This window comes from Cheilinus undulatus, linkage group 19, assembly GCF_018320785.1.
Source record: "Cheilinus undulatus linkage group 19, ASM1832078v1, whole genome shotgun sequence".
In the NCBI taxonomy this organism is placed as follows: Eukaryota; Metazoa; Chordata; class Actinopteri; order Labriformes; family Labridae; genus Cheilinus; species Cheilinus undulatus.
The window spans coordinates 38,876,969-39,108,799 of NC_054883.1; the positions used below are offsets into that span (position 1 = coordinate 38,876,969).

A 231,831-nucleotide genomic window follows, 5' to 3' on the forward strand; every position below is an offset into this window, starting at 1 on the left:
CATTTCTTTTGATCTAGTTATTTTTACTCTTTATTTTTTTACTTTCTATAACTTAAAGATATTTCATATCATCAAGGTTAAGTTAACATTTTATACTGCAGGAAATTTGCAGACCTTGTATTTTAGGGTCAGTCATAATAAGAATATGATATGACCTTGTGGGTCAGGTGTAACTGTGCCACGGGCCAGATTTGGCCCCTTGGCCTTGAGTTTGACACCCCTGGCCTATATGAAAGAGGTAAAGTGGCTTTTTTGACACTGGCAAAACAGAAAGCGCCAGGTCAGGACCAGATTGAGTCCGGAATAAAAGTTAAACAAGCTAGCACCACCAACTAGCTGAGGATGGCTCAAAAGGCATACTTAAGTAGGAATGACGTACTGAAAACCAAGTTTTTAGGTTGTGATGGCAAGTACCTTGTAAAATCTCCTTCTCTTATCTAACAGATAAAGGAAGGAGATTCAACACTTAATCATCTCCTTAAAAAATGTACCAGTACTGACTATGAAGAGAGTTCAGATTAAGAGATATTAAACCTTTCATTCACTGCAGTAAACACAGAGAAGGCAAGGAGTATATATGCACATTTTGTATTCCATCAACTTTAAATTGATGTTTTTACACTATAATCCTACATCACATCCCAATCATCCACCTAGGGTAGGTCAAGTCGAATTGCCTTATCACTGTGGTTTTCCTCTCTTGTCCTTGCTGCCACCTTGCTGTGACGTTTCTCATCGAGGTTAAGGAAAAGTGAATAGGAAAGAACTTTTCAGATAGATCCCAGCACTAGCATTGCAGTGTTCTTGTTATATTGTGTTCACAAGCAAGGCGTGAACATGAGACCCAAAATCGTAAATATCAAACGTGTTTGATATTTACGATTATATATAATATATATAAATATATAACGCGATTTGGAGCAGTAAAACAATCATGTTGACACCACACACATGCAGACTACTCAGACAGTCTTTTGCGATGAGGCCCCTCTCGGGATACGCCCCCATGATCATCAGGGGAGGCCCTAACTGGGCTTAAAATCCTGTAGTGTGTGGCCGGCCTAAGTCAGAGTGGACATTTGAGCAAAGTTTGATGAAAACCCCTCAAAAGCTTCTTGAGATGTTGCATTCACAAGCAAGGTAGTGGACTCTTTTAACTTTCAAAGATACACTTGAATCCGATTCTTCGAAGTTTGACTCATTTTACTCAATACTGATGCAATGGGGGGTTTTTTGGCTAAAAAAAGTTTGTAATTTCACTCTGTCAGTTTTTGGGATTATCATCAGTTGCAAAACTACCAAAGTATATGAGTTCAGCTGACATACGGGGGAAATGAAAAGAGGAAGAATGACTGTCCTCTTTTCACTAAAGAAGGCGGAGGTTGAGTTTGAAATTCAGTCACATCTTTTCCCCCTGAAAAATAGTACTTTTAAAGTTGGTTTTAAAGGACAACATTTTTAAATAAAGAGTAGGGACTTACCCCATAACTGCAGAGCGCTCTGATCGCCTTCTTATAGCAAGGACAGTATCAGATTAAACTGAGAAGACAAATTAAAGAAACAAGATTTATAATTGGACAGGCTCTAACACACTGTCGATACCTTCCTGAAACAGTGGGCTGCAAGTCCAGTGCCAAACTGGCTATCTTTCTGTTGGACAGCCTCAAAGTGGTCACATAACTGCCCGGAAAGTAGGAATTATAATCAGTCTTACAGCCGATGAAAGCAAAAAACAGACAGCAGAGTATAAACCAATGCAGATATTATTCAAAACAGACTGTGACATAATATAAGGTTCTGTTGTTATCACTGTAACTGTTGTCACTTCTCAAGATTTTTTCATTGTACAGTTTACATTACTACCCCTGAATAATATGTTGTAATATTTTTAAATAAGTTGCAAAAAATGAAGTTACTCACTATTTAACGAGGTACTTAAATACTCTTACTCAAGTACTTATTTTTATGAGTACTTTTACTTCTACTTGATTATTAGATAAAAAGTCAAAATAATTAATTATTATTGTCAAGTAACAGTACTTTTACTTGAGTACTGTAACTGTGTACTCTATTCACCACTACATACATGTAGAATGTAATGCACATGTAACCCAAAGACATTACTGTAAGTTTTTCATTAGTGTATGTTTTTATTTGAAAAAAAAAAAAAATACATTGTTCATTTCTGATAAAAATCAAATGTTTTGTCAGTTTCTAAAAAAACAGACAGCCAATATTTAAAAAAAAAATTGAAGTACAGGATGGAATTGGTGTTTTTTACAGTGGAAAAAAATTATTAAAATATTGGTATTGGCCAAATTGAGTTTAAAAATAACGAATATCAGCAAAAATCCAATATCATGCATCCCTAGTGCAATACAGTTTCAAATTGCTTACCGAAGTAAGGCCAGTGCAATTTTACAGGGCAGGTGCAATACAAAATTCGTCCTGTAACTCTCTTATTCTGGGTCAATGTGAACCACTGTCTGTCTGTGTATTTCCTGTTTGTTTTTTCTTCGTGATGAATGTATTGAGTGTGAGCAGCACTGCACTCATGTCCATGACAAATTTCCTCCCGGAGACAATAGAGTTTATCTTGTCATGCCATCCTGGAGGAGCCAGCTGGGAGGAGACTTCGAGGCAGAACCAGAACTCACTGGATGGATTATAGCTTCCATCTGGCCTGGGAGTGCCTCAGAACCCCTAAGGATGAGTCAGAAAAATGTATTGAGGAGAGGAATGTGTGGGTTGACTTGCTTCCTGCTGCTACTGGGACAAGACCTAGGATAAGCGGAGGAATATGGATGGATTCACAGACCTTTAACAGTCAATAAAAGACAGCTTTAGCAAGTGCAGAAAGAAATTACAAGCTACCACAATTAAAAGTATGAAAGAGACACTGGAGATTACCAATAAAGGAAGTTTAAAATTAGGAAAAAAAGCAGCTTCAACCCCCTGACCCTGACTGGTGCACCGTTATGCACGAACATCCCCACCTCCATAACACTTGCAATTCTCCAGGCAGTACCGATGAAGAAAATGTGCAATGTCTAAATGAGAGCTTGTCTTTACTTTGAAGAAGAGATCCGTCGATCAGAAAGCACCAAAAAAGGAAGTCACGAATAAAATATCCAGTTCTTTCGAAATACAATACAATGTAAGCACTCGCGGTCGCAAATCATCACTTTCAACATTACGTCTCATCCTGCAGCGAGAGCAAAGGGTCACCGAGAGGTCAGTGCTTACCACACAGGTGTGAAACCCAAGGCCCAGGGGCCAAATCCGGCCCGTGGAACAGTTAAATCCGGCCCACATGATGACCTCGTATTTCTGTTACAACTGGCCCATCAGTCTGAGGTCTGCAGATTTCTCAAGTATAAAAATGTAAACTTATCCGCGATGATTTAAGATATCCTTGTTAAGTCACAAAACCTGAAAAAGTAAGGAGTACAGATAATTAGATAAGAAGTCAGGCATGTGGAAAAAGAAATTAATTTGTGTTTTAATGTCATATTTTCAATTGAGCATCTCACAATTAGGACTCAACTTTTTGATTTTAATTTCATACTTTGAGCATTTCAACTCATAATTTTGACTTCTCATATAATATTTTGAGCTTTAAGATTCAAAATTCTACATTTTAAGTCATATTTTGACCTTTTAAACCAATTATTTTGTAATTTACCTCATATTTTCAACTCCAAACTTTGACTTCTTAATCCCATAGTTTGACCTTTTAGACTCAAAATTTAAAATTTTGAATCTTAGTTTGACTTTTAATTTCATGATTACAAATTTTGTTTCATATTTTAACCTTTAAAAATCATAATTTTGACTTTCTAATATATTTGCCATTAAGAAAACATTATTTTTCAATCTCAATTTCATGTTTTGACCTTTTTGAACTCATAAATTTACTTATCTCAGATTGTGAGCCTTTAAAGTTATCTTTTTAACTTTTTAAATGTCAAAATCATTTATCATCAGCACTAAGTTTTTTTTTTCATATTGTATTAGTGTTGAAACAAGGTTGACAGTTTCTGGTTAAAAAGGTGACCCTGTTAGGCCCTCAGGTCAGTCTTGAATCCAGAATCCCACCCCTGCTGTGATCGAGTTTGACACCCCTGTTTGAGAATAAGAATCAGAAATACTTCAAAAATCCTCGTAGCGAAATTCAGTAAATTCTTCCAAATAATATTCTCTCAGACTTTTGATACAGTTTGACCACAAAGAAAAGGAAGTGCCAGTCTTTCCTCTTGATCACCAGTCATCACAAGACTTTCAGGGGAAATAAGAAAAATGAAAACTTCCTGTGGTACATAAACATGAAGTAAAAGAGAAGGTGGAAGATAGAGCACTATTAATACAAACTGATGTTAGTGTACAATCCGGGACAGCTGACTTAAAGGTTTTTATAATCTTCTAAGAAAAGGAGCATGCACTGTAACAGGTTATATTTTTATCATAAGCTGGGCGGCTTTGACACACTGTTAATGAGCCGGTTGTATCAACTGTCCCGCCTATTTTCAGTCACTTTCACTTCCTCTGTCACTTCATGACTGAAAGAGAGCAGGGGGAGATGAGGCAGAGGTATGTTGCACAGCATAACAAGCCCTCTATGTATAAAGAGAGGAACATCTTTCTGAAACTATTTAACAGGATTCTGTTGATAGGACGTCCATGATTACTCAGCTTATTTTCATCTGACACAGTAAGTATTACAAATCATGGTTCTTTGATGAATGTTATGCTAATTTTGGTCTTCTTGACCATGAGCTCATGTTAAAAATGGCTAGAGTGAGTGTTAGCTGTTTAGACCAATATATTAGACTTAGATATTATAAATTTCAACCATAACTAGTTTGTGGGTATTTGTTGAGTGTGTTTGATCCAACAAGCCACTGACCACTGTACATGAGGTCACCGTCTAAAGCAGGGGTGTCAAACTCAAGGCCCAGGGTCCAAATCCGGCCTGTGGAATGATTCTATCCGGCCCGCAAGATCATATCATATTTGTATTATAACCGGCCCACCAGTATGATGCGTGCAGATTTCCTTCTGTTTAAAATTGTAAAACTTCAACTTGATTATTTAAAATATCCTTGTCAAGCTATAAAAACCTTAAAAAGTAAAGAGTGAGAAAGATTTCTTAAAAAGTTAAGAATGTGGGGAAAGAAATTAATCCTCTTTTTATTTCATATTTTCAGTTTTGCATCGATTTTCAGTTTTGCATCTCAAGATTACGACTCAAACTTATGATTTTGAGAGTCTGACCACTGTGCAAAGCCTTTTCCAGCACATCCCAAAGACTGGTGGGGTTAAGGTCTGGACTCTGTGGTGGCCAATCCATGTGTGAAAGTGATGTCTCATGCTCCCTGAACCACTCTTTTACAATTTGAGCCCAGTGAATCCTGGCATTGTCATCTTGGAATATGCCCATTCCATTAGGGTAGAAAATATCCATTGTTTAAGAAATGAGAAGTTACTCATTGCATCAGCTGGGGTTAAGTAACTTGTTGCGAGCTGAAAGATAATCGCCCATGTAGTAATTATCCAACAGGAGGCTCGTACCTATTTGCTTAGTTAAATCCAGGTTGCGACTTTTTTTTGGCCAGGCGGTGTAGATCCCCAATTTTAAATTTTAAGTCATATTTTGAACTTTTCAATACCTTACTTTGGCTTTTCAATCCCATATTTTGACATTTAAACTCATGATTTCAATTTTTTTAAATGATTTGTCATTTTAAATTAATATTTTTTTTACTTTTTATATCATATTTTTACCCTAAGTCATTATTTTGAATTCTAGCTCATATTTTGCCATTACAACTATAATTTTGGTGTTTTAATCCCATATTTTGACCTATCAGACTCGAATTGATATTTTTAGCTCAGATTTGAGCCTTTAAGCTTATCATTTTTACTTTTGGAATATCCAAATGATTTATCATCAGTGCTGTTTTTTCATATTTTATTACTGGAGAGAATGAGGTTGACAGTTATGGTTAAATGTTGACCCTGTTAGGCTCTCAGTTTGGACCTAAATCCCAAATGGTTCCTGCTGTGATTGAGTTTGACACCCCTGGCCTAAAGGGTCCGGTTAACAGGGATCAAATGGGGAGTTCAGACAGAATAGCAATTAACTGTTTAACCGAGGAGGCGAGAGTATTGGGTCCAGCGTCCTAACTGTCTTCCTCCAAATGCCTGCCCTGCTTCCTACACCAATGAAAATCATTGAATAGTCTGAATGATAATTCACCAGCATACACATTTGTTAATAACAGCTACTCTCTCATGATCTGTGCATTTGTTGGTTACTGGGAGAATTTTTAGAGATCTGGAAAAATGATCCCAAGGACCTGTTTTAATTCAATTCAGCTAGAGCAACCTATTAGAACCTTATGTCAGTTACATGCACACCACCTGGGATCACATTACACTGACTTGTGAATAAAAAGTCTTAATTCTGTTATTTTCTTTTATTGATTTTCAGGACGATCCTCTACAGATTCATTACCAAGTGGACTGTTGAATGAAATTGCTATTTCTTGCTTACAATCAGTCCTGAAATCAAAGAAGATAAAATAATGAAGCTACCATCTTGTGAGCTTTATATTATCTTCTACTTGATGAATTTCATCAGTCTTGTTCTGCCGGTTGCAGGGTTCGCACTGAGAGATCAGTGTAAAATCAGTAACAATAGCTTCAGCTGCCACCCTCTCAAGAGTGGACTCAGAGCTGTTCCTAAAGATATTCCCCCAACAGTAAAGAGTATTGACTTGTCTGCAAACAAAATTTCGAAAATACAATCCACAGATTTTAAAAATCTATCTCTTGTGACAGAGTTAAGCCTAAAAAACAACAACATTTCACAAATAGAAACCGGTGCCTTTGCTCATCTTATTTCCCTGACTCAGTTAAGTCTGAGTAACAACAGACTTGTTAAACTTGGCGATGATCTTTTTGCTGGTTTGAGCAATCTCAAAGAGCTCAGAATAACAAGAAATCGAATTAAAGAAGTGGCGCCCACCTCTTTTAAATCCTTGACAAGCTTGACTCTTATGGACATCTCTCACAACAAACTCCACAGCAGTACAAAAGTTCAGTCTATACTGCAACAACTACCGAATCTACAAAAGCTTATCATCACAAACAATGACTTAACCCATTTTCAATCATGGGAACTGAGCAACAGCTCACTACAGCTTACTTCGCTTGATGTTTCCCAGAACCGCATAGCGGTCTTTAGGATAACTGCAGACATTTTCCCAAATCTTACCTGGTTGAACATCGGTTCTACCATTAACCACAAGATGATATGGGACATACGTAACAAGACTTTCCTGAGACAAGTGTCTACTCTTGATGTAAGTGGGCTTCAACTGGCTTCTGACGACTGGAAAACATTCCTAGAAACTTTCAACTCCTCTCTGACGACTCTGAGGATGAATCAAATGAAACATAACCTGACAGAGCTCATTGGCATTGCCTGCACCATCCCAACACTGAATGAACTCCAGCTCCGACAAAACAAACTCTACTTTATTCACTCAAATTTGTTCAAGCTATGTGCTAACATAACAGAGTTAGACCTTTCAAACAATAACATAAAAAACATTGAGGACAGGGCTTTCTCATCCCTGAAAGGTTTAACTTTCTTGAGTCTGGCTCATAACAAACTTCCATCGGTTCCAGCCGCCACAAGGAATCTACCAACTCTTACAGAGCTCAATCTCAGCAGAAACAACATCAGCAAACTTGGATGCCATGATTTTGCCAATCTGACAAAGCTCAAAGAGCTTAGCCTTTATCAGAACACCATCCCAACTTTAACTGAGTGTGCTTTTAAGGATATAATAAGACTGCAAGTTTTAAAGCTGCAAAATAGCGGCATCTCGAGATTAAATGGTGCTTTCAAGAAACACTTGCCATATCTCAGACAACTGCAATTGTTTGGAAATAAGCTCACCTTCATTAAACATGGGGAGCTAAAAGGCCTAAAGTCCCTCCAGAACTTGTCTCTGTCTAACAATCAAATCACAACTCTTGATGAGGGCTGTTTTATTGGACTGGGAAATCTTACTAATTTACTGCTTCAATCCAATAATATTTATGCAGATAAATTCAAACAGAGCTCCTTCACTGGTCTCATAAATTTAAAAAGGCTGGATCTGAGAGACAATCACATAGCCTATAAGGGCAGATCCACTTGGCCTGATCCGCCATTTTCTCACCTCACTCAGCTAGAAGAACTGGCTATTCCTGCACAACACCACAGAGGGAAGTCCCAGCTGCCGCCAAATTTCCTTAAAGGTTTGACAAATCTTTTATATTTCGACGCAAGGAATATGCAACTCGAACACCTCGACAAAGACACGTTCAAGGACACACCTCGGCTGCAAGTACTTGACATCAGTACCAATGACATAAAAAATCTCTCTCCAGAGATTTTATCCCCAATACAAAATCTTAAAAGCCTCTACATATCTAGACTAGGTCTTAAGTCTCTTAATTTCCTCATAGATGCTAAACTTGCTAAGCTAGAGTTCCTTCAGGTAAGACACAATACATTTCCAGTTATAAGAGAAGAGGAAATCAACGCCCTCCCAGCTCTGGTGTTCTTGGATCTCTTTGAACACAGTTTCAAATGTGACTGCGATAATGCCTGGTTTCTAGAGTGGGCAGTGAACAACAACCAAACTCAGGTTTATGATGCCTATAACTTTGAGTGTAACGATCCCCAAAGCCTCATAGGAACAAAACTGTTGGACCTTGACATCAAGTCGTGCTCAGTGAACACTGATTTCATCTGCTTCATATCCACCACCTGTTCAACCCTCCTGCTCATGGTGGTGTCCTTCACCTACCATTTCCTGAGATGGCAACTAGTATATGCCTACTACCTTTTCTTGGCATATCTCTTTGATTCCAAACGTAAAACCAAGCAAGCTCCCGACCAGTATGATGCCTTTGTCTCCTACAACGCCCACGATGAGCCATGGGTCATCAGAGAGCTGTTACCAAAACTGGAAGGTGAGCAGGGCTGGAGGTTGTGTCTGCACCATCGAGACTTTGAGCCAGGTAAGATAAACCTCTACACTTTGCATTTAACACGATTAAAAGTTTCTGCTTTTGAGCTTCAATTAACGCTGCATTCCACTGTAGTTCAGTGGAGTTTATTTTAGACATATGTCTTCATTTTGACTAGAATTGTCAGTCTGACAATGGTTGGTTAGTCTGTCCATACACAAATAACAGGTGGATTGGATTGTAAAGTCTATGACTTAAATGGTCCCTTAATTCGACTTTTCTTTTTTTAAATTTAAATAACATACTTGGGATTCTTACCATTACACCCATAGGACAAGGGATTAAGTAGAAAAAAAATGTGCATAAATATTTGAATATAATTCGAAATCTGTAAAAATGAATGGTATTTGAATGGCCTAATATACACCCTCTCCGTAAGTATTGGCGCGATGAGGCCAATTCCTTTATTTCTGCTGTACACTGAATCATATATATACTGAATATTTGGGTTTGATATCAAGAGATGAATATGAGACAAGAGATCAACATTTCAGCTTTTATTTCCAGGTGTATTTTGTTGGAATATATCAATATTTGCTGTATGAATGATCAAATTTCAAATGTTATATCTTTAGTGTCAATAGTGAGCTTTCAGTATTGTCTTTCAGCCAAAAGTTAATCCCACTCTAACTTAACTGTACGTCTTTAACACTCATCATATTAAGCATAGTGTTGTTATCTGTTAAAAACTTAGATGAGTTAACTAATCTCAGATATCAGTTCATGTTCATGTGATGGTAACATAGAATTTGTTATTCTTGTGTTCACAAACTAAGATGGCATTTTGGATACAAAGGGAAATTGACCACTTATGGCTGTCAATCAATAAATAATTTAATTGCAATTAATCTCAGAATTTCTGCTGTCACTCATCATCAATGCATTAACACTGAGAGTTCTAAGATAAACATATGTAATAGAAAATCACCACGGCAAGCGCCTGAATAAAAAATATCCTGAAATCACAGAGATCTTCACCTTCAACTCTTCCATCAGGTTTTGTAAGGATACAGTGTTAAGCATGTTGAACTTTTACTTTATTCTGCATCATTAAATGGACTTATGAGTTAATTAGTAGAAAAAGTGATGATTTTCTATGGAGGGCAACACACACAGAAACAAGACACCAAAAAAACAGATTTGTTCATTTTGTAATTTTAACTTTACGCCAGAAGATGTCACTGTTGCATTTTTATCTACTTACATGTCCTTCTTTGTACTCTATCCTCAGGTAAACCCATCATGGAGAACATAACAGATGCCATCTATGGGAGCAGGAAGACGATCTGTGTGATCAGCCAAAGATACCTGGAGAGTGAGTGGTGCTCCAGAGAAATCACACTGGCCAGGTAACTTGTCACCTGAAATGTAAAAGTAACTCTTCAAATTCTGTGTGAGGCAGTTGATTAGATATTTGCAGAAAAAACATTCTCAAAAGGACCAAAAAGCTTTGTGTGCTTCAAGGTTGTCAAAACTACAGTTGTACATATTATCATGATTAAACACTGGCAGAATGGTTTATATCTATATTTTTTGGTAACAGATACAGGAACACCTATTTCTTAGGGTTTTATAAATGAAACTATAATAAACGTTGATTTTCAAAAGCATTAAAGCATTGTAACACTTTTTCTCTTCCTGTGGGTCTCGAGGGGCTCGGCTTTTCTTTTTTTTTGGGGGGGGGGGGCTACTGCATTATTTCTTGTTTTCTTGAGGGAATTTCCTCGAGTAAAGGGGAGAATTTAGCATATGGCTCTATTTTAAAATAAATCTAATCACTGCAGAGGGGAGCAATGATTAACTTTCACAACCTAGCAATGGTAAGCACTGATGAGAAGCACTGAAACTGCCAGCACAGGAAAGCTGCCCGTTGACAAAGGTCCAAAGAAACATATACAGTGGTGCTGAAGAACATGTTCAAATAAAGGGTAATTGATAGAATGAATTTTCCTCCTCCTCATCCATCTGTCTTTTCTCTGGTTTAGTTTCCGTCTGTTCGACGAGCAGAAAGACGTTCTGATCCTGGTGTTTCTGGAGGAGATTCCCACCGCTCAGCTGTCTCCTTACTACCGCATGAGGAAGATGCTGAAGAAGCGCACCTATCTGAGCTGGCCACGATCCGAGAACACTGAGCTGTTCTGGGAGAAACTCCGCCAGGCTCTGAAAACCAGAGAAGACCACAATGAAGACCAGTTCCTCCTCACTGTGGTGGACCAGTCATAAAGGAGGAAATGCAACCTGTTCGGTCTTCTAGTCTTTGAAATGAACTCATCAACATACTTGTAAGACTTTAAAAAAGGGTTTAATCGCTCTGTTTCAACTTTGACTCCTGACATTTTGTTCATAATTTCAGGACATTCAGCCTCAGATGTTTTCTTTTAAATCCTTTCTCACATGTATTTCACAGCAGGAGACATTCACACAATAAGAAATGCCTAGCAGAAAGGCAAACTCCTCTACTTTCTGTTACATGGCATGTATCCAAAGCAAACACATCTTAAAATCAATCTTTGTAATGATGCATTTACCACAGCCTACAACTGTATAGGTTCTTTGAACCTGACTTTACACAGCAGTAGAGAATCACCCTTGGGGTGGGGGGGGTGTAAATGGTGATTTCTGCAAGAAACACGACCAAAAGGAGCTTTTGGACAGATAATTAACTGATTTTTTTTGTCACTTCTCAGTCATTTTCTGTGCACAGCGCTGTTTGTCTCCCTCTCTTCCACCGGCTTGGCCGGGGAGGAGGAGCTGACTTATCATGCCATCAAATATGAAAAATATATAGAAGATGTTATAACAATGTTATATAGTTAACCCAGTTATTATTATATGGTTATATAGTTTTGTATCTTCACAAACTACGCACTGCCCTCTCAAAAACCAGTTGATAATAGGCCTGAAGGCTCACAGTGTATGCCTGGCTATAGAATAAAGGCCAGTTGCAAGATGTGTTTTGTTTTTTGTTTTTTTTTGTTTTTTTAAATGCCCCCCCCCCCTCTGGTTTTCCAACAATTTGCACCCTGGATATAGTGATGATTTACAACCAGTGGTCCGTGCATTGTATTGTATTATAACTGAGGTCTGCAGATTTTCTCCAGTATAAAAATGTACACTTCAACTTGATTATTTAAAATACCCTTGTCAAGCCATAAAAACCCGAAAAAGTAAAGAGTAAGAAAGATTTCATAAAAAGTCAAGAATGTGGGGAAAGAAATTAATTTGTGTTATTTTTTCATATTTTCAATTCTGCATCTCAAGATTATGACTCAAACTTAGGATTTTGACTTTTCATTTCATAATTTTTCAACTTTTTCAACTCTTTTCAACTCATAATTTGGACTTTATATGTCACATTTTTATCTTTTAGATTTCCAATTTCAGATTTTAAATCATATTCTGACCTTTTCAACTCCTTACTTTGGCTTTCCAATCCCATATTTTGAATTTCAAAAACATAATTTAAATTTTTTTCCTCATATTTTGACATTTTAAATGATTAATTTTCACTTTTAATATCATATTTTGACCTTCTACACTCCCAAATTTGAATTTAATTCATATTTTTAACTTTTTAAGGGGGTTTCAAAACACTGCATAGTGACGGAGATCGGCAATGACAAACACCGCAGAGGTAGACACGTGGTAGAAGCCTAGAGTAGAAGCTGTAGGAGAAAACGCACAGCCAATCGTGGTGGAGGCCACCTGGTGATGTCAGAATATGCAGATTAGATGACTGAATTTACTCGCATCACAAAGTTGTTGTTTTTTTTTGTTTTTTTTGGGGGGGGGGTCACCAAACATGTGTTCAGAACTTCTTTGCTACAGTTTGTGAATGATGCCCAGTTCATAAAACACAAAACAACCGAGCAGAACATGTAAACATTCACAGTGCACGTCTCGTCTTCACTTGTCCACTGAGCATCGTATCTGTGCCTGAATGCTGGTTTAATGAATCTGACCAATAACTTTTAGAATAAGAAACAGAAATCCTTCAAAAATCCTCCTGGGGAAATTCAGTAAATTATTCCTAATAATATTCTCTCAGTCTTCTGATACAGTTTGGCTGCAAAGAAAAGGAACTGCCAGTCGTGCCTCTTGATAACCAGTCATCACGAGACTTTTCAGGGGAAATGAGAAAAATGAAGATTCCCTGTGGTACATAAACATGAAGTAAAAGAGAAAGTGGAAGATTTATAAATACAAATTGATGTTGTGTACAATCCAGGACAGCTGACTTAAAGGTTTTTATAATCTTCTAAGAAAAGGAGTATGCAATGTAACAGGTTATGTTTTTATTATAAGCTGAGCAGTTTTGACACACTGTTAACTGTAGTTAACTGACTGCCCCACCTATTTTCAGTCACTTTCACTTCCTCTGTCACTTCATGACGGAAAGAGGGCAGGGGGATGTCAGGTAGAGATATGTTGCACTGCATAACAAGCCCTCTATGTATAAAGAGAGGAACATCTTTCGGAAACTATTTAACAGGATTATGTTGATGGGACATCTATGAATACTCAGCTAGTCTTCATCTGACACCGTGAGTATTACAAATCATGGTTCTTAGATGAATTTTATGCTAATTTTGGTCTTCTTGACCATGGGCTCATGTTAAAAATGGCTAGAGTGAGTGTTATCTGTTTATAGACTGATATATTAAACCTAAATATCATCAATTTCAACCATAACTAATTTGTGGATATTTGTTGAGTTATTTTCTTTTATTGGATTTCAGGACGATCCTCGACAGATTCATTACCAAGTGGACTGTTGAATGAGAAATTGCTATTTCTTGCTTACAATCAGTCCTGAAATCAAAGAAGATAAAATAATGAAGCTACCATCTTGTGAGCTTTATATTATCTTCTACTTGATGAATTTCATCAGTCTTGTTCTGCCGGTTGCAGGGTTCGCACTGAGAGATCAGTGTAAAATCAGTAACAATAGCTTCAGCTGCCACCCTCTCAAGAGTGGACTCAGAGCTGTTCCTAAGGATATTCCCCCAACAGTGAAGAGTATTGACTTGTCTGCAAACAAAATTTCGAAAATACAATCCACAGATTTTAAAAATCTATCTCTTGTGACAGAGTTAAGCCTAAAAGACAACAACATTTCACAAATAGAAACCGGTGCCTTTGCTCATCTTATTTCCCTGACTCAGTTAAGTCTGAGTAACAACAGACTTGTTAAACTTGGCGATGATCTTTTTGCTGGTTTGAGCAATCTCAAAGAGCTCAGAATAACAAGCAATCAAATTGAGAAAGTGGCGCCCACCTCTTTTAAATCCTTGACAAGCTTGACTCTTATGGACATCTCTCACAACAAACTCCACAGCAGTACAAAAGTTCAGTCTATACTGCAACAACTACCGAATCTACAAAAGCTTATCATCACAAACAATGACTTAACCCATTTTCAATCATGGGAACTGAGCAACAGCTCACTACAGCTTACTTCACTTGATGTTTCCCAGAACCGCATAGCGGTCTTTAGGATCACCGCAGATATATTCCCAAATCTCACCTGGTTGAACATCGGTTCTACCATTAACCACAAGATGACATGGGACATACGTAACAAGACTTTCCTGAGACAAGTGTCTACTCTTGATGTAAGTGGGCTTCAACTGGCTTCTGACGACTGGAAAACATTCCTAGAAACTTTCAACTCCTCTCTGACGACTCTGAGGATGAATCAAATGAAACATAACCTGACAGAGCTCATTGGCATTGCCTGCACCATCCCAACACTGAATGAACTCCAGCTCCGACAAAACAAACTCTACTTTATTCACTCAAATTTGTTCAAGCTGTGCGCTAACATAACAGAGTTAGACCTTTCAAACAATAACATAAAAAACATTGACGACAGGGCTTTCTCATCCCTGAAAGGTTTAACTTTCTTGAGTCTGGCTCATAACAAACTTCCATCGGTTCCAGCCGCCACAAGGAATCTACCAACTCTTACAGAGCTCAATCTCAGCAGAAACAACATCAGAAAACTTGGATGCCATGATTTTGCCAATCTGACAAAGCTCAAAGAGCTTAGCCTTTATCAGAACACCATCCCAACTTTAACTGAGTGTGCTTTTAAGGATATAATAAGACTGCAAGTTTTAAAGCTGCAAAACAGCGGCATCTCGAGATTAAATGGTGCTTTCAAGAAACACTTGCCATATCTCAGACAACTGCAATTGTTTGGAAATAAGCTCACCTTCATTAAACATGGGGAGCTAAAAGGCCTAAAGTCCCTCCAGAACTTGTCTCTGTTTGACAATCAAATCACAACTCTTGATGAGGGCTGTTTTATTGGACTGGGAAATCTTACTAATTTACTGCTTCAATCCAATAATATTTATGCAGATAATTTCAAACAGAGCTCCTTCACTGGTCTCATAAATTTAAAAAGGCTGGATCTGAGAGACAATCACATAGCCTATAAGGGCAGATCCACTTGGCCTGATCCGCCATTTTCTCACCTCACTCAGCTAGAAGAACTGGCTATTCCTGCACAACACCACAGATTGAAGTCCCAGCTGCCACCAAATTTCCTTAAAGGTTTGACAAATCTTTTAAAATTCAACGCAAGGAATATGCAACTCGAACACCTCGACAAAGACACGTTCAAGGACACACCTCGGCTGCAAGTACTTGACATCAGTACCAATGACATAAAAAATCTCTCTCCAGAGATTTTTTCCCCAATACAAAATCTTAAAAGCCTCTACATATCTAGACTAGGTCTTAAGTCTCTTAATTTCCTCGTAGACGCTAAACTTGCTAAGCTAGAGTTCCTTCAGGTAAGACACAATACATTTCCAGTTATAAGAGAAGAGGAAATCAACGCCCTCCCAGCTCTGGTGTTCTTGGATCTCTTTGAACACAGTTTCAAATGTGACTGCGATAATGCCTGGTTTCTAGAGTGGGCAGTGAACAACAACCAAACTCAGGTTTATGATGCCTATAACTTTGAGTGTAACAATCCCCAAAGCCTCATAGGCACAAAACTGTTGGACCTTGACATCAAGTCGTGCTCAGTGAACACTGATTTCATCTGCTTCATATCCACCACCTGTTCAACCCTCCTGCTCATGGTGGTGTCCTTCACCTACCATTTCCTGAGATGGCAACTAGTATATGCCTACTACCTTTTCTTGGCATATCTCTTTGACTCCAAACGTAAAACCAAGCAAGCTCCCGACCAGTATGATGCCTTTGTCTCCTACAACGCCCACGATGAGCCATGGGTCATCAGAGAGCTGTTACCAAAACTGGAAGGCGAGCAGGGCTGGAGGTTGTGTCTGCACCATCGAGACTTTGAGCCAGGTAAGATAAACCTCTACACTTTGCATTTAACACGATTAAAAGTTTCTGCTTTTGAGCTTCAATTAACGCTGCATTCCACTGTAGTTCAGTGGAGTTTATTTTAGTCATATGTCTTCATTTTGACTAGAATTGTCAGTCTGTTGGTTGGTTAGTCTGTCCATACACAAATAACAGGTGGATTGGATTGAATTATAAAGTCTATATAAATATCCTAATGACTTAAATGGTCCCATAACTCAACTTTTCTTTTTCTAAATTTAAATTACATACTTGGGATTCTTACCATTACACCCATAGGACAAGGGATTAAGTAGGAACTAGATCAAAATTGCAATTTTGGCTGAAACTGCGTTGGGATGCTGGGAGCTAAATCGTGGAAGAACTGCTGAAAACAGCCAAAAGCACAAAATAGCTTAAAATAGCACAACAGTAGCTGAAAATGGCATTTAATAGCTAAAAAAGGATAAAAAATAGCTGAAATAGCCTAAGAAAGGCTGAAAGTAGACTAAAAAAAGCTGAAAATAGCTTAAGAATAGCTGAATGTAGCCTTAAAATAGCTGAAAAATAGCTTAAAATAGCCTGAAAGTAGCTGAAAATGGTGTTCAATGGCTGAAAAAGCATAGAAATAGCTTAAAATAGCATGAATATAGCTGAAAATAGTGGAAAAATTGCTGAAAATTAACCTGACATGCCAGCTGGATAGGTTTCACACATCCATCTGAAAAACCTTCAATACTAAGCGTTTGGGAAAGGGCAGAGGATCTGAAAAAACTCGGAGTGTGATTGGATGAACGTTCTGTTACATCTTTACGGGCCAATCAGAGCAACAAAACACGTGGCGTAGCCGCGACCGAGGTGCGTTTTTGAAAAGAAAACAACTCACTGCTGTTCCTTGTTCTTCTAAATGTCAAGCTCTGATAAAACTGGCGCTTTAGCAGCATCCACACTCATCTCTCCTACCATAATTGCACTGGCCTCTTCTCACTGCTTGCACATGTCACGTCTCCACCGTGCCCAAAAGTACTGCCCCATGACGCTGATTGGTCCTGTCCCTTTCTAACCGGGCCCAAACGGTTCAGACGGGAGCGGAGTAAAACCGCGATGCCCCCTGTCAGTAACCCGCTGTTGTGGTGGATAACGTTCTAAATGGTGCAGGGGGCTGTGTTTGCACTAAAAAAGTACATAAAAATTAACATGAACTACTTTTGCTTTTAGCTCATTTCTTCATTGCAATCTGTAATGTAATATTAGAGGGTTCTCTAGTGGACAAATGTGTAACTACACAGTAATTAGAGCAACTGAACTTTTAACATACATATTAATAAAAATATGCATAAATATTCTAATATAATTAGAAATCTGTAAAAACAACATATGAAATTCAAATAGGACTGTAGATAAATATTGACGGCCCTAATATACACCCTCTCCGTAAGTATTGGCGCGGTGAGGCCAATTCCTTTACTTTTGCTGTACACTAAATTATACTGAATATTTGGGTTTGACATGAGACAAGAGATCAACATTTCAGCTTTTATTTCAATATTTGCTGTATGAATGGTCAAATTTCAAATGTTATATCTTTAGTGTCAATAGTGAGCTTTCAGTATTGTCTTTCAGCCAAAAGTTAATCCCACTCTGAATATAATTCGAAATCTGTAAAAATGAATGGTATTTGAATGGCCTAATATACACCCTCTCCGTAAGTATTGGCGCGATGAGGCCAATTCCTTTATTTCTGCTGTACACCGAATCATATATATACTGAATATTTGGGTTTGATATCAAGAGATGAATATGAGACAAGAGATCAACATTTCAGCTTTTATTTCCAGGTGTATTTTGTTGGAATATATCAATATTTGCTAAGGATACAGTGTTAAGCATGTAGAACTTTTACTTTATTCTGCATCATTAAATGGACTTATGAGTTAATTAGTAGAAAAAGTGATGATTTTCTATGGAGGGCAACACACACAGAAACAAGACAGCAAAAAAACAGATTTGTTCATTTTGTAATTTTAACTTTACGCCAGAAGATGTCACTGTTGCATTTCTATCTACTTACATGTCCTTCTTTGTACTCTATCCTCAGGTAAACCCATCATGGAGAACATAACAGATGCCATCTATGGGAGCAGGAAGACGATCTGTGTGATCAGCCAAAGATACCTGGAGAGTGAGTGGTGCTCCAGAGAAATCACACTGGCCAGGTAACTTGTCACCTGAAATGTAAAAGTAACTCTTCAAATTCTGTGTGAGGCAGTTGATTAGATATTTGCAGAAAAAACATTCTCAAGAGGACCAAAAAGCTTTGTGTGCTTCAAGGTTGTCAAAACTACAGTTGTACATATTATCATGATTAAACACTGGCTGAATGGTTTATATCTATATTTTTTTGTAATAGATACATGAACACCTATTTTTTAAGGGTTTTATAAATAGAACATTAATAATCAATGTTCATTTTCTTGAGGGAATTTCCTCGAATAAAGGGAAAAATTTAGCATGTGGCTCTATTTAAAAAAAATCTGATCACTGCAGAGGGGAGCAATGATTAACTTTCACAACCTAGCAACAGTAAGCACTGATGAGAAGCACTGAAACTGCCAGCACAGGAAAGCTGCCCGTTGACAAAGGTCCAAAGAAATATATCCAGTGGTGCTGAAGAACATGTTCAAATAAAGGGTAATTGATAGAATGAATTTTCCTCCTCCTCATCCATCTGTCTTTTCTCTGGTTTAGTTTCCGTCTGTTCGACGAGCAGAAAGACGTTCTGATCCTGGTGTTTCTGGAGGAGATTCCCACCGCTCAGCTGTCTCCTTACTACCGCATGAGGAAGATGCTGAAGAAGCGCACCTATCTGAGCTGGCCACGATCCGAGAACACTGAGCTGTTCTGGGAGAAACTCCGCCAGGCTCTGAAAACCAGAGAAGACCACAATGAAGACCAGTTCCTCCTCACTGTGGGGGACCAGTCATAGAGGAGGAAATGCAACCTGTTCGGTCTTCTAGTCTTTGAAATGAACTCATCAACATACTTGTAAGACTTTAAAAAGGGTTTAATCGCTCTATTTCAACTTTGACTCCTGACATTTTGTTCATAATTTCGGGACATTCAGCCTCAGATGTTTTCTATTAAATCCTTTCTCACATGTATTTCAAAGCAGGAGACATTCGGAAGAAATAGTCAGTTTTGTTCAGATGAAGGTGACGTACCTAGGAGTGTGCAGAAAGAAGAGATTTCTGTAATCGTGACTTTTTGGGGACAGTGTTTTTAAAAGAATGTTAAAGGACATTTCAAGGAGTCACAAATGCCTAGCAGAAATGCAAACACCTCTACTTTCTGTTACATGGCACGTATCCAAAGCAAACACATCTTAAAATCGATCTTCTTCGTAATGATGCATTTACCACAGCCTACAACTGTATAAGTTCTTTGCAGATGACTTTACACAGCAGTAGAGAATAACCCTTGGGGGGGGGGCAAGAGGTAATTTCTGCAAGAAACACAACCAAATAGACCATGTTTTAAGCTGTTCATGACTATGCCAAGTGTTCAAAGTGTAAAATGAAGGCATCCTTAAACTTAAGCTGGGTGTTCACCGTGCGAATTCCATCCGACTCAGCACAGAATTTGAAGTCACATGACTCACTTGGAAGTTAAAGCGACTTTCAGTCAAATCGTCTTGTATTTGTTGTACAGCGTACAGGGATATAACGGCCGACCTTGCCCTGACTGCAGCCAGATCAGCAGCTCCCGACAGGTCGGATGGATTTCGTACAACTCCGGATATTCTCAACAGGGAGAGCAGAATCCTCAGCTTTGGGGTGTTTTTTTTCTTTTGTAAGTTGTCAGACAGCATCTTAAATCATCATGACTTTCTAATGCACCCCCAAGCAGTTACACTGTATGAGTTGACAATCCACCACAACTGTAATAGAGACGCTGGAAATCGCACAGTGTATGCCTGGCTTTAAGCTACTTTTCTGTTACAAAAGTAGTGAAATATTCAGAGAAAGTTTTAAAAATCTTACGGTACAAAAACAGCAGGCAGGAATTTCAAAAAAGCCTCCTTATTAAACCTGGATGTGTATGTATGGTCCATTTTCACAAAGCGGTCCGGTGAGGTTCAGTTTAGTTCTGCCATGGTTTCATTTAACCCTGAACTTGCTTGTGTTTCCCCAGCTGATGTCTAGCCGGACTCACAAGTTGCGACAGGAAATCTGTCTCTTTAAAGAGATCCAGATCATTTGCCTCAGATCAGCAGAGATGGTTGTTTGGCTCCCAAATGGCTTTTCATTTGGTACCAGTTTGCCTTTTTAATATAAATCAAACAGGATGGAGAAAAGAAAGCTCAAACATGACCTAGCTACCGTGGCTAACATTAAAGAGCACTTTTGCAGCATAGGCTTGTTGGTGAATGGCACATCTTCACACAGTTGCAACTCCACAAGGTTTATTTGGGTTGATAGTGCATCACGGTTTTCAATTAAAAGCAGGTTTGTGATAAAGTGAGGATTTCTTTACACATTAAAGGGGCTCAGCTAGCCACTTAGGTCAGTACAAGACTCAAGACTCAAGACTCTTGTCTCCCCTCATCTGGATCAAGGTTATAATAGTTTTAGATTTTTCATTAGTTTCTATTTTTGTTTTGTTTTCACTTACTGTGTTTGTTTCCAGTTTTTACTGCTGGTTTTTTAGTTTAGTTTAGTTTTTATTTTGCAAAAATGCTTCGTTTTAGTTTAGTTTTTATTAGTTTTAGTGTTAGTTTTTTACAGATAGATGTCGGGGTTGAGTGAGCGCCATACATTTTTTTAAAACATATTAAAACAGGCTACTCTTCATTTATTTTGTTTACTTGATGATGATGTTTGAATACAACTACAGACATAAAACTACCACTGTGTTAAATCTCAACCAATCAGATCAGGCAATTTTTCGCTCCCTACACTTAGGTGTTGGTGCCAGTCAGTATGGTTGTCAAAGACTAAAACTAAGGATATTTTGTCTAATTTTTATTTTATTTTAGTTTTGTAAGTTCACTACACAGCTTTAACTAGTTTTTGTTTTTTTTGGTAAAGTTTAGTTTTTACTTAGTTTGAGTTACCTAAAATGATTTTTGAATTTTAGTTTTAGTTAGTTTGTTTTAGTTAACTATAACAACCTTGATCTGGATAGATGAACCGAGACACCAGAAGGTCTGCAGGACTGAGTAACTTGATCATTGTTAATGTAAGAAATTTCAATTGCAGTGTATCAGATTAACATTACAGAAAAGAACATATACAAATTTATATTTCAAAGAGCTCATCTTGATCTGTTGCACTTTGAATTTCCAACTTTTTTTTTACAAAAAATGAAGCATTATTAAAGTATTATGAAATCTTAAACTGCTCTAATACTGTAAAAAAATTTTTTTGTAGTTTTCAGTAAAAAAGAGATAAAACTGCTCAAATATTGATATAAAGTGTGATTTTAAAATGCGAGAGCTGAAAATGTTTCTCTGAAGTTGAGACACTGTCTCACAGGTTTATAGCATATAAAGAGGAACCAACAATCAGTACATGTTTTATTAATACAATCTTTATTTTATTAAGACATTTTACAATATCAATCACAAGTCCTCACTTTGAAGTTGTGTAAAACAACTACTACTCCATTTCTCTGACAGAAAAATAGTTTTAAATAAAATGCTATAGTACCAACAATGTATAAATATACAAACTTAAGCAATATTAGTGTTTGGAGCTTGTTTTTCAAAAGCATAAAGTTAAGTATTTATTAACAATACTACACTTCCCTGTTTATAAAACAGAACATAAATAAGAAGGGAAAGTAAAAACAATCACATGATAGTCCCTGTTACAGTTTTTAGAAAGTTTCAAAAGCAGAATGTGTGTATTTATTTTAAGCAGTAATTGGTGGTTTGTGGGTTATGTCATCTATCGTTAAAAGATTAAGCTGATGTAGAGGCTTTCAGGGCTTCTTGTTTGATGATCTTCTTCCTTTCACTGAAAAGAAAAAGAAATCAGATCATTTAGATAAGATGACCAAAATGTCCTGAAAATATGCCAAAAAGAATTTAGGGCATACTCACTCAAAGCACTTCATCAGTTTCTGAGTGTGGGGTCTGTTTGGGTCGGCACATATAAACCTTCCTGGGACATGGAAACTGTAAACCAGGAAAGAAGAGAAAAATGATAAGATGAGAGCTCGCCATATCACTGCATAGACATCGTACCTGCCCTGTTCTCATTCCACAGTGTCAACCAGTGTTAACCCCCCACCACGGTGTCTCTAATACACATTTACAAAATGCAAAAACAAATTCCTCAAGCCCTTCATCATTGTTTCTGAGTAAAACTTTAACTATGAAGTGCACACTGGGAAGTTTTGTGCCCTTAAGAAACACAAGGCAGCCTGCTAAGGGTTGGCTGAGTCATAAGTAATGTGTGGAAGATTAAACAACATGATCAATCTTTGCTTTCACTGTGAACTGCTGATATAGAAAGCCCAACCCAGGATTGCATAAACTTCATGAAGTGTTTTTAAATAAAATAAAGGCCAAATTTATGAGTAAACCACAACATACACTCCACAACCACATCAATGAGTACACCTGTCCAACTGCTTATCCTACAGATTTCTAAATAGCCAATCACATGGAAGCAGCCAATGCATTTAGGCATGTAGGCATGGTCAAGATGATCTGTGAAGTGGAAATCGAGCATCAGAATGGGAGCATTCAAAGCCACTTTAATCACCTGTCTTCATGCTCAGTTTAAATTGAAGCAGACCAATTTCACCAGGTCGAAATGCCTTGGTTGCTGCTATGTGATTGGCTAATTAGATATCTCCACTAATGAGTCATTTAACAGCTATACCTGTTGTATCATTTTTGATACACAATTTTATGATACCTTTATCTAATCAATATGATCAATAAACTGCTAAAAGAAGACTTCTGAAAACAATCTGAAAATTGATAAAAATGCACTCAAGTGGATTATCAGTTACCGGAAACACCTAACATATCAAATGAGACACAAAAAATATATATGTATGTTAAATTTTATGGAAATTTGGATTTTTTGTAATTCCAGTAGAGAGTTAAATAAACATTTCAGTTCCAAAAAAGGAGAATTTTCCGGCTATAATTTGTGATTTCAGGCTTTACTGGGCTAATATGCCCCTCTTTTTTAAAACTTTATTTACATATTTTTTTCAAATTTCAACAACTGAAGAGTATTAACTGAAAAATACTGCATCATAGTTTGAAGAAAGCATGATTGAAAAAAATACAAAACAAGCAAACTTAAAATAAAATACATCCTTACAGAAGCTCTGGAAGGACATAAATGCAAACATTTATGTTTGTATAACATGTAAACTTTGGCTGTTTTCTAGAGATCTGATAAATTAACACATTATCATGTGGAAACCAGCTTTACATGTTGCCATGACAAAACAGAAAAAAACTACTTTAAAGGCTGTGCTATTTGATGTCACTGAATGTTGCATATTTTTGTATATTTAAAGGCTCAACTAGGGAACAGAGTTGAAAACTGGCAATAGCTATGGACTCTGAGCAGGAGAGCAGCTTCATGCTCTGTATTTATATTATATCCAACTGGATCATCCACATTCTATTAATTAGAGCTGGGCAATTAATCCAAAAATAACTGAAACTGACATTTAGAGCCTCAAAAACTTGCTGTGTCAATTATATCTTTTTTCCATGCAATTCTCTCTCTACTAGTGTATCACCTCCTTAAAAACAAACTACTGGCCATGCAGTCACATGATAGGTAGCCAGGTGTTGCAAGGCTGGTAGTCTGCTGTAAACCCAAGACCAGAAGAAGTTCTAGTCATGCTCATCCCCATCCACTCCACTAAAACTCAAACACAGAGCTGACTGTGCAATTTGAGCAGCAAAGTTTTTTTTTACTTTTTGTACAACAGCATACAAATAATCTATTTTGTTAGCAGGAAATACAAGTTGTTTATCTCTACTTTTCTTGGAAAATTTGACTTTTTACAAAAACGATTTTCATTTAAGCTGATGTGTGTTTTGATTTAAATTGTTTCAATAAATAACCACAAATTGTTAATATGTGCATGTTCCTTTCAGTTATTTGTTTTGAAATTAAACAAGTATTTTCAGAACAAACAGAGTAGGAGGTTGGGGGTGGATAATCATTCATCTATCATAATCGAGGTAAAAAGTTCAATTAATCGTGACTTTGATTTTTGCCATAATCGCTCAGCCCTACTATTAAAATAAATTCAAATTCAAAGTACATTATTCTGCTGAAATTAAAACAATATGATACCTGTTTTGGTACCACTGCAATGAAAACAGAAGTCCTAAGCACCAGATACTGGGTGATTTCGAGTTTTCAATTGTCAAAAATGGCAGAAAACTTGTGCAAACTGTCTAAATTGCCCAAAAAAATAAAAATAAAAATAAAAATTGATACCTACAATTTTTAAAGACTCATTCCTCCCTTAAGCACCTATCTCAGCCAATTACCCAGGCTTTACTTAAAAGTTAAGATACTTTTTGATACTACTAATCATTCAAATAACAGTTATTGTATTATTTTTAAACAGAAAGAATCAATAAAGTGTCAAAAATGTTGACAACTTAACTACAGCCTTCATGAAATCAGTTGTATGGTTGAGTTAAATACAGAAAAATCAGTAAAGTTATTATACAAATGTTCCAATTTGCTTATCTTACAAACAAAATGTGTAAAAACTGAAAAAATGTCCCAATGTATAAACCAGTTGGTTTATCAATTTGATACACATAGCAGTCCTGACTGGTAGATTTTTTCATCTACTGTTACTTCTGAGGAAAACTGTTAATTTGCAGTAGTTTTACTCACATCACAGCCTCCAGGTCGCAGGCATGGTTCACGGTCTGGTAGGTGTAGCCGAGGATTCTGTTGCAATTCACATGTTTCTTTGCATAGTACACACAACAGCTGGCTGTAAAGACAAACATAAGCACATTGTAAAGAAATTCACATCATAAACAACCTTTTTTATATGACACTGAAACAGATTTAAACAAAATTCTTTGCCCTTCTTCCCAATGATGTTGCTGAATTTTACCAAGACATGGCAGTTTTAATTCCATTCTCACCCAGTTATTTGAAAGCTTTACTTCAGGCCCTACATATTCTACTATAAGAGTTTCTCCCTTAATGCATCAACTCCAACAGTGGTGTGTAAATATATAGTAGCAGAAGCCTCACCTGACTGTGTCTGGTCGATAACGGTGGTGAGGATGATGAAGGCGCACAGGGCTGAAAGAAGAAACACTCTGCAGCTTGCCATTGTTCCTCGGTGTGCTTGCCTTGCCGGTCTAAGTCGGAGTGAGGCTCTAAGAGTTGCTGCTTCAGTGTAGCTGATGTGTCTTCAAGTGCCTGAGGGCGAGTGAGTGTGACAGATACAGCGCCGCGCTCGCTTTTAAGTAGGACACCTCTCGGGTTTTCCCCTGCTCAGCCGGATTGTGCATTGCCATGTGAGATTGTTGAAAAAAGTGGAAGAGTGCCAGGAAGTTTAGCAAGGTACAACCTCCAGGTGAGACTGGGAAGTGTGTGGGAGAATGAGGCGGGTCATGTTGCAGGTTAGGTATTTATTATCCAAGAATTCAACAGATGAAGTGACAAATTATCGCTGAATCTGTGCCTTCCCTTAGCATTGAGGAGCTTTATAACAAAAGTACTTACTTCCAGTGTTTTGGTTTTCTTTCACTGCTCATATTGCTGCATTTCTCTCCCACACTAGGCAGCTATATTTAGTTAAAAAAAAAAAAATCTAAAATCTGGTTTTGTGCTAGGGTTGTCTATGGGCATGGTGTTAGCATCTTCAAATAACAGATGTGCAGATCAAAGAAACAAAACAAGCAAAGGTGCCGGTTGAGGGGGTTTGGGCATCTGACTAGAATTTCTCGTGGACGCATCCTTTTGGAAGCGTTCCGGGCACTTCCAACTGGGAAAAGACACCAGGGTAGACACAGGACTTGCTGAAGGGATTATATATCTTATCTGGCATGGGAGAGCCTCCAAATCCTCCAGGGAGCTGGAAAATATCACTGGGGAGAGCAATGTCTGGGTTGACTTGCTTACCTGCTGCACAGGTGTCTATCTTAATCACAGCAGGGGCCAGATTCTGGATTCAGGTCTAAGTGAGGGCCTAACAGGGTCACCTTTTTAACCAGAAACTGTCAACCTCATTTCACCAGTAATAAAATATGAAATAAAGACTCAGCACTGATTATAAATGATTTTGACATTTAAAAAGTTAAAGAGATAATTTAAAAGGCTGACAATCTAAGAAAAGTACATTTTAGTTCAAAAAGGTCAAAACATGAAATTGAGATTGAAAAATATTGTTTTCTAAAGGTAAATATTAGGGGTGCACTGATTGCAATTTTCTGATCTTTAAAAAGCCTGACCTACCGATTCCGATTTTGGCCGATACCGATTTGTTTTTTATAACTGATGGCATACACCTTCAATGTTCCAATCTTATTTTAGTGAAAAACATTGAACAATACCCGTGAAACAATACAAACTTGTTGTTTTAACTGCACATGAGGTAGTTCTCTCAAACATAAATGAAAAGTTTAGAGCATTGCTGTCTAGCAATGTAAACTAGTAAATTCATTTTTCACATTTTAGTAGGTAGAGGTACATATGAAACCAATCTTATCCACCGATTTGATCTAAGTATCAGCCGATCACCGATCCCCCAAAATTAAGGAAATTGGCGCTGATTCCGATTTTTGCCGATTGATCGGTGCACCCCTAGCAAATATGTTAGAAAGAAAATCAAAATCATGAGTTAAAAAGGTCAAAATTTGTAATCATGAAATATGAAGTCAAAATTATGATTTAAAATTTTAAATTGAGTCTAAAAGGTCAAACTGTGGAATTATGAAATCAAAGTTTGGAGTCGAAAATATGAAATGAAATACAAAATCATGAGTTAAAATGGCCAAAATATGAATTAAAAAATTACAACTATGAAATTTACAAATATTATGAGAAGTCAAAATTATGGATTGAAATGCTCAAAGTACGAAATAAAAAGTCAAAATCAGAAGTTTGAGTCCTGCAAATTGAAAACATGAAATTAAAACACAATTTTTTTTCCCCACATTCCTGACTTCTTATCTAAATATTTGTAATCCTTACTTTTTCAGATTTTATGACTTAACAAGGATATCTTAATTCATCAATGATAAGTTTACATTTTTAAACTGGAGGAAATCTGCAGACCTCATACTGATGGGCCAGTTATAATAGAAATATGAGATCATCTTGTGGGCCGGGTTTGGCCCTCGGGCCTGGAGATTGACACCCATGGCCTGCTGGCACCACAATCTGGCTCCAGATAGACGGATGGATGGTACAAATACGTTTTTGCAGTTTAAAGTAGAATTAACAGATCTACCTCAGCTGAAGTTTTATTTTCTTTTTTCCATTTTCATTTTGTGAAAGACAGCTAAATTCGAAGCTGCCCTTCTGTTGCTGCATCTGTTTCAGGCTTTTGGCTGCTTACTTGTGACAGACCACGATTATTCTCTGCCGTTGGTTGTTAGTTTAGTCGCCAAGCTTCTCCACATAATGTGGAACTCCACCACCACCACCCAGTCCTATGAGGTTGTAGCCATCTTGGCATTTTTCAGGTCAAGTAGAGACGCTGCTCGGTAACCCCATCTTTGTCGCTAACTTCTCATTTTGAATTGCTGTGAGCAATCCAAGTATGCTTTGCAAGTACCTCACATTAATCAGGATAATCCTGATTAATGTGGTAGGGCACTTTCAACAGCTTTTCTCCCTCATTTTGTGAAATTCATTCATGACACCAAAACATCGGTTTACAGTTTAGTAAATACACTGTATGGACTGTTGTTTTTGTTGAGTCTTTAATTCAAAACAAGAAGTAAAACTTCACAATACATCAACTATTGGCACTGATGGCCTAGCGGTTAGGTTGCGCCCCATTGTGTTGGCCATATATGAGACTGTTCAAGCCCAACATGTCGCTCGATCTCTTATCCCTGTATCTGACACTGTCCCCTGTCCTGTGTCTTTCAATAAAGGCAAAAATAAATCCTCACATTTTTGTGGACTGTCACAATAAGAGTAAAAGCTCAGTCTTTTCTCATGTCTTTTTACATTACCAAGGGCATGGGAAAATTATCTGATAAAAAAAAACAAAACAAAAACCACAGCTTTAGGGCAGAGTTATGGGTAGATGAGGCGCTTAAACATAGCCTAGGGTACTGTTAGGGCGGGTAGGAGGGTTGCCACAACCCCCTGGTTGTTGCGTGTATGTTCTAAGCACCTGAAAACTGTTGGTGGTTGCTGGGTGTATTACCAGGGCTGCAAAGGCCCGGACAAAAGAAACGCTGCTGAGTGACACACATACCTGTCAAATGTGTCGACACCGACTCTGGCCGCCCTCCCTCCTCTCTTCAACCCGAGTCTGTGGAACATCAGGACCTGTGAAGAACCATTAGTGCTCTACATGCCTAAAACTTGTGCACATGACTGTATTATATAGTATTTTTTATTTTACTGATTCGACTGACATCAGGTTGGATCACCTCTCAGAACCAACTATTCAGAGATGAAGGAAATCAAGCCAGGGGTTTTCTTTAACATAAAATACATCTCGTGTTATAGAACTTGGGATGGCATTAGGTTATCAAGCAAGCATTCTGAAACCTGTTCCCATAAATGCTATGTTGGCTAAATGTAGCAGAAAGAATTAATAGTTTATCCTATAAAACACATTTTATAGGATTCTGCTACTCTTGCTTGGTAACATTTCTTGATATTTTAAAGAAAAATAGTCCCTGTTTGCCGACTTACCCAAAGAAACTACCTGCTGTATTGCTTTTTAAAATGAATTTAACAGTTAATCAGTAACTTATTTCTATGATACATCATGCATGGAATTTCTTTATTACATGAGTGTTTTTGTGTTGCTGGGTTGCTATGTATAACTTACACTAGAAGCAAAACAAACATGTAGAAAACAATCTGGAATAGAGATAAATGCAACGTGACTTGAGTGATGACTCAACTCCAATTTAGCACAGTTACAATGAAAAAGATTTGATCAAATCAATGTAGCACTGGCCGCCAGGACTGGACTTATCTCACATGAAGCTCATGAAAAGTGATAACACTGTTTTGAAAGTGAGTCAGTTTATCAGATGTATGCTGCATTGCCAGAGTAACCTATGGTCTTTTAAGCTTTTTGGTTCTGTTTAGGTCTGTTCTGTACTGTTTCTGAGAATAGATTATTGTACGGACAGATAAGGGTTACCATGAAGTCATACTGTGTCACTTGTTATCAAAAACATTGAGAATTCAAAAGAAAATACAGCTCTACCAAAACCAACACGTAATCTGGCAGAACACCAAGAAAGTACTGACTTAATTCCACCTTAAACGCAACAAAAAAAATTCACCTTTCTTTGGGAAGATTCCTTATCAATGAGCCATTGTGCAAAACAGAAACCCTTCCTTGCCATCTCTGTCCTACACAAATACTTCGTGCTACACCTTCACGCCACACAAACTCTACACCTGTGAAAATCTGTTTTTTGCCTATTTCAATATGGGAAAGAGCGTTTGAGCGTCTGGGCACTTGTTGTGGCCATGGTTGTTTGAGTAATTTTTTGAGTGACATTAATTTGAAACGTCCATATTTTACTGATTTAGCATAACGTGTACTCAAACTTAGAATACACATGGTAAAGAATAATACGAATTAAGAAAATTATAAACAGTACACCGAGGTATAACTTCTCTCTCCAGCCACAGCTCTGTCTTTACTGGCAAAGCATGCTGGATTTCAGTAACAAGATCCTTATTATGGCAGCTACATTAGCTCTCAGAGGACATATGACTCAAAAGCAACCTGTTAGCACTGGTACCATCTGATACCAGAGTGGAGATTAGCCTGCTAACAATGAAAGTGGTGACTCTAGCATGTTTTTAGTTTGTGGAGAAGTTGAGGGTGATTGTCAAATAAAGTTTTGACCATCTTCTTCATGATGCAGAGCTTACTGGTGATGTTTTTTTAAATATTTCTACAGTTATTACTCAGTTGCATTATCCTCTCTTTTTAGTTCATTCAGAACTGGGATTTGAAGCAATGATGAACAGCACACTACAGAATGCACAGCAAACCGTTGGCAGGTCTGTGTGTCACAGTAAATATGATACACAAGTATATGAATACTCCTTCATATGGTTGCATGCATGCTTTAATACTAAAACTAGTGTAAAATCACGTCCCAACTTTAAATTCAGTGCTGATTTTATTAGGGATGTATGATGACTAGGGACGCACCGAAAATTCGGCCACTGAAAATTTTCAGCTGAAAATGGCCCAAAAGTGCATTTTCAGTTTTCGGCCAAAAGACTTTTATCACCCAAACAACAAGGCCGAAACATGACGTTGTGATGACGCAGGCAAAAACCGCGGCCAGCACGCGCTTAGATGAGTGGTTCTCAAACAGGGGTACACGTACGTGAAGGCACTCCAGGGGGTACGCGAGATTTTAAAATACATGTCCCTATTTAAGAAAATAGCACCCTTCTTTGCACGTCAGGAGCGACACGTTTCTGCAAGTATATTACGTACATTCGTGCTGCGAACGTCTGCGGTGTGTTTTCACTGTCCTCTGATAAACAGTGATATTTATTGCAGCGGAAGATAAAAGGAGGTTTGTCCCTCTCTGTCAACCACATGCGTAATGCGGCACTTTTACGCACAGCCAGGCTGTCAGTGCCATTTTGTTTCACGGTTTCATTTACTGTGCCAGCCAAGTTTATAAGAGGAGGGACTGACTTTTCATTCATTCCATGTCAAATATGATCAATAAGAGTTATAATATTGCGCAGCTGAGGCTCGCGGTGAGAGGAGTTAACGCTCTCCACAGCGCACAGACTGGCTCACCTGTTTGTGTTCAAGACTGTCCAGAGGAGTCATTTAGCTGGTTGATCTGGAGCTTTAATAAGTCCTATGTCTGAGGTCAGAGGAGACTGTGTTGGTAAATATTTCACTAAAGTCCTGTTAGTTTATAAACAGCTCCAGCTGTGTGAGTTTCGCTCCAACGAGCGCACATAGTGATGGAGGTGCCGATTTTTAAGGCAGACAGAGGAACAAAAACGTCCTCCTCTCCAACACCACCTGATGTTTGATATCTCCTCATATCTGTCTGTATCAGTGCTTGTGTTTTTGCCTCTTTTTTTTAGCCTGGTAGAGAGGGAGACAGGCAGCAGGCAGCCCGACATGTCCACATGAGCGCAAATGCACTACTTAAATATGCAATGGTACTAATAATTGGCATAATAATTTCTTTCGGTGTTTCGGTTTTCGGCCTTGGTTTCCTCATTTTCGGTTTTCGGGTTCGGCCAAGAATTTTCATTTCGGTGCATCCCTAATGATGACGTCTGTCTTTTCAGGGCCATTCTTGTAAGCCTGGCATCTCAAGAACTCAATGAGTTTCTTCAGACTTTGCACTGATGTCCACTCAGCCTCAAGGGTGAACTGGTTACATTTCAAAGGTCAAAGGCCACAGTCAAAAGGCCTCATGTTAATCCCTTGCTATCTCAGGATTTTTTTAAAGGATTTTCTTTAAACTTTGCACAAATGTGTACTTGACTCGAACACAACCCTGCTCAACCAAAGAGCCAAATTGTTGAAAAACACTTTTGCCAGAGCCACAATCTCAATCGTGAAAGGTGCCAACAATGTTTAAAAAAATCATCAAAAAAGTGGCAAAAATGGGTGAAAAGGGGCAAAATAGGCATACAGTGGCAAAAAAGGCGAGAAAGTGGCAAAAATGGGTGAGAAGTAACAAAAAATATTAGATAAAGGTGGCAAAAATGATCAAAAAGAAGCAAAAACATGGTATAAAACTAGAAAAGCACTCAGAGAACGCAGACCTCCACCATTAGCCCTATCTCCCGATAGTAAAGAATCCTTTAAAAAATTCCTGGATCCAGACAGTGATCCGGATCACTCCCGAAATCTAATCAGTTCTTCCATATGCCATTTCCTGAAAATTTCATCAAAATCCGTCCATAACTTTTTGAGTTATGTTGCTAACAGGGCTGTTAATAGATTAAAATTTTAAATCGTGATTAATCTCACAAATTCCATAGTTTACTCACGATTAATTGCAAATTAATCGCACTTTTTTGTCTGTTCTAAATGTACCTCACAGTACTATTTCTCAAGATTTAAATACCCTTATCAACACAAGTGGACAAAAATGCTTTCTTTATGCAAATGTTTGTTCATGTCAACAACCCAAAACAACAACAGATAAAGTCCAGAAAATTCTCTAGTCTGAGCTCAAAGATACTGAATGCTGCAAAAATATGCTGAGAGCATAACATGGTAAACTCAAGCCACAACAAATGGAGATGTTGTATGATGTTGTTGATGAATGTAACATTACTGAATAATACCACAATGTAGAGTCAAACTTTAGACTTCTAGAAGTTAACTCCTCTGTTCTCAGCAGCTGAACACAGAACAACAGATCTCATCATCACACATGGACATAAAGAAGTCAAGTCTCTGCTGAGAGCTCAGCAGTAAGGCGCAGACACATCTAATGGTGTTTCACTGTTCTGATGTGAGTAAGGTGGACACATCTGCCCTGCTCAAGAGAAAAAGCAAGTAATTACTTAAAAAATGTCTGCTATTATTTATCATATTTTTACTTTCAAACTAAAAAATGTAGTCCAAATGTAAAATAAATGCTGACAGTAAGAAATTACTGTCATCAGTCCAGTAGATTTACTGGAATGATGTCAATAAACACACATGAAGCCTCTTTTCAAAACTCATGAACACACAAAGTAAAAGAAGTCTCAGTGGAGAACTTTTAAGGTGTACTAAGAGGACTTAACCATCTCTTCATTCTTCAGATCATAGAAGAGCTACAGATTTAATCTAAAACCATTTTTTTCTTCCTAAATAAAGGAGACCCACAGTCTAATAATGCTTTCAGCTTATATTATGATACTCTACAGAGCTCATTCACTAACCTCTGCTCTCCTGTCACACACCAGCCTCTGCTGCTCTGTCTCCTCCTCCTCATGATGCAGCTGTACATTCACCATGCATCAGACAATCTCCTATAGGGACTGCAGAGGCTTTGACAGTTTTGCAGCATCTTGATTGACTGTTATTTAAATTTGGTGTTTATTTACAGTTCCAGTCGATCGTTTTAGTAAGTTTTGTTTTTTTCCCGATACTTTTACTTTCAAGCAGGAGGTGCGTGGGGATGAGAGCGGACCTTTAGGAGACGTGATCGGACCAGTCAACAGTCAATAGCGCAGCTGTAGTGCCGGTTCATGGCAGATATAATAGCCTAAATAAATGAATAAATCATACTGGCCCAAAAGTGCGTCGGCACACCGGGAAATGCCCGGTATGCAGGATAGCGAGTCCATCCCTGCAGAGTTGTCTGAGTGTCTCCATTGTAAACAAATCCAGCATGGCGAGGGGGGGCGGCTCTCTGCATTAGCGGTGTGCATGGCTAGCGAGTGGTGCAGGCTATATAAGACTCTACGAACTTCCTGTAACTCTGTTCATGTCGACAGTAGGAGAAAATAACTTCAGTCTTATCTGACATGATCTGAAAGCTGAACCTGTCATTCAAAAGTCTCTGTCCTTTATCCATTTCTGCTCACTTGTACCGCATCACGACGGCGCAACTTCCTGGTCTGGCAAACTACGGAATGGGTCGAGGGTCATACAGAATGCGCATTCGTTAATCGTGCGACAAAAAAATGAGCGGCGTTAAAAGTCATTTGAGTTAACGCGATATTAATGCATTAACTTTGACAGCCCTAGTTGCTAACAATCAAACTAACAAACTAACAGACCCTGAACGAAAATAACCTCCTTGGCGGAGGTATTAAGAGAAAAGTGACTGAAACAGGTTAAAAGCAGCAAAAAAAAGGTAGGGAAAATAGGGAAAAAGTGGCAAAAATGGGGGTAAATGTGGGATTTCATGACAAAAGGCAGCTTAAATGAGTGAAAATTGGCAAAAAAAAATTGCAAAAAAGGGAGAACAATAGCAAGAAGCTGTATAAGAGAGGCAAAAACTGGAAAAAAGTGCAAAAACAGCTGAATTGTTTCAAAAAGTGGCAAAAAGATGTGGCCAAAATGGGCTTTAAACAGTAAAAATGGATTATAAGTGGCAAAATATGGGGAAAAAAATGTCAAATAAGGGCAATGCAAATATAGTGACAAACATTATTAGTTGATGGGGCACCAATAACGTGGCCTAGTGGTTAAAGGCGCACCCCATGTGCGCGGACGGCCCGGGTTCAAATCCCGCCTGGAGCCCTTTGCTGGATGTCTCTCCCCTTCTCTCATCCCTACTTCCGACTTTGTCCACTGTCCTCAACAATCATATAAAGGCACAGAAATGCCCAAAGATAAATCTTAAAAACATTATTGGTTGACTTTAAAAGCCAACGGTATAATTATGGGAAACAAACTGATTATTGTGACTTGCAATGGGTAATTTCTGAAGTCAAAATGTCCCTTTTTTATGGTTTTCGGGGTGAATAATATTTCAAATTAAGACATAAAAGAGCCACAAATTATAACAAAAGAGCCACATGTGGCTTTTGAGTATCCCTGCATTAAAGGAAGAGGGTGACGCAGAGAAGGTGATTTGAACGACCACGGATGATGAAAGAGATTGCATTCAGACTTTTATGACAACACCGGAAGAGATTAAAGTATCAGTCATGTTTTCTGTGGACTTTACTCGCCTTGTTTATTTTGCTTTTATAGCCGTCTGACTCGTTCACAATACCTAAAAGAAAAGAATGTTATTGCTCATTCTTTCACAAACTTTTAATAAGAACTGTGGAAGTATGGAAAGTGGTGCATCACCTTGGGGTTTTTATTTTTTATTTCCATTTACAAAATTCTAAAACACTCTAATACAGTGGTTCTCAACTGGTCAGGCCTCAGGACATACAATCACCTTTCAAATGAACAAAGACCCAAATTCCTGAAAATGTTCAACAATTTAAATGTATTCAAAATTGATTTTTAATCAAGTTTGTACCATATACAGGGCTTATTTTGTACCATGTTGAGGTCAGTGATCATATGGTACTCTTTCTGTTTGTTTCTAATTACAATTTGTCAGTAGAGTTAAATATATATATTTAGGGGATGTCCATTTAGGATTATTTAATGTGCATTTTGCACATCTTTTTCTGTTTTTTTCTGCTTATACCAAATTACTTTCATTTTATATTGTACCAGGATGTTGTTGATCATTGTTTTTGTGTGTCTGGATGTGATACCCCACTGTTTTAAATAAAAGTTAAATTAAAAAATAAAACCTTTGGATGCCTCTAGGCGGGCAGAAAAATGGTTCCTGTTTCCCCTATCAAGGAGCTGATCAGTTTGTTCATGTTGAATAAAAATGTATTGAAAACCTCTTTAAAAAAGTTTGTACCATATATGGAACAAAACATGACTTAGCGAGATATGAGTTTGTTAAGTTTGTTGTTGGCACACGTGCGGCGTCATTGCGTGCGCTTAATGATGACGTCACATTAATGGCCGTACAGGTTGGCGTAAATTTTATTATCGGCAGATACATTTAATTAACTTTTTAAGCCATTATCGGCCGATACCGACATACTGCTGACAATATCGTGCACCCCTAATTTTGATATGATGTGTGCAAGGACTGGCCATACATGCACAGGTACATTCAAAAAAAAGCCTTGCATTTATCCCAGACACACCACACCTGATTGTTTAGCTATTAAGCTTTGTACATGTCTGCTGTACATCCAGATACAGGCTCAATCATGACCAAATGTTCATCCATAAAACCTTGGGAGAAAACCAAGGCCTCAAGTTCACCTGAATTCCTCCAGCATGAAATAACTCAGAGGTTGAAATTAATGATTACACCTGAGCCTTGAGGAGCTAAAAATAGCACAGGTGATAAAAAAAAAAGTCACAGCTAATCAGCGTGAGACTGTTCAGGAAATTGAACTTGTAATTACTAGAAGTGCTTACAATGATGGTGTCAGTTTATACCACACTGTGATAGCCCTTGTGCATTTGTGTTAAAGGAATATTTTTCAACAGGAAACTGTTCTCAGCAACTAACACTGACTTGTGGTTCAAACAAGATCAGTGGTGGCCATCTGGCAGCCCAGGGGCCACATTTAGGACCCCTCCTTACTAAATGTGGCCTGTGAGTCCATTTCTAATACCAACAAACAATACGAAGAAAACACTGAATCATTATCCAAAATCTGCACTATACCAACCATCAAGCATGTCTGATCTAATTTAAGCTACAGGCTCAATTAATGAGAAAACTGAGACCTTGCGTTCACCTGAATTCCTCCAGCATGATGTAAATCAGAGGTTGACATTAGTGATTACACCTGAGCCTTGAGGAGCTAAAATAGCACAGGTGATAAAAAATAAAAACAACTAGTTCCTGTTCAGGAACCTAAACGTGTATTTATGGACCGTGTTACTGTCAGTTTTGAGGTCAGTTGTTACCTCACTGAGAGCCATGATAGCATTTGTGTAAAAGAGAATTTTTAAAGGAGGAAATAAGTTTGCAAAATCCATACACCACCACTAAATGTGCAGTACTCAGCAACAACTAACATTGACTTGTGGTTCATACTAAATCAGGGAGAATAATTAACAATCTATAACAATGTGGCCTTCGTGCAGTGAAAATAGAATTTATGTGGCTTTGTTGGTAACAAAAGTAGCCTATCCCTTTGCTAGATCAACCAACGGTGGTTTTTGATTTTTGAGATGCTTACTTTTAACCACAACTAGAGATATTTGTAAGTACTTTTACTGCTTTAGGGGCATTTAAACCCTTGAAAAAAAATGACAGATAGGGATGCACCAATTGCAATTTTCTGGCCGATCACCCATTAAAAAGCCTAACCTGCCGATTCCGATTTTGGCCGATACCAATTTTTTTATAACTGATGGCATACACCTTCAATGTACCAATCTTATTTTATTGAAAAACACTGAACAATACCCGTGAAACAATACAAACTTGTTGTTTTAACTGCACATGAGGTAGTTCTCTCAAATATAAATGAAAAGTTTAAAGCATTGCTATCCAAACTAATAAATTACATCAGTTCCTTTAGTCTTTAATTTTTCACATTTTAGTAGGTACAGGCATATAAAACCGATCTTATCCACCGATCTTATTTACAAGGATTGGCCGATCACCGATCTCCTAAAATTAAGGAAATTGGCGCCAATACTGATTTTGGCCAATTGATCGGTGCACCCCTAATTACAGAGTTTCATCTCAGTAACTTATACTGCAGAATAACTAAACATCCAATTCCAGAGAATTTATTAGTATTTTCCACATTTCTGTTAACAGCTCTTTATATTGTTTATCATACGGGCTAAATCGTATAAATGGGAAACATGGGAGAAAAAAATCACATCTACATGAAGGAATGAATTACTTTTAAAAAATGATCACTTGTTTGTTATATATCTATTCTTAGTCCAACACACTTCACTTTATTGCAAGCTGCTGGACCTGATTGCAAACTTTGTTCTTTTCATGTGCTTACATGCAGAATGACTACAAATGAACCTTGGGGTTAAAATTAATAATCACGCCTGTGTGTAAGGAGTTAAAAATAGCACAGAAGCTAAAAATAGAAACAATAGACTGTCTGGTGTCAACTGCCATTTCCTTGTTTGCAAGCTTAACACAGTTTAAGGTGTGTAAGAAAGGCCCTAAGTTAACTTTGTGGATCAAGGTGAAATGCACTTTTATGGCTCATTACTCTGCTGACTGAAGGTTCTCATTCAACATAGTTAGTAATCGTATCTTTTGCACTTTAATGTTTAAAGCCCCACTGACAAACAAGGAGAGGAAGGAGAGTCTGAGGAGTCTTTGGGCCTGTCCAATCCCACAGGTCACAGAGGACAAACAACAGAGAGAGAGAGAAAAAAACTAAACTTGCCTTCAAAAAATACAGCTACTAATGAATGTTTCATTAAGCATTCTAACATTCCCTGAAGATGGGCTGGAAAAATGTTATTTCAACAAGGTTGTTTGATATGACAGAAGAGACGGTAAAAATTGTGAGTTATCTACATTAAAAGGGCTGAACAACATTACAGTATAATGTTAGAAATGGTAAATACTGTTGTGTAACACCATAACAAACATCACGTTTACTGGTAACATTTAAGGAGAAATTTATTGTTCCATGGAGAGAGACAAATTCCCCTTTCTCTCTCTACCTCTCTACCTAGCTCTTGTTGAAGTGTTTGCTTTTTAACTTGGGAGTGATGAAAAAAAATGAATCAAATTTTCCAAGAAAACTCCATCCATATATGGGAATTGGTGGATGTTTGGTGTGTTTTCCACATGTTATACCAGTCACCATCTGAAATTTTTATATTGGATTCTGATTCCCAGTTTTCTTTGATATACTAGTTTTCTTTTTTTTTTTATCAAAAAATGAAATGAAGCTCAGTGAAAGTTCAAGCACGACGATTTTTCCCCTTTCATTCATTATACCTTTCACTGTCACCTGGTGATCAGCTGTTTAATGGGTGTCTACTCACTCCATCTATTGTCCAATCAGACTCAGCAAATAATTCCCGTGTGTCCAATCATCATGTTGCTGTCCTTTTTAAAACTTGTTCTCCTCCCTCTGCAGTCATTCGTTTCAGCTGAACCCTGTATCCCTCCGCCTCACCTCGCCACCTCACTCTTCAACGGCATCAGAGTACTCTTTGACTTTAAGTCAGTTCAGCTCCTCAGAAGATTCTAATCCCTCTCCTAATCACTCACCACCACCAGTCTCAAGACTTCAGGGGTATGCTATCTCTTTCTGACGGCCTGTACCCCTTTCTGACTGACACCAAAGACTTTTGATTCATCATAAAATACTATAAAAAATTTGTCTCTGTAAAATAAAAGAATGATCACGCTTCTATTGTCTCTCCTGATTGAAATATAGATGGCAGTAAGACAAAATATCCTTCAGCTGAAATTCTTCTTAGTAATATGGAGATATGCCTTAACTCTATGTGGCTTTATGGCTTTAGTAAAGAAAACAGTCTGTGCTTGGTGGGTAAAAGCTGTTCAGCAAATGGCATCAATAAAAAGTCTTGATTTGAATTGTTTCATCAGTATTCAGGTGAGTGAGGAGTAAAAAATGGAGCTGAACATTGCTACAAAACAATAAATTCCATTCTCTATGACTCCAATGGTTTCAAGTACGCAATAACATTTAACAGCTAACTAACAGCTTCCGCCAGTTTGTATTAGATAAGAAAAGCTCTGACGTAGAATCTTTCATGACTTTATTTTAATCACACAAAGGATCAAAGCTTCAAGAATGAACTCTGAACATAATCGTATGATTACTTTGCTGACAAAGGATTAAGGTGCAGAACAAACCAGTGGTAAAATGCTGCCATGTTTGCCTGTTGGCATTTAAAAATCACAACTGTGACTGCTTTAAGTTAAAACTGAATGATCTTTAGAGATCTTGTGATGGAAATTTAACTGACCATATCTATGCATAAACATAAAAAGGGTTACCACTTCTACTCAATGAAACAATCGCAGCTATATGGAAATCACCTGCTGTGTTGGGTAACTGAAGACATACTAGTACACAACCAAAAAAAACACAACTGCACCACCCCTGCCAGAGGCCTCTTCCCGGCAATGAATTCAATAGCTGTCCCCAACAATGCTCTGTTGTCACTTCATCCGTACACCCATTAAAATACTCTTTCATCAAGAGCTAGAGCTTGAAAACACTCAAGTGAACTTACATGCTTTTCTACTGGATAGTCTGTGAAGCAAATCTGTTTTGGACGTTTAAAATGATTTAAAAAAAGAAAAGCATCATATTTCAATGTTCTATTGTTTCTTATCTAAACTTGGCATATCTTTATTCTTCAGGTGCGAATATGTGTCATTGCAGAGTCAAGCTTACACACGATTGGCAATGAAATGCCTGTGAGAGAATGAAACTGGTGCCTACACATCAGGAAGACTTAATCTTCACACCATGACCACAAACAAAGATTGCAACAATCCCAGAAATTTGACTTTAAACAAAATACCAGAGAAAACTGACTTCATCCATATCTGTTTTAACTTGACACAAAATGTGCAAAAAATCATGCACAAGTAACCTTGCAAAGCAGATGGATATGCCCATTTCCTTGTTTTTCACTGGTGAATCCATCTTGCAAAGCTCCCGTCTGAACCGTTTGGGCCCGTTTAGAAGGTGACAGGACCAATAGGCGACGAGGGGCAGTACTTTCAGGCGCGGCAGAGTCGTGACGTAAACAAGTAGCAGCAAGAGGGGGAACAATTATTGCAGAAGAGGTTAGCGTGGACACTGCTAAAGCGCCAGTTTTAACAGAACTTGATGACATTTCTTTTCTAAAAGAAGAACAAAGAACAGCAGTGAGCTGTTCTCTTTTCAAAAGTGACAAAAGACGAGTACTTACATGTCTATAGTTGCCATGTTTCACGTTGTTCCCCGTAGCTGCGCACGCGCAGCTTGATAGCTGCTACGTCACGTGTTTTGTTGCTCTTGTTTGCCCATAGAGATGTGACAGACAGAACGTTCATCCAGTCACCCTCCAAGTTTTTTACAAAGCCTTTGCCTTTTCCCAAACGTTTCCTATTGAAGCTTTCCTAGATGGATGAGTGAAACAAATCCATCTGGAGTGTCAGGTTAATGCACAAGTGTACATTAAAAAATACAGCAGATTAGCAACATTTTTGTTACAGAATCAGGCAAACGCATTAGACAATTTTGTTTCTAAGGCTGGGCATCTTTTGGGCGTATACCCGAGCAATCCCCATCTTCTCCTTCCGATCTGGCCTTTACGGCAGACCAGCTAGACTGAAGCCTTTCCTCAGAGAAAAACACTTGAATGAGTTTGCAAAAACTCCTCATGAAAGCCAAAAAGACTTTTGCACTCAGTAGAGGCTTCTGTCTTCTGCATTAAAGACCAGATCAGTAGAAAGCTGCAGTGATGGTTGTCCTTCTAGAACTGTCCCATCTCCATACATAGGATCCCTGGAGCTCATTCAGAGTGGCCATTGGGTTCTTGGTCACCTCTCTTACTTAGGCCCTTCTTCTCTGAAGGACCCAGCCCAATTTGGCTGGGCAACCAGCTCTTGGACGAGTCCTGGTTGTGCCACACACAATCCTGTCTCTGAGCTCTATGGGCAGTACCTTTGATCTCATGACTTGGTCTTTGCTCTTATATGCATTGTCAGGTGTGAGGCCTTCTAAAGAGAGATGTGTGCCTTTCCAAATCATGTCCAAACAATTTATTTTGGTGGACTCCAATCAATGTGTAGAAACATCTCAGCAACAATCCAGAGAAATGGGAGGAACGTGCGCTAAGTTTAAAGTGTATTTGGAAAGGGTCTCAATACTTATGTTAATGTGGTATTTCAGTTTTTTATTTTTCATAAATTTGCAAAAAAAATCTTAAATTCTGTCTGTCACTTTTTCAAAAAAGCAACTAGCGACAAATCTAGCAAATTTTTCTGGTGTTTCTAAAGAGTTTTGGAGACTTTGACGTGAAAGCACGTATCGTCGTTGTCCTTCTCACTGGGCAGCGCTGCTGTCATGGGCCTCTCCCCATCCCTAAGCACTCACTGGCAGGCTCGTCCTCGCGCAGTTCGACTGCAGCAGAGTATAGGACTAATGCTCATTTCAGACTGGGATCGTGTTTTGATGCTCGCGTGTGCCACGCATGTCAGCTCCGGTTCCTGCCGGTGCGGCTTTCACACAGGGCGCGAGTTTTCTGCATATCAGCTGCATCTCCCTGCTCTCAAAGTCCTTCTTCATCAGTTTTCCCTCAGTAAACGCTGCTAAAAGCTGCCTGATTTAGTGTACAGAGGAAGTGTGTCGGGAACTTTTCAAAATAAAAGCACTCTGTACAAGTGAACAGAGTTTCTCTATAGAAATGCTAAATCAGGCTTTTACTTTGAAAAGCACAAACAAGAAAAGCATTCATACGGTGTTTATCTTTCCTGTGACATATTCTACCAGTGTGGAGACAGAAAGTTTCACTAATCGTAGATCGTTAGAGAACAATTTTATAAAACAGACACATTTAAGCTTGTGGCCTTCTTCAGGGTCATCAAGAAACACATTGTAAACATATTCTATGTGCATATTTGCCACAACGATGTAAATATGGCTCTCCATTTATCATTTTCCTGTCTAATATGGTCCACAGCCACGGTATAAGACTATTATACAGCATTTTAATGTCGTCTAAGTTGCATCTTTGTGAAATAAACAAAGATAAATGCAACTGGTTAGTCACATGTCCACATTTGTGTTCATGTACAGTATATATCCTGTGTATATCAATGTTCTTTCATATATCGGCCGATATATCAGATATCGGCTTTTTTTATAGCCCCCAATATCGGTATCGGCATCGGCCCCAAAAATCCCATATCCCTTGTTATGCTCCGACTCGTCTCCTCGACCGGGCGTGCATCTTTCAAACTCTATAAACTCCAAAACGTTGACTAGAAACACACCCAAAAAATGCTGCTGGGATTTAAGTTACTCATGTCCACCATCTCCTGGTGTTAAGTGGTAACAGCGCAGCCCTATCTCCTAAAAATACAGAATCCTTTAAAAAATTCCTGGATCCAGACGGTGATCCGGATCAGTCCCAAAATCGAATCAGTTCTTCCTTATGCCATTTCTGCCATTTCCTGAAAATTTCATGAAAATCCGTCCGTAACTTTTTGAGTTATGCTGCTGACAAACAAACTAACTAACTAACAAATGAACAAACGAACAAACAAACCCACCCGATCACATAACCTCCTTGGCGGAGGTAACTAAATGCATGAATCAAGCTAAATATTAACCACTGGTTCCTCTGAAGTGTGATTTATAGCCATGCCATCAATCAAAGTAAAGATAAAATAAGGAGAGCTGAAAGAGGTCAATAAGAGCTGTTCTGTGCCTTAAACTGTGGAAATCAGAGGTACCACCTGTTTGACAGCCCAATAAATCAGTCTCCTGCTTAGCTCCAAAGGCATGATCGAGCTAGTAACTTGCATCTAAAGGTCTGGGTCCTGGATTTTGGTATAGTGTGGAATTTTAAAGAAACATTGACACATCTTATTTGCAGCAAGGCTTTTAATAATAAAAAAAAAAACTTCTAGCATGCCTATTTTTTATCATGAAATGACAGAAGACCGTGACAAGTCTTGTAAGTGTTCCTGTCAAAAAATGAAAAGGCAGCATCTCAAGCTATGATTGCAAACAGCAGAAATTTCATCTACAGTAGGGGTGTCAAACTCAGTCACAGCAGGGGCCGGATTCTTGTTTCAGGTCTAACCTGAGGGCCTAACAGGGTCACCTTTTTAACCAGAAACTGTCAACCTTATTTCACCAGTATTAAAATATGAAAAAAATAGCACTGATGATAGAAGTTTTGACATTTAAAAAAGTTTAAAAGAAAAGTTTAAAGGCTCACAAGTAAGTTTATTAGTACAAGAAATTAAAAACATGTTTTTTTTAAGGCAAATATATTAGAAAGAAAGTCAAAATCATGAGTTTAAAAGGTCAAAATATGAAATAAAATTTGTAATCATGAAATAAAGTCAAAATGTGATTCAAAATTGTAAGTTGGGAGTCTAAAAGGCCAAAATATGGGATTATGGAGTCAAAGCTTGGAGTTGACAAAATAAGATAAAATACAAAATATCTGGTTAAAAAAAAATATGAAAAAAATATAAAATTCTGAATCTTAAAGCTCAAAATATTGTATAAGAAGTCAAAATTATGAATTGAACTGCTCAAAGTACAAAATAAAAAGTCAAAATCCTAAGTCTGAGTCCTAACTGTGAGATGCTAAATTGAAAATGTGAAATTAAAACACATATAAATTTCTTTTCCCATATTCCTGACTTCTTATCTAAATATTTTTACTCCTTACTTTTCAGATTTTGAGACTTAACAAGGATATCTTAAATCATCAAGGATAAGTTCACATTTTTATACTTCAGGAAATCTGCAGACCTCAGACTGATGGGCCAGTTATAACAGAAATATGAGATCACGCTGCGGGTCGGATTTAACTGTTCCACGGGCCGGATTTGGCCTTTGGGCCTCAAGATTGACACCCGTGATCTACAGCTAATGCTAATGCTAACACTCTATAATGAACAGCTTTTAAAGACACCTCATTCTAACTTGTTTACTCTTGGCTGTCATCTAAATCATTGTTGTAAATCTTTCTATTGTCTATAAAACCTGTAATCAGCTCAGATGTCGTCATCCAGGCTGAATGAGGCAATGCCAAAATGATTACAATCACCACCCACAATTACTCCAATCAACAAGATACACAACATCACAGTTTGACATGCAAGCCTAATTATCAAGAGGCGTGGGGACAATGAAAGCTTTAAGAACATTGTTATGAAGACATGCACTAAAAAAACAAAAGAACCCTGGGGTTTCCAGCTGTCTGTAGTCTACAGGTTTTTGCTTCCTTTTGGCACAGAGAAGGAAAAGAAAAAAACAGAAGCATGACAAGGCATCCAAGGGAATTTCTGACCATGACATACACTGTAGAAAAGCAGGGTGGTAGCAGGTCAAGTGATGATGCAAAACATATTTCTATTAACTTCAGGGAGGAACCAGTTAATGGTAGCAATGTGCAGCAGCAAAATAAGTATTCAAGTCTTTGCAAACCCTTAGAGTTAGACTTTATGGCACAAAGGAAATTCAGTAAAATTCTGAATGTTCTGCTGCCTTCTCATTTGTGTTATGTGCTTTTTTCTTGTCATTAGAGGTTTGATTCTCTGCCCAAGCCCAACAGTTTCTCTACTTTCCTTGTAATAACTTCAGATCAACTTCCTTCTTTACTGACCCACAAATGCAGACATTTCATGCCTCTGTGTTGTGCTCATTAAGAACTCCTCAGAATAGACTTATCTCAACGAAATAACCCAGAATTGTAATTTTTACTTGAACTATAACACTCAATTCACTAAAAAAAAAATCAAATCAGATTTAATAAATCATTCAAATCACGTGAGGGCCAGTAAATGAATTTAATAAGCTGGGCTGAGAGAGAACATGCATGGGCTTGGATGGGGCTGGCCTGGAATTTTGGGTGTAATCTACAATCTACTTGTGATAATTCATGATTAATCACTGTCACTAGCTGCACATTCTGCCCACCCAGCTTGCTGTGTAGTTTAAACTCTGTGTAAATGTGTAAACTGGGTTGTTGTTATGTTTTGGTTTTGCCAAAGACATTTGTTGAATTTGCATCTGAGTCAAGTATTATTATTCCCCCTCAGCATTTCTGTTAGCTAAGAAATGATAATGTAAGTTAAAAACTGGGTGATCTCTGATGACTTAGCTCTACTTCTTCATACCTTAGAAGGGACCAAATTTACGGTTTTCACTTGAACTTAAAATATGGCCAGTGTTCTTCCATACGTTGTTGCATTTCTCTATTCATGGTTGATTTATATTCAAACCCTGAAATGATGCCAACTTGTAGACATGTTCAGACTATGATCCAAAGCACAAAAATGAAAAAACGAAAAAGCCACCCAACAGGGAAGATAAGTGTGTGAGCTGAACGTTTGACTAAAGCAATACTTAGATTCACTTCCACTGTATTCTGAAGGTCAGTAGGCTATGCTGTGACATGTTTTTACCAGTATGTGACTTTCTTCTTTTACTCTAATATGATGAAATAAACCTGTTGGGTTGGTTAGTGTGATTTTGACGGAACAGCTGAACTGCTAGAGGGTTGATTTTAACTTACTATTTCCAACAACAACACCCTTGTTAGACCAAAACTTTCCAGGTGGAGCCTTTAAGCGTTGGAGTGGAAAATGTGACTACACTCAACATGTTTGTGGAAAATTTTAAGAAAAGAAGCTGTTTAACTTGATGGGAAAGAAGTTTAATGATGCAATCTAATGAGCTAAATTTAGAGTTAATTCAGATCAGGACTGATTGAAATACATCAAAAAGTATATTTGATGTGTTCAGAGAATTCATCCTAATAACTTTAATGAAACCCTGACTTCCTGTAAAAACACTAAGAAGATGATATTCAGATTTAGGGAGAGTAACTTTAAACAACTGTCATGATGCTAAAAAGTATGGCAGAGTTATCTAGAACACGGGTGTCAAACTCAAGGCCCGGGGCCAAATCCAGCTCGCAAGATGGTCTCATATTTCTGTTATCACAGAAATATAATCCTCGATGATTTAAGATATTCTTATTAAGTCACAAAATCTGAAAAAGTGATAAGTAAAAATATTTAGATAAGAAGTCAGGAATGTGGAAAAAAATTAATTTGAGTTTTTATTTCACATTTTCAATTTTGCATCTCACCATTAGGACTCAGACTTAGGATTTTGACTTTTTATTTCATACTTTGAGCATTTCAACTCAGAATTTTGACTTCTTATATAAAATTTGAGCTATAAAGTTTATAATTTTATCCGGGGGGGGCTAAGATTTCAGGGGGGCGCGGGACCCTGTCTGCTCTGACATTGTCAAAATTAATGTTCATTTAAAAAAAAAAAAAAAAACATGATTACAGACCTAATGTACAATAGAATATAGGGGCCAACCTAAAAGATTAAAATACAAGGGGAGTCTGTAGATTTCTAATCAAAAAGGTCAAAAAATTGTTTGGAAAAAAATCAAAAATTTTGAGATTATAAAGTCTTAGATTTACAACATTTCAGTGTTTCAACAGTCCAGGATTTAGAAGGAAAAATAAATTAAAATTTCAGAATATAAAACATCTTAAATTGACCATAAAAACTCACATTTTTTTAAGTTTACAAGTTTTTCAAATCCTAATTTTACAACAGTGTTAAGTCAAAAATATACAAGAAACCAAACTGAAAACAGTGGTCAGATTTTGACTTTTAGGCTTTATAATCTTAAAAATTCTTGTCCAGGGCTCAGGGACATTTACCTCTTTTAAAGTCATAAAAATGTATATTTTTGTTAATGAATTAATTTTTTTTTTTTTTAAAGATTTATTTTTGGGCTTTTTCGTGCCTTTATTAGAGAGAGAGACAGTGGATAGAGTCGGAAACAGGGAAGAGAGCGGGGAGAGACATGCAGGAAATAGTGCCACGGGCCGGACTCGAACCCGGGTCGCCTGCGTACATGGTGCGCGCCTTAACCACTCAACCACCGGTGCGCCCCGAATTAATTTTTTAAACCTGATTTTTTCTTCTTGAAATTCATCTCTCTTTTTTCCAAGAGCGGTCCTAATGAACTGTAATAATGATGGATAGTTTGGACATAGATCTTTAGTCAAGAATAAGCCTATATAGGTCTGTTATGTTGGGATTTTGCCAATGAAAACAGTTTCAAATGATGTGTACTTTATCTGAGTGGGTCCGGGGGGGACTTAGCTTTCTTCAATGCCAGTAGGGGGGGGGCCCTGAGGAAAAAAGGTTGGGAACCACTGATTTAGAATGCATGTCATTTCTGAGTCCAGGTTTTCTGCTTGTTCCATCTGACTTTATAACCAGAGCTGAACAAACCCACACGCTCACTGACCAGAGAGCCCCGCCTCCTCCTGTCCGTATCAGAGCAGGGGTCTAATGTGTGCTGGGATGCTTTGCTTTGACTGGGATGTGTATGAACCAATGCCCCACTTGTTTTAAGTCCTAGATAGTTATACGAGCGCTGGATTCCAGCGTGAGACCGCAGCAATTGTGCACAATTTATTATATTTTCTGAACAAGTCTGACACTTGTGATGCAGGAAAATACTGCAATCCCCTGTATATCACGCTGCAAACTGACAAACCGGTGGGAAACGGTTAAATTAGCGACAGTTGGGCTCATGTCCGCACCAGATCCCTCTTCATCTTCTCACACAGCAGGCAGAAATACGCACGGCTCTCACAGGTGTGAGGGGATCAGCTCGGCTCCTATACAAACTGTGACTGAGCGGCCCATCCACGGGTCACCTGACGATCATTTTATCATTTTCAAATTAATTCACCCGGGATCAATTAACTGGTGGACAATCCTTTTTTGTCTTTTTATTCCTCATGTGCATGCTTCTCATAGCGTCTGACGCTATTGGTGATAGTTATGTTGTTATTTATGCCCTTAAATAAACCTCATCCACGTGCAGATTACGACAGAAACTCTTCGACCTTTATAAATGTAGGAGTGTTGACAGAGGATCACACAGGCATAGAGACAACAGGAGGAGACAGAGACATGAAATGTGTGTGAACAGTAATAGTGAAGAGAGAGAAAGTTAGTTGATAAAGTCAGTGGAGGACAAACAAGTTTCATCATGAAGCACATTCACCAAAATACATAATCTTACCTATTATAAATTTATTACATGTTACAATAAACTGTTTCCTAAATAACTATTTGGTTAGCCTATTCATTTGTTAAATCTTTCAGATGTCAGACTCATTTGCATAAGGGGAGGCCTTACGTTTAATAGTGGTAAGATACAGTCCTAAAGTTACTCCTTATGTGGTAGGAAGGCAAAAAGTTCATTTCCAACCGTGTCAGCCCCCAGGCTGTAAACCTAAGGGAAACACTGCCCTGGTATGATGAAATAACAGCTGAACCGCTAGAGAGTAACTATAAATTTACTATTTCCAAATACAATATCATTGCCAGACCATAAGTTTCCAGGTGGAGCTTTTAGCCGTTGGAACCATAAAAGAGACGACTACACTCAACATGTTTGTGGAAAATTTTAAGAAAAGAAGCTGTTCAACTTGATGGGAAAGACGGTTTAATGATGCAACTCAATGAGCTAAATTTAGAGCTGATACAGATCCTGACTGACTAAAATAGATAAATAACCAGCCAATGGATTGGAATGAAATCTTGTAAGCACATTTGAGGTGCTTAGAGAATTCATCCTAAAAACTTCTTCTGACTTCCTGTAAAAACACTAAGAGTTAATATACAGATTTAGGGAAAATAATTTCAAATTTACTTTTAATAACAATGGTTATAACAATTTAGATGACAATAATGTACATTTCTTCAATTCTAAGTGTCTCTTTTGGATTAAGATACTTGACTACTCAAATAAAAAACTTGTCTGTGACATAGTTTTTTCCTCTTTGCCCTTATGTAACTGAAACCTTCCTGATTTTATGCTATAATATTTGTTTACAATTAGCATAGGTGGATAAAGTGCAAGGCTATTGTGCTCAAGTAGATGTGCGGTTCATTTTGCAAAATTTACTTCAGTAAAATTAAAATCCTGGTCTAAAAATAATACACAAGTAAACTGTATTTAACATGTGCACCAATTGCACTGTGCAGCACTGACAAGGATATTATGTATTAACCCAGTTCTGTAGAAATTGCAGTCATTTTTATTTGCAAGGTTCTTTGCAAGAACCACAATCTAAGTGGTGAAAAGTGGCAAAAATAGCTACAAGTAGCAATTACAATAAGTGAAAAATGGCAAAAATGGGTGAAAAGGAGCAAAAATTGGGAGGAAAAAGTGGAAAAAGGGTCAGAGAGTAGCAAAAATGGGTGAGAAGTAATGAGTTACATGTGAACAAAAATATGGTCCAAAATTGGCAAAAACGTGGCAAAAAAGGGGGAAAAGTGACTAAAATGGGCACAAAAGCGGTCAAGTGGAAAAAAAATAGGGAAAAAGTGGTATTAAGTGGCAAAAGGTAGCTTAAATGGGTGAAAAGTGGTGAAAAAGGGCAAAAAAGGATAAAAGTGGCAAAAAAAATGCAAAAACTGGCAAAAAAGAGGAAACAAGTGGTATTTAATAATAAAAGGAAGCTTAAATGGGCAAATAGTGGCAAAAAATTGCGAAATAGGGAAAAATGAGATAAAAGTGGCAAAAAGAAGTGGCTAAAATGGGCAAAAACTAGGGAAAAGGGGTATTTGATGACGAAAGGAAGCTTAAATTGGTGAAAATGGGAAAAAAAAATCTGTGAAAAAGGGCAAAAATGTTTTAAAAGTTTTAATTTTGCTTCAACATGACCAATGGCATATTTTACTCCAAGATATTTTTGAAGGCTCAATTTTCCCCCTGGTCAGCAGCAAGTTCAGTCAAGCCTTTTTTCAGAGAGCCATATTTCTAAACTGTTGATTTTAGATCCAAACCAAATACTTTCCAGGGATGCCCCACGTCCTACAGTGTGTACAGGTTTATTTATTGACCTTAATGTCAGGCTGTCAATGTAAAGACACCTAAAGTTAAATGATCTTATCCCACCCTCCCTTTGGTTCGTCGCAGGTGCTGAAGAATTTGGAAAGAAAAAAAACTATAACTACAGGATCAAACTAGATTAAATGAGTCTATATCGAGTTAATTGTGTAGTTTAACAAAGTATGTCATCAAATGCAATCCCATACAACAATGTTAAACAAATAACATAAGCATAAGCGACATTATACTTTAAATGTGCGGGGGAAACAACCGTTGAAAGCACTAGAGCTAACATTGGTGACGCAGTTTCATCGACCGTTACAATGGAGGCGAGCTAGCAAAGGTTCGCTTTAGCTCACGGCTCAAAAGGCAAAACAGAAATAGCTTGCTTTTAGCTTCAGATACTTACTTGCAGCATTTACCCAGGTCAGTGAGGCAATTTACTTCTTTGTAGTCCTCTTTGCCCTCGAATTGAGACACAGCAGTTGTCATCTTGCCGCTATGCTTCCCCATCACGTTAGCATCTTTGTAGCTGGAATTAGCTAACTTGCCACTGGCCCTTACAGACTTATTTAAGCGCCATCCCTTATAAAACGAACCAGTCTACACATTTCGTTCAAGAAGAACTTATCACACATCACTGAAATTACTCAACTCTTGTTTTTCATTCCATGACAAGAAACTTTCTGAGTAACGTCCGTTTTAACCTCTATGGTTTTAACATATCCGGTGTTCCGATTGAACTTGTGACCGTGTTATCAGCAGCACCCAGCTGAATGCCCTGAAGTTATCGTAGTAACGGACGGCAGCAGTTAAAACTGAAAAAATATCAATTTTCCCACAAATTTCATCAATCTATACATACCTGATATAGGTTGTTAATAATACGGAAAATTAAATAAAGACGCAGTTAGTAGGATTCGGTTTAAACGGACGTCAAGAACTCATTTGGCAGGAAGTCGCCACTTAACGCGGTCACAAATTAAACCGATACACTGGTTCCAAGCGTTCAAACAAACTCGCATGGAAATGAACTCGCCAATCAAAATAGTTCAATGCTAACTTCACTCACGCCACTTAAACCATAATATATGTACCTTTTTATTGAGCTAAATTTAAAAAAAAAACGGTTTGTACAACTGTCAGTTCAGTACATATTTAATTAAAAATTAAATCCTGGGGTAAAAGGCTGCTAAATGGGGCCTTATGGGCCTGCCCACAATGGTTGCATGACATACTTTTAATCTTTCCTACACTGAAAACAATTTTACAGAGTCTTGTAGTAAACTAACCCATAGAGGAACCCAGATACTGACATGTCTAAGTTATCATTAGTAGGCATAAGTAACCAATACTAGCATGTGATGTTACACTGTCATAAACTGAGTTTTAGAAGTATCACCATACTAGCCAAGGACATGGATATTGAAAAAAGGCATTGAGTTGCAAGAGTAAGCCTGCTGGGTGTGTTGGGTAATAAAATCTAAGAGATAAGAGGAAATGACAGACAGGTGGGAGGCCACACCAAGCAGGCAAACAGGTATTCAGGCGGAGAAAGGGAAAACAGATACTTAAAGGAGTGTGGGTGGAAAAGGCTTCAGCTCAGGAACCCATCTGTGAACTGTGTGTAAACTAAGCGCTCAGACTGAAGATTACCCGGTCTATTTAAAATTAAGAGAGTATTCATTGCCCTCTAGGATAAGCCCTGGCACATATAAATACACCTGTACATATGACAACCTCATTAGGCGAAAATAAAGCTTCATACTAATTTTTCTTTAACTTCTGTGCACAGCATGTGAGGGGTAAATGGACTTGAGCTTGTATGGCAATTTAATTTTGTAGTTGTCTAACTACTCGAGGTGACTTGTACTGATACACTGGTGCTGGAGGCTGCTATGTGACGAAGCAGGAGCTGGGGGTTGAAGCTAAGATTGGCCATGAAACCAAACTGGAAAACACAATTACTACTTCCCGATTTATTGCAGATGTAATAATGAAACTGACAAGCACATACATAAAACATTTAGAATAAAAAAAGGTACACTCACAGGAAAAACAAATGTAACTCTATTAAAAACACAACGCACAATAAATAATGCATACAAACATTAAGGCAGTGATGTGGGCCATTTAAGATGCATGTGTGTCAAGAAATTAGTATTATGTCTACATTATTTTACAATATTAAGGCATTTATATTCCAGTTTGAGTTAGAATTGAAGTACAGGAATCTTCAGTGACACATGGAGGATGATTGCTGCACTGTTTGGAATATTGATACATTGAATTATTAAAGTACTTTAAATATAGGCTGTGTCTGAAACCGCATACAGTCACACTATTCATATTAAATGTGATGTTGCATTGATAATGCAATATATATTCCAATTATTCATTTTGTGTGTATCCACAGATGTATTCTAGGCTGACCAGTCTACTATATAAAAATTAAAGAAATGTAAATGTACTGTAATACATTTCGAACGTTGTCAAATAACATTACAACGGAGCTGTATTCATATTAAATTTTTCTGAATAAACATGTTTTCCTCCTCTGTCTTGTTGCTAGCCTAGCCAAAAACATGTGGACCAGAAAATATAAATCATAAAGCCAGATGGTCTGGGATGGAGAGCTTTAAAGTATGCAGTATATATCTCAACGCATGGCTCTTGAGCCACATGTGGCTCTTTTATGTCTTAATTACCTTCGCCAAGGAGGTTATGTGATCGGGTGGGTTCGTCTGTTTGTTTGTTAGCAACATAACTCAAAAAGTTGTGGACGGATTTTCATGAAATTTTCAGAAATGTCTGAAAAAGGAAGAACTGTTTAGATTTTGGGAGTGATCCAGATCACCTGCTGGATCCAGGAATTTTTTAAAGGATTCTGTACTATTGGGACATAGGGCTAATGGCGTAGGTCTGTGCTCTCCGAGTGCTTTTCTAGTTTGAAATATTATTCTTTCAAACTTTGACTTCAGAAATTTATCATTGCAAGTTACATAAACCATTTTGTTTTCCATATTTATACAGTAGGTTTTTAACAGTCAAACTTAATTGTCAAGCTTTTTTTTTCCCTTTTTTAATTTTTTTTGCCACTCTTCATCCATTTCTGCTGCTTTTAGCCCATTTTTACCACTTCTTTTAGCCAATTGTTGGACCATTTTTGCCACCTTTATCCCATTTTTCCCTTTTACATTGGTTTCAGCCACTTTTATCTTGGTTCTTTGAAAATTTTCACCTATTTTCTGCCTTTTGCCATTAAATGCAACTTTTCCCCAATTTCCCAGCTATTTACAGCCTTTTTGCCGACTTTAGTCACTTTTCACTCATCTTTTTCTGCTTTTTGACCACCTGTAACTCAATTTTTTTGTGACTTCGCACCAATTTTTGCCACACCCAGTTTTCTCCATTGCATGCCTATTTTGCCCCTTTTAATACCTTTCTGCTGCTTTTAGCCCATTTTTACCACTTCTTTTAGCCACTTTTCTCCCATTTTTGCCCTTTTACATAAGTTTTAGCCACCTTTATCCTGCTTCTAAGCAATGTTTTGCCCATTTCAGCAGTCTTTTGCTATTAAATGCCACTTTTACCCCATTTTTCCCACCTTAATACATCTTTTTTGCCCATTTTAGATACTTTTCATCATTTAGATTGTGGCTCTTGCGATGGCCTTTTGTCAACAATTTGGCTCTTTGGTTGGGCAGGGTTGAGTAACACTGATATATCTTAATTATGTAGAAGTAGTAGTTAGTACTAGTATGTGTTAAAACTTTCAAACCTCAAACATCAGATAGAAAGGTGTCACATAAACAGTGCTTGAGAAGGTTGTTGAAAGTTGTTCAATAAGAAAACTCATACTTTTTGGGACAAAAACTCTATCAGTGGAGCCAGTTTGTAAATTAAACTCTTGCCATTAGTCAGGAGTATATGCTAGTTCTGTGCTTCTCCAAATCAATGTTGGCCCAGTACAGCCCTGGCCACCCAGTGACCATTATCCAGGCCTGCGCCAGGCCCATGACCAGGAATTCTCTCAGCTGACCCCTCAAAGATGCACAGCCTACAGGGTCCTGGGAACGCTGTATGCGGTGAGTTGGATCAGGACCATGAAAAAGTGCCAGCTGCTCAGAGAAGCTAGCAGCTGACCCTTCCCTTCCCCACTCTTCTTAGCATGTCAGCATTAGATGTATGGTTTTGCCATTGATACCAAAGGGAAGTTGTCCAAAAAGAGTCCAGCTGGTATTGCTAACATCTCTCCAATGACTCTGATTGGTCCTGTCATTCTCTGATCAGGAATGGGCATATTAGCTTGAAGCCTTTCAAAGTTATGAAATCCCTTAATGTAGGCTGCAATGCCCAAAATGCAAACGCACTATCAAATCATGGAGCTAGCCGGACAGCCACCAAGCAATGTAAAGTGGCACTAACTGTAACTTAGCTTAGCTTAAATGGTAACTTTGCAAAGCAGATGGATACGCCTGCTTCCGTGTTTCTCACTGGTGAATCCATTTTGCAAAGCTTCCCTCTCTGTCTGCGCCGGGTTAGAAAGTGACAGGACCAACCAGCGACGAGGGGCAGTACGTTCGGGAGTGGCGGAGTCGTGACATAAGCAAGCAGCAACAAGAGGCCGGTGCAATTATGGCGGAAGAGATTAGCATGGTTGCTGCCAAAGCACCAGTTTTATCAGAACTTGATAAAATTTTGTTAAAAGAAGAATAAAGAACAGCAGTGTGTTGTTTTCTTTTTAAAGATGTAAAAGGTTGCGTACTGACATGTCTACAGTCCCCATGGTTTGCGTTATCAGTTCTCTATGGAGTTTAGTCCTTAGCGGCGCAGCTTGGTAGCGGCTAGTGTTTGAGTGTGTAGTAGAAGAATGTAGAATGCAGTTTCAGACACAGCTATTTCTTCTTTCATTAATCTAAAATTTGGCTGAAAAACAAGGCATATTTTAAAAGAACACTGACTAATGAAACTAAGTTTGTCATTCTTTGGACAAGTTTTTCCATTCAATTGGTAAATACTGATGAATCCTTACATTAGAGATGATGGCACACATATTTAAATGCACTTACACATACATGAAAGTAGTGCCTGCACCGAAGCGCTTTGGTCGAGTGTGATTCTTTATGAAGCTGAGCAGTAAAACACATTTAGTCCTGCACGTATAAAGCAGAAACTTCAACATGAATAGGCACTGAGGAGAGAGACAGGAAAGGAGCGGCAGCATTACAGGGCTGGTAGTGTGCAGATGTGTTCCTGCAAACATGAATTTTCCAGGCTTGTAGTCCATGTATCCCATCATGCATCATCTTCTGATTGGTCATCAACCCTCAGTCTTTCCCGCTCTCTGTGCCGCTGGATGGCCCTCCAGATGCGGCAGAGGACTCCACCCCTAAGAAAGATATTCTTGTTATATTATGAAGCTTGTACCGTGTTGTCAGTTTTCAATGAGGGAAGGACTTTTATCACTTCTTTTCTGTTTCTATTTATGAAAAGGAAATGAAAACATTGCACAGACTCTGAAGCATTGTTACCGTAGACGAAGACAGCGGAGGTCATCTTTGGTAACATCATTAAGAATGTCCATCAGTGTGTACTCTTCCAATACAAACTACAATTAAAGAAACAGCCATGAGTTAGAAACAGCACATGATATAATGTGTAGAAGAGTAGCAAAGGGTTAAAACCAAGAAGTTATTCTACCTGATCTATAGTATCAGTGTCTGCCCCCTGCTCTTTCAGCCAATCGGTGAGCTGCTTGTCTGGCTCGTGGTCCGCTGGGATGTGGAAGATGGAGGGAGGAGAGATGTCTATTATAGAAGGAAAGAGAGAGAGGGTTGTTGAGGAGCAGAAGCACAAAGTAACTAAATATCAGTCCTTCAGTGTTTACCTGGAGGTTTGTGTCGGACTCTGACCAGCTCCAGGTCGTGTGTTCTCTGCTGCAGCGTGGCCTTCAGGACCTGCTGGTACTCCTTCTCCTTCTGCAGCAGCTCCTCCAGCAACCTGCAGGGTGCATCACACAAACAGTGATATCTCAGCTTGCATTAGATCTAAAAGGCCTTTGGCCATGCGTAGGAGAATAGAAAGTGATCATACAGATAAGAAAAGAATTTCCTTTTCTCTTCCTCAATTGGGTTCTCTCGTTGTTCTCTCTCTACAAAAATGCAGCCAAAATACCCAACATATTAAAAGGGTAATTCTGGTCATTCTGATCCCTAAGAAGCAAAAATAAATATGTAATGAAAAATTCATGTTTTCCATTTCAATGTTTCATATTTTAAAGGGCATCTGTTTAAAATAAGCATTAAAAAAGGTAATGACAGCAGGTCTGAATTTCTCCACTAAACAACTAGAACTACCATCAAAGATAACTACAGTAGATGCAAACTGTAGGATTTAAATGATGATTTTATTTAATCTTCAGGAAAAGCCATCCAAATCTACCTAGCCCTGTGTGGAAAAAGTCCTCCTAGTTCAATCATGGATTAACTGTGATTAAGGCCACACCCAGGCCTAATTACTACCAGACCTGCTGAACCAAGAAATCCCTCTAACAGAACCTGTCTGACTAAGTGAAGGAGGTTAAAGATCTCTGAAGGGTTACAAAGCCATTTCTCAGGCTTTGGGACTCCAGCAAACCACGGTGAGAGCCATTATCCACAAATTGAGAAAACTTGGAACAGTGAAGAATTGTCCCAGGAGTAGCCTCACTTGACTCCTAGTAGCCCTCAATGCAATGTGCATTAGTGGGCGGTGACCGGCGAGCATTTGACGTCGCTCACTGTCAAGCATTGGGCACCGCCCACTTTAAATCTGTGGTCCAATCAGAGGTTCGGTTATTATGACCGCTTTCAAGAAACAGGAAGTAAACAGTACACTACGAAAATGATTCAGAATGGGAATTACTCATCTAAAGAAAACATATGGGTTTTTTTAATTCATGTTTTTAGTTGCTATCACGTGTTTCATGTTTGAACATGCATTTCCTTTGTTTCTAATCATTGTATTCACTTTAGGATAACTAGCAGGCTAACCAGCTAGCACCGTGAGACAACTGCTACAAATGAACACAAACATTTACTGGAGTTGTTATCATTTATTTTCAAAAATCTACTACACCATAGTTTATAATATATAAAGTGTAACACACTCACAGATAGATTAATCTGATTTTTAATATTCAATTTGTGATGGGATTTTTGCATGCTTTATATTTTAACCTGATATTTGATTTAGTTAGTCTGTAGTCTTAGCTGTGCATCTGTTTTTATTGATTAAAGAATGACCTGGTGAACCCCTCTGTGCTAACCCCACTGTAAATCACTCTCTGAGCACAAAGGAGATGGTAGGAAGATATTTTTATCACCACAGGGCAGTGTACCTAGTTATAAATTCCTGAGACGGGTCACCATCTGTTTTATTGTACCTCAATTGATTTACTCTTCTGCTAAGGAAGTTCTGTGAAGTTGATCAAAGGTTCAGAGGCATGTTGGATGGTATAAGAAGGGGCTGAAGCATTTGTTCAACGGGCCAACCTCTGAACTGCTAACTGTTGTGTATTTCTGTGTTGCTCCCTCTGTACAGAGAATTAAACACTTGATACATGATCTTTTTGCAGTCTTGTTTTTTGACTCTCTATAGGCAGATTGAGAAATTTCAACAACAAATTAAAACGTTGTTTTATCACACAAAATTCAACTGCCAATCTATTCCACTTATATTGTTGTTAAGCCCTCAATTATCATGATTTTTGGTGCTATTTTCCTCATACCCCACAGGTTTTATAGGAAAGGTAAGGCAGAGTGGGCGATGCCCAACGTTGAGCATCGCCCCCTATTGCAGGCTGCATTGAGGTGCTTCTCCTTGACTCAGTTAAGGTCAGTCTTCATGATTGAAAAAATGTTAGAGTTCCAAGACCAAAACCACTGCTGACCAAAAAGAACACAAAGGCTCATCTGATTCCCAAGACGTTTGGGAAAATATTCTGTGGACCGACAACATAAAAGTTGAATTTTTGGAAGATGTGTGTCTTGTTACATCTGGTGTAAAACCAGCACAGCTTTCATTAAAAGAACATCATATCAACAGTCAAACATGGTAGTGGTAGTGTGATGGTCTGGGGATGCTTTGCTGCTTCAGGACCTGGACCACTTGACATAATTGTTGGAACCATGAAAGTTAGTAAAGCGCCTAAGAAGCTACAATATAGTACAAGGCCACAGCAACCTCAAATTTACATAAGGTTGGGTGATTTTTAACCTCTAAGGTCTTGTTAGTAAACCCCCTAAGTCCAACCACGACAGAAATTCTTTAATCAGTTTGAGAAAGACCGGGCGTAAACATATCAGGTGACAGTGACCTTTCACCTTGCTTCTCCAAAATGTGCTCAGTTTGTCCTTCACTCAGAGTGGACAGTTATGCAAAGTCTGAGGAAGATCCTTTAAAGGATTCATGAAATATTGAGTCCACAAGTAAGGTATGAACATGTGACCCAATGAAGATGACCTTTACCTCCAAAATTTAACCCATCTTTGTGCAGTGTTTGATGAAAGTTCCCTCAAAAGTGCTCTTGATGTATCAGGTTCACAAGACAGGCCATAGAGTATATATGGATACTGCCCTGGCTATTGCAAGCACTTAGAAATTTATGGTCAATAAAATCAACATAGAATAACATCTGTATTAAATGAGGTAGTTTGCTAAATTGTTTTCCCTATGCTTTGTAACACATCAGGTATTACCAGAACAAATAACCCAATAAATGTGGACCTCTTGGGTGGAAAAATAATGCAATATGTATGTTCTGTATTGAGCTGTTATAATATTGTCACAGTATTTACTGTCATATGCACAGCGATCTGATCTACTTAATTTTCATACTTGTATTTTTTTCAGTGAAACTCATCAAGGTTTTATCATGAAATCATAACTTTTCCCTGTAGTTTATACAGAAACAAAGACAAAAAGTGTTGTAAATCTAACGATGTAATGCTGTGATGAAATACTGACTGAAGGTATGATGTGACGCTGTGACGCAGTGAACTGACAGGTTTCACCAGGTGAATACTGCATAAGATCAGAGCTTAAGGAGCATTTAGAGCCATGCATGGTTGATTAAGTAGTTTCACCACTGACATTATACAGGCAGCACATAAAGCAAATGATAATCTCTTACCTCTAAAAGCTTCAGCTTAGAGTTGGGCAACTAATCAAAAAAATAATCAAAACAGACATTTGGAGCCTCTAACCGACATAAACCTGCCATGTCAATTATTTAACCCTTTACCTACTGAGTCTAAAAATGGCAATTTGGACATATTTTCTTTTTATGGCTGTAAAAAAGTCAGGAAATGCCCTAAGTCTGAGAGCTTTGGTCACTTTTCTCAGGAGTACTTGAACTTGACTTTTCAACATCTGGTTAATGATTTTTGCACATTATATGGAATTGTCAGCAGTTTAAAAGAAGAAACACAAAAACGGATTTGTTTTTCATGGCTTTTATGAGAAGAAATGTTGTTATTGCTCATGAAGTTTTGATTTGGCATTTGAAATGTGAACCTATACATGTTTAGAACAATCACCAGTCATTTTTTGAGTCTAGGACTCTGGGTGTGGAAAACACAGCGCAAAAGATAATTATATACATAGGCGACAATTAGTGCAAATAAAGGTGGAAAAATGCGTTCTCAACATTCTCAGTAACATATTGTTATTGCACATGACAGACACGCACAAATGCCACTGTCTAACGCTATTTTCTGAAAACAAAACACCATTCTCGCTCGCTCTCCTTTTACTCTCTTCCTTCACTCTCCTTTCTCACTCATCTTCTGCCAAAGCTGCCGTTTTCACGGTGCTGTTCGACATTACCATAATATATATAGCACACATCATATATTGCCGGAAAGCACAGATTCTCAGCTCTCTGTCCGTGTTGGAATTTTTTAGATTGAGCAAACTTTAAAGGAGTTACAGTGTTGAGAATCCGTGTAGCGGTCTCGCGATACTTCTGGTGTTGTGCTATGGTGTTTTACTATGAATGCCCACATCATATGGTTGCGAGTACTGTAATGAACCATATATGTACGCATGCCCACAGTTCTCAGCTTTCCAACGCAGTTGGAATTTTTCTGATCGGACAAATTTTGACAGAGTTACAGTAATAATACTCCGGACATATAAAACACAGTGCCGGCACAGGCTCAGTAGGTAAAGAGTTAAGTGTTTTCCCCTTTTCTTGAAAAAATGTGACTTTTTAGGAAAAACATTTTCATTTCAGCTGATGTGTGTTTTGATTTCAAATATTTCAAGAAATAACCATAAATTGTCAATCTGTGCTCCTTTCTATTGTTTGTTTTAAAATTATACAAATATTTACAGAACAAACAGAGTTGAAGGTTGGGGGTGGAATAGTTGTTCATTAATCATAATCACCCTATTTCAGCTTACACCCTTGAAAAATCTGAAGATGAAAGATTAAACTAAATATTTAAAACAACAAACAAACAAACAAAAAACCCCAAAGAAACAGGCACTAAGGTAAAGGTCTCAAAGGAAATGGAACTCCATTTTTGGTCAGAAAGTACAGCTTAGTCCATTTTTTCCAGTGAAATCTTTCAATTTTGTTTAATCATAAGATGTATTTTATGTCAGGGGATTAAGTCTATGTAGAGTACATTTGCCATGCTGTTTTTTAAACTCTGTTTTGTCTGTAAATTCCTCTTACCAATCTTTTCTTCCTTGGCTGCTTTGTTGTTTGTTTCTACTGTAAAATGTAATGAAATCAACTCAAATCCTCATCCTGATTTTAAGTGTTTAGTACATCAGACAGTGGTACGCTAAAAGTCCCGGTACTGATCACTATCTTTAAAAAGATAACCACAGACATGTCAAAGGTATAAACATGAAGACCACAGCTACTGTTGTGCGATGTACTCCAGGAGGAAGAACAACAATTAAACTTCAAGTTTAAAGAAAAATTAAAAGAACAAGGAATAAAGTCAAAGTGCCTTATTCACAGAGAGGCTAAATTCATTGTATTTAGTTTCACTCAGGAATGTGCACTTTCAAAATGTTATATCTACATATCTAATAAAGTAAATTAAGTAAATCATGTTAAACTTTATTCGTCAGCTTCAGTGCTTACTGTTCTGGAGTTTTCATTGATTATTTGTGGTTGTGTAATAGTCCTCGCTCACTTATAACCAGCATTCATTAACCGTTTAGCATTTTGTTATTGCTGCCAAAACCCCTAGGGACTTTTCAGTAAAGAGGAAGTTCTCATGTTTAGTAAGGCTGTCGGTATGTTTGTTATTTCAGCAATGACAGCCTCCTCTCCCTTTTTTTTCTTGTGCATGGCAAGGACCAGTAAGTCTGGAAAGTGAAAGGAACTTAAAACACAGTAACATTCATCAATGCTATCAGCTCAGACAGGCTGTCCTGAGGCCCAGAAGTGCTCTAAAACGGCTTAGTTATTCTATTTGCTTGTTAGGCTGGCTAAACTTGTACTGTTTACAAACCAATGTTTAAAAAAACAGACATAGAGACAGTTTCAACTGATTTTTACAATATAATCCTCCAAATACACACACCAGGAAATTCGGCTGGACTGTGAGGCCTCATAGTTGCCATTTGTGAAAAAATTCACCGTGGTATTTCCACAGACGTGAAATCCAACAGACGCTTAAGGGATCAGTTGTAAATTCAGATCAAATGTGACTTAGCTGGTAGTCCTGGTGTGCATTTGTCTTTTGCAACAAAAAAAAAAAAAAAAAAAAAAGGGGTGAAATCCTGGGGTTTGATGTTTGCTGTTGCCTGCTGACTGTGACGGCATTAGAGATAGTTGTATTAAAACCAGTAAACAGCTGCTCATAACCTTAATCATACAATCTGAAATATTTTTAGATTCTACATATTAGCCATCGGGTACAGAGACAGCCTGATTAGTAAATAGAGGGAAGAAATAACTGCCATATATAAGTAATGTAATGTAATGCAATCCTACCAACAAGTTTGGTAGCTCAATATTTCAACAGCTGTATTTAATTATCAAAAACTGATAGCATTGCAGACATGTTGAAATGAAGATTCATTACAAACATATTTATCTATTTACTACTAATTATGATTAAATGCAGCTCTTACTTGATAATGCTTGGTATGTAAAGAATGAATCTTAACTTTTTAAGATGATTACATGCACTTCCTGATGATGCCATCTACAAATCACTGAGAGAGGCCAAAATGATTATACTTTACTTGATCCACTAGTGAAGACTAACTTAATCCTCCTTGTGGGTGGTTAATCTGTGTTAAACTTCAGCTCTCATTATGTGAAGGCTAGCATACTGTGCAGTCTGCATTCATTTCCAAAGTATTTTTTTCACAGCCTTAAGCTGTTAGTCCCAAATATTTTGGCTAAATATTTCTGGGACTGATGTGCAGCCTATCAGAGTTTGATGCAAATATGCTGGTGTGTGACTGATGAAAAATGTGCATGATCATTAAAGGTTTTGTTTTGATTCTCAGACAGGGAAAACCAAACCTTTAATGATCATAATGCGCAAAGTTGACGCAGAAAACAGCAGCATTAATCAAGATTGGACTGGTGAGTATGTATTTAGCATGTATCATATTTGCTAATTATTGGCTGACGTTGATTTCTGAACAAAAAAAATAAAGATTTCTGATAGATTATTTTTTGGGGGTTGTTTTAATGGCTGCGGTGGTTTAAAGAAAAAAGATACCACAACATATTTTTTCCTCACCCTCTGACCTTAATAATCCACTGGGGGCCATTTTGGAAGGTGTGGCCCCAGTTGATGATCACTCTTCTACAGTCACAACAAGTCCCATTGCTGTTAATCTGAAATTCTTTGGTCCCAGTAATCAAAAAATTGGCATAGTTTTATCATAACAGAAATCTGTTAGCTCTATTCAGTAGAGTAAAACATGGCCTATCTGTCATCTTTGGCTTTTGGTTAGATCAGTGGTTTTCAAACTTTTTCGCCCAAGGCACACCTACGGTTAAGTCTAAATCTCAAGGCACACCATATTCATATAATGGCAAAATAGAATTTTTAAATAATATAACAGTCAAGGTGGTCCATAAGAGGGGATAAAGGGGAGAGGGTTCTGGGGCCCACACAACTGGGGGTGGCAAAAGTGGGCAAAAGGTGCCTGACAGGTGGCAAAAATTGTTTAAAATGATGATAAAACATGGCAAAATTGGGTAAAAAGTGGCAAGACAAAGTCAAAAATGGTTAACAATTGGCCAAAAAATGGGTTAGGAGTTGCAAAACATGTTGAAGAAATGGGTTAGAAGTGGCCAAAAGGGTTAAATGTTGTAAAAAAAAAAAAAAAAGGGGGGGGGGGGTTAAAATGGTTTGAAAGTGATCAAAAAATGGGCAAAATTAGGCAAAAAAGTGGCCAAACAAAGGCAAGTGACTGAAATTAGCAAGAAGGTGGCAATTTGGGTTTAAAGTGTCAAAAAGGTGACAAAATAGGCTACAAGTGGCAGAAAAGTGGCAAAAAAGGGTCCACATTGCTAAAACATGGTAAAAAGTGATGAAAAAATTGGTAAAAAATGTCCAAATATTACCAAAAGTAGGTAAAAACCATCAAAAAGGTAGAAAAAATGGGTTAAATGTGGCAAAAAGTTCCAAAAAAGTAGCAAACAATGGGTCAAAAGTATTTTTAAAAAGTTGCAAAATTGCAAAAAAGCAGCGAAAATGGCTTAAGTTGACAAAATTAGTGGCAAAATGGGTAGAAAAATTGGTTACCTTGGTTAAAAGTTGCATGAAAAGTCAGAATATTTTTCAAGTCATCAGCCATTAGAGCATAATTCAAATGTTTTTGAACAAACTTCATAATGACAAAAATTATTTTTTAAAAATAAAAACCTCAAAATGCACTGTTCCACATTATCAAGTACAACAGCTTTTTAAAACATTTTATAGGTTGTAAAGAACTGAAAATGGTCATTTGTAGAAATTGCACCATCAGGGGGTCATATTTACTGAAATCAAAGCTATTTCAATCAAAAACATCTTAACAGGACAAGTTCCATGTTAACATAGGAGCCCTTCTTTGATATCACCTTCACTATTCTTGCATCCATTGAACTTGTGAGTTTTTGGAGAGTTTCTGCTAGAATTTTTTTTGCAGGATGTCAGAATATCCTCCCAGAGCTGCTGTTTTGATGTGAACTGCCTCCCACCCTCATAGATCTTTAGCTTGAGGATGCTCCAAAGGTTCTCAGTAGGGTTGAGGTCAGGGGAGGATGGGGGCCACACCATGAGTTTCTCTCCTTTTATGCCCATAGCAGCCAATGACACAGAGGTATTCTTTGCAGCATGAGATGGAGCATTGTCATGCTTGAAGAAAATTTTGCTACAGAAGGCACGATTCTCTTTTTGTACAATGGAAGAAAGTGGTCAGTCAGAAACTCTATACACTTTGCCGAGGTCATTTTCACACCTTCAGGGACCCTAAAGGGGCTTATCAGCTCTCTCCTCATGATTCCGGCCCAAACATGACTCCGCCCCCTCCTTGTTGATGTCCCGGCCTCATTGGGACATGGTGGCCATCCACCAACCATCCACTACTCCTCCATCTGGACCATCCAGGGTTGCACGGCACTCATCAGTCAACAAGACTGTTTGAAAATGAGTCTTCATGTATTTCTGGGCCCACTGCAACCGTTTCTGCTTGTGAGCATTGGTTAGGGGGGGCTGAATAGTAGGTTTTTACACAACTGCAAGCCTCTGGAGGATCCTACACCTTGAGGTAGGTGGGACTCCAGAGGCACCAGCAGCTTCAAATACTTGTTTGCTGCTTTGTAATGGCATTTTAGCATCTGCTCTCTCAATCTGATGTATTTGTCCGTCAGAAACCTTCCTCATTATGCCTTTATCTGCACAAACCCTAAATGTTTTCAGTCAACAGCAAAAATAAAGGAATTGGCCTCACCGTTCCAATACTTTAAAGGGGAGTGTATGTGTGACATAAACATCAACTATTCTTTATGTTTCTAATTCTTTATAAGCTTTTGTCCTGCTGTTGCACTGTCCTCATTATCATTACATTGTTTTAGGCAGAAACTGTAACTGAACTGAGACTTTTACCTAGAGATATAACTCTACAATCTACTAACAGTTCTCCTTGTATCTGGTATCATTTAGATTTTTTTGCCTGGTTTTAATTTTTAAAAGCTACATTAAGGTTTTGCACTGGAGATTACTCACTCATACTTAACCACTAACTACTGTATAAACTTCAGTGTGTCATCACTCTGTGGGATTTAGTGGCAAACCTGTCACGTACAGCCCTAGAGGAATGCATCTGGGTGTATGCATGCGTGTGTCTGCTTATTTGGAGTCAGCGAAGGTGTGCAGCCTTATTGTCTCATGACATGCAAGCTTACCTGCAGGCGATTTTTCTTTTGTGTTTGTGTGTGAATGAATGTCTATGGAGGAAAGTACAAGTTGGAACTGTTTCATCACCACAAATCTCACATGACAAAAGAAAACGTATTACTCCCATGCTGTACATATTTTTTTGTTTAGTACTTTACTTATTACCTCATACAGTATATTTCCAACAGTTTTTAAAGCCAGAAAAATCTATATTATCGCTCTAAAGCTCTGGTCTCATCATGGCGGAGACACAAAATGGTTGGTTTGTGAACCAAGTTTGCTTTTTTACTAGAAATTGTGAATCTATATTATTATATATCTATATTATGTAGTATTTTTATAAAGTCACCATTTCCTGTTTGGCAGCTTTACTGTGTGCAGAAAGTCATCTAACCCAAGTTATGTATCAGGCTTTAATTGAAATATACGAGTATATCAGCTTCATCCAAAAAGTTCTTGGATTTTCCTTAAATGCTCCAAATGTTCCTATTTTTTTTAACTATGTTTAGTACTTTGTTCCATGTAGGAAGACTTCTTTAGAAAAATTAACTTGAAGTGCCTTAAGATCATTGACCCGTGTGTTTGCTGGCATGTACTTCTTTGTAATGTTATTCATTCATTACACAGGAAATAAACGTACACACGGGGAAAACCAGGTGTATATTTTGCCCTACCACCACTGCTGATCAGAGAATAAGAAGCTTAAAATTAACAGCCATTACTGTTGTCTTTACCTGTTGGTCTCCTGTTTGAGCCTCCCCAGCTGTGCACCCAGTTGGTGATGTGAGCGCTGATGCTCCTGGGAGTGGGCGGAGTTTAGTGTGCTGTTCGCAGAGTGGATGGGGTCAGCCGTCGCCCCAGAGTCATCAGTGTGAGGAGCCAAAACAGGACCGAACTCTGCCTCCTCTTCATCCACTTCATCTTCCTTCTCTGCTCCTTCACACTCCGACGCCGGGCCGAGGTGGGTCTGCAGCTCTGTGGTGATGGCATAAAGGTCAAACATCAGGCCGATGGCATATTAAAGTTGTATGTACTAGACTTTATGTGTGGAGTTTTGCTTTACATCTTTTTCACATCTTATGACTACTTGACCATTTTATTGGCAGATAAATGACACAAGGTTTTTGCATGTCTCTATTAGATAGAGGTAAAAACTCAGTTTAGGATGCAGCCATCTGAGGCCCCTACCTGGTATGAGGATGGTGATGGCAGCCTGCACAGCTCGACGGATGATGTTGTCCATGGCAAACATCCAGTGAGGTTTAATGTGATGATTCCTCAGGACTTTGTTGACCTGACGGAATCAGACACAAAGAATCATGGGCAAAAAATTAAATGAGATTTTCCTGTCTAAATACATTGAAATAAACACGAATTTGGCATCAGAATAAGTCATCTCCACTTAATACAATCTTATGCAACTAAAAATTTGGATACCAGGCAGTATGACCTACTCTCTTTCCCTTTGCCTTTTCTACAATAAGTATATAAAAACCCTTATCTTAAAACATTTTTGCACTCAACTTTTTTCTGTAGTCTACCTCTAGACCTGTGTAAATGTGCTGTCAGCATCAACAAATCAGGCTTAATCCCTTACATAATTGCACTTTTTCTTGCATGTATCTAATGGGTTTAAAATGTTTATGAATTTCAGCTTACTGAGTCTTGGAAGCCGAAGAGCACTAGCTGAATCTGGTTGATGGAGGTGGAATCGAAGTCCAGGTCCAGCTTAAGCTTGGAGATTGTGGCAGCCATGACACGCCTCTCCGGGGAATGGATGAAGTCTCGAAGGATGCAGATGATCTGCTTGATGTGATCTACGGACAGCTGTAGCTCTTCACTGCCCTGTAAAAACACACATATTTTTAAATTCAGAAACTCACAGATATTGCAGCTGAGTCAGCACCTGGGTGTAAATATGCCTTGTTTAAATGTATAGGTCTAGTAAAAAGGGAAAATTCATATCATATTCCACTAAATGAATCTGTTTAGACCCATTTAGAGAAAAATTCAAAGGCCTACTTTTAAAAAAAGTGCAGTTAAAACAAACACTGAAAGGCTCTTTAACAAAGTTAACATCCTCTGTTAGACTGAATTGTAAAATAAAAGTCTCTAGTGCCCTCTGGTGGCTGCATTCAAACATACTGTGGCAGCAGGTGATGCAGGCTCCTAGTCTTACTTTGTGTTCTAAGGTAGACATGTACTAGTAAATGTATTGTGATGAGAAAATTTACACAGATGATGTGACCCATTGGGGATCATGCATGGTACCTGGTTCTTCTTCAGATGCTGAACCACCTCTCAATTCAAACAACTTTAATTAATCCCTCTAAGTGCAATTGGTTTGAAGCAGCTTACACATAAATCAAAGCGACTTAATTAGGGATGCACAGTATCATCAGCATGATATCGGCATCAGCAGATAGTTGAGTTTATTTGTTTATAAAGGGACAGTGCAAAGTAAATGAAAACATGGTAACACCAGATTTGGTGAGTTGCTAATTTCCATCTGTTGTCCCACATAAAGCTGACACAAAAACATACATAAAAATCCTAAAAACAAGAGAAGACATCTGACAAGACCACAGCTGACAAGACAAAATACACAAAATATACTGTTGATCATTATATAGGATGAAAAATAAGACCAACTATGTACAAATTGTATAAAAGTAAAAAATGTACATACAATTTTCAGAGATGTAGTTCAAATGCTAAGGCCTAACACACTAGATAAATAAAACAATAAGCCCTATTCTATGAGAAAAATTAAGTGAAAAGCATTATCATAAATGATCAACATACAATAGCAGCAATATAAAAATACGTGAAGGCAGTAGGTATGGCATGACCAATATACATTGGCAACATGAAGTAATGCCTAAAATGCAACAATTAGAGTAAAAAAGCAAGCAAAATTCATCAGTTGCATTATGAGCTACCAAGATTTAGTAGCTACATGATATCAAATATTAGCTTTAAAAGTTAATTATAGGTCTGGGCAGATGTGAAAACCTCGGCTGATATTTACAGCTGATATACATTGGCTTAGTATAAATCATATGCTGACCTTAAATGCAGAACTGTACTATCAGGTATAGGTGGTTGCCTAGGGCAACTGTCATTCAGGGAGGCCCACTGTGAGCCTAAAACATTTTGAATGAAGCCCCAAAAGTCAAATAACAACCAGACTGTTAACTCCCCTGCCCCTCTCTCAGCTCTGCCTGGCTGAGCATCTCGTTGCACAGGAGACACTTGGTGTTGTTTTACAATAAAAAGGTGTGTGGTATACTGATATTGGTTAAAATAAGTTTGGTGATACTGCCATGTTGGAATCTGCTTACACTGAATATAAGAAGAATCAATGGACAAAACAGTGAAACACAAACAGGCTGACCCTTACATCAGTCATTTTAGCAAATACTGCTTCATCTTTAATCACATGTTGAGCTGGATTAAATTAAAAACAGGGACTTGATTTTTTTCTGGAAAAAATCTGATTTTCTGGCTTGAAAACCCAAAGAGGTGAATCATGTGAATCAGTTAAACAATGTTTTAAAAGACTGAGTGACTCATAAAATGAGAATATCATCCACAGACTAGTACTTTTTCCAAGCAGCCATGCTATTATTTACATTGATTTAACTAAGCTTGTTTAGAAATAGGCAGCAATGGGCCAGGATAGCTGCTTGTGCTTTTATGCAGACTGTATGACGATTTCAGTTTTGTTCAGCAGAGTCCACAACGTGAAGTTTCTGTGCAGCTATGTTGCTTTTCAGAACTACCTGTTTTTGCCATGTGCATAGCTGGATCTACTACCTATAGCAGTGATACTCAACATGTGGGTTTGAGCCACATGTGGCTCTTCTGTGATGATCTGTGGCTCTTTTATGTCTTACCCTCCCAGCAAACCTTAAAATGGGAAACTTTGACCTCAGAAATTATCCAATGCAAGTCACTTTAATCAGTTTGCTTCCCACACTTATGCAGCCGGTTTTAATTGTAAACCTTTATTTTTTCTCTGAACATTTCCATTGCCCTTATTTGTACTTTTTTGCCCCTTTTTTAACATTTTTTGCCACCTTTAATGCATTTCCACTGCTTTTTACCCACTTTTACCAATTTTTCTAGCCACTTTTTGCCCATTTTTGTCACTTTTTTCCTGTTTTGGCCCCTTTTCATCAGTTTAAGCCACTTTTATCCTGTTCTTTGCAATTAATCCCCTTTTTTGTCCATCTAAGCTGCCTTTTGCCATTAAATGCCACTTTTCCCCCATTTTCTGCCTTTTAACAGCTTTTCTGCCCATTTTAGTTACTTTTCACTCATTTTTTTGCTGCTTTTGGACCACCTGTAACTCATTTTTTTGCCACTTTTCACCCAGTTTTGTTCATTGTATGCCTATTTTGCTCCTAATTCACCGATTTTTCACCACTTTTTTGCCACTTTTTGACCATTTTTGCCTCCTTTCACTTAGTTCTATTGCCGCTTAAACCCATTTTTTCTGCTTTTGGCCATTTTTGCCTTTTTTTAAATCAGTTTAAGTGACCTTGTCCAGCTTTTTTTGCTATATTTTTCACATTTAAGCTTCTTTTTGGCCTTTAATGCCACTTTCTCCCCATTATCCCACCTTATGACAGCATTTTGTCCATATTGAGTTACTTTTTACTCATTTTTTACCACATTATTACTGCTTTTGGACCACCTGTAACTCAATTTTTTGTGGCTTTGCACCCATTTTTCCTCTTTTCACTCAGTTTTGTCCATTGCATGCCTATTTTTTCCCCCTTTTCACCCATTATTTGCTGCTTTTCAACCATTTTTGCCACCTTTTACTTATTTTCATTGTCACTTCCACTCATTTTTGCCACTTTTCATCATTTAGACTTTGGCTCTTGCAAAGGCTTTATTCTTCACTTTGGCTCTTTGGTTGAGCAGGGTTGAATAACACTGACCTATAGTATAGTAGTTAAGCTCTCAGCCTGTGGTAAATGTTGTGAGATAGACTCAAAGCCTGCAAGTCACTCTGCCCTCCTTTGCTGTTACCTGTTCTCCTTACTAGAGAGTTGTTTTGATGAAGGCAGCCCTCTACACAGCTTATTACTGAATGGTAAACTCCCTGTTTTCTTTAAATGCACAAAGTTAAAAAGTGGTGCCAATGCTTGTGGCCTTTTCTTCATTTTGTCCCCCCATCCCTTGATAGTAGCATGCTGCAGGTTTGAGGTGCAACAGATGACATTAAAACATTTTTATCTTAGAGTAAAGGAAGTGCTTGCAATGCATCATGGGCTCTAGGAGTAGGGTGGATAAACACACCTGAATGTGGTTCTCTCTAAGGTTGGAGATGACCTTTTCCTGGTCTTCATTGAGGACTTTGTACAGGATGGCCCGTCTCTCACTGTCCTTCTTCAGCAGGAACAGACCCCCGTCTCTGTCCTCAGGGGAAGGGGGGGCGCTGCGGTCCTCAGATACCGAGCCTTCATCTGGAACACTGCAGCACACACACAGAGTGAGTCATCACTGCAATTTAATATAAGACATGCACAACTGATTTACAGCTGTGTGACGCGGTGTCCGGTTTATTTACAGATACAAGCTTCTCCTGGCTACTCTGTGTGCTCAGGAAAGTGCAGAGACAGCATGAGTCAGCACACCAGGAGGTGCACTAACACAGACACACACTTGTCTGTGCACACGCAGATGTGTATGTGTGTACCCGTGCGTGTGTGCTCATTCTCCAGCTTAAGCTCATAAAATTATCAGAGCTCATTATATCCATGTTGTTAAAGGCAACGGAGCACACAGTCTGCACAATCAGGCCACCTGTCACCAAAATATACACACACAAGAACTCACACACACACATTCACAACATTGCACATGATCTGTACTTTCCCTGCAGGAGTTTTCATGCAGTAATATGAGGTCTGACATCGATCTTGCATTAAGAATAAGCACAATATCTACAAGAAGCCTTAGTGAACTGAATTTGACAGGTTAAAATCTGTGCTGGAGTCAATAAAATCACTCCTTTAACAATATAAGTGAAGCATTAGCAGCTCAGGCAAAGAAAACCCTAAATACTGAAGAAATCTTAGCCCAACCGCTGAAGTTTGGACTTCAAAGTTGTTCAAAATCAAAAGACTCCTGAATGCACTCACTTCAACTTTACATACACACCTCAGGTAGTTGGAGTTGGGGGGTTTGAGCAGATTTTCAGAGCCAGAGTCTTTCTTCTTTTGGAAGAAAACATCGTGTTTGGAATCGCAGTCAGGGCTCACAGAGCCATGTTCACTGCTGCTGCTTCCAGCGGCCTCGCACTGCAGTTGCACCGGCAGGGAAACATTGTGGATGTAGTCTGTGAAATCATCAAACAAGAGGAGAGAAGGAACACCGGTTCAGCTCAGCTGGTAGAACAGGCATCATAAACAGAGGCTATAATCGTTGGTGCACTAGTTGCAAGTTTGAAACACAAATCTGGCACTGTTTGGTTTCTGTCTTACCGTATTTACCTTCTCTTCTCTTTAGCTGTCCTGTTCATTGAAGGCAAAAGACCCCAAAGGTTTTTGTGGCTTACCAAAAGTTTCACAGACTGTGTCCAAAAAATCTGATTCTTGATAAAAGCTTCTTCCTTCTTAAATTCAATCAAAGCACATATGTCCAGGCACATATAGCCTCATGCTTAGGTTCCCCCCCATGTACGTGAGTGGCCCGGGTTCAAGTCCAGCCTGGGGCTACTTTTCCTGTATGTCCTTCCCCCATTTACCACCCACCACTACCACCATGATAGGTCTATCAGCTGTCAATAAAAAGGTGATGCTCTGGTAAAGTCCAGCAACATGTGAACATCTTCAATTGCAGCAATGTAGCAGCAAGCTCCATCGACGTGCCAGGCTAACTACACCATGCGCTAGCCGAGCTACAATGAGGAGTTTAGCGCTATGAGCAAACCAAGTAAAAGCTGAAAACAAATTATAAGCACCATCGCAGTCAAATTCATTATAGCTGAACCCAACTGACAAAAATACCAATGATGCAACAGAGGCATTATTCTAAGTGCTGCACAACCTAAATGTAGGAAGCTATTCACTGATGGTAGGGTGAAAAAAGCAAAAAAGCAATGGATTGAGCGGCTGAGATATTATCCAGGAACGATTTCAGCAAGACTGAAATAATATTTGATGTTGCTTATGTAAAGTCTGGTGCTTACACTGTGGCACAGCAGCAGCTTAACTCTGCTTTTTTAAAGTAGCTCGCTGAAAAAAGGCTGAAGACTCTTGGTTTATATGAATGAATGTTCATGTTTTCACCTGACGGTTTGAAGGCGATCTTGCTCTTCTTTCCTTTCGTTGTTTGCCTTACAAAAGTGTCTCTGAGGAGGTCTGAGGCGATGGCTCTTTTGTGAGGATCCGGCTCAAAGCAGCGCAGGATGAACGACTTGGCCTCCAAAGACAACGACTCCGGGATCTCTGGGTGGATCTTAAACATGCCCACCTGTAACAGAAATATGCTAAAGGAGCTTCTATTTCCAGCATAGCTCTCCCTGGTTTATACTTATTTATTTGAAATGATCAAACATCTTACATGTACTTGATACCAACCTTAAACATTGCTGCCTGTGGTTCTCCCAACTCGTGAAATGGCGGCTTCCCAGTGGCCATTTCTATAATGGTGCACCCTAGGGACCAGATGTCAGCTGGGGCTCCATATCCTCGAGGGCCTTTATCAATGATTTCTGGAGCCATGTACTGCAGAGTGCCTGCATGGAAAGAAGAGCAGATAGTAACCACAAACAAACAAACTCTAACAGATAAGGAGAGGTAATAAACTCATTTAACAACAGCAAATCTTTGTTTGACTCACTGAGTGAAACTCTATTAAAGTTTTCCGGAGCTTAAATACAAAGCCAAGTTTTACTTTACCGGACGTCCGGTTCCAACTTATGTTGCAATGATTCATACAGGCTTCATACTCCAACTGACTAAAACCCATTTCTTAGTATTGTTTAATTAAGAGTGTGTTTCCGTTATGCATTTTTTTGTTTTTACCATCTTGTTTTTTTAAATAGATGCACTGATTGTGAAAATCAGATATAATTATATTGACGTTTAATATAATATTCAAAACAAATGCTTATTCTTCTTCTGTTTTTGAAGCATGAGTTCAGTAATAAATTGAAAACGTGTATTTGGTATTTTCTGGTATTTCCTGTTTTTATTTTTGTCATTTTCCTTTATTGTAAGTTTTGTGTTCCTTATGTGTTTCTGTCCTGTTTTATTTTGTTATTTTACCCCTCTTTATGCATTTTGTGTTCCCAAACACAAAGTCCTGGTGTTAAGCTTCTTTTGTTTCTTGTTTAATTTAGTCATTTTTACCCTCTCTGTGGTTCTTGTGTTACCTTACATTATTTCTGATTTTCTGTTTCTTGTGTTTCCTGTATTACGTAGGCATTTTTACCATCTCTGTGGTTCATGTGTTACCTTCATAGACTGTGAAAAGAATTGGACAAAGCCTGTGTGAAGTCAGCCGCTTGATTACAAAAGGCGGAATAAAACAGCTCTTGAAGCCAATCCGCGGCGGCTTCCATATTGACATCACGGTCTCAACTAAACTTGGATCAACCTAACGGCCCGCCCACTAACTTGACTTCCCGTCAGCTAGCTAGCTAGCATTCTCATTGACAGAAACGTAGTTCTGCCTGTTGAGCTAGCTGTCAAATGAGACACGCCAATCAGTTCTCAGTGAGGTTTTTCCTAAATATAATCGAAACCATTGTGCTACAAAAAGGTTAGCCCCTTGTACAGTGAGAGCACATGAAGACATTAGCTATTGGGACACGTTTGGTTTTTTTGAACCATGCTGTAAACCAGTTTATTTTTAGTTTAAAAACTGCTTTTTAACATGTGTCATGTACGGGACTTCCCGTGTTCCTGCAGCCAGCCTCAAGTGGACACTCGTGGTATTGCAATTTTTTGCACTTTTGCATTGGCTTCATTTTTCAGGTCTGGAGGTTTTTGCTTGGTTACCTTACATTATTCCTGGCGGTTAGTTTCTTGTGTTTCCTGCTTTACTTTGTCTTTTTTCTCTCGACATGATTCTTGTGTTACCCTATATCTTTTACCGTATTTATCAGCTCTAAGACCTGTTGTAAATGGAAGGAGATGTAAAAGCTATGAAGGGATTGAGTCAGAGGAGAGAGAGAGACAGAAGCAGCAGAGGAGAAAACGACTCAGGACTAAGGACTCACACAGACATGGACACACTCTCACACACCTGCTAATGAAAGGTAAACACCTTTCTGCCTCTGCTTGATTAAATAATCCAATCACACATCTCAGTGGCTGCTGGAGAAGGCCAGATGGTCAATGAATGTGCATGTTTGTATGAACGCACACACTCCTACACTCTTGTGTGTGTCTGAGTGTTTCCATAGAGGCTGATGGCAGCTCTTGACATTTTGAGGGTCATTTGATATTTACACTGCAGCATTTCTATGACTCCATTAATGCAGTGAAGACTAAATTACTTTCTCATGATGTAGCAGTTTTTTTCTTTAATGAAGCCATCACAAATTATTTGGGTTCAGTTAGTTCATTCTTTTCAGGCCAGTTGTAAAATAGGCTACACGGGATATTTCTGTTGAAAAAATAAGAAAGATGACGTTAATTTAAAGTAGGGTTGTCTTACTTTTACAATTTTTAACAGTGAATAATCTCTAATATAAGTAGTTAATTGCTATCAATTGCAAAATAAATGTAGCTGACTACCTGTTTGGATTAAGACCTACTTTTATAGGCAGATTGAAGATTATAACACACGTTTAACCCCAGAAAAAAGGTACTTGTTGTGGAAAAACCAATAATTAGTGCAGTTTTGATCTAATTAATCACAATTAAATTTGACAGGCTGACCCTAAAACTGTTGATTTTGTCAGTTTTCTTAAGCAAAATAAGTTCTTGAAGCTCTTACAAGTGCTTTGAGATTTGGGACATGCCAGTTAAACATAAAAGGCACGAATATTTTGTGTACAATTCACTACAACAATTATTGAGATATGAGTATGTGTTGTTCTGCATTGTAAATAGTAAACAACATACCTGTGAATGTCTCTGTACAGGGGTTGACTCCGGCCAGCCGTTTGGAGGTACCAAAGTCAGAGATCTTCAGGACGCCACTGTAGGTATTCACCAAGACATTGTCACCCTGATTGAGAAACAGATGGTGTGGGTATGAATTAATAAGTACAAAGTTAACATTTGAAACCATTAACCTTCATACGCGGGCAAAATGCCACTGTCTGCAGCTGATTAATCTGAGTCAGCAAACTTCATTTCACCTTCTGGTGCACGGTTGGTGCACGGAATCCCTAAGGCCCTTCCTATCACAGTTTATGCAGGAGAGGTAAAGCGAGAGACAGGAGCGAGGAGAGAATTAGACATGCTGATCTCTGACAAGAGAAGCGTTTGAATGCAGCAGAAGCCTTCAAACAAAGCAGTGATGGAGGGGACACAGCATAGTTTTGGTGAAAACAGAATGACAGACAATATTTATGCTCAAAAAGCAGTAAGACGAAATTTCATTTTGACACGTTTTCTGCACCTACCTACAATCTTATTCATATATTCCTCTACTTGTGTGAAGCTAAGATTTTTGTAAACCTATTTCAAGCACCAAAACAATGAGTGGAGGTGTGCTTTCACAAGAGATTCAGAAATGTTCAAAAATCAGATCTCAAAATTCAGCATTTGGGCTAAAATAACTCTTTACACAGTCCTCTAGGACATTGGTTTCCAACCTGGGGTTTGGGACCCCCGAAGGGTGCCAAAGATCTTAGGGGGGGCGCGAGGCTTTGTCTGCTCAGGGACTGTCAAAATTAGATTTGCAAATATTGACTAAAACCATGATAAAGCAGTTATTAAGTAGTTTGTACAAAGGTCTTTTGATGACAGCATGCATAGGCCTTTTTCATAGTTTTATCAGTGAAAAGGATAAAATCATGTTGATTTTTGGTGGAAGTGTGTCACTTTTTCTTCTCTCTTGGGTCCTGGGGGGCTCCACAATTCTTAGGTACATATAGGGGGGCTCCAAGGAAAAATGGTGGAGAAATACTGCTCTAGGACACAAATTGGTCTTAGTCTACATAAAGCTGAGTTTGTCCTGAAAATTTTGATATAAAACACTTTGGTATTGGATCATTTACAAGTAACTTAAAAAGGGTAAATAAAAAATTATGTAAAAATTGAGGAAATACCCTTAGACATCAGAGGTTTAATGTCTAAGTCTGCTCAGAACCTGGACTGTTTAACCTCCTAAGACCCTGCATACACATATGAGGACATTACATTTTGGCTTTCCTACATTATAGCAAACATTTTGGCTATTAGAACTGATGTCATAATTGTCCAAAATGTCCATTTAGGTTTAAGGTATTTGCTTAAATTTGCTGGGATAATTTGCTGTTTGTATATTTTGGAGGGTTTCATGGCTTTGAATTTATTTTAATTTTTTAATGTATTTTCAAGGGAATATGGGGAAATTATTACCAAATTTTGGGGGACTTGGATTGGGAATTTGGGGTTCATGATTGTCACCATTGTTCAGGATTTCAGCCTTTTTCTTAGAAACATTAGGGCTTTGGGTTGTTTCCATCATTTTCATGGCATTGTTGAGAATGTTTTCAAAAATTTCTAGAATTTAACAAGAAATTTAAGGGGCAATTTACTTAAATATTTGGGATATTTGCTTGCAATTTTGAGGCATTTGCATGGATTTTGGGGGGATTTTTTTTTTCAGTCTTTAAGAGGAATTTTCACTGAAAGATTTGAGGACTATCTAAAAAATATCTGGGTACTTTTCATGAGATAATTTAAAAATATGTTTAAGGATTTTCAAAGACTTTTTTTACATTATGGAATTTTGGGGGGTTTTGGAAAGGAAAATTTCCAAGAAATTCCTGTTCAACAATAAGACTGATATTTTCCCTTATCAGACCGTATATATCCCAAACAAGTGGGAGAAAGTAAAAATTATCTCCAAATAAAGGCTCAGGTCTCAGGAGGTTAACGTATCACATGAAATCTGAGTGATGACATCCATTCAGTTATTGAGATGTAGCAACCACCATATTAAAAATGCTGTATCAAACTAACTTTAGGTCAACATAGAAATGGACGAAGAGGTGACGACCGGGCAGGCCTGGTAGGGTTGAATTAGCATTGAAAATAAACACTGCTGGGCTCAGTTTAGCTCAGGTAGATAGAGCAGGCGGAGATTAAGCGCTGCCAGTGCGGCTTTTTATTGGCCCGCAACAAATTCTTTCAAATTGAAATGAAATATGGCCCACATTAGAGCATGAAACGTGTGCTTATTCTTCTTAGTTTCAGCACAAGGAGGCACTACCATTCTGATTCTGTAAACAAACATTATGATGAGATTTTCCTGATTGTGTTCTCTGTGACTAAATTGAGACAACACTGGTGAACAAACTGGCAACCAAAATAATAAAGATAGCTTGATTTATAATGCTCTAATGGATTAAGGCAGCATAAAGCAGCACCAGTGACATTCAGGGGTGGAGCAAGTGGTAGCCAGGGCCAACCAGGGCCCCCTGCATTCTGATTGGTCACCCTAAAATCATTAAAATGATTGGCTATTTTCCTTGTCATCTATAAATTAGCCATTTTAACATACCCAATCACTAAGCATATCCTAACCTACATTAACTAGTTTTACCAACTTAAATACCCTCATAGTGAAGTATATGATAGTGGCTTATATATGTCTATATTTGGCCGCCCATGGAAAAAGTTTGGACACCCCTGCCCTAATGCTACACTTGATCAATTCACAGATTTGTGTCGGAGAAAGTCTTCTTTGTACCTTGATATCTCGGTGTACGATCTGGTTCTCATGCAGGTATCGCAGGCCCTCCAGGATCTGGCGGGTGTAGAATATTATGGTTGCCTCTTTCAGTGGTCCCCATTTAGACCTCAGTAGAGCAGACAAGCTTCCTGGAAAGAGGAAAGAAGGACTGTCCAGAACTAACCATGAGATGGGGACACAGCCAGGCAGTAAGAAAGAGCACAGAGTATCCAAGAGGTCACAAGAATCAGTCCCCAAAACAGGCATTCCCATCACCACATCTGAACTGTGTTTACCCTTTTATGTCCATAAGCTATTCCACTTGTACAGTCCGGCATTATGAAGGGCTGAGCCATTCCCAGTTTTGCAAGAATGGGGTACATCCTGGACTAGTCGCCAGTCAATCACAGAGATATTCATCTATGAGCAGCTTAAAGTCATCAGTTTACCTAACAAGCATTGTCTTTGGTCTGTGGGAAGGAGCAGGAGTACAAGGAAAGATCCTACACATAGAAGGAGAGCAGATGCAGAAAGACCCCATCCTGCACTGACTGAAACTTGGCACAGATCTATTATAGTGTTTTAGGAGAAATCCCTATCTCACCTATATAGAACTTAAGTTTCCAAGGAAGCACAACAACATAATCGTTTTGACATGAGTCTCGTAACACCACAAACCTCCAGGAACTTGTTCCATGAAGATCTTGATGTATCCGTTCTCAGAAATGGAGCCCAAATACTGAACGATGTTCCTGTGCTTCAGGTACTTGTGAAGGGCGATCTCTTCATGAAGGGGCTGGGAGTATCTAAAACACAAAATACACATTGAATAAAAGGAATATAGTAATTTGGGAGAAAATAAAACATAATAAAATGAATATTTCTCCAAAGAGAACAGGTTAGTTATGATGTACCTGCTGTCTTTTTCAGGGATTTCTTTGATGGCGATTCGGACCTGGTTGCTGAGGTCTCTCCCAGCATACACCACTCCGTACGTGCCCCTTCCCAGCACCACCCTGTCCCCTGTCTCATCTGTGTCGTACTCATACTGTAAGACACAAATTATTAAAGGTAAATTTCACATTGACATTTTTACATTAATTTAAAAAAGACTAAACCTTTGTTATACATATTATTTGGTTGAGTTCTTACATTACTTCAAATATTTCCAAGAGTTTACAAATCCAGAAAAATTCTTAATTGTCAATGACAACTTGTGTGTCTTTAACGTGGAAACCCTGGATGTGACCTGAACAACTGCCACATAACGAGGCAGGAACTGCAACAGGAAGCTGCTCCTCTGTTGTTGTATCTTAGTGCCTACTTGTGAAGGACTATGATTATTCATATAGCGACCAGATGCAGGGCAGCCTCCACTGCTTACTTTTTGTCTTTAATCAAGAATTCTGTTCATTTAAAACTCCACTCCATATAGTGTAGTTACTAAACTGTGATGTGAGGCGTTTTTTTTATGGAACATAGTAAGTGGGAAAAGTTGTCATCCCTTTTCTTGTGAATACAGACTTCTGCCATCTGGTCACAGATACATGGTACTGATATGTAGAACAAGAAAATGTAAGAGATCGTTTATTCTGGCTTCTATTGGCCTCATTAATAAATTGACCTGATCTGTCCCTATAAACTGCAACGGCTTACATCTGCATGTTTGGCAATCTGCGTATGTTTTCGATTCTGTGTATGTATTCCTGTGTGTTTTGACCTTTTCTCTGCCAACTTTAAAACGACTTACCCCTTAAAAAGTTTGCCTTAACCTCAACCTTAGTGTCTTTTGAGCAATCCAGAAAAGGTCACTATTAGAAGCTTTTCTCCCTTATTATGTAAAAATGTATCAATAAAACCAAAAAAATCCCTTTTCCATTCCATTACTAGTCCTTATAGAGAGCAGTTCTTGATGTACAGAGTCCTCACTTCACAAGAAGTGGTAAGTAGTGGAGATTAGCAGAGCTAGGCAGGACAACAGGTTGCTACTTGTCAACTTTTGTTATCGTTTTGATAGGTCAAATTCACTTACTGTGCATTTAGAAATTCAAATTCCAAATTATGTTGCCCTACCTTCCTGCTTTGTCCTTCAAATGATCCCAGAATGCTTTGCATGCTAGGTCGTTTTTACACCTGATAGTCCGGGGGATTTATACCGCTCTTTGTCAAACGGACCAAACCGTTTGAACACCTACAACCTCTGCCTGTTAGGGACGCTGTCGTCGCAAACAAACGGCAACCAAGAAGAAAAGAAAGCACAGAAGAAGACGAAACTGGGAAATCCACCTCCTTCCGCCAATCTTTTGTTTCCACATAAACACGAAAAACCACAGGATTTACACTGTCTTTGGGTTTCTGCTTTTGCATTGAGACATTAGGAGCAGCCAGCGAGGTGGTGAGCTGTCCAGCATGTCGTTCTTTACACAAGACTAATAAATCAGCACCAACTACGACGTGTTGCTATGGCTACACATGCCAAGCGAGGTACCGACATGTATTTGAGTGCATTAAATCACATATAAATCTGTATATCATTACCCTTTATGCCACTTCCTGCCTTTGGTTCAGAAGTTGGCCCGCTTTGCTTTCACAACTCAAACAAACCGCACCAGGGATCATTTAGAAGCGGACCAAGACCCCCTGTTTTCAAGCGGACCAGAGTCCGCTTCTTTGGTCCGCACCAGAGTTCGGTGAAGCTTTCACACAACTCCAAATGAAACAGACTATCAAGGTAAAACGGATCAGAGTTTGTTTAAAGCGGACCAAACAGCTCTGGTTACCCTTACTCAGCATGAATCAGGAAGTCCACTTTTAACAGCTTTTTCCAACGTTTGTGAATTTCATCCATGAACGTGGAATACTGCTCACTAAATATACCTGAGGAATGCAGTTTTTATTGAATACAGTCCTCAATTCAACACAAAAAGTAAGCAGCTGGGAGCCAGATCAGCAGGCACCTGTATAAGGTCTTAAATATATTGGTTACAGGTTTGACTTCCTATCCTAGCACTGTTTGGTGCATGTCTTCCCAAATTCTCCTTCCCCTCATTTTCTGTCTCTCTTCAGTTAACCTGTCTAATAAAAATTTTAAAAAAGTCCAGAAAAGCAACCATAAAACACAAGAAGAAGTAAGCAGCAAAGGTTGGCAGAACTAAGCACAGTCCTTTAATTACTGTTCTGATTGGGAGCCCCCTTGTGGTGGAATTTATACACAGCACATTTAAAAAGAAAGCTGACATTTACTGTTTAAACAAAGGTTCAGCTTTTTGTTCCCTAACCCCTCCTGACCTCCAGTGTATCTCCGTCTCCCTCTCCCTCCAGCTCCACAGCGTTCCCCGTCCCGTCTGTTATCATCTCCTTCACCATGGAGCAGAACCTGACACACACAACCACACAGATAAAACTTCATAACTACAAAGTTTCTGAAGCATTACAATCAAGTCTTATCAAGACAATCACACTAACAAACGGTACAAACACAAACAAACACACACACCTACACAGACACATCTAGAGGTGTGTGTCCTCACCGACCGCACTGCTCCTCAGTGGAGAAGTAGATCTGGAAGTCGTCTGAGTTATCGTGGACGTAGAGGAAGCAGCAGCGTTCGTCAAACTTACTGATACTAAAAACAGAAGCAATAAGATAAATAAAAGTACTGATGGATTTATGTTTTGTCCAGTGATTTAGAAAATTAAAAATCTCATTGATAAAGAATTTTGAATTCAGTCATTATTTTTAAACCAAGACAATCTAAGCAGAGCAAATACTGTTTCCCTCATAGATCTTTAACTTAAAATAAGAGCAAAATAAGAAATGCATTCAGCAGCATAACGAATAACATGCTTTTCAGTTCACTTCCACCTTTACATACACACCTTATGCCTTTGATGGACATGGCTGTGAAATTCCACTCATGGATTCCCTTCTGTAACAACAGATTTGTCCATATTTTCACAAAATCATTGAACATTTCATGTTTCTTCTTCATAAAAGAGGATCTACTTCACATTTTTATAGTGCATGCATTTATGTTCAAGCTAGGGCTGTCGAGATTCATTGAGTTAATCATGATTAAACAAGGTCCACAATGAATGCACTTTTTTTTATTTTAAATAGTGATTAATTACATGCTTTAATGTCCCTTTATTTTTACTCTATTTTTTTTCATATTTTTATGACTTAAGGAGATTTCATATCATCAAGGTTAAGTTTATATTTTTATACTGGAGGAAATCTGCAGACCTCATATTTTAGGGCCACTTATAATAAGAATATGATATGACCTTGTGGGCCGGGTGTAAGTGTATCAAGGGCCGGATTTGGCCCCTGGGCCTTGAGTTTGACACCTCTGCCCTAATGTATCAAAAAATGTTAATGTGAAATTTTATGGCAACTTTTTTTTTTTAGTTTGTTAGAATACTTAATAAACACCTCAATTCCAAAAACGGAGAATGTTCTGGCTATAGTATGAGCTATTGGGCTTTAAGGGGTTAAATTTCTCTTATTTTAATTTTCAATCCATAACAAGTTCCTTTTGTCGGGGTTAAATTCAAGTTGAAATCTTTGATCTACCAATAAAAGTAGGTCTGTATTCAAACAGGAGGTCAATTACCCTTAGTTTAAGGAAGTAGAAGAAACAAAATTTAACAGTTTAAAATGCAAAATAGTGGAATTTTATTATGCGATAAAAAGGGTGTGATTAATCGTAATTATCTACAGAAATTCTGAGATTAATCACAATAAAAATTTTAATCTTCTGACATCCCTAGTTTAAACCCTTTTTTTTGTGCGGAAAAAGCATAAACTAACATTAAACTACACTTGTCCCAATACCAGAAATCTGAATTCCAATCCGCCACCAGTAAATATTTACTGATATCAAAACCTTTTTCAACACCATGACATCAATAATTACTTACTGGGCAACAGAACTGGTATATTTAATCATTTTAAATACACATTAGAAAAGGTCACGTAGTACATGTGAAAATAAGACAGACTGTCTCAGTATTCTTAAAATTAACATATTTAAGATGGAATATTTCCACTGAATTATCAGTAATAATCCACAAGATTAAGCAGTGTTGTTGTTTCTTATATTTTCTATTATTACTTTATTATTTAGGATGCTTTATGGGTGTCAGTGTTTGCTCAGTGACTTGAAGTTCACAATCAACAGTTGGAAGTCAGGATCTAAAGAAATATTCTAAGCGTAGACTCTGTGGCATCACTGTCTCTCTCCTTTATCTGTCTGCAGCAGAAACACATGTTAACGTGTGCATCTTTATCAGATGCCAAAGGGACTCTAAAAATATATCTGCTAACTGTTAAATAAAATGGTGTGGTGTCTGTGACAGAGGGACAAGCAAAGAGACATGTGAGGGGCTGGAAGGAGAACAACTTCAGCGGCAATCTCTTGTTCTTGTTTCTAAGATCTTTGCTGTGAAACAATCAGAAAAAAACGACATATTCCTCTGTATAACTGCTCACTCTCTCAACTCCATCAAGTTTGTCTTTTCTTTCTCTGCTCACAGCAGCTTTGCTTGTTCTTTCGTCACTAAAATGACGGATACTGTCTCGTTTCAAGTACACAGTCCTGAGAAGATTTTAAGTATCAACAACTTTTACAACCTTCATGCAAACTACCTCAATATTTATGCATACAATTTTATAAACATAAGGATGTTGACAGCAAGATAATGCTGCACTTATGAGATAAGCACTTTGTAAACAGTGTAAATCTTTGTCGGATATGGTGGTCATAAATATAACTTTAAGTGTTTCTATTTCTGCAGCAGTGATGTGGATTAACAAATGTGGATTCAAATACACTGTGACGGTTTATTATCAGTGTAACAATATAATAAATTGAGGAAAACAATTGAGTGGCGATGTTCTTACAGTTTCAGCAGGAGAGACATGCCAGATTGAGACGTTCTTTTCTTCAGCCTCGTTGTTGATGGACACGTAGGATGGCTGGTAAACTTTAGTCGGCTCCAGAATCAACACCTGAAACAGAACGATTTATGGGCAGGTTAGTGTGTTTCCCTAAACATCTGATCATGCTTTCAGCTGTGTGCGTTTGTACTGGAAACCGCAGTCTGTTGGTGGTTCCCTGCGTTGCCTCTACGATGATGTCCATCCAGAAGTTTAGTCTCTCTCTGAGGGGGGAATGTTCAACCGACTGCTTCTTAAACCTCTGGATCAGCTGAAGGTTCTGCACCACTGACTTTAAATACCTGAAGAAATACACACGAAACAAGTCAGAATCACGATTTCAATAGAACCAATCGTGGATATGTGGAAGTATTGTGCAATTTAAGAAAAAACAGGACTGTAAAGACCAAAGAGTAAGCATATTTCCTTGACATCAAACTACATTTTCACAATTTTATGATGTATTTGGATGTTTATGTCATGCTCACAGTCCCTTAAAGCAGGGGTTCTCAACCTTTTCAGCCTGTGACCCCTAAAATAAAGGTGCCAGAGACCAGGGACCCCCACTGTACCTGAAGGTTGTTGAACAGCCCTGCTGTTGTTAAGTAGCAACAGTGGAATTTAAAAAATATTTTCAGTTCTTTTTTAGAGAATCTGGAGACTCCATCCTAGTGTTTTGCGACCCCCAAAAGGGTCCCAACTCCAAGGTTGAGAACCACTGCCATAAAGGACAGGTAAATACATTTTCTGATGAATAAGACAAGAGTGTGGATATTTTGGAAGGGCTTACATCTAAATATCTTTCTTTTGAGCCATCTCTAAATCATGAAAAACTATGAATCACTGGTGAATCAAACTGGCATGATGTTGATGCTGCTCTTCTGCATTGACAAAATTAAACAAAATAAAGACCGGTGAATTTTCCAAGAGTGTATTTCTATTATGTTTTAAAGCTGCTGTGAACAGCTGTATGACCAATGAAATATGGTATTAAGACTGCAATAAATCTGCATTAGTAACTAGTTATTCTAACATACTAGTGAGGAAAAAGCATAAACCCATGCTTAGCTAATTGAGTTTCCAAGACAGACATAACATCAGAAAGGAGATTTGCTTGAAAAGCCTGTAAAGTGAAAATAAATCCGTATTTAAATTTGATGTATGACAGGTCACTGTGTTATGAACCCCCCGGTCAAATTTCAGTCAAATAAAACATCTCTAGGTTTATTAAATTAAGCTTCAAAATCATGAAAAATGAGGCAGTAAAGTCTGCCAGGATGGTGTGGGCGTGTCTGTTGAATGAGCTGAAGCCAGAATGCTTCAATCTGAATTGAGGATAGCGCTCACGCTTCTTGACCTTTTCTTGACCTTAGAAGAGGAGACAAAGTCCGTTTTCTGGCTCAAATCTGTTATGATCTATACGTCACTGTGGCTGATAGATTTGGCAAATTTACCTCACAGTAAACAAAAAACAGAATTTAACTGACTGTTAACTTTCAGTAAAGGCAGAGACATCAGCTAACAACCGACTGAACTGATGAACTGCTCTGTGATTTTATATTGTAGCGTTAGAGGGGCGGGGCCATTCCCAACTACAGGCTCGTGACATCATGAGCCCACATATTGACCCCGCCCACATTAAAACCAGCCAGGAAAGAGGAGAAAAACTTTCTAATGGTCTAAATCCAGAATTCAGTCACATGTAGATCTCAGTGTTTTCATATGTTTACAGCAAACATATTCCAACATTTCTAGAGTGTTCAGACACTTTACAGGGTCTTTAAAATATAAACGAAATCTGCTCCAAACAGCTCTGATACATAAAATACGAATAATTTTTCATATGAATGTCCTTACCAGAGAGGTGGTTTGAGTTTGAAGAGCTTCTCTGCAGCCTGAGTAGCCTTGGGGATGTCATTAGCAAGCATGCTAACTGTGAAAAACTGGCCTATGTCCCAGTAGTTATTCATTTTCTCCAGGGAGCCTTTACGGCCAAGCAGACTGTTCAGCCTCACACCTTCAACGACAGATTACACATGTTACAAAAAGCAGATTATTATTGAGTTTTCTTTCTTTTTATTTACTTGAATTGTTTAGCTTAAGTAACATTTGTTAGGACACCTTGTTCAGTTAAAACTTAATTACTAAAACAAAAAATTAGCCTTAGAGTTATTTTTTTCCTGCACCAAAATACAGACTTTCTTCATGAGTTGATACTCTGAAACTAAACCTTCATACATGTACCACAGACAGTAGACAGCAGGACATTTCAAGGAACTGACACATAAATTATTATAAGCCTGGGTTTCATCCCAGTTTGTGTGCAGGGCTTGCTCATTAGTCAATTTAGTGTTGATCTCAGGATATTTGTACCTATCTTCCTCAGTTCCATTGAGCTCTCAAACTGTTGGCCAGCAACTATGAGGAGGACTGCGAGATTGATCCCAGAGTAGAGAGTGGGCTGCAGCTCAAAACCCTTCCTATACCTGTAGGTGACAGATTAGCTAATTTAGATTGATCATGAAAAAGCCACGTAAAGCTGATTTAGTAGAATCTATATGCAACCAAACATGCAAGAACTAGAAGTAGTTTGAAAAAATAAAAAACTGTCACTAACTGCTATAAAATGTAGATATGTCATCTTACCATTGTATAGCATTGTCTCTGTTTTTTGTGTCTTTGCAGTCTGAGTCCAGAAAGATGTCCTTGTATATCCGTCCACAGAGGCAGAACATGTCCGGCGCTGGATGTTCACACGACTGCAACACCTGCAGCATCACTCGGAGAGCCTGCTCCCTGTCGCCAGGACTATTCCTCCTACACACGTACAAGTTTATTGATATAACTTGAACTTGTAGCCTTGGGTAATTATTAAGATTACCTAATAAAGCAACAACAACAAAAATCAACAATCAACAGAATTTAACTCTTGTTTTACTGGTAGTACCTAGAGGGTGTTGAACCAAATTTGGTCCTGCTCGCCTTGATCCAAACAAACTTGCTCTGTGCACTCTAGTTTTGCACAAAAATAGTCACGTTACACATAAAATTAAACAGAAGAAGCTCAGCTACAAGCCCAAATAAACTATTTTTACATACACCACATCCAACTCAAATCAAATCAAAGACCACATATCAAACTGGCCGTAGTGCTATGTAGCCAGACACTCCTGCCCCCCACAGGATGGTGCCTGGTACTACAGACACAAACATCGTCTCATTCGAAAGCCCAGCCTCTACTGAAAATTAGAGTCATGTTTGTGCAGCTTCCATTTGTTTCAACAGTTTCTTTTAGTTTTCTGCACTTTATTTTTCTTTATTTTTTGTGCCGTTAAAAATAAATCTGCTCCTCTTGGTGTCAGTTTTAGTTCCTTGTAAGACTTTCTTTGAAAGGGAACTATATGGAGGTCTGGGTGATTTAAGGGGGAAAAAAGAATTCCATGATGCAGTGAGCACCAATAAAGGCATACGAGTTAAAAAAAAGTTTAATACCTGAGATTTTTCAAATGGCAGAGATAGTTCAAATTGGGCCAAACTGTGCCCAAATGGCACAAGAGGGGATTTCGCCTGGATACTTTTATTAAAATCTCTCTTATTTTGTCCTGATAACCCTCTAGTGGCATTAAAGTTGAAACAGGTAATGTCAAATTGTGGTGCTTTGGCCTACTGGAAATTTCTGGACTTCAAGTGCATTATTTCTATAGGATATATATGCTTAAAGTGCAAAAAAATAAAAAAATAAAAAATAGGTGAAAATGTTTTTTCATTTGCCGACTTGATTCTCTCTGACCCAGCAACATATATACACATATTTACACTTCTGATAAAATTTCCCAAGTGCCCTCTTCATCATTGTACCTTGATCATTCAAATAGAACTTGTAGTTACAGAGTTATACTCATTTAAAGATGGACTGTAAATTTCGAACAGTAGCCTAATAAAAGAGGCTAGGGCTAAACAGGATAACAAAGAAAAGTTTAGGCAGTTGATTTTCCCCAATCTACCTCAAGATGCAGACAAAAATCAAAAATAAACACCAACGTAAGAATAAAAGCCATAAATCCTCCTTTAAACTGAGGATTCCCTTTTAGGTTAGGCTAAAACCACCTTCCCTGTACCTGTTGAGGGCAAAGGCGTAGTGAAACTGGATCATGGGCTGGGTTGCCAGATCACACGTAGGCAGCATCTCCAAAGTCTGCACCAGTTTCACCATGGCATCATAATCCTTTGGTGGTAAGATCAGACAATATTCCTTTTACTTTGAAATTGAATTTCATAAAGAAATGGGCGAAAATTATCCTTTTTTTATGAATTGATCATGTTTCTGTTCCTCAAAATGAAGATCCCGTACCTGAATGTCTCTGTAAGAAAACAGCAGGTTCATGACAATGTCCTGGGTGAGGACCTCTGTGTTGTCGATTCGTAGTTTAATTCTGGACAGCTCCTTGGCCAGCTCCTCTCCCTGGTACTTCTCTCTGGCTTTCCTGATGTCATTTAGCAGGGTGTCCTTAAAGGAAGCACTGCAATAGATGAAGGCAAAGAGGATAAAGACCATGGCAAAGAGACTTTTAAGGAAATAACAAGGGTACTTGAAAAATTATGACTTTTAGAGGATTAAGTTATGATTTGCAAGACACTATATATTCTATCTTTAGAAAAAGAAAAAAGATTATATTGTCTAAGGGTGAAAAAGGTGGAAACATTACCATTACATAAATAGTACTACTTTATTCCTATAAAGTTTAACACCTAAGACAATCATGACTTTCTTTTAACAAACATATACTTAACTCTAAATATCTCTCAGTTGGGTACTCCATTCATTGTTCTGAAGCTAGTCAGTAAGTATGTTCACAGTTTAAATGGTTTTATTGTGTTGCTGTCCGCTGAGTCTCACCAGGATGTGACATGGATGTCCTTCAGCAGGCTGGTGAAACGGTCAGTCAGAGGGACGCAGAGCGGTCCCAGAAGGTTATCCCAGCTGGGCTGCATGTATTCACTCGCCCTGCGCTGGGCGTCGCTTTCACAGCACATGTACTCATGGTTTGGGGTCACTATGTAAGGGATGAAGTAGTAGTTACCACTGGATGCCTGGAAGAAGGAAAGAGGAAGGTGTTTAGTTCAACAAGAAAAGAGTCTTACGTCCGATCTGGATTTTGAGGAGTGGGGATACTTTGAAATGCCTATTCAAGCAAGTTAGTGGAGCTTCAGTGTCCACTTAGAATGCTCATTTTCATAGCAGGAGAACATGCTACGAATAGAAGTTTTAGTATAAGAAAGAAATATTTCTTTTCAGGGGTGTCAGACTCAATCACAGAAGGGGCCGGACTCTGAATCAAAGTCTAACCTGAGGGCCTAACAGGTTCCATATTTAACCAAACTGTCAACCTCATTTTTCACTAGTAATAAATTATGGGGGGAAAAAATAGCACTGTTGATAAATTATTTTGAGATTTAAAAAGTCCAAATGATAAGTTAAAAGGCTCAAAATCTGAGATAAAAAGTCAAACTTATTTGACTTATTTCAAAAGGTCAAAACACGAAATTAGATGTTAAAATAATGCTTTTAAAAGGCAAAAATATAAAAAAGAAAGTCACAATCATATTTTCAAGGCAAAAATATTACTAAGCATTTAAAACTGTTAACCTCAAAGGTTAAAATATGAGATAAAAGTCCAAATAATAAATTGAAAAGGTCAAAATATGAGCTAAAAAGTCGAACGTATTTGTTCAAAAGGTCAAAACACAAAATAAGATGTTAAATTGATGCTTTTTAAAGGCAAATACATAAAAAAGAAGGCCACAATCACGTTTTAAGGCAAAAATATGGCTAAAAATTGAAAATGATGCATTTCAAAGGTCAAAATATCGCATAAGAAGTAAAAATAATCAATTGAAAAGGTCAAAATATGATAAAAAAGTCAAAATTATAAATTAAAGAGGTCAAAATATGAGACAAAGTCAAAATAATAGACTGAAGTCATACTTGTGCAATGCAAAATTGAAAATTTGAATTGAAGACACAAATGAATTAGTTACCCCACATTTCTTCTGATAATTTTTTTTTTTACTTTTTTAAAAAACATTTTTATTACTGGATATTTGATATCATCCAGGTTAAGTTTACATTTTTATACTGAGGGCCAGTTATAATAAGAATAGGATATGATCTTCCGGGCCGGTTGTAATTGTACCACGGGCCGGATTGGCCCCTGGACTTTGAGTTTGACACCCCTGCTTTACATAATAAAATACAGCTGATAGCTTGGCATTCCTCAACATCAGCTGCTCGCAAAGATCCAGTATTTAGTGACACCTTGGCTGCTGCTATCAAATCTAGGTCTGTGGAAGGTGATAGCGTGGCTGTGGAGCCATTCACCTATCTTGGCCAATGCAAAAACGCTAACTGCAAGGCTAAAATCAAGCGCAGACTTGGCCTCAAACATGGGGCAATGGGTTTGCTGGGCAAGGCATGTGGCTCCCGATGAAGGTCAGAGTCTTTGGTCCACTCTGTTATACTATACACTTTGAGGCCTTGATGTTAACTGATGGACTGGGCTCCTCTGTGACAACTTTTCTTTGGCACATTTTTGCGTATCATTGGCAAGACAGTGTGTAATGCTGACATGCTCTGGACAGCAGAGAAGGACAGCATGGGTCTGGATGATGGCCATTCGGAGGCTGGAGCAGTACAGGGCCAAGGCTGAAGCAGCAAAGTGCTGAACTGGCATATGCTCCCATACCTAACCTGACCTGATATCCAGGGTAGGAGATTGTTCATGGGCATCATTACCACTTCAGCAAAGGTAAACTTAGTAAACAGGGCTCACTTTGGTTAATTAGGTCTACTTCTAAGGTGATTTAGTACACAGTTAAAATGAAGATTTGATACAAAATCCTTCCTTTAGTTGGTGAGTTACATGCTGTTAAGGCATTTAATTTATTATTCACACCACATACCATTAGGAGGCCAGTGCTTTTAGCTCTTCTCCATTTTAACCATTAAATATTATGACTATTAGTTCCTGAGGAAACCTCCTATCATGCTTCGGTGCAGCATAGTACCTACTTTATTGCGCAATCCAGAGCCTCTGTACTCTGGGGGCAACTGAACCCAGGGAAAACCTATTGCTGGAGGACGAGAGGCCTTCTCCACACGCACATGGAAACACACCAAGACGCACACGTACAGTGACAAAAGCACAGACACATAACAGACACAGAAAATCAGTCACTAAGATGAACAGCCAGTGTGAATGTGAGTGTCTTTTCCAGGGCCTGCCATGGTTTGATCAAGTGACCGTGCATAAGTGCAAGTGTGTGAGAGAGAGAGATAGAGAGAGAAGGAGAGTGTGTTGATATGCATTCCTTCATGCATTGCGTGAGAGTACAACTAGTGCTTGTCTAAAATATTATTCCAGAAATAGCAGAACCCACTGTGTGGACATAAATCACTGTGAAACACACTAACACTCACAGTGACACACAGAGAAACTTACTGTGTTCTTCTGTGCCACCATGTCCTGCAGGGAGATAAAACAAAGAGGCTGTGAGATCAGATTTCTAGACTGGAAAGCAAAGCTCAAGTGTGTATTCTTGTGCACGCTTCGCTTCAATTTTCTCAGAACGACTTTCAAACAGCTGTTTTCCCCTGGTAACACACTGCAGGCTGGACTGGCCACATACACAAGACTGTAAATAACTTAATGGATCACTTTGTTCTAAGGAGGTGTGAAAGAATGGCATCCATGAACTCTAAATACATCAGCTGGGTGGCCAAATAGGTATCTGCATGTGTTTGTGTTTGTCTGTGTGTACCTTCAGTGACTGGGCCGTGTCAGGGTCGGTGTCGTGGTATAGGATGACGTTGTTCGCCATGTCAAAGCTCTCCCTCACACCCAGGTGGTAAAACAGGGAGGGCTGTCGGAACACATCACTCATATCCACAACAGCGATGTCTGCAAGAATGGAGAAGAGTTATGAGGTCGTCATTTGTTTATTTGTATCCCTAAAAATTTCTGCCTCATTTTCCTCCTAGTGTGCAAAAAACGCACAGGGGGGTTATTACTGTAAATAAAAAAAGTTATATTAGTTTATTTTTAATTGTTTAGTTTTTTCCTTGTTTCATCAACTTGTGCCATTAACAAAAACACCAAACACTCAATGATTGTCATATCTTCTAACCCTTTCATTGCCATGTTTGCAATTAAACAAAAAAAACATTTTTGATGAAAAAACACACAAATTGATTTGTTTCAAGATACTACACTGAAAATGAATAACTTATTTGTGGATGATTGCAGCCTGGTATATGTAATTGATTAGTAGCAACATTGGTTAAAATGCATTATTAGTTTTATTGTGAGGTCAGTTATTCTAAAATACTCACGTTTTTCACCCTTCTGTGCAAAAAATGCACACCTTTAAATCATGTTATAAATATCATACATTTCAAAATTGTTTTACTGTTATTGAATTATATTTTTCTCATTTAAGGTCAGCCATAACCATAAATTTTAAATACTCATTCATTTTAATTTTTTTTAACTCTTTAAATGCCATGTTTCATTGATGATGCATTTTTAGATGCAAAATACACAAAAAATATATTTTTTGCAAGTTACTAAATGAAAATTACATAACTTATTTTTTGATTATTGCACAGACACACTCACAGACTCACACACTGATCTGCACTTAAACAAAACCTCAGTTAGTGGGAAGGAGAGCAAAGGGCAGTATAACACTGAAATCTGGTGGAAAAACATGCATTTCCTGCCCTCGCCCATATATGGTAAATGTGACTTCACAGCGTAAAAAAATGGTCCAGGTGCAAATCTAAAGCCCCAACTCTCAAATGAAGCCCAGAAACCAGAAAATGCATGATTCATGCCTTAATGGTTTATGGATCAAAAGAAGTGGTTTGAATGGGTTTCAATGCACATTTTTTTGCACACCAGGGATGTTAACGCTATAAAAAAGGTTTACTTTATTTATGATGGGTTGATTGTTGTGGCTGGGACAGAATTTTGAAAACTGTGCGAAAATGAATAAAAAATACAATACACGATAAAATTAATTGTGAAAAAGGACAACGTTTTTTTTTTTTAATATCAACTAAGTGTGCATTTTTGGTACAAGGGGTACCAGAGGGTTAAAAGGATCTCCACTAGTGATACCAGGGAAGAAGCTGGTCCTTGTGGGTCCAGCAAGAGAATGGCAGAGATGAAGACAACAACATAAAAACATGTCTACACTCAATATGAATGCAGTAAATGAAAGTTACTGAAAGCATCTTTAAGGTATTTCAATCCATCAAAAGACTGTTATAGGTAACAAGGTGTTGCATTTTTTCAACTGAAAAAAAGAGATGCCTATTCCTTCAGCCATGCATCTGCTGATAAAAATGAATTTTAGATGAGCAATCCAAGCATGATGCACTCTATTGAGTTTACAAGTCTCATTGAAGAGATTCTTTGACATGTCATGGCATGAAAAGAGCAGATTAACCAGTCCATACCCTGCATTGTCTGCAATGGCTTCAAGGCAAAATAGAAAACTTTAATAGGACTATGCCTTCTTAATAGCAGCAATTATTCTAGTATGCAATGTAAGATGGAATGCAATGAACGTTAACGGTACAGTTTTCATAAAGATGTGTAAACACCAGCAGTTTGCATGTTTGGGAGCAAGCATCTTCAAATAGCTCCTTCTGTGAGTTTGCAGTTGGCTAACCATTTACAGCAGTGAGTGTTTAACTGATCTTTTTATGATAGCAGTCACACAGTTGAATTATATTTACTCTCCCAGAAAAACACCAGGAAATTTGATGGTTAGATAAGGCATTAAGTTACAGTGGTTGAGTAGGTAGAAAGATCTTTTACTAAAGTCAAAGTAGCAATGCCATGGACAACAAAAATATCGTTTATTTTTATCTTACAGGGACAGTGCGATTTACCAAACACTGATTATGCCAGTGTTAGCAAAAAGGCTTGATTCCATCTGCAGTCCATATCCAGGTGTTAAAGGCTCCCTTGGTTCTACATAATGTGCTTGTTTGTACTTGTTTTAATCCTGTTTTTAAACGTCTACCAGATGGAAAGCAGCAAAAGGCTAAAATCTGGCATGTTCTGGCAAAGATCATTTTTCATAGCTCATTGCTCCTTTTTCATGGGAAGCTTAATGGAATTAACTCACTGTACATTTGTTGGTCATGATTTGTTAAAAAGAGTGACACTGCAAAGTAACTGCAGCCAGGGGCGTAGCTAGGGATTTTGGGCCCCAGAAAGAATATTACACACGGCCCCCTTAACCGGCTAGTCAAGCAACAAATGTTGCGCCATATCCATGCATTTTATTGTATTTCTATACCATATTTTCCCCAATTATAAGCAATATTTTTAATGTGGTTAAATTAAATTTGCATGCATTTTTTTCACAGTGCTGGACTATATCATTTGGACATTTCTAAGGGAGGAGCAGGGGCCCCCCAGTATTTATCTTTACTCTAATTGATACAAATTTCAGTCTGTGAGTGACTCATTCAGTCACTTTTGATTCAATAATGACACTAATGACTAAAAAAATAATAATAAAAACACACTTTTCATTGCAGACTTCTCAAAGGCCCCTCCCTACTGTGGGCCCGGGTAATCAGTACCCTTTTTCTTGCTTGTGCTACGCCCATGACTGCAGCTGTCACAGTACTGTGGGGTCACAAGGACAATGTTGCTGCTTGCCTTTACAATGTAGTGAAGCATATGGCCCATCTATAAAGTTGGCATTGCACTAGTGTGCAACACATGCAAAAGAACATTTTACATCACTGTCACCGTGCTGGCAGGACTTGTTACAAGCAGTTTTCACAACGTCTATGCAAAGAGAGAGAGAGAGGAGAATGGCATGCATAAAAGGAGCCACAGGCCAGATTTGTACCTTCGGAATTGGTGTCGAGGTCAACAGCCTCTGTACAAGGGGCATAAACAACAGGCTACCAGCTGGCAAAAATTGTATAATATTTCGTTTTTGCAATATTCAGGATGTTGTTGAGCACACTGAACCTAATTATTAGGACAATATAGTTAGTGTGTATAGCCATGCTAAGACCTGGAACAAACCTTTTGCAGTCAGCTCCAAAGTTGACTGTAGCCAGGCCCAGGCTGAGAGTGTTACTCAGGAGGCTGATCCAAAGTGCATGCACTGATATTATTAAATGGCATCTGGGGATGCCACTGGGTCTTTCAAGAGCACCACCATTTCTGTGGTTGCGCCTGCCCCTTGTGCAATGTTTAACACAAACAACACACAAGCCTAAGATTTACAGAGCATGTAGCTCCAACTTTATTTTTTTTATTTTTTTAATTTAACCTATATTTAACTAGAAAAAACCCATTGAAATCAATATCTCTTTTACAAGGGTGACCTGGCCAAGAGGTCAGCAGCTCATGCCATAATAAATAATACATATTCAAGAGACAAATAATAAACGATATGTTAGAACAAACAATATATAAGAATTAGAGGTAGATCACATTTTAAAGTGCAGCAGTAGGAATCCCAATAACAATCTAAAAACAAGGTCTCGCATTGTCTGTCAATTAAAATAGAGCCAAAGTTTCCACTGAAATAACTTCTGGCATTTTCAAATCGGACTGGAGAGTATTCCATGCCGATGGGCAGCAAAACTGCACGCTCTTTTCCCCTGTTCAGTCCTGACACGAGGAACAAGCAGATGAATGATATCACTAGAGCGCAAAGGCGTAGCGGCTTTTAGTTCTTTGCAGAGGAGTATATAAATAAGATGGAACTAAGCCAAGAAGAGCCTTGTAAATCAGAGTCAGCCAGCGCGTGTACCTGCGAGCACTCAGAGAGGGCCAGTCAGATTTGGCATAGAGTTCAGAGTGATGAGTGAGTCGGCTACAGCCAGTGGCAAACCTCAGAGCGCAGTGATAGTGTTCAAAGAATGTAGACATTTAGCTGAAGCAGTCATATACAATACATCACCACAATCAAGCAAAGGTAAAAAAGTGTTACTGTTAGTCAAAGGAAGGCAGTTTCCTGGGGGTTTGAGATTCAACGGCTTCAAGATTAATAGAGGAGTGTATGCAGGTTATGCAAGTTATTCTCAGAGCCTACTAAAATCATTCAGTCAGCGGTGTGCAGGGAGGGGGGCGGTCACCAAAATGTGTGCTAAAGTGCCCTCTTGGAAGCCAAAACACGTGCTAGAGTGCCCTCGAGAGCCAAAACGTGTGCTAAAGCATCCTCTTGGGAGCCAAAACACGTGCTAGAGTGCCCTCGAGAGCCAAAGCGTGTGCTAAAGTGCCCTCGAGAGCCAAAACGTGTGCTAAAGTGTCCTCGGGAGCCAAAACACATGCTAAAGTGTCCTCGGGAGCCAAAACACATGCTAAAGTGCCCTCAAGAGCCAAAACGTGTGCTAAAGTGCCCCCGAGAGCCAAAACGTGTGCTAAAGCTTCCTCTTGGGAGCCAAAACGTGTGCTAAAGTGCCCTAGAGAGCCAAAACGTGTGCTAAAGCGCCCTTGAGAGCCAAAACGTGTGCTTAAGTGCCCTCCGTTGGCAAAACACTACTGTTGCAATGACTTTTTTGATCTATATTGAGCCAGAACTATATCTCACAGAACCAGTTTGGATTATCTGGTGCTAATATGGTGTTAAAATGCACCAGAATACAGGAAATGGCATCTACTTCATTGAAAATGTTCTGGGGGAAGACCCCCAGACCCTATAGGGATTTATTTATCTATTTCTGTGTGTTCTTCACAGTCCAACGTTGACTCTACACAGTTCTTGTGGATGCTGATCCTAACTACAAACTAACTTGAATAGTCTGTCTAGTTAGTCTGTTTTAAGGCTATATAATGTGCCATTTGCAGAACATATAAACATGTCTAAAGTGCCCTGGAAAACACGCGAAATTTAGTGCCCACTTCAGTGGCAAGAACGTGCTGTATGTGCCCTTTTTTTTCTTTTCACCCCTGCCCTTGAAAAAGTCTGTGCACGCCACTGTACGGAGTGGAAATAAGGTGAATAAAATGGCATCAAAATTGATATTTGTTACTCTTAAAAGTCCCTAAGGAGGATCTCTGGCACCATCAGCTTAGTCCAACCTCCTCAGAAATTTTCAGAATGTCTTATTATCGAGCAAATTGCTGTTAGGGATAATTATAATTAGACTGAATCATGAGACCAGTCTAGATGTGCAGCTCTATTACGCAGATCCCTGTAGTCTGAAATAATGACTTGATTGAGTATTGTGTAGTACTTTAACAAGCAGTGAATAGGAAATTATGAATTGTGGCAAAAATGGATATTGCACCAACATTGTGGGCCTTAAGACATGTAAAAATGTGTGGATGTGGTGAGTTTGGGTTATGTTGATCTTCAGATAAATTATGAACAAGTGCTGCTGGGTATTTGGGTAAACATTTATCATAATTATTTGGGTATGTCTGTGGTTTTATTACTGAAAAGAGATTATTCAAAATGTGTTGCTCACTGTCTGAATGTTTTAAGCAAAATGTAATTCATTATACGGGGCCTACAACTCACTAAAAACACCTCTAAATGTGCAGCCAGGAGTTGTTTCAAGCAGTTTATGTAACTTTTGTACATTCTTTTTGACATAGGGAGAATTCAGGTTGAGTGGACCAGTTAAAATGTGTTTCATATTCTCATCTGATGATTGAAAATATATATTTCTGAGTCCTACGTGGGAGAATAAAATTGCATGACAGCATAGATGTGATATCATCTAGAGGTTGATGAAAAGAAAGCCAACATCTTCAGTGTTGCAGAAATCTATAATCTATTTTCATCAAATTCATGGCAAGAAAGGTTAAGACAGAAATTAAATAAATGTCCTAGCGTTTCCTGACATGTACGGGTTAGGTCTACAATTACAAAACACGTGTGGTTCCTGTTTTTTTCTTCCTCGACTTATGACCTCCACGGTGATCAGTGACTCACCTGCATCGTAGAAACTATCCAGCACGGATGTTTCTCCAAAGTCGAGCCGTCCAAAGGTCACGGTAGTCAGCAGGGCACTCTCAGAGTCGCAGGCTCTCTGCAAACACTGCAGAGCCCCGGACTCTGGGCTGCTGGCCATCACCGCCTTCAGCCCGTCGTTCAGGACGTACACTACCCGCAAAGAGCGCTGCTTGGCGGGTGGACTTGGGCTGGACACGTCGCCCCTCTCCCGGTCCCTCTCCACCAGGCAAACCCCGGCGGAGTGCTCCCCTCCCATATCGGTGACTTGTGTGTTCTGCCCGGTGTCCATAGCGAGGCTCTGAGGAGTAGTTCGGCTGTTATCTCCTTCCTTTACCAGTCGCTATCCACTCCTCGGCTCCCGTACTTCCTTTACTCTGTCTCCTGTTGTGTCCTCCTCTCGCTCACTTGTTGAGCACCTGCCGTCGGACAGGAGCGCGTCTGAGTTTGTCCCCCCGCATCTCCGCCTCATTAACTCACATCACCTGCTGATTATCTCGCACCAAGAAGCCCACTTCACCAAGACTGGATCCGACCAGATCCGAGAGAGGAAGGAGACAATGAGAGAGAGAGAGAGAGACAAGAACGTATCCAGAATTCAGCCTACACTCTCAGGTCCCTCGCCTTCTCTGTGGCTTAAACTTTCCAATCAGGAGACTATTTAGTGAGATACAATCAGGATCGGGCTGTCCACAGCCTGAAATGTTATCCTTGTCTCCCCGGTGGTCTAAATATAAATCGGTTTGTCCGCCTGGTCCCCTCCTCTCAAACCACAGCCAAGTTATGTCCACCTCATGGCTAATAAAGTCAACACGGGGCTGACGTGAAACAGATTTCCCTTATCAAACCTGACTGCAAACACATTACACTTTGACTACACAGTTTAAGTGAATAAAGGTAAATTAACTTGCATTTAAGCAGTAAAGCCTCCACCAGATAACAGCCATTATAACAGGGGTTATCAACGTTGGGGTCGGGACCCCATTTGGGGTCGCAAGACACTGAGAGGGGGTCTCCAGATCACTTAAAAAACTGAAAAAATTTTAATTACACTGTTGCCACTTTACACCAGTTTTGCCTAATTCTAACCAGTTAATATCACTTTTTCCCACCAATTTTGCCAATGTTTACACATTTTTGCAACTTAAAACCAATTTTAGGCATTTTTAAACCCTTTCCACCACTTTTTTTCAGCCTGTTTTTGCTACATCTAATCCAAATCTTGCCACTCTCTGCCTATTGTTGCCTCTGTTGATACATTATTGCCACTATGGAAGTAAATCAGTGCCATCTGAGTTTGAATTTGAATTTCTAAAACTGTTTTATTTAGCATCAAAATTGGATTTTGAATTTGAAGAACCATCATATTAGCACCAATTTTTTTTGCCACTGAATTTTTATCCAATGCGAAAATAAATTAAGTGTAAAAAAAAAATTCAACGTCTCAAAAAAATTCAGATTTAAAAATTCAACATCGAAAAAAATCAACGTCTCAAAAAAATTCAGTTTTTAAAAATTCAACATAAAAAAAAAAATTTAGTGTTAAAAAAATTCAATCTCCAAAAAAAAAAAAATGTAAAAAAATTCAACATCTCAAAAAATTCAGTGTCAAAAACTTCAACAGCAAAAAATTCTACTTCAGCATCAAAAGAAACCGAGTAAACCAGGGAGAATCTCTGTCTTTATTGATCTAACGTCCAGCCAATCAGGTTACGCTCCCTTGGTCATGTGACGGAGACCCATGAAGCTTCATCAGCAATGTCAGTTTTTTTACCACTTTTTAAGCCACATATCACGATTTGATATGCCTATTTTTGCCCATTTCTGACTATTTCTGCCTCAGCTAACCCATTTTTGCCAATTTCGATCAATTTTCCTCCCATTTTACCAAATTATCACCTATTTTTGACACTTCAACGCCATTTGAGCCACTTTTGAATCCCCTTTTACCACTGAAAATGCACATTTTTGCAGCTTAAATACTTTTTTGCCATAAATTTCATCTAATTTTTGGCATTTCTAACCCATTTCTGCTTATTTTAAAATCAAATTTCACCACTTTTACCACTAATTGTTGCCATTTTTAACCCATTTAGCTATTTTTAAGGTATTTTAATTCTGTTTTTAACCAAAGGATTTACATTTTTAAGAGGGTTACTTACTACACAAATGAATTAAAATTTGTTTCTTTGATAAGAGTGGGTATGATGCAGGTTAAATATAAAACACCACAGCTTTAGTCTACAATGGCCCATGATTTTGCTGCCCCCCCCCAGTCTGGCTGGGCCCCAGAGAGCTCTCCCATTTTTCACCCCTAATGGGCGGCCTTGTCTGCACATGACTATTCTTGAATGTGCATGGCTGTGTTCAGCCACCTTCAGGTACAGTGGGGGTCCCCGGTCACTGGTGCCTTTATCTTGGGGGTCGCGAGCTGAAAAAGTTGAGAAGCCCTGCATTATAAAGTTGAAAGAGCTGATAATGCAATAATTTAACCAAGATCAACTATCATCATTGATGCTAAAATGCTAGTAAAAGCTAAAATCCCTTTTTTGTTTCTTAACTTGTTGTACACACTATGACGCAAAAGTTGTCTTGTGATATTTGGTTTTTCCAGGAATGTTATGTTCTTTCAGTTAAATAATGCTGTTTCAGAGTTAATACAGTGGTTTCAAAGGTCTTTAAGCCTGAGTCAGTTACTTTTACTTCTGTTTACAAGGACCATCAGTCACATGAGATAACAGTCATCCAGCAGCAACTACATGAGCTGTTGTCTAAAAAACATACACAAACACACTTTTGTGCCTGCAGATACATGAAACACTGTAGTCATCAGAAAAAAAGAAAGTATACACACATACAGTACATAATAGCATCTTTATTACACTGAATTATAAAAGTATATATTTATCACTATCCTGGAGAGAAAGGACCAAGTCAAGAAAACAACTTGTAGCCTCAGTCATAGCAGTTTTCTTGTTGTCATACGAAAGAAAGGAAAAAAAAAAAACGAAGACTTGGAGTCAAAACAGGAAGGCCACAGTGACGGGTTGCCATAGATTCTGTGCACATATAAGGAAGGGAGGCAAACAGCCGTACATGCTACCACACATACATGCACGCACTCATACATCATCTTTTCTTCATCAACCTGTGAGGTCTTTTCAGTCACTACATTCCTCAAACCCTGTCCTTAATTTTACCCTTCAACTGCTACCAAAAGAGCACCAGAAACATCAGACGCACATGGATCACTATTTTGATATTCTTGGGGGGGGGGGTGTGATGCGACCAGCACTGGTGTTTCTTGAGGTTTCTGGAGTCATGGAGCAAAAGTGCAAAAGCAAAAAAAAAAAAAAAAGAAAAAAAAAAGAGAGAAATAATAAGCTTTGTCCGAAAGGCAATACTCTTGACCTAACAGATATCACAGATAAGATGCATTCAAACAGTTTTATGTGCTTTTCTTTGTACAGTCTTACATTTTCAGCCAAATATCCATTTGAAATTTGACATGGTCTTTGATATTGTGGAAAATCAAACAAAAAATTCTTCTTTTTTATCAAGTGTTGGCAGCTGTTTTATAAGAGTGAGCTTTGCTCAGCATATCAGAAGGACTGGAAAGTAAACAAACGCCTGGCTCTTTGCAATGGTGACAAACATTAATGTACAATATTAAACACCTTATCCAAGGTGTAAAATGGACAATTTGTGTTTTTTTATGGAGGTGTGCCTGAATAATTCTTGATGCTAATGTTTGTAGCCGACAAACAATCAGAAATTCTCACCTTTACAACTCAAGGTTTTGTATGGATTATGCCAGTGGTTCTCAACTGGTGGGTTGGGACCCAAAAGTGGGTCACGGAGCAGTTTTCAGTGGGTCGAAACTAGGTGTCACTAAAAAAATGGTGGCAACAAGTCCTGAGGTCCTTAGTGGACATGCATTGATACCTTTTATTTTACCTTGTTTTAATATTTCAACTAATTTACATCATTTTCTTGCAATAAAATGGCTACTTTTCCCATGATAATGACGGGATTTCTCAAGATCTCTGGAAAACTGGCAAAAATTTACACATAATCATGGGGAAAGAGGGTATAAAACTTGTCAGTTTTTGTCCCTTTCCTTTTTTATATCATGTATTGTGGTCCAATTATGCTCCAGACTGCAACATATTCAATAAACTAAACATGCATTGTTGAGCTTTTTTTGGAAACTTGCACTCACAGAAATATTTTTGCCATTTTTTGCCACAAATTTTATGTAATTTTTGGCATTTCTAACCCATTTCTGCTCATTTTATAATCAAATTTCACCACTTTTACCACTGATTTTTGCCATTGTTAACCCATTTTAACTATTTTTAAGGTATTTTAATTCTGTTTTTAACTAAAGGATTTACATTTTTAAGAGGGCTACTCACTACACAAATGAATTGAGATTTATGTATTTCAATTGCATATAAAATTTCCATCCATTTGAATTACAATAAACTTTATGTGCTGCATATTTGTCACTCTAATGTAAATGAAACAATAAAGAATGACATTTATGTAATAATACCAATAAACCCAATGTGTTTTGAATAAATAATAACAGATTTATGTATTCATTGTTGATAAATCCAAGTTGTTTCAAATACTTAAGAACGAGTATATGTATTTAATATGCAGCACATAAACTTCATTGGCCTATTTATGTTTAATCTAAGTAATTCAAATGGGTGGAAATTTTATATGCAATTGAAATATATAAATCTTAAGAATAGGCCTAAATATTTCTGTGAATGTGGGTTGAAATTTGTTGTAAGAGAGACTGGTGGGTCCTGAGGCTGGACTAGTTGAGAACCACTGGATTAAGCTAACAAAGGATCATGGGCACTGGCTGGCAATTTAATAATTCTTGGACAGAGCCATTTCTTTCTATTCCCAGTCTGTTTTGCTAAGCTACTTCAGTGCAATCAGTAGCTCTGTAATTCGTGTGCAATAAACATTTTGTTAATAATCTCCCAAGAACAACAACTAGATTTACCTAAAAGTCAACAGTTTCTTCAATACAGCCTTTGCAGTTGGCTATAATTTCTCACATTGATAAATCTTTATCAAAATAATACGGGTGTGCTTTTAAGTTTAACCTTCAAACAGCTAAAATACTTAACAAATTTAAACTAATGACACTAAAAAAAAGAGCTGCAGGTAAATCCAATGCTTGTGGGGCGCATGATGGATGCTTCAAAATCACCCGCCTGCAGCGTACCATAGAAACATGATGTGCCTTCAGGTGTTATTTTTAATCAACCAAAATCCTAACCTCACAATGAAAGGTCAGAATCGGTCTAAATAATCTAGTTTTCAAAAAGGTCCTTGTTATGTTGGTTTGAAACTCCATTCTGGAAAAGTAAAAACGCACCCACACGCACACAAAGATATGAGGCAAAGGCCACAGAGTGGACACAGAACAGCACAGAGGTCGTCTGAACCAACCGGGCTACGAAGGTCGATTTCCGAGATTCCTTCATATTTGGACATAAAAAGTACCGGTGAGGTTGACGGGCCTCGGTCAGTCAGTACCAGTGGCACAACAAGCATGAACAAAGATAGCAGTAAACTTAAACAGAGAAGCCTCTTATAGAGAAAAAGAAAGAAAGTAAACACAGGATAAGGCGGCGTTGGGGGAGGGGAAGGTGGCTGTTTCCATACTGATGTGTTGCTGCTGATGTTGATCGTGACGATCGTTTGGCACAAACTTTGTTTTGGCTGTTTTTGTCAGACCAACAGTGAGAATGTTTTCAAATGTTGGCTTCTGATGTGGCGATCAGAGTGCAATGATGATGATGATGATGATGATGATGATATCTTCTTCATTTTGACAGGCTCTTCTTTATGTGCTCTACTTCCATCTGCAAAACACAGAGACACAATGATGGTTTGTTTATTCTGTAAATATAAATGAACCTGAACCACATTAGAATATAATTTCCCTGATTGTGTTTCATCAAATGCTACAAAAAAACAGTAGAATTACAGAGAGTGTATTGCATTCACATTAGAATTGTTTTCTCTGTTTTCCTGAGTTATTTTATATTTTCCCCCCCAAGTTAATCACCTAAAAATCACATGCAGGTCTTTCAATGTGGCTAACATGGCCTGATGGTTTCATTTAATCTGCTTGCAAAGCAGACTGATCTGCCAGACTCAGTTCCATCATCAGGCAAATCCACCTTGAATAGCTCCAATCCAGAATGTTTGTGCCAAACCGCACTCTGTTTGGACCAGTCAGCGTCAATTGAGGAGAATGAGGCAGTAAATATGGGTGGGGTTTAGTTGTACTTAAAGAGAGTAGAAAAGTTCCAGTTTAATACCAGTTCTTATTTGGTGTTAAATCACACCACATTTACTGCCTTACTAAATGTGCTATCTTAAATTTTTGTACTTGCTTCCCCAGTTTTAAACCTGATAAATTCAGGATGGTTAGATTAGAAAACTGATAATCCGTACTGAGTCTCACCTGTAAACTTAGACGAATCTTCTTCTCTTCATCTAACGCATTTGACAAATGCTTCATCTCCTGCCTGAAAGACAGAAAAACACATCAGAACACTGTCTCCAACATACCCTCACATCCTCCCTCTGTTTAAGCTCTACCTGTGCTGGCTCTTCAGCAGTTCTACAGAGGACCTCAAGTCTCTCAGCTGGTTCCTGAGTTCCTCCAGTGTTGGGGGGGTCAGTGGTGAATGTCGGAGCTCTGGGGAGGGGGTCAGGCCCGAAGAGGAAGACGGGGACACGGGGCGCTGGTTGGAGTTTGGCGGGGTTAGGACAGAGGGTTTGGCGGGCAGTGGTGCTTTACTGTCGGGTGCCTGAAGGCAAAGGGAGACATTGATCTGTAGCTGAAGGAATGCTTGAGTCTTTATTTATTTATGAAATGAAATAAGTCATTTGAACTGGTATCTCTGCAGTTTATGTGAATATCAAGAGCCTGCTCTTCTAAAATACAAAGAAAAAAATAGTGAAAAAATGATTCTTGTGGCAACAAAATATTTCTCAAGTAAATAATTTCCTCGTCCTCTTCCTCAAGTAATCCAAAGAAACTGGTATTTAAACTGTGAGAAACAAGGGAAGGGGTTGATGTTCACCAATCCAGTTTAACTTACTGGATGTTTTTAATGAGATCTAAACGAAATCTAAAATACTGTAATATAATAAAATATCAACTTAAGACCTGAAAGACCTACAGTAGATGCAGCGTAGGTGAAAGGAGTTCAGGCAAGGAGCAAAAATACATTACTATAACTCTGTTATAAAGATGAAAATCTGTGCTCTGCTGCCCTCTGCTGGATGAAAAATGAACACGAAAGGTTTAACTAGTCTTACAGAGATGTTGTGAAGTCCTTTCCTCAGCGAAACCTCCACAGGTCTGAGGGTGACAGAATCTAGCTCCTCCTTCCCTTTGTCTCTTCTGTCCTCTACAGCAGGAGAGTCTATTTCAGTACTGGACAAGGAAGACTGCAAAACATGGGAATATGTGTCTTTAGAATTGGCTTTTATCATAAAATGTCGAAACAAAACAGAAAAATATGAAGAAGTAAATGTTTATTGGGAAAGCATGTCAAGGTTTAAGGCAGTGATACTCAACGTGTGGCTCTTTTGTGATTTGTGGCTCTACTATGTCTTAATTTAAAATATTATGACCCCAGAAACCTTAAAAAAGGGAAACATTGACCTAAGAAATTATCCATTGCAACAATCAGTGTGTTTCCCACACTTATACAGAAGCCTTCAATTATTAAACTTAATTGTCAACCTTTATTTTTACCTGTATATTTACATTGCCCTTATTTGCAATTTTTTGCCCCTTTTTTCATTTTTTTGCCCATTTCTATCCATTTCTATTGCTTTAGTCAATTTTGTGCCCATTTCTGCCCCTTTCATTCATTTTTTTCCCCTTTTCAACAGTTTTTGCCACTTTTATCCTACATTTTCCCCCTTTTTTTGCCATTAAATGCCACCCCCCACCCACAATTTTTCCCACCTGTTTGCTGCCTTTTGCCCATTTTAGTCACTTTCCACTAGGGGTGTAAAGGTACGTGCATTCGTACTGTATCATTCAGTACAGGCTTCTCGGTACGGTACAGATGTGTACCGAACGGATACATGTGGAACGAAGCTCACATACATACAGACAGAAAACCAGAGTGAAACTCACTGTCACACTGTCCTGGCAACCACAGCAAATGACAGCAACAGCCTGAATATTCCCAAATAATGGCTGGGAAATTTTAGTGTTTAAAGAATGGGTATAAATATGTCAATATATCAATTAAAATAACCTAGTAATTCAAAAATGTACTTATTTATTAATATTTTTAATCATTGAAGATCTTAAGGAAGGAGGTTGCTGCATTATTAATAATTTAAATGTAATTCATTCAGCCTATTTATTTTCATAAAATTTAATTTAAAAAATAAAAAATATATATTTTATTTGCTTCAATTACCATAACGAAAACGTACCGAACCATGACTTCAACATCAAGGGTTTTCTGTACCGTTATACCCCTAATTTTCACTCACTTTTGCCATGTTTTTGGCATTTTTTGGTCACTTTTAAACCACTTTTAAATTATTTTCATTGCTTCTTTAACCCATTTTTCCACTTTTTACCACTTAGATTGTGGCTCTTGCAAAGGTATTTTTCAACAGTGTGGCTCTTTGGTTGAGCAGGGTTGAGTAACACTGGTTTAAGGTATCGATATCAGTAACCAAAAAAGTAGGAGAGGATTTTTCAACAAATGGAGGATAAAATCAACAAATAATAGAAATCCAACAGAAACAACATCCTTCCTCCATCCATTTGAGAGGCAGGGTACCCTGGACTGGTCACCAGCCAATCACAGAGCTAACATATAGAGACAGACAACCAGGCATGCTCACATTCACACCTACAGCCAATTTAGAGTCACCAGTTAACCTAATGAGCATGTTTTTGGTGGTGGGAGGAAGCCAGAGTACCTGGGGAGAACCCACGCATGTGCGGGGAGAACATCAAACTTCATACAGAAAGACCCTGACCAGGAAGTTAACCTTGCTGTGAGACAACAGCGCTAACCCCTGTGCCGCCATGCAGCTACAGAAACAACAGATGATTGGAAAATTTGGCGTAGTCTGCTGAGACGTGATTTCTGGAGAAACATTTGAATGGTAGAATCAATTTGATGCAAACAACATGAAAGCCTGTCAGACCATCAATGACCACAGCACATTCAAAGTTACTTAAAATCGCCTTTCCTTCCCATCCTGATGCTTGTTTTGAACTTCAGCAGATCATCTTTACCATGCTACTACATGATTAACTGATGAGATAATAAGCAGTTGAAGAAGTGTACCTAATAAAGTGATTAGTAGGTGGGAATAAAAAAAATTATTATGGCCTTATAGAGAATTGCAGTGTTTTTCCAGGGCTGTTTATGAACAAACTCACTGTTGTGATGATCTGTGAGCGAGGTCGGCGGTCTGTGACTCGTGGCCTCGATGCCGTTGGATGACTCAGCTTCTCTGACGATGACACCACGGCGTCCAGGTCGATTTCTGCACACATCAGACACACAACACCGCACGCTGTTACTGTACAAAGTCTGACTTGTTTACAAAGTTAACAGAGAGCGCTCTGACTGTAACTGAGTCACCAAATCTTCATCTCATTGGTCGAGGCTCCTGTCACACAAACTCACCGGTGTCATGTGATCTGTCAGGGGCAGAATCTGTTGTCGAAGCCCCGCCCTCACACTTGGGGCTTTCACACCTGAGCAGGTAAACCATACAACAACATTAGGCTGTGTATGCTAAGAGGGGTGAGTGGGATGTTTGTTTCTAAGAGTGCATATGTGTGAGAGAACGTGTACTGACGCTATAGAGGGCGGTCTCTCAGGACGCCGCGGGGGCTGTGAGGAGGAAGAGGAGCTTGTCTTTGGGGGGAGGGGTTTCTTGGGGAGGATGGATGGGAGGGAAGGCTTTGGGATGTCTCCAAACTTCACCTCTTCACCTACACACACAAAATTAAAAACACACAAACACACATGAATGACCAATAAAAATAAGCATGACTTATGCTTCTGTGTCGAAAGTCTACGCCGTAGTATATACCATCAGAACATGTAGCCCTGAAGCTAGCCAGAAGCCTACGCAGGTAGCCTGGACTTGAAGTATTGTGATACTTTTCCCAAAATCTCTGGGATCCCTAAACTTACTGGAAAATTCCAGATATATTCTATAAACTTTCCAGGAAGGTTCCCAAATATTCCCCAACCTTTCCACTTCCTGGAAAAGACTACTGATTGTTTTGTGAAGAGTCATGAAATTTCTTAAGTTCCTAGCTCCTAGGAGCTCCTAGGTGATTGGACAGTCACATTCATGATGAGCCAATCAGAGCAACAAACAAAATGATGTACACATGCACTACTCTTGAGCTGACAGGTTACTGCTGCCGTAGAGACTTGCAAAAACATCTTCTCTGCCAAGACAAGCTTTCAGTGTGGCTCTATGCTCTTGTTTTACAAAGAAATGTGGTCCAGTTCTGATTAATCAGCTGCTAAAACTGAGCTAACAGCTACTGTGGCAGCAGCCATTGGATACAGTGGCAAACTCCACTCATAATGATCGAAAAACCTGTGCCAAAGCAGACCAGAAGAAAAGTGAAAATATCTTTTTGCCAAGAAAAGCTTTCAGTGTGGCTCTCTGCCCTTGATTTAATAAACAAGTGTCCACTTTTAACAAAACTGCTGCTGTGGCTAAGTCCAAGTTAATCACTCCACTAGCAACCACTGTATACAACTACTCATGCAACAACTAACTCCTACCCTCTGTAATTATCACAAACTCCTGCAGAAGCAGCTCAGCAGAAGAGCAAAAACATCGTTCACATCATGAAAAGCTTTTAGTTTTGTTTTCATTCCTTATTTCATACAGAAACATGGTCCAGTTCTGATAAAACTGACGCTATGCTAGAGCTATACCCAAGTTAATCACCACACTGGAGGCGGCCATTGCAAATGGTTGAGTACAATTAAACCCCACCCATAAATGACACTGATTGTAATCTGCAAACAACTGACTGTAGTAACACAAAACACAAAGTAACACAAAAATGACAAAACAGAAGACCTCAGTCTCAACTAGAACTCCTGGCTAGCTTAAATGCTAACAACAACTGCTACTGTCACAGAACACCACCCGATCAACAGGAGACTACTGAATGTTACCTATTGAGGTAGCATGGGGTGGCGCATACGAACGCAGCGGCCCTGGCGCTCCATCACTAGCAGCAAAACAAAGCCCTACACTTACACACATATTGAGTCCAGGGCCAGACTTGCTCCAATGAGACATCCTGAGGGCCGGACTATCTAGGCCAGTATGATTTTGCGGGCTGGATACAACTGTACCATGGGCCGGATTTGGCCCCCGGGCCTTTAGGTTGACACCCCTGCTGTAAACATACAAGCAGGAAATGTGGTGGCCCAACCAGAAAATAGCATACTGTCGACTGGCATTTAGTGGTATTGTAGAGAGATGCAGGTAAACCACTGCACAAATACATAGTGTTCACAATTGCATTCATCACCATGGCGTAGCTAAGGCGTAGTTTCAACACAGAAGTATAAACCAGGCTTAACTCAACAAAACAGAAGTATGAAAAGTAACAAAACAAGACATGCATGATAAGAGAGGGCAGGAGAGGAGTTCAGAGATGAAAGCAGGAGCTGCAGCAAGCTGAACAGGCTCATTAAAGAATAAAAACAAAAAGAAAAAAGAGCTGCTTTGGGCTTCAGAAAAGCGAGGAAAAAATAAGGGCTAAAAGGCCAAGGAAGGTTTGGGAAACTCAGCTGTCAGGTAGTATTTGTAAGTACTGTTATGTGTTATTTCCATTTAGTTGATAGGAGTGTATGTGAGTAAGCTGGAGGTTTAATTCTACAAAGAGTTAGCTCCTTTCAGTTTAAATTTTATATCATTAAAACAGTTTTATTTTTCAAATTTCTGCACAATCAAACTCAAAAAGAAAATGACCCCTGGTTCACTGGTGTTGGATATTCTGGCTGATGTTTAGATGTATTTACAATGTGAATTACTCTTTTTGTTTTGCATTGGTCAGATGTAAAACGACAAATGCAGAAAAAAACAGAGAGCTTGTGTCTTGCACCAGTCGGTTCCAGTGTCTGTTGAGATCAAAACCACAGTGCTTCAGACTTCCTGTTGCACAGACCGATGCTGACACTGTTCCTTTTCTTCTTTCAGTCAAATCTTTGTTGTTCTGCTTCACAAAGGAGAACAAACAGGCGGAAAGTGATTTTTTCTTCTGTGTCTGTTCAAAATCAACACTAAGAGTATAAAAAAACCCTGTTTGGATTCATTCAAAGCTGCAAAAAGACAAATCAAATGCAGGATTAGTGCTAATTAGCATATAAAGTGTGTTAGTGAGAGATCTGTCCACTGCTAGCTGTACAGATTCAGGGCTGGTTTCACAAAGATACCACAGACTGATCCACTTGTCAGGCTTAGTATAATCAGCCCATTACAAGTAAGACTATTTCACAAATTAGTTTTAAAATCCAAAATTAAAACATCTTCACCTCAGGCTGTTTATGCTTAAGACTATAGTAATCTATCAGGAAGTGAAACCAGCATTGACCCCATTTTTGCTGCTTTCCCTTTCCCTTTTACGCACGCCGATGAAATCGGCAGGGGGTTGTGTAAAGGGCTCCGTATCTTTGTTTGTTTATTTGTTTGTTTGTTTGTGTACAAGATAACTCGATAACGGAAAGTTGGATCTTCACCAAACTTTCAGGGGATATTGGGATAGTGACAAGGAAGAATTGATTAGATTTTGGTGACAAGTCGCGCACCCGTTCGGTTTTTATCACACTTCAAATTTTGAACACCATAGTAATCAATGGGAGCATGAGTTCCTCGGTGGCACTGCTTTGGCGTGGGTCTGCTGCCTCAGACAGCCATTCTAGCTGATTCTGTTTTCTCCTGGGATTTCCTGCCTTTATTTATAAATGAGTATATTTTTCATTTTGCACTCTGTGAGAAGCTGAAACGTCAAGAAGACGTTGAATGTAGTTTGGATTCACATAATTTGTTTCCTTTTTTGCTCAACACTTCAATCTTAAAATTGTACTCAAACCTTAATACAAAATATTATCCTCCGCATTTTGACCTTATTCTGGTAAATTTGCCTTTTTCTCAAACCACATAATGCATCAAAGCCTTCCTCTTATTGTTTTCTCTTCCTCATGACTGACCCTACTATTTGTTGCTAATTTATTAGAGGGACAGGCCAGCGTAGGAGATCAAGGAGAGAGAGAGTGGAGATGGCATGATGGAAAGTTGCCACAGGTTGGCTCTGAACCAAAGCTGCCCACTTTGAGGACGACAGCATCTGTACATGGGGCATGGATGCTAAGCAAAAGACCACCAGCGCCACAGTGCATCCCCAAAATATGGAAAACTACAATGGCCGTCTGAGGTGGCAGACCCACACCTAAGCAGCGCCACCGAGGAACTTATGCTCCCATTGATTACTATGGTGTTCAAAATTTCATAGTCAGAGAAAAACTGAACAGGTGCGCGGATCATCACCAAAATCTAACTGATTCTTCCCTGTCACTATCCCAATATTCCCTGAAAGTTTGGTGAAGATCCAACTTTCCGTTATCGAGTTATCTTGTACACAAACAAACAAACAAACAAACAAACAAAGATGCGGAGCCCTTTACATAACCTCCCGCCGATTTCATCGGTGTGGGTAACTATCCACCCTAAAGTAGGCAAGCAGTGTTGCTTCTATAATTTTCTGAGCTTTTCTTGTAGTCCCCTTTTGATTTTAGGGCTCTTTCTTTGAAATTAGGTTGTCAAAATTTTCAGTACTTTGAATGTTTTAATACTAAGTGTTTTAAAATGCTAGAGTGGTTGATGTTATATCACTTTCTCCTTGGATTTCTGTTCTCTCTTCAAGAGTACCTGGATTAAACCGAGGACCTCCACTTCACACCAGAAGTCGGAAAATCGCCGCCATATTTCGTCTTGTGTTGCCGCCATATTAATAGAGGCAGGTCCACCACATAAGGAAATACAAGTAGATGAAAAAAGTGTTTTCTGGTTAACAAGCACAGCAATAACAATACATTAATTTTAATGAATCAATTTCAGATCCAAATTCACGTATCACTGAGCACAGACATAATATGCGACAGGAGATTGGCTGGCTGGACGTCGCTGCCATGTTGCCAGAGGCAAGTCTGCTACGTTATTCAATACAGTAGACAAGGAGTGTCCAAGTTTTCAGAATAAAAAGCTCTAACAATGAGATTGCATGGGTTTTAATGAATCATTCATAACAAATGATTCATATTAATATAATAACTGACAGTGAAACATAAAAGCAGAATCTACTTTCTTGTTTTCTCAGTTAAATTAAAAGATGTACTCCATGATTTAAAATAAGATAATTTACAATACAGTTTCATATATATGTAAAGTATTTATATATTTACATACAGTGCTTAACAAATTTTTTAGACCACCCTAACCCTAACCAAAGTAAGCTTTATGCCATAAATTAACAGCACTGGTAATTACCAAAATCATTTTTTATGTTTCTGCAATGGTTAATACACCAATATGTAGAAGCTCTTTTACCCAAATGACATTTTTAATGCTAAAATATGATTATTATTGTTATCCATGAATTTTCAAATTTGCTGATTTACAAAAAAACTGAAAAAATAGTAAAGCACATTAACATTTCTTGATTAATGTGTCAAATTATAGTTATTTACTTGCATTCCTGAACAGAAAAATGAGTTTTAGTGGTTGAATGTTATGCTTGATTAATTTCTGACTTCTCAGAGAAGCCCAGTGAGCAGCTCACATTTGGGTGAATTCAGTTTGAAATTCCTCATTCCTGTTCAAAACGTGGAGAGCTCACTGAAAATGAAAGAGTCCCCATTAAAGCACTTCATGATGCTGGATGGTCTCTGAGACAAATATGACAGGTGGTCCAATAAATTTAAGCACTGTATATGTGAATCTGATTGTTTGAGTTTTTTATTCTGAAAACCTGCACAATCCTTGTCTACTTTATTGAATGACGTAGCAGACTTGCCTCTAGCAACATGGTGGCGACATCGGCGTCCGGCCAGCCAGCCAATCTCTCATCACATATTTTGTCCGTGCAAAACAATATTTAAATTTGGATCATATATCGATTTATTAAAATTAATGTTATGTAATCGCTGTGCTTGTTAGACCGAAAGTCACATATTTTTCGTCTACTTGTATTTCCTTATGCGGCAGACTTTCCTCCATTAACATGGAGGCAACACACGGAGCAAACAACGAAGAAGGCGTTCAGTTCAAGTGACTTCCCGTATTAGAAGATGAGATATCCCGACGCTCGTCTGACTTCCGGTTTGAAGATTGGGTGTCTACAACTTGCTGTTTTGTTCATATTGTATCGAAATAGCAACCTCGTGGTTTGATTTTTATGAGAATTAAAAATGTGTATGCCATCAGTTTTCTTGAAATGTCTTGATGTGACTTTATGTGACACTTTCCAGTTTTAAGGTAAAATGTTCCTGTAGCTCCTCCTGACTGTGTTGCATAGAAAGCTAGCAGCTGGGTGCAGTAATTTGTCAGAGGTATCTGCACCCAGTTGCACCCAGCTTTTATATAATTTCAGAATTAATGTACTTCTGAAAATTACAGAAGTGAATCTGTGTGAAACCAGCCCCTGGGAGGAAGTATTAAGGTGCAGCAGGAGCTGCAGACTGAAGGTTGGCCGAGCAGAGCCGTAGTCGTCCGGACTGTACCTCGATCCTGGTCTCTCTGAGGCAGGTGTTCAGGTCGCTCTGGGGGAACTTTCTTCATCTCTGACTTTTTCTCTAAAAGTCAGAGTTCACACATTTTTTTTTTTTTTGGTTTACTTTGTCTCTGCCTTCTCTCAGAAAACCAAAAACAACAGATAAAGAGAGGAGAAAGTAAAACCGTGAGGTGTTACTGTACCTGCGTTGTGTTTAGCTGAGGGTGCACTAGGAGGAGGGGGCTTCTTTGGTCTCTGGAAACACAAAGACACAGAAAGGGATTAAAAAACACTTTCTCACCTTTCCGTGAGTCTCACAGCTTCTAAAATAACACTAAAGAAATGTTTTTTCTGGTGTGTTTTGTGCAATAATCACCTCTTTCTCCGGTTCTAGCAGCTTGACAAAGTTATCTGGAAAAACACCTTGCCTTCCCCCAATCTCACCCATCCACCAGCCTGCATCTGCACAGTCCTGCACAAGAAACAGTAGTGTTTAGTCTGAATCAGCGTCTGATGAATGTATGAAGTGTACAGCTGAATGCAAATAGTGTTTCCTTTACCTGCACAAACAAATCAAACTAACCAGACGATGCAATTATGCAGCACACCCACGCACTGCATAAGCAGAGATATTCACACACACACACACAGTAATACAAGCTGACCTTAGTGATAATGTTGATGATCTCTCCCTCTTTGAGCGACAGCTCGTCTTCGTTTTGTGCTTCATATGGAAAGAGGACTTTGCATTGCTCCCGTCCTGCCAACCAAAGATACAACAAAGTAAAAAATTAGATCTTTTTCTCTGCAAAAGCCTCACTTATTAAGAAAACGTTTGCTTTTGAAGGCTTTAAGGCAGACTTTTGGTCCCCTTCTGCTGTGTTTCCTGCTGTAAGAGGCTTTACACCAACGTTTACAGTAAATAAAATGATCTTACAGCAAGGACAGAAAAAGGGGGATAAAGGATCCTGATAGATTAGACCAGGGGTGTCAAACTCAAGGCCCAGGGGCCAAATCCAGCCTATGGTACAGTTATATCCGGCCCGCAAGGTCATACGATCTTTCTATTATAACTGGCCCACCAGTATGAGGTCTGCAGATTTCCTCCAGTAAACGTTCAAACTTAACCTTGATGATTTAAAATATCCTTGTTAAATTATAAAAATCTGAAAAAGTAAAGAGTAAAAGTAGTTACATAAAAAGTCAGGAAGGTGGGAAAAGAAATTAATGTTGTCATTTCATATTTTCAAATTTGCATCTCACAATTCTGACTTGAACTTATAACTTCTTTATAACTTTTTTCATGTTTTGACCCTCAAGATTCACAATTTAAAATTTAAATTCATATTTTTACCTTTTAAACTTGTGATTATGTCTATCTTATATATTAGCCCTTTAAAAAACATTATTTTGCCTTTTGAACTATTAAGTTTGACTTTTTCTCTCAGACTTTGAGCCTTTAAACTTCTCATTTTGCATTTTTTATCTCAGAACAATTTATTATCATGTTATTTATATTTTTCCCCTTTTTACTACTGCTGAAAATGAGGTTGACAGTTTATGTTTAAATGCTGACCTTGTTAGGCTCTTAGGTTAGGCCTAAATTCAGAATCCATGATTGACTTTTACACTCCTGGCCTAAATAGTCTGGCCCTCAGGACGTCTCATTGGAGCAAATCTGGCCTGGACCCAATATGAGTTTGACACCCCTGGGTTAGATTAAACAAATTCTACAACAATTATAAACAAAATACCTTGTACCTTAAGAGTCCTTGGGTTACACACCAGTTTTTCTGTATTCATATTTATGAATTTGGTTATTTTACTCCCTAAATAAAAGCCACAATCGTCAATCTATGTTGAGAAAAATGCAAAAACATAGATATAAGATCAGAAAACTCTGACAAGATTAAACAGTTATGATGTCTGTATAGAGCACAAGGCCCATCTAGCTGTGGTGCATTAGCTTTTTATACTTATGTCATCATGCAGACCAAAAATGATGTGAAAATCCTATTAATGATCGGATAGCTAAGGATAATATATGGGCAGAAAGAGTGTTATTACAAAAGCACCTGAAACCTTTAAGAAAGAGGATTTTCAATGAAGTGGCTTTTCTGCTCAAAATACTGAGTATCATAACAATTGTGTATTAAAACGTACTATTTTATTTTCTAATCTTTCAACTATAAATCAATGATATCTTTTCATCTCTGTGTAGAATCTGTGAATAAAGAGGGTAAGAAATCAGCCTGACTGCAGACACTGAGACTGACAGGACCAAAGATGTATGAAGACACAATATTAGCAATAAAAACAGATAAAAACAATCATATAAATGTTAAAACTGTCTCTAAATCAGTAAAGCTGTATCTTCTCACCTTTAGATTTGCTGTCTGGTTCAGTCTTCATGCTTTCAGAAGTCCCGCTCGCTGCTTTCTCGTTGACCTGAGTGAAGCACAGAAAGAAGACTCTTCAGTCTCAGGCTTATTCATGTTAAATCTTAACCTCTGTGTCACTGCAGCGATCGTGTTCAGGACTTCCTGTGATTACTTTATCTCTGGAGGATATCATAATGTGCTGCTGTTTATGAGGTGTTGACAGCAGAGGTTTCCCAACCAGAAAATCAGGGACATTTCCCTCCAGTGTATTTCTATCAAAAAGTTATGAATGAAAATTATTAGAAAACCAGAAACAAGAACCCCTGACCACATGTCAGTGGTTTTAACCCATTGTCAGTTGTTAAATTTGATTTGAGACAGAGCTGTACATGTTGCCTAACTCAAATTTTACATTGGAAGCCAAAGAAGTTTAAATCTTAGCAGGTGTTGAGGATATTTTGCAGCTTTCTTGGTCACTTTTTGTATTCTCTTTTTGATTATTTTAACTGTGGTAATGCTAACAATAACAACCCACTAAACCCACAATCACAGGAAAACCTCTCCATTTTATATTAGGCTTTCACTCTGAGGTGACTGCTTCAAATTTGAAGTTTTTCCTCTTTGTTACTAAATGTCAGCCACTTTCCAATATTTGACTTGAGGGGAAATAACACACTTTTTTCTTGGTTTTCTATTGTGACAACTTATTAAAATCTTAAAATTTAAAGAGAGTATTATTGCAAAAAAATGCTGTTGCTCATTTTAAAGGCTGTGAAAACCCTTCCAAAGGAAATCCAATTTGCATGTTGTATGAGGAAAAAAAAACACAAAAATTTCGATTGTCTTTTACATGAAAAGTTTGGGGAGGCAGGGGTTGCACAGAATTCCAAAAAATGTGGATGTTTTTTAAAAATTTTTAAAAAATTATTTTAATTTTATTTATTTTTTTACATGCGTTGCATTTCTAATTGCTATTTATGTATAAGGCCCATTTTTGGCCTCCAACAGCCTCAGTGTAGCAATTCATTCAAGTCCTAAAATTTCAAAAAAGTAATGACGCATAAGACTTATAACATATTCAAAGCTATGAAATCAGGGGTTTTTACACTTAAAGGGGACATATTTTACCCCTTTAAAACAAGTTTATATTGGCGTCAGAGGTCCCCAACACATGCCTGTGAAGTCTGTTGCTGAAAAAACACTCCAGTATTGGATTTCTGCATGTCTAAAAACCCCTCTATTTCAGCCCTGCTCAGAACGAGCTGTTTCTGTGGTCGTGGCTTTAAATGTTAATGAGCTGTCTGACTCCGCCCCTCTCAGAAAATGGATGTGGCTCTCCTGATCCTCCTCTGCTGAGACGAGGATCAGGACAGGAGGGCGGAACTTTCTTTCAAGCAGGGAGGGCCTGGGGGCGGGGCTAACTCCCCACATGACACCATGAGGGGAAAATCTGAGAACGGCTTGTTTCAGCAGATATTTTCTGAAAGGTGGAGAAAGAGAGGGGGGAGGGAGTGGATTTTTCTGATTCTTGGGGGGAATGTGGACTGACCAGGGGCACATATTTTTGTTAGAAATGCCTGAAAAAGTGATTTTTGCATAATATGTGACCTTTAACCCGGCACTGAAAGGGTTAAATTCCTAGAAAAAAAAATCAGTGTTTAATATTTACGACTATTATTTTTATTGTTATGCATGTATGACACACATTTTGACAGTTTTATGCACTAAAACTGGCATTTTAAGGGTTAAATTCCTAAAACTTCATTAATATTGGATATTTATGATCAGGACTGATCTTGATTAAGAAATATATGGAATTTGCTTCCTAGTGGGAAGCATTATTTCATAAAGGCTTCTGAGACATTTTACTCTTAAACAACAACCAACCACAAAGCATTAGCACCCTGAGAGTAATACTGTTAGCATGACAGGCTAATATTAAGTCAGCTCTTTGTACAAATGAAATCACAGTAAATAAAAACATGTTCACAGATGAATACTAGATACTTCCCTCCCTCCAGTGGACAGACGCTAGCTCCCACAGCTCTAAACTGACCGGCTAATTAGAGAGGATGAGGTCGGGTTTACCATGGAGCTGACTCAGAGATGAAGCATGTGCGTGTATGTGTGAACGCTCTGTTAAAGGGGCCGTTGTTTTCCGGCTGGAGTGGATCCCTCGTCAGTGTTTGTGGAACCGGGGTGGCTCTTCCACAAGAAAACACACACATTCACAAGACCCCGTCTGTCCTGAGCACACACACCGCTCTGTTCTGTTCATCGGTTTAAAAAAAAAAAAAAAAGCCACACCACCTCTCAGCCTCCGCCTCTGCCAGCTTCTCTCCTCTCAGCGCACTTCCCTCTCTCTCCCTCTCCTCGATAATGAGACCCATGTGGAGCCACACGCAGGGAGACATCATAACAACATCACAGAGAGGTTTAATGTCGGCGTACTCAATATTTAGAAAGTGCTGCAGAAATTAATCCCCAACCCAGAAATGAGTAAGCAGTTTTGCAGTTGCTGCTTCTGAGTTGTAATCTTTTTAACTACAGCCTTTGCAGGGACGCTTAAATCAAGATTGAAGTTTAAAGTAATATGCCCATAATTTATTCTATAACACAACAGCACAAAGGCATCTGCTGATAGACTATCTGTTAAACCCTGTAACAATACATTTGTAAGTGTGTGAAACTGCATAAATTCATCTCTGTATTTACATTTTAACCACACACATGCTTACTGAGGGAATCTGTGACTGCATTTTTTTTCTACAGAGTGATCTGGATGTTTAAAACTACATCAGAAACAAGCAGCAAACTACAGTGTTGATAGCTCAACCCTAAGCAGGTATGCAAAAAAAGAAGAGCTGTAATTCCTCAAGTTTCCACTTGAGGCTGGCTCCAAAACTGAGTCAATCCCCACCTAGTCCCATATTAAAATGTCCATCTCTACAGAAGAAATAAACATATTAACAGCCTGGTTGGTAAGATGTTTTTGGGCTGAACTGCTCATTTATGTATTGGTTAAAGCTGTAGAGGTATTGATTTCTTTCAAATCATCCATTTAGGTGGTACTAAAGCAAAATTTCATTGCATGATTAGGGGCATAGTAGGAACGCACAACGCTAGATTTTTGTCCAATATGCCAATACTTATCATTTCATTTTAGCCAGTACTGATATTAATCCTGATAAAATATAAACATAGTTCAGACCTGAAACACACTTCAATGTTAAAGGAAAGAGGACAAACAAGAAAAAAGACTTAAACTGATATACAGTGCTTAACAAATTTATCAGACCACCTGCCATATTTGTCTCAGAGACCATCCAGCATCATGAAGTGCTTTAATGCGGACTCTTTCATTTTCAGTCAGCTCTCCACATTTTACCATTTTGAACAGGAATGAGGAATTTCAAACTGAATTCACCCAAATTTGAGCCGGCTCACTGGGCTTCTCTGAGAAGTCAGAAAAGAATCAAGCATAACATTCAACCACTAAAACTCATTTTTCTGTTCAGGAATGCAAGTAAATAACTATAATTTGACACATTAATCAAGAAATGTTAATGTGCTTTACTATTTTTTTCAGTTTTTTGTAAATCAGTAAATTTGAAAATTCATAGATAACAATAATAATCATATTTTAGCATTAAAAATATCATTTGGGTTACAGAGCTTCTACATATTGGTGTATTAACCATTGCAGAAACATAAAAAATGATTTTGGTAATTACCAATGCTGTTAATTTAGGGCAGCTGTGGCATAAACCCTCCTTTGGGTGTTGGTCTAATAAATTTGTTAAGCACAGTATATTGGCAGACATTTTCATATCTGGTCCCAGTTATTTGCACCTGTTTGCCTGGAGGCACAAGATCCCTCTCTATTCTGCCTCTGTCTGGGTCTTGGTTAATTGAATGTTAAATCTCAAACATGGCAACCGCCATTGTTGGTTTTCACAAAACCTCTTTAGGAAACCAGTGGGTGATGTCACTGAGACCACACCCATGTTTAATGCAGTCTGTAATCAGGAAATCTTTTTTAAGATTTTAGACATCATAGATTAGAAATTTGGCTGGTGCTAGTTAGATTTACATCGAGGACTTTTCTCCTAATGTACACATACAGTACTGTGCAGAAGTTTTAGGCATGTAGAGTGCTAACGGATCTTCATAGGTCTTGCTGTTCCACAACCCCGGGCTGAAAAGAGGAGGGAGGGCGGCCAGAGTCAGTGTCGACACATCTGACATGTACGTGTGTCGCTCGGCAGCCAAGGTCGAGCTTAACAGCATTTCTTTTGTCCAGGCTTTTGCACCCCTGGTAATACACCCAGCAACCACCAACAGTTTTCAGGTGCTTAGAACATACACATGACAACCAGGAGGTTGTGGCAACCCTCCTACCCGCCCTAACAGTACCCTAGGCTATGTTTAAACGCCACATCTACCCATAACTCTGCCCTAAAGCTGTGGTTTTTGTTTTGTGTTCATCAGATTATTTTCCCATGCCCTGGGAAATGTACAGATATCCAGAGCATGACCTGGGTTGTGTCAATCCTCCTTCCAGCCCGATGGGGCCCTCAAATTTCAGCCCAAACATGCCTCAAACTTCTGCACAGTACTGTTTAACCAACACATGTCTTTCTATTATACAGAGGGCTTAAGGGTGAGGAGACTGGACTTAATTTCTTATAAAAAAGAAAAATGCAAAACCATCTGGCATACTCCTTAAAGAAGGGTCAGTACCACCCATCTATGTGAAATTTACTGATGAGAGAAGCACAGGCACTTTTAAATACCAGTGTTTTGTGATTCTTTGATGCTAACTACAGGCTATAAGCTGTATATGTTAGTGACATTAGCAGCTGGCCTTGATATACATCGGTTCATATGATGAGGTTAGGCATTTTAGCTTCTGGTCTGCATACAAAGCTGCAGATTCTGTCAGACACTTCTTTCCATCCTAAAGCTTTTCTACTGTTCCCCTTTGGCTCATATGACCTTTAAGAAGCCGTTGCTGCTCTGAGTATGAAGGCGGGGTGTTAAACAACCACATTTTAAGCTAAAATCCTTCCTCAAAAAGATTTCCCGGCCTGTTTTTCAGTATTGTCTTGAGGGCAGTGCTTCCCTTTTTTGAGTTCTGGTGAACATCTTGTGGATGACCCAGCCTCAGGGAAAAAGTTTACACTGCAGACTTTTGTTTCACATTGGACTCAGCTGAGCTCAAGGACGAATGACTTTGACTCACTGAAGAAACAAATCTGCAAGAAACACATAAAACTTCCCTTTTTAAGCAGTAAAGCTGAAAAACACTGATAATATTGAATCCTGGAGGGAAGAAAATAGTCCAAATTACCACATCAAGCCAACAAAGACACTCAGAATAATCTTAAACCAGCTTTTTATCACTTTTTGGAACTTCGCAGCAAAGTGTGCAACACTTCTTGAGCATTTGAACTACCAAGTTGACGTGGCATCAAGTGACTCAAAGACCCCCTCGTCCCGGATGGAGATGTCTGCTGTCGCCTCATTAGAGAGTGGAGAGCCTCGTCTCACCATAAAGAAACATCACAGCTTCCCTCTCAGCAGGGCAGGCGCTCACACATCCTTCAGGGCAAACACACCAACTAACAACACACTCTTAGTCTCTCACAAGTCTACAGGAGCTGCACAGGGGCTTCATGATGAATAAAGCTCTTTTAACATCCACATTTGTTTGTTTCTGCACCAGTTTCATCACTTTTCTTCACCCTGTCTGCTTTTAATCTCTAAACCCCAGCCGTCATGACATTTAGCAGCATTACCAGTGTTGTGTGATGTGGTTTGCCCTCTTTGTGGTTGAGCTACACAGATGTGAATTTGGAGGTTTGGACTTGCATCGTACAGACCAGGCCTCGAAGGTTTAGTCAAACTTAAACTGGATGGAAGATAAACCCTGTTTTTGTTTCATGTTTATTAATAGTCAAAAATGTTTTTTTTTATTCAGGAGCATTTCATCCCGTAACGTTCTTAAGGAATGTAAACGTTATTCAGTACTCCAATAAACAGGACGAAGTCACAACAGAACAAAAAACTAGTCCACTCAGTGCCCTTTCTGAACGGATTTATCAATAAAAAGACATGAAGCCGCGTGAGGCTGAGAGTCATCTGTGGTCAGACTATAAACCTGTACATTAACATGAACAGTCATCTGATAGAAAGCTTAGTTTTAGCAGACCAGCTGTCTGAATAAACAGAATAATTCCTCCTTCTGCACCACAAGGTCACAGAGGTGAAACGGTGCTGCAGGTGCAGCCCGCCCTGCAGGTGCTGATTCTCCATCAGACACGTCAATATGTATCAGATATTATCATGCCGGTTTATCAGAAGCATTTCTTTTGTCTCTACATAGAAATAATGGCTTCTTTTCTTTTGTTTGTGTTATCTGAATCTTCTGACAATAGTTTATAGCAGTTAGAACAGGAGGGAAGTGAGTTTTTTGTGACACTCACCTCTCAGTGTTAAGGTGAGCCTGGAAACAAGGCATACATCGGATATAGAAGATAAGAGTGTCTTACATTACTGGTCTTAAACCTGGAGTCTGTCATTTTATTTATGTCAGTTAAGAGATGGTTGATGCCGGGCTGCAGGCTCCTTAGGCTGGCAGCGCTGTACTCCCTGCTCAGAAAATATGACTGTCTCAGGTTGCTATGGTTACTCTTAACGGAGTAATGGCTAACGGCTGCTGCACATTAATTTGGAACAGTGTAATGATTTCTTTTTTTTTGGAACTACTTGTGAAGTTTGAACGGTGTCCATATAACAGAAGTTAGTGGACACCAATGGAATTTCCAGAGCCAATCAGAATTGAGTAGTCACCAAGACCATGATATAAGGCTGTGTAAACCCTGGGGTCATACTGAGACGAAGCACTTAGTCTAGTGACCAGAAGCAGGGGAATTTTTTGACAGGAAGTCAAAGGGATATCAGTCACTAAAGGAAACTGAGACATTTAGCACCATAAGCACAAAGAAAGCTTCTGCAAGTGCAGTTTTTCAGCACCGATAATGAACAAAAGCAAGAACTAGGCAAGGCTGAAGGTGGAGGATGATCCACTGTAATGCAGCCCTGCATCAACTGAATAGATGCAAACTCACAGTTCCCACTAAATTAGAGTATAATAATCAGGTATTTTTGGCAGTAGGTTCAATACTGAAACTAAATAACTTATAAGCTGGGTTAGATAAGTGTTTTAAGACATATGCAGACTGAAATATAAAAATATAGAAATGTTGAAAATAAGATGAGACATAAATGTTTAAAATAAAGTTGTTTGAATTAATATAATCTTATTTTTTCATGGGATTGGGGTCCATGGAATAAATCATTCACACATATTGAAGGTCTTCAAATTAAAACTTGTTAAGATATAGACATCTGATTATGATTTTTCCTTGAAATGCTGATACAGAGAAGTTTAAATTCAGAGACTTGTTGCTATTTTCCAATCTTTTCATCTAAACAAAAAGCTTTAGAAATGCAGTTTTTGCCAAATCTGCCTTACAAGCAACTCTCAGCTTAATTAACAGCTGAGTTGAGAGAAAAGAGCTACAGAACAGAGTAAAAGAACACAGAAAACAAAGTGTTAAAATAAAAAAATCAACCAAATGTTAAGGGAAAGATATTCTTAAAGGAAAAGATAGAGACCACCACCTACCGCCCTCTCCTCTGCTTCAGTGGGACAGACAGACAGAGCTCCAGCAGCAGACAGAGAGTGTCTGTGTGAATGTCAGCGTCAGTGAAAAGCTGTATCACCTCCCTCTCTCTCTCTCTCTCTCTCGCTCTCTCTCTGCCCCGCTGAGCTCTCACTTCTGCTTTGCTTGTCAAATCCCTGCAGGATGCGTGCATGTGCATGTGTATGTGTGTCAACATTAAAAACCACTTCCTGTGCTGTAAAACTGCAGCTGAGGAAGAGGAGGAGCCAACAACGGGGACTTCCTTCCCACACTGTACACAATACAATGACCACAGTATCAAAAAATGTATGAAGTCAGTGTCTCCAAGGTGTTTGTGTGTATTTTGTGTGTGTATGTCTCACCTTGTCACCCTCTGAGTCAATGTCCATGGAGCGAGGCCTGAGCTTAATGGGCTGGTCCTTGAAGATGTCGCCAAAGCCAAACCCTCGCACCTAACATGATAAAATGGTACAAAACACTTATCAAAACAATATAAACATGAAGCAGGGAAAAAAATAGATAGACTTCTGTGGTTTCAGTCTCTAAAGCTGACCCATGTTGGTTTTTGGGGGTGGCAGCTGCTGCACTCAGCTGAAACTGTGGGAGTTTACAGGAAAGTTCTGCAAATTTTCTGAGTACACGGTATAAAAAAATCCTGCAGTTGTTACCGATGGTCTCTGAATCTCTGGGGAGCAGCTTGGCACAGCTGCAAAATCTGTTTCTTTCCTGCTCTGGCGCTGTTATTTGATGCTGATGGTGGCCCAGAAAGAACAGCAAGCTGTTGACTGCTGTGTTTCTCATCTCTGCTTCTGTTTGTATCTCAAATTAGCTAAAAAAAATCACAGCTCAAGGGACGATATGGATGAGTATACATTTCACAGTGTTTTTCACAGACTCCTATATTTAGTGTTGCAGCTTTTCTTACTGCCAAAGAAATGCAGTGAACCAAGGCAAAGACTGTGGTTTCTTATGTGCAATGAGTCATGGTACATGTGGTCAATGCTGGAGCAGCTCCCAAGGCAAGAGGACTTGACTTCCTCTTACAGTGGGACTCAAAGCAACAACCTGTGGTGCTGAAGATAAAGCTAATACAGAGGCAGAGAAAACAGGCACTTAAGGCTGACTGTAACAGTCAAGTCAAGTCTTACCTCTACGTTTAAATCTTTCTTTTAATTTTACTTGCCTAAATGTTACTGGAGGATACTAGTAGAGCAGGGGGTCTCAACCTTTTCAGCCCGCGACCCCCAAAATAAAGGTGCCAGAGACCAGGACCCCCCACCGTGCCTAAAGGTGGTTGAAGACAGCCATACACAGTCAAGAATAGTCACGTGCAGACAAGGCCATCCATAAGGGGGATAAATGTGACCCAGCCAAACTGGGGCCAGCAAATCATGGTCCATTTTAAAGTTAAGCTGTGGTATTTCATATTTAACCTGCATCATAATCACTCTTATCAAAGAAACACATCTTAATTTATTTGTGTAGCAAGTAGCCCTTTACAAATGTAAATCAGTTTCTTAAAAACAGAATTAAAATACGTTAAAAATAGTTACAAAAGGTTAATTAAGGCAAAGAAATGGTGTGGAAGGTGATGAAATTAGATTTTAAAAGTAGCAGAAATTGGATAGAATTGCCAAAAATTAGATAGAAGTGGCAAAAAATATCCCAAAAATGGCAAAAATGGGCATATTTAGTGGTAAAAGGGGATTCAAAAGTGGCTGAAATGGTGTTAAAGTGACAAAAATAGGTTGAAATTTGGTAAAATGGGATGAAAATTGATAAAAACTGGCAAAAAAGTGTAAGCTGAGGCAGAAATAGTCAGAAACTGGCAAAAATTGGTTTAAAAGTGACAAAAACAGGCAGAAGAAAGTAGTAGGAAGTGTTTAAAATTGACAAAAAAATGTGTTTTAGGTTGCAAAAATGGGTTACAATTAGGCAAAATTGGTGTAAAGAGGCAACAGTGTAATTCCAAAATGTTCTTAGTTTTTTAAGGCATCTGGAGACCCCCTTTCAGTGACCCCCAATGGGGTCCCGGCCCCAACATTGAGAACCCCTGCACTAGAGGGCACACCGGCAGGCTCAGACTGTAAACAACGACCTGATATGTGACACGCCAACTAAAAACAAACCAACAGTGAATATGGTGATAATTCTGAGATGACGCTAACATAATAAACATCAACAATCAGTAGTAACATCAGATCAGTTTGGACTGTTGACTGGTGGTCATCTGCACTCCAATTCTTCAACATTTTCCTCTGTTCACAGACGTAATGGCCTGGTGTTTCAATTTAAAGACCCTGTAAAGTGAAAATAAATCCGTATTTAGGTTTGTTGTATGACAGGTCACTGTGTTATGAACCCCCAGGTCAAATTTCAGTCAAATAAAACATCTCTAGGTTTATTAAATTAAGCTTCAATATCATGAAAAATGAGACAGTAAAACTGCCAGGATGGTGTGGGCGTGTCTGTTGAATGAGCTGAAGCCACGCCCACTCAGGAGAAATACGATCCTCTGAAATTTAAAAATCTGCGTTGAGGAAAGCACTCACACTATTAGCCTGCCTTTATGACCTTTTGTTGACCTTAAAAGAAGAGATAAAGTCCGTATTCTAGCTCGAATCTCTGTTCTGATGCTTTCAATGATCCATAGACCACTGTGGCTGATAGATTTGGCAAATTTACCTCACAATGAACAAAAAAACAGTATTAACTGACTGTTAACTTTTAATAAAGGCAGTGACATCAGCTAACAACGGACTTGACTGAGATGAACTGCTCTGTGATTTTATATTGTAATGTTAGAGGGGTGGGGCCATTTCCTACTGTGGGCTTGTGACATCATAAGCCCACATATTGGCCCCGCCCACATTAAACCAAGCCAGGAAAGAGGTGAAAAACTTTCTAACAGTCTAAATCCAAAATTCAGTCACATGTAGATCTCAGTGTTTTCACATGTTTACAGCAACCAGATTCCAACATATCTAGAGTGTTAAGACACAAACTTTGGATTTCACTTTACAGGGTTTTTAATTTGTGGCTGTGTTAACTGATGACTTTCAGACCACTTTGTTCATAGATGTTGTTGGGAATCAGACTTGGCCTACATGGCATTTTGAATTCTGAGTTCTAGTAGTTCGGAGGTAAATCTTAAACATAGAACTATCAAACTGAGAGACTCATCATCTCCGGAGCTCTTCACACCGAGTCGTAAAAAGTCACATCTCAGAGTCTCTGATTGGACAGGACCTGAGGAGAAGCTGCAGGGGGTCTAAGACTAGAAAAGCTCTCTACTCCCCCCTCGCATGAACAGCTCCCCCACCTTTCAAGCAGCAGACCAGCTGCCTTCCACTGCTGTCTGGTTCTCCCTGCTTCAGCTTAAAGTTTGGCACAGTCAGTCTGCGACCAGTTGAGTACAAAGATTTTTCCTTCGACACCATCTGGACTGGAGTGCTGCAGAAAGCCCACCTGTACCCGAAGGAGGACACACAACCCCTCCATCCACCTCAGAAGGACTATACGAGCCCTCCTCTTGTCCTAAACCTGAATCTTTATGCCACAGGACTTTTAACTTGCTGGAACTGTTTAAGGAACATTAATGGATTGACCTCAGCTAACTCCTAGACCTGGTTGGACATCAGATTCTAATCATAAGTGATCACAAGTAAGATGCTTCATCAAGGCAGAACTAGCTATAGGAAGCATCTCATTTGCATTTATTGGAAGCTGCATTTGTTTTCTTATTGTCTCTGCTAATGTTCTGTTGATTGACATTACTGTGTCCATTTTAGAAGTTGAAGTTTAATCCTGCAGCTGTAGAACAGAGGTGGATACTTGTGGACTTGGTTAATCGGTTTGTTTTGTCAAACTTTCACTCATTTTTGTTTCTGTTGCTGTACTGACTCTCACATCCAGTCTGGCTTTACATCACCCCAACATACACACACGTATACCACAACTCGCATCTGCATCAAGGCTGGAGATAAGCATGCTGTTAACAACACAGATGCAGATGCAGATGCATCACGTTTGACAGGTTTGACACCTCAGCTGTGCATACGCCTAAAAACCTCCCATGTGGTAGAGGTGAGCAGCAAAAACAACGACAGCAGAAAGTTTTAAAGACAAACTCTGGACCAGGGGTGTCAAACTCAAGGCCCAGGGGCCGAATCTGGCCCACTGAACAGTTAAATCTGGCCTGCAAGATCATATGATATTTCTGTTACTACTGGTCCACCAGTCTGAGGTCTGCAGATTTCCTTAAGCATAAAAATGTAAACTTATCCTTGATGATTTAAGATATCCTTGTTAAGCCATAAAATCTGAAAAATGAGTAAAAATAATTAGATAAAAAGTCAGGATAGTGGGAAAATAAATTGATTTGTGTTTTATTTCATATTTTCAATTTTGCATCTCACAATTAGGATTCAAAATTGGGATTTTGACTTTTAATTTCATACTTTGAGCATTTTAACTCATAATTTTGACTTCTAATATAATATTTTGAGCTCTAAGATTCATAATTTAATATTTTAAGTCATATTTTGACATTTTTACCTAATTATTTTGTATTTTATCTTATATTTTCAACTCCTTACTTTGACTTCTTTATCTCATAGTTTCACCTTTTAGACTCAAAATTTAAGATTTTGAATCATATCTTGACTTTTAATATCATGATTACAAATCTTATTTCATATTTTGACCTTTAAGCTCATGATTTTGACTTTCTTTCTCATATATGTGCCTTTAAAAACCATAATTGTTTTGACCTTTTTAAACTAATATATTTACTTTTCTCAGATTATGAGCCTTCAAACTTATCTTTTTAACTTTTTTAACCTCAAAATCATTTATCATTAGTGCAAAGTTTTTCTTTTTATATTTTATTAGTGGTTAAATGAGGTTGACAGTTTATGGTTAAAAAAGTGAGCCTCAGGTTAGACCTGAATCCACAATCCGGCCCCTGCTGTGATTGAGTTTGACACCCCTGCTATAGACCAAGTCCACAACTACCTGATGTGTAAGTACAACTACAAACACACCATGGGAATACGATGATAATTCTGAGGTCAAACTAACATAATAAACATTAAAAATCAACCATCTGGACAGCACTGCTGCAGAAAGTCCACCTGTATCCAAAGGAGGGCACACAACTCTTCTCTTGAGAGCCCTGCTCTCAACCTAAAACTGAATTTTGATGCCACAGGACTTTTTAACTTGCTGGAACCGTGGAACACAACTCTCCTCATTTGTAAGACCTGTTTGTATTAGCCTAGTTTATCACTGACTACCTATCTAATGGGGATATTTGACAAACAGAGAGGATGTATTATCACTGAGGATTCCTTCTGCTTCCTCTGCCGTTGCAATGACAACATCTACAAACGCAGTCAGCCAAAAGTCATCAGTTAACACGGGCACTAATTAAACGGATACACGTAAACACTGCATCCACATGTGGAGGAAACGATGTAGCGACAAATCACAGATGTTGTGTTCTGGCTAACAGTCATTTTCCAAGCTGCTCAGTTGTTAATATTGATAACTGGTGTAATATTATGTGCCCCTGACTTTACATTACAATTACCTCCTCAAGTGTTACCATGTTTGTAGTTTACATCTAAAACATCAGGTAGTTGCAGCCTGAGCTCTCTCATGCATCTTTAACAAAGTCTATACTTAAAGAAGGGTTTCTTCTTTAAGATGACTACATTTACGATCAATTATTATAGACAGACACATACCAAGGCAAAAAATCTCTTTCATGTTCACCCAGCCACTCTGCTACTCTGCTATTATAGTATTACCCTCTTCTGCAATGTCGTACTTTTTGTGTTTGTTTCCATTTGTTAGAAATGAAACAGTAACTTGAATGAAAGCATAGTGGTCTGAGAACTGAGGCATGGTTCTGCCATGCACATATTATTTTTTTTATTCATTTCATTCATTGTGTATCATGACGGCGCCATTAGGTGGCTTTCCATCAATCCTGCTGGTATTTTTTAATATTCATGAGTCAAATAACTAAATTACGATGTCTGGTTAAACTGACTGAAAAGTCGGATATTTTCCTTTTTTAAAAGATTATTGGAGAAATAAAAATGCCTGAAAAAGACCATCTCCTTCTCCTATTCTTCCCAAAATATGACTCTGTTTCCATCTGTAACTAATGAAAGTGAAACATGAATGAATACTATGTAGAAAAAACACAGCCAGTGAAGAGAGACATGCAAATTAACCCCAGACCCAGGGATGTCAACCTCAATCACAGCAGGGGCCGAACTCTGAATTTGGGTCCAGCCTGAGGGCTGCATAAGGCCAACATTTAACCATAAACTGTCTACCTCATTTTCAGCAGCAATGAATTATGGGAGGGAAACAACCTTAGCACTGTTAAAAAATGATTTTGAGATTTAAAAAAGTAAAAATGGTAGGCTTAAAGGCTCAAAATCTGAGATAAAAATTCAAACTTATTAGCTCAAAAGGCATTTAAAGTTAGAATCATGTTTTTAAAGGTCAAATATATTAGAAAGAAAGTTTAAATCATGATTTTAAAGGGTCAAAATATGAGATAAAAATCTGAAATTCTGAGTTATAAAGGTCAAAATATGAGACAAATTTCAAAATCATTGGTTAAAAATGTCAACGCCTGAAAAAAATAAATAAATAAATTTTGAGTTTCACAGGTTAAAATATTAACCAAAATTTAAAATCAAGGATACAAAAGGCCAAATTATGAGGTAAAAGCCAAAGTTTGAAGCTAAAAAGGTCAAAACCTGAGAAAAAAAAAATAAAATCGACAGTTAAAAGGTCAAAATATTACTTAAAATTTTAAAATTGATGATCAAAAAAGTAAAAAAATAAGATAAAGGGTCAAAAATGTGAATTGAGAAGGTCAAAATAGTTAATAAAAAGTCAAAACCATGAACTTTTTTAATCTAATTATTTTAACTTTTCTTATTTTTTATGACAGACCAAAGATATTTTAAGTCATCAGGGTTAGGTTTACATTTATAAACTGGAGGAAATCTGCAGATCAGTGGGCCAGTTATGATAAAAATATGATATGATCTGGCGGGCCAGGTACAACTGTACCACGGGCCGGATTTGACCCCCAGGTCTTGAGTTTGACACCCCAACTGTAACCCCTTTCTTATCCACCCTGCCAGCAATTAAAGGGAAGTTCGCCATCAACCTTTCTACATGTACACTTATATCATCAAGCCACTAGTCTCTAACTAAAATGTCAAGTAAATAAAACAGGAAAATTGCAACAGAGCTTAATACAATGAACAGTAAAAAGATAGGATATAAAATGAAACTCTTTGTTAGTTCATGCTGGACATGTTAGTCATAAGCCAAGCCTCCCAGCTCCCACAGCCAATCACAGCTCTTTCTCTCAACACAGCGGTCCATTTAAATATGACATACTTCTCACTAATCCCTGCTTGCATTAATACTGATGCACCATGCTGCTGCTGCTCCTGCTGCTGGGAAAGCTTAACCTCCTCCATCCTAGCTTCCTCCTTCATAGCATAAAGCTTGTTGCACCCTCATACTGACATCCATACTACTATGTATTAATTGCTTTTGATCTAATTTTACTGTATTCAGCAAGCATTGCCATTAATGTTTCTAGCTATGCACACCCTGGAAAGTCAAAGCATAAATCCAGTGTGCATCTTCTGAGCAGAGGCTTCTTCACCAAGTAAAAGTGTGCATCCATTTTGCAATAAAATGGTAAAATGTATGACGAGAATATTCCTGACTGAAACAGCAGAAAGGTAGTAGTAACACAATTGTTTACCTTCTTGGGCTGAATCTCTCCTGATCCTGTCTCTGACCGGCTGTCTGCTCCATCGCTCTCACTGCCCGGACTGTCCTTATCTACAAACAGACAGAAGTTATTCAAGTAAAAAGGAAACTTCAGTGTAACTGCTGCTAGAGTCAGTCTGCATTTGGATACCCTCCTGCTTCCTGATTGGCTGAGACTTACTAGTGCGGCCGCTGCGGAGCTCCTCTTGCGACGTGTCTAACGATGGTGTCTCTGATTCGGTCAGGATCTCTTTGGTGAAATTAGAGGGAAACATTCCAATTTTCCCATTTAGAGACCCTTCCCACCAGCCCTCCTCTACCTGAACGAACACAACACAGAGTATCATGCTTACCACTCTTCTTAAGATGCAGGATACTGAGCTCTCATGGCCACCATACGGATGATAAAAAGCTCCATAAGAATCCAATAATCAGTCTTACCTCTGCGATGATCTCGATGATGTCTCCTATTTTCAGCTCTAACTCGTCTTCATGCTGAGGCACGTAGCTGAACGCTGCTTTACATCTCCGTTTACGGATCTGATCACCTGCAGAACACAAAAATACATACACACATGTTTCAGACATAACTAGTTCATGCTAATTTTTATTTCAAGTCAATCAAAAAAGCTTTATTTGTCAATTTAAAAGAGGCAATTCAAAGCAAACAAAGAAGTAGCGTGCTAAACAAAAACATGAGAAGCAAAGACAGAGCAAAGTAGACATAAACATAAAAATTAAAGCATGAAATATATTGGGTTTTCTATAAATGTAAGTGGACCGTGATTGCATTAACAATAAAACAAATATGTTAACAGAGCTGTAATGGAGTAGACTAAATCTGAATGAAGGACACTCTGACTGAGTAGGCAGGACACCTCTGTTTGCTAACACTCTTGAACTTTCTAATTACGCCTGACTCATTCCACACAAGCAGGGTCACTCATTTCTAACCCTGCAATTCCTCATTAGTCCACAAGGTGTCACTCTTCATCATGTTAAGCTGTTGCATGTATGCAAGTGCAGTTTAAATGAAGTGCATGGATCCTTTCAGCATACACTGTAGAAATACTCTGTTACCCTTATCAGAAGTATTACTACATTTATGTAAATATCATTACAAAATGCTCCTGTGACTGTTGTGCTACACTGATCAGCCAGGACATTATAAATACCAGTCCAATCTAATGGGATCCCATAAAGCAGTTCTACTATAAGGTCTACTTTTATGAAGCTCCTACATGTTCATCTTTTGCCCTTTTGCATCATGTAAGTTGTGCAATAAAATGAAATGTGTTGCTAATATTTAGACCACTGCATTTACATATTATTGAGGGGAGCAAAATGGAAGACATCTTTTCATATAATGCACTCTAGTACATCACACAACATTAATAGTTATAATTCAGGAGAACAGTCTCATTATACATTAAACCAGGGGTGTCAAACTCAGTCACAGAAGGGGCCGGATTCTGAATTAAGGTCTAACCTGAGGGCCTAACAGGGTCCACGTTTAACCAAACTGTCAACTTTATTTTCACCAGTAATAAAATATGGGGGAAATATTAGCACTGATGATGAATGATATTAAGAATTAAAAAGTCCAAATGATAAGTTTAAAGGCTCAAAATCTGAGATAAAAAGTCCGAATTATTTGACTTATTTTTTAAAGGTCAAAACACGAAATTAGATGTTAAAATAATGCTTTTAAAAGGCAAAAATATAAAAAAGAAATTCAAAAATCATGTTTTAAGGCAAAAATATTACTTAAAATTTAAAACTGTTAACCTCAAAGGTCAAGATATGAGATAAAATCCAAATAATAAATTGAAAAGGTTCAAATATGAGCTAAAAAGTAAAACTCATTTGTTCAAAATGTCAAAACACAAAATCAGATGTTAAAACAATGCTTTTAAAAGGGAAATATATATAAAAAAGAAAGTCACAATCATGTTTTAAGGCAAAGATATGGCTTCAAATTGAAAATGGTGCATTTCAAAGATCAAAATATTGCATAAAACGTCCAAATGATAAATTAAGGTCAAAATATGAGATAAATTCAAAATTATAAATTAAAAAGGTCAAAATATTAAATGAAAAGTCTAAATAATCAGTGGTAAATGGTCAAAATATGAAATAAAAGTACAAATAACAGCTTGAAGTCCTAATTGTGCAATGCAAAATTGAAAATATGAAAACTTAAATGAATTTGTTGCCCTGCATTTCTCTTTATATATATATTTTTTACCCTTTTTTTTAAATTTTTTTTTTATTTTTATGACTTAAGGATATTTGATATCATCAGGGTTAAGTTCACAATTTTATACTGAAGAAAATCTGCAGACCTCATATTTTAGGGCCAGTTATAATAAGAATAGGATATGATCTTGCAGGGCGGGTGTAATTGTACCTTAGCCCTTGAGTTTGACACCCCTGCATTAAACCATTTACTGCTAAATGGATAAGGACTTCTGCTTGGCTTTGAAGATGCTCCCTGGGTTAGTCATGCAGCATGCTTTAACTTTGACTTTAAGGGAGTTAACTGCTGGAAAACACTGAATAAATAGATTGAGACACAAATGACAATGCAATCCAGATAGAGTGGAATCTAGTCTGGCAGTAATCCCTTCCTCAGCAGCATAAAAGTCAATTTGAGATTAGTATTGACGATGCAGGGATCAGTGAAAAACCACCATATTTAAAAGGAGCTGTGATTGGCTGTGAAAGCTTGGAGACAATAAGTCACTCAGATGGAGTCAGCTGACTGCAGCTGGGTGTGTGACATTCTTTTCAACAACACTTTTTAAAGTATAATTAACAACTTTACAACCATGTCAACAAATTCTAAAATTGCAGAGGCTTCTTAAAAGTCACGTTTAATGGCTGTTAACATTGATATTCAGCAGGCATTGTGTTTTATTATATAATTAGATTACAATGCAGGAGTGTGACATTTCTTATTCATCAGTTGACTGTTGGAAAGTAAAAAGTTGGTAAAACTGGCATAGCAGGGTGATGCAGAATTTTTCCACCACACCCCTGTAATGCAGCTTTACCATCACTGCGTCTTGATAAAATCACATTGATTCCCCGTATGGTATTTGATTAACACTTAACTCCAGATACAGTTTCACATATCTATGACATGGGAAATATTTCACATCGATCTGGAGGATAGATTGGGAGATCAGAATGAGAGAGTGGGAAAGAGACATGCAGGAAAGGAGCCCCAGGCTGGACTTGAACCCAGGTAACACGTGCACATGGGGCACGCCTTAACCACTAAACTATCTGTGCCCCACTGAGGACATTTTAAAATGATTTTTCATTGTATGATCCTCTGACCCCACACTAGACAACTCAGCCAGACCGTCAGGCCTTACAGTGGAGATTCCTCACACAGGTTTTCATAGAAACTCGCCTGGTCAAGCATGATGCAGAAGAAAAAACAAACATGGATGACTATCGATATCCTCAGCTTGCTGCTCCTCTACCAGGCTGGAAAAAGGTATAGTTGTGTTTATATTTGCGAGTTGTGAGTACATAACATCCAGCTGGAGATGCTACCCGGTCTAGGTCTACAACCTAGAATCATAAATATCAAACATGCTTGATATTTATGGTTTGAGGCCAAACAAAGCTATTTGAAGCAATAAGATAATCATGACACCACACACTTGAGGAATATGCTGACAAATAATAGTTTGCGACAAGCCTCTACTCAGAACACGCACCGATGATTGTTGGGGGAGTCAAATCTGGTCTAAAAGCGTGGTTTAAAATTACGCAGTGTATGGCCAGCCTTTCTCTTCAAATGACGCTGATTGGTTTGGGTATTTCCTCACTGGGGACAAGCGTATTAGCTTAAAGCTTTGCAAGCTGGGTCTGCCTGATGACAGACATGGAATCTGGCTAATCCATCAGCTTTGCAAGGTTAATTTTTGCTGTCTCCATCTGTTTATTATCATTGGATTATAGCATTGTGGGAGAAAGAGAGCACAGACACTGGGCTGCAGTCCCCTGCTGGCTTCGCTGATCCTGTTTTCACCTCTGTAGCACCTCTGTTACTACCTCTGAAGCTGGCACAGAGGGAGAGGGGTCCCTCTGATGTCCCATTACACCTCAGGGAAAAACAAAGGCAATACATCATAGAGGAATAAATATCCTGCCTTAAAACGGCACTGTGAAGCAACCTATGCTTACCAAAAGCACAAGGTGTGCCCTCATACTGTTGGTTTTACTGACCAAACTGTTGAATCCTCCAAATTGTTAAATCTTAAGTAATTTGAACTACTTTCTTAATGTAAAATCAGAAAATCCTTTCATATTTTAGAGCTCAAAATGTAAGGATGAAATCTCTATGAGTTCAACAATCATCAGACTGTAGTAATTATATAACTTTAGCACTAATCCTTGAACTGGAGAGGAACAATAATGTATGGCATTATTAGAGGACGTTATAAAGAAAAAAACAAGCACCTTGTGTTCATATTTGATTATAGTACTCAACTGCTGTGCATGTTTTTACTGAGTGTATACACACAGACTGACGAGGAATGCTTGACCTAAATCTTTCCTTGCACTAATAGGATCTGTGTTTGAGGCTGCAGACTTAAACCTGCTAAATGACCATAAAGTATGAGTGAATGTGACTGCACACGTGTGAGTGTCAGATACCTTTCCTCCCTGGTCGTACGCCGGGGTCAGACACAGGGCTGGCCCTCCCGTTGGAAAGCTCCGATCTAATCATGCTCGCCTGTCCTCCATCCCTCTTCGACTCTTTCTTTATCTCCTGCAAAGAGAGGGGAACAGGAGGTAAGGAGACGGAGGAGGAAGTGAAGAGAGATGGTGGGAAAACCCACAGGTTAGGGTGACATGAACAGAAATACGACAAGACTGGAGAGGAAAAATGTCAGTGTAACCTGTTTGTAAAGAAAGAATGGCACTAAAGTAATCGCCTTGAGTTGTTTTCTCTCTGTTTGTCTTCTGCTATCTGCCGACAGATTTACCCTCAAGCCTGGCGGAGATATTGCTCTCACTATGTTTGCACGGATATGACCTTTCCCCGCCAGAATCATATCAGTTAATCCTCGAGTCAAAGTGGAGGCTAGTGCCAGTTATGAAATAATTTCCTCCAGGTGTTCCTTAAAATCTTTCACAAGAGCTGAATGGAGAGAAAACCAGGGAAGATAATGCCTTCTGCAGAGGCAAACTGCCAGGAACGAGAAATTATGACACGGAAAAAATGTTTTCCTTTTCCCTTTTTTTGGCATTTGCCTTTATAAGACAGGACAGCTCAGGAGAAACGAGGAACAGACGGAAGAGAGAGCTGGGTTGACATGCACCAAATGGCAGAGGGCCAGTGGGGTGAGGATTTAGCTTCTGTATAAGGGTAAGGGTAAGCATTTTTATGGTTTTTAAGATACATCATAAATAAAAACAACAACTGACACACAGCAGGTTAGCTCACCTGTGCAGCCAGCTTATTATCATCTACATTTGAGCTTTTTGTTGGGCAGTGACCTTTAGTGACAGGAGCATAGGAGGGGAGTCAAGCCATGCAGACATGACAAGCCCTTTCACTCATGACCTCCTGACATTTTCTCAATGATTTCAGTTCATCCAGGTCCTGACATTTTCAGAAGTTTCATTTCACACATGCCTCTAACAAAAGGAGATCAAACGCTCTCACAGCTAGAAATACTCAGTTCGGTTAAGGTGACAGATGCTAAGTAGCACATGTTGAACAAAAAAGAGTCTTCCATAACAGTGGAAGCATCTGGGTTAGTTTTGCTACAGCATGGTTCAGGACATTCAAACTAGGGCTGAACGATTTTGGAAAATAATCTAATAGTGATTTTTCTCCCCAATATTGCAATTGTGATTTGATATGCGATTATTACTCTTTTATTTCTAAACAAGGGTGGAACAATTCTTTAAAAGTGTCTAATTCTGATGATTTTGACTTGTTTTGCAAATTGGATATGAATAATTGAATTGAAGGGTTTTTGTCATTCTTATATTTAATAAGGAAAAAGTAAAAATATGAAGAAGGTAGGATTTTTTTTGTGGACTATCCTAAAAAATGGCACTTAAATAATTGCATAATATGGAATGCATAACATCCCTGCTGCAAAAAAAAGTTCAAAACTAGTATTTTGACACAAATGTCAGGTCAAAGAAATAATGCACCTTTTGCAATTTAAAAATTGCCGTGGCACACAGCCCTGATCAGCAGGAAGAGATCAGGGAGAACTGCGAGTTCACGCAGTTGTAGCTCTGTGACCCACTGACCTCTCTGTGACCCATTGCTTTCGCTGCAGGATGAGACGTAATGTTGATATAGTGATGATTTATGATCGGGAGTCCGCGCATTGTGTTTTATTTTGAAAGAACCGGATGTTCTACGTTTGTGACTTCCTCTTCTGGAGCTTTCTGATTGACGGGTACTGACGCAGTTTGGCAGCGGCCAGTGATGAAAATAGACCTGCAGCATATCTCAAACGAAGTGGAGTGAAGTGTCAGTCCAGGTACACGCCGCTGCCAGTCTGGAGCGCCGGCTGTGGAAATGCTCTGATAGACTAGAGAGGGAGCGATTTGCTCACAGGCAGTTCGCGGCGCATTCGCTGTATGTGGACATTGGAGGTCAGAGTTAAAAGACATTGCAGCATACTGAAAAATAACACAGAAAAAAAATCCTTGAGAGGAGTGTCTTGAAGATTCTTGGCCCAAAAATGAGACTTTCAACCAGATTTATTAGAAAAAAATCACAAATGACTTATCCTTATATGCTTGCACAACTTCACCCACATTACTTGGTTATGTCTAGAGAGGGATGAGAATCGAAATCTGGAACCACAACATCAACACAGGACTGAAATACAACAGATTTTGATGCTTTATTTCGGTATCCCACCACCCCTATATGAAAGAAAGAAGTTAAAACCGTTTATTTTTGTTATCCTTTGTGAGTGGCATCTTTTAAAGACATTTCTCTGAATCCAGAGACAGACTTAGCCCTGCACATCCATTGCTCTCCCTTTCTGAATTCTTATTTTATCAAAGAAAGAGCTACTGGTTAACCTTGCAAAGGTCTCACTGGTGAATCCATCTTGCAAAGCTCCCGTCTGAACAGTCTGGGCCCAGTAGAAAGTGACAAGACCAATCAGTGTCGAGGGGCAGTACTTTTGGGCAAGGAGCTGACGGCCAGCTGATCCTAATCATCGCCTCACAGCTCTTACAGCCAATCACAGCCAATCACAGCTCTTTCTCTCAACATAGCAAGCCATTTAAATATCACATATTTCTCACTAATTCCTGCTTGCATTAATGCACACCATGCTGCTGCTCAGAAAGCCTAATCTCCTCCACCCCAGCCTCCTCATTTATAGCATCAAGCTTGCTGCACCCTCATATTCACATTCATGCTGCAATTGATTGATTGCTTTCGAACTAATTTTATTGTGTTCAATATGCACTGTCATAAATGTATCCATCCATATGGGAGTTTCCAGCCATGCACTCCCTGGAAAATCAAATCACTCTGCTTGACTAACCAACAGACCTTTTTTTTGTGCAAAGCCTTCTCTGTCAAGTAAAACTTTAAATGGTTAAATGTATGCTGAAAGTGTCCCTGACTGAAATGTAATTAAGTTATTAGCTGTGATATTTTCGTTTAGAAAGTTAATGGAGCAACGGCCACATGCCTAATCATACTCAAGTTAAAATTTGATGCAACACAAAACACAAATGACTGCTTAGCGATGTTTTTATGAAGAATATCTCCATTTGGAGACTCTGAATGGATATGTAGAAGCCAAATGACATTAGAGCTATAGAATACAAATTTTGCAAGTTTATTTCAATAACAAATGACAATTTACTCAAAGAAAAAAATAGCCTACTTATTCCATTTTCTTTTCATTTTGGTCATGTTTTACCGAAAAAATTTCTCATCCAAAACCAAAACCACTCATCCAAAACAGGCCACAGGATCACGAGGGTGTGCTTGATTTGTTCCTTACAGAAAAGGTGAACTTTCTTAAATATACCATCCCAGCCAGACTTGGCAAACAGAAAACCAAATGCACAAAGGCCCTCATTTATCAAATGTCAGTGCGGTATTGATCTTCTAGAGGGGGAATCTCAGATATGCAGTGTGCAGCGAGACCCCTCTCAAATAAAAAATCTGGTACTAGGGTTACTGATTTACCTCGGTTAGCAGAGCAGGTAGCAAAAAATCGAGGAAAATCCAATATCATGCATCCCTAATCCTGGTGCATGTCTCCTCCCACTCTTTCTCCAAGTATTTCCTGTCTCTCTTAGGCATGCCTATCAAATAAAAGCAAAAATCCTGCCAACAAGAAAGTGGTACTGAGATAACCCAGTAAATAAATTCAGCAAATACATCTTTTGAAGACTTGTAATTCCCTTAGAATAAAAGCCTTCCTGCATGCTGTTATTTGCTGTTATTATTATACATTTGCTTACATATCTAATAAATGCAAATACGGTGTTCCAACATCGTCTGTGTTTTCCCTCTTTGCTGCCTTTGATCAGCTGTATTTAACGTCAGTAATCCAGGTGATCCTCAGTGTTTACCTGCAGACAAACCAGCCACAGCTCATAAAAGCTCTGACAAATAAAAACAAACATCACTGCTTCCTTCACTGCTGCAACCTTTCCCTCGTCTGACTCTGTCCACATGACTCTGTGTCACTTGAATAAAGCATCACAAGACGCCATGCGAAACTGATCAAGAGAAGCGGAGGGGGACTGAAGCGACAGAGGAATCAACAAGCGGACAGACGGAGGATGCAACAAACAGGGAGACGTTCGCATCTGAGACACACATAGAAAAACTAGCCATGACGGTTCACATCTCTCCACCACATTCATCGTGACACTGTTTCATAAGCCCTGGCCTGTGGCGAACGCAGCCTACTGAAGCATACGGGGCCGGGGTATACTGACTCACAGATTCTAGCCCCTCATACTCACTCCGGTTGTGTTTGGCCTGGTGCGGCGCGAAGCCTTAATGAGCCTCTGAGATCCAAAAATATACAGCAAGGGGAGACGTTTCCTAGACAACAGCAGAAGATCATCTTAGGCAAAGAGCCGTTTTAGGAGACACAAAGGTTAGGGACTCGATATGACACTGAGGTAGGTGTGATTCTGAGTTAAAAACATGCCCATAAATTTAACACTGCAGAGACGATGAAGAGACGGAGTCTCATTCCAGGAAGTGACAGATTAACCTCAAGGACAAAGTAGAACTTGTTCTCTAAATCAAAACATGTGATTACCGAAAAGAAAAGATCTGTTATATTTTCTCCTTGGAAAATGACAGACTTGATAACTCCCCTTGCTTCCAGACTGTGGGCTAAGCTAAGCTAATTGTCTCATGACTGTAAACTAGCATGAAGTCTAACTTAGATTTACCACAAATGAGAGTGATACTGGTTTTCTAATTTTACTCCTCAACCATACAACACAGAGTTTCCCTCCCCTCCATACACCAGAGACATCAGGCTAAAGGAGGAAAGCTAAAATGCTGCGTCACACTGTGCTAAGAAAATATTCAGTTAAGCTGTTCATGATAAATCAGGGACAGAATCAAGTAGGAATGGTAAATTTAGAGATTTACGCTAATATTGTGAGGTAAAGGTTAGCTAGTGTTAGCATCCAACTGCTTCAACCATACAGCACAGATAGTGTCTCAAACCACATACTTCTGTTGGTAACACAGTACACTTAAATGTCTCTTGTTCCTCTGCGTGGCATTTAGACACAGTGGGTCTCATTCACAAACAGTGCATACGCATAGATTTGTGCTTACATCATTTGACGCACAAATCTGTGATTCATCAATATGTTCTTACTTGAATTTGTTCTTACTCTGCGAACAACTAATGAAGGATGAGCTTTCTAAAAACTTTAAACACATATCTTTTACCCAAGATGCACAATGTATTGAAACTACATTAATTTATAAAAAGCTGAAAGATAATAATTAAAACCGGGAATTAGGTAATGAGTTGACAAAATGTACTAAGTAACCATGAAATGGACACTTTTCCATCGTTCATATACTTAAAATCTTGAATTTACAATTTAAAAGTTAATTTACAATAAAAACAAATATATGAGCATTTAAGTGAAATAAAACAACTTTGACTTTGACACGTCACCGTCATCCGGGCCTACAGATTAATTAATTGTTGCAATCAGCATTGGCAATTTCAGTTAAATAAAGTTTTGTTTTTTCTGATTGACTTCACTCGTTATTTGCAAGAGATTAAGAATTTCAAATATAAACAAATAAATAATTACAGGTAACCTGACGGATGAATGTCATCACTTTCACCCTCGTTCCATTGACATACGCCAGAGATGGATGAGTTTCTAATTGATGCAGTTTATTTTTTAGCAGTTTTAGTTTTAGCAGTTTATTAATCGCTCATCCTGTGGAGTGAGATCAGGTGGTCCTTGTCCTCCTCCGGTTTCCTTCTTTTTTCTCTGGTCCGATACCCCTTTCTTTGCATCCACTTTGATATCAAACCACTTTTTCTTCACCTGAGCCACGGTGCGGACCTCAGGTGACACTGAATTGACAGCCTCTGTGATAGAGGCCCAGGTATCTTTTTTATTTATCATCGAGACTCCAGTGGAAACGCTTTGAAAAAGTGTCGTTTTCCTTGCTTCCACCTCTGACACGACAACTTCAATTTCCGCCGTTGTAAAATTTCTTCCTTTAATTTTTGGGGCCATCTCTCGCAGCTTTAAACCTCCTTGCCGATCTCGTTTTGATGCATCAAACGGATGTCCTTTTATGGAGAAACAGGGGCATGGTTTATGCAGATTGTGGGCACGAGCCTGTCAATTTGAAGAATTCTGATTCACTAACATAGGCACGGTGGCGAGAAGAAAATTGGCCGGTGCGCATGTCTCATGAATCCGGTGGTGACTTTGCGTATACGCTGAACTTGTGCGCAGAGTAAGAACAATCCTACGCATTTATTAGTGAATGAGGCCCAATGACACGACACTTTAGAGTCCATGTTGCTGTTGCTACTATCAACAATGTACCCAGAAGTTCCATTAGAAGGCAGCAAAAGTTGCCATTTTACCTTGGAACCAGGGCTTGGCATCAACTTTTTTGCTCACCAGCCACAGTGGCCAGTGGTTTTGCAAACTTACTAGCCACTCAGCATTTCCACAAGCCACAATGTTGATGTTGGAAACTCTGAGCTACAGTAAATGTCAAATTTGGTACAAAGGGTATGATACAGTATGACACGCGTGCTCTACTTCTCCTGTCCTCTGCTCTTTTCTCCTTTAAACTGTATGGTGGAAATGTCTTCATATGTGTGTCTAAAATTAATTAAATATCTGGTTAAATAATAGATGACTTACATTTGGTGCATGAAGCTCACATTTGAAGAACATTAAACAACTGTACTGTCTGTTCAATAACAGAAGCAAAAAAAATCACTGTTTGGTTTAATTCCCTTTGACTCCAAAGTGAACGGTTTCAGACTTTTATCCTTCTGCCTCTGTTTCTGACTGCCTCAGTGAACTGATTTAAAGTTTCAGAGTTTCCCTCATCTTTTATATGCGTTAATGATTGATATAAGGCAAATCATTATAAAAACGTATCAAAGGTATTAATGACGTTTAAATTATGCGTGCTTTTGCGCAGGTTTTATCACCCTCAACAAACAAAGAATATAGATGGAGTATTACTCAAATAATGACATACTACAGACATACTACAAACCCTGGCTCGCACAAGCGAGAGCGACGCACAGCTGGAGCACACACACACACAAACACACGGCGCTGATCCTCCATGGAGAGACATCCAACATTCTGAAACATTTTCCCTAAACAGATAGAAACCTTCAGTCTACATTACCAACACGTCAGTGCGAGTGTGTGTCGGTATATGTCTGTTAATGTCATGTTTTATGTGTGTCATACAGCATGAAAGCCCTTGGCGCTGCGTAAAAACGCAAGAATGGATGACGACACCAGCCACTTTTCAGCTGTTTTGGGGGAAATTGTAGGCTTGTATGTGCCAAAAATTCCTATCTGTAACAAGCCTAAATCATAAGGGCTAACTGACAAGCACTTTCAGAGTGAAGCATAAGTTGTGACACTGATAAATTCAACCCGCCATGGTGGCTAGTTAGAGTCACGCTGCTACCCACCATGGCCGAAATCCATTGGCTAGTTGGAGGGTGTAAATGTCAAGCCCTGCTTGAAATATAACCTAATATCCCTCTGGATTTTCAATGTCCTTACTATTTAAATTATAAGAAGGTGCTTTCTAGCCTAAGGGTTATGAAAGAGGGCACCGGTGAATTTTGAAAATTCTTTCATGCTGTGTTAAATGAATATTTTGCTTCTCAGGGGCAGCACACCAACTCCATGCTTATTTCTGAATACATACATCTATTTTGTCAAAGAGGTTCACATTTTGGTCCTGACAGAAATAAGATGATGAAGATGTACTCGTTTTGTTTTCAGGTCGTTGTCCTTAGTTTATGAATTTATTATACTAACACAGAAAATCTGATAAAATTATGCAGTGAATTTACATTTTTCACCTTTTGAATACCACATCCTCAGATGGGAGTTAAACTGATCCAAACCATTCTTTCCTATTTGTTCAATGGACTCAAAGGGATATTTAGAAACCAAAGAACAGAGAAAGACATCCAAAGCTATGTAAAATGTGCTTATTGTGGACCAACTTTTATACCTTGTAGGGTTGATACTGAAGCATGTTTGACTAGATTTCTATGGTTTAGTCCCGGGGTGTCAAACTCAATCACAGCAGGGGCCGGACTCTGGATTCAGGTCTAACCTGAGGGCCTAACAGGGTCAACTTTTTAACCAGAAACTGTTCACCTCGTTTCACCGGGAATAAAATCTGAAAAAAACCTTAGAACTGATGACAAACGATTTTGACATTTAAAAAGGTAAAAAGATAAGTTTAAAGGCTCACAGTCTGAGAAAAGTAAATGTATTAGTGCAAAAAGGTCAAAACATGAAATTAAGATTCAAAAATAATGTTTTTAAAGGCAAATATGTTCAAAAGAAAGTGAAAATTATGAGTTTAAAAGGTCAAAATATGAAATAAAATTTGTAATCATGAAATGAAAAGTCAAAATATGATCAAAATTTTAAATTGTGAGTCTAAAAGGTCAAACTGTGGGATTATGAAGTCAAAGTTTGGAGTTGAAAACATGAGGTAAAATACAAAATAAATGGTTAAAAAAGGTCAAAAAAGGACTTAAAATGTAGAATTATAAATCTTAAAGCTCAAAATATTATATGAGAAGTCAAAATTATGCTCAAAGTATGAAATTAAAAGTCAAAATCCTAAGTTTGGGTCCTAATTGTGAGATGCTGTATTGAAAATGTGAAATTAAAACACAAATTTATTTCTTTTCCCACATTCCTGACTTCTTAATGATTTTTAATCCTTACTTTTTCAGATTTTGTGACTTAACAAGGATATCTTATATCATCAAGGATAAGTTCACATTTTTATACTTCAGGAAATCTGCAGACCTCAGACTGATGGACCAGTTATAACAGAATTATGAGATCATCTTGCGGGCCGGATTTAACTGTTCCATGGGCCGGATTTGGCCCCCGGGCCTTGAGTTTGACACCTGTGATTTATTCCTTTAAAGGAAGAGAATTTTGCCCTTGAATATTTCTCTCCTTTCTGCCTTTGCCCCTGGTCTTTAAGAAATGTACATCATGGGCCCTATTACATTTGCCAGTGTCATGAACGAGGTCAGTATTCATAATTGACGTCATCAATCCTCCTAGAAACTCCCTAGAAACAATCTAACACTAAATACTGACTTATCTATCTACCTTGAGCAGTGCCGGTTTGACTTTGTTCCCTTTGACCTGAAAAATGATATAAATTACTCATTAGGTATACTTATTAAGAAGTAATTGCATTAGTCAACAGCAATTAATTAGTCAGTATTACATCAATCATAGAAATTGTTTCCACCACTTAGTAAAGCTCGATCAAAGGTGCCTTTGAGTGAGTCTGAAGCCAGTACACCTCCACAGATCTGCTACACAAGTACAGAGGTAGGTGAACAGAAAGTAAGACACTGTGGTTTAGCAACTTGTTAAACCATGTTGCTGTATTTACAGACTATTCACAGCTAACTTATTGTTGGTGGTGGCTTCAGCGTTCACAGATCCTCTGCTGAGTACAGGTCTGAACAACCAGAAGACGGCTATCTAAGAAGGCTGGAAGCTAAAAGGGGAAGAACGTGCTAACTAACTGGCCACTAAGATTACTGGATGAATAAGAAAACTTAAAAAACAAAGCATATCTTAAACTGTAATGGGAATACGTAGAATTTAGAGTACAAAAGTTTCCAACAAGGAGATAGTTTACACGTATTTGGCTTCACTTTTAAGTTGCCACTTGATAAATGCAACAAAGAAATTTCCGTTTTTTTAGTAGGAGATCAAAAAAAGGTGTTAGAGCAGAAAGTGCATACAGACTGACATAGAAAGATGCTAGCTGTCAACAAAGTAAAACAAAGCTTTGTAGGTTGTTTAGACAGCAGTTTAGACAAAAATAACGTCTGAGAAAACAGAAAGTGTGAGCTAAAAGGTAGAAAAACGAAATAAAAAAGACTGGAGTGCTAAAAAGCTGATAGCATGGAGCTAAGGAGACAGCAAAAGTTTGAGGAGTTTCTAGAGTATTTATTGTGTTTTTGAATCAGCTACATCTACCACGGCTCCTCATACTGTTCAAAGACTGTATAAATGCGTGTTTTTAACCTTAATTTAACCAGGAAAACCTTTTTTTCAGATTTACAGACTCTTTTAAATACATATCTGAGCTCCTCTGACTGATGTAGGTCAGAAGATATGAGGGAAGTAGAACGAAAATAGATAAGAATACGCCAGTGTTTTAATCTACGTGAAGACAGAGAGGAACATCCCACAACTTTATACAACAGACAATGATGAGTGAGAGCTTCAAAACTAGTGATGAACCTCAAAGCTCCATAAAACACAGAGTCTTAGCTCTGAGACGAGGCGTGCAGATACAAAACATCAGCATAGTCCAGCACTGACATAAAGGTGGCAGCCAGTCTCCTTTTGGACCACAAAGAAAGGCAGGATTTAATCCTGGAATAGAAACCTCATTTCAGTTTTAGCTTTTGTTTTATCAGCTGCTGAGTTTAGGGAATAAAAGAGACGGATTCACCAATTAATATAGAGATATCTGTAGTTGAAACAGTCTCAATCTGTGTACCCTGAAAAACATGGACGTGATCTCAGCAGCATCAACCACTGGTTTACGAGATGCACTTTTTTAGATTAACAATGGCGGTCATCAAAATAGACATGCTGTCTCAAACTAGCAGACAATTTTGGGAAGCGAAAAGAGCTGAGCAGGCCTTAAGCCCCCTGGCAAACAGTTATAACTTGACAGCTTGTTTGTCCCTCTGCCCTAATTATGCAGAAATCTCATCCTTCATAAAATTAAGCAGAGGAGCTGAATGAAAATTCCCCCCATTTATAATGTGTGTCCATAAAAGGATTTACTTTTGAGACCAAATTTGTTTTTGAAACCAGGCTGTAAACAGGTTTATTTCAGCTTTAAAGATGGGTACCCCTGAATGGGTGTGTATGGGACTTACAGCCAGTCTCAGGTGGACACAACAGGAAGTGCAGTGTTTCTTGTGTTTCTGCACTGGCAGATGCTGCTAGTTAACCTTGCAAAACTGATAAGATTGTCCAGATTCCATGTCCATCATCAGACAGATATATCTTACAAAACCTCGAGTTTTCTTTTTCCTGGTAAGATAATAGCTGGACTGACAAGCATCATTTGAGGAAGAAGAAAGCAGTTGCAACGGGTGTCTGTAACCTACGGCGGCCAGGAAAGAAAAGAAAAAAAACTAATAACAATTTTGCTTTAAAATGACAAATTATACTTTTATACTATACTTTTATTTCTGTTATGGGTTGCTTGTGTTTCAAATAAAATAAACAGCATTAAAGGAAAACTAATTTTTCATATTTTATCAGCAAAACAAGTCCCTGAAATCACACCAAGATCCACATATCTAACTAACTAACTCAAGTTAGACATTATGAGGTTCTGGGCCTTTGGTTTAGTGCGTTTTCTGTGACTGGACCTCGTTGAATTTTAGTCGATTACCCCTGTTTTTGACACAGTCTATCTGGCACGTCAGGTTGGTTGGTCGGGACATAAGCCTCATGGCAAACAGCTACAACTCGGCCACCTGTCCGTCATATCAGCCACGCCCCTTATCATAAACAACTCTAAAACTTCATTAGATCAAATATATGACAAAAGCTATTACAAAAATAAAGAAAAGAAATCATGTGTAAAGTGTGTGCCAGTAAAGACATGATCTATCTGGACTAAATTTGGATTTCGAACAAGGCATGTTTGAACATGTGTATTTCTGCTATAAAAAGTAATTTCAAAATAGATGCGTGTGTGACTTCCTTGGCTTTTAAAGCCAACCTCAAGTAGACAGTTAGGGAACTGCAGATTTTGGTACTTCTGCATTGGCTTCATTTAGCAACACTGGGGGTTGCTGCATTACAGTGTTAATTTTGACAGCTATTTTTAATTTCAGTCCCGGTCTTAGTCTTTAGATTAAATGTTTTTTTAGTTTGTCACATTTGAGTGATTTCCACCCTTTAAAGTTTAAGTCACAGGCATCAAACTCAAGGCCCAGGGGCCAAATCCGGCCCATGGAACGATTATATCTGGCCCACAAGATCATATCATGTTTGTGTTATAACTGGCCCACCAGTATGAGGTCTGCAGATTTACTTTTTATCCATACTTTTATTCTCTTGCCTGAATCTGGTATCAAATCATGGTAGTGTGTTCAATGCACTATGCCAAACCTGGGGTCCCTACTTTCTACAGCTGAGAGGCTGAATAGATACAGATGCATTGTTCATTGACAAATGAACCCACAGGGGAGAAAAGTCATGGATTATGAAGACCGACAAAAACTAAATTACATTTTAATCTAACTTTAGACATCTTGATGAAAACTAAACTTACTTTTAGTCAGTTTTAATCATCAAAGATCTATTTCCTGCTAATCTTAGCCTCTTCTTTCTCATGGAAAAAGGCTGTCAACAAACATTTTTAGATAACAAAATTAACTCTGCAGCATAGCTCTTCTGCACAAATCTAACAACTTGGCAAGACCCTCTAATTTTAAAACACCACACTGGAAGATGATAAAGTTCACTTGTTTGTAGCTCAAGAAAGATATCACAAATGTGTAATTTTACAAGCAAATCTGTCAAAAATTCAGGGGTTCCAACAGCTCAAATAAGGATGCAAACTGGTTCTCTATCTTGACTGCAAGCTGTACATCTTCAGGTTAAGGGCCCAAACAGCAGTGAGGTAAAATTTGTTAAAGTTTTATGATTTCTGTCTGCTTAGATCAGACCAGAAATCCTTCACAGGCAAGAGTTTTCAGTTTAAGTAGGCTAATGCAGCAAATATGTAGAGCCATAAAGAGAAAACATCGATTCTGCAGGCAGAGTGCGGATAGGCTGCAGCTCTAATGTCTTGCAAAACAGATACAGACACATACATATTCATTCAGAATCTAACATGCACTGACACAGAGAAACAGACTAGGGGAAGAAAAAGAAACACTTTTAACTTGGAGACTCCACACTGCACTAGCCAGCCTACGCAACAAAAAAAAAAAAAAAAAAAAACCCACAGCAGCCATTTGTTAGCCTACAGCTTCCTTTTTTCATGAGTTGGGAAGGAGAGGCAGTGTTTACTGGCTGTTTGGCTTCATGCTTCATGAAAAGGAGGGGAAGATTATATCCAAAAGCCATCTGTTTTCTATTTAGGTTGCTTGTTTTAAATAATTAATAGATTTGAGTTTGGAACTGGAGACTAATGATGGCATGGTTTTGCAGACAAAATCAAAGAGAGACTAACTCTACTGTTCTTGGAGGTCTGTTTGGACTGTTTTCATGCTCAGCTGCAGTTCCTCCAGTGAGGATGTGAAGGTAACCCAGAGTTAAAGGAAACCCAGCTGAAAAGAGAAGAGGAAGACTACGTGATTCATCATAACAGAGCAGGAAACACCTGCATAATGTGGGCTGCAGTAGTGGCTGTGTATGTCTGTGTGATAGCTGACAGCAAGTATGTTGTTTACACTGCACAGCTTTAATGCTAAACATCGCCTCGTGCATCCCCCGTCACCAGACCTCTGACCTTATCCCCAAGTCACAGATAAAACCAAACAATGCAGTGTAGCAGCTAGCGTCAGCTGTCTTTTTAACGCTGCAGATAATCTACAACTCAGGGACAAAGACATAGAGAATGGGGAAATAAAAAGAAAGCTTAGCTTTTAAAAATCCTTAAGTAATACAGGGACAAAACGTTGCAAAATTTTATTTCCCCTCTTTTCATAAGCTCCATCCTTATTGCTCAACTTTTCAACGTTGTCACTTTGCTAGAGAAAGGAAGCTTCAAGCAAGCTGGTTTTAAAACAAGCAAATACACCCACTTTATTAGGTACAACTCGCTAGTGTGGGGTTTCCCCTTCAGAACAGCCTTCACTCTTTTTCTTTCTCCTGCTTTATAGATTTATTTTTGAGCCTTATATTCAGATAGCATAGCGTCAGAGACTGGAGAGACAGAGTGCCTGGAATGGCATGCTGTAAAGCAGCCACAGGCCAGATTTGAACCCAGGCCACATGCTTTGAGGACAGAAGCCTCTGAAAATGGGGCGTTCAGACATAACCACTAGGCTACCAGTGTCCCAAAACTGCCTTAATTCTTTAGATTCAATAGGATGCTAGAAATATTTCTCAAAGATTTTGGTCTATACTGGCACGATGGCCTCACACAGTTCCTGCAGAGTTATTTAGTGCACATCAATGATGCAAATCTCCCATTTCACCACATCCCAAAGGAGCTCTATTAGATTGAGATCTGGTGACTGTGGAAGCCATCTGAGCACAGTCGACACATTTATACTGTATGTTCAAAACAAACAGCTTGAGATCATTTGAGCTTTGTATCTTTAACCTGCTGGAAGTAGCCATCAGAACATGGGTACATTATGGGTAGCAACAGGTAGGCTGGTGCGATTACACGAGGAGATGTTGTTTTTTTCAAGGCCGATGCTGATAGCATGTGCTTTTCCCTCGGATGTGTGGGTACCGGATTTCAATACTCATCCCTAGTGCTGGCATTACAAATTAGCATATATAAATGTAAGCATGTCATCTAGTAAGGCCCCCTCCCCTGTCCCCCCTTTGGCCCCCACTCACACTGCACAACGCATCCAGGCCTGGGCACGGATATGTCACGCGCCGATGTCATCACACGAAGCATCCACCGTTAATGACTCAGTATGCATAAGTGTTGTTTTTAAGCTATAAAATAGTTACAGATTTATTTTCGAAATCTGATCTGATCCTGGATGCCTGATGCACCAAACAAGCTCTCATGTGTCCAGAGCAGGATTAAACGTTTATTTAAAAGTTTTTTTTTACCGTGACGAGAGCAATTTTAACCATCTGATGAGAGCTGGAGGTGAAAACGCCTCAGGATTAATAAACCATGCTCCATTCAAACGTCAGCGATCAAGATCCCACTTTCACTTCTTGGTGATATGAAATAGAATTAAAGGTAAGTTATTTCAGTGGATGATAGTTTGGCATTATAATTTTTTAATAAGAGAAGTTAAATCAGCCGTGATTAACCCCGGCACACACTTGTCTGCGTATTTGGCACTCTCCTTTACGCACGGAGGGTGAAAGGTGTTTGTTATCCTATGAGCTGCTGTTTGCGACTAAAACAAGAGAAGAAGCTTAATTTTACAAACCAAAAATCCTCTTACAGTCATTAAAGCCTGACTTTCCCCGAAACTGGTCAGAAATGTGGACTGGACTGGGATCCTGCTGTCTCTAGCATGCAGCTGCTGCCTGGTGGGCTCTCTGAGGCGGGTCCTCTTGTTGTTACTTCAAGCTACGTCACATTCCCGCACTTGTGCTCTTTCATTTGCATCCATGCCGTGCCTAGGCCCACCTCATTTATCCGTGCCAGGGCCACAAAGTGTGCCGCGCCAATTGCACTCACACTGGCCAAACGTACCAGACTTTAGGCTGAAACGGGCCCAGGCATGGTACGGATGGCCTAGTGTGAGTACACCCTTAGCCAGCGGGGAAGACAGACCATGCAGTTGAGCCAAAGTAGCACACTTTTGAACTGATTTATTTTATCAATGATTGATGAATAAAATGCTGATACAGATTATCGACCAAATGGCTTGAATCAGCTTCAGTAATCAGCCGAACTGATAATCGGGTCACCCTTAGTTCACAGGATGTTCAGTTGCTCAGACAGTACAAAACAATGCAAAACAGAGAAACAAACAAAACTTGCATGTCTGGAAAGAGTTTAATAAACTTTGCGGTCAACTTGTTTCCCAAGGCACACATTCACAATTCACTGACAAGGCTAAACTTTTGGGTCCTGAATCACTAGTTGAGAACCAGTGCTCTGAGGGGCCCAAAGTGTGCCAACAAAATATCCCTATTCCGTTACACCACCAGCAGCAGCCCAGATCATTGATACGAGGCTGGAGTGATCCATGCTTTCATGTTTTTAACACCAAATTCTGCCTTTGCCAAAATGTCACAACAACAATGGAGAATCAGCAGACCAGACAACGTTTTTTCCAATTTTCTGTCATCCAATTTTGGTGAGACCACGTGAATTGTCGCCTCAGTTTCAGTTGTAACAAATTGAGTCATTGTTTATTTTTTATCAGCTCAAACCAGCCTGGTCGATCTTTTCTGACCTCTAAAAATCAAAGACACATTTTGGCTCAGAGAACTGTCGCTCACTGGATATTTTCTCTTTTTCAGTTTATTCTCTGTGAACCTCAGAGATGGTTGAGCGTGAAAATCCCAGCATATCAGCAGTTTGTGAAATACTCCCACCGGCCCATCTGGCACCAGCAGCCGCGCCACATTCAAGTCATTTAAATCACCTTTCTTCCTCATTCTGATGCTTAATTTGAATGGCAGCCGTGTCTACAAACCTCAATGCATTATTGCTTCTATGTGATTGGCATTAATAAGCAGTTGAACAGATGTACCTAATAAAGTGGCCAGTGAGCGTTTCCCAGCCTTTTTTCCACTGAGCCCCCCTTTACATATCTAAGAAGAGCTGTGCCCCCTCCCCCATGAAAAAGTGACATTGCTGTCAAAAACACACATCAACTTGATTTTTTGTCAATAAAGCCAAAAAAATAGCCAAAAACACAAGTGTTATTACCAAAAGACTTATGTAAGAACGCTTCATGTGTTTTATCATAATTTTAGATAGTCTGAATGGCCCTAATTTTACCAACCTCAGAGCAGACAGACCCTTGGGCCCCCCCTGAAATCTCTGGCACCCCCAAAGGGGTCCCGGACCCTTGGTTGGGAACCAAGGGTGTAGATGGTAAGTCTTTCAATATTTTGCAGGGGAGATGACAAACTCAGATGTGCTTGTTTGCTACTCCTTTTACTTTACATCCTGTGCAACTGTATGAACTTGGGTTAAAATCAGACAGAGAAAAACATCTGAAGATGTACTCAACAAACTGTAATAGGTATTTTCTAAGTCTGTCATAATAATACATTTTAGTTTTAACACACCTTAAACTCAAAACAAGTTGCTAAATATCCAGAGTAAGAACTGGAGCACAGAAAGCTGTAAAATAAGTTTGTTGTCACCATTTAATTCTGAAGTATTGAAGTTACCCTACAAAATATAAAAAAGAGAACTAAAAAAAGGAGCTTTTTTCTCTAAATTCTGTCTGCTTTCTAGCAGCTTCATTACTTAAAAAGGTGACAACTAGCAATCTATTTGCTCTTTTGCACCGAAGAGTAATCACAAGCATTCGATTTCAATTAGGAGCATTTGAGTCTGATTTGTAACACCCACTTAACTAATCCTCAGAGGTCAGGTGATTACAGCCCTTTCCATAAACACTTAGCCCACGCTATTTTCAGCTAGTTTAACAACAACTCAGTATGAACTCCACTAAGAGTTTAGACCAGGGGTGTCAAACTCAAGGCCCGGGGACCAAATCCGTCCCATGGTACAGTTTTACCCGGCCCACCAGATCATATCATATTTTCATTATGACTGGCCCACTAGTATGAGGTCTGCAGATTTCCTCCCACATAAAAATATGATCTTAACCTTGATGATTGACAATACCCTTGTCAAGTCATAAGATTAAGAAAGAATAAAGAGTTAAAATAATTTGATAAAAAGTCAGGGAAGTGGTTAAAGATTTTTTTTGTTTTCATTTCGTATTTTCAAACTTGTATCTCACATTTATGACTTAAAATTATGGTTTTGACTTTCACATCATATTTTGACCTTTTCAAATCATAATTTTGACCTTTTAACTCACACTTTAAATTTTTAAGTCACATTTTGACCTTTTCAATCCATGAATATGAATGTTATCTTACCTTTTGACATTTTCATCTCCTAATTTTGAATTTTAATACCAAATACCAACCTTTTTGATTTAAAGTCTTACATTTTTTTATCTCATATTTGGACCTTTATAATTCAGTATTTTTAACTTTGTCTCATATTTTGACATTTAAAACTCATGATTTTGAATTTTATCATAGGCTGTATAAAACATGGACACAGTGTCAGTGACATCACTCTGGTTTCTGACTTGGACTTTAAGAGTCCAACAAAGGCAGTCGCCATATTGGAATCTCCAAATCTCGCTAGCTTTCAATCAACTGAGCAACAGGTGAAGAGGTGGAGCTGAAGCAAGGCGTTGAACCTCCTGGTTAACAGCTACAAAACACCCACCTGTCTGCCAAACCAGGCACACCTCTAATTATGTACAACTCTTAGTGTTTATGCCACCGAAATAGATCAGTTATGAAACCCCACCCCCCAAATCATAAGAGTGTTTAGTCAACCAGTCAAAAGTTAAAATACCACCCAGGAAACAACCAAAACTGAACACTAATCAATTAGCGATGGTGGATAAATGATGTAACATTAGTCAGCAGAATGTGGCTAATGCTAACAATGCTAGCATTTTCAGTTTTCGATCCTCTTGCAGGTTACCCTCCACATTTCTGAGCTGACTTTGGTATAAGTATAACCTGGCACAGCCAAAGTACAACCTTATCCCCATTTTCCTGATCAAACTGTGCTGTTCCTACAAGATGCTGCAAGATGCAGCCTTGTTTACCTTCAGGTTAAGAGCATTATGACAGTAAGGCAGGGCGCCACACCATACAGCTGGTGTCACCTAGTGGACAGGAGATTAATTGTGACTCATTATGGAAATTCTCTGATTAATGTCCATTTAAGATAGCTATCATTTGACAGCCATAATTTTAACATTAAAAGAACTAAGCTTCAGCAATAAAACCTTTAAATCAGGCTGTAACCATAAATTTCTTCTTTCTTTTTATTTGAGATTTATTTGGGGGCTTTTTATGCCTTTTCAGAGGTGATGGTGGATATAGCAGGAAATCTGGGTGAGAAAAAGTGTTCTGGTGTGCAGGAAGGAAGCCACATGCCAGACTTTAACCTGGACTGCCATGCACTGGCATGGATCTCACCCTAACTACGAGGCCAAAGGCACCCAAAACATGTTTTTTTTAGTGAGCTGTAAAAACGGAAACTTTAAAATGAACCCTGGGGTTGTGCAAAATATTGCTCAAATGAACTCTTGAGGAAGTTCAGGTTTTTTTACTTCAGCATCGACTTCATCTTTCAACACAAACATTTGATAAAGATCATGAGCATGCAATGCAACTTAAGTTAAGCTGGTGAGTGGCACAGCTAACATCTGCTCTAGACTCTGACAAATAAACACAATTCATTTGCTAAGCATCTTTGATAAACTAGCTTGAAATTAACCCACTTTAGTCCAGGATTAGCATCATGTTAGCCTCAGCTAATCCTACTCTAATAACTCACAGGGTGTAAAACTTTGACACAAACACTTCTTAAACTTGTTTATACCAAAAATGCTAACCTTGTGACCTTCAGCTTAAATTGAGTTATCTGTGAAGGGTGTCAGCTGTGATAGCACCAGAGGGGGGGTGCTTGCATACCATCACTTCCTGTTTGACCCCTTTAAACTCGCCTGACCAACATCCCCCACTTCCTACACACAAACACTCACCAGCATTGCTAAGCTTAATGTCACTGATTCCCTTAACTGCAGTCTTGTGACAGACCAGTCTGGTATTACTGCATTACTCACAACCTCCCTCTGCCTCTCTCTCTCTCTCCCTCTCATACTCACACAGTCGCACACATCCGTGCAAACACCGTCACTGAGCCTTCACAGGCCCATTGTCCTGCTGCCTGACGCCGAATGAGAGCTGTGACATTCAGTCAGCACAAATAAAGCCTCTCTGCACAGTCACCAACCTGACAATAGACGGACTTCTTCAGCGCTGTCAAAACCTGAACTCGGCTCCCTCTCTGCGTCGACTTGTGGCAATTTTCTACTTCCCCTCATGGTACAGTGAACAAGACACTTCCTCTCTTCTCATCACCACAACCTCACTGTTCCACTACACATATCAGAAGCTAGAGATTACTCTACAACCTTTCCTGTTACTTTATTCACACACCCACACTGAGGTCTAGTTTACGCCACCACAGAATGATGGTTATGGAAATTTTTGGCACAAAGTAGACCATCAGATCTGCTGCAGTACTTAATCCATCATTGTTTTACAGAAATGACAGATGGTGAGAGCTCGAGCTGCAGCTAACAAAAGAAATAAACTAGTAAGTCCAAGAGAAGCGGCTTCAAAGGGACATTAGTGATTCATACTGCATCATATCATGTTGTATTGTTAGAAAATGCCAGCAAATAGTAAGAACTAGAGCTGTAGCTAAACAATTAAACCAGCTTATAAGCTCCGGCACGTCCCTAAAGCTCCACTCCGCTCAGCTTTGTTGGAGTTATAGAGCAGCTCGTTCAAAACAACTGGGAAAACGTGCACGGTCTCGGGTCAACTTCCAAAAAACAACACAACAAACAAAATTCCAAAACCTAAATCATCACTTTATCAACATTACATCTTATTCTGCAGCATGAGCAAAAGGTCATCAGGAGGTCAGTGGGTCAAAGTGCTACTACTGGGAATGGACTGTATAAAAAAAAAGCCACAGTTTTGCTTCAATTGACCTATGGCTAAGTCCCGCCCTCAAACGCGATAAGCCAATCCCAGTGCGTAAAGCCATTCCTATACACTCGGACATCTGCTGCCTGGACGTCCATTGAAATGCATCCAGTTTTCATCTGGTTTTATGAGGTTCTAACACAGGGGTGTCAAACTCAAATCCAGACCGTGGTACAGTTTTACCCGGCCCACTAGATCAAACCATATTTTTGTTATAACTGGCCCACTAGTCAATTGATAATTGACAATACCCTTGTCAAGTCATAAGAATTAGAAAGAATAAAGAGTTAAAATAATTTGATAAAAAGTCAGGAATGTAGTTAAAGAATTTTTTGTTTTAATTTCGTATTTTCAAACTTGTATCTCACAATTATGACTTAAAATTATGGTTTTGACTTTTTACATCATATTTTGACCTTTTCAAAACATAATTTTGACCATATTTTGACCTTTCAACTCACACTTTTAATTTTAAGTCACATTTTGACCTTTTTAATCCATGAATGTTATGTTATCTTTTGATATTTTCAACTCCTAATTTTGAATTTTAATACCAAATACCAACCTTTTAGATTTAAAATCTTAATTTTTTTTAATCTCATCTTTGGACCTTTATAATTCAGTATTTTTAATTTTGTCTCATATTTTGACATTTAAAACTCATGATTTTGAATTTTATGATGTATTTTGACCTTGAAAACTCTTAATTTTAAATGTTACCTAATATTTTCACCTTTCTAATCTCTTGATTTATATTTTTTGTCATTTCTTGAACTATTCAACTCAATATAAGTTTTAATCCCAAATACTGATCTTTTTGATTCCAATTTTTTAATATTATGTCTCATCTTTTACCTTTGAAATTCAAGGTTTTGAATTTTATCCCACACTTAGACACTTAAAACTCAATTTTGAATTTTATCACATATTTTGACATTTAAAACTCATAATTTTGAATTTTATCTCATATTTAGACTTTTAAAACTCATAATTTTGAATTTTATCTCATATTTTGATATTTAAAACTCATACTTTTGAATTTTATCACATAAACTCATGATTTTCTAAGTTTATTTAGTTACTCTTAAAAAAATAATGATTTCAATGGTTGACTTTTTTCTAGTCAAAATAATTTATCATCAATGTTACCCCCCCCCCCCCACACACACACACACACACTTTGTTACTTAGGGAAAAAATGAAAAAGAGATAATAAAAGATGCATATTATGATCCAAATTGAATTGTTTTGTTACTGTGGATTTTCTTGGTCTCTTTTGTATGCAAGGAATTCACAGAGGCCTGATTTATGCAAGAACATTTAACTTTCACCACAAAATATTAGACTTAAAAACTGTGCAATAATTCTGCTTTCAGCACTATGTAACTTTGGCAGCGGCTGGTAGCTCTCTCCTGAGCTGTACGTTTTCTCAACACTGGTTCACACACCAACCTTCATCTCAGAAGAAGCCAGGTAGTACGTCTATCCTGTTTGATACAACGGCTGAAGCTAAGAGAGGGAAGAGGACGGTTAAAGATGAGGCTAAGAAGAGAAAAAGAGAATAACCGAGCAGGAGGCCGGACTAGAGTAAATATTGGAAAAGCTTTTATATGTTGGCAACGGCTTCGTGAAACAGTAGGCGGCAAGTTCGACGATGAGCTGGCAATGAGACCGATGGATGTCTGAGTAATATCAATCTACTCAACATGCAGTCAGTTTGCAAACAACGGGCTGACAGTCATATTTGCACAGCACCTGGTAATACTACTGTACCTCGTCAGCCGACAGTTGGCTTCTAACAATGTCTCTACCAGCACACATAACCAAACATCCTAAATACTGAAGCTTTCAATCAACAATTATTTTGCTCAAGATAACTTGCTGACATTAGATATAGAGGAGGACTGAGATTTTTAGCTTGCCTCGTTGAATAATGACATTTTTAATTCAACATTTACACCCACAGGAACTTCTCTTTTGGCACTCAGCTGTTACATTTTTCTAAGATATTCCAGTCATTCTTTTGTTCAAAGAAATAAATGCCACCCAAGGAATGCTTTCAAAGATAGTCTGTCCAAAATATGTGTCAGGGTTTTAAGCCTGGCTGTTCAGTATGGCAAAGTATTGGAGTTTTATCTACATGTGAGCCACAGTTTTTGGTTGTTACAATGTCATTTTACAATGTCATTTTGCTACCTGGTTGTAACAGGTAGCATGCACCATCAGAGATGGCCTTCAACTTGTGCAAAACACGTAACCCTAAATTGGCCCCGCTGCTGCATCAGTGGTGTTCCTCTGTAGGAGTGGGATCAGTAAATATTAGCAGTCTCTGCCCTTAGTGAGCAACTTAGTTGAGAAGTGAACCTGATAAGCCTGAAAACAGTCTTGTAGCACTCGCGTCCAGGACTTGGACTCGAGTCCAACTCAAGTCCTGATTTGGTGGACTCATGACTCAACTTGGACTCAAGCTTTAACTGCATCAGGACTAGGGCTGAATGCTTTGCAAAAATAATGTAATTGCGATTTTTTTCTCCAATATTGTGATTTAATGAGTAATTGTTCTTGGGTAAATCTTATGTATTTTTTGACAAATTCAAGCAATAAACAATTCCATAAATAAGACCATGTGTAGGGATGCACGGTATATGAGGTAGACTACTGATCATCAACTGGCGGCCCGGGGGCCACATCAGGCCCCCCAAAGCTGCCTGTCCGGCCCCCGAAAGAAAAGGAGGAAAAGAAGATTTTAAGAGTATCCGTTTGCTTTAAATGTCTGCAGCTGTTAAATCTTCCCACAAATAATTAACATTGAAATAGTTTTAGAATGACCAACCATTTGATCTGTTTTTACAGAAATTTACTGTCAAAATTAGTCGATTACAAATGACAAAAAATAAAAATAGTGCAACAAAGTAAAGAAAGGGGGTTAAAAAGGGACAGGAATTGGAGAAAAGGGGCAAAAATGGATAAAAGAGTGGCACAAAGGGGAAAAAACATCTATAAAAAGTGGTTTAAAGGTTGTTAAAATCTTTCAAGAATTGGGTTAATGAGGCAAAAAGGGGCAAAAAGTATCAACAATGGGTTAAAAGTGGAAAAAAAATGCTTTTAAAGTTGCAAAAATTGTTGAAAAAAATGTAATAAAAGGGGTTAAAAAGCCACTCATTTTGACTAAAACAAAACATACAGGAAACACAAAAAGGAGGATTTTTGTAAACCATTATGAAAAAATGACACTTGAATGTTTGCATAATGTGCATAAAATCTCTGCAAAAAAACGCATTTATTCAACTGGTGTTTTGACAAATTTCAAGTTAAAGAAATATTGCAATTCCTGCAATTCGTAAATTGCAGCAGACCATAATGCGATTTAATCTAGTTTACGATTAATTGCCCAGCCCTAGTCAGGACTCAAGGATGAAGAAGAAGACCTGAACCTTTTTTGCTTAAGACTATTTTATTCTGTAATATTTGTTGTTTTTGTGTGAGAAAACCCAGCATAACTGATCAGTGTTCATGCAGCGTTAGGTGTGCGTTCACCTGCATGCGTGTTCACGTGAGTCTAAGTCGCTGTCTCTGAAAACAACCAGAGGAGAGAGAGGAGGAGTGGGCGGGCCTGGGTGACAGAGAGAGGAGCTGATAGGTTGATAGGTAGCTTTAACCTGTGGCTCTTCTCTGTATTCCCGCAGCAATCTTAACAAGAAATTAAACTAAAATGCAGCCAGCCTACCTTTGAATCACTGAAAATCTCCATCAGCTGCTCAGACTGGTCATATTAGCTGCTGTTGCTGCTGTGCAGTAATCCTCCTCAGTCTGGGACAGAGTGATAAACTCTTAAACCTTGTAGTGAGTCCCGTTAGTTAAAAATATCAATCCAACATTGAAATCTGTGTTAACATCGGCGAGCTAACGCTGATTAGTGAGCTAAACGAGGGGTAAAAGTATGATGTGTTTAATGACAACTCAGACTTTAGAGTTTCAAAGGGGGGACAAAGTTAGTCATAGTATAGAATATAAGACTTACTGTTTCTCCCTCTCCTCACATGTGGAAATATGCATATTCATCTTAGCAGGCTTGATATATTTTTAGGTCAGATTGTCCAAACTTAGTTTAGATTATGTGCTAAATGAGATTAATTTACAGTCTGACATAGAACCTTGATGCAAAGGCTTGTCTGTGAGGTTAGGAGTGGCCTGGTTCCAGCTGGTAAGGGAAACATCTAAAGTTCTCCACTCCTGCACACTCGTCCTGGGGGACTGAATCCTCTTAGTCACTGATGAATGGCTCATTCTTCATCTAGATCAAACCAAACATCTCAGCCTTTCCAATCCACCCTGCTTCTGCCAGTGGGCTCGCTTCTGTCTCACTAACCGCAGAGGCAAGCTGCCGCTCACCAAAGTCACGACTGCTTGCCTTCCCGAATCCACAATGGCATAAAACGATCCAAGTCGACATCAGACAGGCTAAAAACCCCGACAAGTCATCCAAATACAGACGGAAGACTCATCTGTTCGATCTCTTTGGGCCGATTAAAACAACAGGACAAGTAAACCTGTCTTAATCTCTAATACCCCCATATACAACTGTTTCCTTCCACATTGTTAAATGGTTGGCATTTTAAGAATTAGACGAACAGACTGATAAAAATCAAATCTGTTGTAGTGAAAATAGAAAAGAGCATATTAACCTAAAATGTCAACCATGACAGCCATGGTGAATCAATTATCTTCTTAAAAGTGGAAACAGAGTGCAGACAGCTCCATTGATTGAACATCCTTTCACATTAGTGTTTCTGCCCAGGCTGGGTGAAAGCAGCCTGATTCAAAACCAAAGCCACAAGAATCCTACATTCAGCTCAACAAATAGAGCAACCTGTAGCACAGATGCAGCACTCAGTAAATATGCATCTCTATGATCTAACTACCTAAATATAACATGGATGGTTTCCTGCCTCATCCTTCGCAAATACCCCTAATGATCAGTAATTAAATTCATGAAATTATAAAGCATTTATCATGTTGGTGGGTCGAAAAGGACCTAAGCCAAAACTATTTTAAAAATTGTGCTAAATTTGACACATAAACGAGGTGAAATATTAGAGATTAACTAGAAATGACAAGTAAAAATTGTGTTAATGACAGAATACAGTTGGCTATAAAGCTCTAACACAGAATGTGGTGATTACTAAATTTACAACTCTTCTGGGAAGGCTTTCCACAAGGTTTATGAGTGTGTTTATGGGAATTTTTCACCATTCTTCCAGAAGTGCATTTGTGAGCTCACACACTGATGTTGGACCAGAAGGCCTGGCTCTCAGACTCCGCTCAAACTCATCCCAAAGGTGTTCTATGGGGTTGAGGTCAGGACTCTGTGCAGGCCAGTCAAGTTGATCCACTCCAAACTCTCTCATCCATGTCTTTATGGACCTTGCTTTGTGCACTGGTGCACAGTCATGTTGGAACAGGAAGGGGCCATCCCCAAACTGTTCCCACAAAGTTGGGAGCATGGAATTGTCCAGAATCTCTTGGTATGCTGAAGCATTCAGAGTTCCTTTCACTGGAACTAAGGGGCCAAGCCCAGCTCCTGAAAAACAAGCCCACACCATAATCCCCCCCTCCACCAAACTTTACACTTGGCATAATGCAGTCAGACAAGTACTGTTCTCCTGGCAAGCACCAAACCCAGACTTGCCAGATTGCCAGATGGAGAAGTGTGATTGGTCACTTCAGAGAATGCGTCTCCACTGCTCTAGAGTCCAGTGGCGGCGTGCTTTACACCACCGTATCCGACGCTTTGCATTGCACTTGGTGATGTATGGCTTGGATGCAGCTGCTCGGCCATGGAAACCCATTCCATGAAGCTCTCTACCACTGTTCTTGAGCTAATCTGAAGGCCACATGAAGTTTGGAGGTCTGTAGCCATTGACTCTGCAGACAGTTGGCCACCTCTGCGTACTATGCGCCTCATCGTCATTTTATGTGGCCTACCACTTGGTGGCTGAGTTGCTGTCATTCCTAACTGCTTCCACTTTGTTATAATACCACTGACAGCTGACTGTGGAATATTTTTTTTTCACCACTTGACTTGTTGCACAGGTGGCATCCTATCACAGTACCATGCTGGAATTCACTGAGCTCCTGAGAGCGAGCCATTCTTTCACAAATGTTTGTAGAAACAGTCTGCATGCCTAGATGCTTGATTTTATAAACCTGTGGCCATGGAAGTGATTGGCACACCTGATTTCAATTATTTGGATGGGTGAGTAAATACTTTTAGCAGTATAGTGTATCCTTCTACGTGTGGTAGGACTTGGTGAATGTTCATTCGGTATTAGTGATTTTAAATTTAAAGGAAAGACAAAATAGAAAAGAAAATTAACAAATGCAGATGCTTCCACTGATAATTTGAATGTTATTAAATGAAAAACCAGTTCAGCACATTTTGGATCATTTTGTTCTCCACAGATAATCATCAGAAATATCTAACAAAGTGTTTTTTGTCATCTCCCAAGAACTGAATCATCCATCATAATGTTCTTTTTTGATTCAACAGTGTACACTGTGTTCAACTAATGGCCAAAAGACAACAGTAGCGAAAATGCCAACAAGGTTTGAAAAAGCAATAAATGTATGTATATGGAAAATAAAGGTGTTTTATGGTTTCAAAATGTGAATATAACTAAAAAAAAGCCCCAAAACAAAGATTGACCTTAACTATTCTTGCATGCAGACTCAGTAAGTGCCGCTTTATCTCACTGCCGTCATGCTAAACTAGTGTTTAAAGCCTTTTACACTCATGCTTGAATATTCTAGAAAATCTCAGGACAGGCTGCCACTGAAATCTGCCTGTTGACATATGTGCTTCACAGGAGGGGTTTTTAACTGTCAGATGGAGGGGGGGTCTCAGGTGGCAGGGCATGGAGCTGAAAGGACAGTGCAGTAACGACAGTTTTATACAAACACTACACTAGAGTTTATTAGTGCTGCATGTAAAAAATACAAAACCTGAAGTTTTTATAGTACTGCTTATAAATTAACAATATTTTGAAAAAAAGAAAAAAGGATTTTTTAATTTTCTAAATAATGGTTTTTCAACAAAATGCAAATGCAGTAGCACTATTACAAGCTTGAAGACTTTTCTGCAGGTATTTTTATAAACCTTTCAAGTACTACTACATATCACAAAAATAATTGCAGTCTTTTATGCAGTTATATTTTTTCACAGCTTGACATCACGATTGTGATTTGATTTACCGTGCAGCACTATTAGACAAAGTGCAGCTTCATCAAGTGAATGAAGATTGTGCTCAGCGGTTGTAGGACATAAACTCCATCACCTAGACCAGGGGTGTCAAACTCAATCACAGCAGGGGCCGAAATCTGAATATAGGTCTAACCTGAGGGCCTAACAGGGTCAAGATTTGACTGAAAACTGTCAACCGTGTTTTCAAAGGTCATGAATTTTGGGGGAATTTAATCAGTGATGATGAATGATTAAGATTTAAAAAAAAAACAAAAAAAAAACAGAAAAAAGTCAAAATTATTAAATATCAAAGCATCAATGTTACTGTGTATCCATGTCAAATGAATGCTAAATAAAAAAATACATAAGTGAGTTAAAAGGCTCAGAATCTGAGATAAAAAAGTCAACTTTATAAATCCTAAAGGTCAAAATACAAAATTAAAAGTCAAAATAAGGTTTTTAAAAGGTAAATGTATAAGATAAGTTACAAAATCAAGATTTTAAAATGTCAGAATAAAAGATAAAATTCAAAATTGTGACTCTAAAACAAAGGTGTGAAACTCAAGGCCCGGGTGCCAAATCCGGCCCGCAAGATCCTATCATTGTATTCTAACTGGTCCACCAGTATGAGGTCTGCAGATTTCCTCCAGTATAATAATGTAAACTTCAACTTGATTATTTAAAATATCCTTGTTAAGCCATAAAAATCTGAATAATTTGTGTTTTTATTTCATATCTTCAATTTTGCATCTGAAGATTGGGACTCAAACTTATGATTTCGACTTTTCATTTCATGCTTTGACCTTTTCAACTCATAATTTGGACTTTATATGTCATATTTTTATCTTTCAGATTCCCAATTTTAAATTTTAAGTCATATTTTGACCTTTTCAACTCCTTACATTGGCTTTTTATTCCCATATTTTGACTTTTTTTCTCATATTTTTACATTTTGAATGAATAATTTTTACTTTATATAATATTTTGAAGTTTTTGCACTCCAAATTTTGAATTTAAGTCATGTTTCTAACTTTTTAAGTCATCATTTTGATTTCTAGCTCATTTTTTGACTTTTTCAACTCCTGATTTTGTTTTTTTAATCCAATATTTGGACCAGTCAGACTCACAATTTAAAATTTTAAGTCAGATTTTGTTTTTTAAACTCATAATTTCAAATTTGATCTCATATTTTGACCTTTCAAACTTATGATTTCAACTTTCTCCTCATGTATTTGGTTTTTACAAACATTATTTTTCTATTTTTAATATCGTGTTCTGAAATTTTGAGCTGGAATTTTTATCTCACATCTGAGCCTTTAAACTTATCATTTTTACTTGTTTGGATTTCCAAATGATTTATCATCAGTGCAGTTTTTTTCATATTTTATTACTGGTGAAAATGAGGTTGACAGTTTCTGGTTAAATGTTGACACTGTTTGGCCCTCAGGTTAGACCTGAATCCAGAATCCGGCCCCTGCTGTGATTGAGTTTGACGCCCCTGCTCTAAAAGGTCAAAATATGAGGTAAATTTCTTGATCAGGTGTTTAAAAAGTGAAAAACATGGGATTAAGAGTCAAAGTTAAGAGTTTACAAGGTCAAGTTTGAATTAAAATGAAAATCTGTGACTCTAAAAGGTCACAAAATGAGAAAAAAGGTCAAAACTATGAATTCAAATGGTCAAAAATATGAAATAAAAATTCAAAATGCTAAGTTTCAGTCATAATCTTGGGATGCAAAATGAAAATATGAAATGACTTTTTATCTTATTATTTCAACTCTCTACTTTTTCAGATTTTTATAGCTTAACAAGTTTTTTTTCTATCTTCAAGGTCAAATTTACATTTTTATGCTGAAGGAAATCTGCAGACCTCATAGCAGCAGGCCAGTTCTAATTAAGATATGATCACATTTGGCCCCTGGGCCTCGAGTTTGACACCTGTGACCTAGACTTTAGGCATGAGTGTAACCTGGAAATTTGGGGAAATATTCAGTAGTTTTGTGCATGTTTTAATTTTAATCTATAGTGCTTGACAAATTTATTAGACCACCCTAACCCTAACCAAAGTAAGGTTTATGCCACAGCTGCCCTAAATTAACAGCATTTGTAATTACCAAAAATCATTTTTTATGTTTCTGCAATGGTTAATACACCAATAAGTAGAAGCTCTTTAACCCAAATGATATTTTTAATGCTAAAAGATAATTATTATTGCTATCCATGAAATTTCAAATTTACTGATTTACAAAAAAACTGAAAAATAGTAAAGCACATTAATATTCTTGATTAATATGTCAAATTATAGTTATTTACCTGCATTCCTGAACAGAAAAATGAGTTTTAGTGCTTGAATGTTATGCTTGATTCATTTCTGACTTCCCTGAGAAGCCCAGTGAGCCGGCTCAAATTTGGGTGAATTCAGCTTGAAATTCCTCATTCCTGTTCAAAATGGTAAAACGTGGAGAGCTGACTGAAAATGAAAGAGTCCGCATGAAAGCACTTCATGATGCTGGATGGTCTTTGAGACAAATATGACAGGTGGTCTAATAAAGTTGTTAAGCACTGTAAATCTAGAAAAAAATGCAAAGTTAAGATAAACTTCTCACATTCAAAATGCACAAACACGTTCTCATCTTGCAAAACAAACCGATCAAACTCTCATCTGTGAATGATTTCCTTTCTCTAAAAAAGAATCAGGAAACACCAAAAGCCTGAAGCACCACTGCTGCTGCAGTGACACACTTCAATCTGCATGTTTACTCTGCTGCTATTTATGGAGGGCCTCTTGTGGTTTTTTGTAATGAAGCGAACGAGCCGGCGAGAACGAGCTGAGAACGAGAGGAAAATGAGATGATCGTGATTACTCACCCTGACAAAGTTATCGGGGAAAAGCCCCCTGCGTCCGCCCAGCTCGCCTTCCCACCATCCTCCATCGTCCCGCCGTATGTTAACGATGATGTCGCCCACCGTCAGGCTCAACTCATCGTCCTGCTGAGCCTCATAGTCGAACTCCACCACGGCCTCCACTGAGACAGAGGGAGGGGGCATGTGTTAGCAATAAGCCACAATAAAAGGTCAAAGACGGCAGAGGTGTTAAAATGCTCTATATCAGTTCTCAGACACAAAGGTTCTGATTTTGTTAGTGGCACAGGTTTTATTTATGATTCAAAACTGGAAGTAAAAGAGGAACAGACATCACCCTGAAACGACATCTATAAAAATGCACATTTAATGTGGTGTTAAACTGGCCTATAAAAGTGCAAAGTCATAACTGGAATGGTACATTTAGCACAATGCACATTTTTCCGGTACTTATCCCATCATTAAAATAAAATACACATTATGTATTCACCTCTCAGCTGATCTGAGTTTTACTTTCAAACAGGAAGTCACATTTCACTCACTAATCGATGATGTGACCTTGAGAGGCTTCTAGTGAACAAAGTGTTTCCTTTCAGTTGTTTTCACCACAATGTGCTGAGTGTCCTTGAGATCTGACTGACGTAATGATGCATTTCCGTCTTCACAACGTAAGATTTCCTCCCAAGATGAATGATTGCTACTGTGGGTTGAGCCAAACATGTGTTTGGATAGTGACAGCAGTGTCTGACACGGTAGTTATGGTCAGAACAATGGATGAAATTATGCATGAAGGCAGAGATACTTCTGTTCCTATCAGGAACTCTTTTTAACCACGATGGTTGTTCCATAACCATAATGAAGAGTTTAATATCATCAATATGACTGCAAAGCTTCTGAATACAACTTTCAATAAGAAGCTTTAATCATGCTGTTTTACCGTACATGTAAAAAGCATTTATCCCCTTGGATGTATAAACCTTCAATCTTGGCCAATAGCTTTTGGCTTTTTTCACCCATAAAACCTATTTAATGTCAAAGTGAAAACAGATTTCAACAAATCAATGTAAGGAATATGTCACAGTTAATCTGCCTAGATCAGTCCGTCCTCACAAACTGAGTGAGCGTGCAAGAAGAAGACTAGAGAGAGAGTCCACCAGGACACCTCTGACTACTCTGAAGGAGTTCCAAGCTTCAGCAGCTGAGATGGGAGAGACTCTGCAGACAACAACTGTTGGCCGGATTCTTCTCCAGTCAGAGCTTTATGGGAGAGTGGCAAAGAGAAAAAATATCAAACCCAGACTAGAGTTCATCAAACGGCATGTGGGAGACCCCATGGTCAAGTAGATGAAAGTTCTTTGGTCTGATGAGACCAAACACAAACCTGGCATGCCAGATGGATTCGTTTCACACATCCGTCTGGAAAACCTCTCACAGACAGCATTTGGGAAAGGGCAGAGCCTTTAAAAAAACTCGGAGGGTGATTGGATGAACGTTCTGTCACATCTTTACGGGGCAACAAAACACATGACGTAGCCGCCGGTGAGCTGTGCCCCTACCGAAGGAGTAAGCTCCACAAGAGCTGCATAACGCAAACCATGGCGACTGTAGACATGTCAGTACACGACTTTTGTCGTTGTTGAAAAGAAAACAACTCACTGCTGTTCTTTGTTCTTCTTTTAACAAAGAAATGTCAAGTTCTGATGAAAATGGTGCTTTAGCAGCATCCATGCTAATGTCTTCCACCATGATTGCACTGGCCTCTTGTTGCTGCTTGCTTACATCACGACTCTGCCACGCCAGAAAGTACTGCCCCTGATTGGTCCTGTTACTTGCTAACTGGGCCCAAATGGTTCAGACGGGAGCTCTGCAAGATGGATTCTCCAAACGGGTGCATCCATCTGCTTTGCTTTGTGCATCATCACAAACACACCATCCCTACTGTGAAGCACAGTGGTGGCAGCATCATGATGTGGGTATGCTTTACAGCAGCCAGGCCTGGAAGGCTTCTAAAGGTAGAGGGTAAAATGAATGCCGTTAAATCTAGAAAAATCAGAGAGGACTATCTCATTTAGTCTGCAAGAGAACTTCGGCTTTAGAGATGATTTATTGTCAAGCACACAATGACCTGAAGCACACAGCGCCACAGAAATGGTTTAAAGACAGCACGGTGAATGTTCCGACTCAAAACCCAGACCTCAATCCAATAGAGAATTTGTGGCTGGATTTGGAAAGGGTTGTTCGCACCTGATCCTTGTGCAACCTGGCCATCAAGGCATGCATTTTTTGCATCAAAAATACTCAGTGGTAATACTGTTTAAGATTAAACTGGACTTACATGTTTTGGTATTTTTGCAGGATAAAAACAATTTTGGGATTAAAAAACCTGCCAAAATGTTGACCTGTGACTTTTTTGAACACAGCAGGTAACCAGCTCCTTTACTGTGAAAGAAAAGGCCTAATATGGAGCTGTTTCCTATAAAGCATTTACAATTTGCACACAAACAACACTCCCGCTCTCTTAATTCTTTTAACATCACACATACTTTTGCACAAACACCTCGTGATTTCTCCTGCGGCTGATAATGCTAGTAAAAATGTTCTGAATGTGTCATATCACATACTTTCTTAACCCTTAGCCTTTGCACAAACACAGTTGTACGTTGACCGCTGAGGCCTGATCCTCGTCTAAACTGTGTAGGCTGCTAAATGGGGGGGGGGGGGGGGGATTTTAAGGGGGGTGGGGTAACCACAGGAATAACAGGGGTAGCTCGATATGATTTATACACATTGGCTTACTCTCCCTCTACACACATGTTTCAACACATTAAATGCATCAACAAGCAAAAACCCCAAATGATGACACACCAGCCAAAATCAGCCACACGTATTGGGAAAGCAGCTGTGTAAAAGTGGAAGGTCAGGGCATCTCAGAGTTTACATCACACGGGAAGGAGGAGGCGGAGGAAGACTTCCACAATGCATCAAAATGAAGCAGACGAAGCAGATGAATGCGGCCCAAGTTGGCCTGGTGCTCAGATGGGGAGGATATGATTCTGGCTCGAGAAAGCTGGAGAGATTAGCCGCAGATGAGACGGCAACGTGGCGCAAATACGGTCGTCATTTCTATTTTCTGTTGCTCTCGGCTGCAAAGTCTGAGAGGAAGATGTGGGTACCGCTGGAGTGGAAGAGGAAGGTTTTCAATAGGGGGAAGTATGGGCAGTGAATTAACAGCTTGTAGCAGTTGTCTTGCAAAGAGTTCATCTGAGCGGCAGATTGAGAAGATACACTGCAGTCCTCCCACCGCCCACGTCAGTCAACAAACACAGAAACAAACTGCTGATGATGAAGACGACAGCTTGTGGCTCCACACAGGACGTCACAGAGTCTAAAGACGAGTTTAAAGTGACACAAGTGTGCTCCAGTCCTGAAGAGCGGAAACTTTGCTGTGCAACAGATGCACACTGGATATGATTTTACTGAGCAAGCAGCCATCTTTAAATATCTATATGATGGGCAAGAGCGCAAGAATCAACATTTTTCATACTTTTACAATACTTTATGTCTTAAATCGATGTAACCTCTGTTATCTTAACCATTATTCACATTGTAAACCACCAGAATCTTTCATTTTTCTCTGTAATGTTGCTTAAAATTGCACAAAATTACTGGCAACACTATGGTACCAAAGGGTCGCCAATATCAATGTGTGTTACACATGGAATAAAAGGTTTGACTACCATTTCGGGTCATAAAAACCAAACAATCACCCAAAACTGTGTGCCTTAGAGTTCTTTTCTGTTGCCAAAGCATCAAAAAAGCAGTAATATTGTTTGATTTTCACAATAAATACTAAAGCTCAAATTTCTGGTGTCGTTACTGCCATACAACACGCCATCATTTCACACGTCACAACCTGAATGCCTTGCAAAGCAATATAAGACGTCATTCTAGGATGAAGCCAGGGCAGCCAACTTGTAACTCTTTAGCCTGCAATTTTCATTTTGCATGTTAAATCTGGTGGTGATACTCTGGATCTTTAAAAAAGATCTAGAAAACCACCAGAACCATGGATGAGTTCATCCTTAAATTAGAGAACAATATGTGCATACAAAGCCTAATCAAGCTCATTTTCCAGTTTTTGTAATGAATGAATAAATAAATAAGCGCATCAGTGACTCACCAGACTGAGTGATCTGTCCTTTCAACATGATGAACAAACTCAAACCGATTTACAGTCGAAGAGTCAGACCTGTGAGCCAGACTGTCCAACCCACAACTGAAACTTCCTCAAAAAATGCTCTTTATCAGTCTCATTTGCATCTAAAGCACAGGTGTCAAACTCAAGGCCCAGGGGCCAAATCCGACCCGTGGAACAGTTAAATCCAGCCCGCGAGATCACATGATATTTCTGTTATAAATGGCTCATCAGAATGAGGTCTGCAGATTTCCTCAAGTATAAAAATGTGAATTTATCCTGGATGATTTAAGATATCCTTGTTAAGTCACAAAATCTGAAAAAGGAGTAAAAATATTTAGATAAAAATTTAGGAATGTGGGAAAATAAATTGATTTGTTTTAATTTCATATTTTCAATTTTGCATCACACAAACTTGAGATTTTGGCTTTTTATTTTGTACCTGCATTTCAACTCATATTTTTGACTTCTTATATCATATTTTGAGCTTTTAGATTCATAATTTAAAATTTTAAGTCATTTTTTGACATTTTTAACAAATATTTTGTATTTTATCTCATAATTTCAACTCCTTTGACTTCTTAATCCCTTAGTTTGACCTTTTACACTCACAATTCTAAAAAAAGGAAATAATATTTTTACTTTTAATTTCATGATTACAAATTTTATTTCATATTTTGACCTTCTAAACTCATGATTTTGACTTTCTTTCTAATATATTTGCCTTTAAAAAACATAATTTTTCAATTTCAATTTCAAATTTTGATCTTTTTGAACCAATGGATTTATTTTTCTAAAATTATGAGCCCCTTTTAAACTTTATTTATTTATTATTTTTGGGCTTTATGGTACCTTTATTAGAGAGAGAGGACAGTGGATAGAGTCAGAAACAGGGAAGAGACATGCAGGAAATAGTGCCACGGGCCGGATTTGAACCTGGGTTGCCTGCGTACATGGTGCGCACCTTAACCACTCGACTACCGGCGTGCCCTCTTTTTAACTTTTTAAACCTCAAAATCATTTATCATTGGTGCAAACTTTCTTTTCCTATTTAATTACTGGTGAAATGAGGACGACAATTTATGGTTAAAAAGGGGACCCTGTTAGGTCATCAGGTTACACCTGAATCCAGAATTGACCCCTGCTGTGATTGAGTTTGACACCCCTAATCTAAAGGTAACAATTAGCCTACAGACCTACTGGGAAAAGACTCCGTTCTGCAGATCTAAGAAGCTTTAAAGTCATTTTCACTTATTTTCGCATGTTTCAGTCTAAGTGGCTATTAGACCCCAAGATGTTGGTGCAAGCATTAAAACTCCTGATAAAGGCCGCTGCAGGCTACTTTTCTAGCACCTAATGGCAAAGCGGCTGAAGGAGAGAAAACAATGAAAGAGGACGAATACTTGACTTATTTACAACCGCATGAAGAAGTAACTGAACCCTTTAAATGATCGAGTTTTCTGCATAAACTTCTCACAACATGTGATAGCAATACACACATAGCTGGCTGGGTTATGCCATTTTTAACAGCTTTTCTCCATCATTAGGCCCTAATTCTACATTAAAGACTTCAGCAAATAAACCTTGTAAACGGAGGGACTTGAGCTTGCTTTTTCTTCAACTTCTCAAAGCACTTTTATACCGCAGGTCACACATTCAGACACTGACGGCAGAGGTTGCTATGGAGAAATGTAAACTAATCCCATCAAAATGCATCCATACCCATTTACACACCACCGATTAGGGCTGAACGATTTTGGAAAATAATCTAATTGCAATTTTTTTCCATAACATTGCAATTGCGACATGATATGCAACTATTTCTTAACTTTCTTTTATTCCTAAACAAGGGTTGATCAAATCTTTAAAAGTGTCTTATTCTGATGATTTTGACTCATATTGCAAATTGGATATGCATTGTTGCATCGAAGGGTTTTTGTCATTCTTATATTTAATCAGAAAAAAATTAAAAAAGGATTTTTTGTTGACTATTCTAAAAAAATGGCACCTGAATGATTGCATAATATGTCAAACATAGCATCTCTGTTGCAAAAAAACTTTAAAACTAGTGTTTTGACACTCAATTGCCCAGCCCGACCACTGATGTAGCAATAGGAGCAAAATGGGGCTGCCCATCACATTGACATGTGACTGCAGGAGCTTCAGATCTAACCCACAACCTTCAGATTGAGAGACAACAAACTCTACCAACTGAGCTGGTTGGATTTAAAAGACTCCTCAATTCAAGTGCCCAGTGGATGAGGGCAGCACAGATCTTGGGCTGTGGGTCTGTACTTCACAACTATCACTGCAGGCTGTGAGCTCAACTAAGACTAGCAGGAGTGCAAAATTTGCAAATAGATGGTACTAAAACAGCGTCTGACCTTTATAGGCTTCCATTCGGTTGCAGATAATCTGCAGATCAACTGATATTAAAAATAGTTGTGAGATGCACACACCTCAACACTCATGTTGGTGGTGACACATTTGTGTGTTCAAGGCTTAAAATGACAGATGAGTCCTTAAAAAGACGAGAGACTGAATATTTGCAAGCCTGCAGACAAAACAGAACTCCCACTCAAGCGGTCAAGAAGCACACACTGGTGCGCACATAAACACAAAGGGGCTGAACAGCTGCAGTGAGTTTAGATAAGGCTAAACTCTTCATACAGACACGCTGAAGTCTGCAGAGCCTCGCTGATCTGCTGTTTAGTTGTGGGTTTGTTTCACCGTGTCGCTGATGATGTCAAGAACAGCTGCAGGTTTCTGTCTGTAAAACATTCACGCTGGACTGCAGCCCGATGGGACTCAAAGCCACCCACTCCAACTGTGGATCGGATCACAGACTTCAGCACATTCTCCCACATTAAAGGGCAATTCCAACTATTCTCCGCTTGTCGTTCTGTCACATTCTTGGAAGTTATTTTTCATGATTTACTGTACTTCCTTTGCTGCTTTTTGTCTCTCTCTAATTCCCTGCTTTTCCATTTCCCAGAATGCACTGTGACAACCCCTCTTCATCTAGTTTTTGCATTTATCTTTGGCTTTTCAATGTGTAAAGGGAAGTACAAAGAAAGCAACAGCACAGCAGAAGCAAGAAATAGATTGAAAGTTTTAAATTCCCATTGAGAGGAGTGAAATAAAGACTTCTGCTAACTTTTTCCCTTCTGTTTGGAGTGATTGCAGCAGAAAAACTAATCTTCTTGGACATATTTCACCCTGTATGACTGTTGAATCTTTGCACAAAATGAGAAGTATTTATCATCTGCTCAGAGGGAGTGAAGGTCACAGTTTTTGATGATGGCGTTGACACTTTTTTCTCCTTGAAAACTGCAGCGACTGCAGAAAGAGATCCTCAATAAGTGTGATGTTTAGTCTTCGTGTTGTTCCTCATCTGTTCAAAAGAATAAGCCAAAAACTAACTCGCCCTAAGGGTGCATAAAGTTCTCCATCATCATGCATTTTAAAGCAATTTGATGTGAAATCCCCTCAGATGTTCCATATTTGTTTTGGATTTTGGTTTTATGCGATAAGCCACACATTTAAATTGCACTGCACATTTAAAAGCCCTGAAAGGAAGTGGCAAAGACGTGCTAATTACAAACTCTGTGCTGCTCAAGTTTCATTCAAACAAAGTTAAATAGCAGTCTCTTTACCAAACAAGTCAATCAGATGAAGGCCTTGCTATCTTGAATATTCTATTTAAAAGCAGAATATAAACTCATGGCATGTAGCAGGCTGGTAAAGCTGTTCTGCCACATATATTACAATGCTACGTTCTTATTTAGCTGTTGTTTTTGTCTAAAGTGGCGTACATCTGAGAGTAAATATGACACAAGGAAAGATCTAGACCAGTGGTTCTCAAATGGTGTGCCTTAAGGCAAGTCTAGGTGTGCCGTGGGAATTTGTACAACATGTTATTACTACGACTTTATGGCAAGTACTGTAACCAGGCCTGCCCACAGATCTGGACCCCTGAAAACCCCCAGAGCATGGGACCTCCCCAGTTGGGTTTTACTGATGATATCATTGCATGTGTGTTGGATCAGCAGCATCAGTGCTAGCATCCTGGCTAACAGTTGCCTCAATAAGAGCTGAAAAGCATGGCGAGCTACTACTGGGATGAAATTGGAGTTGAAATTATTAATTCATGCTGTTTTTAACCAAGTTAACCAATTTTTCTACCCACTATTGCCACTTCTTATAACTACTTTTGAACCATTTTTTTGCCAATTTTTCGGGAACTTTTTGCCATATTTAACCCATTTTTGCTACCTTTTTGCCACTTTTCGCCCAATTTTGCTATTGTTTCGCCATTTTTGCCATTTTTTTTCCCATCACTTTTGACTTAACTTTACCACCTCCTACCCTTTTTTGCCACTTGTGATCTATTTTGCCACCTTTTGGACACTTTCAACCCATTTATGCCACCTTCTTGCCAATTTTTGCCCATCTTTGGCTTTTTTTAAATCACTTTTAACCCATTTTTACCACCTTTTTACAACATTTAATCCTTTTAGACCACTTGTAATCCATTTTTGACACTATTTAGACACTTTCATTAAGTTTTTACCGATTTGAACCCATTGTCTGTTTTTTTTTTTAACCAATTTTTGCCCATTTCTGACTTTGTTTTGCCACTATTTGCCCACTTTTGCCATCTCCATGATCCTTCAGTTGGCTGGGTCCCAGAAAGCTCTCCCCTTTATCCCCCCTTATAGGCCACCTTGACTGTAACATCATTTAAAAAGTCTATGTTGTATCGATTTAAATATGGTGTGCCTTGAGATTTTGGCTTAACCTTAGGTGTGACTAGGGCGAAAAAAAATTGAAAACCACTGATCTAAACAGGAAGGAATGACAACAGTAAGTGTCACAAAGTGCTGCCATGCAGTGCTGCAGTGCACAGGCCGTATAGAAGCAGTTCTTTTTTAACAACATGAGAGCTTATTACCAACATCATCAATGCTGTTTTCATCTACATCATCTTTAGCACAAAACTACCAAGTGCAGAGAGTTGTTTTCTGGGTCTAAGATATTTTAAGAACTAGAAAGGACTGTGGGAGCCAAATGTGGTAACTTGTTCCACCACTTGGGACTACAGAGAAATCTAGCTTGGTGAGTAGGTGTTTTGAGAAGAGCTCGGTCTTTAGCTGTTCCTGAAAGTTAGAGAGGGATTCTGTGGATCAAGCAGAGGAGAAGAGTGTTTCTACAGTCATGTGCAACATCGGGGGTCTGGAGGGCAAGCCTGATGGCATCGCTTTTCTGAAGGCCTTTTCAACCCTGGTAATATGCCTGGAGATCGGCAACAGTTTTCAGGGACATTGGGACATCCACAGCATGACCAGGGGCTCATGGCAACCCGACCACCCACCCTAGGCCAGTGGTTCCCAACCTGGGACCGGCCACCATGAGAGGGGGCGCAAAAGTTCTCCATGTCTGCTCTGAAATTGTCAAAATAAGATGTACAAATAAATGTTTTTAAAAGATCCATCTAGGATCAATCTCCTCCTCCTACCATTTCACCTCTAAAACTGCTTCTTTTTTCATTTCACTACTATCTTAAACTGGGAGGGATTAACTTCCTGTTTGGAGATAAGCCTGCTTTTATTTCAAAAGGAAATGAGGAACTTAGGTTGATTAACTATGGCTTGATGGAAAGAGGAACTTTTATGGATTGTAAAGGAAACAAGGAGCAGTAAGAAGTGAAATACTTGATATTACACCATGCAGAAGACTTCTGTCCACTGAGCTGTTTGTGAGTTTTTCAAAGTGAAATGAGACATTTAAGGAGCAGTGGTAGATGTTTTATAACCGGCTGAACCGCAGTATGCTGAAAAGTATGCAATTCAATTCAGAAAATGATATTTGTCTCCAGAGGGACAGTTAAATTAATGTGATTAAAAATGAATGCAATAATTATGGTACTTAATTGCATCAGGAATAATTCATCAATGCTGAGAGCCCCAATATAAATTCAAGACTGCTTTTACACTTGCACAAAATTCCTGAAAAAAACACAGTCCTGAAGTTTTCCAGGTGAACTGCACATGTTTGGGTAAAATCCAAATAAGCAGCAGGTTATAATCAGGAGTTTTCTCCCGGTATTAAGTGGGGGGAGGTTTTGACATCTATTCCATGCAACTGGTGCACAACCATGGACTGTTTGCACAAAAAAAATGTGCAATCTCTGTGCACATTATCAAACTACTTTATGACTTCTGATCACCAGTATGTTCTCTGCCCTTTTGTCATGCCTCTGCAGCTGCTAATAGCCAAGGCCAGGGGCTGGTGGGTTGTCCTTGCAGCCAGCTGGCCAATCATACATAACATAGAGCACATCTACTGTATAAGGACTATTCTTGTGATGTAATCATCTTCATCCCTTGTTTGTGAACTCAGTATCTCAAGGATCCTTCCAGGGTTGTTCTTCAAACTTTGCACCAGTTTCTAATTGGACTCAAGGATGAGCCATTCACATTTTGGAGGTCAAAGGACAAGGTAATCGTGCATTGTTGTCATCCCTTGCTCATAACATTAAAGACCCTGTAAAGTAAAAATACATCCATATTTAGGTTTGTTGTATGGCAGGTCAATGTGTTATGCACCCCCAGGTCAAATCTCAGTCAAATAAAACATCTCTAAGTTTAGAAAATTAAGCTTCAAAATCATAAAAATAAGGCAGTAAAATCTGCCAGGATGGTGCAGGCGTGTCTGTTGAATGAGCTGAAGCCACGCCCACTAAGGAGAAATATGACCCTCTCAGATTTGAAAAATGCTGCAACTTGAATTTAGGAAAGCACTCACACTATCAGCCTGCCTCTTGGCCTTATGTTGACTTTAAAAGAAGAGACAAAGTCCTTTTTCTGGCTCGAATCTCTGTTATGATTCTTTAATGATCCATAGACCACTGTGGCTGATAGATTTGGAAAATTTACCTCACAATGAACAAAAAAACAGCATTTAACTGACCGTTAACTTTAAATAAAGGCAGTGACATCAGCTAACAACAGACTGGACTGAGATGAACTGCTCTGTGATTTTAGATTGTAGTGTTAGAGGGGCGGGGTCATTCCCAATTATGGGTTTGTGACATCACCAGCCCACATATTGGCCCCGCCTAAATTGTACAAAGCCAGGAAAGAGGTGAAACCCTTTCTAACCAGCTATATCAAAAATTAAGTCACATGTAGATCTAAATGTTTTCACATGTCTACAGCAACCATTTCCAAACATATTTAGTGTGTTAAGACAAACTTTGGATTTCACTTTATAGGGTCTTTAATAAAATCACACTATGAGGCACCAAAATGTACTCATGATAGAAATGACTGCTTCCCTCCTCTTGGCTTACCACTGAACTTTCACTGTTTGGGTTAACTAGCTGCTGATAGTTCCAGTTGACACTGTGATTCTATTTCACCATTGATATGAAAGCATATATTCCTTGATACAATCCAGTCACCTTTGACGGCCTCTTTTAATCATTTCAGCTGCATAATTACCTTCAATGTCATTGACCACTGATTACTATAAACCAGGGGTCATCAAGTGCATCTGCACAAGGGCCAGATTTAGTCTTGACAGAGATTCTGGGGGCTGGACTTTCAAATAAACAAAAATTAAATAAATATTCCGGCCTAATGAACGTATTATTAGTATTAGTAGTATTTTCTTTCAAATCCCAGGGAATGTACCCTCCCCAATTGTGATTAAGCACCAATATTAACTAGGGATGCACGATACTGGATTTTTGCCGATATCTGATATGCCGATATTTACAGATTCGTTTTAGCCGATACCGATATCTAAATATGCTTTTTGGACAAATAATTTCAGTCCTTTTGGACACTTTAAGGTTTAAGGATGACCAATGAAATAAACTTTAGTCCTTAAAAAATACATTAAAGTTTAAAGAATGAGGATAAATAAAGAAAAAGACCTCACCTGACATACGTCTGTTGGTTCAGACTAAAACTCCACTAATTTATTAGTATATAAAGACAAAATTCACAGTCAAAATATGCTGAAATACACAGGCAAAATATCACATGTAAATATCAGCAGAAATTTTGATATCTGCTGATACCTACGACAGACCAATGATATCTAAATTCCTAATATTAACCCATTTTTTGACACTTTTTAATCCCTTTTCATGACTTTATTCGAGAAAAAAGTCTTTTGCCATTTTTTCCCTCTGTTAACAATTTTTGCCACATTTTAACCTTTTTTCCCCACTTTCCTGCCAAATGTTGTCCCTTTGTGCCACTCCACAACCCATTTTGCCACCGTCTAACCCCTTTTCACCACTTTATCTGTCCATTTTTGCAAAATTTCCGTCAGTCTTAACCCATTTTTTTTAAATATATGTTGTAAATATTTCCTAATAATGGCTGACACATGAATTTCTGTAAAAACAAATCAAATGTTTAGTCAAGTTAAGTTCAATATTGTTCATTTTTGGGTTGGGTTTAAGGTTTATTTTGGGCATTTATGTGCTTTATTTGAGAGAGGAGGATGGTGGATAGAGTTGGAAACAGGGACGAGAACGGGGGAGAGACATGCGGTAAAGGGCCTCAGGGCGGATTCGCCCTGTACATGGGGCGCACCTTAACCACTCAGCCACCTGCGCCCCATTTTTGGGGTGGGTTTAACAGCTGCAGGCATTCAAAGCCAAACGATACCCTTAAAACCACAACATCTTATTTTCCTCCGTTTCTGAATTTAATGATCTTCTGGGGGCCAGATATGAAGCGTTGGGGGGCCTGTTATGGGCCTCGGGCCACCAGCTGATGATCAGTGCTATAAAGGGGCAAATTGCTAGTCACTGTACAGATGTACCTTCAGTGGTGGCCTCTGAGTTCAGATCATAAATACGATGGATTATCTTCAGACAATATGAGACAACAAATTCATGTAGCACAAATGTTTAGTCCTTGATTAAAATCAGCTTTCTGTGCACTCTGCATGCATCTCATCATCTTTAATGTGATGCATTTATGCCATCATGTAAACACATCCTAAAAAAAAAAAAACAAATGATTTTGCTGCATTTAGTTAATATGGTGTATTTAAAGGCTGCTGTGATTTCCATTTGAGTTGAATCTGTAATTCAGTGGTGCATATTCATCCAATTTAGCGATTCATTAAACTATCGCAGCGCATAAACACAGAGAGACTCTCGGGGTTTGAGGACCCGTGATGGTCTCGGATGGTGGCTAAATTGCCTGATTTTCCTCGTTGGTGATCCAGCCTTGACGGTAACTGTGAGTGTTTCCCCCAAGGACAGCTGTGCATTGTTTGTTTACATGCAGCAGAGGCAGATGTCCAAAAGAAAGTATGCACCAACTGGAAGAGAAAACGGGTATTTTGGAGCAGGGCTGCAGCTAATTACCACACTCATTACAGGCTTATACTGGAGAACATTTTCTTGATAAATTGGGCATTTATTTAGCTGCTTGAGAGTCGAGCTCTTCTCTGCAGAGACAAGACATGCAGAGGAACCTATTCTAGATCTAAAACAGATTATTACGTGAAATGAAAAAGGAAAAGGAAGTATCACCTCCAGCTGGGGGTGAGCAATATACAGTAGATTGTGTTACAGTATAGTGCTTAATTTTGAAATGAGGTTCAGGAAATGACAGACTTTGATCTAGGTCATGGTGATTTTTTTAAAAAGACACTGGGCCTAATGCTTTGTCTAAAAGTAAGAACCACTAACAGCAGCGTGCTAATTGACCACTAGATAATCTGTTTGCAAGGATTAGTCTAAATGGAGAATCAACATTTAATTCACTTTTTTGGAAGCATTTACACATTCAGTAAAAACAAATGATACTGATATCTGTTTGATACTACAGCAACAAAAATAAAAGGCCTAGGCACTAAATCATCTGTATTTCATTGTTTAAGGATAAAATAATTGCCTGGAAATGTATGCACAGTCTAAACTGCACAAAAAGCACTGGCGACACATCTGTACTTTGAGGTTGCCAAAGTTTTCTATCCTCTTAAATACTGTTCATTATCTACACAGCTTCCTTTATTTAAAGTCAAAGGGGCTGAAGTCAATTCCAGCTTCCATTGGGGGAGAGGCTGGCACAGCCTAGACTGCTCACCAGTCAACCACAAGCACACCTATGGGCAATTTAGAGCCACCATTTCACCCAACAAGCATGTTTTGGCCTGAGTACCCACAGAGAACACTTGCATGTGTGTAAACTCCACATAGAAAGGCCCTGTCCAATCAGGGATGGGGGCAATCATGCTCAGAATGGTCTCCTTAAATAACACATGCTTCAAAATGATAAAGTCTGTATTATTCTACAGATCAGAGGTATCAAAAAACCTTGCCCACTTTTCCAAATGTTGCCTATGGATTTCTGCAATTTATCAAAAACCCTCTCTGCTTTCTAACTCCACTTACTTTCCCAATGTTGCCGACACATTTGTGCATTTTAGACAGCATTCTCTCTTCTCTTTTGGTTAAAAAATATGTTGACAGCCGTTAAGATTCTGTATTTTGTTAAACCACTGAACCATAAATCCCCAAATAGTCGAAACTCTAACATACTTAAAAGAACCGTCTCTCCATGCAATTTCCACCTGCTTTTCCAAATGTTGCCACATATTTGAACAGTTAAGGAGCTGAAAATATGACTTCAGAAGAAAAAGTGCAATGCAAAGCGTCTGATGCAGTGGTGTAAAGCACACCGCCACTGGACTCTAGAGCAGTGGAGACACGTTCTCTGGAGTGACCAATCACACTTCTCCATCTGGCAATCTGATGGACAAGTCTGGGTTTGGTGGTTGCCAGGAAAAGGTACTTGTCTGACTGCATTGTGCCAAGTGTAAAGTTTGGTGGAGGGGGATTATGGTGTGGGCTTGTTTTTCAGGAGCTGGGCTTGGCCCCTCAGTTCCAGTCAAAGGAACTCTGAATGCTTCAGCATACCAAGAGATTTTGGACAATTCCATGCTCCCAACTTTGTGGGAACAGTTTGGGGATGGCCCCTTCCTGTTCCAACATGACTGTGCACCAGTGCACAAAGCAAGGTCCATAAAGACATGGATGAGAGAGTTTGGTGTGGATCAACTTGACTGGCCTGCACAGAGTCCTGACCTCAACCCGACAGAACACCTTTGGGATGAATTAGAGCAGAGACTGAGAGCCAGGCCTTCTCGTCCAACATCAGTGTGTGACCTCACAAATGTGCTTCTGGAAGAATGGTGAAAAATTCCCATAAACACACTCCCAAACCTTGTGGAAAGCGTTCCCAGAAGAGTTGAAGCTGTTATAGCTGCAAAGGGTGGACCGACGTCATATTAAACCCTATGGATTAAGAATGGGATGTCACTGGGAAGTTCATATGCGAGTCAAAGCAGGTGAGTGAATACTTTTGGCAGTATAGCGTATGCCTGAAGGTCAGTCAGATTGATTGATTCTGTAGTCTTGATACCACCAAATCATAAATCCCCAAATTGAGCAACAACAAACTTCCAAAAACACTTGCGCCTTGCTAGTTCCACCCACTTTTCCAAATGTTGCCAATGCATTTGTGCAATTTAAACAGTGTTCCCCCTCTCTCTCTATTTTTGGTTAAAAATACAACTGAAGGTCATCAAGTTTCTGTTCTTTTGATACCACTGAATCAAATTAAGCCATAACAATCTTGAAAGAACCTTCTCTCCTTGTTAGTTCGACCCACTTTTCAAATTGTTGCCAATATATTTGCACAATTTAACTCTTCAAGCGCCAAAGTTGCAAAATTGCAAAATTGCTGAATTAAACAGGCTATAGCTACAAATATGGCGCCTAATGTTGTTACCACTTTACACCAGGAGATGGAGGACATGAGTAACTTCAATCTGAGCAGCATTTGTGGGTGTGTTTCTATTAAAAGTTTTGGAGTATATAGAATTTGAAAGATGCACCCCTGGTCGAGGAGACGAGGAAGTGGTAATAGTGGTGGTAGTCGGCGTGAGAAGAGAGCGAATTGTAGCAAAAATACTCACAATGATGGGAGGTCTGTTCACCATTAAGGTATATTCACCACAGAGGAATATTCACCCTCTGACGATGACGTTCAGTCGTCTGGTGAGACCGAAACTAATGGTGCGAACCCCCCTCTATACCTGGGTGCGAGGGCACTTTAGCATGTGTTTTGGCTCCCAAGAGGACACTTTAATGTGTGTTTTGGCTCCAAAGAGGGCACTTCAGCATGTGTTTTGGCTCTTGAGGGCACTTCAGCAAGCGTTTTGGCTCTTGAGGGCACTTTAGCACGCGTTTTGGCTCCAAGAGGGCACTTTAACATGCATTTTGGTTCCCAAGTGGACACTTAAGCATGTGTTTTGGCTCTCAAGGGCACTTTGGCACATGTTTTAGCTCCCAAAAGGGCACTTTAACATGTATTTTGGCTCCCAAGAGGACGCTTTAAGGTGTGTTTTGGCTCCAAAGAGAGCACTTTAGCATGCATTTTGACCTCGAGGGCACTTTAGCACGCGTTCTGGCTCTCAAGGGCACTTTAGCACATGTTTTGGCTCCCAAGATTACACTTTAACATGCATTTTGGCTCCCAAGTGGTCACTTTATCACGCATTTCTCAACAATTGGGCCACGAGGGGGGACAACCGCCCCCTGCACACCACTGATTTGTAGGTTCTTTTTAAAATACTGTTATAAACCTTGTGTTGCCAATTAGCTATAAATATCACAGTACTTTTGTCCCTGTCTCCCAGCCCAGAAACAGATTTTAAAGTAGAAGACAAGATAAAGGAAGTATCACCTCCAGCCCTGCATGACATCTGTGAGCTCTATTTGCCTGCACTTAATTGATTACTCGTGCACCCAAACCTGCAAACAATTAATCTCCATAAAATGTGTGCAACAGCGCAGTGCTGTGGGAAACCAGAGAGAGGCGATGGGAGGAGGAATGTCATGCGAGTCAGGCCTGTTTCATCCACAGAGACGGGAAGCTGGAGAGAGTCAGAAACAGTGCAACACAATGGGCAGAAAGACAGAGAGTGAATGTAAACGTGTCAACATCTGCAACCCATCAATGTGACCCGCTGCTTTTCCTGAAATCGTTTTCCTGCTCGCACACCCACCCACACGCTTTCTAATCAGGAATAAAATGCGCTGACAGAGGCTGTGTGGTCACTTACAAACAGCTCGGTAATGTCTGAAGAGAGACGTCAAAGGAGGTGAGGAAGAGAGAGAGAGAGAGAGGAGCAGGGGAGGAAGGAGAGAGGCTGAACCCCGCGCGCATCTGGACCGGGCGTTTATTCCTGTTCATCCAGATGCGCAGGGGCGCTGGAGGCTATTTCGGGGCATTCTTTAAACCAGAAGCGAAAAAAAGCGCTACATCTCACCCATTTATGTCTCCCGGTGTGCAGTTTGTGCTCCTGCAGGATGGTAGGTTCACGGGGAAGGTGATTGTTCCAGGTATAGAGGGGGGTTTGAATCTCCTGCTCGCCTTACAGATCCGCTACAGCCGCGCTGAAACGGGAGGAGCGTCAGATGAAACCATATTCCTTCCTCTTTTCTCTCTCTCTCCGGTGACACGACAGAGGAGGCAGAGCGAGTGTAGCCAGAAAACGGAAAAGCGCTGATGAACAAATCTCTCTCTCCCTCGCTCTCTCTCCCGTGCTGCCTTCATGTGCACCACGTAAATTCTGGCTCCACCAATCTGCTTCTTCATCGAAGGCGAGATAAGAACATGTCACGCAATTTCTCGCACCTAAACAGACGGGAGCAGTGGCATCTTTTTACTGAAGCTGATTATATTCTTGATGAAACTTTAATTTCACCCAACAAGCTACTTAAAAAAGATTCATGAAAAATTCGTTTTGGAATGTTATCATTTTTAAAGGTCTCCTTTAATAAACAGAATATTTCGTCTTTATGCACTTTGCTTGTTTTTACACTTCTTAACAGCCTCATCTTGTGTGTCAAGAACATAATTTTTATTTACTCTCTATTTAGGCCCCGTTTACGCCACAACGTTTAGCTTTGTTTTCTGTTTTCCAAAAATTTCCGCGTTCAGACGCAAGATTTTAACCCTTTGGGAGCCAGAGTTTCTTCAAGAAAATATTCAATTTGATATCAAGATTCCAAAAGGCAGTAGCTTGAAAGTGGTTAGAGATAAAGGCATACTGTAAATGAGAAAACTCTTCAGTATGACCCAAAGTTTGTGGTGGGAGTAAATTCATTCATCTAGTTTGCATATTCTGACGTCACCAGGCGGCCTCCACCACTACTGCTTCTACCACATGTGCCCCTACCTCCGCGGTGTTTATTTTATTCTGGCTACCTCCATCAATGTTCGTGTTTTGACCACCCCTGCAACCCCCAACATGTCCCCACCCTGGCCACTGTGAGGAAAAGCGTCGGCTTCGGTATGTGCTGCTTGTGGACTCTCATGGCGCACGGAATTCGTGTGGCTCTAACGTCTCGGTCTCACCGGACAACTGAACGTCATCGTCACGGGGTAAATATTCCACTATTTCTCCCGAAATTGTGAGTATTCTCGCTAAAATTTGCACTCCTTGTCTCTTTTATGCACCGACTTCAACCACTTCTACCACTTCCTCTTCTCCTCGACCGGCGGTGTGTCTTCAAACTCTCTCTCTCTCCAAAACTTTGAATGGAAACACGCCCACATATGCTGCTGGGATTGAAGTTACTCGTCCGCCATTTCCTGGTGTAAAGTAGTAACAACATTAGGCACCATAACTTGCAGCTACAGCCCATTTTATTCAGCAGCATTGCTTGTCGCATTTTGCGACTTTAGTACTTAAAGGGTTAAAAACGATATCCTATCACATGAGACTGCAGGTAACACCAAAAACGATGTAGTATACATGCCAGGCCAGCAGATGGCGGTGTAATTTTGCAAAGTCCAACATTGCCTTCGGGCTGCCCTTTGACGGCGTTTGGGTCGAGTCAGAATCTGGTGCAGGCATGAAATACGTCTCCGCCAATCCAAGTGATGGTGAAGTAAATCAAGACTTTGTTAGAGAAGTACAGTTAAATTCAAAAGAGTGAGGGGCACGAACAGTACACTGGTGTCGGCCATCTTTGTTTTGTTTAGGGCTTCCCATCCGCGCATGCGTTATAAGCCTACTCGCACATGGATGTTTACTGCAGCTGCAGTGTGCATGTCCGTTTTCAGAAAGTGCCGGTTTCCCTGTTTACACAGAGATGGGGCGTTTGAAAAACTTCCACTCTGGTGCCCATTTCCAAAAAGTTCCATTTTCAGGCACCAAAACACCGTTGCCGTGTAAACGCACAGCCAAAACGCTACAAAACTTTTCACTCGAATACATTTTCGTGTAAACAGGGCCTTAGTGTAATAGTACATACTAACTTGACATTTTACTGCAATGCTGTATTCACCATACTAAGGGCCAATGTCCAGAGGCACTGTTAACTGTGCTGGAGGCTCTAAAGCAGGGTACACACATAAGGATTTTCTAAATCTTGAGAGATTTTTTATCCGTTACAGACCCCACACATGAAGATAAAAAATCAGGCATTGAACAGTTTTGATCGTTCTGTGTGTGGTGAAATCTCGTGTGATCACACGTGATCTAACAAAAACGACAAAGAAGAAACATGGCACCACCCGATAGCAACAACCAGAAAACACAGCACGCAACATGGAAGAGGACGTAGAAGAAGAGGGAATGATGATCTTCTTGGGACTATTTTAAACAGAAAAATCACAAACTAAAAAACAAAAAGAGAGAAGACTGTGGAGAAAATCCTGGAGACAGCGCGAACACAGACTTTATAGTCTACTGGGTGAGCTAGAGGTAAATTGTTGTCATAAACATTATATACGTGTATAATGTCTATGGTTGTTGTCAGTCAGCTTGCTTCTTGATTGGCTACATTCCGTTCCACATCACAATTCATGGAGCCATGACTCGGGAGTTGTCAGCTTGCCCCACACACGAAGACTTGTGGTCGTAAATATTGAACAAGTTTAACATTTACGATTGTCGGCCCCAACCGTTTTCAGAGCCAGTTATCGGAACAAATTCACTCTTAACACGCCTCTGACCACAGGATAATCTTATAGGATAATCTTATAAGACATAAGATAATCAGGTGTTTGCCGTCCTTGGTCAGGAAGGGGGAAAATCGGGACAAAAACAGCCCGATTATCTTTATGTGTGTACCCCGCTTTATTTTCAATACAAAACCAGCGGTAGTCCAGCATTTTCAGTTATCAGCGTTCTGAGTGCAAAAGCACCTTCAGCATCATGTTTTTCACCACAGCATTTGCAGCACTCTCTGTTTTAGTAAGTTCAACTTTGCTGCTGCACTTGTAATTAACTCTTCTTTCTCACTGACCAATTAAAAACAAGAAGGGGTGGGACTTATGATACCTGCTTTTTCAACAACAATGGTGGCACTATTTAACCCTCTAAAACTGACAGTATCGTATATGACAAAAAGAGACACAGGTTACATAAAAAGTTGAATAACTTTTTAACCCTCAGTCATAGCCACTTCTTTTCCCCTCTATGCAGCGCCATGGTTTTGCTTTGACCAAAGACGAGCAACCTCACAAATTGGAAGAGTGTCTCGAGTGCTGTGCTGTGGCACATAGCCCTGACCAGCTTGAAACAAGAGGACAGAGATCATAGGAGAACTGGGAGTTCACGCAGGAATAGTTTGTCTACGGTGGTTTATTTTCAACTTTTTGGAGGTGATTTGTCGTTCATTCAGACATGATTCCTTGATATTATTATCTCCGCCAAGAAGGTTATGTGATCGGGTGGGTTTGTTCGTTTATTAGTTTGTTTGTTCGTTTTTTTTTGTTAGTTTGTTAGCAACATAACTCAAAAAGTCATGGATGGATTTTCATGAAATTTTCAGGAAATGTCAGAAATGGCATAAGGAAGAACTGATTAGATTTTGGGACTGATCCTGATCACCATCTGGATCCAGGAATTTTTTTTAAGGATTCTTCACTATTGGGAGATAGGGTTAATGGCGGAGGTCTGTGCTCTCTGAGTGCTTTTCTAGTTTGAAATTGTTTCTGCCATTAGGAGTTATTTCTACGCAGCATATTGTCTATCTTTTTGTCCCACAATGCACTGGGGACATGCTGTGGCAACCAATGGCAGGATGCTCTGCTGTCACGTCATTCTTTGCCAAACTGCGCATGACTAACTGGGCAGATGATGCAAGAGTTGGCCAGAAGGGCTCATAATGGAGAGAAAGAGAGCCTGTGATGAGGCCCTCTGTGCCACTGCAGATTATTTTTTCACTTTTTGGTCTCCAAGAATTGGGAGTGACATTACTGCAGCACACATACTCTTAAAGCACAGGTTTTCCTGAATAAAAGATTGATGATATCAATCATCAATAAAAGCTTGACCCCACAGGGTTGATGTTTTAGAAGTTTTCAAAGACAGTAAGTCACAGTGAGACAAAATCTTTTGAAATCTCTTCCCTTACAATGGTTCGAGCCTCGTTTTGTAAAGTTTACCCACTTGGCTGACCAGTTGAACTCAATCATTAGGTCTGAGAGTTGGGAATCCCAGAAAAGAAAAAAAAAGAAAAGAGGCAAGCTTACACATTTGACCACCAAGCACCTTGATACTAGAGTTGTGGGCTGCATACTCTGTGGCGTCTTAGTTATCTTTCTAGTATGAAAGTATGCAGTTTTAGGTGCATGTTAGATTTGCTTAAGCTTTAAAGTATGGTACAGGAGCTTGCTTGTCATATTCAGCTGCCCAGAATGCATTGTGGCTCTTCAGTTTATCCCTTGGTGAAGCCAATAATTAAAATGTGCCACCGCAGTCCAACAAATAATGATTTGATGCCACCAGGGGGCTCTCAACCAAAATGATAGAAGAAGACGAGTAGCAATGCACCGCTCAGCTTCCCCCACCTCTACCACTTGTTTGGAATTTAGGATTCTGTTCAATGAAAATTGCACTCAAAAAGGTCTATTTGTTAAAGAGTAGACCAAAGCTCTTGTTTTATGGATGAAGTTCACATAAAAAGGGAGAAAACCTGTTAAAAGTTACCTTTCTAGTTAACACTGGTGCATGGACCAGGCCACTTTTAACAGCTTTTCTCCCTGATTCAGTAAAATACGTCCATGAAACTAAAATTCGTACACCTTATGTTTGCAGTTTTTGAATGAATGGATTCACATTTCAGATAAAGCGGTATGGAGTGGAGGTAGGCAGAGCTGAGCAGCACTTCTGGTTTCCAAGCAAGTGACATCTGTCAGGGGTGAGGAGGCGGAGTCCCATGTTACAGGGTAGTTTGGTAGTCTTTCATTTCATTGACTCTCTCAGCCAGGAAGACGATGCTTGTTTGTTACTTTGAGATCGTGGTGATGATTGGTTGGTTACAGGTGTGAAGCCACTTCCTTTTTAACAGCTCGTGCCCTTAGAAAAAACTGTTTGCCTGATGAAGGTGTTTTGAACTTCTGCAAAAATATTCCTTATTAGCCAGTTAGAGAGTGTGCAGGAGTTATATTTGAATTTTTGTTGTATGTGCTCTGCGTGTTATTCCATTGTGATCCACAGCTATGATAAACATACCATCTGTCACAATGATTTCTTCAATTAAAAAAGAAATTTCAGTGCAACAATTCTACATTTAATCTATTTTTGATTCTGGGCTAGTAGAGCTACACTATATTGCCAAAAGTATTCATTCACCTGCCTTGACTTGCATATGAACTTACAATCCATAGGATTTAATATGATGTTGGTCCACCCTTTACAGCTATAACAGCTTCAACTCTTCTTATGGACCTTGCTTTGTGCACTGGTGCACAGTCATGTTGGAACAGGAAGGGGCCATCCCCAAACTGTTCCCACAAAGTTGGGAGCATGGAATTGTCCAAAATCTCTTGGTATGCTGAAGCATTCAGAGTTCCTTTCACTGGAACTAAGAGGCCAAGCTCAGCCCTTGAAAAACAAGCCCACACCATAATCCCCCCTCCACCAAACTTTACACTTGGCACAATGCAGTCAGACAAGTACCGTTCTCCTGGCAACCGCCAAACCCAGACTTGTCCATCAGATTGCCAGATGGAGAAGCACGATTGGTCACTCCAGAGAAGGCGTCTCCACTGCCCTAGAGTCCGGTGGCGGCGTGCTTTACACCACTGCATCCGACGCTTTGCATTGCACTTGATGATGTATGGCTTGGATGCAGCTGCTCAACCATGGAAACCCATTCCATGAAGCTCTCTACCACTGCTCTTGAGCTAATCTGAAGGCCACATGAAGTTTGGAGGTCTGTAGCGATTGACTCTGCAGAAAGCTGGCCACCTCTGTGCACAATGCGCCTCAGCATCCACTGACCCCGCTCCGTCATTTTACATGGCCTAGCACTTGGTGGCTGAGTTGCTGTAATTCCCAATCGCGTCCACTTTGTTATAATACCACTGACACTTGACTGTGGAATATTTAGGAGCCAGGAAATTTCACCACTGGACTTGTTGCACAGGTGGCATCCTATCACAGTACCACGCTGGAATTCACTGAGCTCCTGAGAGCGAGCCATTCTTTCACAAATGTTTGTAGAAACAGTCTGCATGCCTAGGTGCTTGATTTATACACCTGTGGCCATGGAAGTGATTAGAACGCCTAATTTAAATTATTTGGATGGGTGAGTGAATACTTTTGGCGATATAGTGTCAGTCGATTCTGAATAAGTATCAAATAACCAATAAACAATTGGAGATAGTGTTCATTTGGAGGAAATTCTAAATTTCCTACAGCATTTGAAGGCAGCACCGATAAGCTCAAAGCTTCACACCTGTGTCTCCCACATCTCAGGATAACAAAGCTAAATGTGAGTCCTATCATTGTTCTGTTCTTTCAGTAAGCTGAAACTAACTCTGGCACCTGAACTGTCATCAATGTTATCTCCTGGCCTTATTGATTTTTTTGGACTTTACTGAAAGTACGCTTAAATATCAAACACACACTTGTTTCCCACGCACACACAAACCTCGTTAAGCCTGCAGTGTTTTTGTTCCTCTGGATCAAACTCCATGCAGAGGAGAATGTGCTGGCAGCAGCAGAAAGAGGCTGATGAAATGATGCAGTGGTAGCTCACAGAAAGAGAGACGAGGAATTTAGATTTCTTTTGATTTCCACAATCAGCTGTCAGTCAGGTGGAGAACAGTGACATAAGAAGCTGCTGCGAGGACAATAAAGATGATCTGATTTGATAAAAAACACAGCACAGCTCAGGAATGACATTCATACGCCCGAAGATAGTCAGTCAGTGTTTTTGTCAATGCATCTCAGGTATCTCTGACGCAAGAGGGATGAAACTTGTGCGACCTTGACTTGAATGTGTAAATGATTTTGTGCATAGCTCTGCAAGCCCTGTAATATCTGCTGTATGTGCCAGTGAAAGAGTGATGAACACTTGGATATGACTCTGGACTTTTAAAAGCAGCTTCCTTTGAGTGTAAAGTGTCATTCAAATACAAAAGAGTAAATCAAGAGTATATCCAACTATGCAAACAAGCGCTGCTCTTTTGAATACATCTTAATGCTTTAGGTTGTCCTTGTTGTTATCATGCACTGAAATGGTATGGGCATGCCTGAGATATTCAACTGTTACCGCTATTCCAATCTGACTTCATAAGTAAAACTTATAACCTTAAGTGCAAATCTAAGCAAAACACAATTATCTAATATCCTAGAGAAAATCAGACAAAATTTATACCACTGTCATGCCTGTATGATTGTTAAACATTTTCAGGTTGAGCTGCATGTCTGAACACAAGCTGTCTCTTCGTTTTCTTTCCGTCTTGTCTCCTAAGAACACCCTTACTGATTGGAAATGCCACGTTTTAGGGGGAGGGTGAAATCGCATGTGTGAAAACAGTTTTAGCAACTGCAGTAGCCACTTTAGGTGGTTTCACATTAGCCCTTTAAAGCCAATTGTATCATATTTGATATACATTTTCTGATACCTCTATCTAATCAAAATGATTAACAATTTACTAAAAAAAATTTTGTATACAATCATGTAAATGATTAAAAATGCTCTCCAGTCGATTATCAGTTTCAAACATTTCCTAATGTATCAAATGTGGTACAAGAAATGTATATGTGAAATTGTATGGCCTTATTTCTTTTTCTGGATTTCATTTTAATAAACATCTCATTTCCACATTTCAAAAAAAAAGTAGAATTTTCTGGCTATTTTGCTAATTTAGCCTTGAAGATTTAAAATATCCTTTAAGTCATAAAAATTTGAAAAGTAAAAATAATAAGATAGAAAGTAACGAATGAGGGAGAGAAATTAATTTGTTTTTTCATTTAATATTTTAAATTTGCATCTCAAAATTATGACTTAAACTTAGGAATTTTAACTTTTTATCTCATATTGTGAACTTTTAGATTCCTATTTTAAATTTCAAGTCATGTTTTGATTTACAAGATCATGATTTCAAATTTTAATCTCATATTTTGTCCTTTTCAACTCAAAATTTTGCTTTTTATCCCATATTTTGACCTTTTCAACTCTTTTGAAAATATTATTTTGACCCTGGATTTTGTGTTCTGACCTTTTGAACTAATATTTTGACTTTTTTTTTAAATCTTAAAATCCTTTATCATCAGCGCCCCCCCCCCCCATTGATTACCTGTGTGGCCCTCACGTTAGACCTAGATTTAGTTTTCGGCCCCTGCTGTGATTGAGTTTGACACCCCTGACTTAGGCTAACTGATCAGTATGAACATCAGTGTTACATTCTCAGGCACCATGCTCGAGTCTGCTTGATCCTGTGGTCTAGAGCAAGATTTACATGTACTCGAGTACGGCCCATAAGAGTTGGTTTAAAAACTGTCGTATCTGCAATGAATGACCCTCTGATCTGAAAGGTAGAGGTGGAGGTACGAAGAAGGTTGTTGTTGGCATATGAAAAATAAAAAAGACCCCTTCATAGTTACAGGATGGACTCCACTGTCTGCACAGAACATAAATATCACCAAGCTGATGATGTGAGAGGTTGCCATGGCTACATCTTCTTCTTGGCAGATTTGTAAATTACCTACATGCATACCAGCGCCCATTGTATCAGACTGCATACATGTGACTGTGCTGGCACACGTAACAATGCCACAAATGTGAAAGCAGACCAGTGAAGAAGAGGGGAGCAATCATGCTCAGACATAGATAAGGTGTAAGTGAACCCCCAGCTCAAAGATAACTCCGCCCACTTCAGGATTTCACAAAATGCACAGAAAATGAGGACTTTGGTACTGGGAGGAGGGCAGGGAAAAGGATATTTTTATTAATTTATTCATTTATTTTAAAGGACGGGGTTTTCCAGATGAAGCGGGAGTGGTTGTGACTCTCCTTGCCAGAAAGTGACACAGAGTCTAGCAGCCCTGCTGCAGGATTCCCGAGATTCCCTAAAAAAAACCTTTTAACAAATTTTAATCAGTTTTCATCATTTTTTTTTCCCACAAATTTTAACATATTTGCCATTGAACACTTATTTTGGTCATTTTAAACCCTTTCCACCACTTTTTTCTGCCTGTTTTTGCCACTTCTAAACCAGTTCTTGCCACATAAGCCAAATGTTGCCTCTGTTGACCTGTAATTGCCACTATTAACCAAATTTTACCACTTTTTTGCCCAATTTTAGCCATATTTTACTATCTGATATGCACATTTTTTGCCAGTTTGACCAATTTCTGCCAATATCTGCCAATTTTGTCTTTCTCAGTTAACACTATTTTGCCAGTTTATATCAATTTTTCTTCCCATTTCACCAGATTTCCACCCATTTTTGTCCATTTTAATCTATATACCACACAAATGATTTTAAAAAGAGGTTTGTTTTATTGAAAAGACTGGCTATTTTTTCAGGTTAAATATAAAATATGGATATCACAGCTTAACTTTTAATTAGACCATGATTTTGTTGAGCTCCCCAGTTTGTCTGGGCCCCAGAAAGCTCTCCCCTTTTATCCCCCCTTATGGACGGCCTTGTCTCCACATGACTATTCTTGAATGTTCATGGCTGTGTTCAACCATCTTCAGGTACAGTGGGGTCCCCAGTGGCACCATTATTTTGGGGGTCATGGGCTGAAAAGGTTGAGAACCACTGAGCTAGCAGTCAGTTAGCTTTCGTTCATCTTCAAATACTTGGAATGGGGAAAAAAACGATAGCCTTACTCACCTTGTAAAAATACCAGCTAGTGTTACACACAGAATGTTGAAAACAAACATGATATGATGTGATGTGTGCTGACCGTCTCCTCCTGCTTCCGTCTTCGGGTTTATGCTGGGCTTAGTGTTGTGCAAATAAACATCTTGCTCCCACATTCCATATTAAGTGAACATTCATACCTCATGGGTAATTTACTTTGAGTTGTAACATAAAAAAATATCTGTGTCATGTCATCTCTGTCACGCACTTGCTGATGGATCATTCTGACAATATTTCACCTTGCTTCATTTTTCAACTGCTAGTAAAAAAAAAGACACTATCCATGCTCTAAAGAAAGCCATAAAAATAGCTCTGCAATCAAAACAATCTTCTCCAAAATGCAAATGGAATGTAAAGACATTATATAACGCTGTCTTTTTATACAAATATCCTCCTACATGGATGCCATCTTTGCTGCTATTTTGCCTAAAAAGAGATGAATTGATTTCTCATCCAGAGATGGAGGTTTACTCTCCAGAGAAGAGAGATCATTTTCACACATAGCACTAAGCTGACACCATCTGGAGGGGTGTTGTTACTGCATGATGTGCTGGGCCCCAATTAAATTCTGCCACCTTGAGTACATGTGGTAACACACAACCACACACACACAGTAACACATTTTTTAACACATCCAGCCTTCATTTTCACACACTTCTTTTTTTTATGTCATCTAAGTGTTTCTGGAGACTCTGGCTACCGTTGACTTCACATTTTTGATCCATCCATTTACAAAACAAATTTAGTGCTGAAATAAATAATAAAAGAGGGAATCCTTCTGTAGTTTGTCTTTGCTTTGTTTCTGTTGGGGTGACAGCTAACAAAAAATAGCATCCTGTCTTATAAAATGTTGTTAAAATTTCCACTGATCATTAAAATTCACTCAGCGATCACTTCATTAGGTACACCTGTTCAGCTGCCTGTTAATGTAACTATCTAACCAGCCAATCACGTGGCAGCAACTAATGCATTTAAAGATGTAGACATGGTCAAGATGATGTACTAAAGTTTAAGCTGGGCATCAGAATGGTGAAGAAAGTGATTTAAGTGACTTTGCGCATGCCGTTGTTGTTGGTGGTCTAGCAGGTTTTCATGTTGTTTTGCCAAATTCTGACCCTGCCATTCAAATGTTGCCGCAGAAATTAAGACTTTTCAGATCAGGCAACATTTTTCAAACTTTAGTGATCCTGTGTGAACGGTAGCCTCAGTTTCTAGGATAAACATTAATGGATTTTTGATTACTGTAATCTGGGACATTAAGAGACTGAAGATGCTTCTCTGCTTTCCCTTTATACAGACCCAGACTCAAATGTCACTGCAAGCTCAAATCACCCACATTTCAGGGTTAAGGCAGTTGCATTCTGCACTGTCAGACAGACAGGAAACCATCTGTGGTGCCACAGTAGAAAAAGATCATGTTACTGTAAATCTCTTCCCCCGCAGGATGACGTTACATGGGCATCGAATTCAATCTAAAGGGATTACAATCTAAACTCAATCACAGCAGGGACTGAAATCTGAATTTAGGTCTAAACTGAGGGCTCAACAGGGTAAACATTTAACCATAAACTCTAAACCTTATTTTCACTGGTAATTAATTAAGGGGGAGTAAAAAATGATGATAAAGGATTTTGAGATTTAAAAAAAAAAAAGTCAAAATATTAGTTCAAAAGGTCAGAACACAAAATCCAAAGTCAAAATAATGTTTTCAAAAGGCGAATTTATGAGATAGAAAGTAAAAATCTTGACTTCAAAGGTCAAAATATGAGACAAAATCCAAAATCATGTGTTTAAAGGTCAAAATTTCAGACTAAAAATCAAAATTAGGAGTTGAAAAGGTCAAAGTATTTAATAAAAAGCAAAATTTTGAGTTTAAAAGGTTGAGATGGACTTCAAACTTAATATTGTGAGTCTAAAAGGTCAAAATGAGAGATAAAATTCAAAATCTTGAGTTTATAAAGTTAAAATATGGGATTAAAAGTCAAAGTTAGGAGTTGAAAATATGAGATTAAATTTGAAATCATGATCTTGAAAATTCAAAATATGACTTGAAATTTAAAATTGGCATCTAAAAGTTCACAATATGAGATAAAAAGTCAAAATCCTAAGTTTAAGTCATAACTTTCAGATGCAAATTTAAAATATTAAATGAAAAAACATTCATTTCTCTCTCATTTCTTACTTTTTATCTTATTATTTTTACTTTTTCAATTTTTTTATGACTTAAAGGATATTTTAAATCTTCAAGGCTAAATTAGCATTTCTATACTGGAGGAAATCTGCAGACCTCAGACCTGCGGGCCAGCTCTCCTAAAAATATGATATGATCTTGCAGGCCAGGTAAAACTGCACCATGGGCCAGATTTGGCCCCCAGGCCTTGAGTTTGACACCCCTGCTCTATTGGCTTCAGGACTTAGCATTCTGTCAGATGCAAAATGTTTTTGTTAGCTATGGATGTAAATTAAAGAAGAGGTGCATGTAGACTGATGGTCTGAAAGTCAAATCAATGTGGGAGTGTCTTAAGCTAGAATTTCTTGTAATGGTCAAGAGAAGGTGACTCCAATGGCTTCCAGTGTCTAATGACATTGAAATTTATAGAAGAATAATACTACAGTTGACTTGGTTTATTGCCTTATTAAAAGGTTCTTAAGTATTCTCATCCCCGGCAATAATACACTCACTGGCCAGTTTATTAGGTACACCTGTTCAATTGCTTGTTAACACAAATAATCAGCCCTGGCAGTCAATAATCACATGGCAACTCAATGCATTTAGGCATGTAAACATGGTCAAGACAACTCGCAGAAGTTTAAACTGGACATCAGGAAAGAGGATTTAAGTGGCTTTGAAAGTGGCATGGTTGTTGGTGACAGACGGGCTGGTCTGCATATTTCAGAAACTGCTGATCTACTGGGATTTTCACACACAGCCATCAAGATAATAGAAAGGCAACAGTAACTCAAATGCCCACTAGTTACGGCCATGGTAAGCAGATTACCATCTGAACGCACAGTCTTGGAGCAGATGGACTACAGCAGCAGAAGACCACACCGGGTGACTAGAAACTGAGGTTACAATTTGCTCAGGCTCACCAAAACGAGGCAACAGAAGATTGGAAAAACTGCCTGGTCATGATGTCAGCTGCAACATCCAGATGGTAGGGTCAGAATTTTGGCGCAAACATAAAAGCATGGATCCATCCTGCCTTGTATCAACGGTTTAGAGAAGTGGTGGTGGTGTACTGGTGTGGAGGAAATATTCTTGGCACACTTTGGGCCCCTTGGTACCAAATGAGCATCGTCATCACAGCCTACCTGAGTATTTTTGCTGACCATGTCCATCCCTTTATGACCACAGTGTACCCATCTTTGATAATGCACCATGTCTTAAAGCTTAAATCATCTCAAACTGGTTTCTTGAACACGTTAATGAGTTCCCTGTGCTCCAGTGGCCTCCACAGTCAGTAGATCTCAATCCAATAGAGCTCCTTTGGGATGTGGTATAATTGATGTGCAGCTGACAAATCTGCAGCAGCTGTGTGATGTTACTATGCCAATATGGACCAAAATTTTTAAGGATTGTTTCCAACACCTTGTTGAAACTACACCATGAAGAATTAGGGCAGTTTTGAAGGCAAAAGGGGTTCCAACCTGGTAGCAAGGTGAACCTTATAAAGTGGCCAGTAAGAGCATCTTCTTTAATTAAGGACTTTTTTTATTTGCTAAATGTTTTTCCAAGAGTTGTTACCTATAATTGCCAAGTAACTACCAAGTAACTACCACGGCTCCATCTCGATTAGAAGAGCAGCAATGTTTGTCCACCTCCTGTACATATGGCCCCCCAAAACCACCAGACAAGTATGGAAAAAGGAAAAAACATAATGCTTTAAAATGGTAATACAGAAATAGGGTCATATCATGGCTGTTAATTTCTTTTGAGAAAGTACCATTGACACTTTTTAAAGAATGTATCAGAATAAGCTAGTTTGGGCTAGGACAGACTAAACCAAACTTTGATGTCCCCCTTCTAAACAAAAAAACTTGTGATTATAGAGTTAGAAATTTGAATAATAGTGGGGGAGACTGGGGACAGTTGCAACTAGAAAATCACTCGGAGAGCACAGACCTCATTTGATAAAATTCCTGGATCTGTCCCTATGTGCCCCCCACCACAGCATTCACTGATTTCTCCCTCCCCAGGGGGGTGGACACGCAGTAAGGAAAAGCTTTAGCTTTGCTACGGGTGGACTGTCATGGTGGAAGCATTGCCTGCTGGTGCCAACAGATGCACTGACAGTCTCACCCATGGTCTCACTGGACGACTGGAAGTCATGGCAGAGGGTGAATGTTCCTCCATTCCTCCCAGCATTGTGAGTATTCTCACTACAATTCGCTGTCTTTCTCTCTGTTACGCTCCGACTCGTCTCCTAGACCAGGCGTGTGTCTTTCAAACTCTATAAACTCCAAAACTTTGAATAGAAACACACCCAAAGTGCTGCTGGGATTGAAGTTGCTCATGTCCGCCATCTCCTGGTGTAAAGTGGTAACAGCGCAGACCTCCACCATTAGTCCTATCTCCCAATAGTACAGAATCCTTAAAAAAAATTCCTGGATCCAGACGGTGACAGCTTTTTGAGTTATGTTGCTAGCAAACTATCAAACAAACTAACAAACTAACAAACCCCACCTATCACATAACCCCCTTGGTGGATGTAATTAATGTTTTTTGTATTGCAAATTATTCCTTTCTTTTATCCCACACTGAAATATTGAGTTTTTATAGTTTCGGTAACATTGACTCAAGGTAGACCTATGTTTTACACAAAACAAAACTTATTAAATATATTACACTTCAATATTGTAGGAATACTGTGCTTATTGAGACAAAAAGCAGAAGTTAATTAGTGAAATTTAATGTTTTTTTAATATGTCACTGGTCCGTGTTGCAACTGTCCCCAGGTTTGAGGTCAGTTGCAACATCTGAATTCCTCTATTCAAATAAATATTGTGATTGACATGTCACATGTAGCCATTTTTAAATGGTATGGGTAATTAGCAGACATATGTAAGTTTAATATGTAAAGATTTGGTGTGTCTAGTCCAAATAGTCTCTGAGTAACTGAGAGTAATGTAAAAAGTGTTGCAACTGTCCTCAGTCTCCCCTACTAGTCATAGTACATAAACCAGCATACTCCCTGACCTGATAATGCACCGGTTGGCACTGTGATGTGTAATAAGCCAAACAGGATTTAAGACTGTGTCTTGTGTAAATATGATGTACTTTCAACTCTTACCTGGAACAAGGTCAGACAACCCACTGAACCGACTGCATTCCTGAGCAGCTCAGGTGAGCGTGAATACTCAGGGTTGTGAAGTTTGTGGTTGCTTCCTACGAAACATAAAAGCAAAGGTGTTTCAGGTAACCCAGGGATGTTTTTATGTCTTGGTGGTAGAAATGTCAATTTTCTTACAGGCCTAAGTGAGTTAAAAACAGCTTTCAGCTAAAATGAGTTGAATTTGTTTGTTTGTTTGTTTTAAATATGTGATCTTGTTTTTTCACCTGCCTTTTTGATTTCATGGTTCCTGGTTTCCTTGTTTGGCCTGTTCAGAGTCAGTATAGCATGTCCTTCAAGGCAAACTGCATCAACTGCATTTATGATGAAATATATGCTCAAACTAAACAAAACAAAAATCATATTTTGTGATTATTGTAGTTTATATTGTAATTTATATTTTAATTAAATATCAAATTAACATACTCTAGAGAGGCAGTAGTACTTGAAATGTTATACGTTCAAAGTTATATTTCACAGCATTTTCTGAATCAAGACAGGACTTTTATATTATCAAATATAACGCACCAAGTATGCCATAAACAGTGTTGTAAAGTAACTTATTACATTCAATCAAATTACTGTGATTGAGTAGTTTTGGGATACTTGTACTATTTGGGTACATTTTAAAATCCCTTTTACTTAAGTTTTAACCGGAGTACCTGTTCTTTTACATGAGGGAAGTACTGCCGAACTTTTTCCACTTGTTGACTACACAGTAGCACATAGTGAGAGAATGACTCCACATCACATCTGTTGCACACAGCAAAAACTCGAGTGTTTATGTCTCAGGGTTTAACATTTCAGAGTTGACTGTGAAATTCTAACTTCATGAGTGAAATGGTCGTCAGTGTAGGATCCACCAGTGTTGGTTCAACTCTGTAAAGAGACAATTGCTCTAAGCTCCGTCCACTCTGATTTCAAATCCTTGGGGGATATATGGGCAAAGTTACCCATCATGTCTTGGGCAGTGTATTTAGATGCTTTGCATCTGTGATTAGGTGTATTTAGTTGTTGCCTGTTGTAAACTCATCCCTGCTGGGTTTCTTTTGGTCATGTTTCTGGTGATTTTTTGTTGATGCGAGACAAATTTACACCACGAGTGAAGTTATCAACTGAGTCAGAGTTCCTGTCTGTGAATTCAGGTGTTCCTAAAGGGTGCATAGTGCAGATTTTTCATCACTATGCATTGCCTTGCTATGAGGTTGACTCTCTGCTTTGCTCTTGCCAGAGGAGATCCACCTTGTAACAGATTTTCAAGAGATAATGCAGCTCAACATAGTCAAAAGTGTAGTTTAATTATATGCAGGTTGAACCAGTATGGACACATTTAAAGTGCAAATTTAACTATGTTAGTTTGATCAACAATGTCTATTTTACTGTGTATTTAACTTTATTAAACAGGTGAGACTTTACCTAAACAACCTGGTTGGAGATTTATTCTCATGTTGTTTTTGCCAGTAGGGAAAGATCATTGTTAACTTCAGATTAAATACTTTTTACTTTTACTTGAGTAAATTTATGGACCACTACTTTTACATTTACTTAGGTTAGTTTTACCAGAGTAACTGTACGTTTACTTGAGTACAATAATTGTGTTGTTTTTCCACATCTGGACTGATATGACTACCTTTTAATCTAACCTTGCGCTATTTGATCATAACTGCATGATGGGATTTTTTTTTTAATATTAACTGAGCATGTTCAAAGATTTTTTTTCATCAAACATTAAAGCTACCTTCACACAGGGGTAGTTAAATATCGTCAAATGATTGACTATCATGTAAAAGCTAAAGCTTTTACTGGAATTTGACCATGAAACAAGTACTGCATTTCCTTTAATATATGCTGTAAAACGGTGGCTCCCAACCTTTTTTATCTCAGGGCCCCCCAACTGGTATCTAAAAAACTAAGACCCCCTGGACCCATTTAGAAAAAGCACACATCAATTTTAGTTTTCATTTAAAAAAAAATCCCAGCATGATGCACCTGTTCGTTACAAAAAAATGCATGAATTATCCACTATTATGCCTGTATATTAGGGACACTCTGGGACAAAATCCAACCACTGCGTTTGGATTAGTTAGAAACTATTAAAAACTAGAAAAGCATTCAGAGAGCGCAGACCTCTGCCATTAGCCCTATCTCCCAATAGTGAAGAATCCTTTTAATAATTCCTGGATCCGTCCCCATGTGCTCCCCACCACAGTATTCACCAATTACTCTCTCCCCAGTGGGGTGGAAACACAGTGAGACAAAGCTTTGGCTTTGCTACAGGTGGACTGCCATGGTGGAAGCATTGCCTGCTGGTGCCAACAAATACACTGACAGTCTCACCCATGGTCTCACTGGACGACTTGGAGGTCATGGCGGAGGGTGAATATTCCTCTATTCCTCCCAGCATTGTGAGTATTCTCGCTACAATTCGCTGTCTTTCTCTCTGTTACGCTCCAACTCGTCTCCTTGACCGGGCGTGTATCTTTCAAACGCTATAAACTCCAAAACTTTGAATAGAAACACACCCAAAAACTGCTGCTGGGATTGAAGTTGCTCATGTCTGCCATCTCCTGGTGTAAAGTGGTAACAGCGCAGACCTCCGCTATTAGCCCTATCACCCAATAGTACAGAATCCTTAAAAAAAAATCCTGGATCCAGACGGTGATCCGGATCAGTCCCAAAATCTAATCAGTTCTTCCTTATGCCATTTCTGACATTTCCTGAAAATTTCATCAAAATTTGTCCACAACTTTTTTGAGTTATGTTGCTAACAAACTAACAAATTAACTAACACCTAACCCTAACCCTGACCCTAACTGATAAACCCTGTTGATCACATAACCTCCTTGGCAGAAATAATTAGAAACCTCAGAGTCACCTGACTCTGCCCAGCGTGCTGATCCTGCACCTGGAGCAAACTGTGCCAGCATGATGCCTACCTCTCCTTACTGCTCTAGCAGCTATAGCCGGTGGCCAGCTCTAGCAGCTAAAGCCGGCGGCTGGCTATAGCAGCCATAGCCGGCGGCCAGCTCTAGCAGCTAAAGCCGGCGGCTGGCTATAGCAGCCATAGCCGGCGGCCAGATCTAGCAGCTAAAGCTGGTGGCCGGCTCTAGCAGCCATAGCTGGCCGCCCTCAAAAATCTTGAAGTCCAAATCTCTAAGGCAGAGAGGGGAGAAAAGGCAGAGAGCTGGCCCAGGTGAGGGGTCTCTCTCTGCCTGGGCAGAATCGCTGCCTGTCCCCCTTACCTCCCCTGGTTGTACTAAGTAAAAGTGTACTACCAGGGGCATGAAGTAATAAAGCGTAGGGTCTGTGCCACAGGTAAAGCTAGACACCCAGGGGCACAAAGTATAAAAGTATACTACCAGGGGCATGAAGTATCAAATTGGACACCCAGGGACATGACAGTCTGGCAGCCGCGGCTGTGCAAGGTATTCGGGGAGGGGTGCTTAAGAATGGGTCCACAGGTTTAAGACGTGCGCCAGGTGGTTGATGGGAAGGTCCAGGCCGCCGGGGGACATGCTTGGCTCCGACAAGCCAGAGCCGGAAAGGGGGGCAAAGGCAGAGAGGTAGCCCCGGTGAGGGGCTTCTCTGCCTGGGGCCAGGGAGATCCAACAGCTTGGATAAGCTTCGGCCCTCAGCTGGAGCCAGGGAGCGCAAAGAGCCTAACCCAAAGTGGAGAGGCCCACTGTGATTCCCAGGGGCCAGAGGAGCCACAGAGGCTAGACTCTAACCCTAACCCCTGACTCTACACACCCACTGTCCTCTGGGTCTCCCTCTCCCTCTCCTAACACTAACCTTCCCCCTCCAAAAGGCTGGAATAATTTCAAAGTCCAAGGCTCCAGCGCTGAGAAGGGGGTGAAGGCAGAGAACCAGCCTGGGTGAAGGGCTTCTCAACCTTGGGAAGGATAGCTGAAAAGTGAGTGAAAAGTTACTAAGATGGGCAAAAAGCAGTCAAGATTGGCTAAAATGGGAAAAAAACTTGGAAAAAGTGGTTTTTAATGACAAAAGGTAGGTTAAATGGGTGAAAATGCAGAGAAACGATGGTGAAAAGGGGCCAAAATTGGATAAAAGTGGCAAAAAATTGGTAAAAAGTTGCAAAAAAGTAGGGAAAAGGTGGTATTAAATGGTAAAGGATAGCCCTAAGAGGAAAAACAGGGATAAAAGTGGCAGAAATTGGCAAAAAAAAGTAGGAAAAAAGTGGTTTTCAAAGGCAAAAGGTAGCTTAAATGGGTGAAAAGTGGGAAAAAATGATGAAAAAGGGCAAAAAAATTCCCTTATTTAAGGTTTTCTGAGGGAATGATATTTAAAATTAAGACAAAAAAAAAAACAAACACATGTGGCTGTAAAGGCATACGTTGAGTATCACTACTTTATATGTTATTCAAACCTTTAAGCATCAAAATTGCTATATGAGCCAAAATGGCAGTAAGATATTTTTATTCTAAATTTAGCCCTAGTTTAACTTATCTAATATTGTACTTGTTATAATATAGAATGATTTCTTGCTTATGGTTGTTGAACAACAGAAAAAATGAGGAACCTAAATAATCGCATTTCAAATTGCAATCGCAATATTGCAGGAAAAATTTGCAATTAGATTATTTTTGCATATCATTCAGCCCTAGTAATAACCGAGGCAATGGTCCCCAGTAATTGGCAGAATCTGGCAGAAAAGATTCCTTTCTGAAAAATCAATGGGGAGAAGTGAAGGGTTAAATTCATTCTTATGCAACATTGCATCATGCTTTAATAACCTACAACTCTGGCCACTATTGGTGGCAAAGAAGTGCATTGGCGTTAAAAGGACCTTTCATGAATTAATTTTGTTGGTTTGAAGGAGTAAAAAACGAAAAATTCATTAGAAAGGTGCAAACTACTCATGAATATGAATTTCGGCGGAAAAGAAATAAAATAAAGTTTCAAGAGAACTTTTCTATCTAAATCTAGTTTAGTGTGAGAATAAATTCTATATCTGAGTGTAAAGTTGCTCAATAAACCAAATAAGCGAGTAAAAGTGACTGATATTCATCTTTATGTGAGTGGTGCAGTCGTGACTTAATTTTGTAGGCAAACCCGGAAGTTAGCGCCGCATGGTTCCCTCGCCTCGAGTCTATGGGATTTCTCAATGTTTTTTTTTTTTTTTTGTTTTGTTTTTTGACTATTGCTGAAAATAAGCTCTGTGTCCAATAAAAGTTTATGAAACTTCAACGCTTTGTTCATAAAAATAAACTCCATAAATTGATCATATAAGCATTATATCTGGTTTATTAATCTAACTGACGAAAGTAAAAAGCTAACGTCATGCTATACTGAACTACAACACAGTCAACTGAATTTAACGTCATCAACGGCAGTTGCCGCGCTTCGGATGATGACGTATAATCTTCCCGACAAACACTGTAGTCCTTGTTAGATGTCTTACAGCAATTGCCTTTATTAAGATTTGAAGAGATACACAATTCAAAGGTGGGGCACGTTTCAGATATATTTTATGTCGTAGGATAAAACGTTAAACTCGCTTGAGCTTTTGTTTACCACAGACCTTATTTCAGGCCTTTCAGGCAAACTCATTCAAAAATCCCGTAGACTTTCAGACGAGGGAACCGGAAGTGCCAAAATGCTAACTCACTTCCGTGTTTTAGGACTCGTTCCTGCACCACTCTATATCTGAGTGCAAAGTTGCTCAATAATAAGCCAAATACGCGGGTAAAAGTGATGAGATTCGTCTTATTTATTTATTTGTGGACGGTCTCTTTAAGCATGTGTACGTGACTGAGACTGGTGGGAGGGTAAGAGGGTGACGTAAGCGGAAGTGTTGTAACCCCCTTAAGGACAGGACACCACTGAACGCGGTAGTAGCAGAAGCCACGGGGTGACAAAGCCGGGAAAAGGTGAGATGACTCGTATGGAAAGCCATTTTGATAGTTTATAGGTCTTTAGATAAAATAATAACTAAGCTTTTTCATCTTTAATTCAAGTTTACTTTCAGCTGAAGAGAACTACGACATTAAACTTAGAGCTAACTAGCTTAGGCACAAATGATGCTGCAAATGTCACCCGTCCTTCATGTGTGACATATGTGACCGACATACATTAATAATCACTGTTGCAACTATTATTGATGAAATATTCGGTATGTTTTCTCCTAGGTTTGCTGAAGTGTTCTCACCTTCAAAATCGATATTTTCTCTCCATGCAAAATCAAAATTATCATTTTAATAAGATACTTTTTAATATTGTGTGGAGGAAATTAGCCTTGTTCATATTTCAGGAAGTCGTTACACGTGTAGCCATTGCATTGTGCAGTCTTGTATACTCTAACCACGCCTCAACGGTTTCTTTCCAGTCTATCAGTCCTATGTTAATTTTACTTATTAAACAGCTAGTACCTCATCTCAGTAGGTTTTCACTCCTACCGTTTTATGACTAGGGTTAATTTGATAGTGAGCTGCAGAGCTATACTGATGTTGGATGTTAAGGGAAATGCTGATAAGGAAATTCTAAACCGTTTTATAAATGGATGATCTAAAATGAGGGATTTTTAAGTGATAGTTTTGGTCATAATTAAAGCAGTAATTCACAAATTAAATGTATTAACTGTTAAGGAAATTTCCAATATTCCTTATATTTCTACTGCTTCATAGATGTTCTGTCATGCTAATTCAAGGTCCCAGGTCACACTGTACAGTCAGGAGTGGAGACTCTAGGCGTCTCTCCTCTTCTCCTGGGTCGATAGTCTAAACTCACATTCTTGAGTTAGACAAAATGCTGTTTGTTCCTATAGTCAAGGATTGTTTCCTCACAGCCTGTGTGTCTGTGAACCTTAGACAGAGATGGTCTGGCTCCAGTATGTCAGAGTCTGTGGATCATATTTTGAGTTATGATCAAGACCAAGGTTTACCAAAAGGCATAAATAAGAGTGTGAATTACTTTGGGCTTCATTGGAAATCTGGCTTCCACCTCTCATTGTGTTGATGTCACTGTTTCTCCTCAGCCGAGACTAAGACTAAGTAAACAGCTCAACCTAAGTCATCTTGTTTCTCGTGTCTTTCTCTCACCTCAGTTTTGGAGTATATATGAAATATTTCTTTATCATTAACCTTGTAAATTCTGAAAATATGCAGAATTTTGATAGTTTTTAAAGTGATTTAAGCAGGTTGAAGATGCTTGTATTGGCCTTTAGGTAACTGAGATTGATTACAATTTACAGTCTTACTCCAGTATTTTATAAGAGAGCCAAATAACTGCTTCATTGTGAAAATACTGAAGATTAATTTTTACAGGAAAGGATGATTGATTTGCCACCTTCCTCTGTTTTATATCATTTCAATAGGTTTTGGGAAATTGGATTGGATTGGATTTTCATACATGAACATTTCATCAAATTAATCCATTACAGTTCTTATTAATCTTAGTATAAGTATTGCTGGTCTTAATTGCCTACTTGTGAATATTGATATAAAGAGGGTTGATTTGTGACCACCCTTAAAAGCATTTCTTACTATATCTGTCTTGATCTCTATATTCTTTGCTGTTTGTCAGAAAATGCAAATAAACTGAAGGCTTGAAAATTGTTCTGCAGGGTGATGATTCTGCAGTTTTATCAACAATCAGCTATGATGATTAAACTGTTGTTGTTTTGTTTTATTTCAGAAAAGACATTTATTTATTTTTGCCTGTTTGAGTGGCACAACCTTCCTCAGACTTCACATTTCAAGAGATGTTTCTTTCTTTCTCTAGTATTTAGTGACATTAATCCCGGTAAAATATTTTGATTCATTACGAGGAACCAGAAGTCGTTTATTTCGACGTCTCAGTTATGAGGAAATTGTTTATTTTACAGAAGATTTGGCGGGAGTTATTTCATTTCCTGCTTCTGAGGAAGAACACCAGACAAAAGGAGGAGGAAACGTGTCAGATGTCTCAATGCTCTCTGGGTTTGACATATTTATAGCTTAAACAAAGCTGAAAACAAAAGGTAGCACTGACATGATGTGGAAACAAAACCTGGGAGTCACATTTTCTAGGTCTTATTCATGGCCTGGTCTTCAAGTAAAGGTGAAACTGGTTCCTGGATGTAACTTGAGATGGTAGAAATTTTTGCATTGAGATAGGAATCACAATACTTTTAGCACAGACAGTATACAAAAATGTCTTAACATTTGTTCTTTATGGCAACACACCTTTTTCATGTAGCACATTTCAATCTCAGGAGTAACTTAAAGTACCATACATGGGACAAAAGAAGAATTAAACATCTGCTCCTCATTTAAATTAAAGTGAGAGCTGTTTGTGCACACTGAGATGTGCTGTGAAGAAGAGGAGGGCCAGCTTCATTTACTGCACATAACAAAATGAGCACAACACAGCATGCTGCTCAGTCATCAATTATTCTCAAGTATTTGGGAAGCACCAATTGTAAAAATCAAGGCTACTGCCAATACGGATGTTTAAAATGACAATTTAGCCAGTAGCCACTCCTATGCCAATGTTTGTTGTTTTGAATGAATACACCCACAAAGCCAATATTTACTCTCATATTTGACCAAGAAGATAAATAGAGCTTGCCCAACAGGTCACATTTTCTGCCCAATAATAAGCCTCTTCTCCAGATCAGCTTTTTTAGCGTGCTAAATGTATGCATTGCATTAATACGGCACAACAGGTGAACATCTGCTACTGACATTGGTTCATGCCAACATTATGAGCTAATGGCAGATGATCAAGCATAACATTTTTTCATGATCCTAGGCGGCTTAAATCCTAATAGAAATTTAAACTCAATTGATTGCCCAGGGCTCTTTTAAGTTGCCCACAAAAACAGGAAAAATTAACCAAAAGTACATAAACCAACCAGCCAGACTGTGCAGAAGACCGACATAGGTCCAGCATTTTTTTACTTAACCATGTTGTGATGTTGATCTGCACTAAAGTGAACCTGAAATAAATTTTCTGGGCATGTCAGAGACAACAAGCAAAGTCATGTTCCTTATTGAACTAAAAACACACCCACACAGACACCTTTTTACTGTTTACCGGCAAATAAAAAATTGTTTTTAATGCTGCCAATCCTGTTTCTGGTTCTGCCTCAGCAGATTAAAGCCTGTTTTGAGAGGCAACACACCCCACCCTGCTGACTTACAGTAATGATTAATGGTATTCTCAATAGCATCTCTGTATAAAGCATGAGTCACCACATGGCCTCTTAGTCCTCCTCTTTCCTTTCCCTTTCTATTTGCCTGAATCTTTTATCATTCACTTAATATTTCCAGTTGTATTTTAAACTCATGACCTCTTTTTCTTTGTCTTCTGCTCTGTTTTAGATTTAAACTGAGCAACAATGGAGCAAATCAGGTCTGCGTTTAACAGAGTGGTGAGTGATTGCTACCTTTCTTTACAACTTATTTAAAACACCTTGTATATTTTCTTTTTCCATTATTAGATTATTATGTTGCCAGTCTGCCAGAGAAGTTTTGGAATTTGTATTTCTCTCATAGTTTTTACTCTTTTCTTTCTACCTGTAGATAAACAGTGAGCATTACAGCAGGTTCACTCTTCAGCCGGCAGAAGATGGAGAAAGACACGTTGAGGTCAAACTGTCTGAAGACAGCACAGAAACTGATGATGGGCAGGCAGGAGGCTCTCCAAGCTTCAGGCCGGCGCCACCTCACCAAAGCAGACGCACCATTTGTTACTGGATCCTGGCCACGATTTTGATTTTTATCATTGGTAGGTCATTTTATTTCTTAATATGATTTACTGGATTGTTTGTTGTATATGTCCCTGAAAGATAGAAGACAGGGTCATTGTTTTTTATTTGTTGCATTTCACGTCATCGGCATCATGCTTCTTCTCATGCATTGCACAAATCAGGGCAATGATAAACTGCAACAGCAACTATGGATGTAAAATTTGATGCACAGAAAATTAGTGGAATATCCAATATGTGGAACTGGGTAGTCATTGCTTGCTTTATTAATCAGGGGTTTTTTTGTTGTTGTTGTTGTTGTTGTACAGGGTACATGTTTGGCTTCATCAGTCAAAAACCCAAGACACAGACGACAGGCTGTGACCTACAGCTGTCAGTGGAAAACCAAACCAGTAAGATCCCGGTCCAAGTCCCTCCAGTTGTTGTTCCTGTAGCTCCCAATTCTCAGATGGACTGGGCAGACGTTACCAAACTCTTCACTCAGAAACTTAGCAGCCAGGCCTTCGACAAAACTCTCAGGTATGCTGATTGTGTAAGGTATGTTCTGTTTAATCCTCCTTAACGTCAGACACCCAACAAGAAGGCAAACTTACTGCCTGTCCATTATGGAGTAAATCACATAAAGAAGCCTTCACTTTGCTCATACAGCATCTATCATATAAACACGCAGCTGTGCGTGTCTAAAGAGAGGCAAAAAGCGATAAAAATTAAAGTAATAACTTTATTTGACATCACTGAAAACAAATGGAGTATTTTACCATGCAGGCATAATCATAATAAGCCAAACAACATTAATATATACACTGCCTGGCCCAAAAAAAAAAAACGCCACCAAAAAAAGGTCACACACTCTAATATTTCATTGGACCGCCTTTAGCCTCTAACCGCCTTTACAGCACGCATTCGCTGTGGCGTTGTTTCGATAAGCTTCTGCAATGTCACAAGATTTATTTCCATCCAGTGTTGCATGAATTTTAATATTGTTGATGGGAGGGTCTGACCGCTGCGCAATGCCTTCTCCTGCACATCCCAAAGATTCTCAATGGGGTCTGGACTCTGTGGTGGCCAATCCATGTGTGAAAATGATGTCTCATGCTCCCTGAACCACTCTTTCACAATTTGAGCCTGATGAATCCTGGCATTGTCATCTTGGAATATGCCCATGCCATTAGGGAAGACGAAATCCCTTGTTTAAGAAATGAGAAGTTGCTCATTGCATCAGCTGGGGTTAAATAACTTGTTGCCAGCTGAAAGATAATCACCCATGCAGTAATTATCCAATAGGAGGCTTGCACCTATTTGCTTAGTTAAATCTAGGTGGCGAATTTTTTTTTTTGGCCAGGCAGTGTAGGAAGTCAAGGTTCACACAACCAAGCAAACTTAATTGGGACCAAACCAAGGTTAATATAGTTAACTAAAACTAACTAAATAACTAAAACTAAACTGTATAATTGTATGTATAAACTGAAGAGTGCACTTACAAAACTAAAATAAAATAAAAATGGAGACAAAATATCCTTAGTTTTAGTCTTTAACACAGTCATACTGACTGGCACCTACACACAAGCCTGGCGAGTGTAAAATTACCTGATCTGATTGGTTAAGACTTCACTCAGTGGCAGTTTTATGTCTGGAGTTGTATTCGAACATAATCTTATATTTAATAAAATAAAATGATAGGTGAAGAGTAGCCTGTGAATTTTTTGTGTATCATGTTCCCTCAGCCCTGACATCTGCAAAAAAAAACTAAAACTAAAACTAACGGAGCAACAGAAAAAACTAATGAAAACTAAACTGAAATTGAACACAGAAAATTTAAACGAAATAAGAATATAACTATTCTAACCTTGGACCAAACAGACTGAAGATATTAATGAAACAGGAAGAAATAAAAGCAATGAAAGCAGATGTAACATTGAAGAGAGTAAGCAATATGAAAACACTGTAGAACTATAAAAGTCATAAAATGTCTGCTAGTCTGCCTTAAAAACATGAAAGACTGGATGTGCTTTTTTGATTTTATTAAAAAGAAAACTGAACTAATTGTTTAAGGCCCTAGTGGTGCACCTCTCAGGGTCTTGGACCCCCTACTGCCTTATGTTAAACCCACAGTTTTAAATCTTGGTATAAAGGTTGACAATGACTTTAAATTGAATCAACAAATAAACTCTACTGTTAGATCCAGTGTTATCGTTGGAGGCTTTTAAAAAAATATATAGTTTTACTGACTTTGAGTGAGTGATTGATGCTTTTATTTTTTAACATTTGGACCACTGTAATGCACATTACTTTGGTGTTAATCAGGCCTCTATTGCATGTTTACAGATAGTCCAAAATGCTGCTACACGACAAGTACTCAAAAAAAATGAGCATATAACGACGATCCTGGCTTCCCTCCACTGTCTTCCTGTTCATTTTAGAATTTATTCAAAGATTTTATAGTTTGTTTTAAAATCTTTAAAACAGATCAGAACCTCAGTACCTCTGATGATCAGCTTCAACCCATCGTTCCAAAAACCAGATTAAAAACCTGAGGTGATTATGGCCTTTTCTGTGGTGGTTCCTAAATTGTGGAACAAACTACTGCTTCAAATCAAAACATCCTCCACCCTACCAACTTTGAAATCGCATCTTAAAACTCATTTAATTCTTGGCTTTTATTTTAGCATGAGAGATGTGTGATCTGTCCTTTTATGTCTTCAAGAAATTGATTTAACCTAGAAACTTAAACAAATAAAAGGATAATGAAGAATCAATAGATGAAAGATTTGCCATAAAATGAGCTGTATAAGATAAAAACCCTTTGAAATATTTTTTCATCTTAAAGTTGGTTAAAACCTGCATATTGGTGTGAACTCTATACCAGTATAAAATGCTGAGACATGGACTGGAAGTTCAGCTGCCACTTTACTGCATGCAAGAAGCTGTAAAAAAAACCATACTGGTGGGGGATTTGAGACATTTTTATCATTGTTTATCGCTCATTAGGTGGTTATTCTGCACATTAAGAAAAAGCAGGTTAATTGATAAGTATATAAATCGTGCACAGTGTTGGTTTCATTAAAAGAGTCTTAAATTACAGGCAACCAGTGGAGGTAGGCAGAGTGACTCGCAGACTATGAATAAAAACCTTTAAAAAATCCCCTCAGACAGAGAGCTGCTTCACTACGGTATTATGCAGGTAAAGATGCAGAATCTCAATGACATATAAAAACAGATTGTACCAAAAGAGCTACAGAGCTGTACGGAAACTGCAGTTTGTGGTTATAGGTGAATGCAATAGAAGTTGTCACACAGGAAGATTGGTAAACTTATTCTCTTCCCCTAGGCCCAGAAATCAACTGTAGTTTTCACTCTTCTTTATCTCTCTCACCAAGGCTCTTCTCCCACGATTGCTCAGTTTGTCCGGACAGCCAGCTCTAGAAAGAGTTCTGGTCGTCCCAAACTTCTTTCATTTAAGGATCATGGAGGCCACTGTGCTCCTAGGAACCTTAAGTGCAGCAGAAATTCTTCCGTAACCTTGGCCAGATCTGTGCCTTGCCACAATTCTGTCTCTGAGCTCTTTGGGCAGTTCCTTCAACCTCATGATTCTCATTTGCTCTGTGAGCTGTAAGGTCTTAAAGGCATGTGTGTGCCTTTCCTAATTGAATCCAATCAATTTAATTAAACATAGCTGGACTCCAATAAAGGTGTAGAACCATCTCAAGGATGATCAGAAGAAATGGACAGCACCTGAGTTTAATATACGAGTGTCACAGCAGAGGGTCTGAATACTTACGGTCATGTGATATTTCAGTTTTTAGTTTTTAATAAATTTGCAAAGCGTCTACAATTCTGTGTTTTTCTGTCAAAATGGGCTGCTGTGTGTGCATTAATGAAGGAAAAAAATCAACTTAAATGCTCTTAGCAAATGGCTGCAAATTAACAAAGAGTGAAATGTTAAGGGGGTCTGAATACTTTCCTTATCCACTGTAAAGTCCGACTTTTACAATAATAGCCAAAGACAATTAGAAGAATAAAATGTTGGATGCAACTTTTTTATGTTTAATGAGACTAAAATAACCCCAGGAAAAAAGCTGTCGGCAGAGACAATAAAAACTGGGACTTTGGGTAAAAATATTGCCAAATTAAATAATCCCTCTAAAATAAACCCGATGTTATTCAATATTTTCTACTAACCAGGCTAAGCTTCCTGTGAGAGAGTGGAATAATAAATCTACTGCATGGGAGGGATCAGAGACCATTTATATTTTTACTCTGCACACAAAGGATACAAAAGGCAGAGAAAGGTTACAGTGAGTGCGATTATGTAAGACTGATAATACCCAACAAGTGTCAGGACTGTAATGGAAGACACTGATCCAAAGAAACACCACAAGTAAAGCAGAGGTCTCTACATTTTACTGATAATACTACCCATAAAAACCCCTAAGGCATCTGCTGTTTACCATTTAGGAATATAATGGTACCTCACTACTCAATAGAATGACGGCTGTACTTTAAACAGCATAGGTAAGGACTGCTTGATTTTGACAAAAATCGTTTTCATGAGCATTTTGATTGATCGCAATTTTATGAATGAATAAGACTTGAAAATATTCTCTTTTTATAAAACTGTGACAATATATGCTTTATTGGCTCAAACAAAAAGATTTAGTTGTTGTCAAAGCAGTACTAAAATATAGATAGAATAATAATAACAAATTTACAATGATAATAATCAAATACTACATCCATTGCATGTTTGCATGAGTTGCAAACATATTCATATTCTAAACAGCTAATTATGATTGCATTTTTGTTAAAAAATACACAAACGTTCAGTACTGTGCAGAACCTTTTAGGCATGTTTGGGCCTAAAATTGAGGCTGAATTAAGGCATGGAATGGCAAGTAAGTAGCCTGAGGGCACCATGGATGTCCTTGCATATGACCAGGAGCGTGGGGAAATAATCTTTTTCTTTGTTTTTTTGGCACATTTTTCATGGGCGCAACCCACATACTCAGCTCTGCTGCTCATCCCACAAAAGCATGTTCCTTACAAATGTGGCACCATTTAAAAGGGTAATAAACAGGCTTTCCAATGGTATAGAAGCATTGTTAGAACAAAGAAATAATGTACCAAACACAAATTTCCTTACTTTTTGTTTTATGTTTATAAACAACAACTCAACATATAAACATATCCTGAGTTGTGACATTGAGGCAGCTATAATAACCAATAATCATTTCTTGCACAGAAACTATTCTTGCTTCATGGCGTAAATAATCCCCTGACAGCCATGTAACCACCGACGTATTTGTGGTTAGAGTTCATCAACAAGCTCACTTTCTCAGGTGAAGATCTTAAAAAAAGATGACTGACATTTCCCACCAACGCCTCAGACTTCTTTAGAAGAGCTCATAGGTCATCTGTCTGCTTTTTACTCAGAAGTGTTTGAACTTTGTAAGAGAGTTGTTCAGAAGAATAAAGTGAGTCAGTGTTGGCAAGAAAAATGAGATTTTGTTTCTCCACAGTGAATTTGACCAGCCAAAGCGTCCAGCAGGGAGTGACGAGGATACGAGCATGGCAAACCGCATATTAAGTGAGTTCAAGACACTTCAGATGGCTCCATGGATCGACATCCACTACATTCAGCTGCAGAAGCCTGACAGGTTGATAACTTTTAATCTTTACTTGGATGAGATTTATTTCTGAAAAATTAAATATGCTGCATTAGGAGGGTGTTGGCCTGCTAGAGGAGTGATTTGAATTGACAGGTGGAGGGGATATGCATTTTCTATAAATGCTAGTTTGATGTCCAATTCTGCCACCTTCTTACATAATTGGACTAAAAGCATTTTCACAAACTGTTCTGAGCATTTTTGCAGAGGCTTTTGGTTAAATGTTGTTTGTTTTTTGCCTTTTTTGTTCAAAAGTAAAACCAGTCAAACTTCATGGATATGTTATTTCTTTGTAACCATTGCTGAAGATAATCTTAAACTTTGTCTGTAACAGAAACATATTCATAAAGATTGTTTTCAAGAAAAGAGGCCCTTGAAATAAACCTCAACATAGGAAAATCATCAATTGAATCTTGTTGTTAACATCGTTTTCTCTTTAACTCAAAGCACTCGTCCAAACCGGGTCTTTTTTGGTCCTGATGTCTTCGAGCCAAAGGGCTATCTGGCATACAGCGCTCCTAAAAGGGTCCAGGTGAGTAACACTTTTAATAAAGTCAGTCTTGCAACTGTTCTTCTTCTTGTGAATTTTAACTATTAGTCTTTAACGGGGATTTTGTGCGTATGTGCTTGCAGGGGAAGCTGGTGTACGGCAACTACGGCCGTCAGAAGGATCTGGATTTCCTGAAGAAGAAGAGCATTGAGCTGGAAGGCAGCGTGCTGCTGCTGCGGGCGGGGAACATCACTTTTGCAGAGCAGGTACCATTTGCTATTTTGATGCCTTTAATTTGTCTTTTATTTTGTGTGTAGCTGGAACTTTCCCAAAACCTTGATTCTTGTTTTTTTGTGTCTTAGGTGAATATTGCTGCCGCAAACGGAGCTGCTGCTGTCCTAATCTACCCTGACATTCAGGATTTCAAGTATGTCGCGGACACTGAGCTCTACGGACATGTGAGTTTGCAAACATAACCGAGTCTTGTGATGTTTTTGACATGAGAGTTGTTCGGGTCATGATATTGGATTTGTGCTGATATTTCAGCCAATACCAGTACGAATATATGCACCAGTGTTAATTTTGGCAGCTATTTTTAATTTTTTTAATTTTTAAAATTAGGGACTATCAGTCATTTTTTCCTATCAGTTCAAAAACAAATCTCTCACCCAGTAAAATAACTGCATTTAAAACAGATAGCATAGTCTTTATTTGAAATGTCTTTGTACAGCCTGACATTAGTGTGTTGTTTTTTAGGTCCATATGGGCTCTGGAGACCCCTACACCCCTGGATTTCCTTCATTCAACCACACACAGTTCCCCCCGACTAAGTCATCTGGCCTCCCTGAAATCCCAGCTCAGACTATCACTGCAAACATGGCTTTATCTATGCTACAGTAAGAATACTTCAACATGCACAAATGCTCACAGTCACTTAGCAGAAAAATCACCCACACTCTGTCTCCTCTGCAGGAGAATCGGCGGTCCTGAAGCAGATGCAGGCAGTGGTTTTGAAGGTGGCTTGGAATCCGTCACGTACAGACTCGGAGGCACTGAGAATGTCACCGTAGAGGTGAACAACGTGCTCGTCAACACTGAGATCCACAACGTGTTTGGAGTCATCAAAGGATTCACTGATCCTGGTAGAAAATGACTTATCGTGTTTTCATTTGCAGTAATTATTTACTTCTTCATTATAGATCTAAATTTTGGCTTTTTGGGTGTCTATGTGATTCTTCAGATCGCTACGTTGTTCTGGGAGCTCAGAGAGACGCCTGGGGTCGAGGTTATGCCAGAGCTGCAGTTGGCAGTGCTGTTCTGTTAGAGCTGGCCAAGGCTTTTCAGGAGATGGTGGAGAAAGGTGAGGTATTTTATACATGGATATTTTATACAGGGTTTAAGTCTTTATTTCTTCTGTATGTAAAGTTTATATACTTGGCATATACTAAGGGAAAAAATGTGTTGATGGAGGAAAATGTTATCAGAAAACATACCAGTTGTTTCTGATTGACACAGTTTTTTTATTTTTTGGGGGGGGCGTTTTTGGGCTTTATTACGTTGGGATAGCTGACGAGAGGAATAGTGGGGAAAGACACACACCAAATAGCTCAGAGGCCAGGACTCTATCCCTCAACCAGTGCAGAAATGACATCACAATAAGCAAAATCCCCAATGAGCATACTGATAGTCTTTTAAAATTTACTGTAGCAATATGTGCTCTCCAATTTTGTTCTGAAAGAGTGATTTTATCCCTTACTTTTAGATTCATTTTCAGCTTTTATGCCTTCAGTATTTAGATAGGACAGTGGTGAGTCATATATTAAGGATAGGGATAGAAGGGAATGACTTATAGGTAATTTCCACCAAGTGCTCTGTATCAGTTTGGTGCAGAATGGCACGCATTTTTTGCGTTTCCATAGAGCAAAAGTTGGAAAGGGTCCCAAAAAACCGACCCGTAGCGTCCCACTTTTCGGCACCCTTCCGTAGGGGTGCCAATCTTACCTATCTGTTCCAAAAACTATAGGGGGTTGTACTGATGTCACGTTAGTGCATGACACAGCTGCTGGCCTTCGGGCTGCAAAACACAGAAGTCTCTGTGAGGAGCAGCAAAAACGGGAGAAAAACAGACTAATGTCTGCATTAATCAGGGATAATTGGACTCGACAGAGATCCAAACTGTTTCCTAGTCTGTGGATATTGGTATCTGGCCACAAATCAAGTTTCCTAATGTTTATCTCGACTTGATTTTAAGAACACAAAGCAGAGCCTGAAACTTTCAGCTGCAGCCTATTTTGAAACGAGATCAGCGCACCCAGGATTTCTGACGTAATCTAGTTTTATTTTAACACCAGCTGAACTTTTACTTTATTTTTAATGTGGCAAATTCTCACAGTACAACTTTGAACTTTCATATTTTCTCTTATAAACTGTTATAGACTAGATATATTCACATATCAACTTACTGTTACGACTCAAAACGTTTCTGTACATGTACCATCAGCTGATGATCTGTACTGACAAAGGTTAACATGATTAATATATAGTAATTTTTTTAAAAAGCACTTTCAGTTGAAATAAAGCTGTTTAATGCGTATTCCCTACTGATTTGTCACTCATCATCTCTATAACTGCGGCAGGACCAGCAGACTCGCACTGCATGTTACTTCACATGCATAGTTTTTACAGCCCGCCCACCAAGTGAGGGCACGGGTGTCTGTGGAAATGCAAACTATTTGGGGGTTTAGCGTCCCAAACCATAGCAAACCGTACTGAATCAAACTGGACCCCCGATGGAAACAAGGCATTACAGTAAAGGCGCTGGCAGTCAGATTTGAACCCAGGCCAGGACTTCAGAAACAACAGCCTCCAAACATGAGACACATGGACATAACCGCTAGGCTCCTTCAGTTTTGTATAAGTTCATTTTTTATTAAGAACATGAAATCTAATCGGTGTTGTCATTGTTAATTGCTAATTAAGGAATGAATAATTCAAGTAAAATGAAACTTTACTTGTTTTGCTTCAAAAAATAACACGTCCAGGCAACCATTCAACCAAAATTTCATCAAGCCTCTTTCAGTCTCTTTCCAAAATGATATTATACTGGTTAAATAAAAAAATATATATATAAAAATATAAATAATTTAGTTTTTGTTCTTGCTCCCATGTAGTTATCTGTTCTTCTCCTTTATAGCAGTGCCACAGATATCTTAATTCTTTTGCCCAATTTTCTCTCACCCTATTTCCCATAAAAGTTTCTTTTTACAGTGTTCTAGATATTTAAAAGACTTCCTTTAACTTTATTATGCCTGCAATAAATTATTTGCTGGTTCACTTTCCTCTAGATGTTTTAACTTCTCATCTGCAAAATCCTAAAGAAACGTTTCTGGTCTAGCTCGTATTTTACAGCTAATTGTTCAAATGAGTCTATTTGAAAGTAAAAGAGTATTTTTCAATTGTTTGCTGGCCTAGCAGTCATCTATTCTGTTGATCTTGTTCATGTCACAGACCATTTCCCTGCTTTTGAATCATGGGGTCTTTATTTGTCCGCTGTTTTAGGCTCTCGTTTTATACAATGTATAAAAATGTTTATGTATTTACACTTTTCTTGCCCACATGGTTCTTTTTACCAGATGGCTTCAGGCCCAGAAGGAGTCTTGTGTTTGCAAGCTGGAGTGCTGGAGAGTATGGAAGTGTTGGCGCCACTGAGTGGTTAGAGGTGAGAACTGCATATCTTTTTCCTGAACAACAACAAAAGCAATGAAAATGTTCCTAAACATCTCTATGCTGTCTTTTTAGGGTTACATGTCCTCAATTGACAAACGTGCCTTCACCTACATAAACCTGGACGGTGTTGTCATGGGTCAGTGTAGTTCACTTGACTGTCTCACTCTTCTCCTGGGTATTTTTTCATGTGATCACTTAACTGAATTTATCTCCTCCAAAGGTCGTGGGAGCTTTATAGCTTCATCAAGTCCACTTCTCTACAGCCTCCTGGAAAGCACCATGAAGCAGGTAAAAGCAGCATCCTTAAAATCTTTTCCAGTGCTGTAAGGATGAATAATTGTTTGAACTAAATCTCTCCTTATTTTGTAGGTGAAAAGTCCTATCGGTTCTGGCTCTCTGTATGATTTGGTTGGAAAATCTGCCTGGCAAGCTAATGTGTAAGTAGATAACCAGTTTGTGAAACCAAATATTCTCAAGAATTTCTCGCAAAATGTTTTCTGCTGTGATGATTTCTCATTCAGTTAGTTTGGACAGCTGTTATTAATGTCAGTTTTCTCAGAAAGACAAAATAACTCCCTGAACTGAGAAATGCAGCCCTCTTCCTGCTCATTGGAGCATAACTGCTATCGTGCTATTGTGTCCTGTGCAGGCTGAGGCCCATGTCCATGGACGACTCTGCTTATCCCTTCCTGGCTTCATCTGGAATTCCCTCCGTCTCTTTCCACTTCATTTCCCCAGATGTGAGTCTTAACATACTGACTGATGATACTGTGAATGTTTGTATGCTCCAACAACAAGTACAAATGATAAAATAAATTATTGCACAGCCTCCTTTTGTTAGTAGAGATAATCAGATAAAGACAGTAGGTTACACTGCTGCTTCCGGTCATGATTTAACTGTAAATCTTATCACATAAAAAATGTAGGGATGCATGATATTGGATTTTAACAATATGCCGATATTTAAAACTCATTTTGGCCGATACCTATATTTAATTACATTTTTTTTCCACTGTAAAAAACACCAATTCCATCCTGTACAGTCAATTTTTTTAGAAACAGACAAAACATTTTTACCACTTTTTGACCATTTTTGACCATTTTTACCCAGTTTTTGGAGTTTTATGCCTACTTTGCCCCTTTTCACCCATGTTTTGCCACTTCTTTGCCCCTTTTTGAGCACTTTTCCCACTTTAACTTATTTTTATTGCCAGTTTAACCCATTTTTGCCACTTTTCACCGCTTAGATTGTGGCTCTTGCAAAGGTATTTTTCAATAATTTGGCTCTTTGGTTGAGCAAGGTTGAGTAACACTGGCTTATACATTTAGATTGATTCTCCTTATTACTTAGCTAGTTTGCAGGATGGCTCCTTGAGATACTCCTGACAGATTGCTTTAAATAACAACAACAAAAAGACAGATTCTTAAATGCAAAAAATCGAGCTATAGTTGAGAGCTTAAATATGCTTTTAAATTTTTGAGACTCAAGATGAACAACAGAAATAAAACTTCAACTGAAGTAGTTCTCCTGATTCTGCTTTAAACAGCATGAACTAACTAAGAAACCAAGTTTAATGGGCATTTCACTGTAAACAGCTCTGGGACAACACAGCGACACCCACATCTCCAATGCTTGAGAAAGAGCACCTACATGCACCATGCACGGGAGACTTGGCACACAGAAGTCTGTCATTGCTTTAGCCATGTTTCGTGCACTGTCACGAAGCACAACATGCACGTTCTTTATCTCTATTTTCCATACCTGAAACATGTTATTGAAAGTGAGAACCAGAGCATTGCTGTGAGTGTAGGACAGACTTCTCCAGAGTGAAATCCTCATATCCACTGAGGCAGTGAGGCTCAACATGCTAACAGGATGAACACTTGATGTCCATGTATCTGTGGTGAAGCTAATAATTTTAGCTTTAACAAGGAGCTTCTCTACGTGACTGGAAAGGAAGTTTTGCAGTTCAGGTAAGGCTATAAGAGCCTGCTAGGTATAATGTAGCGGAGCTTTGAATGCATCATTAGCCCATGTAAGCCCATATATTCCACCACGCTGAAAGGCTGATTATTAAGAGCTATAAAATGAATGATTTTCCTGTTCAGCTCCTTACCTTTTGGATGGTTGCTGCTGTATTTTTTAAGCTTTCTTGAATGACTTAAATAGAGGCTGCTGACAAGATTTCCCTGGCACGAAGTTTTGTCATTCTTTATCTTAAGAAAGTCCTTGTAGTTATGAGGGTGACGGTTTTTAAGATGCAGAATTAAATTGGTGGTGTTAAAGGCGTGTTTTTGTGCGCCTCCTCGCATCACATGTACTTTACAAGCGATGCAAACAGCTACTTTGCTGTCTTCTTCCCATACCTCAAACTTCTCCCACACAGCCGACATGTTGAGTTTGTTGTTGGCACACATTCGGCATCATCGCATGCGCTTATCGATGAAGTCAGATTATCGGCCATACAGATCAGCGTAAATTTTATCATTGGCCGATACGGATATACTGCCGATAATATTGTGCATCCCTAAAAAAAAAATGTAGAACTCAGGTAATGGAGCAAGACGATGACCGAAACCATATTTTGGGCATTGCAGTTGTTATGGCATTTTGATAAGAAATCAGATAATGAATCTAGGTTTCTATGGCAAAAGAGCTGTTTTTTTCCTTTGTCTATTCAACATAGACCACATAAATTCTTCTAGTTTAAAACACATAAAGTTGTATACATGAAATCCTCCATTAGTGAGAAATGTCAATCAAAAGATGGAGAAAATACACAAGATTCCCAATTGCCTAATGCTGCAATATTAATGCATAGTTTTGTAGTTTCCCTAATACAGTTCAGTCTTGTGGCATCTTCTTCATTGTCATACATTGTGCTCTTCTCTTGTGTCTGTAGACGGAGAAATACATTTATTACGGCACCAACCTGGACAACCTAGATCACCTCAACTACCAGACCAGCTATCGCACTGGAGAGATCACAGCATTGGCGGCGGAGTTTGCCGGTCGTATGGCCCTCAGACTTGTCCACGACCATCTTCTCAGACTGAACCCGAGCCAGTACAGTAAAGTCGTCCTACAGGCCGTGATCAAAGTCTACAAACGCATCAACCAGCTCAAAATGGTTTGTCTCTGCCTTGTGCTTGCACCTTTTACCTAGCTCCTGTTTGATTGATCGTCTCTCCTTGTGCATTTTAGTACCATTTGATTGTAACATGAAGTTTGTTGATTTGCGTTCTTTTCCTCCTGCAGTCTGGCCAGCTTAAGGATGTGACTCCCACCTGGTTGAACCAAGCCCACGGCTCCTTCCAGCGAGCAGCTGCAGCCATCAGTAACACCATCGACAACACTGACCTGAGCGACCCGGAAGCCTGTCGAATCATCAACGACAGGATCATGACGGTATGACCTGTCCTGTGAAAGCACTGCTCTGTTTACAGAAGTATTGAAATGTTCATACTGGAACCCAAGGTGTCACATTTTAAACCATAACACCAGCGTTTGCTGCTGTTAGTGACAGCCTATGCAGTGCTTCTGTCTTAGACATTGCTAAAATGACTTATGGGTATCAAATGCTAGGAGCTTTCTAAGCTTTACTTGTACAAAATGTGCACTACACATTTCTTCAGGGCAGGGGTGTGAAACTCATATGTGTCAGGGGCCAGATGTGCTTCAGTGAGATGTACTAGGGGCCAGACTTTTTAGGCCAAGGGTGTCAAAGTCAATCACAGCGGGGACCAGATTCTGAATTTAGGTCTCACCTGAAGGCCTATCAGGGTCACCATTTAACCGTAAACTTTCAACCTCATTTTCACCAGTAATAACATGTTAAAAAAAAAAAAAACAACACTGATGATAAATCATTTTGAGATTAGAAAAAGTCAAACTGATAAGTTTATAGGCTCAAAATCTGAGATTTAAAAGTCAAACTTATTAATTCGAAAGGTTAAAAGACAAAATTTAAAGGCAAAATATTGTTTTTTAAAGGTAAACATATGATGGTAAGTCAAAGTCATAAGATTAAAAGGTAAATTTTGAGATCAAAAAGTCAAAGATAGAAGTTGAAAAGGTCAAAATATGGCTTAAAATTTGAAATTGTGAGTCTAAAATGTTAAAAAAGTCAAAATCAGAATTTTGAAATGCCAAATTGAAAACAAAATGAAAACATAGATTGATATCTTCTCATGCCTTCCGGACTCTTTATCTAATTATTTTTACTCTTTCCTTTTTTATATTTTTATGATTTAAGAAGGATATTTAAAATCATCAAAGTTAAATGTACATGAAAGAAGTCTGCAGACCTCATACCGGTGGGACAGTTACAATGGAAATATGGTATGATTTTGGGGGCCGGATGCAACCGTTTCACAGGCCCGATTTGGCCCCTAGGCCTTGAGTTTGACACCCCTGCTTCAGGGAATTTTTGGACAATAGTATTTATTTAGCACAAGAATTCAGTAACCAACAAACCCTTTTAGCTGACTCGGCCAGGGCAGGACAGACCTTATGGCAAAAAAGTCGTGTTGATGTACTTACAGTCTGCCAAATCTAAGAATAGAGAGGGTTTCATTGATTCTGAGAAAGAAATTGAATTCTCTTCCCTTTAAAATGGTAAAAGTGTGCATTTTTGTACTTGTACTAGATACCAGTCAACAACGATAAAGTAAATATAATAATAAGGCAAAATAATGATATTTTGAGTCAATTCTTAGCTTTATAGCAGTGATACTCTTTTTTGTCTGTATATTTCCATTGCTCTGAATTGCAATTTTTTGCCCTTTTTTCAATTTGTGCCACATTGAATCAATTTTTACTGCTTTAAGCCAACTCTTGCCACTTCTTTTTGCCACTCTTATCCCGTAATTGCCCTTTTTCACCAGATTTTACCTCTTTTATCCTGCTTTGATTTTTTTTGCCCTTTTTCCACTTTCTTGCCATTTTTGCCAATATAATTTGCTTTTTGCCATTAAATTTAAATTTCATAACATATATATTTTTTGCCACTCTTTGCTGCTTTTTGTCCGTTTTATCCCACTTTTTTTCTGCTTTTTTCCCATTTTAGTCACTTGAACTCATTTTTTGACCATTTTTTCCCTTTTTTTGCCATTTTGCCACCCTTTAATAATTTTTTGTCACTTCTCACCCATTTTTGACAATTTTCTGATTTGAAAAATGTGCATTTGAGAGCAGTTTATCATATTTATAATTGATCAAGTGTGTTGTCACATAATTTTGGCAAAAAGTTAGTACAGTTGCTATGTTTTGCCCATTTAAGCTGCAACATGCCATTCAATGCCAATTTTTCTTCTTGTTTGCCGCTCTTTGCTGCTTTTTGCACATTTTTACCACTTTTTTCTGCTTTTTCACCCATTTTTTTGCCACTTTTTGACCATTTTTTTCAACCTGTAACTCGTTTTTGGTCACTTTTCACCCATTATTGCCACTTTTCTCCCAGATTTTGCTATTTTATGGATACTTTTTACCAATTTCTTCCCAGTTTTTTGACCATTTTGACCACCTTTAATGTATTTTTAGTGTCACTTTGACCAATCTTTGCACTTTTCACCACTTAGATTGAGGCTCTTACAAAGGTATTTTTCAATAGTTTGAATCTTTGGTTGAGCAGGGTTGTGTAACACTGCTTTATAGTATGATTAACCCCCCCACACACACACACAGTTCTGTAAATTGTTCTTTTTTATTTACTCCTTCCAGGTTGAGCACTCCCTCCTCTCTCCATACGTCTCTCCCACTAAATCCCCCTTCCGTCACATCCTGCTGGGTCAGGGCTCCCACACTATTGCCTCCATCGCAGACATCACAGACATGCAGCAGCTCCACACTGAGCTGGCTCTGGCTACCTGGACCCTGCAGGGATGTGCCGACGCCATGATGGGAAACATCTGGGACATCGATAACGAAATCTAAAGGAAAGGGATGGGATTTAGATGACAGGGTGTCTTTGTTTGGAGGTGAGGCATAGAGAATGAGCTCCAATATTAGCACTTAAGCACAAGCTGTCAACCAGAGGTTCAAACGGCACCTTTTGAAAACAAGCTTATAATTACATATTTTTGGCTTCAATCCCTCGAAAGATTTAGGAGGAGGTTTAAATTGAGCCAAATCAATACTTGAAGAAATCGACAGCTGCTGACAAAGAATCTTTTAGCCTCTGCTTTTGACCTCTTGCCACCAAATCACTGAGAAACCTTATTTATACTTAACGTTTTTATCAGTGGCAGTGTCCACTATAAGAACTATTGTTTTGTCTTTTTATACGACGTTATCGGAAGCAGTGCCTTCCATAATTATGACGGTTATACTGTCTCATCCTACAGCAGCATCTGCTACAGAAATGACTCCTCAACTGTTGCTGACAAAATAGAGCCCTTAGAGAAGTTACGTATTTATTTGTCACAGCCTTCATTTCTTCCTTCATAAGCAGATTGATACAGATCGAAATGAGGATTAATTCTCTCTAAAATATCAATGAAGAGTTACTAGGACAGGCAATTCATGCAATTTTATTTAAATGGAAGACTTTAGCCTCCACAGGTGATGAAAAGGATGGATTGTAAAAAAAAGAGATGCTATTGATTAGTCTCCAATAGAGCCCTCTGACTTGAAGACTCTGCCCCTAAATTCACCAGGATTCAGGAAGCTGGTATACGACAACTTCTAAGCTGCTAAAGGTTAGATCAACTGCTAATTTATCCACGTGTCCAGTTCTAACTTCTACTGAAAAGGTGGAAAAATGAGATGTTCTCATTCTCTGTGACCGGATATATGTTTAGTTTTCAGTTAGGGCTGAACGATTTGGGAAAATAATCTAATTGCAGTTTTTTAAAGTTCCTTATATACCAACAAACACAAGCAGTAAATCATTCTATATTATAAGCAGAGCAATATTAGATAAAACTAGAGCTGATCAGTGTTAAAACTATGTAATTGTGATGATTTTGACTCGTATTGCAAATTGGGAAGGAATTGATGTATTGAAGGAGTTATAATTTTTACGTCTTCCTCTTATTTAGTCAGAAAATCGTACAAAAAAGTGCAAAAAACTGCCTGTGGATAATTGCATGATATGTAGTGAACGACATCTCTGCTGCTGCTGCAAAAAAAAATGGAAACTGGTGTTTTGGAACAAATTTTAGGTTAAAGAAATATTGCACCTTCGCCATTTGAAAATTGCAGCAGGCCATATTGCAATTTAATCTAATTTTTAATTATTTTCCCAGCCCTGTTTTCAATTTATTGTCTGTCCTATAGCCTGTACTAATAAGCAAAGTCAGTATAAACAGGATCGTTTCCACATGTTTCTAAAATAAACATCAAAACATAATTTCCTCGTGGAAAGTTTGCCCATGTTCACAACTTTACAGCCACACAGCTTTAATAATTTTACATTAGAGGATGATATAAGCAAACAACAGTGATTATTAATACAAATTGTTTTCATGGTTGTCCTTCTACCCTCTCTTGTGAAGCGTTTTAAGCTCTTGAATCAGTATTATTTACCCGTCAGTGGGTGATGCTGTTATAAAGATTGATGTCTTACCTTGAACATTGACTTGTGGAAAATAAACCACCTTTTTAGTCATAAATTTCCTGAATTTCACCTGTAGTTACCTCACTAACCCCAGATCCTCTTTGTGATGCAGGCCTCTGCTTCTGTAAAATTAACATTTTGCCATCTTCCTGAATTCTGTGAATGCAACATCCCTTTTAAAATCTGTGGCATGTAAAACTCAAGTCTGAGCTGAGATGTCAGCGTTAAACACGATCCTCAAGCATTAGTCTGTCCGCCGTCCCAATGGTTATTTAAGAAGCACTTAAAGGAAGAAATGAAGGGCCTGAACATGTTTTCTGATCTAGTGTCAGTAAAGATTTACAGATATTTATTTATAGACTGAACTCCCAAAGATAAATCAGGATGAAATAAAGAAAAAGGCATCCAGAAAAAAAAACAACACAGTAATAATGCATCAATTTAAAAACAAAACTGAGCTAATTGGATCCATAATTTGCAAGAAAGCCATTTATTTTGCACAGTCTACTTTGGAGCAGTTAATATATTCTGAAGTTATCGGGAGCAGTGCCTTCCATAATTTAAACCCATTATCGGGAGCAGTGCCTTCCATAATGATAAGCAGTGATGGTAGTTTTTGCCTACCAGTGTGTGATTGTGCGTGTGTGTTTTTTGAGTGTTTATTTATCGAGAGCAGTGTCTCTCATATTTCACTCGCAGGGTGGAAGAACTTATCGGGGACAGTGTTTCCCAGAGTTTTATACTTGATGTATATATTTTTTTTCATTATTTTTGCATTTTGAGTGTGAAAACTCCAGCTTTACCTTCATAAGTCTGTTACCCGTTTGCTGTGTCAGGCTTGTTTCTAGATCTCTCTGTGTGTTTAGGGACTTTAAACATACCATAGATGCTTTATTTACATATAAATCCACTCTACAAGCTACAACAGCTATCTTTGCATGTGTTTCACTGATGACTTTACCCTTCACTGCATGTTACTGTTTTGCTTTACTGAAATTTAGCATAAGAAGGAATACAACGGTTTAAATTACAGTTCAATATTTGGTCATACAAGATGTTGGTGGTTACCGTAGAGGTTACTCAAGATTTTTCCCATGATAGTATCAGGCCTAATGTGAAAACCTAAATATAAGTAAGGAAAATGATAATTTATTGATGATAAACCAAGAAAATAATGCAACGATTGAAGAAACGGAATGAGCCTGCATATACTTATTTGTATAGATTTTAAAAGAACAAAATGAGTCCCTCAAAATCATAAATTCTTGTCAGTTTGCTTTGATATTGAATCAAGAGCACACCCAAAACTGCACTTTCATTCTACAGATTATTGCATGTTTTTGTTTCCTGGCATCACTCCTTTTTCCTAAGGTCAGTTTACCGTAGGTCATCTGTTACAGCAAGTAAAACAGAAAATATTTTCCACTGTGCAGCTGAAATACTGAATGAAACGTGAAATCACTGTCTTTCAAACACTCCTCGGTATGATTTATGTGCTTGAAAAATAAGTTCTGTTTCTGTGACCTCCAATTCCAGCAGAAAGGAATAATAAAACCTTCTGGCCTAGCATAAAGTAAATCTGTGTTTTGTTTTATTTTCTTAAGGATAAAAAAGAGAAACAAGAAAAACAGTTAATTTCTTAGATTTGACAGAGTGCTTGTTTTGTTTTATTTTTTGTCCTTTTTTCAGAGCATTCATTGATGATGATCTCGATTTTATCACGATTTTTTTTCATTAAATTTCTAAGACAGATTTGCAAATTAGTGACCAGAAAAACAACCTTTTCTCTGATTTTTCTGTATTTCTTCTGCACCATCCTGTTGGCCAGTGCATTATATGTGTATGTGTATGTGTGTGGGTGTGTGTGTGTGTGTGTGTGTGTGTGTATAGAGAGAGGGCTTATCCCACAATAAATTAAAGTTCCAAACATTTATTTTCCTGCATTCCGATCTATTCTATCTTCTGGAACCAATTTCTAAATTTTCTGCACCACTTTAGAATTATTATGTGTGTCTTCGTTAAAATCCTCTTTACTGTTTATTTAGCACATTTTGACTCTTTGATTTGCATTTTTAAGCATATGGTCTTTAAAAAGAATTCCTGCAGCTGAAGCTTTAAACAAGTAGCCTGTTCAGTATGCAATTTAACATCACATTTACTTCAGCCTTGTTTACAGACTGACAAATAAAGAAAATATAAATATGACACAAATTAGAAGAATTTTTAAGACGTGGTCATGCAGTTAAGTAGTGACTGTATGTTGTTCTAACGCAATTTTGATTTTTATTTAAAAAAGGTAGTGTATACATTGATTTACTGCTCTGGATAAGGCTGTGATGAGCAGTGAATAAACGTGTCACACTGGCACCTGTCTGCTACTTACAATGAAGGAGAGAAGAGCAGGAAATGCAGGATTACGTGCTGCAATAGTGTGAATGTAGGCCAAAGAAATGCATGTAAATCAGTGATTTTACTGTCTAAAACATTTTCTAATAGTGATCCATGTCTGGACCTCACGGACGTCACCGCCTCCCTCCGTAAAAAGACGCTGATGTTATAACGTTTCACCCAGGTGGAAAGGCTTGTAAATAACTCAGAAAATAATAATTGAAAGCAAAACAATGTTGGCTGTAACAGTTACAGGAGAACTAAATCTTAAGTTTCACTTCCACTGATGCTCCGCTGCATCAGGGAGCTGTAGGGGAGGGGGGAGGGAGCAAAGAGGGAGAAGTAGTAGAGCCAATCCCACGATAAAACAGATTAAGCAGATCACCAGTACATTCTATTTCTTCACGATCTGAGATCGTCTAGTTGCGCACCCCTAATTAGTGTTTTTATTTTCTTTCAAAATGCAGGACATTCTTAGGCATTACCAGTGAGATCTATCCTGATCTATAATGCCGTAGACCACAATGGGACAGGCATGCCCACAGAACTGACTGGGATCCTGAAAATCCCAGAGAATGGGCCCTCATAATTATGATTTAGCACCAATATGAACTCATGTTTCGCACTTTTCACTACTTCACTGCTTTATTCTGCCATTTCTGCAACATTTTGTGCCACTTTTAGCCCATTTTTGCCACTTTTTGCGTTTTTATCACTCTTTAACCCACTTTGTTGCATTTTCAATGCTTTGCCATTGGCTATTTTTGCACCGATTTTCTACTTTTAACCCATTTTTGATACTTTTTGCACTTTATTGCCTCTTCAACATGATTTTTTGCCATTCTTTAACTCCTTTAAACCACTTTTCTTGCCTATCTTATCACTCCTTTATCCATTATGCCACTTTTCATTTCTTTTTTCACCATTTTTGCCACTTTTAACCCATTTTTGACACACTTTTGCCCTTTTTTTTCCTTTTATATTAATGTTTTGCCACATTTTAACTTCTTTTCACCACTTTTCCTGCAGGTTTTTATTGTTTCGTGCCACTCCACAACCCCTTTGGATGCTTATTGCCCTTTTTTGCCACTCGCTAACCCCTTTTCACCACATTATCTGGCCATTTTTGCCAGTTTTAAAACATTTTTAATATCTACTAATAATGGCTGACAAGTGGATTTCTGTAAAACAGATGAAATGTGAAGTCATTCTAAAACTTTTTAAATATGAATTGCTTTTGGGGTGGATATAACAGCTGTCGACATTTAAAGCCAAAATACACTCTTATGACCACAACATTTTCTTTTCCAGCTTTTCTGAATTTAAAGATCTTCTGGGGGCCAGACAGGCTTTGGGGGCCTGGCTGACAGTTGATGATCAGTGTAGTAGTGGCATTATCTTCCAGTGATTTCTGTGAAAGTTGCTCCGGTGGTTATTACAAGCTCAGAGAGA

General features: G+C 38.7%; 6 protein-coding genes across 10 annotated transcripts; 3 read left to right on the forward strand and 3 right to left on the reverse strand.

The window, feature by feature from the left end:
- Window positions 1-4,575: 4,575 nt before the first annotated feature.
- LOC121527497 (toll-like receptor 13) lies at window positions 4,576-11,410 on the forward strand. Its single transcript, XM_041814486.1, has 4 exons — window positions 4,576-4,711; window positions 6,494-9,081; window positions 10,322-10,439; window positions 11,076-11,410. Exons 2-4 carry the CDS (start codon window positions 6,588-6,590, stop codon window positions 11,311-11,313), a joined length of 2,850 nt encoding a protein of 949 aa, XP_041670420.1. The 5' UTR covers window positions 4,576-4,711; window positions 6,494-6,587; the 3' UTR covers window positions 11,314-11,410.
- A 1,168-nt stretch (window positions 11,411-12,578) lies between these two features.
- LOC121527304 (toll-like receptor 13) lies at window positions 12,579-21,071 on the forward strand. 2 transcript variants are annotated; one of them, XM_041814212.1, is made up of 4 exons: window positions 12,579-13,634; window positions 13,830-16,419; window positions 18,515-18,632; window positions 19,165-21,071. In XM_041814212.1, the coding sequence occupies exons 2-4, from the start codon at window positions 13,869-13,871 to the stop codon at window positions 19,400-19,402; spliced, it is 2,907 nt and encodes a 968-aa protein (XP_041670146.1). In that variant the 5' UTR covers window positions 12,579-13,634; window positions 13,830-13,868; the 3' UTR covers window positions 19,403-21,071. The 2 variants fall into 2 exon arrangements, with proteins under 2 accessions (XP_041670146.1, XP_041670147.1); XM_041814213.1 differs by having other exon boundaries at window positions 12,579-16,419.
- Window positions 21,072-21,466: 395 nt separating this feature from the next.
- Window positions 21,467-25,958, reverse strand: ccl20b (chemokine (C-C motif) ligand 20b). The gene is made up of 4 exons (XM_041814215.1): window positions 25,686-25,958; window positions 25,314-25,416; window positions 22,520-22,594; window positions 21,467-22,433 (listed from the first exon to the last, which is right to left on the reverse strand). The coding sequence occupies exons 1-4, from the start codon at window positions 25,765-25,767 to the stop codon at window positions 22,379-22,381; spliced, it is 315 nt and encodes a 104-aa protein (XP_041670149.1). The 5' UTR covers window positions 25,768-25,958; the 3' UTR covers window positions 21,467-22,378.
- A 29,505-nt stretch (window positions 25,959-55,463) lies between these two features.
- Window positions 55,464-99,733, reverse strand: map3k15 (mitogen-activated protein kinase kinase kinase 15). Of its 3 annotated transcripts, none has more exons than XM_041814574.1 (30): window positions 98,932-99,733; window positions 92,767-92,906; window positions 92,448-92,471; window positions 92,018-92,095; window positions 89,846-90,039; window positions 89,300-89,468; window positions 89,067-89,173; window positions 87,595-87,765; window positions 87,322-87,434; window positions 86,806-86,965; window positions 85,100-85,250; window positions 84,913-85,020; window positions 82,887-82,936; window positions 82,538-82,633; window positions 82,296-82,383; window positions 79,922-80,055; window positions 79,686-79,813; window positions 79,026-79,156; window positions 76,244-76,349; window positions 73,748-73,905; window positions 73,457-73,640; window positions 72,327-72,504; window positions 71,463-71,637; window positions 67,809-67,994; window positions 67,338-67,443; window positions 66,884-67,124; window positions 56,624-56,736; window positions 56,437-56,543; window positions 56,268-56,344; window positions 55,464-56,125 (listed from the first exon to the last, which is right to left on the reverse strand). In XM_041814574.1, the coding sequence occupies exons 1-30, from the start codon at window positions 99,239-99,241 to the stop codon at window positions 56,032-56,034; spliced, it is 4,077 nt and encodes a 1,358-aa protein (XP_041670508.1). In that variant the 5' UTR covers window positions 99,242-99,733; the 3' UTR covers window positions 55,464-56,031. The 3 variants fall into 3 exon arrangements, with proteins under 3 accessions (XP_041670508.1, XP_041670507.1, XP_041670509.1); XM_041814573.1 differs by having other exon boundaries at window positions 92,018-92,098; XM_041814575.1 differs by lacking the exon at window positions 92,018-92,095 and having other exon boundaries at window positions 98,932-99,732.
- A 3,571-nt stretch (window positions 99,734-103,304) lies between these two features.
- On the reverse strand, window positions 103,305-185,833 carry sh3kbp1 (SH3-domain kinase binding protein 1). 2 transcript variants are annotated; one of them, XM_041814561.1, is made up of 19 exons: window positions 185,661-185,833; window positions 168,101-168,258; window positions 137,391-137,505; window positions 133,155-133,261; window positions 132,895-133,033; window positions 132,706-132,785; window positions 125,255-125,344; window positions 117,181-117,247; window positions 115,465-115,559; window positions 115,176-115,271; window positions 115,003-115,054; window positions 114,810-114,881; window positions 108,847-108,982; window positions 108,672-108,742; window positions 108,422-108,528; window positions 106,315-106,446; window positions 105,589-105,800; window positions 105,452-105,515; window positions 103,305-104,843 (listed from the first exon to the last, which is right to left on the reverse strand). In XM_041814561.1, exons 1-19 carry the CDS (start codon window positions 185,662-185,664, stop codon window positions 104,805-104,807), a joined length of 1,836 nt encoding a protein of 611 aa, XP_041670495.1. In that variant the 5' UTR covers window positions 185,665-185,833; the 3' UTR covers window positions 103,305-104,804. The 2 variants fall into 2 exon arrangements, with proteins under 2 accessions (XP_041670495.1, XP_041670496.1); XM_041814562.1 differs by lacking the exons at window positions 168,101-168,258; window positions 185,661-185,833 and adding an exon at window positions 157,231-157,358.
- Window positions 185,834-206,647: 20,814 nt separating this feature from the next.
- tfr1b (transferrin receptor 1b) lies at window positions 206,648-228,079 on the forward strand. The gene is made up of 19 exons (XM_041814134.1): window positions 206,648-206,735; window positions 210,168-210,217; window positions 210,369-210,573; window positions 210,862-211,072; window positions 216,070-216,207; window positions 216,664-216,748; window positions 216,850-216,972; window positions 217,069-217,164; window positions 217,463-217,602; window positions 217,679-217,848; window positions 217,947-218,066; window positions 220,339-220,424; window positions 220,505-220,568; window positions 220,653-220,720; window positions 220,802-220,869; window positions 221,082-221,172; window positions 223,336-223,563; window positions 223,692-223,841; window positions 226,155-228,079. The coding sequence occupies exons 2-19, from the start codon at window positions 210,185-210,187 to the stop codon at window positions 226,365-226,367; spliced, it is 2,289 nt and encodes a 762-aa protein (XP_041670068.1). The 5' UTR covers window positions 206,648-206,735; window positions 210,168-210,184; the 3' UTR covers window positions 226,368-228,079.
- The last annotated feature ends 3,752 nt before the right edge of the window (window positions 228,080-231,831 follow it).

What these genes read in the sequence shown, in the direction of transcription:
- LOC121527497 (XM_041814486.1), top strand. Translation starts at nt 6,588, where the DNA reads ATGAAGCTACCATCTTGTGAGCTTTATATTATCTTCTACTTGATGAAT. An exon ending in CCATCGAGACTTTGAGCCAG is followed by an intron (nt 9,082 to 10,321) that starts GTAAGATAAACC and finishes CTCTATCCTCAG; the next exon opens with GTAAACCCATCATGGAGAAC. An exon ending in AGAGAAATCACACTGGCCAG is followed by an intron (nt 10,440 to 11,075) that starts GTAACTTGTCAC and finishes TCTCTGGTTTAG; the next exon opens with TTTCCGTCTGTTCGACGAGC.
- LOC121527304 (XM_041814213.1), top strand. Translation starts at nt 13,869, where the DNA reads ATGAGAAATTGCTATTTCTTGCTTACAATCAGTCCTGAAATCAAAGAA. An exon ending in CCATCGAGACTTTGAGCCAG is followed by an intron (nt 16,420 to 18,514) that starts GTAAGATAAACC and finishes CTCTATCCTCAG; the next exon opens with GTAAACCCATCATGGAGAAC. An exon ending in AGAGAAATCACACTGGCCAG is followed by an intron (nt 18,633 to 19,164) that starts GTAACTTGTCAC and finishes TCTCTGGTTTAG; the next exon opens with TTTCCGTCTGTTCGACGAGC.
- ccl20b (XM_041814215.1), bottom strand. Translation starts at nt 25,767, where the DNA reads ATGGCAAGCTGCAGAGTGTTTCTTCTTTCAGCCCTGTGCGCCTTCATC. An exon ending in TATCGACCAGACACAGTCAG is followed by an intron (nt 25,417 to 25,685) that starts GTGAGGCTTCTG and finishes TTGTCTTTACAG; the next exon opens with CCAGCTGTTGTGTGTACTAT. An exon ending in AAACTGATGAAGTGCTTTGA is followed by an intron (nt 22,434 to 22,519) that starts GTGAGTATGCCC and finishes TTTTCTTTTCAG; the next exon opens with TGAAAGGAAGAAGATCATCA.
- map3k15 (XM_041814573.1), bottom strand. Translation starts at nt 99,241, where the DNA reads ATGGACACCGGGCAGAACACACAAGTCACCGATATGGGAGGGGAGCAC. An exon ending in ATCCCTGAAAAAGACAGCAG is followed by an intron (nt 79,814 to 79,921) that starts GTACATCATAAC and finishes TTTGTGTTTTAG; the next exon opens with ATACTCCCAGCCCCTTCATG. An exon ending in CACAGGCAGCAATGTTTAAG is followed by an intron (nt 73,641 to 73,747) that starts GTTGGTATCAAG and finishes TTTCTGTTACAG; the next exon opens with GTGGGCATGTTTAAGATCCA.
- sh3kbp1 (XM_041814561.1), bottom strand. An exon ending in TCAGAGAGACCAGGATCGAG is followed by an intron (nt 108,983 to 114,809) that starts GTACAGTCCGGA and finishes TTGTGTGTGTAG; the next exon opens with GTGAAGAGGTGAAGTTTGGA. An exon ending in TGACAGATCACATGACACCG is followed by an intron (nt 108,529 to 108,671) that starts GTGAGTTTGTGT and finishes TGATGTGTGCAG; the next exon opens with AAATCGACCTGGACGCCGTG.
- tfr1b (XM_041814134.1), top strand. Translation starts at nt 210,185, where the DNA reads ATGGAGCAAATCAGGTCTGCGTTTAACAGAGTG. An exon ending in CAGCTGCAGAAGCCTGACAG is followed by an intron (nt 216,208 to 216,663) that starts GTTGATAACTTT and finishes TTTAACTCAAAG; the next exon opens with CACTCGTCCAAACCGGGTCT. An exon ending in TGGAAAGCACCATGAAGCAG is followed by an intron (nt 220,721 to 220,801) that starts GTAAAAGCAGCA and finishes CTTATTTTGTAG; the next exon opens with GTGAAAAGTCCTATCGGTTC.